The 251,386-nt window shown below is 44.5% G+C and overlaps 1 protein-coding gene across 1 annotated transcript; it reads left to right on the top strand.

Annotated features, from left to right (window-relative positions):
- Positions 1–54,957: 54,957 nt before the first annotated feature.
- LOC146359227 (protein eyes shut homolog) lies at positions 54,958–242,864 on the top strand. The gene is made up of 11 exons (XM_084826873.1): positions 54,958–55,492; positions 62,798–62,894; positions 63,222–63,329; positions 64,576–64,721; positions 113,825–113,996; positions 114,589–114,667; positions 148,479–148,678; positions 224,465–224,589; positions 227,482–227,606; positions 239,544–239,769; positions 241,036–242,864. The coding sequence occupies exons 1-11, from the start codon at positions 55,483–55,485 to the stop codon at positions 242,847–242,849; spliced, it is 3,102 nt and encodes a 1,033-aa protein (XP_084682999.1). The 5' UTR covers positions 54,958–55,482; the 3' UTR covers positions 242,850–242,864.
- Positions 242,865–251,386: the final 8,522 nt, after the last annotated feature.

Genomic DNA, 251,386 nt, shown 5'->3' with positions numbered 1-251,386 from the left:
AAGTACAAGCTGGGTTTCGAAGAGGCAGAGGAACTAGAGATCAAATCGCCAACATTCGCTGCATCATGGAGAAAGCAAGAGAATTCCAGAAAAATGTCTATTTCTGCTTCATTGACTATGCTAAAGCCTTTGATTGTGTGGATCACAAGAAACTGTGGGAAATTCTTAAGGAGATGGGAGTACCAGACCACCTTACCTATCTCCTGAGAAACCTGTACGAGGGTCAACAAGCAACAGTAAGAACCGGACATGGAACAACTGATTGGTTCAAAATTGGGAAAGGAATACGACAAGGCTGTATATTGTTGGCCTGCTTATTTAACTTATATGCAGAGTACATCCTGAGAAACACCGGTTTGGATGAATCACAGGTAAGAATTAAGATTGCCGGGAGAATTACCAACAACCTCAGATACGCAGACGATACCACCCTAATGGCAGAAAGCGAAGAGGATCTAAAGAGCCTCTTGTTGAGGGTGAAAGTGGAGAGTGCAAAAGCTGGTTTGAAACTCAACATTAAAAAAACTCAGATCATGGCATCTGGCCCCATCACTTCCTGGCATATAGAAGGGGAAGAAATGGAAGCAGTGACAGATTTTATTTTCTTGTGCTCCAAGATCACCGCAGATGGTGACTGTAGCCATGAAATTAAAAGACGCTTGCTCCTTGGGAGGGAAGCTATGGCAAACCTGGACAGCATAGTAAGAAGCAGAGACATCACCTTGCCGACAAAGGTTCGTATAATCAAAGCTATGGTTTTCCCAGTAGCAACGTATGGTTGTGAGAGCTGGACTATAAGGAAGGCTGAGTGCTGAAGAATTGATGTTTTTGAACTGTGGTGCTGGAGGAGACTCTTACGAGTCCCCTGGACTGCAAGGAGGTCATATCAGTCAATCCTAAAGGAAATCAACCCTGAGTGCTCATTGGAAGGACAGATACTGAAGCTGAAGCTCCAATATTTTCGCCACCTAATGCAAAGAGAAAACTCCCTGGAAAAGACCCTGATGCTGGGAAAGATTGAAGGCAAAAGGAGAAGGGGACAGCAGAGGATAAGATGGCTAGATAGCATCACCAATGCAATGAATATGAACTTGAGCACACTCCAGGAGACAGCGTAGGACAGGAAGGCTTGGCATGCTGTGGTCCATGGGGTCAAGAATAGTCAGACACGACTTCACTTAATGACTGAACAACCACAACCTGGTTCTGGAACCTTGCTGTCGCCTGTTGGTTTGGCCAAGGAAAACAAAATTTTATAGATAACATTTGTAGAGATGTATGAAAGGTACTTACCTTTCCACGGATTATGCTGATGCTGGGGGGGGAGGCATTCCATCCCTCCCCCCCAGAATCCTGGCTGGCCGGCTCCGCTCCGCGGGGATTCTGTGGAGCCGCCGGCCAGCTCCGCCAGCAGCCGAACATCCGGCCACTGTCTAGCAGGGACGCAAATGGCGGCAGCCGTAGCCACCGCCGTTTGCGTCCCTGCAGTCAGCCGTGATAGGCTACGTAAATGTTTACGTAGCCTATCACGGCTGATTAAAAACACACACACACAACATGCATACGCAAATGGTGGCGCCCATGGGCACCGCCATTTGCATTCCTTATTTTGGCACGTCTTAGTCTAGGTAAACATTTACGTAGACTAAGATGGCAAAAATAAGGGGAACGCAAATAGCGTAGCATCTACGCTATTTGTGTTCCCCTTATTTTTGCCATCTTAGTCTACATAAATCTTGACATAGACTAAGATGTGCCAAAATAAGGAATGCAAATGGTGGCGCCCATGGGCGCCGCCATTTGTGTACGTGCAGGTTTTTTTGTTTTTTTTTAATCAGCTGTGATAGGCTACGTAAACATTTACTTAGCCTATCACGGTGTCTTTTTAAAATCTAGCCGTGATAGGCTATGTAAAACGTAGCCTATCACTTTTTTTGGTTTTTTTACCTGGAAATGGCGGCAGTGGCAGCCGGTCGGAAGACCGGCAGCCACCGCCACCGCCGCCAAACCGCCGCTGGAGCCGCCACCGGAGCCACCGCCACCAGGAAAATCCGCCTAAGGTAAGTCCCTTAGCATTCAGCCTCCCCGAGATCCGTGGCGGAACTTTAGTACATCCCTAAATGTTTGCTAAGATTCTCATGGTCTAACAGCTATTGATATTTTTCCACAAGCAGAGGCTTATGGTCTGGCAGCTCCAGAACCATCCTGTGCAAAGCAAGCAATTCAGAGCTGTCAGTTCTAAATATAATGGGAAATCCCCATGCTATTGTTCTTGGCTGGCCCAGTGGTATGAAGTGTTAGGAGTAATGATAGCTGGACCTCTAGTCTTATTTCTAATTAATTTGGGGAAATTAAATTAATTTCTTGCACATCCATTGCATGTACAAAAAACATGTTTTTTCTTCCTGAATTAGTTGCAAATTGGCCCAGCAGTGTTGTCAGATGTGCAAAGGGCCCTGAAGGTCTCAGGGAGGCATGAACCATTTCAGTCCTTTAGGAGACCAATTTAACATCTGAAGATTTGACCTAGACTTGGGAATGGTTAAAATATAGACCCACTTCCCCACTTGGAGTTTGGGGGCACTTTGGTGCCTCATCATGCAATGTTATCTGTCGCTTTTTATCCTGCTGTATTGGTCCAAGCACTAATCAGACCTAGAATTGTTTTGCTTCAGTGATGGAACTACACTCAACTTCTTGAGACCATTCTCTGGAACGTCATTTGAAGCAGGGCCAACCCTACCTTTAGGCAGGGTGAGGCAAATGCCTCAAGCAGCAGATGTTGGGTGATGGTACCAGCAGTCCCTCCAGCTGTACCTCCTGAGGAACTGGCCATTCCCCTGTTTTGGAAGATGGAGCTGGGTATGCCACTTAGCCTGTCCCAGGTCTCGTGAACTAGCCTGCTGCCTCAAATGTGGTGAGGATACTCTCGCATCACCAGCATTGAAGCAAGATTTAGCTACCAGTCCAGTTCGCTTCTGCGCATGGTATGAAGACACGCCATAGTGTCCTTCACCTCAGGCAGATAAACGTCTTGGGCCAGTCCCAATATAAAGATAACTTTGCAGGAGTTTCTTCACAGGCGTGCGCGCACATGCGCACGCACACACACACACACACAAATATCAAAGAAGGGAACATGAGACTCAGATCCAGTTCACATAATCAGTGGCCTGCAAATAATGTGTGCATATGGAGGGCCACTGGTGAGCCTGCAACCCAGTCAGGAACATTTGGAAACAGCAGTTGTTTGAACCTCTGTATGTATGTGGCTTAGTGGTTAAGATGCTGAACTGCAGACTGGGTGGTCGGCAGGTCAGCAGTTCGAGACCCGAGTGCTGCGTGATGGAGTGAGCTCCCGTCTTCAGTCCCAGCTCCTGCCAACCTAGCAGTTCGAAAGCAAGAAATTGCAAGTAGATAAATAGGTGCCACCTCGGCGGGAAAGGTAACAGCGTTCCGTGCACCTCGGTGTTCAGTCATGCCGGCCACATGACCACGGAAGCGTCTTCGGACAGCACTGGCTCTTCGGCTTAGAAACGGGGATGAGCACCGCACCCTAGAGTCAGACACGACTGGTTGGGGACACCTTTACCTTTATGTATGTGGGAGGATGTACATACAATGGCCGTGATAATGATATGTGCAATCACTGAAAACTCAAAACAGAGCCATAGTTATGGTGACTACAAACGGTGAATACACAATCATGGTGAATACATATCAACCTCCTACACATGGGTGCTAGTGCACAGAACTGCACACAGTTCTCCACGCAGTCGTGGCTGAGTCGTGACTCCATCTGGAGTCACAGAAGAAGGGCCAGGTGTACGAACCAGCTGTTCATACGGCATGGATTGTTTTAAATGAATCCTTGTGCTGCAGCAGTTCCCAACCTTGGGTTCCCAGATGTTATTCGACTACAGCTCCTGACGATTGGCTATGCTGTGCTGGCTGGTGATAATGGGAGTTACAATCCTGGGACACAAGTCTGGGACCCACTTAGGCTGCAATTCTAATCACACTTGCTAAAGAGTAATTCCCAATAAACACAGTGGGACTTATTCCAAGTAAACACGCAGGATGCGCTGATAGTATAACATCCAACCATATTTTCTGACTACTTGCTCCATTCTGGAGCTTGGCTTCAGTAACTTTTCATGCCACGGGCCAAATTTGGCTGGGAAGACATTTTTAACTGATGACTGTGTTCTAGAATCATATTTCTTGCTTTATACAAAATGAAGAATATCTTTTAAAATGAAGTTTAGATAAGAATTGCATACTGAGTCATTTTGTTTTGGCTCTTGCTTACAGCTGAACTTTTAAGTCACTTTAGACATTAGCATGGTTCCAGCAAAAGGTCACAATGTGTCACTTCACTTAACACATCTGCGGAAGACCTAAAGACAGCTCTGTGTGCTAGCAGTATTTTTAAAATGTTAATATTGTGATTTTATTATTTTATGTTACTTGTAAGCCACCTTGGTAGGATTTGAATCCTGAAAAGTGGTGCATGTGGACGCTGAGAAAGAGAGGGAGAGGAAAGGAGAGAGAGCTAATCCACATACCTCACCATATCACCATAAGGAGGCTAATACCAGCAACTGCTGTTATTGAAAATGGGTCACATCCTTAGCTGAAGAACAGGTCAGAACCTTTAAGTGGCCCCTGGTCTACACAGGCACCTGATTATTCAGTCGCCTTATATACGTATCAGTAAGGGATGCTATCCATTGGTTTCCATCTAAGGTGGCCACTTCATAGAACACCCAAGAAGATTATGCACAATGGCAGGAGAATGTGCAAACTGCAGTGGAGATATGCGCATTCCGCAAGGCCTGTTGGAGATTATGCATAATAGCCAAGGAATGTGCATAATTCCCTCTTCATGAACAGATTATGTACACATTCTCCATGAAGTGTGGTGTGGTGAATGAGCACAATGGCTGGTTGTTACATATGTTAACCGTTCAACTCACATTATCCCTAACATCTATATTACGAACAAACACCTTTTTCATTTTCTTTTTATTGCTCCCAAGGAGGTTTCCTGATTGGGAAAGGAAATCAGCCCTTATAAAGTGAGATGTTTGTCAAGCAAGAGAGTTTTCCTGGGTAACAAATTTATTTAACAGCAAAACATATGTCCATGCTTAAATACAAGCTAAATTAGTCCATATTGTGTTAACTGAAAAACCTGCAGGATTGGCACAAAAGGAGCACTGACAAACTAATGCCTCATAAGAGCTGAAAATAACTTTGTCCTAGAACTGCCAGATGTCTTACATTTAGAAGGAATTCTTCATTTTCCTCTGCAGTGTATAATAAACACCTCTTATTTCAAGATCACAGACCATCTTCCCCTCCTCCCAAATGTACTTATATAATGCACTCCACTGTATCAGTTATTTTTCAAATGTTTTGAATCCTATGCTATATATCTAGGGCAGCATCTGATTCAGTGCTAACAATAATGTAAATTACATTAGCAGTAGGGTCAAATAGAATCCTGTACTTTCAGTGGTTAGTGTGTGCGGAAGTAAATTTAGCTAGCTAGCTAACTCCACGGTGCAAAGCATGGCTTCCTCTTTGTTCTCCCCCTTGTGTATGCACATGGGGTGGAGTCAAGGGCAGCATCAAGGTGTGGGAGATCAGTATATTTATAGTTATCAAAGTTACGGGATTTTCTAAATGAAAAGCCTCAAGTATCAAATAAAAACAAGTTAATTAAAAAGAAGAAATAGTGACTCTTGAGGACAAGAAATATAGAAAAAAGGAGTCTAGGAAAATACAACAGCTAACTTCTTGACAAGGAAGTGTCATCTTGTGAATAAAACTGAAGAGCAGAAACATAGAGTGCAGTTCTCTTGGTGTGAAAATTTTGGATGTTTTCTAGGAGACAGAGGTCACTAAGAGAAAGTAATATGCAAGTGAAGTAAAGGGGAATAAATATGAAGAGGTGGGATTAAACGAGTACAGTAGCCAAACAGAGTGCAGTAAGCAATCACATCACATTTCATTCATTACATTTCCACACTGCCGAAGCGAATAGCCAAAACTGTGTTGGTGTTTTACAAAGATTAAAACCTTAAAATACAGTACTGTACTTAATATAAAAACTATTTAGATACAAACATATGAAGACAACACGCACACAAACATACATATATATATATATATACCCAGTTTTAACAATCAACAATAAGAAATCCCAGGACCTGATTAAAAACATGTCATGTTCAAGTGTAAAACTATGAAAGTAGAGAGAAGATACCACATGTGGCTACTTCTGGCTGGGGGTAACCTCTGCTATCAGAAAGCTTGTTGGTAATGTATGCACTATGCTTTGTCTTCTTTTCTTGTCCTCTTTAAACTTTGTCAACAAGCACCATGATATTATTGTGTTTCTATAATTGTCTTAAATATATTTGCTTTTTCTTAGTAAATGTTTTATAATTTAATCTATGGGTATCCATTTATAAAGCAGCTGTGTTGTCTGTATGTGACTCAGTCCTTCTTAGCATCAAGAAAACCACATCTCTCTGAATCCAGACAGCAAGTATGGGCCCATCATTAGTAAGCAGGGGGTCTGCTTAATTAGATTTATTATCCTTACATTTCTCCCTTAGAAAGGGTAGGCATGGTTGGGCACCTGCCAAGATCCCACAGATGGCAGAGTTGTTGTTTAAGCACAACTGTGCCTGGATGTTTTATTGGGGTTACCAGTCCTAAAGGGGATAGGCAGACAGCTTGCATGGACTCTTTAGGGAAGGAAGGACAAGGCAGCCCAGTGGCAACATATGGGGAAACCCTGCCTTTGGCCTTGTGCAGGGAGAGGTGGAAATCAGGAATGTATCCTCCTAGGCAGAGAAGAGGACAAGAGGACATACTGCATTCTTCTCGCTGCTTCTTCCTCTCCCCTCCCCCAAATAGGAGGAAAAATGCTGCACTTGAGGAAATGACAGGAGAATTTTAGAAAAATAAAATATAAAAAGGGAAACAAATTCCACAGTATCTCAAGTAATGGAGGAAAGAAACACATTTTGGGGACGTGGTAGCAGCAAGTGACACAATATCAAAGACTGTTGAAGATGGAATAGATATATAGAAATATTAAGGGGATCAACATGACTTTGCTGCTATGCCTCCCTCACCCCAAATCATAACAAACTAGCATGCTAAAGTGGAAGTGGGGAATCTCAAGTTCATGAGCCAGATGCAGCCCACAAGGCCTCCCCATGCAGTCCACAGTCTCCCTTATTGCTCCCATGGCATGCAGCAATTAGGCCTTTTAAAAGCTTAACTGTACCATGCAGGGGATTTGGCAGGGGGATTGTTGGGGAGGAATTTCTACCCCCCCTCCAAATCACCCTTACTGCCAATGGAGGCTTTTTAAGGCCTATTTGCAGCATGCAGGGAGCATTGGGGGGGGGGTCACTGCTGGTGAAGGAATGACTAACGCTCCCCTAGACTGTGTGTCCCTGTGAGCTGTGACACATATACCCAAATCACCCACCTTCACAGCAATGAGGATTTTTTTTAAGTGCCCATTGGAGCCAATGGTGGGGTTTTAAAACTTAATTGCAACTTTGGGGATGCTTTGTGGAGAAGCTGCAACTCTTCCCATGCACTTCACCCCCCCCCAGATTTCACCCCCCCCTCCTCAAAGTGTTTAGGTTTTAAAAAAAGAAGCTTCCATTGGTGCCAACATGAGCTTTTTTAAAAGCCCAAATGCTGCATGTGGGGGTGAAGGATCAAGGAGGGGAGACAGCTGGGGAGGGAAGGGGAGAGAGAAGGGAGGAGGAGAGAAAAATGAAAGGAGAGAGAAGGGGAGAGAAAGGGAGAGAGAAAATTGGGAGAAGAGAGAGACTGGAATGGATGGATGAGGATTGTGAATGTGTGTGTGTGTGTGTGTGTGTGTGAGAGAGAGAGAGAGAGAGAAACTGTGGGGTGGATTTGGCCCTGCCCACTTTTGTAACTAGCCTGCCTACTTTTGGCTCTATCCATGCCCACCATTGCCATGTGACCAATGGAAAGTTCCCCACAAGGGGATGCATTCATCAGGCCAAAAATAGTTCCCCACCCCTGGTCTAAAGAGACAGAAAAGGACCAGGGGCATGTTTCCATGCTATCAGCTTCACTTTGTTTGTAACTCTGTTGCGATGTTTCCCCAATTGCATCTTCTCTTTTTCCTGTTTCCACAGCCCTTAAAGACCCAGTTTATCATCGTTGTAGCCTGGGGCTCTGTGCTGTTTCCACTAAGCTCTAATTAAATTACTTTCTTGATAGCTGAGTGGAGTCTGAGTGGAGTCTGTGTTGGGTCTGATTACCTCATCAGTGTTCCCGCCTCCTCGGCTGTGTTTCCAGGACAATGGAAGGAGAAGCTAATGGAGGAGTATCAGATTTTTAAAAAGGAATCAGCTTTGCTGTGAAGAAAGGTTTCCTCTCCCCCCCCCTTTCTCCTTTCCCCTGAAAGTCCAGATGCACCTGCATTTCAGGAGCAACCCTCACTGAGCAAAATGGGAGTTACTTCCAAGTAGACACACACATGCTTGTGCTGGGGAAGGTGGGGGGAAGAGCACAAAGAGGGAAACTAGCCCTCATTTTAACCCAGAGGACCTCATTGTCCACAATGGGAGTTACTTCTGACTAGGGATGGCGGAGAATTTCTCCACGAATCTCCAGGAGGCCGAATGCCAACGTGTTCGGCCCCCCAAAATTGGTGGGGAAATTCTCCAGCCCCCCGCCCCACCCCGTGATGGGACCTACCTCTGTCGAATGTCCCTCTCGGCAGCGGGTCCCAGCGGCGTTTCGGCGGCGTTTCGGCGGGGGCAGGGGCGGCGGCCGGTCTTCTGACAGGCTGCCGCCACCGCCATTTCCCAGTAAAATAATAATAATTAAAAACGTGATAGGCTACGTAACGATTTACGTAGCCTATCACGGCTAGATTTTCAAAGTCAGCCGTGATAGGCTACGTAAAGATTTACGTAGCCTATCACAGCTGACTTTGAAAATCTAGTCGTGATAGGCTACGTAAATCATTACGTAGCCTATCACGTGTGTGTGTGTGTGTTTTTACCATTTACTTTTTTATTTCATGGCCGGGGAGACGGGGCGCTCCCCCCCCGGCCAGAATTTCGGCAGGGAGGGATGGGGCCCCTCCCCCCCGGCCTGAATTTCAGCCGGGAGGGGCAGGGCGCCTCCCCCCCACCAAGAATTTCGGGGGGAGAACCGGAGCGCCTCCCCCCCCACCAAAAACAGCTGCGGGACCAGGTAAGGGACTTTCGTCCATCCTTACTTCTGACAAGACAATAATGGGTTTGTTGTGGGAAAGAGAGCATTAAACACAAAGACAGAAACCAGCCCCCATTGTAACCCACAGGATTATAATGAACCTTTGTTTGAGGTCCTTTCTTCCTAAGGCAATTGATCGGAGCCTCATAATCCCATTTGGTCGCTTAATCGCACTTAAGGAATTGGGCTTTAAAGTGTGCTATTTCAATTGAGGGGGAATCTCTGTAAGTGCTGATGTGGGCATTCAAAGGCAAGCTTCATTGACCGCAGTGGGAGTTACTTCTGAGGAGACACTAATAGGTTTGTTTTGGGAAAGAGACCAAAACCAATCCCCATTTTAATGCACAGGATCTCTAAATGGAAGCTGTGAAGGAGTTACACCCCAAGGCAATGGACCGGAGCCTCGACATGGCTCTTAATCGCATTTAAGGAACTGAGGGCTTTGATATGTGCCCTGTCAATTGAGGGTCTTCTCTGTCATTTCTGTGGTCATTGAGAGGGCAGGCCTCATTCAGCACAATGGGAGAAAACACCCTTTGACTGGGTCATGGCCTATTTTCTGGAGAGTGCTTATTTTCAATGGTGATTTAAAAGTTGGTCCCTCAGCATCCTGCTCCAAAACAGTGATGAAACTTCCAGTAAACAGGGAGGGAAAGGGTTGGGTCACTGAGGCCAGAGCAACATACCCACAAAGGCAGGGCTACATGCCCCACGGGCAGGACTATGATACTGAACCCAGTGTGGTTGTGGAAACAGGTCAGTAATGGAACTGAAGTAGGCTGGAAAAGTCAGACTATAACCAGTCTCAGAAGAAGTGGTTTTTCCTCATTAAAATGCAGGGCTGGTGCTGAATGGCCACAACATCATGGAAACACAGAGACCTCACTGTACAGCCAGCTTGGAGTAAATCACTGGTGGAAACACAGCCCAGGAATCACAAGTTACCTAAGTAGATCCTCCATTGTGTAGATCAGATCCTCCATAAAAAGTTAATTAAACAAAGTGTGGCAGTTCCAGAGTAAACACTAGTGTGGAAGCAGTCCTACTCTTCCCAATGCAAGTCAGACATCCCTGCTACAATGCATTGATTTTCAGTTGCACATGGAAAATGTCTTTGAAAACTACAGAGATTTGAAAGCAGATTGTGAGAAACCATTGTGGCCCTTTTAAGGAAAAGTAAAATATTCCACCAGACTAGAGCAAGACTAGTGTGGGAACCTAAACAGCCCTTTGGGTTAGCATATTTCTATGCTAAGCACAGAAACAGCCTCCAAAGAAAGGAGAAAGTGATGCCCTTGAATTGGGTGGTGACTGGTGAGGAAGGAGATGAGAGAGAGATCTATAAAATCCTGGATTTGTGATTAGCAAAAACTAACCTGTGTAACTGCCTAAAAAGGAAGTGGGCAGAGGCAGTGAGAAAGTAATGATGCACATCATATTCATGCCCAGAGAAAATGACAAGTTTAATGCCTGGATCATTCAGGAGTAGTTTATTGGTGGATGACCTGTCTTGTCAATTTCCTGCTGATGTTGCTGACATTTATTGGTGTGGTTATAGTAGTTTAGAAGATGCATGGAACATCACTACAATGTAGGGCTGTTGCTGTTGTTTTAAAAAATGCCCCACTCTGACAAAGGACGTCCACACCATATTTCAGCAACCGTAAGTATAATAAAAATAAATCAGAGAGGTTTGTGTATATATGCCTGAAGCCAGGCTAAATGTGGTGAAGTGGCTGGATTTTTTGATTTAACAGCCCTGATTTTTCCTTCTTCTTAAAACTTTATTGCGATAAGGGACAAGTAGCTGGAAGCTCAAAGAGAGGCCTTGCAAATTAGACAAACCAGCCCAGATAGCACCAGATATTTTTCTCAGTATCACTGAGACACACACACCTCGCCCTCCCCCCAAATCAGTTCAAATTTACACATTTCCAATAACTAGTAAGTCTTTAAATTGCCTTCCCTGGAGAAAGCCAGGGGAAGACATTGACAAGTCATTTACTATAAAATATGAAACAAGTAGTAAACCACATTAACTCCAGTGATTCTGAAAGCACAATGTAAAGTGCAGTCCAATTTCTTTTTATTTTCTTCTTAAGAAAAAATATGTCTTTAATGAATTGGATGCCTATGCCTCCCTGGCCAGTATATTCTACAGTTTTGTTTCTTGGGAATGTATATAATTCCTAGCAAAGAAGACAGGATGGGCATGGTTATTTCTGTATGGTCCCTCTTCCAAGCAGGAAACATAATGCTAAGATATCAGGATGTGGTTGGTTACATTCTTCCTTCGTGCTGGATACCAAACTACTGCTATTGTTCTGTCTTCCATTATTTTAACCATGTATTTGTTGATACAAAACACCTTCTGCTATAATTGTCCAGTCAACAAAAATTAGAATTATACCTGTATTATTTTTCTGAAGTCTTGGAGTTCATTTGGGCCCATTTTAGAATGGACCCTAGTACCAATGCACATTAGTGAAAGTTCATTTGAGTGCTAATGCATATCAGAGCAAGTGCAAATTTGTGCAAATTCCTCAGTTAAAAAAAATGGTCTGCAAGTCCACGAAATCCGCACCACTTGGAAAAAGCTGGTCCGCTGCAAAATCCTCAGGTCAGATTCATAGAAAACTGAATTTACTGGAATCCATTGCAGATTTCTCCAGCATCCCTACCTTAAACTTTGAAGGTGGGTGGGTGGGTTGCAATTTCTTCCCAGCCAGACTGAGGCCAAGTGATGTGGGGTAAGGCCTTATAATGGTCTCCCCTAAATCTCACCCCCTCCAAATCTCATGATACCTGAGATCCCCAGCCAAAACAAGAGTAAGATCACTAAAGCACCCAGAACCCAGAACCCTCTCCCCCACCCCCACCTCACAACATGCAATTCACAGTTGTGTGGAAGGGGGGCTTCCATCATAATTTTGTTTTTAGTACTAAGATATAGCACATTGGTGTGTGTGTGTGTTTTTAATATCTCTAATCAGAGGTTTATCTTTGATGTTCAAGAAAGTACATCTTGTAGATGCTGTATGAAAAGGTTCCCTATATTTAATAATAAACAAATATTATTTATTGGTTATTCTTTATGTTAAAGGTCTAATGGTGTCTGTTCCAGATAGAAGAATACTAAAGCAAATGGACAAGTAGAATGTGTCATTAAACAAAATGCATTTCTGGAATACCACTTTTCCTTTTAAGCTCTGTCACGTCCAGAGATCTGGGACCAAACTGAAAGGTTTGGGTGTCCTTATATAGAGAAATGAATTTTTCTGCATTTGTGTTCAACTGCTTATTTGTGTTGCGTATGACCTTTCACTATTCACTGAGCAATTGAGGTAAATGTCATATCAGATACACTGATCAAAGCCTCAATATTTTAAAGGTCCTTCAAAATCTGGATTGGTTATTTGGTTTATTTCAGCAAATAGCTCAAGGTTATTGTTTTCATTTGGTTTTCTTTGCTATGGAGGACCTGGCACCATGAAGACAACCTCTTTCACATTGTTCCATCACTGAACGTGCCAAAGCATAGAAATAAATCAACAGTGAAACTCAAAAAACTTCAGCTAAATAGTATCTTAGCTGTAATCAGTCTAATTAGAGCAACCGGCTTCATGCTGTAGTTTTTTTTAAATAAAAATTGAAGTATGAATCCCATATCATTTTTAACATTTCTTTTCTCAACATTCTGTTTCTATAAGGGGAAAGGCCCCAACCTGCCTATTGACCCCAAGAACGGTTCCTTTAAAAAGAAATTGCTTTCCTAAACAGCAAGCTTTAAACAGTCTCATTTCCTCAATAGTTATTTTTTTATGATTGTTCTTAATTATTTCCTGCGGTGTTTTTAATGCTTATATTTGTCACAAGCTTAAAATGTTTATTGCTGCAAACCTATTATGCCTTCTGAATGTCCTTACTCTGAGCTATTTTTTTCTTTTAATTACTGTTTTATTCATCCTATCTAAACACAATGAAAGCTAGCATATTCAACCTCTGTAGAAATGAAATCTATAAATCTCTCCTTAAGGTCTTCTGTGAATTAGAATGTTTTATGCCAACTCTTTTATGTCTATTTAAAAAATCATGTCGCTCTTCTCTCCAAATGGTTTGGCTTTTCTCTCCAAATGGTAAAGATGGGTGTGCCCCCACCCCAAGAAAGAATAACACCATAGAAAGGGGAGAATATACAGTAATTGTTCTTATAGAAACCTGGTACACTGAGATAAATAATATACAGAAAAATACTGCTTATTCAACACAACATAAGTGTTTGTTCTTCTACCTGTATTACATTCCTGATAAACTTTAAATCATATGACTCTTTCTCAGGGATAACCAAATAAATTTAGCAAGCTCTATTCATTCCTTCAACTTCAGCTTGTCATCTTCTGTTTGTTACATATGGGTCACATGGGTAGAACACAGCTGTTTTCTGTGGACAAAATTGATGGCTACAGATCAGTTGTATTCTTAGCAAACAGCAATACAAGAAAGTATCTGGCAGAGCGATTGTATGAAGGTTCATGATGCTCAAACACAGGCCCTTTACTGTGCAGGGGAGCGGGGGCAGTAAAGAACTTGCTGGCCCCTTATCAGATATAGAGAGGAAATCACAGTTCACTGCAGCTAGTCATTCCACTAAATCTCATACCAAATTAAATGAATTGCCCCATCAGTCAATGGATGGTTGACAGAGGGGCTCCACACAGACAAAAAGCCACCATTATAATGAAATTCATGCAGCCTACCAATTTAGTTGTTCTTTCTGTTCTCTACTAAAGTATATAGTGTTGCAACATCCTCGATCAAAAGAACAGTCAGGATCACCAAAACCCAAAATAGTAGCCCAAAATAGTAAATACACACAGAGAAAGCAGGAAGTTTCTAGTGGACTGTTCGAACAGAAGCTCAGATTTTCAACATGGAATACTTAAGTATCAATGACAGTGCTTTGTGGTGTATGCATTCCATCTCACAACTAACATTGCCCTCTTTTCCCTACCTATAAGACTTATAGTTGCCTGACCTCATCTACTTTTGGATTCTGTCTCTTCTTGAAATCTCTGCCCAAGGCATGTGCTCTTTTATTTTTTGTAGTCTTTCTTGTTCTAGTGTTTTCTGCTTGCACTGTTAATCCGGACACATTCTTCTTGGTTGCACATTTTGCCAGGAACTCCCTTCCTTCAAATAAACTTCCCTGGGGATTTCTATTGAAGGGCAGTATAGAAATGTCTGTAATAAATACATGCTGTGTCACCCCCTTGTGTCGAATCCATACTCAAAACCTGTTACTTCTGCAAAATTATGTTTTCCTTCACTGTGTAAACTGACATGCAGATATGCATGGTGCCAAATTATCTGCTGTATTCTTCATGTGCCTCAATTGCACTACAGACTAGCATGTATGTCTTAGTTCTGTCTCCGTATATTACAGCAAGTGTTCAAAATGCAGGGATATCAGCCAACTAGGGATTGATCTTAAATCATTGCGTCAAACCTATATAGCAGTTTTTTTTTCACTGAATAGTATCTTGGAAAGGGAGAAGAAAATATGATACTGCCTAGTCATGTGAATTATCCAGTTCTACTACTCAGCCCTGTGTGAATCATCCTACCCCACTTACATTAGACTTCCAGCAAAATAACACTCATCCATATACAATTCTACAGCATTTTGCAGCAAACTGATTACGTGTGAAATTCAATGTATTTGGAGGTTCAGTGGTCTAGATGTGACATGTCAGCCAAATAAAACTACTACACATTGTTCCATCAATGCTCCCATTTATATTTAAGTGAATACATTTTATCCCTGTAACTTTTGAGTGCCCTGGAGACTGATGCAATAAATAAGTATCAAGGATTCAGTGTGTCAACTGCAGTTCCAGTGCCACTACACAAAACATTACTTCATTCAGACAGTGCAGGGCTGGGGAAATAAATGGAGCTATGGATGCTGGTCCAATCTGAGCCACATTTTTCAGGCCCTTGCTGTTCCTTGATTATAAACAGACGGTCTTGGATTCATGGGACAGACACCTTAAGTAATGCATGCCTTGGAAAGAAGAGGAAGGTGTATTGAATGGAAGTTCATATTCTTTCCCTTAATAAATAAAGGTGAATCATGTGCATTTATACACTAGAAGCCTGCAGCCAAAGAATCTGCTGGTTAGTTCAAATGCATGTGTGAAATTTAGAAGACTCCCACTGCTTCTTGACTCTCTTTATAGGGTTGCCCAAGCACAATGCTGCCATGTTAGTAGAAGGCAGCCAGCCCCAACTTTCAGACTGCTTTGCAACCCTTAACAGGTCTAGATTCTAAACTTTAGCAAGACTTCTGCCCCCAACACACATCATTCCTTCCCAGTCATCAGCCTGCCCCACAAAAGTAATCTTCTTAGGACCTATATAAAGTTTTAATCCCAGATAAAGTGACAGCTTTCCCTTTCCCCACAGAAGCTGGGCAGACTGACATCTGATAACATCTTTGTGCCATGTGAGGTACAATGTTGGTGAACATTCTGCATTGTCACATCAGTTCAACCAGTAGATACCTAACTCTTCACTGCCACAATTGCAATGCAATATAGATTGAGCTGTAAGTTTCACTCCCCCATGGTAGAAGCCACTAGTGCCATGCCAAACCTGTCAACTCTTTAAGGTATCAAGGAATAACCCTTGAAAGAAACTTTTGAAAGGGTCGCTAAAGTCCTGCACATAAATTATCATTTTGTACCATTTCTTTTTAGGTATGTATGCAATAGTTAAAATCAGAATAATAGTTAAATAATTCACTAATAAAATATGGTGTCTTATACATTATTCTGTGTAGCTCTTTTTGACAGCATGACTTTCTGAAAGAAGCTTCACATTACAATTTTAAAGTGGAGATGATGAGGTCTCCAGATATTTTAAGAGTTTCTGAATGTATTGATCTCAGTGTCAGCTGTCTTAAGTGATGGAAATAATGGGGTTTGAATGTGACCTTTTCAATCACTTTATATATTGCTGAAATATTTTGAATATTGCTGAAAGCAATTATCATTTTAGGCACACCCATATGGTTGTGTCACACACAGAGTGAGAGATCTTGCAAACTGAGTATACTATTGCATATTTAATGTGATATATAACCAAGATCCAAAAAATCCCATGCGTGTGTGAAAGCATTCCCATGTGTGTGCCTAAAGCACTCCCAAGCACTCGTGATTTTTGTTCCTGCTTGTAACCCCTGTCTTTCATTAGATATTACTATGGAGGGTCTTCCAGCTCCTAAGAATGGCTTCTTTTGCAGTGTTAATACAGTACATGTCCTCAATCACATATTCAAAGCAAATGTATGTGTACAGGTATACTCAGCTGAAACACTTTCAGATCTTGGGCTTAAAGTCATTGCATGCAATGGGAAGGTTACCTTTTACATTGATACTGGGGGAAACAGTAAGAGGGCATGGACCAAGGTTTAGATAAAATAATATATTTTTATTACGAAATAGGGAGAGGTTAATGAAGATGCCTGCTTGGTAGGAACAGGTACACTGATGGACTGCAATGTAGACCACCAGTTTATTGATTAGATTCACAGAATGAAGATGGGGGGAAAGTGAGGGAAAGACAGAGATGAGGGAGTTACTGATGTGAAATTAGGGACGTCAGAGAAATCTGCAACAGAACTAAATGAGTTTGGATTTTCATGAATCCGACCCATGGATTCCACAGTGGACCAGCTTTCCCCCCTGTCTGGTGGATTCCATGGACTTGCGGATTGTTTTTCTAATTTCCTGAATTTTGTTGTAGAAAAATGTGCACAATTAAAAAAAAAACGAGCCAAAAATGTGCATTTCCCCCATAGGCTAAAGTGTGAAAATGCACTTTGCAGGGGGACTGTGCTCATTTTTGCATGTGCAAATTTCTGAAAATATGCATTTGCACATATGCAAATTTGCACAAATTTGGAAACAAAAAAATCCAATTCTGTAGATAGGCAGATGATGGAGTGAAAGGCTCCTGACAGTCTGCAAAACACAGACGTAACAGATTTTACATAATCTTTATATCTGTAAGCGAAATGTGGATTGGAGGGTGATAGAGAGCCAGCAAACTGCATGGGAGGTCTAGTCACAATGGGGCAAACTCAGGATGTAAATACTTGGAGGAGGAGGTGCAGGGAATGCTGATCAAATTTGCAGATGACACAAAATTGGGCGGGATAGCTAATACTTTGGAAGACAGAAACAAAATTCAAAGTGGTCTTGATTAGGGATGTCAGAGAATTCCTCCACGGACTCCAGTGAGGCCAGATTCTTTAGAATCTGGCCCCCCGGAGTCCGTGGCAGAATGGCCTCCCCCCCGCCACCCCACGGAATCTCCCCGGGATGGACCTACCTGGTGGTGGATGCTGCAGCGGCGGCGGATGCAGCGGCGGCAGATGAAGCAGTGGATGAAACAGCGGCGGCTCTGGCTGCTGCCAGGCTGCTGCGACCGCAAATGGCGGCCGTCATAGTGGCCGCCATTTGCGTCCCTATGCTAGCCCGTGATAGGCTATGTATATATTTACGTAGCCTATCATGGCTAAAGCAGGGACACAAATGGCATCCCCTACGCCATTTGCGTCCCCACTTTAGCCGTGATAGGCTACGTAAATATTTACATAGCCTATCATAGGATAGCGTAGGGATGCAAGTGGCGTCCCCTCTGCAGGATGCCATTTGCGTCCACAGCAGCCCGGCAGCGGGTGGAAGCCCTGATGTGGATCGGCCTGGCCGGTGGCTCTGCAGACTGGCCACAGAGCATAGCTGGCCAGGCAGGATTCTGGGGGGGGGAGACCAAATAGCCTCCCCCCCTGTTGAGGATTCTGTGGGGAGGAACGGATTGCTTCCCCCCACCCACGGACCCCAGCGGAGCCAGGTAAGTGGGGTTTTGTACACCCCTAATCTTGATAGACTGGAGTACTGCGCAGAAAACAACAGAATGAAATTTAATAGGAACTGGCAGAAGAACTCTCAGAACCACTCTCTATTATCTTTGAGAAATCATGGAGGACAGGGGAAGTGCCATATGATTGGAGGAGGGCTAACGTTGTCCCTATCTTCAAAAAGGGCAAAAAGGAGGAACCTGGGAACTACAGACCAGTCAGTCTGACATCAATCCCTGGGAAAATTCTGGAGCAGATGATAAAGCAATCCATCTGTAAGCACCTTGAAAACAATGCAGTGATTACACAAGCAAATGCTATTTTGGGCTGCACTAATAGAAGTATAGCTTCCAAATCCCGGGAAGTACTAGTTCCCCTCTACTCAGCACTGGTGAGGCCTCATCTGGAGTACTGTGTCCAGTTCTGGGCACTGCACATTCAGAAGGATGCAGATAAGCTGGAGAGGGTTCAGAGGAGGGCAACAAAGATGATCAGGGGACTGGAAACAAAGCCCTATGAAGACAGACTGAAAGAACTGGGCATGTTTAGTCTTGAGAAGAGAAGACTGAGGGGAGATATGATATCGCTCTTCAAGTACTTGAAAGGTTGTCACAGAGATGAAGGCCAGGATTTCTTCTCGATCATCTCAGAGTGCAGGACACGGAATGATGGGCTCAAGTGACAGGAAGCCAGATTCTGGCTGAACATCAGGAAAAATGTCCTGACTGTTAGAGCAATATGACAATGGAACCAATTACCTAGGGAGGTGGTGGGCTCTCCCACACTGGAGGCATTCAAGATGAGGCTGGACTAGGGATGTATGAAAGTCACTTACCTTTTTGCGGAATTTTTCGCGGTGGGAGGGGAGGCGCTCCGTCCCTCCCCTCAGAATCCTCAACAGGGGTGGAGGCGATCCGGTCCTCCCCCCAGGAATCCTCGATGGCCAGCTCCGCTCTGTGGCCAGGCCATGGAGCAGCCAGCCATGGCTGTCTGCAGCCGGATTTCTGGCCGCGGACGGGCTGCTGTGGATGCAAATGGCGGCCGCCATAGCGGCCACCATTTGCATCCAGCCAGGCAGTCGTGATAGGCTATGTAAGAATTTACATAGCCTATCACGGCTAATCCCCCCCAAACCCTAGCGTACGCAAATGGTGGCAGCCGCGGTGGCCACCATTTGCGTACCCTATTTTTCGCTAATTTATCTTACGTAAATATTTACGTAAGATAAAATGGCGCAAAAAAGGGGGAACGCAAATAGCGTAGTAGTTTTATTGTGGTTGTATTGTTATATTGTGGTTTTAATGTTCTATATATTTTAAATTGTTTTATTGTGTGTTGTTTGGTTTTAATTTTTGTGAACCGCCCAGAGAGCTTCAGCTATTGGGCGGTATAGAAATTAAATAGATAGATAGATAGATAGATAGATAGATGGCGCTATTTGCGTTCCTTTATTTTTCGCCGTTCTAGCCTATGTAAATATTTATGTAAGATAAATAGGGATGGCAGAGAATTCAACCACGGATCTTGGGGAGGCCGAATGCCAGTGCATTCGCCCCCCGAAATCTGTGGCGGAATGGCCTGCCCCCCCGCCCCCCCCACGGATCCCCCCGGGACAAGATTTACCTGGGGCGGATCTTCCGGGCGGCGGCGGCTCCAGTGGCGGCTCTGGCAGTGGCTTCGGCAACGGTGGCTGCAGCGGCTGGTCTTCCGACCGGCCGCCGCCACCGCCATTTGCAGTTTTGTTTTGTTTTGTTTTGTTTGTTCCACTACGCTATTTGTGTTCCCCTTATTTTCGCCGTCTTAGTCTACGTAAATATTTACGTAGATTAAGACGTCAAAAATAAGGAACGCAAATAGCGGCGGCCATAGCCACCGCCATTTGCGTATGCATTTTTTTTCCCCAGAGCCCTCCGCGGCCAGAAATCCAGCTGCGGACAGCTCTGGCCTGGCTGGGCCTGGCCGGCTGCACCGCGGAGCTGCCGCGGAGCACAGCCGGCCACAGAGGATTCTGGGGGGGAGGAATGGAGCACCTCCCCCCCGTCCAGGATTCCGGGGGGAGGGACGGCACGCCTCCCCTGCCACCATAAACATAATCCGCGAACAGGTAAGTGATTTTCGTACATCCCTAAAGATAAATCGGTGAAAAATAGGGAATGCAAATGGCGGCTGCCGTTTGCATACGCTGGGTTTTTGGGGGGGCGGGTTAGCCGTGATAGGCTACGTAAATTCTTGTATAGCCTATCACGGCTGCAAGGATGGCAATGGCGGTGGCAGCAGCCCTGCCGCGGCTGGCCAGGAGACCAGCTGCCGGAGCTGCCGCCGCCAGAGCCACCGGCACCGCTGCTGGAACTGCCACTGCCACCGCATCTGCCCCAGGTAAGTGCCGTCCCAGGGGGATTCCACAGGGGGGGGGCAGGAGGCCATTCCACCACAGATTCCAGAGGGCGGATTCTTTAGAATCCGGCCTCACTGGAATCCATGGCGGAATTCTCTGCCATCCAGTGGACAGTCATCTGTCAGGGATGCTCTAACCTGGATTCCTGCATTGAGCAGGGGGTTGGACTCAATGGCCTTGTAGGCCCCTTCCAACCCTACTATTCTATGATCTATGATTACATAGGGTTTGGGCAATCAGAGGAGGTACAGAGAGTTAGTAGAAAAAGATCAGGGAAATTAAAGAGAGAAAGATCTATGAAACATAGATATTTATCTATTCCAGAGGAGAAGGAATGTGTTCACAGTCCTTTGGACCACAGCCTTTGAAAATAGTATTCAATTTATTTAGAAAATCACCATCTGGGGTCTACATTAGTCGTCTTGGGTTATGTAATGCAGACTATATATGAAACCCCTTACTAGTTGTGTACTACAGCTGTGTGTAAGCCACAATTGCACATAATTAATCTCAGGTTTTAACGTAATTGGAATGCAGGCTGCTTGTTGCCCGTGATGAACATTCTGTACATTATTCTGTTTGCCAGATGTTCCAGTGCCATTTTGCAGTAACACAAGATTGTCCGAGGCTTTAGAAATGATTAATCCTACATCCACAATGCAATAAGAGTGGTGGAGATTCAAGTGTTTAGAAACAAGCACTTTCCTAAATGCTCAAGCACTTAATTAGATGAAGGCACACAGGTGTGCCTACGTAACACTCTCTCTGTAGGTGCTTCTTCAATCGCTCTTGGTTTGACCCTTTCTGTTCTAGATTAACACTTTTTTTTCAATATGAAGTAAAAACTGCTGTTCTTATAATTGCAAAATTACTGTACTGGGCATGTTGCTCAGTAAAGGCTATATACTTGGCAAAATAACTTGGCTTTATTTCCCCCCCCCCACCTGCTGCTCACAGCAATTATCTTGTTCCTTTAAGAATATTAAAAAATGCTGATTTGTTGGACCACACATAGTTACATGTGTACTGAAGTTTGCCATGGGTAGTAGGGGTAATATTTTTTCCTTTATTTGCACACAGATGCAAATTTCCCTTTATTTGCACACAGATGCAAAGGATCAAGCAGCTTAATTCCTTCTCTGGTCTTCCTTGTGGTAAGTGAAGGGATATTCAAATAAACTACTTCACCCAGTCAGTGACTGCATGACTGGGCCAGGCTTCCCAATCAAATAGAGGAGCTGTATAGACAGGGGAGGAGTGGCCTGGGTCCAAACTCCAAAGCAGACTCACCTGATCAACATGCAGACTGGATTATTGTTAAGCCTCAGAATTCTGACTTCAGGGAACTTTGCAAGGTGATACAAGGGCTGTCTTTCTTTTTTACATGTTATAAATTTTCCAAATACAGAGACAAACAAATGTTAGAGACAAAAATCTAAGTGGAATCCATTGGCTGCTTGGAGGTACTTCCTTTTTTTCCAAGAAAACAGAACTACTCTCACAATCCTGAATATACACCTGCCTGTTTTTCACTTGTTGATGGCAATATTGTGTGATGACTTGCATGTGTGAAAAAGGTGTCTCACAGATCAAATACCATAGATGGAGATTTCATATCCCCTGACATGGCCATAAATATGAGCTCAATCTTGCTTAAGTAACTTGCTTTTAAGACCTTGTTCTCACTGAAGTGGTAAACCCAACTGGATTGTACCACTTCAAGTGGGGGTTCACATGATTTAATGGTGCGCCATTCAACATACACATGCACTCAAGCAAAACCCTCCCAGGACACCAAAAACTAGATTTCAGGGAGATCTCTAGGCCAGAACCCTTTGCCACAACATCTAGTTTTCTGTAGGGAGGGAATTTGTCATACAAAGGAATCATGATAAAAGAATAATCAGCAAAAATGCAGAATATTTTGTAGTGCAGGTCTATATAAGTAAATTTAAGTTGTTCTATTGACCGTATTTATGAATCAATAGTACTAACAAAAAGCATTGGTTTATTTCCCATATATGAAGCAGAGTTGGGAGCCGTTAAAAACTATACCACCTCTTTATGAAGACCTTCACAGTTCTTAATAAAGGATGAACACAAGATCTCTAAAATCAATCCTTTTAGATACGTCTGTGAGTCTGAATGTTCTGTCTTTATTCCTGAGTTTTACAGCAATTGCCTCTACTTGATTAACTGGTCCATACCATTTAACAATCTCATACAGAGTTGGAGTTCTTTCCTCTATAATCAAGACTTGCACATTTTGTTCTTTTCCATTTAAAAGGGCTATTCAACATGACAGATACAAAGCATGATAGATTATTGCTACATAAAAGATCTTTTATCCCAAGAAGTGGAGTTTTGAGAAAGTTCAATTCTTTCACACAGGATCTATTTTAAGAGTAGTGATTTAGATGCTTTTATCCAAAACTCAAACCGGCAAACAATTTAAAGCAGAATTATTCAGTTACATTTTCTGGTGAGCCATTCCATTTTCCCCCCAACTTTTCTTCCTAATATAGGTGTTATTCATTAGAAGAGCACGAAGGAAAATAGCTCAGCAATATTACACAAGTAAAGATAGATTTTCTCTAACAGTTTTGGGAGTTATTGCTTCCATTGGTACAGACTGTATATCTCCTTTTTCACTTTTCATCAAGCGGCTTTGGACATTTCAGCAAAGACAAAGCATACCTTTGTTTGTTTTTTTGTTCTTCCAATGTAACATCTGAAGGGGTTCTTGTGGAGGGGTGATGCACCATTTTTATTTATATCTTTGAGCAGTTGAATCTCATTCTCTTCTTGGGTTCCACCTGGGACATTACATTGCAAACACAAACAGCAGAAGATTGAGTCATTCATGCACTTGTTTGTCAATGTTTGCTGTAGCATGTGATGTTACTCTCAGCCTGGAAGTCCTGATTGGCCAACAGAACTAGTGCTGGGACAAGCCGCCCCATGAGGCAGGGTGAATCCCCTTCCTCAAGTAGCGGATCCAGAAGGGTGGTGGATTACACATGCCCTCCACCACTCAGAAAGACACCCACCTGGCCCCTGCCCTGCTGCCACTGCCATTATGAGCCTGAAGTGGCCGGCATGAGCCATGGCGGTTGCTATGGAGAGCCCCACTGGCCACTCTCCTGCTGTGTCAGATGCTACATCAGGAACGAGGCTGGCACAGCTCTTCAGCACAAATGCCTATTCCAGTGAACAGCTTTGCCTCACTCTGAGGACCTCAAGAGTGAGGCATAGCATGGATGACCAACCACGCTATGGCACCAGGCACTGTCCAGCTGTGGCAAATGCATTTGCCACAGCAGGAATGCAGCCAGAGTGGCAGACTGATGCTTGGCTCTGAGGAGACCTTTATTTATTTATAGCTTTATTTCCTAGCTTTTGGTGTATGGGAGTGAAATGTTTCTAGAAACAAGCCTGTGGCCAAAATGAAGTGGGATGATGCTGATCAAGAGTTTCTGTATGATGCATGAATCTGACAATTCAGCAGATGTTCCCCTTTCTGTTTGCCCAGCATGGGCAATGCAAATAATATTTTATTGAGGTTAAATATGGTTTCAGATGCGTTTATCTCATATAATTCACTTCCACACAAATGTATTTAGATTTTGCACAGATGCAAACCATCAAATAATCTGAATTGGGGTTGATGGCAGTCTGCCCATGGTAGAATCATTTGAGCTGACTGTAAACGACCCCCTGAAAATTGTCATTTGTTTAATGGGCTAAGCCATTTGGTGAATTGCCAGGTCTTAATCCTGTTTTAATTATAGCTTTTGTTATTATTGCCTATATTCTGGAAATCTTTTATCATTTATTAATTCTTAATGAACTGTGATGTAATTTGTAGACAGTATTTCTCATGCACTAAGAGAAATCCATCATATTGCTATATTGTGTATTATTCATTTGGTACACTTATACTGTATTAGGCCCTTCTATTAAAAAGAAAAAGAGCTTGGGATTCCCAGTTGCATGAAGTTCCCATCCCAGTTCTCTCATCTAGATACTGACCAGACTGAACTTCCTTATCTTCATTAGTATTATAGGATTAGGTGCTCTCTGATAATTCACTGGATCATTTCTGTCTTGTACCACTTCATTCTTTAAACTTTAAAGGGGGCATAACAGATGGAGCCACACACACACATACCATTCTCTCACGTACGCATGCACGCATGCGCGCGCGCGCGCACACACACACGCATACATCTCCCCATCTGGGTGGAAGGGTAGGGAGGGTTAAACCTCCCCTCCTTGTACACTGAGATCCCATCACTTCCCCAACCCATTGGCCAGCTGATGGGCACTGGGAACAGCTGAGGAGCTGGCACTGTGTATGATTGCATGATTGAAATGGGGAGAACGGCACACGGAGATGACTCTCCATGTGCACATAAATTGTGCTTGCAATATGGTGGGCTTGCAAGGGTGTGATTGTGCTGGGGAAGATAGTACACAGGGAGTCATTCCAATGCAAAGTCTTCTCCAGCACAATCACACTCCTACCAGCACACAAGACAACAGAATGGTGGACTTAGGAGAGCATGACCTCCATGGGGAGGCAGGGCTTGATGGTGGGGGATTCAGCCTGCACACCCATTGTGAGTATCAGGCCTCTGGCAGCTGCATGTGGCCTGTGAGCCACTGCCCACCCATCTGTGTTTTAAACTTCATATAGAACATTTCAGCATCCTCCATGGTAAAAACATGTTTAGGATCACATTTTGAGCCGTTTTATATGCTGCTGCTTTCCCATGGTTTCTTCCCATGCTGCCACAGTAATGGTCAAAAAGATGGAATCACGTGAGTGGGACTAAGCACACAACACATTAATTAATTCATTTTATTTTCATGTGACTCAATAGCAGAAGCCCATTCAATTGTTGCTGTCCCTTCTCAGCAAGGTGACAATTAGGTAAGAGGAATTGGTGCAATTGTCCTTCCCATGTGGTTTCAGGCATTCATACATTACTGCAGCAGTGTAGGGGGAAATCCTGGAGAAGTGGCCCCCATGCTCCTGTGTTAACTAACGAAGGGGCCTTGTCACTGGGCAAATGTTATCTATTAATTACAGGATCTTTTTCAGTATCATATTGGGCCAGGCTGATATTGCAGTTCAAAAGAAGTATTTTGCTCCTTAAAATGCATGACAAACAGAAAACCCAAGAATTGTATTGTAAATTTGGTCACTCAGATATTGACAAAGAGTTATTTTTTCCCCCTAATTCATTTCAGGGCTATCAGTGTATCTGCCTCCCTGGTTGGGAAGGGCCATTTTGTGAATCTGAATCCAATGAGTGTGACTCTAGCCCTTGTGAGAACAATGCCACTTGTGTTGATCTCTTCAATGACTTCCGGTAAGACGCATCCTCTCTACCACCAACTGATCTTTGATACTCCACAATTTCTGTCTATTCCTTTATTTGCACATTTGCTGAATTTCAAAACTGCTACATCACAATAAACAAATGGCTTCTGACATATACCAGGGCGGGGTGTGCACCAAGCTGAAGCTTTGTATCTCCCACGGACTACCATGGGAATGCCACAAATGGCTCTAACATTTTTATTTTGTAACGGAATTCATTGAAATTTACAGGCATAGTAGACCCTTCTAAGTGGATGAAGCCTGACACATTTCACAGAAATAGATCAGTGGGGTGGGTGCTAAGCTCTTTCAAAGTTTGTTCTTTTAAAAAAAAATCTTATTGTTTTTGACAGGATTAGAGGACATTTGTCAGTGTACTTGCCCCTTCTGTGGGCATAAAGCTTGCCAAGGCTCAAGTGGATAGGTGTAGTTAGTTTTTTGCAGGGGACGTTTTTACAGTTTCAGGGTGGTAAACAGATATTTCCCAATCCCCCCTGTGGTTTGTTGGACAATTGCTATGAAAACTGCATACAGTTTTGAACTGTCCCTTTGTTATAAACCTGCCAAATAACAGAAGGATAGGTGCACAAGTTTTTCTGCTAGGTGCCATCAAATTTGATTTTGGGGTGGGGAAAGACAAAACCTGATTCAAAATAAAACCTATAAAATGAAGGCCAAAATGGAGGGAGGAATGGGGGAATGGAAGTTGAGGGACCAACAACACTAAGAGGAAGTGAAACTTAACTTGTCTAGAAGGAGATTGAGGTAGGTGGATGGAATGGAAAAGAAAAGAAAAGGAAGGATTTAGGAAAAGGACTGGGAAGCTGGAATAAGGAGGACTGGTTGAAACAAGAAGGATAATGGAGTCAGGAAGTGAGTAAGTACAGAAGCCAGCTGCAAACAATTCCTCTCACAGAAAGCTCTTAGACACATTACTGCTCTCAGCAGAAAGAGCAGCCCTGAGCAAAGGTTTTTATCAGACTCAAGTCCCTCCCCACAAGCACAGTGATTGGAAAGCCTCTGGTAAACCATTCCATGTGCTTAGAAGGTAGATCTGCCAGTCATTTAACTTCTTTCCCTCTCTGCCCCTCACCCCACCTTGGTGCTTTTCATTTATGGAAAAGCAAAAGCAAAGTAGCTATATATTTTTTACAGACAAACACTGCAAATGTCCCAAATTGCACACAGAGTTTCAGGACAGTCCAGCTCTCGTTCTGGTCATTTTTTTTTTTTTTGGAATCTATTTTTATTTTGTTTTTACAAATAAAATAAACACTACCAACAATATAATCATTCTGGTCACTTTGTAGGGAATCCCACTTCACCTCAGGGAGCCCCAGAATTTCTCCGAAGTTTAACTTGGTATTTGGTATTGAGATAAATATGATGTACATCAAATGTACATGAGACTAGTGCGCCAACTGCGCCTGTTCCTAGAGGTGTCTGATCTGGCCATGGTCACATGTGACTTAGCTACATCCCGTTTGGACTACTGTAATGTGCTCTACAAGGGGCTGCCTTTGAAAGCTGTTCAGAAACTTCAGCTGGTCCAGAATGCTATGGCAGACTGTTGTCCTGGGCCAGTTACAGGGAGCATGTGACTCCCTTGTTACAACAGCTTTGTTGCCTAACTGTCTGTTTCTGGGCACAATTCAAAGTGCTGGTTATGACCTATAAAGCCTTAAATGGCTTGAGACCAGGTTACCTGAAAAAACACCTTCTCTCATATGAGCTTGCCTGGGTTTTAAGATGCTCAGGAGATGCCCTTTTTTGGTACTTCCACATTTTGGCACTGCGAGAGAGGGTCTTCTAGGTGGCTGCTCCCAGGCTGTGGAACTCCCTGCAGAAGGAAGCTAGGTTGACTCTCTCTCTGCTGTCCTTTCATCAGCAGGCAAAGACATTTTTATTCAAGCAGGCCTTTGGTGTATAAGTTGGTCTGTTGGTTCAGTGCTGTTTGTATTCTGTTATTGTTGTATTTTTAATGTTTTTGTTTTATTATTGTTTTAATCAAGTTTTTATTTTTATGTTTAATTAGGTCTGTGATTGTAAGCTGCCATTTTCTTGGTAGAAATGTTGAGTACAAATAAAATAAATGCATGCATGCATATATCTCTAATACTGAGGTGGTAACGTCGTGAGAGTGGTGGTTGCCAGGACCATGTTTCTCTAGAGCAGGTGTGGTAAAAAAAAAAAGACCATGACCTGGTTCACATTACAAGACAGCCCATGTTGTAGACTTACACGAGGGTTGTTTAACCCTCAAATAACCGCTGCCAGGCGGGTTCGCATGACACAACTACTCCCGGCAACTCCCTGTTGGGGGTTTCATATTCATAATGGCAGCTGGCAACTCAAGGGTAACTTAACCACAATGTTGTGTCATGCAACCTGGTTCAGTGAATTGCAGGTAAGCATTTTATTTATCCTCTTTTATATGTACGAGGAAGGAGTTTTCCCCATTTTAAAAGTCTTTATCTTTGTTTCATGCCCTACAGTTCAGTCATTGTGTTTGGGACAGATTACCTCTTTGTTACCCAAGGTGGCTAACATAAAAGGCAGCCCTCCTGACTAGCTTGTTCAGACAGAGACTACCGACAGAGAGTAGTCTTACTTAGTACTTGAATTACAAGAGGGTAGAGGGAAATCAGTGCCCATAACTTTTGTGACTGCTAAAATTCAGGGGGAGAATAAGGGAAGCTGTTTTGGGATTTTCATTAAGAGCCTTCCCTACCTTTTCTATCTGTAATTTGAGCACTGCAAGATTTCCTGCTGGAAGAGGTGAATGTGAGGAGAGAAAATAGTGGAAATTTCTGTGCAGGAGCACTCTCCCAGTGGTTGCACCCCAGACATTGTTACTTTGCTCCTAAAATGTTTATTGAGGTCTAGCTAAAAGGCCATTCATTGTAACACCTCTGAATAGTTTATATTAATCAATGCCAGATTAGATGTTTTGGTAACCTTGCTCTTTCCATTTCCTTTCATTTGATTTCTTCTCAAAAATGGGTAAAAAAAATTGGATTCATCCATTCATCCTAAGGTTTAAAAGCAATACCATGGCTGACTTCATTTTGTGATGTTCTTGATGATCACATCCACCTGCAGTCGTGAAAGCTTCTATATTTGTTTACATCTCTTTGATAATCAGTTGTAGGCCTTTTTGTGCCAAGTCAGAATGAAAAGATTCAAAAGTATTCCAAGAGTGAATCTTTCATTCCTCTCATTCTGTCGGTGCTGACAAGAAATTATCCTGCTGGCAGGGAAAGGTCATCATGCACTTCTTGACTGCACATTCAGAGTAAGTCTGAAAGCAAAAGCTTCGTATGATTTCATAAGCCATCTTGAATTGTCTTATTTATTTAATTGCTCATCTATCACAAGTTGTTTGGTTTGCTGATGAAAAGTTGTCTCCATTTCAAGAACATGACTAGCTTTAATGCATAACATTTATTTCTCATTCCTTCTGTAAGATTGAGTTATTTGATATTAAATCAAATAACTCATCATGAGTCCAATACAGAGTTTAAGGGTGCGTTCAATGCCTATTACAGAAATTGACTCCTTCCAAGGATTACATTATTACATTATTTATTTATTTCATTAACGGTGCAATCCTATAATGTATTCTCAGAAGTAAGCCCCACTCAGCTCAATGGCATTTACACCCAGATAAATGTGTATAGCAGTGGTGGGTAGGGATGTCAGAGAAATCTGCTGCAGATTCAAATGAGGAATCCGCAGTGGATTGGGACCACTTACCTCTTCTCTAGGAGGACTGGAGGTGGAACGGCATTCGGCTGCTTCTCGCCAGCCAGAGCCGTTCGCCTCTTCCCTGTTCCTCCTAATTGCCATGTCTTTAAAAAAAAAATGGCGATTGGGAGGATGTGCCCATAGACTTATACACAAATAGAGTCATGAATCTTGCGTATAAGTCTATGTGTCCATAGGCTTATATGCAAGATTCACGGCTCTATTTTGCGTATAAATCTATGGGCACATGCAGCAGATGTGCCCATAGACTTATACGCAAAATAGAGCCGTGAATCTTGCATATAAGCCTATGGACACATAGACTTATACGCAAGATTCATGACTCTATTTGTGTATAAGTCTATGGGCACATCCTCCCAATCGCCATTTTTTTAATTTATTTTTTTAAAGACATGGCAATCGGCAGGGACAGGGAGGAGGCGAATGGCTCTGGCTGGCAGGAGGGAAGGTAAGCACCCCCCAAGCCAGTTCCCCCCCCCCCACAGGAATCCAAGCAGAGCGGAACCACTCTGGAGGATTCCAGGGGGGAGGAACGGATCACGTCCCCCCCCACGGATTCCCCACCAGAACAGATGGTGGGGAATCTGTACACCCCTAGTGGTAGGGAACCTCTTTCAGTCTGAGGGCCAAATTCCATTTTGGAAAAAACTCTTGGGGGCCTCATTCCAGTTGTGAGCAGGGCTGAAGGCAAAAGGGGTGAGGCCAAAAATCCCCGAAGACCAGCTTACTTTAGCTTAAAGTTTTTACTGCTAGTAGCTAAGCCTTAGGAGAAGCTATTGGACCTTCTAGAATGGGAGAAGGGGGAACTACACAAAGGCCAGGAAACCACCAAATGGTCGGTAGTTGGGGGGAAGGGAGTGTGGCCATCTCTGAGGAACCCTGGAGGGCTGGATTTGGCCCCTGGGCCTGAACTCCTGCACCCTTGGTGTATATGATTGCAGCCTTAAGCATGAAAGGTAATCACTGCTGGGAGAACCATAAAATGGTATCATCTTTTCATGAAGTCAACAGAACCTCTTCCTGCGTGCAGAACAAGTGAGGAAGGGTCAAATTTCTTAACCCTTTCCATCCATTTAGTAGTAGACCCTGCTGAGGTGGATGTGTAAGGGGGATGGGTTGAGCATAAGGGAGGTTCTGGTAAATTTCAGCTGGCCTTCATAAGGAAGGATGAAAGAGCGGAGGCATTTATATCTCCCATGATGCATTGGGAAGAAGGTAGAGATGGCTGAGAATTTTGTTTATGTTTGTATGTGTGTGCGTGTTCATAAGAACTTAGCAATATTTGCACATTTCTTCATAACTGGATCGAAAGAACTTGAGATTTTAAAAATTTGAATGTGAAAGAAAGTGAAACTGACAGATTACTCCCTCCAGAGAGAGGGATTTGAGTCTTAAAAGTCTGGATTTCAATCTGTGTACCCAAATCATGTTTGCGGTGCTGAATTGGGGTTAGTTCTCTGTATTCACTTTATGGGGAATGTTGGTTGTCTGTTTAAGTTGATTTGGTCATATTTGATGGGCAGGTATGTGCAAGAAATTTAGGTAGGGTTTAGGATTGGGGAGCACCTAGAGACACCTTTAGGGTGACAGGTGATGTGCAAGGCTTGCCACTTAGGGCTGTGGGTATACTTGGCTCTAACCTGGCTCACCTGCTTGGAATTTTGTGGCCCCAGGAGGGGTTGACATGGGAGTTCTCTCTACACCTATATAAGTGGGGTCCTGAAGGGGAATGATCACATGGTGACCACTCAATAGACCCAGACTGGTCTCACAACACACCTACAGCAGTCTGAATTTAGAACTTAGATTCCCACACAGACTCCCCTAGCAGATCTTTTGTTAAGTAAATATGCTGAATTTCATACCATATGTTTGTTTCTTGTCTCCTTATTTCTTCCTTTGCTCATAAGTGGTCATTTGGAATTCACTTCCAATAATGCCCTTATATAACTCAGTGGATACTATGTAGAGTGTACTTTACCTCTGGTAGCCCAATTAGGGGGTGGGGGGAGATGTACAGGACATGAGAAGGTTACAGCAAGTAGAGGTAAAAATAAATCTGAATCATATGAAGACAGACTGAAAGGGTTACAGTCTTTACACTCAAGAAATGGCCGATTAGGGATGGTTTGATACATATATTTTCATGAATGGCCTGGAGAAAGTAATATATTTTTGGATTTGTTGTATAAGAGTTAGAGGTGATCCACGGGATGTTTAAAGGAAGATAATAGCCTTTTATTTCTTCAGAATGCATTGTTGACCTCAGGAACTCATTGCCACCAGAAAAAAACAATAGCCATCAGTGAAGCTATTCTGGGCGGATTGGCGGGGATCCAAAATAAATTAACAAGAAGACAGGGATTTCTTCTTTTCATGGCTAAGCTACATGTTACACTCTTACCACTAGGGATGGACGGATTCACCCGTGCCCGCTGAACATGGGCACTTGCCAAGTTGCCAGGCTACACAAGCCCTAGAAGGCTTGGTGAGCAGTCTGGGAGTACCCTACAGCCACCTGCTCCATGCCCTTTACGCCTCTACTGCTGCAGAGATGGCCCTTTACAGCCACCATGTTGAGCAACATTAAACATATGGAAATTTCAGAGCCCCGATCTTGCGTAAAAATGGCAGCTCGCAGTGAGGAGCAGGCGGCTGCGGGGTGCTCCCAGACCACGCGCGCTTGGTGAGTGCGTCTGTGATGGCTCGGCAAGTGGCATCCGAGGGTGTAAGCAGGGAGGAGTCCGCCACCCCGCTGTTGGGCACTCACGACATCCGTACTTGCCACATGCAATGTGAGCCTGACATCCCCCTCTTCTCCATGCTGCAGCAGCCTACTCAGTGCAAGTTAGCCACTGCATTTACTGTTAGCCCAAAGGCTACTTCTCTGCTCCAAGGGGCTTGCAGGAGAGGACAGTGTGTGTGTGTGTGTGTATTAATCCTCCTCCTTGCTGCCATTTCTCCCCTGAAAATCCTGTCCCCCCCCCCCAGTTCTTTTTACTCTGCCAGAGTCCCAGATACATGTTTACAATTGGGAAAAGCTGGTAAGAGGGGAAAGGGTTAAGGGTTAAGCACCCCCCCATCACTTCTCTCCAATGAATTGCCTACTCCTGGGGATGCTTTAGAGCCAAGATGTGGCCATAAACTTAATGTTATACACAGGGTGTCATGTGTGTTTAGCTCTTGGTAGTGGCACTGTATCCAAATATATAGAAAAAACCATACATTCCTTCCTTGTTGATAACAACAGTGTGCCATACTTGCCCACAATTGGCATCCTTGAAAATTCAGACATTCATTCTCCCATCTCTTGCCTCCATGCTGTCTTAATTTGCTGGTGAGAAGAAGGGGAGAAAGCTTGCATGATTCTCTGGCTTTTCCTGTTGCCTTCCAAGAGCAAGCTCAAGCTTGAAAAAGTAAGCTGAGTTAGCTGACAGACACAGGGGCATCTGGGTGAGAGACTTTCCTACTTGAAATTTTCCCTTTCCCAGTCCCATTCTGAGACGTTAAAAAGCAAAGATTGAACCAAACACTTAAAAAAATTATATTGGATTTTTTTACAATGGGGGTGGAGAGGGCTGTTCACGAAACCATCCCCCATTCCCCATTTTCACTGCTGCCACCTCTTAATTCATCCTAGCGGTGGTGGAGACTCCTATGGCTATTTTTCCTGCTTGTCAGCACAGCAGTGTGGTTATCTCAGCTGGGGGAGGGGGCACTTTTTTTTTTTTTTACCCACAATTATCCTCAGAGTGATGCTATAGGATGGTATAGCACTGTTGATAGGGACATTGTTGGAATGGCAGCTGCTGGCCAACAGGAAAACCACCACTTCTGCCAGGGTATCCCCCCTCCATCTTCAGTACAACCCCAGGCACAAAATGACCCTTTTTTCATCAACTGTGAATGTGGTGGCAAAAATGAGGGGACGGGTATTTCAGCCCAGCCCGACTCAAGACAGAGGAGGACACAATGGGGAGAAAAGGGAATCTTCTCTGCCTCTCATTCCCTCTGATCTATCCGAGCAATTTCAAGAAGCCTGGATGGGAGAATGTTGTCAGTTATAGGCGGCACCCTTTATAGAACTCAAATTAGCTCAGGATCCATTAGTTGGAAACCCTTCAAACTTCAAAACACTAGGAATGAGTGAAGAAAATGGCCAGGCTTAATTTCATTTCATTTATTATATTTCTATACTGCCCCATAGCTGAAGCTCTCTGGGCGGTTCACAAAACATTAAAAAAAACCCATTAAAATACATTTTTATAAAGTATAAAACCATTCACGTAATGACATAGAATAGCGCACACAACAATGACATATATCTAAAACAATTTAAAACAGTCAGCCAGAGACAATCAGAAAACTCATTTCTACATTGCCAAATGCCTGAGAAAAAGAGAAGAGGGCAGTTTGAACCTGGCACTGAAAAGATGACAACGCTGCAACAAGGTGGGCCTCGTCGGGCCTGTCTTGTCCCCATCTAAGTGCTGACCAGCTGTTGCTTATCATGGTTCACCATCAAAGTGTTGCATAGATTACTATTATTTATCACTGTACTCATTCAAAGTGCTGACTACCTTGCTTGTCCTTGGTGCCGTGCTGTTGCTCTGAAGACCAAATGGATTCAAATCCTTTCTAATTCTGTGCAAGTGGCTTTGTTGTGCAACATCTTGCTCAAGAAAATGTTTGCTCCATTCCGCCCCACTTTTCCCTCTATGAATCCAGATAGTATTTTGGAAGCCCATGGCTTTATTTGGGAATACTCGTCCATAAAGACTATGTCATATGCCAGAAATAGAAGTTTGATGTGATATCTGATGTCAAAACTACATTCAAAGGAAATAACTGAGCCAAGAACTGTAAAGTACTGTGCATGTTGGAGAGTGCTGCTAACTGTGCTGAGTGCTGACATTATTAAATCAATATAATAAAATATTCTAGGCATTTTTAGCTGGAATATATGCATAATATATATATGAGAAGCTCATTTTCTAGATCTCCTGAATAGTAATGTTGGTTAAATGATGGTGTAGGTTGTGTTATATGCATCTGTATTTTTGTAGCTTTGGATTATTGAGTTTTCAACCACCTGCATGCATTAGGGAGCTATAGATAGCTCTAAAAGGAAGCTATACAAATATTTAAATATGGTTTTACAATTCTTGCAGCATACATGCTCCACCTGTGCTCACCAAAGCAACCATTTTCTTTGCTTCTCCACCTGAAGGGAAATAAAATAGGGCTTTTTAAATATTATCATTTCCTCATGCAAGATACCAGGGGCACCCATTCTGCTTTATTGGCAGATATAAACAGAAACGTTGGCTTGAAAAATGTTTACCACATTTTGATAGCAGGTTGTTCTGAATTTTATGTTTGACTAGGGTTTTCATGTAAAATTGCTACTGTTCTGAGAAAACATGGAAGAATAAACAAAAAATATGCCCTCTGGGCATGATGCAATATAGTGGTTGTTTAATATGTCTTGTTGGGCTTAGACGGGGAAATCACACTCATCGCTAAGAGCAGCCAGAACAAGAAACCCACTGTTTGTTACAGAGTGGCCTAGCCTAGTATGCAAAATGTGGTATACGGTATTAGCAGTGGTGGTGTAGTAGCAAGAGAATACCACATCCAATTCCAAATTAGAAATAAAAGCCATTGGATACAACTAACTTTTATTTGATCAGCTTTTAGTAAAGTATCTGAAATTATTTTATGATGACTATTTGAGGGCTGCCAGGGTACTTTCCAAATGCATGTAATTTTGCTCCGCAGCCTGACCTGAGTAAAAGCATATTTTAGTAAAAACAGGTAAACATAGTGCACTCACCAGCAAATTCAAAATTGCTGGTCTTGCCATTAAAGTGGTGACCCATTGGCCCCCATGCTAGGGAGGGAGAAGAGGCTTCATGGTGTTTCTGGGGGCAGACTCTGGTGTGATTCATCTGTGTGTGGCCTCCACATTCCACTCTGAGTCTGAACGTAGGGATGTCGGAGAATTTCTCCACACATGTTTACCACATTTTGCCACATTATAGCATTGCCCTTATTTTCGCCGTAGTCTACGTAAATGTTTACGTAGACTACACGTACCCAAATAAGGAACGCAAATGGTGGCGCCCATGGGCGCCGCCATTTGTGTACGTGCTTTTTTTTTTTTTCCCCAAAGTCAGCCGTGATAGGCTACGTAAGGATTTACGTAGCCTATCACGGCTGACTGCAGGGACGCAAACAGCGGCGGCTACGGCCGCTGCCATTTGCGTCCCAGCCGGCCAGGAGGATTCATGGCCGGAGGGACGGGGCGCCTCCCCCCAGCCAGAATTTCGGCCTGAGGGCCTGGGCGCCTCCCCCCCCGGCCAGAATTTCGGCGGGGAGGAACGGAGCGCCTCCCCCCCCAATGTGAAGCAAGCTGTGGGACCAGGTAAGTGACTTTCGTCCATCCCTAGTCTGAAGTCACATTGTGGCATCAGCCATGGGACTGGGTCTTGGCTGTGCCTGACTTGAGAGAGAACTGTTCTGCTCAAGTCCACCTCTGAGCCATTTATGTAGGAAGAGGCCTGGGTCGGCAGTTTGATCAGGCAATGATCTTCTGGCCTACTAGGACCTTTTTCTGTGAATCCTCCTGCCTTTTAGAGGTTTGTTTTATTTATTACATTTCTATACCCCCCAATAGCCAAAGCTCTCTGGGTGGTTTACAAAGACTGAAACATTTAAAAATACAATATACAGATTTTAAAAGCCAATTCCATAAAACACACACAAACAGAACAATATACAAGAACATATATCTAAAACAACTTCAGCAAGCACTCGCAAAGCAGACAACCATAACCATATGCCATTCCAGGATTACTTAAAACTTACCATATGCTGCCAAATTCTTAGTAGCCACCAACCTTACTTCCTTTGGTGGGGGCTCCCAGAGAAGAACCACTGAGGATGATCTTAGGGTCTGGGCATGTGTATTTGGGAGGAGATGATCCTTCAGGTAACCTGGCCCCAAGCTATTTAGGGCTTTGAATGTTAATACCTCCAATTTGGATCAGGCCTGGAAATAGATTGGCAGCCAGTGCAGATGGAAAAGTTGTTGTTGTTCAGTCATTAAGTCATGTCCGACTCTTTGTGACCCCATGGACCATAGCACGCCAGGCCTTCCTGTCCTCTGCTCTCTCCCAGAGTGACTGGCATAATAAGATCTCATTGGCCAGTCTCCTTTAACAATCTCACTTTTTTTGGACAAGCAGAAGTTTCTGGACTGTTTTCAAAGGCAAGCCCACATATAACACATTGCAGTAATTCAGACGATTACTTTAAGCATTGCTGCGCCTAAGATACTCAACTTCCAAAGACCAGTGAAAAACACTGAACAGCATCTGATATGTTGCTTCAATGTCCCTCCCACGCACTGTGATTGGAGAGACCTAGTAATGTCATTCCCAGACTGGAAGCTATTAGTCAAAACATATTACCCACTCCACTCCTCTCCCTCCCCCCTGTTGGGTGTTTTCATTTTATGGAGAGAGTATACAGAGCTTATGGGGGCGGGGAAGGTTGTTCAAAAATGTGTATTTTGAAGCAGGTCACTTTAGCTAGGCATTCAGCAATCATCTGAAACAGATGCACACCCCTAGTTTATAGAATGCTATGGAGAATAAGTTGGCTGCACATTGATGAAGCAGAGAAGGAATTCTTAGAGCATTTATTGGCCTATGGTGTTTGGAGGATTATATTATTTGTACTGTTTATTTGGTAACAGTTTTAGCTAATATGAACACTGGCACTATATAAACTTGCTGAGGTTTTAGGAACTGTCAGGGACTCAAGCATAGATGAGTATATAGTGAAGCACTCACAAACTAGAAGGCAGAAAACATGGATATGGAACCGCACACCTACCCTTGTACTCTTCTGTATTTGGGCTACTATCAACTACTCCTGACTCTTGGGCTACTACGTGGATGTTTTCCTTAACTTGCTATGTGTTTCATGAAGTTGCACGCTCTTTTCTATCCAGCTTCCTCTGCTCTCTTTTCCTTTTCTTGCCCCACTCCCTCTGTCTCCACTGTGGGCATAACTAAAGGGCAGCCAGAAGTTTAACAGCCAAACTATAAAATGGTCTGAGATACAGATCAGCATGAAACCAGAAGAAGAGCTGGCCATGAAGCACAGATGGATTGCCAGGAAAACAGCCAGATGCTGCTAGCAAGAAATGTTCCAGAGCCTGGCATCTGGGACCAGTAAGCAGTATACAGATTCTCCATCTGTGGCTGAAGCTGTTCACTGCTTCTGGGGAAGGTGCAGTTGAAAGCAGTAAGGCAACAATGGTTTAAAGCAGTGCCAGTAGCAGCAGAAGGCAGGCTGAACTCAGCACTGAAATTAACATTTATATTCCAGTTTACTTTCCAGCTCTGTAGTAATGTGAAAAATCCAGTCATTTAGGGAGAAGCGTGTTTTAGGCACACTGATTTGCAAGGGAGATGATAGCCAGTATAAGCCATTTCTTACAAAAAGCTGCAGTGATGCTTTACTTGCACTGTTCAAATCAACCCTTTAACTATAACATTTATTGGGTTTAGTAGCAGCTGGAGTGACAAGCATTAGGAAGAGAGCAAGAGACCTTGAAACATAAAAAAGATAAACCACAAAAAGGGATGCAACAAATAACTGGTTTTTGATCCCCAGAGCACATAGGATGGGATCTAATGTAGTTGAATGGAAGGAGCTTCCATTGAAGAAAGGATAGCTGCACTCCCAGAAGAGGTCCTTCTGACTGTGAATGGAAGCTTCTTCCATTTGTGGAGTGACTACATTGGATCCGACCCATAATCATTACTACTCAGCTACCAAGCGTTCTGGTCCTACTGACTGGTTTTAGTAACAGTTGTACAAGCTGGTATGTGTGTTACTCCTGCTAAAGTCAGTTCCACACCTGTCCATCAGAGTTTGTCTCAGCAGAGCTGAGCTGGCTGGCAGAATGAGAATCTGTAGTTATATAAGGAGGTAAGAGGAAGAATCTAGAATGGATAAGACAGAAAAAAATAGGGATGGGTGAATCTCTCCATTTCACTTTCTCCCACATTTGATTTTTTTTTAATCTTAAGTTCTTTCCCTCTTAAATGTGAACTTTGTAATTTTGGCAAATCCTTATAAAAAACAAACCGAAACAAGATTCTCATCCATCTGCACCAGCCAAATTCAATAGGCAGAGCTATTCCCAGCATGGAGAGGACCAGGATGTTGCTCCCTGCCGTACAGTTTTTAAGAAGAGGAGCCTGTTAGAAAAAAAGAGGTGGCAACCCTAATTCAGCCCTAACATGGTTGAATATGCAAGAACTCAAACCCAGACTTTTAAGAGCTAAGCACTCAAAGCCCTGGGCCTAGGTGGACAAATTTGTCAGTTTCAGTTTGTCCCACATTTGATTTTTATTTCATTTTCTTTTAATCTCAAGTGCTTCTTATTCCAAATACGGAGAACTCTGCAAATTTTGGTAATTTTTTATCAAAGCAGAACTGAAACAATATTATCATCCATCCCTAGAAAACACACCCATCTCCTGCACAAGTTGTGATGTGTCACTCGGCTGGTTTGCATGTACTGTGAAAATGCAGTTTAGTGCTATGTGGACAAATCTGTATGAGCCACAGCAAAGCATCAGGCTCATGCCCTCCTCCCCCGCCACTCCCCTCTCCTCCTCCTGCGAAGCTCAGAAGAGGACTTTGGCACAGAGTTTAGTTTCACTTTTAAAGAATCCCAGCTTGATGTCATGTTTGAACCTGGGATCCTGGTTTTAAACAAAGTCTAGTTAGTTAAATAAGCCCACTTTTCAGCCCATTATTTGATGCTGACTTGCTTAGCAACTGACTAGACTTTGTTTTAAACTCCCTGGTTGATTTAAACTCCCTAGGTCCCTGGTTTGACTGTAACACTAAACCAGGATTTTATTTTTATTTTTTTTAAGTAAAACTAAGCTCTGCCAAAGTCCTCCTCCCAGCCATGTGGCAGGAAGAGTGTGGAGGGCGAACATATGAGCCAGATACTTTACTCAGGCTCATCCACATAGCGCTAGGCTGTGGTATATAGCAGAGATGGGCTGTGTGTGATCTGCAGCCATCATGGCCAAGGCCACTCCCTGGTGCCCCCACCCATTTAAAAAACTCCTCCCTCCAAAAAAGGGTGTTTGTGGTGGCTACAGAGCACTCAAAGTGCCAAACTTAACTTGTTTGCAAGCTAAATGTGGCCCTTTCTGTGCTCTTTGCCCACCATGGAGTGTAAATATGCTTAAATTTAGCTTGGAAACAAGCTAAATTTAACCACTGTGCACTCTATGGCACTATAGAGTGGTTTTGGCTCTTTTGAACCTCCAGAAATTGCCCACCCCTAGGGATGCTGGAAAAATTTGCTGCAGGCTCCAATGAGGCCGGATTCTCAAAAATCCAATCTGTGGAGTCCACAGCGGACTGGCTCCACTCACCTCTGGGTCCTTCAGGTTTCCTGCAGGGCAACTCTCTGGCATTATAAAAGATGCAATACGCTAATGGCAGCTGCCATTAGCCTATTGTGGGGAAACTGTGGCAGTAACTGGTGTATTTTATGCTATTTGTGGCAGTAAAGCTCCTACTTCTACATAAATTGCAGCCATTTACAGCTGCAATTTACATAGCAGTAAGTAAATTTCTGCCGTAATTTTCCCATGATAGGGTAATGGCAGCCACCATTAGACTACCATGCCTTTTAAAATGCCTATGAAGTCTTACCCATGCACTGGGCCTCGGGGAAATCCGCAGGGGCCCAAATTGCCTGGATTTCCCCATGGCAGACACACACAGCCCCGGACTGGATGTTGTGGGGTTCACCCATCCCTACCAACCCCTGGTTTGTGGTTATGTGCAAATCAGCTTTTTCTCTATAATAAAGAAAATAGGATCAGACTTGCTAGCTTCTTATGGGTGGTACAGACAGCTATAAGGAGAATTATCTACAGCCACCTTGGGTTCCTTACAAGAGGAAAAAAAAGGCGGGATATAAATGCAATCAATCAATAAGGAAAGCAAACATCATGTCACATTTTATTATGAAAAAGAAAAAAAACTTTCCATTTTCTCACTCATCTGGTGGCAGGACATTTTGGAATAATGAAATATTTAGGGCACAATCCTATGCAGATAGGCGTCCACCTCCGAACATGGAAGCATCCGCCTATCCAATGCAGGGCAGGAGAAGCACAGAGGGGATTGTTCCCTTCATGCTCCTCCTGCCATGCATTTTCAGCTAGACAGACACTGTCTATCCGCAGGACAGCGGAGTAGAGGAAGAGGCTGCCGGACGACACCTTTACGCCCTCCCTCCCTAGAACACCCTCTGGAACACCCTGTTTCAGCCCCTCCATGCTCCTCTTTTGAGCACAGAGCATAGGGCTTCTCCGCACTGCCTCTGAGGCAGCACGGAAGTGAGGGGGGGTCGGTTCTCTCGGAACCAACCTCGAAAAGCGGGCTCCGAGGTTGGTTCCTGGAAAACCACATATCCTATGGCTGTCCAGCCACTGACTAGCAGCCATAGGATTCCTCCCTTAGTATATTAACACACTTCATACTAATATCAATAACCCTTTAATTTATTTCTGCTTGTGCATTCTTTTGAAATGAATACATCCAGTGGAGCTCCCACACTCATAAGTAACTGCTGGATAGCTGAGACAGTTTCCCTTTGTTATCTCCATCTACCAGCCATATCTTTAGTCAACTACTTGATAAAGATCCTTTTACTTTTAACCAAATATTAATAGATATTTCAGTTGTGCTCAAGTGGAAATGTTGACTAAACTACTTTCTACCCTTACAAAAATGTAAAAGATAAATCTCCAGTTGTGATAAATGTGAATACAATTATTTGAAAGAGCTGCTGTTCCTTGGTGCCATCATTTGAATTGATTGCCTGAATGTATGTGGTACCTGCATTTAACTAAAGTACTAAATAACGTTGACGCTCATAACATTTCTCCCAGCAGGGATTCAGAAAACCACTTTTTCTAGTCATCTCATATCAGATATTAAACTAATAGCTTTCAAACAAAAGTTAGCTGAACTGAATCATGGATAGAACTGGGATTATCATAGGGATGGCGGAGAATTTCTCCACGAATCTTCGGGAGGCCGAATGCCAATGCATTCGGCCCCCCGAAATTGGTGGGGAAATTCTCCGCCGGCCCCCCGCCCCCCCCGGGATGGGACTTACCGTGGCCAAATGTCCCTCTCGGCGGTGGGTCCCGGCGGCGTTTCGGCGGCGTTTCGGCGGGGGCGGGGGCGGCGGCCGGTCTCCCGACTGGCTGCCGCCGCCACCATTGCAAAAAAAAAAGGTAAATTAAAAACACACACACCAGTGATATGCCGCGAAAAAAAAGTAAACACACACACACACACACACCGTGATAGGCTACGTAACGATTTACGTAGCCTATCATGGCTAGATTTCCAAAGTCAGCCATGATAGGCTACGTAAATCGTCACGTAGCCTATCACGGGTGACTTTGAAAAAAAAAAAAGCGCGTAGGCAAATGGCGGCAGCCCATGGGCGCCGCCATTTGCGTTCCTTATTGTGGCACGTCTAGTCTACGTAAACATTTACGTAGACTACGGCGAAAATAAGGGCAACGCAAATAGCGTGCCCTTATTTTCGCTGTAGTCTACGTAAATCTTTACGTAGACTAGACATGTCAAAATAAGGAACGCAAATGGCGCTCCCATGGGAGCTGCCATTTGCGTACGTGCTTTTTTTTTTTTCAAAGTCACCCGTGATAGGCTACGTGACGATTTACATAGCCTATCATGGCTGACTTTGGAAAGCTAGCCATGATAGGCTACGTAAATCGTTACGTAGCCTATCACGGGTGTGTGTGTGTGTGTGTGTTTTTTTACTTTTTTTTCGCGGCCGGGTAGACGGGGCACTCCTACCTGGCCTGAATTTCGCCGGCGAGGGATGGGGCGCCTCCCCCCTGGCCTGAATTTCGGCCGGGCGAGGTGGGGCACCCCCCCCTCGCCTGAACTTCAGGGGGAGAACCGAAGCACCTCCCCCCCACCGCGAAGCAAGCTTCGAGAACAGGTAAGGGACTTTCGTCCATCCCTAGTATCATGAGGAAATGTATGGATTTTGTTAAATCATTTTCATCTGTGTTTCACTGATTGTCAGGCATCTTTCATTCCATCAACCACTCATTGATGAAATTGATTTTTTTTAACCAGAAGTTTGTTCTGCTTGCACTAATTTGCATTAGTGCTAGTGTGCATTTTGTGCAAGTGCACATTAGCACTAATGCACACTTCTGCAAGTGTGCAGTAATTAATGTGAATAAGAGCAAATCCTCCCCCAAAGTGATAATTTTGAAAAAGCAAGTCTGCTGTGGAAACCACAGGTCGGATTCATAGAAATCAGATTCATTTGAATCTGTTGCAGATTTCGCCGACATCCCTAATTATCATAGGTATTCACAACAAGTTGGGAACAAAGAAGTCATCATCCAGTGAGGATTCACAGCATCTAAGTCTGCTGGAATTGGTATTACTAAAATACATTTCACACTGGACATTTTCTACGTGGGTACTGGTCCAAAATACACAAGCACCAGACCAGTATGAATGTGTATTGATCCATGTCTTTGGTAGGCTCATCTCCCTTTAAAATAAGTAGTAGCCAGTATTCTCATAGCCATTGCTTTCAAATATTTTAAAGGACTATTTGCCTAATAATGCACACATGTACCTTTCGTTGTACCTTTATTCAGGTACCTGTATCTAAATACACAGTGTCAAGCACGGAGCAGACATTAGGATCAAACTGCACATTATGATGGACGTGTGTGAATGTATCTTGATCTCTTTACATTATTTTCAAATAGCAACCATGGGTTGCCTGTTCCAGATTGGGACTATAGTGTTTAGAGACAGGAATATCCTTTCCCCCTGTGCCATTTTCCCTCTGCTATTTGACCCAATGTGAAAAATATACATGTGCATTACACTGGCTAAGTCAACATGGTGTTGCCACAACCACAGATGCACTACTCCCAGCAGCATCTGCTGCCTAGATTGGAGGGGAACAATGGGTAGGAAGTATCCATGTGAGCTACCGATCCCATATGTTTCCATCTTTCAACTATTACTGGAGTGGCAAAGGACCCACTCACAGAAAAGTAATGTAGGAATCAGGCCTAGCATTTGTTACATTGCATCCAACAAATGGCAAAACTGATGGTGTGAAAAACACAATTAATGCCAGCTGGAGACTTCTTCATGTGAGGAAAGTTGAAATTGCAGAACGTATAAAAGGTGAATGAAGAATAGCAGTGAAAAATGCACAAAAAGAAACTTAGTGACCTCATTATTTCTAATCTAAACCCTTTGTAATAGATGTCTACTACAAATGAGTCATAACAAAATCAATTTTGTTTGTTCTTTTGCCCTTGATTCAGTGGTTTTCTGAAAGCCCAGTGACATCTTTAGAGAAATTCTAGTAAAATATGAAGTTTAAACAAACAAATATAAAATGGTGCAGGCACTTTACAATGGCTCATTAGAAATGAAAGGAAAACCCATCCATCAGTGTTTGGTACAGATGAGATATTTCATGCATGGCCAATGTCTATGACATACACAAAGAAGCAAAATTTTGAAAGTATTACGGGAATTGCCACTAGCATTAAATCCTATTGAACCATGGAGAATGAGTAATAAGCAATTTCATGTAAATGTACAATATGCAGCACCACTGCAAAAGCTATACTTAGCGTTTCACACAAGAAAAGCCATTGATAAAAACTTAAGGCTGTTTTTTCTGGAAACAGGCCTGTTATTTATTTCTCAGGAAGTTTTGGGCACCAGATTCCTGGGACATCTGCCTCTGCCCCTGTCCAATTAGTTTGGGACCTGGATCCTTCTCAAGTGGAGACACACACAAAAACTGGATCCCCTTCACTACCAAATGAGCCTTCCCTGCCTCATCATTTTCCCTGAGTTTCAAAGGTGGGATGTCTATGTACATGTGTATAGAGATAGCTTACTTTGAGCACTGTGGTAGAGTCTCCATTCATGAACATGCATAGACTTTGGGACCCATGGGAACTACCTGTCCCATGGTTCCCAGTGTCTCTGAATATTGAACACATGGCTAAATCAGCACTGATGGATTAAAAGAGACCCTGCTTGTCCTTATGGCTGCCTTTGACATGGTAACTAAGCTAAGGAAAAGACCGCTACTGCTTGCATCCGTATTGCAGTAAGGAATTATCTGTTTGGACATTATTCAGAAGCTGGACATTCAACAAAAAAACCTGGGTTCTCTGAATTATTTCTGGAGTGAACAGGGAGGGTCTGACCAACACCAGCTCCAACACATTCCCACCACAACCAATACTTTATGGATTGTAATATTGTTTAGTTATATTAATTATTTGCATTTAAGTCCAACTGCAGTATGCCTTTGGTTGAAAACCAGGAATGCTAGTATTGGTAAATTATGAAGTGAATCATCATAAATGCAAAGGCAAAACAAAATTGTTATGACAATTAACATTTAAGTTCTTTCTTATTTGTGGATTAGCACAGGCTTGTGGTCAAACTAGGGATGGTGGCAGGGGAGGGGGCAGAATTCATTTGGTTTGCATTTTCATATGAACTGAACTAATCCTGAATGAATATGTGAAATTGCATATCTCTGAATTTGGAAATCAAAAATCTTGTACAAAATCCGTTAATTAGGGGAAAATGTATCAAATGCATGCATTAGGGAATATGCATATGAAAATATATATACTGGGAAAAAACTGCATACAAAAATGTATATATTAGGGGGAAATGCTTGCACTTTTTTGTGTTCAGCAGATTTACCCTACATTGCTCCTTTACCTCACTAAAGTACTCTGTTCAAAAATAATTTTGCGGAAAATAAAAGTTGTTAGTTTAGGAAGTGTACACATAGGAATTACCCATATTACTTTACTTTGGAAATTGCTTTTTTGGGAAATATATTACTAATCTGAAATTCTTTCAGTGTAAGTGAATTTTAAAAACCAACATTGTTACCCCCCCCCGCCCCACTCCATGTTTCTATAGATAAATGAATTTTATTTTATAGCCATCTTGTTTCTGGGTGCAATTTAAATTTTCCTATTATGTTATATCAATACGTATTATAGAAAATGTCTACTGCAAACAATGTACTAGTAGAGATCTGCCATGGAAAAAGAGTTTCTTTTTGCTAGTACAAAGGCAGGCACATTCAGAACATGTAATTATCATGTTGGCCTCCATTAAAGGCCTCTTTGGCAGTGTAAAGAAGGCAATAAAAGTTTTTAAAAGGAGGAATTTATCTCTGAAGTTCATGAAGCAGAACGAAAAAAAACCCCTCCATGTGTAAAAAGCACACATATGCATAAGAGTCATGCCTTTCTTTTCACCCCTTCTCTTCTTTAATCTCTGGAAGGGGCAGCAGCAATAAAAAATTGAAACGGTCACTCTTCAGAAATTACTCATAAAGAAAGCCTGCGTTTAAAATTAGGGTATTTCTATGGTGATAGGTAGGGAAAAAAAACAGGTTAAGCTATAACTCTGTCATGGATAGTAGGTGGAACTGATTGTAAATATTTTTTCCTATTTCTTTTATTTTCAGCAAGGACTATGTTTACCAGCCTGATAGAAACTGATGGGTTTATTAAACAAATAAATAAATAAATATTCCATCCAGCTTTGGGTTGCTATATTTCTTAACACCATTACACATATCACTGCGCATTATACAACACTAATTTGTGTTTTTTTAAAGTGCTCATATTTATGTTTTTTACCTTCTGTTTATATGACCTATAGCAGTTCAGCTTCTCTTTTAGAACCCTTCAGTTTGCTGCTTGAATGACAAACTTGCTATTAAAATTTTAAGTATCTACTCAGGGCCTAAAAGCTCAGTTAATTATGAAGTTTTGTAAATCTTGTTAACGGTTGAGCGTAATCTTTCCTGAACAGTATGCAAAAACACACACATATTTTAAATGAAGGTGCTGAGTTGTTTTATACAGTTTCTATCTTTTAACTTATATTTTCAAGAGTGCCTCATCCATTCATGTGATAAATAATTGTAGTTGGATGCTTATGATCCTGTCAGCAAATTTTATCATTTTATCCTGAGAGGGCTACAGATACTGTTCAGGGAAGAAAGTTGCTCTTCTCTATTAAACATAAAAAAAAGATTAATAATCAGCTACCCTGTGCAGACTGTCATTGAATGTGTGAAGGGGGCTGGTCTCACAATTCTGATTGGCATCACCACCTCCATGCACCCCCGTCCTTGCATTGATCATAACAGTGGTAGAGAATCTCCACTTAAAAGGATACCGAAAAGCAATGGTTGGAAATACAATTGCCTGAAATCCCGGAGAGATGCTGCACACCAAAATAGATACCACTGGGCTCAATGGACCAGTAAGGCAGCTTCCCAACATCTGCATAGGTGCCTGCACATATAGACCCTGATTGTGTTTTCTGTACACCAGAAAATGGTGGTGTACCAATTTGCAATTGAAGGTTACGCACATTGGGCTTCTGTGCCAATGTTATGATCACCATTTCAACATCAAATGCACAGAGAGGGCAAAGCAACTGCTGCAGAGGCGATTCCTCCCTCAATATATTTCTTGACTGTCCTCATGGAGCTGGTGTTCAAGGGCACTTCCAGGCAGATGACTCCTAGTGCTACCAGTCAAAAGACACTGTGCAGCTATTCCATCTTTCCCTTCTTAATGGATTTTCTGTGATGGAAAAAAAAGTGATGGAAGAAGTAGTGGGAAAAGATGAGGTTACAAGTGAAACATATGGGCCAGTTCACTCGACATGAGGGTGGTTAATAAGCCATGGTGGCGTGTTAACCACCTCCACACGTGCCGGTCATGTGCCGCCCAATTTACGTAATTACCCACTTTAGGCATGGCTTGTTGTGATGTCCAAACCCTGCAAGGGTGTGACTTAAATTACCCAGCAACCCTAGAACAGGCCATGGGGATTTCATGGCTTGCCAGGAGCCTTTTGTTCCATTGTCTGTCCATTGATGGATTGGATTTTTTTTTTTTTAGGTATGTATGAGAATTTTGTTCCACTTGCACTAATGTGCACTTGACTCATGGGCGTTAACGCAAGTGCAAATTTGCACAGGTCCCCCCGAAATAAAACAGTCTTCAATTCCACAGGCCCTGCATGGCTCAGAAAAAGCCAGTGCACTGTGGGATATGCAGGTCAGACTCATAGCCATCCAAACTCATTTAAATTGGTTGCCGATTTCTCCAACATCCCTAGTCTAGACACACTAAAATCTAGGGTTTTTTTCCCAGTGTCATTGTAACAGGGAGCTTTTAATATTAATAATCATAAAGTGCAATCATTTTAGAAATGAGATTAAGCTGAGGGGACAAGAAAAGAGAATGTGATGTGCCTTGATAAGATTCAGCGAGTTACTGTTTCTCTCTGTAGAGGAGCAAAAGAAACAACTGTAATATTTTTGGATGACTGTAAAAAAAACCTCTAAGGGATCACAATCTATTTACTTGTTCTGTGTTTGCGACAAATTCACCCATCAAAGATGGTATCTACTTCATTTTTAATGTGCTTTCCAGTTCTCTGCTTTTCTGAGAACTATAAAACAGATACAGTATGTAATGTAATCATATGCTTGCCTTAAAAAGTTTCATTTTATTACTGTAAAACATTTTATTTATCACATATTTAGTATGTGATAAAATGGAAGGGCTGTTGTTTCATGTCTAATTAATGTGAGCTTTTATGAGCAAAGAGCCGGTCATCTCAGTTACATTGTTTTCTTTTGGTCTTTTCAAAGCCTTGCAGTGTGACCCAGAAGAGAGAAGACCCTCTTTTCTTTCATGGGATTTTCAAATGCAGCTTGAGAAGAGGGGGTTGCTTAACCAAGAAGGGGAAAGCTCTCTGGTGCATGTGCAACTGGGTTTGCTGGATTGTAGTCATTCTGCACAACATTCCCGAAGCCAAATTATGGTTTCAGTGTGATGGTTTCATTAATTTGGGGTGCATGTATGTGGTGGTTCCCCAGATGGCTATGCCCTGTTCCACTCACCACCTATCACTTGGTGGCTTCCTGGTTTTTGTGCTGTTTTCCCCCATTCGAAAACACTGAAATGCCTCTCCTAAGGCTGAGTTACTGGCCCTACGAGCTTTGAGCTAAAGAAAATGCTGATACTTTGGGTATTTTTGCTTACCCCTTTTGCCTTTGATCCCATCCCTTTTGCCTTAGTCCTGACCCACTACTGGAATGTGGCCCCCAATAGCTTCTCGAAATGGAATGTGGCCCTCAGGCTGAAAGAGGTTCAACACCCCTGCAATATGCCTTTTCTCTGTGTGTCTATATTCTCTTTTCTCCACTCACTCTTCACTTTTCTTATTGCATCCTATCTTCTTCAGTTCATCTCTGGAGTCATCTTTTTCAGAAGCCAGGTACACTGCAGTAATGAAATCTACTCCCCAACCAGTTTGTCAGATTTTTATTTCTGATTGTGCAAATATTATAATCTACATTCATTCTTTTAAAAGGCAACAGAAGGTAGTAATTAACATGCATATGAAATAAATAAAATAGAAATACATAATAATCTTCCCCTGTCTTGGATTATTTTTCCTTGTGTGCTATAACCAGTCCCCTTTTACTGCTGTTAAGGCATTATGAGTGAGGATGCTATGATAAGAAAGGCACAGAAGAGGGGAAATGAATCCTAGGAAATTAGAAAAGGAACAAGGCAAAAAGGGCTGGACTAATTAAATTCAAAAGAAATATATGTATGTATGTATGCATATAACATTTTTTGGCCACCTTTCAGGGCAGAAGCCCACGGTGGCTTACAGCAGTAAAATACATAAAACATAAAATACACAAAATACATAAAACAGTTAAAATATTAAAAGCAATAAAAACATAAAAACAATAAAGGAAAGGAAAGGTTCCTCCTGTGCAAGCACTGAGTCATTGCTGACTCCCTAGAGGGTAAAGCCAACAATAAAACCAGCAGCAGTGATAACAGCAGTAACAGCAACAATAGCAGTCATTTCAAGAGAAGGCCATGGTAAAATAATATGTTTTCAAGGCCTTCTTAAAAGCCTGCAATATATATATATATATATATATATATATACACACACACAGACACACACACACATACATACTGTGTGTGTGTGTGTGTATGTATGTGTATATATATATATATATATATATCCCTATAAGGTTTCCCTGTATAAGAATGCACAAGTAAAGGCATATATTTATTTATGATAAAAAAAGTCTCCTTCCTTATCTCTCTCTCCAGCTTTCTCCTATCAAATAGGAATTCCTGTTCATATAGGGTCAATATCCTCTTTTATCTTCAGCTTTGCAAAGAAACAGAAATGCTAGAAATCCCTGTGTTTAGAAGAGTCTTTTTCTAGACTTCAAAAATGGTTAATCCTGGAACTTAAAAACGTATAATAGGTGGGTTTGAAAGGCAAGTTTGAAAGAAAATACAAATATGCCATTGTATTTCAGCATATGGCAAAGATCAGTTTCAGATATAGAGAGGTAGATTTTTTTTTTGAAAGGGTAGGAATGAATATCAAGCTAATGGTAAGAGAAGGTCAAATAATAAAAGACCATTTTAAAATGTAAGTGACACAGAAATGATTTTAAAGCTCCGTTAGCAATTATTCCTTTGCTTTTCCCATTGTACACATATGGGGGGCCACCTCACAAACGAGATATACATGTAGGTTTTTAGAATGCAGATTTTTACATAACAGAATATGGATACGGTATCTTTGATGATGTCTCTTTAAATGTTACATTATTTGTGTATGCTTTATCTAGGGATAGGGATGTATGAGTCCATCTATATGTGAGTTTTGCGTGTATTCAGTCATAAGTCCATTCCATCAAATTTCTGCATAGTTCTGCAATTTTTTTAAAGTACATGACAATTTGCATTTATGTTTATATGCACATTTCCTTCACCAACACAGTTTTGTGGGAAATTTTTCCTAATATATGCATTTTTGTATATCATTTTTGAGCTTAGAATTGCATCACAAAATTCAGAAAAGTGCAAAATCTGAAGGACAGTCATGAGGAACCTCCTGGCCATGGGCCAGTTAATCCCACAGGGATTCCTCGTATGGCCTACCAGCTTCTTCCTCAGAACCTGCCCCCTCTCCCTGCAGGGAAATCTCTGATCTCCTATCAGCTGCTAATAAGAGAGGAGAGATTTTCCATGACAGGGAGAAGGGGCAGTGCCCAGAGAGGAAGCTGCTGAGTGATTCAGTCCTGCTTACTTCTGAGTGGACATGCAGATGCTGGCCCTGCTTACTTGTGAATAGACATGCTGCTCAAGTTTACATCTGAATAAATATGGAAAGGCTTCAGGCAGTATACAGTGTGGAGCAACCACTAAAGTAAATTATGTTGCACTAGCATAAATTATTCTGGCAAAGTGTTGATAGTGTTAGGGAAAAAAATCACGAAATTGATGTACCATCTAATGCTATTGGTGCTGTGCTAGACCAGTTCATGCTAGCGCCAAGTAATTTAGATTAGCAATTGCACCCCATTGGATACTGACCTTGGTATTTGGGATGCTTTAAAAGTCCTGTGAAGTCCTGCTTACTTCTGAGTAGATACGCAGATTCTTGTCCTGCTTACTTGTAGGTATAAAATTAGTAAGAATCACTTCTTGGCACTGCCCACCCTTACTTTGCCTTTGCTTCACCCCACCCCATACAGAGGGAATGTGGCCCCTGCTACTTTTACCAGATTGGAATTTGGCCCTAGAACTGAAAAAGGTTCCCCATGCCTGATGAAGGATAACCATATTCTAATATACATATTGGTCCAGGAAGTGAAAATTAGATGAGTTTGCTTATGAGTGGACCAAGCAAGATGAGTGGACCAAGCAAGATTCCCTAGCATCCCTATCTAGTGATGGCTCCAATATTAGGCAGCTTTGATTAGTCCAAAATGCTGGCTTACAAGAGCATTAACTATTACGCACAGGAAACCCAGTATATAGTGAAAGATCTTGCATGATGGACACCAAATAATGGCATGTAAAGAGTATTTAATTCAAGTGAGTGACGCCCTTTAACTGTCTAGCCATCTGATCCAGCTGATGAAGGGGTGGGTTGTTTTTCCCATCATCCCAATGCAGGCTTTTTGAATTGAAAACTACTGAAAGATAAGATGGTAGTAATGAAAGAAGAACACATTAATGTATTCATTTTTAAAAGAGTTGCATCTAATGTACGTGGCATAAGAGTTTAACCCAGAAGCCCAATTTCTGCCCTTGGAATGCTTGAAAGAAAGTAGATTTGAGAATGCTTTCTTGTGCTTCAGCCTTGAACATTTTGTAAGCAGAAGAGCCTGTAACCATGGCAAAGACAAGTGTGTTGATTGATCCTTCAGCAAGCTTGGCAAACTTCAAACGCCAATTTGCTTGTGTTTATCTCCCATCAGACAATGGGATGCAACACAGGTCTTCTAGAAGGACTTGGTATGGTCAGCTCTGTTGGCTTCATGAGGGTGTTTTGTCAAAAACTTGCAACATCGTTCTAATGTAAAACATCTTCTGCTACTACTAGCAGCAGATTTTGTTTGGCAAGCACTTACTGCATTTGCTTTTCAATTTGGGATAAAAAAAGGCACTGAAAATTTCCAAGATAATGAACACCTAGTAGCTCTTTGTCTCAGCAAATAGAAATAGGACATTTGGCAAATGGCAAGCCAATGATTCATTAAGCAGTTTCAACAGCTCTGTGTAACAATAAATTCTAGTCATGATGATTTGAAGGAGAAAATCCTGTATTATAATGCTGGCATTACTCCGGAATAGCAAGTCACATCAAGTGACATCATCATGTGGTATTCTGTTAGGAAGGAAAGCAGGTGCTGGAGGCTTGGAACTAGTGTAGCTGGCCCTAAACATTTTCATTCCAGCCCCAAACAATGCTGTGTACTTCGGTGATTTTTACTGACAGTTCTCTGATACTGGTCTTTTTATCCACATTTTAAAGTGATGCATTCAGAATAGAACTAAAAATGGCCGTCTTTGTTGTGTCACAATTGGAAATCCAGCAAAGCATCAGCTCTAAGCCTTGTGTCTTTCAGTGTCTGTCACCTAACTAGTCATACTATTCAACAGAGGTGTCGAGTACCAATTCTATGCTTCATTCCTAGGGCTGTGCACTGCATACATGTGTAGTCACCAATTAACTTAGAGTATGATGGGGCAGCCGCATGTATTTTATCTGTCACAATGTTTGTTACATTTTAAAACACATTCTCCTATCCTTTCTTTCTCTGATATGGATTTCTTTTGTTCCACCTAGGGTTATATTTTCACCTGTGGAAAAAATATCCTGAGAAGCTTTAAGTCAATACTCATAAAAACACAATCAAAATAATGTGGCAGATATAGGTGACCATTATAAGTAGAAATACTTCTACCTGGTTCTATTATCCTCTGTTTTTCTTTAGCTGTGTGTGTGCACAAGGCTGGACAGGACAACACTGCAGTGAAGATATAAATGAATGTGATTCTGAACCATGCTTGAATGGAGCCACCTGCTATGAGTCCACAGTCTACGGGCAATTTCTGTGTGTTTGTCCTCCATTTTATATCGGAAGAATTTGCCAGTATCGCTACAACCCATGTGATGCCCCCTACAATCCATGTCTAAACAACTCTACTTGTTTGGCACAAGTTGATGGGAAGCCATTGTGTATCTGTCAAAAAGGTAAATGGTACTACTTATAGAACTGTTGCATGCCACACACTTTGGAATATTGTCTATTTTATGATGCCTGCTGAATTACAGTTAAACAATGCAAGCATAAAGCTTAAAGCAGCAAATGTATGTGTTGGTGTGTATGTGAGCGTGAGGCAACTGTTGGCAAAAGAGCTCTGTCTATGCTGCAGAGGATTCCATTTGGCCTCTAACATAGTCCCCAATCAACGAGAATAATAGGGCACATGCCAAGCCACACAGACTGACAAGTTGTTAACTGCCAACCAGAGACACAGGGCATAATGGATGTTTTCCCCCTTACACACATTTTTATTTATTTATTTATTTAAAACATTTGTATCCTGCCCTATATCGTTAGGATCTCAGGGCAGCATACAGATAAAATCAATTTAAACAGTGTAAAACATTAAATAATTTAAATAGCTAAAATATATTAAGTCATTAAGCTAGCTAAGGCCAATTTAAAATCTAAAACAATAAAACAGTTAAAACAGTGTGCAGACTTAGGGAATCCAATTCGACCTCAGAGGCTTTGGTAAAAAGCCGTGTTTTAACTTGACGCTGAAATGAAACCAGTGGACATAAGGCCAGAAAATGCTCAGGCTCTACTGCAGACAGTTTTGATGCCCCAGTAATCCTAATCAGCAGCCAATATGGAGCACAGCGGGCACAGTGCAATGGCACTGGCCTTATTAAAAATATAGATGCTTGGTACCGCTAGGTCCTCTCAGGTGGAGGAACAGAGTGGGAGCTTCAGACGGGCCAGACAGCCATGGTAAGCCACTGGCAAGAAAGGGAAGGAGGGGACCAGAGGTATGGCTAAGGCGTGAGGAGGAGGCTGAGATGGTGCTGTTGGGTAGGTGAGTAAAATGCATAGAATATCCCTCTAGAAAAATCAAGGTGTACAGCTGTCATATTGGTCATGGCTTGGAGCCAGCTAGGGGACAGTCTGTGGTTGAAAAAGGATAAGGATGGGCAAATTTGTCTGGTTTGCATTCTCCCACGTTCGGTTTTTGTTTTTAAATTCAAGTTCTTTCCACCCTGTTTATGCAGAAAATTGCAGATTTGGTTAAGTTGTTATAAAACCCCAAACAGAACAACATTTTCACACATCCCTAAAAATGGGATTGCTGTGGGCAGCGTTGGGCCTGTGTCTCCTTTTGTGCATTTTGGTATGGCCTGGGCCAGCCGCAAGGAAGATGATGGCACACACACAGGCCAGGAAGAGAATGAAGCTGGAGCTGCAAGAACAGCCCAGGCCAAAGGCCCACCAGGCTCCTCTCCTGCCTGGGGAAGCTGCTGGGAAGCTGAAGCATTTCAAGCCCTGCCTTATAGATCCTAGAGTGGTGAAAGGAGATCAGATCAAGGGAAGAGCAGAACAGAATAGGACATGCCAGGGAAGGAAGGGCAAGTCTGTCAAGCTTGATCTCGTTCAGGTTGTTATTTTTCCACCTCTAAACAGATTACCTCCTGGTTCTGCACTGGATTGTGAGCCTTTCTTTTTTGCACAGAATTTTTGTACCTATTGGGGGGTTCATTGTCCAAAATGTGAACATTTTTGTTTGCTTGTATCCATGGACTAAAAGATGTGTTTGTGCATTTTCAAATACACATTTTTTCAAACGTACGCATGTTTTTGAGTGCATTTTTTTTTTTTGCTTGCAAACTCAGAAATGTACAGATTTCTGACTGCAAATTGCACTTGGTTCTGCATTTGTTTCTGGCACCTGTGTGAATCAGATAATCTGGCATAAAAATGCAAACCCAATGAATTCCTCACCTATCCCCGGTGCCAAGTCTCAGCACCCTAGCATTTTTATTTTTATTTTGGAATGCCAGGAGCCCAAGACATGATAGGAAGAAGTTTGTGCATTTGCTGTGATAATGCTTCCAGGTGATGTGCCTTGAATTCTCAGCAGGAATCTACAAAATCTGCACCCCTTTCCCATATCTTAGTTCATGCAGAGGTGAGAGAGTGAGCTGAGACAATGATCCTTTCCATTCCTTGCTCTATTCAAACTGTAGCTCTACTCATGCTGTGTGTGTGTGAGAGGGGGTGTCGTTCTATGAGTGTTTGTTAAAAATCTTCAGTAGTTACTCAGTACTATATTGGTTGCTGATCAGGAATGTAAATGGTTTCGGGTTTATAGCTTCATACCATATATGTGGCATTACTTTCCTAATGACTCCTCTTCTTTAACTTTCCTCACTCTATAACCACAACAATCTGTGTTAATATTTTAAAGCAAACAAGCGTCTGTACAAACCCAGAATCATTAAATGCTATCTTTGCACAAGAAAGGATAGGGTAAGTTACAAACAGACTGCTAATACGATGGATACAATTTCAAACAATGACAATATGATATATAATTGGAAGCCACTGAGGCAGCATTCACTCCCTTTCTTCTTGGTACAACGGCACAGAACCAAGAGTTATTCAACAACTATGCTGACTCCTTAAAGGTTTTCCTTTATCTTGTAGCAAAGTCACAGATATTCACAAATATTCAACTGTATGCTGACATAGTATGAGAAAGATCTATGCACCCTCTGCATCTATTTATATACACTCCAAAGAAGTTATGTGCCCTCTTTAAACTCTGCTAGCAAACTTAACTGATCTATTTTATCACAAACTGTTGGGTTCAGTATTTTGGAGACTTAATCAGCACTTCTTCATCAACAAAGATATCTCAGAAAGAATTCCATAGAGGCCCATTTTGGACTGCCTCAAGGACCCTGGATCAGAAGATTCAACAGGCAAAGCAGTCAGGAGTGTATCTAAGATAAAAAAAGTACTTGAGCCTGTTGCAATCCTTGGAAAGTGATGTGCATATGGAGGCCACCATCAGGTTCATCAGCTTATCCAACCTCCAACAATCCTGGCAAAGGGCCACCATAATCTAAAAAATGCATTGTGAATTCCATAAATGGAAGGAATCAAAATTGGTTTGCAATTCTCAGATGGAAATATCCCATCTTAACATCTTGAGTAAAGTTCTAGTCTCTTTAAAAGATATTTGATGCCTTCCTCAGAGAAATTCAGTGTGATTTTAGACCAGGGCATGGGTGGTGTTTGTCCTCTGTCACTGCTTGCAAGCAGGAAAAGCTGTTTATTATTTACTATTGATTGGGTAAATATTTGCATCTAGAAGTTCACAAGGTTTGTCTCAATTTAATAGGTAGTAGTACGTGTTTACTCATGGAGAAGGTTGCAATGTCAAACACAACACCAAAAAACACAACACCAAAAATATCCCCAGGTGACCAGGTCTCTTCTAAACAATATCCTGCATTGCTTGGAAATGTGGAAGAGCCACCTTGTTGTTTTTTTAAAAAAGTGCTGTTCTCCAGGGCTGTATCAGATCATTTCCATGCACTATTGATTTATAATTTGCATCCTGAGCTAGACTGATTTGCATGACCACCAGCAGCAAGTAGTTGCATTTAAATGTGCCTATTACTATAGTACACACGCTACTAAATATCATTACCATAACAATACATTAGCACTAAATGTATATTTGTAGGCACCCAATTAATATGCCAATTTACAAAACAGCTTGCTGAAAAATAAAAATCATTCTGTTTTATAACTTCACTGAATAAACGATATTTGCAGCCCAAGACATGAATTAGGATTTACACTATGATGTTTTCTGAAGACTGCCTTGCACAAATAATTTAGACATTGCAAATTGATTGCAGCTGATGATGTTAATTTGTAATAACGTTGCTAACATTTTAAAAATGTGCTAAACGACATTAAGTATCAGATAGAGACTTTTAAAAAATGCCCAGTTAGTTCTCATTTGTTTTTGCTAGATCACATTAAATTAGCAGGAAATGTGGCCTTAGCTGGCCTCTATTTAATTTCTGTAATTTCCCACACTATCAGCGGTATTACCCTTTTGGAAGCAAAGGGCCTGTTCCAATACTATGTCTATCCACTACAGACAACCAGGCACCTGAAGATATCTGTCCTGGTTCAGCGTAGCACCGGAACAGGCCCTTTGATACTACCTCATAGTAGTTTAGGTCATCTGTATCATTTGAAAAGTGGTAAGGAAAAGATGTGTGGTAGAATGTGAGGTAAATGATCGTATGCGTGGGCTCTTTAGACCTATTTGGGCATTCTAATCCACACACACACACACACACACACACGTTATTAGAATCATGCTAGGGATAGTGGGGATGAGCATGCTAGGTCTGCCCCCTCCATCGCCCTCCATAAAATGCAAGCATCTTTGGCAAGGAGACTACTCTGTCCTGAATTTCCAGCCCTCTAAAATGTGTGGGGAGCCTACATGAGTAAAGCAGGCTTCCCACTGCAGTCACCCTCAAACTCATCAAAGGTGATGGACATGGTAATGAGGACAATAACGGAGCGAATGCACTCATCTCCATCTCAATTCTCTTTCATTTGATTCTAATTATAGAACATCCAAATTGGACCATCCCTGGGTACAGCATAATTTTTGTGATCACAGCAGCTGAAAAAAGCACCACCACAATAGCAGAAATTGCTGCCTGGCCACATCAGCAGCATCTGTGAATGGGCAGATTACATTTTCCACATAGCCACACATGTCTCCAGACATGTTCATGTGGAGATTTCAAGGGTAGGCAGGTGCCATAGTGATGGTATTGGAGGGAGGGGTATTGCCACTAGGGACAGATCCACCTGTTCCCTGTCTATGGCAGTTTCACAAGCTAATGCATAAGTCCGTCCTGACCCATTAAAACAACAACAACAACTACTACTACACAAAATTCACACATTTCATGTATATTTCCACAAAATATCTATTTTTGTGTGTTTTATCCTAAAATGCATATTTTTGTATGTATTTTATTTTAAAAATGTAGATTTTATATGCATTTTGGTATGTTTCTTGACCCAAAAACTGTATCATAGAATTTAAAGAAGTGTAAAAACCAAAGGGCTATATAATATTATTGTGTGTGTGTGCACATGCGTGCGTGCATGTATCTCCTGCTTTTCTCCTCACGGAAGTACACAAAAGTGGCTAACAGGTTATCAAAGCGAAAAATATGGCCAAACAAATACAATATTACTTAAAATATCTTGCTACACTTTGTATTGTGTCTAAAGGTCAGATGAAGAAGTTTCTAAATCATTAAATGGAGGAGGCATGGCTGAACGTAAAAATGCGTGAGATTTCTGTTACAACCCCATGAACTGGAATTTTTAAACAAGCTTTGTTAACTGTTTGTGTTTAGTCTACATGATCCAGGCTAGGTCAGAAGATAAATGATTATACATATATTCGTTTATTCTCTTTCATCTTTTGTTTTTTTCTTGCTTTTCTTTATATTTTTATTTCAAAATAGATATGGTATTCTGTATTTAAATTTATTGTTTGAGGGTATATTGTGCACATGCATTTATATATCTAGTATAAAATATATTACTGATTGTTGAAGGTTTTTTTAAGTTTTATTATTATATAACACTATATTTCATTATTATTATTATTATTATTAATATAAGCTATTGAGAATGAACTGTAAACCTGTTTCTTTGATATAAGATTGATGATATGATATTGAAATGTAAGGTTGTTTATTAAACTGTAAGATTGTTAAGGTTATAGATATAGTTTTTAAAATAGAATGGCATTGGAGGCCGGGGGATATTGGAGTTTAAACTTAATTCTTTAAAGGGGAGGGGGAGGGAAGGGGAAAGAATCTTTTATCTTTTTTTACTTCCTTTCCTCCTCTCTTTTCCTTTTTTCTTTTTCCTTCTCTTTTTGTTACTGTGGTATCCCCATCAGAATATTGTATTGCTGGGAAATTGATCAGGTTGTTGGTATTTTTGGTATTGTTTATTTCATTTATAAAGATAAAATAAATAAAAATATATTCAAAAAAGTGGCTAACAGAATCCAGCAAACAATCAGAATTAAAATAACAAGCAATCTATGCCATTAAAATCATAACAAGCACAACACAACAATAGCTACAAACGGCATTAGAAAAAACTTCAAAAACCAGACAGTAATAATACTTAACAACTTATACAGCAACAGAGTTTGCTAAAAGAGAAAACTGTCAAGTGTTGGCAGAACACCAGTAAATAATGTAAGTTCTTGGGGCAGGGAGTTTGTCAGAAAAGAGACCCTTGTGCTTTGCCAGCAACTGTGCCTCAGAAGGCCTTGGCAAGCACAAGAGGACTCTTTCAGTGGCACTTACATGCTGCCTGCCTTTTGGACCAAGTCCTCCCAAGGCAGCTCACTTAAACAACTCAAAACGTAAAATACAACTAAAACAATCCCATTACAATTGCAAAGCGAAAACAAACCAAACCCAGCAGCCTAAAAGCAATATACAGCCAAGTACAGCAATTCGGATGAAACAGCAGCAATTTAATGAATTCACTACCCAGCCTAACATGGAAATTAAAAGAAGACAGAAACAAAGAAATGTTTTAAAGGTTTTTATTGTTAATGTCCTCATGGCAACCTGACATGACCAGTCTCCCTACCGAACCATAATACGGAAAAGTGAAGCTCTGCTTGGCAGCCTTTACACCTTAAAAAAAATCAGCTAAGTAAATGTGAAAATAAAATGTAAGTGCACACCAGCATTGAAAGATCTGCATCTTGATTTCAGATGTTTGCATCAAATATTCATTCTACAGGGCACTGAAAAGGAGATGGGACAGTAAATGTAACAAGTGCCTTTGTCGGAGGAGAAATGTATATCATGGATTGCTGATAAAATAGCAAGAAGTAAACCTAACCCATTTTCTAAAGTTGCAGTGAATGAAATGTGTTAGATAAGATATATTGCTTCTCTCTCTCTCTCTCTCTCTGTACCAGAGATTGCATGCCTCCATGATAAGAATGGCATTACTTACTTTTATATTGTTCAGAAATAGATTTTGGTCCTTTCATAAGGCCTACTTTAGACAAAAAGAACCCAGAGGAATGTCATTTCATGGTGAAGTACTGACTTAGTACTGGAGATTATCTCCCTATGTTTCCTACTCAGTAGCAATAAAGCACACTGCCTGAACTTTGAATGCTCTTTTGTCAATATGTTTTACTTTCTTCTGCTCAGACAGCCAGGCTCACCCTCTCTCTCTCTCTCTCTCTCTCTCTCTCTCTCTCTCTGACTTTAGTTAGAGCACCATCTTCCAAGAAATGTTATTTGATCTTTCAGCATCTATATGTGCTGTTGGAACAGATTCACACAACTCTGAAAACTACATGACAACAGCTAGGATGAGGTTGTGTGAAACGGCTATCACAGGTCTTCACTAGTAGTTAAAACTTTCTTATGACATTTGTGAATTGCCCAGAGAGCTTGTGAACCACCCAGAGAGCTTTGGCTATCGTGCAGTGTAGAAATGTAATAAATAATAATAATTAATGCAGTACCCAGCATTGGTGACAGTTAACAAAGTGATACGCTTATTGCATGGTATTTACCACTGTGGTTGTTAACCACTTTCAAACACTGTGTGTGATGTTGTCATGATGAATCAACAGAAAAACCTATAGCATCTTGTGACAAACTATCACATTTTCTCCTATAAACAAGGGTCCCTGCACAAAAATACACAATTAATCATAGAGCAAATGAAAACCCCAAACCCAAGCTTCTTCCCCCACTGCTAGTGGCTAAACATTTGCACTGTATAGAGCCCTGATTAGTGTTGTTTGATGAGTCACATGGTCACATGACAGGACTCAATATACTCAGTTCACTTCACAAAACGTTTATCTTACATTGACTTAAATAATCCAAGTGAGATGCAATTGAGACTCTTCTAGCTCACTCCAATGCAAGCAGTTTAAGGGCTAAGCTACACACTATGTTAAATATGCCATGTGCAGCTGAACCTCACCATTTTGTTTACCTTAGTGTCAGTGTGTGGGGCCCTGATCCAGATCAGGAACACCATGTGTGGGTGTTGTCTTGTTCAGTCGTTCAGTTGTGTCCGACTCTTCGTGACCCCATGGACCATAGCACGCCAGGCCTTCCTGTCCTGCGCTCTCTCCCGGAGCATGCTCAAGTTCATATTCATTGCATCGCTGATACTATCTAGCCATCTCATCCTCTGCCGTCCCCTTCTCCTTTTGCCTTCAGTCTTTCCCAGCATCAGCGTCTTTTCCAGAGTTTTCTCTTCGCATTAGGTGGCCAAAATATTTCAGCTTCAGCTTCAGTATCTGTCCTTCCAATGAGCACTCAGGGTCGATTTCCTTTAGGATTGACTGATTTGACCTCCTTGCAGTCCAGGGGACTCGTAAGAGTCTTCTCCAGTACCGGAGTTCGAAAGCATCAGTTCTTCGGCACTCAGCTTTCCTTATAGTCCAGCTCTCATAGCCATACATTACTACTGGGAAAGAGTAGGTTTAAAACTTCCAGCCACTCCCTCCCCTTCCAAATTCCCACACGTATACAGTGTGGACTAAAAAAGAAAACAAAAAAAACAAAAACAGTCCATTGGTGCCAAAGGAGGGGAACAGTTAGTCCTGGGGGTGGGGGAGTGGCTTACCTATCACATTGTATACCACTTGCCAGTATTTGTTCATAAAATGGTTTAGAATAGAAACATGGAATTAATTTTTAAAAACGCAAGTCTGTTGAAACCAATAAATAACATCATAAAACTATTCAAGATGTAATACTACTGGGGGACACTTTTCACAAAATCCTGTCCATTTATCCATCCTAAGGAAAAAATGCCTTGGTAAGACGCTGATCTCTTTCCATACCCATAAGTATTGTCCCCTGTGTGATGCCTAAGAGAAAGGAAAATCTTTCTGGCGAGGTGGAGAAATTTCCTTTCCAATAGGTCACTACTGAGATGCCAGATTAAGTTTTATCATACAGATGATTTTCTTTGCTTTTGGAGATAGCATCCCTCTTTTTAACAAAGCATTTCCAAGACTTTCAAACCAGCTAAAATTCCCCAGTAGATTTAATCAGATGCTCATTTCTTCCATTCCATCCTATTTTTGCCCTTGTGTTACAATACTGTTAGATATGTAATATTCTCCAAGGGAAAGCATTTCCTGTTATGTCTGAGGGATCAAAATACTTCAGGTGTTTTAAAGTGCCATTTAGAAGGCATTCACCTGGGCCTTTCTTATCACTGATCCTGACATTCAAACTGAGTAGCAGAGATCACTGATCCATACCTGTTTCGTCTATCTTTCAGGATTTGAAGGTACTTACTGTGAAATTGATATCAATGAGTGCATCTCCAACCCATGTAAAAATCAAGGCCGTTGCGTGGATGGGGTTAACAATTACAGGTGAGGAAAATCTGACAGCTGTCAGATTTGACTTGGGGACAATTTCAGGCAGAGACAATGGAATATAGCTGGCATAGTTTTAGGTAATTTATGGATGATTACTTCACAAATTTTACTTCAGAGGTCTTCAGTTATCCAGTGTATGGCGGTAATCAGTGTAATCAAGTACTCTGCCACAAGTGCTTTGGAAGTTATCTAATTTCTTTGTATTATTATTATTGAAGAAGAAAACCAGAAAATATGAACATAAGATTGTTTGTTTTTCTTTCTTTTTGTGTCTCCTGGAGTTAAAAGATTCAGTTCACTAGATGTCATCCTTCTCTCCAGGTGCTTCTGCAGAGATGGCTTTTCTGGGACATGGTGTGAAGTGGAGATTAATGAGTGCGTATCAAGCCCCTGTGCAAACAGTGGAACATGCATAGATCTTATAAACAGGTTTGTGAGTAGAATCCAGTGGTGTGGGGGGGAAGTGATTAAGGAAAAAGTACTGCCTTTGTACTGAAGTTGCTGATACAGCATGTGTCAAGCCATATGGGAGAAAGTAAATAGCCTATACTAACTTGGAGACCTATCTTCCATAGTTGTGGTCTGGCTATAAAAAGGGATTATAGCTTCTTCTTCTTTGTTGCAGAGGGGTGGACAAATTCAGGAGGATAGCTCTATCAGGATGCATGAGCCACAACAGCTAACTGGGCCCTCCCATGTTCAGAGGTGGGAACCCCTTTCAGTCTGAGAGCCAAATTCAATTTCAGAGAAGCTCTTGGGGGCCACATTCCAGTGGTGGGTGGGGCTGAGGGCAAAGAGTACGGAGCCAAAGGCAAAAGGGGTAGGACAAGAGTACCAAAAATGCCAGCATATTGTAGCTTAAAGCCCTTCTTGCCAGTAACTAAGCCTTAGAGGAGGCATTTCAACCATTTAAAATGGGGGAAAACCTGCACAAAAGCCAGGGAAGCACCAAACAATCAGCTGTTGGGGGAAAGTGGTTCTGGCCAGGGTACGAGGGTGGGGCATCTTGGGAACCCCGGAGGGCCAGGTTTGTCCCCCACACTTGATGAACTCTACTGTGCAGGCTTGCAGAACATGCAACACCTCACACCAAATGCAGCCCATCATCCATACATTGTGGGCTTCAGGTGCTTGGTAACCTCCCCACACCTACTTTTGCAGTCTGAAGCATGCAGCAAAAATTGGATTTTTCTGAGCTGCATGCTTGGTGTGACGTCCTACTGACCTCAGTGAGACTTACTCCCAGGTAAATATACCAGGGGTGTTGAACCTCAGGATCAGGAGCTAAATCCAGCCCAGCTGGGGTTCTAATCTATCCTTCCAGGGTTCTCCAGATGACCACGCCCCATTCCCCACGTCACTAGGTGGTTCCTGCATTTCTCCACACCCCTCAATCATTTGGTGGTTTCCCAGCTTTTTGCATCCTTTTTTCCCCATTCTAAAAGGTTGAACTACCATCCTGTCTAGCTTCATCTATTACAATTCCTATGAATATGAGAGAGAGAGGGAGGGGGGCTTGTCTCCCTTGAATGATCAAAAAATCATGAAAGGAATCCCTTTAATTATTTTAATAGGGATATTTCAGGCTCGACAAATGGATAGCTTCATGGTCTCGATAAAAGTGTTCTTGCTTATTACTCTCTGCTGAAGCATTCCTTTTTCTATATCATAATAGGTTCCTTTGCAAATGTCCACCTGGCTACTATGGGTCGCTTTGTGAGCTGGATGTAAATGAGTGTGAAACTCTTCCTTGCTTGCATGGAGGAAGCTGCTTCAACAAGCCTGGGGGCTACCAGTGTATCTGTGCTCCTGGTTTCACAGGTATAGTACATTTTCAGAATGTTTTTGGAAGCAAACCAAACCACATTGTAATATCTTGAGAGTTTCTGGCATAGACAAGGGTTGCCACTATGCCGAGGATGAGCCAAAGAGGTCACACACATATTGAAAGACAAATCAATGTTTCTCCCAGTGATCCTCAGATCTGTATCTTGTTAAGCACCTGTGGACCTTATTTATGTCATTTCTGATTTATTAGTTCTTTACCAATCCAGATACTTAGCTGAATTACATTAAAAGAGAGGTTACATAGTGCAGAGCAAAAATCAATATTTTGTGAATTCATCCAAGAAAAATAATTATTAGTGTAGCTACTGAGTAAGTTTTGCAAATGCATATATCACAACCCCTTTTTCAGTTGTGTCAGTTTTTATCACAGTTTGGATGCCTAGCAAATCAACATAACTCCTGGCTTATGTAAAAGAAATAAATCAGAATTTGGCATTAAAAAAACTCCTTTACATCTGAATTCTAATGCCTGAATATTTGATCTCCTTAAAGTGCCCTATTGAAAATGTTGCTCAGGTAGCAATCCTTAACCTTACATAGAAGGGATAATGCCTTACTTACTAAAGTGTGCTGCACTGAAATCTGTGTATTATCCTAGTAATTATGTAAATATTCATATATATATATTTATATGATTTATATGATTTATATGATTTATATGAATCATATAAATTATATATGATTTATAAATAATTGCTAGAAATGCATATAAATATTACTAGGTATATTCTCTGTGCATGTGAACTACAGAATAATCATATGACTGCAGCATGTGAGTTCATTTTTAGTGGGTTTGCTTTGTTTTCCTGTTTTGATCTGTTAACCATATCTTTTTGATGAGATTCCATGCTGGTCCCCATTTTGATTGCCAATGCAGGCATTAATTCCAACAGCAGTTGATGTTGTTATTGAGTTTTCATTTATATTGGTTGTGACAAATTATGTAAAGCACTTTATATCCAGAATGCAAAATGTTGCCATTTTCCAGTCTGGAAAAAAAAGGCTCTTTCAAGAAAATTATAAGCTATCGGGCTCTGAGCAAAAGGAAGTTCAGGATTCCCATCATGCAGTAGGCTGCCACTCAGCACTGGATGCAGTTTATTGACAGCTTGAAAATTTGTGAAACATGTATTTTTAGAAATGTACTATATAGGTATGATGATGCATGACTCCTTTCTATGTTTTATTGGCTTTATGTCACCTAATTCATAAGAAACGAAAACATATTGTTTGCAAGAGTGCCAACCTTCTCCGTTTTGGATAATGAAAAAGACAGTTTAAAAAGTCAATATGTCAGCAGTTTAAAGGCACTGAATTTATGGGGATATAACAAGCAATATATTTAGCTGATTAAAAAGCGAATACATTTCCAACGCCTCTTCCCACTTTAATATATATGTATATATCTATACATATTTTGCACCAGGGAGATCTGAAATACACATACCAAGGGACGGTGCTGTGTGTTTCTTTACAGCATTATGTCTCATGTTGCCAAGTCGCCATAAAGTATAAACAATTCAGGACCATAGTTTTTACTAATACTTCACATGTGTGCAAATTATCACATTTCTAGTGTTTTTGTTCATTTATGGGTTTTCAGCCTGCCTCTCAGGGCACAGCCTTCCCAAGGCAGCACACAAAAGTGATAAAACAATTAAACATATTATAAGAATTATAATCATCTGAAAACAGCAGGGGTTAAAAACCCTTGCATACCACACTTCAGCTAAGTCAGCCTGAAACAAAAATGTCTTCAGAGTCCATTTAAATGCCAAAAGAGGTGGGGCCATACATACCTCTGTAAGGAAAGAATTCTAGACGTGTGGGGCCATTGCTAAGAAGGCCCTCTCTCTGATACCCACCAGCCTGATGGACCTTACTGTGGGTCAGAGAGTAGTCCACTAAGGCTGATTGTAAGGTCCAAGAAGGACGATATGGATCCAAAATGGTTCCAAACTGTTTAGGGCTTTAAAGGTTAAAATCAGCAGTTTAAATTGAACTTGGTAACAAATCAGCGACCAGTGCAACCATATCATGTGCTCCCAATGCCTGATCTCCACGCGCATTCTAGGAGCTCCATTCTGTACCAGCTGTACTTAGGGATGGCATGGCAGAGAATTCCACCATGGACCCCAGTGAGGCCAGATTCTAAATGATCCAGCCCCCCGGAGTCCGTGGCAGAACAGAACACTTACCTCTCCGCCTCCCTGCGGAATCATCTTCAGCCGGATCCTCTGGCTCCGGAGTGCCAGTGATATGGCCGCCATGCCGTATCACTGGCTGAAGGGGATTGACTGCAGATACAAATGGTGTCCAGGACTCCATTTGCGGCTATAAAGGTCTTAATTTAAGGTAAATGCAGCCGTAAATGGCTGCATTTAGCTTGAACTAAGACCTTTACGGTTGCAAATGGTGTCCTGGACGCCATTTGCGTCCCTGCTTTTTTTCCACGCAATAGGCTATGTAGGGATGTACGAAAGTAACTTACCTGTTCACGGATTCTGTTTGTGGTGGGGGGGGCACTCTGTCCCTCTCCCCGGAATCCTTGACGGGGGGGGAGGTGATCCGGTCCTCCCCCTGGGAATCCTGCCTGGCCGGCTCTGCTCTGCGACGGGGCGGCGGCTCCGCGGAGCAGCCAGCCAGGGCTGTCCGCAGCCGGAGTTCCGGCCACGGACGGGCTGCTGCGGATGCAAATGGCGGCCGCCATAGCAGCAGCCATTTGCATCCCTTCAGGCTGCCATGATAGGCTATGTAAGTCTTTACGTAGCCTATCACGGCATGCCCCCCCAAAAAAAACGGTGTACGCAAATGGCAGCGGCTACGGCGGCTGCCATTTGCGTTCCCTATTTTTTGCCGTTCTAGCCTACGTAAATATTTACGTAGGCAATTACGGCAAAAAAAAAAGGGAACCGCAAATAGCATAGTGGGCGCTATTTGCGTTTCTTTTTTTCGCCGTAAAAGCCTACATAAATATTTACATAGGATAAAACGGCGAAAAAAAAAAGAATGCAAATAGCACCCACTACGCTATTTGCGGTTCCCTTTTTTTCACCGTAATTGCCTATGTAAATATTTATGTAGGCTTTTATGGCGAAAAAAAAAGAAACGCAAATGGCGCCCAGTATGCTATTTGCGGTTCCCTTTTTTTTTCGCCGTAATTGCCTACGTAAATATTTACATAGGCTAGAACGGTGAAAAATAGGGAACGCAAATGGCGGCAGTCATAGCCACCGCCATTTGCGTATGCTGGGTTTTTTTTTTAATTGTCTTGCCGTGATAGGCTACGTAAAGACTTACGTAGCCTATCACGGCAAAGACCAGAATGCAAATGGCGGCCGTGGCAGCTGGTCAAAAGCCCAGCTGCTGCTGCCGCCGCTGAAGCTGTCCCTGGAGCCACCACCATCCGGAACATCTGCCCCAGGTAAGTCTCATCCCGGGGGGAATCCGCGGGGGGGCGGGGGGCCAGGCCTTTCTGCCACGGATTTTTGGGGGGCAAATACCAGTGCATTCGGCCTCACTGAAATCTGTGGCGAAATTCTCCACCATCCCTAAGGCTACGCAAATATTTGCATAGCCTATCATGTAAAACAGGGTCACAAATGGCATAGTGTTTTTCACGTGATAGGCTATGCCTGCAGTCAATCCCCTTCAGCCAGCGATATGGCATGGCGACTGTATTGCTGGTGCTTCGGAGCCGGCTGGCAGCTCTGCGGAATTGCTGGCCGAAGTGGAGCTGGCCGAAGTGGATTCCGGGGGGAGGAACGGATCACCTCCCCCCCACGTGTGGATTCCCCATGGTCCAGCAGGTAAGGAATCCGCCCATCCCTAGCTGTACCATATTAGTGGGCAGAGAAATTTGGGGGACCATTCTCCAATTTTCTACAAGTTCTCAGGGGTGGGGCTCTAGCAGTAGCATGGCTTCTTCTTTTAAAAACTGTGTTGGCAACCTGGCCACCATTTTGTAGTTTCCACAATGACTGGATGTAATATTGTTCCTTGAGGCCATGATGGGGGAGTGAGGGTGGGTGGAAGAGTGGCTGCCACACAAACATTGTGGAGAACATTCAGAAGAAATTCTGCAAAGTGGTCTTTTTCTAAGGGGAGGCAGGTAAGAAAAAGGAAAATCTCAGAAAATTTCTCAATCTTCTGAGAAATGTTGGCTCAGTTCTAATTTCATTAGAATGTTAATGTTTCTATTAAAAAAACACTTAAAGTACGAAGTGTTTCCTTCATAAGAATAGGAAAGAAAGGGGCAAATTGTTTACTATCCATACACGTAGCTAGGACAGCAGCTAAGATTGTTATGTCAAGTGTACTTTGGTTACCAACCAAGACTAATCAAATATATTGAAAGTGATTAAGACTCTAACTTAAATCCACAAACCAAGAGAAAGTTTGGAGGTGGCAATTAATCCTACAGTGCATAGCCACAGTGGGAAGTCATTCTTGATGTGGAGAAGTTTCTTCCTGGTGCACATAGGTACCGAAAGTATAACCCTTATCTATGTATTTCCATATTTTTGGAGCTCAAAAGAGACACAGTGTCTTTAAGTGTGTATTGCAGAGCTTATTTTCCTTATCTGTCTCATCATAATGATTTCACAGTGGTTCTATGCTAATACTTTTCTCCAGCAGGCCGTTATACTGCAGCAGTATACTGCAAAGAGGAAACAAAAATAAATAAGAAAAAGTTTTGTGCAAAGTCAGATTTAGAGTAGATGAAGTAATGAGTCCAACTTAGAAAGTCCAACTTAGATGGAAGTCCAACTTAGAAAAACTCGTTTCCTTTGTCAGTGGATATCAGTACACTTGTGGGTCTAGATCTCAGAAATAAGTTTTATTGGAAATAGAAGAGTCTTTCTAAACAGCAATAATGCTTTCTTAAAATCTTGGACAGCCACAGTAAACAAGCTTCCAAGTACTAGAATAAGAATATAAAAACATAAGAAGAGTTCCATTGGAGCAAACCACTGATCCATCTGACCATCTCATCCAGCATTCTGAATTCACAATGGCCAACTCAGGATGGGGGGGAAACTCATTCAGTTCACATTTTAATACAAATTTACCTAATTTTGCCCTTTTGAACCAAGAAGTGAACCAAAACTCAGTTATGCTTTGACATTTACATTTCACCTAATTTTGCAATTTTCCAATCAAAAAATCCATACAGACATTTGTATATTAGGGGAAGTCATACAAAAATGCATATATTAATACAAATAACATTAAAATGCTTGCGAATTGTGTATATTAGCCTAAAAGGCATACAGAAAGCATTTCTCTCAAAGTTTTTTTCCCTTCAAAGTTAAGACTGGGAAAATTCTCAAACTTTGGGATGAACTGAATTGGAAAAATGAGGAATAGGGGGGCGGGGATGAAATTGACAGATTAGGGATGGCAGAGAATTCCGCCATGGATCTTGGTGAGGCCGAATGCCAGTGCATTCGGTAGGGATGTCAGAGAATTTCACCATGAATCTTGGGGAGGCCGAATGCCAGCGCATTCAGCCCCCCGAAATTGGTGGCGAAACGGTCTGCCACCCCCCACCCCCCCGGGACGGGACTTACCTTCGGCGAATGTTCCTGGCGGCGGCAGCAGCTCCGGCGGCAGTGCGGCGGCTGCAGCGGCCAGTCTTCCGACCGGCTGCCACCTCTGCCATTTCCAAGTTTAAAAAAAAAAGTGATAGGCTACGTAAAGATTTATGTAGCCTATCACAGCTAAATTTTAAAAAACACCGTAATAGGCTACGTAAATGTTTACGTAGCCTATCATGGGTGAGTAAAAAAAAAACATAAAACGCGCGTACCTTATTTTGGCACGTCTTAGTCTACGTAAACTTTTACGTAGACTACGGCGAAAATAAGGGGAACGCAAATAGCATAGCGTCTACGCTATTTGCGTTCTTATTTTCGCCGTAGTCTACGAAAATGTTTACATAGACTAAGACTTGCCAAAACAAGGAACGCAAATTTGCGTACGTGCGTGGTTGTTTGTTTTACTCAGCCGTGATAGGCTACATAAACATTTACGCAGCCTATCACGGCTGACTGCAGGGACACAAACGGCAGCGGCTACGGCCGCCGCCATTTGCGGACCCGGCTGGCCAGGATTCGGGGGGAGGGATGGAGTGCCTCCCCCCCGGCCAGAATTTCGGGGGGGAGGGACGGAGCGCCTCCCCCCCAGCCAGAATTTCGGGGGGAGGGACGGAGCGCCTCCCCCCACCTTGAATCAATTTCGTTAAAAGGTAAGTGACTTTCGTACATCCCTAGCATTCGGCCCCCCAAACTCCATGGCGGAACTCCGTGGCGGAACAGCCTGCCACCGCCCCGCCACCCCGCGGATCCCCCTCGGGATGAGACTTACCTGGGGCGGATCTTCCGGGCAGTGGCGGCTTTGGTGGTGGCGGCTGCGGCAGCCGGTCTTCTGACCGGCTGCCGCCGCCGCCATTTCCAGTGTTAAAAAAAAAAGACGTGATAGGCTTCGTAAAGATTTACGTAGCCTATCATGGGTAGGTTAAAAAAAACGACGTGATAGGCTACGTAAATCTTTACGTAGCCTATCATGTCTGACTTAATAAAAAAAAAAAGCACGTACGCAAATGGCAGCGGCTACGGCTGCCGCCATTTGCGTTCCTTATTTTGGCCCGTCTTAGTCTACGTAAATATTTACATAGACTAAGATGGCGAAAATAAGGGGGAACGCAAATAGCAAGACTAAGACGGGCCAAAATAAGGAACACAAATGGCGGCGGCCATAGCCGCAGCCATTTGTGTACGTGCGTTTGTTTGTTTTTTAAGTCAGACGTGATAGGCTACGTAAAGATTTATGTAGCCTATCACGGCTGACTACAGGGATGCAAACGGCGGCACCTATGGCCACCGCCATTTGCGTCCCTGCTAGCCAGCAGCCGGATGTCCAGCTGCTGGTGGAGCCGGCCGGCGGCTCTGCAGAATCCCCACGGAGTGGAGCCAGCCGGCCAGAATTCCAGGGGGAGGGACGGAGTGCCTCCCCCCACCCCAGCGGAACCCGGCGGAGCCAGGTAAGGCCAATTTCGTACATCCATATGACAGATTCACCCTTCCTTACAGCCAACTATGTCCTGCTTGAAAGCTCTGGGCAGCTTTCAAGCAGGACACAGAAGAAACAGCCCTCCCCTACTCTTTGTCTCCACCACCTGGTATTCAGGGTCATTCTAGAACACAAACTGGACGCAAGGACTGTGCTCATCCAATGTGGTTCTGCACATGCAAGCAGATTCCTTATTTCCAGTTGCAGACAGAGCAAGAGCTAGGGATGTGCTTTCACTTTTTAGCAAGCTTGCTGAAGATTCCATGTTGAGATTCCATCGCAAAGCTCATTCTGACTTGAGTCTGTATCGGATTGCAAGATTTGTTTTTTCTTTTTCGCATAAAAATCCATGCGTATTGTGTGTATAATTACAAATGTACATGTCAATTGTGCACATCTTTGAAATGTATGTGTTCTTCTCCCATTGATTAAAGTGTAGTTGTGCACGTTTTTCAAAAGTATGCATTTTTCATGCACATTTTTCAACGTACGCATGCTGTTGAGCACGTTTTTTCTGGTCCATGAATCATGCTGCAAGATCGGAAATGTACAAACTTCAGCTGCAGACTGTGCCTGAATCTGTGTTCATTCCAGAATGTGCGAAGTGGGTAAATCCTGATCAAAAAGAAACTGATTTTTTTCCCCTCATACATCCCTAGCAACAGCCCTGTGTTATTGGGCCATTTTATCTACTGAGGCTGTACCACATCTGCAGGACTCAGTCAGGATTGCTTTCAAGAAGTATAACCAGATAGTGCTGACAGACAAAGTCATGCCAGGAAGGAAAGTGAATCTGTTTTTGAATAGTGTTTTACTAAATGCAAAATGTTCATAATATATACTCAGAGCTCTTGTTTGTCAATTGAAGGTCCATTTTGTTAGAGGTATATCTCACATAGTAATGAGAGTACTTTCTGAAACTAAATTATTGTACCAGGCCAGCTTGTTTTTGCAATTCTCTAAGGAAATATAGCCTGATTTATCCCTAATGCGTTAGCAGTATCTGGAAAGGATAAACCTTTTCCCTTCTGGCTTGTCATCAGCCTATGAACTAGGTATTATAGATCCACATTCAGCACTTTAAGGTGGAATAAGTTGCTATTGTGCTGTCTGGCAAATACAGGGGTATGAATGTCTGGCTGATAATAAGCTGTTCTATTCCAGATAATGAGTGCAGGAGCAAATTCATTCAAAAGCAGATACACACATGATTTTTCAGTGTGTTTGTACTGTATAGGATTTGTTCATGGTTGCTGTAGTTTTAAAATTCTGGGAAATGAAAAGAGAAACTCAGTCAGACTGATTCTGAACACATACATTGAGCATCAAGAACTGAAATCAAAGGGATCCAATAAGCACGCTATACATAATGAAATCAGACAGGTGAGGCCATACAGCTGATGGACTGTACATCAGGACTGCAATATAGTTCACAAGCATTTCTGGCAACTTAAGCATAATGTAAACGTCATAAGCTTAAGAGTGCATGTATTGTGTCTCTGGAATGGCAGGGGGGTATTCTCAAGAGCAGATGAACAGCAGTACTGACACAAGCTTCCCTACCACCTGATTTGGGAGAGCACATGCACGGTGATGCTTCTCCCCATTGCCACCCCATGCACCACATCTTCAGGTACCAGCGATCTCCCAGGACACACTCCCACACTGCCTGGTTCTGAGGAAGGACCTCCTCAGAGCGAGGCATTTGGGCTCTCACAAGAGCCATGTGGACCTCTTTCTTTGGCTGATGCAGATATTCTCAGAACGAGGCAGAGGGTGGGTGGCTGCTCCGGAGAGCCCAGACAGCTGCTCTCCTGCTGCAGCCTTGTCCGCAGTGGGAAAGCAGAACCAGTGAGGCTCTCCAGAGCTGCCACCCACCCAGTGACACTACAGCAGGTGCTCTGGGTAGGGATGGACGAAAGGGACTTACCTGGTCCCGCAGCTTGCTTCGCGGTGGGGGGGAGGCGCTTTGGTTCCCCCCCCGAAGTTCAGGCGAGGGGGGGAGGCGCCCCACCTCGCCCGGCCAAAATTCAGGCCAGGGAGGAGGCGCCCCATCCCTCGCCGCCAAAATTCAGGCCGGGGAGGAACACCCCGTCTACCCGGCCGCGAAAAAAAAAAGGAAAGTAAAAAAAACACACACACACACCCATGATAGGCTACGTAACGATTTACGTAGCCTATCACGGCTAGATTTCCAAAGTCAGCCATGATAGGCTATGTAAATCTTTACGTAGCCTATCACGGCTGACTTTGAAAAAAAAAAAGTGCGTACGCAAATGAAGCCATTTGCGTTCCTTAGTTTGGCACGTCTAGTCTACGTAAAGATTTACGTAGACTACAGTGAAAATAAGGGAACGTTATTTGCGTTGCCCTTATTTTCGCCATAGTCTACGTAAATCTTCACATAGACTAGACGTGCCAAATTAAGCAATGCAAATGGCGGTGCCCCATGGGTGCCGCCATTTGCATACGCGCTTTTTTTTTTCAAAGTCACCCGTGATAGGCTACGTGACGATTTACATAGCCTATCACGGCTGACTTTGGAAATCTAGCCATGATAGGATACGTAAATCGTTATGTAGCCTATCACGGGTGTGTGTTGTTGTTGTTTTATTTTCCTTTTTTATTTTGCAATTGCGGCGGCGGCAGCCGGTCAGAAGACCGGCCGCCGCTGCCACCCCCGCCGAACCGCCGCTGGGACCCGCCACCGAGAGGGACATTCGCACAAGGTAAGTCCCATCCCGGGGGGGGGCGGGGGGCTGGCGGAGAATTTCACCACCAATTTCAGGGGGCCAAATGCGTTGGCATTCGGCCTCCCGGAGATTCGTGGAGAAATTCTCCGCCATCTCTAGCTCTGGGTAGGCACTAGCTCCAGAGGGACTCACCCACCCACCCAATTCTAGCACTATGGTAAATGCTGCAGTGGCAGAACAGCTGCCAGAGCTTTCTGGAGCACCCACTGTCTTGCAGAGAAGGGGGAACTGCTGGTGGATAGGGGGAGTACACAATTTGCCACTTCCCCCATGCCACCAGTTGAGGTGAGGGATTCACTCCCTAGTCCTGCTGAACAGGCTTTAGCAATGCATAGTGCAGAGGAGGAGGTGGTGGGTCCTGTTGACCACTTTGTTAAAAGGCTCATATGATGTTCTGCTACTGTCTAAAGAAACAGATCCCCAGGTGTGTTTCTACAAAGTGTTATTACAGGATGATGACATACTTTAAAATATTAATAATACCTGCAGTGTAATATCTTTCATTCCATAGATCACAGTGATTTTTATTCCCTGACATGGATCAAACTTGTTTCCATTTTGTCATCGTCACTGAATAAGAGACCAAATTGCAGCCTTTCCCCCGTATTTCATCTGCCCATAAACCACCCTCTTGGCTTATTACACCAATACGGTCTCTGAATTTTTCGAAACTGACTGTCTTTGGCGTTTAACTCATCTGTCACAGGAGCTGCCTCTAAATCAAGTTGCAGGAAGTTTTTAAACTGCAATGACATCACAAAAATCACCATGAAGTGCTCCTACTACATGTAGGGATGTACGAAAGTCACTTACCTGTAAGAAAATTTGATTCGCGGTGGGGGGGAGGCGCTCCGTCCCTCCCCCCTGAAATTTTGGCCGGGGGGGAGGTGCTCCGTCCCTCCACCCCGAATCCTGTAGCCACTGCCGTTAGCATCCCTGCAGTCAGCCGTGATAGGCTACGTAAATGTTTACGTAGCCTATCACGGCTGAGTAAAAAAACCCCAAAAAAACCCTGTGCGTACGCAAATGGCGGCGCCCATGGGTGCTCCCATTTGTGTTCCTTATTTTGACATGTCTAGTCTATGTAAACATTTACGTAGACTATGGCGAAAATAAGGGGAACGCAAATAGCGTAGACTTAAATGTTTACGTAGACTAGACGTGCCAAAATAAGGAACGCAAATGGCGGCTCCGATGGGCGCCGCCATTTGCGTACGCGCGGTTTTTTGTTTTTGTTTTTTACTCAGCCGTGATAGGCTACGTAAACATTTACGTAGCCTATCATGGTATTTTTTAAAAATCTAGCCGTGATAGGCTACGTAAATCTATACGTAGCCTATCACATTTTTATTATTGTTGTTGTTGCTTTACTGGAAATGGTGGCGGCAGCTGGTCGGAAGACTGGCCGCCGCAGCCGCCGAACCGCCGCCGCCGCCTCCAGGAGGATTCGCCCAAGGTAAGTCCCGTCCCGAAGGGGGCGGGGGGGCAGACCGTTTCGCCACCAATTTCGGGGGGCCAAATGCGCTGGCATTCGGCCTCCCCGAGATTCGTGGCGAAATTCTCTGACATCCCTAACTACATGTAGTTAAATTTGTTTGTTTAAAACAATAGAGGTGTTTTACAGAGTAGATGATTTCTTCAGTATTTTGATGTAATTTTGTGGGCATTCGACTGAAAACAAAAATAGTCTAGTACAATATTGACACCTTGTGTTTCTATAGCTTCGGGGTTTTTTACTCCATTGCCAAGCCACTATATCGTGCTGAATAACTTATCTTGGGACCTGTACTTAAATAGTGGAAGGAGGTGACTGGGGGGAGAGACATTTCAGGATGGTGTGGGGAGGAGGGAGAGGATCTCCCCCTCCCCCATACTTCAGTCCACATTATTTATCAAAACTAAATTTCTTTCTGGAACCATAGTACTATGCATACGTTACAGTCAATTAAATCTGGTGATTGTTAACATGTGCACACACACATAGTCCCAGGCTACATTGTGACTGTCTGGGAAATTGTGACAGACACCTATATATGACTATGAGCATTAGCCAGTGTATTCCTGCCAAGATGGCAAATATATATCAGGGCTGAACCAAAACAGCTCCCAAACTTTCTAGCCCTATTTGCAGGATTAGAATAGGAGCATCCCTTTCACTAATTCTTCAGGAGGGCTCAAAAGGGATGACAGTACAGCTATGCTCTCCCCTGCCACCCCCCACACACATTCAGGTTCTACTCTTCACTACTTAGTATTTAAATGGTGATACAATGGCCCTTACTATAAGTGTTTTGGAGCCGCCGCCCCCCCCCCCTTTAAAGGAACTGGTGAGTTGCCACAGAGGTAATCAGATTTGACTATGTGATTATGTCACTGAAGGAAAATGAAGCTACTCCAGAGTGAGGGCAATGCTTGCTGTATAGATATTGCCCTCACTTTGAATTAGCTTCATTTGCCCTCAGCAGGGAGGCAAAGACTCTGAACCGGCTCAAAAGATGTAGGCTTTTTGATGGCTTTTCAGCTTCAAATGTTTGGCACAGCCCTAGCATATATGTATTTTCAGACATTGACAAAATGGATCTAGGATTGTTGAAATTCATTAGAGTTTACCACACTTTGGACATTTGCTGTAATATTTATGGTAGTGGTGATATGAGTTGAATGAATGGCTCAGATACATAACAACTGGCCGTTGAACACATTCATCACACCTCATGGAGAATATGCATATAATTTGTCCATAAAGGGGGAATTATGCACATTTCCCAGTCAATATGCATCAACATTTCCCAACCTGATGCCCTCCAAATGTTTTGGACTTCAACTCTCATCAGCTGCAGCCAGCATGGCCAATGGTCAGGAGGAATGGTGAGAGTTGCAGTCTGAAAAAACAGGAGGGTACCACATTAGGGAAAGTTGAATGGATTCACACACCCCCAACACACACATATACCCCATCCATCCATTCACACAGATGAGCAGCAGGGAAACAACTGAGCAGTGGGTGAGGGGTGTGGCTAAAGAGTCCCACTGCACAGCTGATCAGCAGGGAACAGCTGAGGAGTATGCTGCCCAGCCCCACTTTCCCCACTGTTTGGCTGTTGCCCACTAATCAGCTGAGCAAATCAATGGGAATCATAAGTCTTTCCTCCCACAAAAATCAGTGAAGATCATGACCCATACTTTTTAAAGCTTTTTTCTAAGTTCAGTAGCAGGGTAGGGAAGATTTTCATCAGGACTGCTTAGAGGAGAGATCAGCTAAAACTTCTCTTTCCCCCACCCCTCGCAATCTCCCCATGCTACTCAGAGGACCAGCAGGGAACAGCTGAGCAGTGGGTGAAAAGGAGGCTACAGCCAGTCCCTCTTTTTCCCACTGTTTAGCTGATTGGCAGCCAGGAGAAGATGGTGCAGCAGGCTGCATAAAATTAGGCTGCAGCAGTGGATTTTCCACCTCTGCACTAGAGATAAAACAAATGCTGTTTCCTGGAGAGTATGCATGTTGCCCAGAAAAATCATGCAAGGCAGTCAAGATGTTCACATTCTCCAAGGCCTGTTGGAGACTGTTTGTTGACCAGGAAATATGCACACTTCCCTCATCGTGGACAGATTGTGTTAGGGATGTACGAAACACCTACCTGGCTCCGTGCCGGGCAATCCACGGTGAGGGGGAGGCGCTCCGTCCCTCCCACCAGAATCCTCGATGGGGGGGACGCAATCCGGTCCTCCCCCCCAGAATCCTGCCTGGCCGGCTCCCCTCCGCGGCCAAGCTGCGGAGCCACCGGCCGACTCCAGCCACCCGCAGCCAGACATCCGGCCGCTGGGGAGCCCTGCAGGGACACAAATGGCGGCTGTCGTAGCCACCACCATTTGCGTTCCTGTATTGAGCCATGATAGGCTACGTAAATATTTACATAGCCTATCATGGCAGGGGGGAAAAACCCAGCGTATGCAAATGGCGGTAGTAGGGGACTCCATTTGTGTTCCCGTTTATCCGTGATAGGCTACGTAAATATTTACATAGCCTATCACGGATAAAACGGGAACGCAAATGGCATAGGGGACACCATTTGCATCCCTGCTTTAGCCATGATAGGCTACGTAAATATTTACGTAGCCTATCACGGGCTACCATAGGGACACAAATGGCGTCCCCTACTCAGGATGCCATTTGCGTCCGCACCAGCCTGGCAGTGGCTGGAGGCCCCGCTACAGGTTGACACGGCTAGTGGCTCCGCGACCTGGCCGTCGAGTGGACCCAGCCGGGCAGGATTCCGGGGGGGAGGAACGGATTGCCTCCCCCCCTGTCGATGAACCCAGCAGAGCCAGGTAAGCGGGGTTTCGTACACCCCTACAGCGTATTGCCATTTGGCAGGCATATGGAGCCAGTGTGCAGCTCTGCGGGATCGCCATGGGCAGGAGCCAGCTCCATTGAATTCTGGAGGGAGGCAGAGGTAAGTGGTGCTGCTCCGCCGCGGACTCTGGAGGACCTCATTGGGGTCCGCAGTGGATTTCTCCACCATCCCTACTCTCAGCTGCACTGTTTTTGGATCCCAGTGGAAGGCTGCATATCTTACAAGGTTGTACAATCTTAGAAGAGGCGCGGCTCTGAGGGGGCGTGGCTGTGACTGTCACAAAGGGACCCTGCACTTCTGGATTTGCCACTACACTACTGGGCATGGGTAATGTGTACAGTGCCCAGTTTGCTATGCCCATTAGCCACTCAGCTTACAATACTCTAAGATATATGTGCCAAAATCACAAACCCCTTTATTTAGAGGGGGAATTGCTGTATTATAATGGTTAAGAAGTACAAGAATGAAATGCTCATAAAACACACTTTTTCTTTGCAGTTCAGCCTCAGACATATACATAGGGATGTCAGAGAATTCCGCCACGGATCTTGGTGAAGCCGAATGCCAGTGCATTCGGCCCCCCAAACTCCATAGCGGAACGAAGCCCCCCGCCCCCCCACCCTGCAAATTGGGTCCGGAACGGAGCACCTAACTGCTGCCATCCGCGCTGACTTGCAAACGGCACCTGTGGCTGCCATTCGCTTCTTCCATATAGCCATGATAGACTACGTAAATACGTAGCGTATCACAGCTTAACTAAAGGAACGCAAATGGTGGCGGCTACAGCAGCCGCCATTTGCGTTCCCTTTTTTTTGCCATTTTAGCCTATGTAAATATTTACGTAGGCTATTACGGCGGGGGGGGGGGGAAAGGGAACGCAAATGGCGGCCACTACGCCATTTGCGTTCCCTTTTTTTTTTGCCGTAATAACCTACGTAAATGTTTACGTAGGCTAAAATGGCAAAAAAAAAGGGAACGCAAATGGCGGCCGCCATAGCCACCGCCATTTGCATCTGCTGTTTGGGGGGTTTTGCCGTGATAGGCTACGTAAATATTTACATAGCCTATCACGGCAAAATACAACGACGCAAATGGCAGCGGCTATGGCTGCCGCCATTTGCTCCCTGCAGGCTGCCCAGCGGCCAGATGTCCGGCTGTGGGCGGCCCTGGCTGGCGGCTCTGCGGAATGTAGAGATGTACGAAAGTTCCGCCACGGATCTCGGGGAGGCCGAATGCCAGCGCATTCGGCCCCCCGAAATCGGTGGCGGAACGGCCCGCCACCCCCCTGGGACGGGACTTACCTGGGGTGGATCTTCCTGGCGGCGATGGCTCCGGCGGCGGCTGCGGTGGCCGGTCTTCCGACCGGCTGCCACCGCCGCCATTTCTAGGTTAAAAAAAAAAGTGATAGGCTACGTAAAGATTTACGTAGCCTGTCACGGCTAGATTTTAAAAAAACTTGGTGATAGGCTATGTAAATGCTTATGTAGCCTATCACGGCTGATTAAAAAACAACAACGTGCGTACGCAAATGGCGGCGCCCATGGCCGCCGCCATTTGCGTTCCTTATTTTGGCACATCTTACTCTACGTAAACATTTACGTAGACTAAGACGGCAAAAATAAGGGGAACGCAAACAGCGTAGACGCTACGCTATTTGCATTCCCCTTATTTTCGCCGTCTCAGTCTACGTAAATGTTTATGTAGACTAAGACATGCCAAAATAAGGAATGCAAATGGTGGCAGCCATGGGCGTCACCATTTGCGTATGCGCGTTTTTTTGTTTTTTGTTTTAATCAGCCGTGATAGGCTATGTAGACATTTACATAGCCTATCACGGCTGACTGCAGGGATGCTAACGGTGGCGGCTACGGCCGCCGCCCTTTGCATCCCTGCTAGCCAGCGGCCGGATGTCCAGCTGCTGGCGGAGCCGGCCGGCAGCTCCACAGAATCGCTGCGGAGCACAGCCGGCCGGCTAGGATTCCAGGGGGGGGAGGAATGGTGCGCCTCCCCCCCAGCAAGGATTCCAGGGGGAGGGACGGAATGCCTCCCCCCGCACCATCAGCATAATCCCGGAAAGGTAAGTACCTTTCGTACTTCCCTAGCGGAATGTCCGTGGAGTGGAGGCGGCCGGAGAAAATTTTGGGGGGAGGGACGGAGCGCCTCCCCCCATCGCGAATGTCCCCCTTCGAAAAGGTAAGTGATTTTTGTACATCCCTACATATACAGCAGCAGGCTCACATTTCCCAAATGGGATGACTTTGCCATTCCTACTACTGATATTAGAAATGGTGCTCATGGGCTACTCACTTGTGCATGTGTTACTGTACTTCTACTTTATGGCCTGCTCAGTCTTGGGCCCACCTGCTGTCTTTTTCCCCACCCCATTATAGCACAAACAGGCAGACACTGGAGCTTTGATTGTGTGGCAGCCGAGTCTCTTCCATGGTTGTACATGAAAGTTTCAGTTACCCAATGGAAAACATGCTGACATAAGGATAGTTATTGTGAAAAGGAAATAGCTTCCAAAATAGCTTCGGCTATTGGGTGGTATAGACATGTAATAAAGAAATAACCCAGTTAAATCTCAGTGTCTGATCTGTAAGCAGCAGTGTACTGCTCTTCTGGGTTTCTAGTTGTGAAATATGTGCCTTGGGGCTTGACAAGGTTATGCTTGACGCTAGGGTGATTCACCATTTCTAGCAGACTGAGTCACCACTACCAGAACGGTGGGCCTGGTTAGGTACTGTGACTAACAAGAAAGGCATGAATTCCTGGAGCACCAAAATAGAACATGAAATACTATAGTGCTGAAAATCTGTAACCTTTACAGAGTGCCAGCTGTCATGCTGTGTGGGAGTTTTGGTTGTTGGTTTTGGTTTTGGGGTGTTGTTGTTTTTTTTGTAGCATGGCTTGTTCACAAGGAACATCTTGCCCCTTTTGTTGAATGTTATCATTATTTCCTTTTTTCTCATTTTAAAGCAGAGGCGGGGTGGGCAGGATAACTAGCTCACAGCAATTCTCATTTATTGCAAATGGCATTTTCACTGAATGAAGGCATATAAGTACAGTAGCTAATATAATGTGGGTTTGCATTTTGCTGACACTCATCCGTAATGGCTTGTCTGGTCAGTGCCATATAGCAGGAAATGTTGATGGTCCCCTGCAAGACAACTGCATTGCCCCTCTCAAGAGTGAATGGTCTCTCCATTTTTTCCCCTGTAAATGTGAGTGGCCTCTTGTATGAAAGAGAGAGACAGAGACACACACACATATGGGGGGGGGGAGAGAGAGAGAGAGAGCATGTGGTCAGACACAACCTTGGGATGGGGGCTCAGTCTGCCTGTTGCATCTAGTCATATACCAGGGGCTGCCCTTCCAGCAGCCTTGCTGATCATAGCTCTGCCAGTTTGTTCCATATAACTAAATAGAAAATACTGAGGACTGAACCTGATTCTATGTTCTGCACAGCCCCACTCTCTCACCTTCATAGCTTCACCCTAAGTAGGGATGTTGGAGAATTTCTCCACGAATCTCCGGGAGGCTGAATGCCAACGCATTCGGCCCCCCGAAATTGGTGGGGAAATTCTCCGACACCCCCCCCCCCCAGGATGGGACTTACCTCGTGCGAATGTCCCTCACAGCGGCGGGTCCCGGCGGCGGTGCGGCGGTGGTGCGGTGGCGGTCGGTCTTCCGCCATCATTTCCAGGTAAAGATTTTCAAAGTCAGCCGTGATAGGCTACGTAAATCTTTACATAGCCTATCACGGCTGATTTTGGGGGTAAAAAAAAGCGCATACGCAAATTATTTTCGCCGTAGTCTACGTAAATCTTTACGTAGACTACCTGTGCCCAAATAAGGAACGCAAATGGCGGCGCCCATGGGTGCCGCCATTTGCGTACGCGCTTTTTCTTTTTTTCAAAGTCAGCCATGTTAGGCTACGTAAAGATTTACGTAGCCTATCACGGCTGACTTTGAATATCTAGCTGTGATAGGCTACGTAAATCTTTATGTAGCCTATCACGTGGGTTTTTTTTAACTTTTTTCTTTTGCGGCCGGAGTGGCGGGGCGCTCCCCCCCGGCCAGAATTTCGGCGGGGAGGGATGGGGCGCCTCCCCCCCAGCCAGAATTTTGGGGGGAGAAATGAAGCGCCTCCCCCCCCGAAAAAAGCTGCGGGACCAGGTAAGGGACTTTCGTCCATCCCTAAGTAATGTTTTATTGCCATGCTAGAGTGTGACAGAAAGCCTGGATATGTATTTATGTATTTATGTATTTATTACATTTATATCCCACCTTTTCCTCCAAGGAGCACAAGGTCGTGTACATGGCCTTTCTCCCCTCTGTGTTATCCTCACAAGAAGCCTGTGAGGTAGGTTAGTCTGAGAGTCAGTGACTGCCCTAAAGTCACCCAGTGAGCTTCATGGCAGAATGGGGGCTTGAACCCAGGTTTCCGTGGTCCCACAACACTCCAACTACTACACCACACTGGCTCTCCATGTAGGTTGTCCCTATATAGTTTGTTATCCACCTCTAGAACTTTATATCTGTTCATCATTTCCATACTTTTAGACATCTGTGCTATTTGGGCTTACGATACACCAATGTGTGAATGTATAGAGATGTTAGAGCTCAGACGGGCACATCCAGTGACTGGAGCAGGAATGTGTTATTCTGAGTAGAGAGAAGGTAGAGGGGAGTGTCTTCTGCACCACTCCATAATGTACACAGGCTCAACACCTTTCGTTAGTTGATTGTGTTTCTGTTAAACTAGTTCAACTGTTTACTTCACCACAACAGAGCAGAGCCTCAGAACTAGGGCTGTGCATAGACCTCCCGCTTTGCTTCAGATGCTGCTTCAGACCTTTCAAAGCAGCCCCACTTCACTTTGGACTGATTTAGACCCCATCCTCTTCACTTCAGATTTGGATCCGAAGCGAGATTCGGATATCTGAATTATTAGGATTTGATGTTTTCCTATTGACTTGCATTGGAAAAGAGAAATGGCCATAACTTTTTCGGTTTTCATAATAACTACATGAAATCTGGGGAATTGTCAGACCCCATGGAGGGAATCCCACCTGCCAAATTTCAGTCAGTTTGTCCCAGTAGTTTTGGTGCTAGGTGCAGGTGAAATTTGATTTTTTCAACAAAAACTCTCAAAGCAAAGACCTATAACTTTTCACTGTTTCCACAGAAGTGCATGAAATTTGGGGAACTGTCAGCTGCCATGAAGGGAATTCCACCTGCCAAGTTTCAGACAGTTCGTCCCAGTAGTTCTTGTGCTAGGCACAGATAAATTTTGCTGTTATCAGAAACTCAAACCAAGGGGCATAAAGGGATAATCGGAGAAGTTTAGTGTTTAAGTGGTGATTACGAGGAGGTCACTGTCCCTAATCTCTGCTGGAGTTTTCTTTGAAGTGCAAATAATTTATTTTTTATTTTATTTATTAAATTTATTAATCGCCCATCTGGCTGGTCACCCAGCCACTCTGGGCGATGTACAGCATATAATAAAACAGTTTAAAACAATAAAATTCTACAATAAAAACATTTTCTAAAATACCCTAACCCATCCCAAATGCCTGCCTGAACAACCACATTTTTAATGCACGGTGGAAGCTCATTAAAGAGGGGGCATGGCGGAGTTCCCTAGGGAGGGAGTTCCACAGAGTGGGAGCCACCGCAGAAAAGGCCCTCTCCCTTGTCCCCACCAGTCTAGCTGTCCTGGCTGATGGGACACAGAGAAGGCCATCCGAGGCTGATCTTGTTAAGCGGCCTGTCTGGTGTTGCTGGAGGTGTTCCTTAAGATAGACTGGGCCGGAACCATATAGGGTTTTAAAGGTCAAAACCAACACCTTGAATTTGGCCCGGAAAACAACTGGTAACCAGTGCAACTCCTTCAGCACTGGAGTGATGTGATCTCGCCAGCGGCTGCCTTTAATCAGGCGAGCTGCCACGTTCTGTACCAGCTGCAGCTTCCGAACCATCTTCAAGGGTAACCCCACATAGAGCGCATTACAGTAGTCTAAATGAAAGGAGACCAGGGCATGTACTACCGATGGGAGCAGATGGTCGAGAAGGAAGGGGCAAAGCTGCTGTATCAGATGGAGTTGATACAGCGCTGTCCAGCTCACAGCTGACACCTGAGCCTCCATGGACAGCTGGGAGTCCAAAATGACCCCCAGGCTGCAGACCTGGCCTTTCAAGGGTAGCCGTACCCCATTCAACACCAGGTCAACATCCCCCAGCCTCCTCTTGTCTCCCACCAAAAGTACCTCGGTCTTGTCAGGGTTCAGCTTCAGCTTATTCCTCCCCATCCAGCCACTCACCGTCTCCAGACATTTGGACAGGGATTCTACAGCCAACCTTGGTGAAGATTTGAACGAGAGGCAGAGCTGCGTGTCATCCGCATATTGATGACACCGCATCCCAAACCTCCTGATGATAGCCCCCTGCAGCTTCACGTGGATGTTAAATAGCATCGGGGAGAGGATGGAACCCTGTGGCACCCCACAAGTGAGGTGGCACCCCAAATAAATAACCCTTCTCCTCTTTCCTATTCAGCTTCACAGTGGATGACCTCAAGCTCTCTTTGGCTGAATGGAATACACATTACTTGGGAAAACAGGCTGGCAAACTCTCAAAGCAAATAATTCACTGATTGCACAGAAGTGCATGAAATCTGGGCAATGGGCAGCCCCAATGCCAAGACCCTGAAGATGCCTCATTTGGGGCTTGCTTTGCCACACAGTGTAGTATTAAATTCAAATAATATATTTTAATGTATGTAGTGCTTTGCCCACTCTGTTTTGAAATGTGGACTGTGTAGTGCTTTGCCACACACTATTTGTTTGTCCACAACACAAGCACACACACACACACACACACAGAGAGAGAGAGAGAGAGAGAGAAGCAACAGAAAAGCAAACACTGAACTACCTACAAGCAAAGGTGTGTGTGGGGAGACTATCTATAATCCTAACAGAAAAGGGTGGGTGGGGTTTTTTTTAGGGAAAAGAGATGAAAAATGGGAAGGGAAGGAATACAGGAATTGAGAAGGGTGGTGGCGGAGGGGAGCCAAGAATAAGGAAAGGAAAGAATATCTGTCTAGACAGACAGACAGACAAAACTAATGGCTGAGAATTGAGAAGTGGGGAGAAGCTAAAGAACAAGGCAAGGCACAGAAAACTAAAGTACTTTTTTTTTAAAAAAAGTTTTTTTAAATAAACAATCAAGAAAAGAATGAAAGGTAACCTGTTAGAGAAGGAGGGGGCAGGGAGAGAGACAAAGGACCAGTCAAGGAAAGGAGGAAACTCAAACTAAATACTTTTTAAATGTTTGGTTTTTTTAAATAAAGAATCTGCAAAAGAAATACAGGGAATAGTTGAATAACTGAAGGAAGAAGAAAGACAAAGCTGCAGTACAAACCACACACACCACAGATCTAGCCAGCTCTCTCTAACAACACGTAAACCACCAACTCCAGCTCTAACCAGTGCACTCTTTCACACAATGAAATGAATGCAGGCTGATCTCTCCAATATATCCAGTCTTCCCCCCCCGCTTCCACCACTGTCATGGATTGACTGATTGGAGACTGCTAGATTATGTTCAGCCCTGATATGGCAACTATAGTTGCCATTCACCAAGGCTCACCATTTCCCCCCTCTCTCCTCCCCCTTCTCCCTCCATTCTCCTCCTTGCCCCCTCCCTGATCTTTCACAAGTTGATACACTGAGAGACAGGCTGTTGGGGAATGGCTTCAGTAACTCCGAGGCAGACTGAGGCACCTCAGCAATGAGCCACTTTGCTTTAGGACGCCTTGGTGCCTTTTCTGATTCTCTTCAGGTCATGCCGAGGCAGCAACCAGCTTTGGTATTCAGGATTCAGACTGGCACAGCCCTACTCAGCCAAATTGTATATGGTGTTGCCTTCTTGGCTTTCCTAAATTATTCAGATGTATTTTGTATGTGTTATCCCCTTCAGTTACATGTTATGAAAAGAATAAAGCATACTAAAAGGAGCTTCCATTCAAAAGACGTGAAAAGAGGACCTTTCTGTAGTTCTTGTGTAACACACTATTACAAAATAGGTAAACACCATTATTATTATTATTATTATTATTATTATTATTATTATTATTTCATTAGAGTGTATTCCAGAGAGCAAGTAAATTGAATATACTATAATGATCAGCTTCCCTATAGGTCTTTTCCATGATTGCCACATTAATCATGTTACATTTCTTAATGGTACTAAAAGAACAACAACAAAAAATCTTTGTGAGGACACAGTGGTCAAATGGCTTGGACTTCCCTCTTGAAAATGCACACATTCATGCGATGGGAAAGGACTCTTACTGCAGGAAAAAGGTACAGAAAAGGATAAAGAAAAAAAAGTTGAATGCCATGGAGTGGACATTACATGATCCAAGAGGATTTGCTGAAATACATGGTAGCTGTTGTTACTGCTACTTAGCTCGCTTGGAGTTAGCACTTCTATTTGGTGTTGTATCAGCAAAGGAGCACCCAGAAGAATAGAGTGGCTGGAAGCACCAAAAACAGAGTGAATGAGAAGAGCAAAGGTAGAGGCTGGCCTAAATCTGGTGCTTGGAAGTAGTAATTTATTATGTGACTGCCCAATGCATTTCAACCAAAGGCATCCTTAGGGACACAGGTTCTTTGTGTGTCTAATTCAGGTAACAGTTAACAATCAAGAATATCAAGAGTAGTATATGAGTGAGTTATTTTAATGGAAAATATCAATTATGGCTGCAATCCTCTGCATACTTCCTTGTGAATAAGCCTCATTGAAGTGCATGTGCTAAGGAAGAAGTCCTGTTGGACACTTTAGAGCTTACTTCCAAGTAAACATGGCTAGGATTGTGCTGCATGTTTTAAATGTATGATTTGCTTTTGATATATGGCTTGGGCACATGCTATGGAGTAAAACAGACAGAAGTAGGTGAAAAATGAACAAGCAGCACACAAAATAATTTCTATAGCATGAAGTATACGGTGAAGTGCTGGCTCCCTTGGATTAGGTAAGGAACATTCAGTCTCAAACCCATTTAAGTTTAAATTATTAAACTAATAATTTATCAGCCTAATTTATTAGCCAGGTAGTAGGGGCTAGAAAAGAGTCTTATTCATCCAATAGGTGCATTCTGATCCATAGGCAACCAATGTATGTATTAATGGACAAATCAGGTATACACCTATCAGCTAGCCCTGCTGAAGTGTTGCTACTACATTTTCTGCCAAATTAGGCCTCTGATGTGCCTTCAGATGACACTAACTATGCTTATGAACTTGTACGCTGAAATAGCTACTAGTGCATAGGGAACTAAAACCTGTTATTCACTCCATTGCTTCTCCTCCGGATATTAAAGCAAAGGCTACCTTTAAAGCAATCTTAATGCTATAGCAGGTTGCAACAGTCAACCATGAAGTTATATCAGTAAATTCTCATGCCAGCATAATGCAGACTGTCGTAGATTTTCAGGCTCCACAGAGACAAGAAACAAAATGATCATCAGTTGGATTCTGCAGCCCGAGTTCTCTATCACCCATAGATTTCCCACTGCTGTGGATATTATTTTGCAAATGTCAGCTGTGTAGTCAAGGTCACCTCCTAAAGGCTGAAGTGTAGTGTTATGCATATGCAGAGAATAATGGAGTGTAATTGTTTCCAAGGGCCTTGAAGAACAACAGATCACTTATGTTGGTTAGGCCTAATGTCCCTCTGGGAGACTGTAAGCATGCCACCGTTAAGTGGTAATATGTCGGTAGTCAAACAACTGAACTATACAAGCTGGTCAAAGAACAAAGGAGCAAGCCTGTTCACTCACTGCTGTTTCTGTGGTTTGGGGATTTGGATTTATATAGGAAATCTATGTTTATTTTCCTATGGGAGGCTGGCCTTGGGCCCAAGAGAAGCAGATTTGCATTTGCATGCTAATGCGGTATGATCAGTATGTCTTCTAAAATCGTACTTCTTCCTGCAGAATCTTTACATCACATCTTATCATTCAACTTTCTCGGTATTGTTCATTTTTTTTCTGCTTGAAATACTCAGCAGACCAACAAAATTGCCCATGGCAATTAGATATTGACCTTATTGAGACACTTAGCAGCCCCCATGCAATTAACTGAGGAGTGTGGGGTGTTACCAGTGGCCTCCTTAGCCAGCAGAATTTGCATGGAGGTGCCAGTTCCATGAACTAGCACCTTTACGTGAGGTATATAAATGCAGCCCAGTGATGTGTGCAAGTATAGCCTTTTAAAAAATAATTATAATAATTTTATCAATGTTCCAAATCAAAGAAAGAAAGAAAACATCAAAGTTAAAACTAGTTATTGATAGAGGGTAGTACATTGAACATCTCTCCCCACCCCCACCTTTTACATCAGAGACAAAAATATAGGAGGAACCTATTGGCTGCTTATAAGCTTTCTTTAATTCATAACAAATTATACTTACAGTGCAACCCTATGCATGACTACTCAGAAGTAAACCCCACTTACTTCAGTGGGACTTATTGCCAGGTAAGTATGCATAGGATTGCCTCTTTTTCATAATATGAGGGAAGATTTCCGCAAATATTGCTGTGCATGTCCCTGATTTGAATATGAATTAAAATCATGCCATATTGTATAAAGATCAGATATCTGCCCTTTGCCTTTAACTAATTTCATTTGATATATGTCAATTTTTCTGCCATGGCTATTGGCCCACAGCTCCAGGTACCAAGATTTACTGTTGTTGTAGTTATAGAGAGAGAGATGCTGCAATTGCATGAGTGATTACCAGTTTTTATAATCTAGGGATGTCAAAGAATTCCGCGACCGATCTCGGTGAGGCCGAATGGCAGTGCATTCGGCCCCCCGAAATCCATCGCGGAACAGCCTGCCACCCTCCCGCCCTCCGCAGATCTGCCCCGGGACGAGACTAACCTGGGGCGGATGTTCCGGATGGCGGCAGCTCCAGCGGCGGTTCCAGCGGCGGCTTCGGCGGCAGTGGCGGCAGCTGGTCTTCCGAACAGCTGCCGCCACTGCCATTTGCAGTCTGTCTCTTTCCCCCCCCACATAGACGTGATAGGCTACGTAAAGACTTACGTAGCCTATCACGTCTGGGTTTAAAAAAAAAAAAACGCATACGCCCACTACGCTATTTGTGTTCCCCTTTCTTTTCTTTGTCTTAGTCTACGTAAATATTGACATAGACTAAGATGGCGAAAAATAAGGACCGCAAATGGCGGCGGCCATAGCCGCCGCCATTTGCGTACGCATTTTTGTTGTTGTTGTTGTTACCCAGAGCCCTCCGCGGCCGGAAATCCGGCTGCGGACGGCCCTGGCCTGGGCCTGGCCGGCTGCTGCTCCACAGAGCTGCCGCGGAGCACAGCCGGCCATCGAGGATTCCGGGGGGGAGGACCGGATCGCCTCCCCCCCATCGAGGATTCTGGGGGGAGGGACGGAACGCCTCCCCCCCCATGAACAGAATCCGTTAAAAGGTAAGTCACTTTCGTACATCCCTATTATAATCAGCATCTCCTCACAACCCCTGGCAGCCCACACACACCCACAGGCAATTTTATGCTGGATACAGAGTGACTGAACTGTATGCCTAGTGCTCCATTATCACCAAACATGGCCATCTTATAAACCAAACATCTGTGTTACCACACATCCAAAGTGATATCAAGTAATTCATGAGGAGCATCAAATGTGAGGCTTAGCAGAAGCATAATTTTTCCACCATAGGCATTTCTCAATGACAGTCTCTGAAATTCATTGCTTTCTTTGAGAGAATAAACTGAAGGTCATAACTGAGCTATGTCCATCATATACACAGTGAAGAGAAGTTTGGGGAAGTGTGTGTATAATTGTCCTCATTAGTCCTTAATTGTCCTGGCTTCATGACACTGCCAACAAGGGCCTCTTTGTGCAAGGTTAAGGTAACGTTTCCTACAGGGACATAACTTCTCCATAGGGAACTGTGTAAATCTTGCATGTAAAATCTTCTGTAACAAATGCACACAAGTCTACTTTGCCCTGTGTTCACACAGAGAAAAGCCACAATGTGCAGCCTATCATCACTCTCATGTTGTACATATGCAATAATAGACATGGGTGTACTTACAATCCAACCCAAGTTCAGCACTTTATAAGTCCTGCCATTTGTCAGTGGAAGAGTTAAGAGTGAAGGATGTCAGTGGGATTTAGAAGTACTGATCTTTGTCTGGGTTATGCCCGTTAGCTGTATTCACTCAGCCTTGTGTGAAAACAGACAAAACCAAAGAATCTGCCTTATAGCATGTTATACACCAAATGCAAAGATCTGAATAATCTTGACATAGCAGATAAGTCCCGGGTTTGTTTTAATGGCTCCTGTCATAATGCTAGAAATAAAAGTTTGCAAGAATACATCAAAAGCTGCTTGAACTGATTAAAAAAATCACATTGTTCATGCAGCCACTTTTCAGATTAAAGGACAAATCTAGCTTTAGGATGCTCTGTGGGCAATATTTGACATTTAACTTAAATCAAAGTTTAAAAAATTATCACCCTACATGAACTGAACTCTGTTGAATGCCAGTATTTCTATACTTTCTCTCCTCATTTCTTGCAAAATTAGCCACATTTTCTTCTTGCTGCTACTAGGCAAAGTGGAGATCTGTCTGATACTATGCTGTTCAAAATCTGGGCAAAAAATATTTACCTACAAGCTGATCTAGCAATTCAAATTTCACCCCTCCATACAGCAGCCATTTAATTTGATTTAATGTAACAGAGCTAAAATAATTCCTGGCAATAAATCTGTAAATGACCCCAAAATACAAATTCTAAGACTTTAGAGTTAGCCATTAACCTATAATAAATCTTTCAAAGATGAAATCAATAGCATATTAGGTTCAACAACCTTATCGGCTGAGTTTTATTCAACACATACGGGGGGAAAATATCTTGCTGAAGATAATATCCTTATATTGTGAAGCAGAAGACAATAGAAAGAGAAAACTGGGGTTGGGATAAAAGATACAGTATGCCTGTTTAAAAGGTCTGTCTTCTCCTACTGCTGAGAAGAAGGGAGAAGAAACCAAGAAGTGGGGAGAAGAGAAGGCTGTAGGAGGGAGTCTTCCCAACTCTCTTTGTTGTTCTGGGCTGGATCTATACTGCTGCTTTATAGCAGTATTGAAGTTCACTGATAACTGCTGGGGCACATTACACATTCAGGATACCACTTTTGTAGTGTTATTTCCTGCTTTTTACTCCACATTATCCATCATATGGCAACAAATGTCATTATGTGTCCAACGAGGTATAAATGTGCGAAAGGGATATAGCGTTACCATGATGGGATCGTAATGATATGACACAAGGTGTAGAGCTGGCCTTGGAGTTCTTGCACCTGTAAACACACCCACCATTAAGCTTCAGAGTGGCCACATTGACCTGTGTGGGTGGATTTAAACTAGCAGCATGGCTGTTTCTGATCACGTTCCTGGGATAGCCATGATGTAGCATTGTTCCCAGAGGCATTCTTGAGGGGGGAAGACATCTTCTACCTGTGAAGACAATCAATTTTTCCCCCTCCAAAAGAATAATGCTCCAGGGAATGACACTATGTCATCAGACAATGTTGTATCCAGATATCCTCTGAAATGACTGCAAAATTTCATTACCTCCCTCTACACCAGCCCTCTACACTGATGTTTTGGACTACAACTCCCAGCATTCCTGACCATTGGCCATGCTGGATGGGGCTGATGGGGGGTGAAATCCAAAACATTTGGAGGGCAGTAGATTGGGGAAGGCTACTCTATGCATTTCCTAACACCCTTGAACATTTTCTCAGCATGGTGCTATATTATGTTTCCACTTAACTATACAGCAGTGATAACCCACTTAGTATTATTGTATATTACTGGCTATTGATTTAGAAGAGTATCTATCATCCTTCTACAGACTTTCCTCTGCTGCAGTGCTGCCCTTGCTGAATTTAGACTTGAACAAATTTCTGTTGTTGTCCCTTTCACACTTTGATGCTAAGTGTATGCCTCTTCTTGCAGAAGTTTCCATAAAATGAAATAATTCCAATTAAATGTCTCTCAGAGCATTTTTCATCTAACCCAATCACCTGCCCTGATGCTTTTTCCAGCACTAACTTTAATGAGTGTAGCAGACCAACTGGCATTGTAATCAGTCGACACTACTACTTTCCTCAGTTTGAAGCCCTGCAACATCTCGGGGGGGGGGGGGGGTCCATGTTTGTTTTGTTTGCTAGGTTTACAGTAAGAAGAGCTTCTCGTGTGTGTTATTTAACTAATTACATCCAAATCAAATATCATCTTCTCCTATCCTTTTTTACTTCCAAAATCCCTTTCTGTATTGTATAGTTGGTATCCACATCAGTCTATAACAGGGGTAGGCAACTTCAGGCAGTCTGGGAGCCAAATTCCCTGTTCCCTGAGACACACCATGGGCCACACTCTGCCCCGCACCGTTGCCCCCAGACTGCAAAAAAGGGGGCACAGGGGGGAAAGCTGCAGTTACATCATAGCCTCTGCTACAGAGGCTTAGACTGGGCAAATTTAGTTTGTTTTCAAGCTAAATTTATCCAATTTAAGCCTCTGTAGTGGTCTGCCACCAAATTTCTGCAGCAAATCATGACTTTTTCTCCCTTTTCTTCCAGGCCAAAAAAAAAATAGGGGCAGCAGAGTGCAATAGGGGTGGTGGGAGCCACAGTGGCACTGACGAAGGCTGCATGCAGCCTGCAGGCCACATGTTGTTCAACCCTGGCCTATAGTATTACATGTATATCTAATACTTCCTTTACATATTACCTGGTGCTTTGCAGTTGCTGCCTCCATCATGGGCACTCCTTGCCACACTGTGGCATATATAAAGTTTCCCCCCAAATGGTTTGGCTGTACTTGTATGTATTCATGACACCCACCCTACATTGCAGGTAAGGTTTCGAGGGTGCAAGCTGGAGAACATATACCGTTCATTCTCTCAATGTGGCAACAAGACAGCCATGGCTTCTTCTACCCAATCGCCCCTATGGTGGCTGTGTGGCATAGAATCATAGAACAGTAGAGTTGGAAGGGGCCTATAAGACCAATGCAGGAATCCAAGTCAAAGCATCCCTGACAGATGGCTGTCCAGCCTCATCTTGAATGCCTCCAGTGTGGGAGAGCCCACCACCTCCCTAGGTAATTGGTTCCATTGTCGTATTGCTCTAACAGTAGGGATGTACGAACGTTCCGCCCTGGATCACGGGGAGGCCGAATGCCAGCGCATTCGGCCCCCCGAAATCGGTGGCGGAATGGCCCGCCACCCCCCCATCACCCCCCGGGACGGGACTTCCCTGGGGCGGATCTTCCTGGCGGCGGCTCCGGTGGGGGTTCGGTGGCAGCAGCGGCCGGTCTTCTGACCAGCTGCTACCGCCACCATTTCCAGGTTTAAAAAAACAAAAAAAGTGATAGGCTACTTAAAGATGTACGTAGCCTATCACGGCTAGATTTAAAAAAAACACCATGATAGGCTATGTAAATCTTTATGTAGCCTATCATGGCTGACTAAAAAAAAATAGCTACGCTATTTGCGTTCCCCTTATTTTCGCCGTCATAGTCTACATAAATGTTTATGTAGACTAAGACGTGCCAAAATAAGGAACGCAAATGGCAGCGGCCATGGCTGCCGCCATTTGCGTAAGCGCTTTTTTTTTTTTTTTAATCAGCCGTGATAGGCTATGTAAAGATTTGCGTAGCCTATCACGGCTGACTGCAGGGACGCAAACGGCGGCGGCTACGGCTGCCGCCATTTGCGTCCCTGCTAGCCAGCAGCCGGATGTCCAGCTGCTGGCGGTGCCGGCCGGCGGCTCTGCAGAATCGCTGCGGAGCACAGCCGGCCAGCCAGGATTCCGGAGGGGGGGAGGAACGGAGCACAGCCGGCCGGCGAGGATTCCGGGGGGAGGGACGGAACGCCTCCCCCCGCACCATCAGCATAATCCCCGAAAGGTAAGTACCTTTCGTACATCCCTATCTAACAGTCGGGAAGTTTTTCCTGCTATTCAGCTGGAATATGGCTACCTCTAACTTGAGCCCATTATTCCGTGTCTTACATTCTGGGATGATCGAGAAGAGATCCTGCCCTTCCTCTCTGTGACAATCTTTCAAGTACTTGAAGAGTGTTATCATATCTCCCCTCAGTCTTCTCTGCTCAAGGCTAAACATGCCCAGTTCTTTCAGTCACTCTTCATAGGGCTTTGTTTCCAGTCCCCTGATCATCTTTGTTGCCTTCCTCTGAACCCTCTCCAGTTTGTCTGCATCCTTCTTAAAATGTGGTGTCCAGAACTGGACACAGTACTCCAGATGTGGCCTAACCAGTGCTGAGTAGAGGGGAACTAGTACTTCCTGGGATTTGGAAGCTATGCTTCTATTAATGCAGCCCAAAATAGCATTTGCCTTTTTTGCAGCCACATCACATTGTTGGCTCATATTCAGCTTGTGGTCCACAACAGTTCCAAGGTACGTCTCGCTTGTAGTATTGCTGAGCCAAGTATCTTGTAACTGTACATTTGGTTTCTTTTTCCTAGGGATGTATGAAAGTCATTTAACTTTTTAAGGATGTGATTCGCAGTGGGAGGGGGAGACACTCCATTCCTCCCCCCGGAATCCTCGACAGGGGGGGAGGCGATCCGGTCCTCCCCCCCGGAATCCTGCCCGGCTGGCTCCGCTCCGCAGCCATTTTCATTCCCTATTTTTCACCATTTTATCTACATAAATATTTATGTAGGCTATTACGGCGAGAAAAAAAAAGGGGGAACGCAAATAGCGTAGTGGGCACTATTTGCGTTCCCCTTTTTTTTCCTCCGTAATAGCCTACGTAAATATTTACATAGGATAAAATGGTGAAAAATAGGGAACGCAAATGGCAGACGCCGTAGCCGCCACCATTTGCGTACGCTTTTTTTTTTTTGCTTGCCATGATAGGCTACGTAAATAGTTACGTAGCCTATCACAGACTCCGCAGGGATGCAAAAAGCATCCCTGTGTTAGACATGATAGGCTACGTAAGTATTTACGTAGCCCATCACGGCTATGATTAGGAAGTAAATGGCGGCCGCAGGCCGGCCGCCATTCGCAAGTCAGCACGGACGGCAGCAGGTAAGTGCTCCATTTCACACACCTTTCGTGGGTTGGGGGCTCCGTTTCACATGCCTTCCGTGGGTTGGGGGGGCGGGGGTTCATTCCGCCATGGATTTCGGGGGGCCAAATACACTGGCATTCGGCCTCACTGAGATCCGTGGCGGAATTCTGCGCCATCCCTACTTTTTCCTAGAGATGTTAGAGAATTCCGCCATGGACTCCAATGAGGCTGGATTCTAAAGAATCCGGCCCCTCGGAGTCTGTGGCGGAAAGGACCACCCACCTCCGCCACCCTGCGAAGTTGCCCCGTAACGGATCCTACCTGCCACCGGCCGGTCCGGTCTGTCCGCTGCCATCCTGTGGAAGAAAATGGCATCCAGCATAGCGGACGCCATTTACGTCCCTTCTCTTTGCTGTGATAGGCTACATCACCCAGAGTGATGTAGTGATGAATAACCGCCCAGAGAGCTTCGGCTATTGGGCGGTATAGAAATGAAATAAATAAATACATAAATACATAAATATTTACGTAGTCTATCACGGCAAAGAGCAGGGATGCAAATGGCATCAACTACGCTGGACGCCATATGCGTCCTAGTGGCTGGAAGTCTGCCAGTGGCCAGAGCTGGCCAGCAGCTCTGCAGACTCGCTGTGGAGCAGAGCTAGCCAGCAAGGATTCCGGGGGGGAGGGACGGATTGCCCCCCCGCAGACTCCAGGTAAGGGGGTTTCGTACATCCCTACTTTTTCCTATGTGCAGAACTTGGCATTTATCCCTATTAAATTTCATTCAGTTGTTTTCAGCCCAGTACTTCAGCCTATCAAGATCACTTTGAATTTTGTTTCTGTTTTCCAAGGTATAAGCTATCCCGCCCAATTTTGTGTCATCTGCAAATTTGATCAGCATTCTCTGCACCTCTTCATCCAAGTCATTAATAAAAATTTTGAAGACCACTAGGTCCAGAACTGAGCCCTGTGGTACCCCGCTCGTTACCTCTCCCCAGTTTGAGAAGGTCCCATTGATAAGCACTCTTGGAGTCCGATTCTGTAGCCAGCTGTGGATCCACCTGACGGTTGTTTCATCTAGCCCACTTTGAGCTAGTTTGCTCATCAGGATATCATGGGGCACTTTGTCAAAAGCTTTGCTGAAGTCAAGATATATTATGTCCACAGCATTCCCACAGTCCACAAGGGAAGTTACGTGATCAAAAAATGAGATCAGATTCATCTGGCAGGATTTGGTCTTGACAAATCCATGTTGGCCTCGAGTAATCACGGCATTGTTGTCAAGGTGCTTCCAGATGGATTGCTTTATCATCTGCTCCAGAATTTTCCCAGGGATTGATGTCAGACTGACTGGTCTGTAGTTCCCAGGTTCCTCCTTTTTGCCCTTTTTGAAGATAGGGACATTAGCCCTCCTCCAATCATATGGCACTTCACTCATCCTCCGTGATTCCTCAAAGAGAATAGACAGTGGTTCTGAGAGTTCTTCTGCCAGTTCCTTTATTACTCTAGGATGCAGTTCATCTGGCCCTGGAGATTTGAACTCATTCAAAGGAATGAGGTGTTCCTTGACCATATGCCTATCGATCTCCAGCTGCAATCCTGCCCCTTCAGCCTGTACTTCACCTTTGCCAGGGGGCTCATAGGCTCTCTTTTGGGAGAAGACTGAGCCAAAGTAGGAATTGAGCACTTCTGCCTTTTCTTTGTCATCTGTTATCATTTTGCCATCTTTATTTAATAGTTGAACCACCATTGCTTTCCTCTGTGTTTTACTATGCATGTATCTGACTGGAGTCCTGATCCATTACAGCAGGTTGGGGAGGGAGAGTGGATAATACAGGCTCTGGGGGTGTCTCCATGACAATGGAAGGAGAAGCGAATGGTGGCTTACCTGGATTTTTCAAGGAGCTGGCTTTGGTCCATGCAGGGCTCTATGAGCAAGTGCACCACACCAGTATAAGCCACTTCACAGAACATACTTCCGGTTGGGGGCAGGGGGGTTGAGTGAACATCATCTGACTGGCAGGGGGCTGCTCAACCAATAAGTAGGGATGTTGGAGAATTCCGCCACGGACTCCAGTGAGGCCGGATTCTAAAGAATCCGGGGTCCCCCAGAGTCCATGGCAGAATGGACTACCCCACCACCACCACCCGAAATCCCCCCCCCCCGGAATGGATCTACCTGGCAGTGGCGGCGTCAGATGCGTCAGCAGCGGATGTGATGGCGGCAGATGCGGCGGCGGCTCCAGGTCGTCTTCCAGCCGCTGCCAGGCTGCTGCAGCTGCAAATGGTGGCTGTCGTAGTGGCTGCCATTTGCGTCCCTGCCTTTTGCCGTGATAGGCTATGTAAATACTTAAGTAGCCTATCACAGACTAATGCAAGGATGCAAATGGCGGCCGCTACGACGGCCACCATTTGCGGCCACAGCAGCCTGGCAGCGACCAGAAGTCCAACTGCAGCTGGCCCTGGCCAGCGGCTCCACGGCCTTGCTGCGGGGCGCAGCTGGCTGGGGAGGATTCCGGGGGAGGGACGGATCGCCTCCCCCCTGCCAGCGGACCTAGGCAGCGGACTGGTAAGTGGGATTCGTACATCCCTACCAACAAGAGAGGCTTCCCCCCATCCATGCTGTCTTCACTTTCTCCTTCGATAAAATCACTCTCCTTCTCTCTCTCTCTCTCTCTCTCTCTCTCTCTCTCTCCCCACCTGCATTACTCTCTTAAAGCAGCAATCAGTACAGGAAGGAATATAGTGTTCTCTCTGCCTTGAACTTGCTGAAGCTGCGAGCAAACTCCTTCTATCCCCATCAGGATTGATTTAGGGATGGGGGAGAAATCCTCCACAGACTCCAGTGAGGCCGGATTCAAAAGAATCCGGTCCCCTGGAGTCCGTGGAGGAATGGAATACTTACCTCTGCCTCCCTGAGGAATCCTCCTTGGCTGAATCCTCCCAGCTGCTCCGGCAATATGGCTGCCGTTGCCGAATCGCTGTCTGAGCGGAATGACTGCGGCCGCAAATGGCGTCCGGGACGCCATTTGCGGCCGTAAAGGCCTTAGTTTAAGGTCAATGCAGCCATTTGCGGCTGCATCTACCTTAAACTAAGGCATTTACAGCTGCAAATGGTATCCTGGACACCATTTGCATCCGGAGACTCCTCAGGCAGCGATACAGCATGGCAATGGCGGCCAGCCATATCCAGGGAAGCGGAGCCGGCAGCCGACTCCACAAGATTGCCATGGAGTGGAGCCAGCCCCGACGGATTCCGGGGGGAGGAATGGATCACCTCTCCCCCACGGGACCCCCCCCCCTGGACTGGCAGGTAAGGGGATCCGTACATCCCCAGATTGATTCTGAGCGTATGGAGATAGCAGTTCAGATTCAGAAGGGGAACAGCCAGAACTGGGGGAGGCATCTTCCTGAGCGCGTTTGCATTTAAGTTTTGCACTCCTCACTGACCACAATGGGAGTTACTTCTGAGTAAACACACATATGTTTGTGCTGGGAAAGACAGGGAGAGGAAACAAAGGGATGGGGAACCAGCCCCCTTTCTAACCCAGTGCTGTGCAGGAATGAAGGTGTGAATTAGTTACTTCCAAAGGCGATAAACCAAACAATGGAGAATCACAGCTTCAGGAAAGTGCTTTACAGTCTTTAGGGAATTAGTGCTTTAAAATGTGCTACTTCAATTGAAGGGGGATCTCTGTAAATGTTGATGTGCGCACTCAAGGGACAACCCTCACTGAGCACAATGGGAGTTACTTCTGAGTAGACACTAATTGCTTTGTGCTGGGAAACACAGAGACGGGAAACACCCCTTGACTGGGGTCAGGGTGAAAGGCACACCCCTGGACAGGGCTAGCATACCTGAGGTAACTGTGGGGCTTGGGGCACACAGCAGCTATACCACGGAGAAGAACCCGACTTAAGGAAAAGAATTGGACTTTAAGCAGTCTCAGGAAATCCGGGTTTTCCCTTATAAGCTCCGGGGTGGCTGCTGGATGGCCACAACATCATGTCTCCCTAACAACCGCCAAATGCAGCCAGCTCGGAGTAAATCGCTGGTGGAGACCCCCTCCCCCCCCCCGAGAGGGAATGGGCAAGGGAAGACACATCTGTTTTTATTTCCTGTCACATCAATAGGTTTAAAGGTATAGTCATGATCTCTGGCCTGCAGCCTGGCAACTTTAGTAGCAGGGGTTCATACAGGGGAAAGTAGGTAATGTGCAAAGCAGCCCACAGAGAAGCCATCCATAAAGTATGTCACACATCAAGAGTGAGGCATAACAAAGCTGTTTAAATGGGTTAACATGTGGCATTTGGAAGGGGGATTACAAAAGGCGTTAAAAAGTGCCACATACTTTTTATGGACAGTCCCAGAATGAAACTGAGCAATGGGTAATACATAGGGATGGACGAAAGTCCCTTACCTGTTCTCGAAGCTTGCTTCACAGTGGGGGGGAGGTGTTTCGGTTCTCCCCCCGAAGTTCAGGCAAGGGGGGGGAGGCGCCCCGCCTCGCCTGGCCGAAATTCAGGCCAGGGGGGAGGCGCCCCATCCCTCGCCGGCGAAATTCAGGCAGGGTAGAAGCGCCCCGTCTACCCGGCCGCGAAAAAAAAAGTAAAACAAAAACACACACACCCGTGATAGGCTACATAACGATTTACGTAGCCTATCACAGCTAGATTTCCAAAGTCAGCCGTGGTAGGCTATGTAAATCGTCACGTAGCCTATCACGGGTGACTTTGGGGGGAGGGAAAAAAGGCGCGTATGCAAATGGCGGCTCCCATGGGGACCGCCATTTGCGTTTCTTATTTTGACACATCCAGTCTACGTAAACATTTACGTAGACTACGGTGAAAATAAGGGCAATGCAAATAGCGTTCCCTTATTTTCGCCGTAGTCTACGTAAATCTTTATGTAGACTAGACGTGCCAAAATAAGGAATGCAGATCGCAGCGCCCATGGGCCGCCGCCATTTGCGTACGCGCTTTTTTTTTTTCAAAGTCACCCGTGATAGGCTACATGACGATTTACGTAGCCTATCACGGCTGACTTTGGAAATCTAGCCGTGATAGGCTATGTAAATCATTACGTAGCCTATCATGGGTGTGTGGGGGTTTTTTTACTTTACTTTTTTTTTTGCAATGGCGGCGGTGGCAGCCGGTCAGGAGATCGGCTGCCGCCCCCGCCCCCGCCGAAACGCCGCCGGGACCCGCCGCCGAGAGGGACATTCGGCCACGGTAAGTCCCATCCCGGGGGGGGGGGGCGGGGGGCCGGCGGAGAATTTCCCCACCAATTTCGGGGGGCCGAATGCATTGGCATTCGGCCTCCCGAAGATTCGTGGAGAAATTCTCTGACATCCCTAGAATACAGCATTATATTTAGTAACAAGTAGGGATGTATGAAAGTCACTTACCTTTTCACAGATGTGATTTGCGGTGGGGGGGGAGGTGCTCCGTCCCTCCCCGCGGAATCCTCGATGGGGGGGAGGCGATCCGGTCCTCCCCCCCGGAATCCTGCCCGGCCGGCTCCGCTCCGCAGCAGCTCGGCGGAGCAGCCAGCCAGGGCCGTCCGCAGTCTGAGTTCCGGCCGAGGACGGGCTGCTGTGGACGCAAATGGTGGCCGCCGTAGCAGCCACCATTTGCGTCCAGCCAGGCTGCCATGATAGGCTATGTAAGTATTTACGTAGCCTATCATGGCAGGTAAACAAAAAAACCCACAGCATATGCAAATGGCAGTGGCTACAGTGGCCGCCATTTGCGTTCCCTATTTTTCGCCGTTTTATCTTACGTAAATATTTACATAGACTATTACAGCGAGAAAAAAAAGGGGAACGCAAATAGCGTAGTGGGCGCTATTTGCGTTCCCCTTTTTTTTTCGCCGTAATAGGCTACGTAAATATTTATGTAGGATAAAACGGCGAAAAATAGGGAACGCAAATGGCAGCCACCGTAGCCGCCGCCATTTGCATACGCTTTTTTTTTTGGCTTGCCGTCATAGGCTACATAAATACTTACTTAGACTATCATGGCCTCTGCAGGGATGCAAAAGGCGTCCCTGCATTAGTCATGATAGGCTATGTAAGTATTTACATAGCCCATCACGGCTATGATCAGGAAGTGAATGGCAGCCGTAGGGCAGCTGCCATTCGCAAGTCAGCACGGACGGCAGCAGGTAAGTGCTCTGTTTCATGCGCCTTTCATGGGTTGGGGGCTCCGTTCCACATGCCTTTTTTGGGTTGGGGGGGCGGGGGCTTCGTTCCAAATGCACTGGCATTCGGCGTCACCGAGATCCGTGGTGGAATTCTCCGCCATCCCTAGTAACAAGAGACAATGAATATTATAGTAATGTCAACAGTTGAAGTCATGGTGGATAAAGCTATTGAAGGCTACAAGTCATTATGGTTATATACTAACTCCAGGAGGAGAGGCCATATACCTCTGTATGCCAACTGTTGGGAAACAACTAGGGATGTACGAAAGTCACTTAACTTTTCGCAGCTTGGCTTTGCGGTGGGGGGGAGGCGCTTTGCTTCTCCCCCCGAAGTTCAGGTGAGGGGGGGGAGACGTCCCGCCTCGCCCGGCCGAAATTCAGGCCGGGGGGGGAGGCGCCCCGCCTCGCCTGGCCGAAATTCAGGCCGGGGAGAAGCGCCCCATCTCCCCGGCCACGAAACAAAAAGTGGAAAAGAAAAAAAAAATCCATGATAGGCTACATAACGATTAACGTAGCCTATCATGGCTAGATTTCCAAAGTCACCCATGATAGGCTACGTGATGATTAACGTAGCCTATCATGGCTGACTTTGGAAATCTAGCCGTGATAGGCTACGTTAATCGTGACATAGCCTATCACGGGGTTTTGGGGGTTTTTTACTTTATTTTGTAATGGCGGTGGTGGCAGCCGGTCGGAAGACTGGCCGCTGCCCCCGCCCCCGCCAAACCGCCGCTGGGACCCGCCGCCGAGAGGGACATTCGCAGGAGGTAAGTCCCATCCCGGGGGGGTGGGGGCCGGAGAATTTCATTGCCAATTTCGGGGAGCCGAATGCGTTGGCATTCGGCCTCACCGAGATTCATGGAGAAATTCTCAGAAATTCTCCGCCATCCCTAGAAACAACAGTGAGAGAGGACTATTGCCCCTGTGTCCTGCCTATGGCCCCCCAGATGCATCTGGCTGGCTACTGTGGGAATGGGATGCTGGAGAACTACATACCAGCAGGGCCCTTCTGGTGTCCTTCTGAAATGTCTTTATCTCTTGTTTAAGCTCTCATCTTGACAGAAATGTACTGTGTTATAATTACTCACGTCCAGGACCAGCACTTTGATTGTTTTCTAAAAGTGATTCCAGGCTGTGCTTAATAGTTCTTATCCTTTGCTTCGACACAATCATGTCAAAAGCGAAAGGACCCACCTAGGTATGGCGCATGCATTTTTGTCTATTTGGCTGAACTCACCCAGGGCCAGGAAGCAGGTGTTTGCTTCCACTGTGGTGAAGGATTTGACACACTGTTCTGGGCTAGAAGTGGGGACAGGGAACCCACAAGGTTTGGACTCGGGCAGGCTCCTTTTCAAGTGTCAACCTTGCAGTCTCTGGACCAGCATTTTACCACATAAAGGCACAATCCTATGCATGTTTAGACAGAAAAAAACCCTACAGCTCCCAGCATGCCCCAGCCAGCCAAGCTGGCTGGGGCATGCTGGGAGCTGTAGGCCTTTGTTCTGTCTAAACATGCATAAGATTGTGCCTTAAGTACAGAACCTGATGGTGTGCTCTGTCTTATTTTATTTTAAACCTTCCATATGCTGTTTCCACCAAACAAGTGCCCAGTTTGGTTTACATAATCATAGTAAAACTGATAAAAACAGTTAAATGTAAACACATAACTTGAAATAATTTAAAGTAATGGGATTACAACTGATTACAAATGATAGGTAAAAAACAAGAGGAGAAGTAAAGGCTGCCCCTTCCTGATAAACATGATTAGAACCACAGTGGTGATTATTTGAAGGGAAAAAAGTACCCAGCAGCTTGATAATAACATCATCTACACTGCAGTGTTTATTGCAAATTCAATAGCCTGGTAGAATATGAGCATTTTTATTAGATGCCTGAAACTAAAGCAGAGTTAGGTGAACCTCTTTGGGGATGACACCTCCACTCAAAAGGCCCTGCTGTGAGAGTACTTGTAGACTGAACAATATCACCAAGCAATTTGGTCACAGAAATAATCTATAATGGACATCAGTGCAGGACAGAGACATGATATTTCTTCACCCTGCATTGCTTAAAGAACAATTTGCTTCACCCTGCATTGCTTAAAGAACTATGTATTTCTTTCCCTTTTTTTAACAAGACCCTGAACAAGAGCCTGGCTGCTATGAATACAGATTTGAGATTTCACGAAGTCTGGAATGTTGTCCCACAGAAGCGGTTTTAGTTTTCTGGTGTGCTGGATTTAATACAAGACATTACTTGTTAGCCTAGGTACTTCAGAGTTCAGGATTAATAGCAATTCTGTAAATTCAGAGTTTCTCAAATGACCAGAGGCCAAATGTGTTAGATCAGTATCTTAACTATATTGTCAAAGTGTTTTTCCTTTCCCATCAACGCCATGTCAGCTTTCTCCTGCTTTGGCTTCTCTCTCTCAAATACAAATTTACTTCAGGCATTGTGACAACTCATTGACAGTATTGATTGTGGCTTCCAAAGCACTCCTAGGAGGTTCCTTCTAGACGTTTAAGAATAAGGTCCTTAAAAGTGAGGGAATTTTATGACCAAAGGCAGCACTGAAGTGAAATAGTTGCAAAGCTGCAACAGTATCTTAATCTGGCTACATTTTGAAAGCAGGTTAGCAGCAGTGGTTTTATCAAATGTGGTATGTTAAAGACCAGGGTGGGTAAGTCAATCTTGACATCCAGGCCATATTCCCAGCTTTTGCTATCAGGCAAAAGCAGGCAACTTGTGTGTTGTAATTGAGGCTCCTGGCTTCTGATCTGGCAACAAAGGATGGCCCCTTTGCACCCTGGTTATGGTACTCATTGATATGGGAAATAGGGCAGGGTCTGCTGCCTAGTTGGATGGATTTCAGTTAAAAAACTAATGATGTCTTGGACCGGCCTCCCATCTACTGCATCTATAGCATACGTTTGATGCCTCCAAATCAAACTGGCTGGTAATTTGCCTGGTAGTAAAAGCTGGTAGGGCATCTTCTTCCTAATTGCCCAATTCAGTTCTGCTGCCAATGTGCTTTCCATGGAAGAGAGGGTGCAGAATGAAATTTCTGACTCCTGATTTGGCCCTGGAATGCCGAATTCATCGCAGTCATTTTATGTTTAAAATTTTGTCTTTCTAGCGTAGCGCTATGGTGACAGAACTAAATGGTTCAAATTGTTGTCCTTTTCTGTGTCCCTTGCTTGCATTCAGGGCTGTTTCTGGGTCTACTTTTAAAAAGCATGATTGTATCTTAAGGTGTATACCCAAACTACTGCCAAGCCAAAATGGAAAGCATATTTTGTGAACACTTTTGCTCCCTAAGGAACATTACCCACTCTCTTTTCAGTGGGGTTTTGGCATCCTTTGTTCAAACGGTATGCGATATACACTCATTGCTGGAGAAACTGGGCTGATTTCTTTCTCACTGACTCTAAGCACAATAGAGTGCTTTTAAAGCAGAAGATGGGGTAGAATGAGGATGGGGATGCACATTCAGATATGCATTCAAATGCACATTGACAGTAATGCCCTAAGGATGGACAAGATCTGTATCTGCTCCAGATTCTGGATTACAAAAGCTGGAATGACTTCTGCTGTTTACAACAAGCATACACAAAGAAACCTAGCATGACTGTGCTAAATTGCATGAGGGTAAGAACCATGCTGGATCAGACCAAAGCCTTTCTAGTCTAGCTTTCTGTTCTCACAGTGGTCAGATGGCTCTGGGAACCCCGGAAGCAAACTATGAGCACAGTAGCACCCTGCTGTTCATGTTCCCTAGCAACTGGTGTGTATAGGCATACTGCCTCTGATACTGGAGGTAATATATAACCATCAGGATGAATAGCCATTGATAGCCTTCTCCTCCATGAATGTGTCCAATTCCCATTTAAAGCCATCCAAGTTGGTGGGCATCACTACATCTTGTGGCAGCAGATTCCATAGTTTAGCCATGTGCTGTGTGAAGAAGTTCTACCTTTTATCTGTCCTGAATCTCCCACCATGCAGCTTTATCTAGTATAATGAGGGGGTGGGGAAACATGTCCCTATCTGCTTTCTCTGTACCATGCAAAATTTTATACAGCTTTATCATGTCCCCTCCTTCCTCACTTTTATTCCAAGCTAAAAAGCCCAAAATGTTGTAATCTTTTCTCATAGTGACAAAATTCTACAAAATAAAGGTGCAATGGGGTTTTTTTATTATAAGGATGCCTATTTCTTTCATCCAGAATTCCATCTGCCTTACAGCTGATTTACTCCTTCAGGATTATCAAAGTGTATCTTCCTCCTGGGGTTGTATCATTTCAGAATGCAGGTGGGGGTGCATGATTGAATGCTCCAGCTCCCATGCTTCTGCCTGTAGAAAACAACCCAGACTTCTCCCTGTTGTGCTACTTGTCTATGCATCATCGGAATCTTCTCATTCAGTCATGTGATTCTCCATCCTGCAGTCTGAAATGGTACATTACTAGCTAACCTATAGCTGTACCACATGATTCTTCTGAATATGTAGTTCAGCTCTTAGCTTTCATAGGCATATAGTGCTCAAAACGTTTATGTGCAAGAATTGTATTGCTTGGAGGTAAGGGTTTGACATTGACTTTCATGTTGCCCCTTAGAAGTTATTCAGACAATGGCCAGGTTTGCATGATCAGGGAAGGGAAAAAAGCCATCGTAGCTTATTTTCCTTCCCCACACGTGCTAGTTGCATGCCACACTATTACTATAATTAGCCTTGCCAGGCATGCTTGTCATGTTGTCCGAACCCAGCAGGGTGTGTGGCAGGGGTGGGTTACAAACCACCTCACATCCCTAGAACAAGCCATGGGTTATGGGGTGGTTTGTAATCCCACCCGCCACATACCCTTGCCATGTTTGGGTGACATGACAGACCGGATCTGGCAAAAGTAATTATGGTAATGATGTGGTGTGCAACTAGCACATGTAGAACAGGAAAATAAGCTATGATGGCTCCTTTTCCTTCCCCAATCATGCAAACCCAGTCTGTACCAGTATATATCTCCAACCTTGTTATAAATGCAGTAGAAAACACTCTCTTGATTTTTTTTTTATTATTATTTCTGGACTGGCAGCACTGCCTCTCAATTTCCACACCCAATGCATAAACATCAGTACCTGGCTGATTATATTGTTGCCAATCAGTTTAGATGGAATATTGCCTGCTCACAGGTTGTCTGGATGCATGCCCTAGAGCTTGATTGCCGGAGAACAATGAAGTGAAAAGACAGCTGAACTGTGAAAGTTTAACAACTAGTAAGTGTGTGCGCGTATGTGTGTGTGTGTGTGTCCCCAAACAGTGACAGTTCTTTGTTTATTAAGGCTGCAAAGCTGTACCCATTTATCTGAGAGTTAGCCTCATTGAACTCAGTGGATTTTACTTCTCAGTAAACATGTATAGGATTGTGCTGTATGCTCAGTGTGTTTTGTTTGTTTGCTTTCCCCTACTGGGCAGTTCAAATGCCAAAAGGAGTTGTGTGGGTTTTTTTGTTCTTAAAAAAACTACACGTGCTCTGTACCTTCCGTCTTGGCAGCCCTGCTGGAAACATTGTCTAGCAGCATCTAATCATTGAACAGTAGTTACCTGGGGATAAATGAAACTGCATATCTTTCTCTAATTTCAGTGATGTGCTGTGTTCAGAATTTATGTAGGCTACAATTCTGTACAGAGTTAAGCTGTTTAAATCCCATTGAGGTTGGTGAGTATTAAGCAGCCTAACTTTGTGCAGGATTTCTGTCATGGCCTTTTGTCCCCCTGCAGGTTATTAAATCCTCCTCATTTCCAAATCATCAGTTAATATACAAGTAATTATTCAGTTGTGAGTAGTAATATAACCAAACTACGCAATTGTCTGGTTTAGAATAAAAATTTCTCCATCTGGTAATACTTGCATGTATCAGTCATAATTTCTCCTAGAAAGTCATCAGCTTGGAATATAAAGAGATTCTACACATGTGCAATCAACCGATGTCCAAAGCCAGATTGTAGCCACATATCTACTTTTCTGTTTTCAATGTTAAGCCCTTGCTGTCAAGGACACTCATGGATCGCTGTGAATCTAGTGACCAGATCATCCCTCTGGTCTCGTCTGGTCTTCTGTGCCCTTCTGCTGATTTTCTTTTCTTAGACATAAACCTATTTTCTGAAAGGTCTTATGGATGAATATTGACATGATGAAGTGTATCAGTGGCCTAAGTATAAGCTCTGGTTATTGTAGGCCTGCCTTCCTGAAACTGGGTGCCCTCCAGTTGTTTTGAATGACAGTTCCTGACCATTGGCCATGCTGGCTTGGTCTGTTGGAAGGTGAAGGTCAACACATCTCGATGGTACCTGATTAGAGAAGGCTGTTTTAGGCAACGTCAGTCTTGGCCTTATCACTCCACATCTCTGCTTAAACACACACACACACACACAGAGGGGGAGAGGGAGAGCGGGAGAGAGAACAAAGGAGCAGGCTTTCCTTTCAGGGTTCCTGTGAAGTCCTAAATGCTTTTCAGAAGTTATGTACTGCCACACCCCTCCCTTGACAAAATTTGGAGCATATGGGTGGGCTGTGAGGAGGCAGGCATTTGAAGGAAACAAGGGAAGGCAGCTCCAGACCAAAGGGGCAACCAGGAAGAGAGGGCGGAGCCACCTGAGTGAGCCGGAAACATTCAGACAGCTGATGGAGCTGGAAAGTTTTCAGGATACAGTTAAATTATGCTCTGAACACATCTACAAAAATGACAATACAAACTCTCTCAGTTCTTCTATGTGTGCATCTGACAGCCAAAACACGTATATGGAAGCTATGCCTTTCTTTTAAACTCTAGCATAGGTACAGCCCCTTCGATCTGGCTTGTGGAGGTAGGGGGGGGGGCTTTTAAGATCTGGATCAGGGGCCCAGCACCTACTCTAGAGTTACAATAAAAAAAATGTAGCTGCTGGAAATGGATCTAAATGAATATCTGTTTTGGCCCTGAGAGTTAATTGAAACATGATAGTAAAGTATATGAAGTCCTTTGGAACGGGGGTATACATGAATATATTGGGCTGTGGGTTCAGGACAGATAAGCTGCCTGCAAGGGTAGACTGAGATATTTTGCTGGTCACAGTGGCTGCTCTGCATAACTACTGTGGCACCATTCCATAAAAAAAAAAAAATCCATACAAAAAAGTTCTTTGGTTGATGATGCAGTCAGGCTGGGACTGGCTGCTTAGCACTGAAGGTATCATAACGAAAATTCTTTACACAGTAGTTTCCTTGAGCAGCTTGCTATAGGTTGCAACCCTAAACACTCTTTACCTGAGAGTAAGTACTGTTGAACTCAGTGGGACTTACTTCTGAGTATATATACATACGATTGTGTGGTCAGAGTCTGTTAGTGTGTGTTTTCCCCTCCTTGTGCTTGGTGTTTCATAGCAAAATAATTTTCAAATGGAATGGTAGTGTACAGTGGTGCATAGAAGACCATTCATAGAATCATAGGGTTGGAAGGGGCCTACAAGACCATCGAGTCCAACCCCCTGTTCAGTGCAGGAAGCCTGCTTCCCAGGCAGTCTCCCATCCAAGTACTAACCAGGGCTGACCCAGGTTAGCTTCCAAGATCAGATGAGATTGGGCGCATCCAGCCTCAGCAAATCATTCGTGAGCTGGCAGCATTTCTTGGAGAGCATTCAGGATTTAAATAGCAGGAGAATACAAGCTAGGACTGAGTGTGATGGTGATTAATGATTCTACAAATAATATTATTAGCAAGAGTAAATGACTGGATTTGAACTCGGCACCTCCAGCTCTCAAAACACAGCCCTTCACCTTGTACACTAAATGCTCCATTAGTTCAGCTAATGGGAATGGAAGTAATAGTGTCTCTGCAAGCCCATATTGTAAGGGAGCTTAATATGATGGCTCTAATCAGAAAGATTCAGGTTCTCATGGTGGTTTATTCCAATTCAGTGAGTGTTCTTGCAAGACTTGCCTCTGTTGATTTATAGAAGCAACAGTAGCCCTTAAGAAATCAAAGCCACAATTCTTAAACCACTTGCATGTAATTATTATTAGCACTGGAGCTGATGGGGTATACTTGGAAGTGTGGCAATTGAATGTCCAAATAAAAGCCATAGATATCTGGAGGGAGAGTGTCATTCTGACCTAACCAAACAGAAGCCTTAGAACTAGGATGAGAAAATTGTTTTTTCCTTAGGTTTGGCGTTTGCATGCAACCGGGTAGCCAAAGAGAAAGACCAGAGATGTGGAAAGGCTCTTCTTTTGAAGTCGCATCTCCTGCAAGCTTGACACTATAGAAGGATTTTCAACCCTCTGATGTAAGGAAGTGAATGACTTCAAAAGAAAGTCTTTGGAGTTTATGCAGGTGAGGTACTAGCTCAAAAAGAGAGTATTGTAGAGCTCTACTGCTCTGTCTGTATACTTACTAACAGCATTTTATCACCTCCTCTTTAGAACTGCAGATCAAGAAAGCCTCCTGCTGGAATTTAATTTTTATATGTATATCTCCCTATAACTGGCCTGCAGGGGGGAAATGTAGTTCATGTGGCACACACAAGAGTATATATGAGAACATATTGATAGTGTACTGAAGATCCAGTCATCAGTGAATTTTGGTTTAGAAGTTGTCTGATATGATTTAGCAATGTGTTAATGACACATCTTTGGGAATTTCCTCCCTGTTACTAATACAAGGAGGAAGGAAAGGTAGATGTTCTCTCAGCTCCATAGGCATTACAAATCAGACAGATAATGTTTTTTTCCACCGTAAAGTCGAATCAGGATGTGTTGCGGTATCTGGACTTGCTGGGGAAGTTCAACATCACAGGGCTCCGTATCCTTCTCCCTGGTTCCCTGAATCGACCAACTAGGCATATTCAGCAACTTACAGGATTATTATTAAGCCAACAGAAATTCAGGAAATCTCTCAGAAGCTGGGCTGAGTTAACACCGCCCACCCTTCACCTTCCCCACTTTCAGTCCATCAAGGCTGTGGGTTGCATCTTCCTCTGCGGTTCCTTGCCCTCCAAAGTTGCTTCTCAGTTTATTGGCTCCACTGGCTTGCCAGGTCAGGATGTAGTTCAGGGGTGCACAAATGCTTTGGCTCCAAGGGCCACATTAGGTGGCACCAGGGGGCCGCAAACACACATAGATAGATACAAACACAAGCCTAGACGTTCACTTGCTAGACTAGTGCTAACAAGGGGATCCCTTACTTACCTCTCATGAGAGATTGGAGATAAGGGAGCATTTCTCTTGCTAGTGCTAGAAACCCTGGGCAGTGCTGCCATGGCAGGTGCAGGCAGTGGTGGTGTCTGGCAGGCTACCAGAAGTGGCTTCACAGGCCACATTGTGATTGAAACAGCCTGTAATTAATCAGCCTCTGGCTCTGCCTGTGGGCCCAGCTGGCCACAGCCTCAACTGTCCAACACCAGTCATGTAGGGATGGCTCAGGTGCCTGATTCCATCTGGGAATCTGGTGGAACCCCTCTGCCCACACCCCCGAGTCCCACTCGCGAAGCCCCTGCCCCTGCTCGCCCCCTGCTCATGCTCAGCGAGCGGCCCACAATAACCACAGTGGCCTTGTCAAACACCGTGGTTTCCATTTTTTGAAAAATAAAATGGTGATCTCAAAAATGTGCATATTTTTTTTTGTGCATCATGATTCACAAATTTTCACAAATACGCACAGTCACACATATGAGAATATGCATATTCACACATGCAAATATGTGCATTTGCGAAAATGCACGTTTTTGCGCTTACACAAATATGCACATTCGCAGATATACACATTTTGTGCATATGCAAATATGTGCATTTTGTGATAAGCATTTTATTTTCCAAAAAATAACAACCGCAGTGCTCGATGAGGCCACTTGGGTGAGTGTGGGCCGCTTGCCAAGTGCTGGAGGAACTCAAGTGCAGTCCACGGACCAGCAATCGGGCTGGGCAGGTGACCAGAGAACCCAGATGGGGGTGGGTTCATGCATCCCTACAGTTATGCCACCCTCTAATGCACGAGGCCTTGGCCCTTCTCTTTCCCACTTCTTTCTCTTAATCACCTTCTCTGCCTCTCCCTTTCCTTTCTATGCTGTCTCCACCCCCTTCTATCTCACATTCAACATTTAACGCTTTCCTAGCTTCTCCACTGGCCTATGATGGTGTCTGCCACAGCTCCCTTTCTCAGTCTCTGGGCCCCATTCTTTCTCAGCTCATGGCTCACAGTAAGAGTCAAACTACATGTTACAGCTGAACCTTATCTTTATTTTTTACTTTAGAGTAGGTGAGTATAGCCCCAATTCTGATCAGGAACACTGGGAGAGGAGGATTACAGCTTTCCCCACCAAGCCATTTCCTTCCCCAAATTCCTCCCCCCCCCCATGTTAAAAAAGTCTCCATTGGCATACATGGATTTATTTTTCTTGTGGGCGGGGGATTTTGGGAAGTAAACTTGGTGACAATTTAATTACAGACGTTGTAAATAATTTGAGGCTGGAAGAGGAGGATTTTGAGGCAACTGAATATATTAGTCTAGCTTGTCCAGGATCTGGCTTACCTGTCCATATACCACATTTGCCCCATGGAAATTTGACTCACTCCTGAGCCTCCTCTCCTGTTGTTGACCTAACTGGGGCTTCAGTAGGTTTGGTATGGTTCTCCAAAATTTGGTTGTCCAAACCTGCTGGGTAGAGCCCAGCTGACCCCCAGTACTCCACATACGTGTCTTGACTTTCCTTAAGTCTGGGCCTCAATTCCCCTCACTGCATTCCGTACCCAACCAAGTTGTGATGATGATGTGCTACAATATTATTCCTTATATGTACATCTCTAAGGTGATACCCCAGGGAAGACCAAAAAGCATGCCAACCTCTTTGCCAATTTGGTTAGCATGAAAAAAAAAAATCCTTCCTGGCCCCTAGTAGGATGATCAACACATGCTTGGTGAAACCTGCATACAAAGAGAGGGAGGGTGAGTCGTGCTGCTGATCCAGCCAACATAAGGCTGGGCTATGTGGGGCAGACCTGCCCAATTCTCATCTTGTGAGGTGTGATTCTTGCTTCTCACGAGGTTTTGGCTTCACAATCTCACAATGGCCAGGATTACCAGCTGTCATGAGATTTCCTTTTGTTTCATTTTGCTGGGTTGTGGAAGTTCTTTATTGTGTCGGAGGAGCTCAGACCCCATCTCTGCCTTGTCTTTTGGGCAGGTACTTGTGTTTTGTGACTCTCCTTGCCTCTTATGGCAGCCATTTTGTGGTGGAGCCCACAACAGTTGCCCAAATTACCAAATGCACCCACAGGCTCTAGTTTAACCCATACGCTTAAACTGCAGAGTTACAGGTTGTTGTTTTTTAAAAAAAAATCATTCTATGAACAGAAAGGTTTTTTAATTTAAGAAACAAGGAGCTTTCCCACAGAGAATCAAAAACAGGACACAAAGGTATATAGATAAAGATTTTAAGAGCTTTAAAAAGATTTAGTTTGTACTGTTATGTATGCTTTTGTGCTGTTCTTTTTTTCTTCTTGTTCAGGCAACCAATGTGAAGTGAATATAGATGAATGTATTTCAGCACCTTGTCTTAACAACGGAAGCTGCATTGATGACATCAGCTACTATAAGTGCTACTGCCGAAGTGGTTTTATTGGAATAAACTGTGAAACAAATGCTGATGAATGCTCATCAGCGCCTTGTCTTCATGGGAGGTGGCTATTTTTATTTTTATTTTACTATTATTACTCTTAAGAAAAAAGAAGAACTAACAACATTTACGATTTAATGTCAGGGAAGGTTGCTGAAGATACTTCTAATCATGCTGTTCCATAAAGTAAAAGAACAGGCACAGTTAAAGGATGACAGATGTTGCCAGTTTAAGCTAATGCAATGTAGTAGTACATTATCAAATTTCTTCTTTCATTTGAGTGCAATAACATAAAGTAATTTTCAATAACTGTGCATTAATTAGACTTTAATATACTTACAAGTACTTCTTCAGCCTTTGCATTCAGCCGGTCGAAACAAAACTCCTTTCGTTGGAGAGTAGCAGTGTATGTGTGCACATTTAAAATGCTTCAGGAAGCGACTTCAACCCAACACACACAGTAAAGTTATAGGGACATTTTCTATTATGTTTAGTAATATAAACATATATTTGGACTAATCCTGGGGTACCACCAGGATTAGTCCAAAATTTATGTTTGGGTACAACAGAATAATAGGACTGGTGCTGTGTCACATACATGTCACATACATGTGATACACATTGGATGGTTTATAAAACAGGACTTCTTTTTTCAGGTGCATTGATCTCATAGATGGATATCGATGCAGCTGTGAAGCTGGATGGACCAGCTCAAGATGTGAAATTGATGTTAATGTAAGTCTTCTCCTTAAAGCAGAGGATATGCATACACATACAACTTAGTAGACCCATACATCTTTAGCCAAAGAAGTACTCCCTGGGGGACAAACTGCATGTTACTTTCTTTTTTATTCAAAAGTAAGTGCACGGGACCTGATCTGGATTGGAACCCTAGCAAGAAGGAGAAGTAGCCTTTAAACTTCACCCCCGCCATGGTCCTTATGTGTTGGGAGGGCACACCTGCCATTTACATTGCCAAAAAGGGATCCATAGGAACAAGTAGAACCTGTTGATCTCTCTAGATAGTGGGAACACTTTGGGATTGGGCTAACTGTCCCACCATGGCTCTGGACTGGCCCCATTCAAAGGGACCCTAGTGGTTTCATTAGCTGGGTGGTGGCATGGCACTCAGCCAAGCATTTGCATGTTTTTGGGGTTACAGGGAGCAACTCCCTTTAATTTACTCAATGGAGGAAGCACATACAGACTCTGGTTCCCTCCCCACTATTGCTATCCAGAGACATATTGATGTTTCTGGCAGCTTTCTATGCTGCTGCTTCCAGAAACAAAATGGAGTCTTGAGCCATGGTGCCAGGATAATGCCAATGAAATACATGATGCACGATGCACCTGTCTAGAGAACCAGCAGGTTTCCAAAGCTCTGGAGCAGATAGGGGTGTGCACAGGGGGCTTCAGAAAACCACTTCCCTTCCCCTTGAATTAACAGAAGCCTCCAGTGGATCAAAGAGCCTTCCATGAACAAAAGGCAGCATTTTATACAATCCACTGTTTTAAGAAAAAATGGATCATGTAACTAATTCTGTTGTTGTTGTTATAAAATGTGGGAATAGGGGACTTAGATATTGACCACCTACAGCTTTTTGTGTATTGTTTCAGTTTTCTTATTAAACCATTAATTGACTATATGTGTGACACATTAGTGCTGGGAAGCATTTTATTATAATTGTTTGTGGGGATGTCACAGCCCTCACTATATTAAATATTTCAGTAATTTGATAGGCCTTAGGAATTACATTCAAACTCTATTTACTACCTGCAGTCAGCACTCCAGGAGAATACATATCTTTATCCTTTGGAATGTCTATATTTCTTCTGATGTTCAGTAGGCCATAATATGAACTAATTAAATTTTAGTTCATCTTCTGCCTGATGCCATGCAGGTTGTGACATATTGCAAGTTCAGCACACTAACTGAAACTGAAAGCAAATGGTTGTTACTGGACTGTTTTTGAGATGCCATTAACAATGTGCAAGATACATACTACTCGTTGTAGACACTGCACTGGTCACGGCTGTATGGGAGACCTGAATTCTGTCACTGCATTGTAAGTTGACAGTCAGCATTCAGCGCTAAAGATGGGAGAATCAAGTTCAAATGTCCTTTGGCTCAGTGGCAGCCCTGAGCAACTGGCTCAGTCCCTGAGCTTAACCTAACTGGAAGGGGGTACTGAGGATAGATAACTGAGATAGGAGGTCTAGAGCATTGCTGCATTGAAAAGTGTAATTATTAAGAGAGCAATCCTAAGCTCTCTGACAGAGTACTCTGATATCTGAGCCTCTGATCTCACCGAAGCCCTGCTGGGCTTTTGCCAGCAGGACAGAAGTGAGCAGGGAGCCCTTTTTTTTTTTTTACCTCCTCCTCACCTCCATGGTGGTATGTCAAGCAAAACAACACTTCCCATGGAGGGAATTCATTTAGACTATCCCCGATCTAAATATTTTCCCACCTTGGGGGTGTGGTTGGTGGCTATGGATCCTTGCTCACCTATGGACACCCCAAATACACCTCTTTCCCCCCCGCCCTCTCCTGGGAATGGGATCTGTGGACAGATCTCCACCTTCGAGGGCAGGTCTCTCTCTCCAGCCATGGAGGGGAAATCTGCCATATCCTATGGCAGCTGAGACACCCAGGGGCTATAGGATTGTTCTCTAAAATGTATTAATAATCAGTATATATTTCTGGGTTCTATCATCTCTCTAAATCACATTAATTTATTTTCTTATAATTCTACCATCTGTGTGTAAATAGTGGTGAGGATGATAAGCCTTAATAGATCACACTCATAATTTATCTTTCAAGCACCTTGAAATGACAGATCTGCTTTTACAGCAGACCCAACATAGTAGTAGTAGTATTACTACATTTATATCCAACCATTTTTCCTCCTCTCCATTTTATCCTCACAACAACCCTGTGAGGTAGGTTAGGCTGGGACTGGGTTCACATGACATGCTAATCCATGATGGGTTGTTTCTGGGACCAATCGTGTCAGCTCCAGCCAGCTGACCGCAGCTGGCAGCAATAAATCACTGGCTGATAAAAGGGCCATAAATCTGTCCAAGGCTGCAAGAGGGAAAAGGCGGCTGAAGCAGGGAATTTTACCGGGGCAGTTGAATCCAAAGCAATGTGGCAAAGAGAAGTTCATTTTCCAGTCCAAACCGCACAAGGAAACACAAGCAAGGCAGTGGGTCAGGTCCAGGGTTGAGGCTGAGATCTGGCGTGAGATGCAACATTGTTCTCCAGCAGCCTTGCCCCTGCCTGCTTCCTGCTTTTAACTGCTGCATCCTGAAGCAGCTGCATCCAATCAGTCCTCCTGCCTAGGGATGTACGAATCCCTTACCTGGCTCCACGCAGGGGCATCCACGGTGGGGGGGAAGTGCTCCGTCCCTCCCCCCGGAATCCTCGGCGCTCCGTCCCTCCCCCTGGAATCCTGCCTGGCCGGCTCCACTCTGCGGCCAAGCCATGGAGTCGCCAGCCAGCTCCACCCACCCACAGCTGGACATCCGGCCACTGGGCAGCCCTGCAGGGACGCAAATGGTGGCTGTCACTGCCGCCATTTGCGTCCCTGTATTGAGCCGTGATAGGCTACGTAAATATTTACGTAGCCTATCACAGCTGGGGAAAAACCCCAGCGTACGCAAATGGCAGTAGCCGCCACCATTTGCGTACGCTGGGTTTTTTTCCCCCCTGCCGTGATAGGCTACGTAAATACTTACGTAGCCTATCACAGCAGGGGGGAAACCCCAGCGTATGCAAATGGCGGTAGCCACCGCCATTTGCGTACGCTGGGCTTCCCCCCCCCCCCGCTGTGATAGGCTACGTAAATACTTACGTAGCCTATCACGGCCTCCGCAGGGACACAAATGGCGTGATTTGTGTTTACGTAGCCTATCATGGCTAGGAAGAGGAGGAAGCGAATGGTGGCTAGGACAGCTGCCATTCGCAAAACAGCAGGGACGGGAGCAGGTAAGTGCTCCGTATCGCACGCCTTTCATGGGTTGGGGGGGCGAGGGCTTCGTTCCGTGACAGATTTCGGAGGGCCGAATGCACTGGCATTTGGCCTCACCAAGATCCATCATGGAATTCTCTGACATCCCTACTCCTGCCTCTGAGAGCCTCTCTGTCTTAAACAGACAGAGGCCTGCCTACATTGCTCCCTTACATGCACTCACCTTTGTTCTGTGGGAGTCAGTGGCATTTTATCCTCCAAATCCTCGGGGGGCGGGGCTGCAGCTGGGCATGGAACATCCACAGGAGGTAAGGGGGCTCAGGCTCCTTCTGTGCTGGTCTCTTCCCTTGAGTATGGAGTCTGCCATTCCCCTTCATCCTCAGAGGAGTCCGAGGAAGGCATGACACTACAATGAGTTCGCATGTCATCTGTGAGCTGTTTTTTCCCCACCCACGGGAGCTTGTTTCCCCCAAACAACACACCCTGAGAACCCACGGTCTGCAGTAGAAGTTGTTTTTACCTATGTTGGGTTAGCATGTCACTGGCATATCAGCGTGGGTTGCGGCGATCACCTACAGAGCCCCTCAACAAGAGCAGCTGGAAACACTGCCGCCACTCTGCTCCTCTCGAGCAATCTCCGAGCAAACTTGTTTTCTTGCCACATTCAGCTGTGTCTTGGACTCCAAATCATCTCCCCCCACCCCATGCAGTTCCCAAACGGTTTCACCTGTGGTTAAATCATCATTTTTCCATGAAAAAGCAAGGTTGAGCAATTATCCAGTAGTGCATGTTGGTGCTCCCCATAAAGGGCACCTACATATTACATTTCATCCAAATTTCCTGCAAACTTTCAAGGAGTTGGAGCCCTCACCCCATTTTGGTAGAATGTTCCCATGGATAGATTCAAGGCAGTATTAAGCAAGCCAAACAAGCCCCTTTGTATACCAATAAAAAGCTTCTTTTTATTTTGTGTTGCTGGTTTGCTGCTGGTGAAGGGGGCGCTGGCAAAGGCTTGGAAACTGGGTGGGTAAGGAATAAGGACTGGGGAAGAGAGGGTAGAAGCAGCAAGGGAAGCAAACAGTTTGTTTTACCTGTGGTTAAATCCTCAGTTTCCCATGAAAAAGCAAAGCTGCACATTCATCCAGTAGGGCATGTGATGGCTCCACATAGAGACAACCTGTATATTAAATTTTGTCCCCATGCTGCAAAGTTTTAAGGAGTTGGAGGCCCCCACCCCTTTTTGTTGCAAATGGGCAGAGATTAGGGGTGGACGAGAGTCATTTACCTGTCGTCGAAGCTTGTTCGCGGTGGGGGGGAGGCACTTCGCTGCTCCCCCCGCGAAGTTCAGGCCGGGGGGGAGGCTTCCCGCCTCGCCCGGCCGCGAACTCCAAAGTTAAAAAAAAAAAAACCGCCCCCGTGATAGGCTACGTGACGATTAACGTAGCCTATCACGGCTAGATCTGCAAAGTCAGCCGTGATAGGCTACGTTAATCGTCACGTAGCCTATCACGGGTGACTAAAAAAAAAAAGCGCGTACGCTAATGGCGGCCCCCATAGGGAGCCGCCATTCGCATTCCTTATTTGGTCGCTGTAATCTACGTAAAGATTTACGTAGACTACGGCGAAAATAAGGGCAAAGCAAATAACGTTGCCCTTATTTTCGCTGTAGTCTACGTAAATCTTTACATAGACTACAGAGACCAAATAAGGAATGGGAATGGCGGCTCCCTATGGGGGCCGCCATTATCCATACGCGCTTTTTTTTTTTTTTTTAAGTCACCCGTGATAGGCTACGTGATGATTTACGTAGCTTATCACGGCTGACTTTGCAAATCTAGCCGTGATAGGCTACGTTAATCGTCACGTAGCCTATCACGGGGGCGTTTTTTTTTTCTTTTATTGGAATGGCGGCGGCGGCAGCTGTCGAAAGACTGGCTGCCGCTCCCGCCCCGCACGAACACCCGCCGAACCGCCGGCCGGACCCACCGCTGGGAGGGACATTCGGCAAAGGTAAGTCCCGTCCCGGGGGGGTGCGGGGGGCGGGGGGGTGCGGAGAATTTCTCCCCGAAACTTGTTCGGGGGGCCAAACACGTTGGCGCTCGGCCCCCCGAAGTTTCGGGGAGAAATTCTCTGCCATCCCTAGCAGAGATAGGTAATCCAGCAAAGGCTTGGAAAGTGTGAGGGATGGCGGGATATAGTTTCCTCTGCAAAGGAAGCTGGGATACCTGGCCAGATGGGTGGGAGGACTACAGGAAGAGGTGGGGCAAGGGGGAGGGAAACAAACCCTCTACATAGCTTGTTTGCCTGATTGTCTAATGGGAGCACAGTAGACTGTTTGCCAAACAACCTACTCCGCTTAGCTTATAACCCACAATGGGTTAGCGTAGGGGTGTACGGATTCCCCACCATCTCTTCCTCCCCGCCCTGGAATCCTCCAGAGCAGCTCCACTCCACTTGGATTCCACGGGGGGGGGGGACTGGCTTGGGGGCCACTTACCTTCCTTCCTGCCAGCCAGAGCCGTTCGCCTCCTCCCTGTCCCTGCCAATTGCCATGCCTTGCCATTCGGCAGGATATGCCCATACACTTATACACAAAAAAGAGCCGTGAATCTTGCGTATAAGCCTATGGACACATAGACTTATACTCAAGATTCATGACTCTATTTGTGTATAAGTCTATGGGCACATCCTCCCGATCCCCCCCCCTTTTTTTTTTTTAAAGACATGGCAATCGGCAGGGACAGGGAGGAGGCGAATGGCTCTGGTTGGCAAGAAGCAGCTGACTGCTGTTCCGTCTCCAGTCCTCCTGGAGCGGAGGGAAGTCGTCCCGATCCGCTGCGGATTCCTGAAGCTGGATTCTCTGACATCCTTACGTTAGCATGACATGTTAGCATAACTCTCAGAACCGCTGTCTATTCTCTTTGAGAAATCATGGAGGACCGGGGAAGTGCCAGATGACTGGAGGAGGGCTAACGTTGTCCCTATCTTCAAAAAGGGTAAAAAGGAGGAACCTGGGAACTACAGACCAGTCAGTCTGACATCAATCCCTGGGAAAATTCTGGAGCAGATCATAAAGCAATCCATCTGGAAGCACCTTGACAACAATGCCGTGATTACTCGAAGCCAACATGGATTTGTCAAAAACAAGTCCTGCCAGACAAATCTGATCTCATTTTTTGATCAAGTCACCTCCCTTGTAGACCGTGGGAATGCTGTAGACATCATATACCTCGACTTCAGCAAAGCTTTCGACAAAGTGCCCCATGATATCCTGATGAGCAAACTAGCTCGAAGTGGGCTAGATGAAACAACGATCCGGTGGATCCACAGTTGGCTACAGAATCGGACTCAAAGAGTGCTTATCAATGGGACCTTCTCAAGCTGGGGAGAGGTAACGAGTGGGGTACCGCAGGGCTCAGTCCTGGGCCCAGTGCTCTTCAACATTTTTATTAATGACTTGGAGGAGGAGGTGCAGGGAATGCTGATCAAATTTGCAGATGACACAAAATTGGGCGGGATAGCTAATACTTTGGAAGACAGAAACAAAATTCAAAGTGATCTGGATAGACTGGAGTGCTGGGCAGAAAACAACAGAATGGCATTTAATAGGGACAAATGCCAAGTTCTGCACCTAGGAAAAAGAAACCAAATGCACAGTTACAAGATGGGGGATACGTGGCTCAACCACACTACGAGCGAGAAGGATCTTGGAATTGTCGTCGATCACAAGCTGAATATGAGCCAACAATGTGATGTGGCTGCAAAAAAGGCAAATGCTATTTTGGGCTGCATTCATAGAAGCATCGCTTCCAAATCCCGGGAAGTACTAGTTCCCCTCTACTCAGCACTGGTTAGGCCTCATCTGGAGTACTGTGTCCAGTTCTGGGCACCACACTTTAAGAAGGATGCAGACAAACTGGAGAGGGTTCAAAGGAGGGCAACAAAGATGATCAGGGGACTGGAAACAAAGCCCTATGAAGAGAGACTGAAAGAACTGGGCATGTTTAGCCTTGAGAAGAGAAGACTGAGGGGAGATATGATAGCACTCTTCAAGTACTTGAAAGGTTGTCACAGAGAAGAAGGCCAGGATCTCTTCTCGATCATCCCAGAGTGCAGGACACGGAATAATGGGCTCAAGTTACAGGAAGCCAGATTCCGACTGAACATCAGGAAAAACTTCCTGAGTGTCAGAGCAATACGGCAATGGAACCAATTACCTGGGGAGGTGGTGGGCTCTCCCACACTGGAGGCCTTCAAGACGAGGCTGGACAGCCATTTGTCAGGGATGCTCTGACTTGGATTCCTGCATTGAGCAGGGGGTTGGACTCGATGGCCTTGTAGGCCCCTTCCAACCCTACTATTCTATGATTCTATGATTCTATGATTCTATGTGAACAGGCCCTGAGAATCAGTGACTGACCCAAAGTCACCCAGTGAAAATCATGGCTGAGTGTGGACTTGAACCTGGATTTCCTGAGACCTACACCTATACTGTAACTACTACACAACACAACACTCTCTCAGAAGACATTTTTCAGAAAACATTTTCAGAATTGTTTTCTTTTTTGTTAACACCATTAGATAAAGAAGAAGAACACTTTGCAGTTTTTCTCCCAAATATTCTCCATCATTTGGGGGGGGGGCTGCCATTTTTGCGCCACAGCATCCCAGAACAATGCTAGGTTGTTGCAGTAGCCAAAAACAAAACGCAACGTAACTCGGGGAGGGAGGGAGAGAAAGAAACTGTGTTACTACCACTGCTGATGTTGAACCCTAGTCCTGAGATACTTGGAGAATTTCTCCTTCCCCTGGAGAAATTAAGTGAAATGGTTCCTCCAATTTCCCTGCCCGATAATTAGGAATGGCGGAGAATTCTGCCACGGATTTCAGTGAGGCCGAATGCACTGGCATTCAGCCCCCAAAACCCGTGGTGGAACGGCTTCCCACCACCCGCCCCCCCCCCCGCGGAATCCCCCCCCGGGACGAAGCTTACCTGGGGCAGATGTTCTGGCAGCGGCAGCTGCAGCGGCGGCTCCAGCGGCAGCGGCTGGTCTCTCGGCCGGCTGCTGCGGACTGAAATGGCGGCCACCATAGCGGCCGCCATCTGCATCTGGCCAGGCTACCGTGATAGGCTATGTAAGTATTTACATAGCCTATCACAGCAAAGGCAGCCACGTAGACCATTTGCTTAGCTGCCTGTGCTGTGATAGGCTACGTAAATACTTACGTAGCCTATCACGGCAAGTAAAAAAAAAAACCGCATACGCAAATGGTGGCGGCTATGGTGGCCGCCATTTGCGTTCCCTTTTCTTCGCTGTTTTAGCCTACGAAAATATTTACGTAAGCTATTATGGTGAAAAAAAGGGGAACGCAAATAGCGTAGTGGGCACTATTTGCATCCCTTTTTTGATTCACCGTTTTAGCCTACGTAAATATTTACGTAGGCTAAAACGGCAAATCAAAAAGGGACTCAAATAGCACCTACTATGCTATTTGCGTTCTCCTTTATTTTCGCCGTAATAGTCTACGTAAATATTTACATAGACTAAGACGGTGAAAAATAAGGAACGCAAATGGTGGCGGCCGTAGGCGCTGCCATTTGCGTACGCCGTTTTGTTTTGTTTTTTAACTGGGATGTGATAAGCTACGTAAGTCTTTATGTAACCTACCACGTCTCTGTAAAAAAAAATAATAATAAAACCAGGCGACCAGACTGCAAATGGCGGTGGCGGCAGCCGGTCGGAAGACCAGCCACCGCCGCCAGGTAAGTCTTGTCCCGGGGGGGATCCGCGGGGGGGGCAGGCCGTTCCGCCACAGATTTCGGGGGGCTGAATGCACTGGCATTCGGCCTCACCAAGATCCATGGCGGAATTCTCTGACATCCCTATTTCAAGAAGTCATTTGTACACAGCTATAGCTGCTTTATTGGTTTATCTAGGCCAATACTATTTACTATGATTTACAGTGGCTCTCCAGAATTTCAGGCAGAGCTCTTTTTCAGCCGTACTACTGTATGCTCTAATATTGTTTAACTGAAGACGTCAATGACTGAACCCAGTACGTTTTACTTGCAAGTTCTCTGGTACTGACCTATGGCCAGTCCTAGAGGCACAATCCTGTGCTTGTGTCTTGACACAGTAGTGCACAACCATGGTAGTGCTCAACGTGCTGCAGGCAATGTGTCTAGGGAAGGTCATGTTTCTTTTCTCTGTGTTAGCACCTACACTGAATTCAGGAAGTCAGTTTTAATACTGCTGACTGTTCTATGCTGCTTTTATGATTTTATGGCTTTTAGGGCACAATCCTAAAATCCTATGCATGTTTAGACAGAAAAAAAAGTCCTACAACTCCCAGCATCCCCCAGCCAGCACCCTTAGGGCACAATCCTATGTCCGCTAGACAGCGCCTAGATGGCCATAGGATGTTTCGTTTTCTGGGAGTGCTGGCTCCGAGGTCAGGTCCCAGAAAACCAACTCCCTGGCCCCTGCCCCACCACCTCGTAGGCAGCGCAGAGCGGCCAAAAAGGGGGCACTCCTGGAAGAGGGGACTGCAGATCTGCCCCCCCTCACCCTGCTCCAAGGTTCCCTGACTAGACAGCTGAAATCAGTCATCTAGCCACAGATGCAGGGTGGCTGGAGCACAGAGGAGAAGGTCCCCTCTACGCTCCGCCCGCCCTGCATTGGATAGTCGGTCACCTCCGAGTTTGGAGGCAGCTGACTATCCCCATAGGATTGTGCCCTTAATTTATTATATTTGTTCTGTATTTACCTTGCAGTTGTTTTATTCTTTTTGGAAACCATCTTAGCAATATGCTTGAATGGTGGTATGCAAATACATAATACACAAATAGATAAGCATTCCTGCTGGCCCAAATGGTCCCTCCCCTCTTCATATATTGGCGGGGGGGGGGGCAGGGAGAGGAATCAGGGATGCTGAAGCAGTACAACTAATCTCTGAAATGAGAGTCATCAGCACAAGCCCTTCCGCTCTGGCATTTTTGTTGCTCGTCGAAAATGTGTCCCTAATTATCCTCAGTTAATGTTTGTGACTTTTCTTTTGGGAGCCTAACTTATTTGATTTTCCATTCTCATTTGTTCCAACAGAGGCATTAAATTTTCTGCAGAACTTGTAACTTAATTCATTAAGGAACATATGCTGATTCCTTCTGTACTACTAGCAGAACTGTTTTATGTTTGCATCATTTTCCAAATGAATGGTGGTGGTACATGAAGGGGCGAGGTAGATTTTCCAAAGCAAGAATAGGGGTTTCCCAATGTAGGCTGTCTCGCACCTACAGCACAGTAGGCATTCTGGATTATTTGAATCCTGAATATCTGCACTTTTTTAAATATTCAGGGCGTGCTCCAGCCAAAATTAAAGCATTTTTCATACCATTTATTTCAATAGGAGACTTAAGCAGGTGGTTAAATCTCTGCTATTGAAAGCAATGGAACTTAAAAGTGTTTCAGTGTGCCTGGGTTCTGCTTTTTCTTTCTAAATGCCATTCTAACATTTCAGCTTGTGATTGCTTATATAAGAGTTTAAATGAAGAGTTCATTTTCGTATCTATTTACAAAGGGAGAGTCTAAATCTCGTCACGTGGTAGCTACTACGTGATTCCGTTCCCATTCCAGCCACATATTTTGAAGCATAAATGATCACATCTTTTTCCTGCTGCACATGAGAAGATATTCCGCACCTGTCAGACACTTGTATCCCTCTCCTAGAGAGGTGCAGCAATTTCCCTCAGCTATTTACGCCTGTAATCTTACATATATGGGTGATTCGTGGCACCATTTTGCATATAAGTCCATATACGCATTTTTGCGATCGCCATGTTTTTTCAAAAATGGTGATTGTGGAGGAGGAGGACAGGGCCTGGGTAAGTGTGGGCAGCTCAGCAAGTGTGGCGGGGGGGTGTCGAGCAAGGCAGGCGCTTGGCAGGAATGGCTCAGGTGGTGCAGGTGGTCTGCCGGACTCCTGGACTGAAATGGTTGCCCACTCCATCCCTACCCTCCTGCCCATGTACCCCAGCAACTTGTGTGCATCGGCATACTTTCTCCAATATTGGAGGTAGTATCCAGTTTGTTTGTTATTCTTCTGTTTGGGATTCAGTCACAACTGTCACCATATTTCAAAAATGGGGGACTGCACCCCACAGGTTCAAACAGACTCTGCTTCCAAACAGACTTCCAAGTTTTATTTAAACAAAAGCTCCTCTACAGAGTTCTTTCAGGCTGTGGTCACTCTATCCCCAGGGCAGAAACAGTTGGTGTTACCTTTAACTGCTTCCTGGTTTATCCCAGGAAGCACAACCCATTCAAGCTAAATCTAATAGTTCTTTCACATTGTTACACTAGGGACCGCTTAATCTACAGTCAAATACTGTACTACTAAGCTATGCGCCTTCACATAGGCATGAGGCTGAGCTTACCTGAGGGAATAGACACATCTTGTCTTGCCTGTAGAAGTCTGTCAGCTTTGTCTCCTTATTTCTGGGACAATGAGCATTCCTGACATGAATGCTGTCAGGAAGTTGCTATTATAAACTACTTTCAGATATCTCTCTAATAGAGGTGTCCACTCCACCCTCCCCTGCTTTGTCTCACATTTCAGAAGTTCAGAAAATCGTCTGCTTCTTCCTGGACTGATTCTGAGTCGGTCCACTTTGATTCTGTACCAAACCCAAGTCGAGGCTCAAAAACCGAGGCTACATGCTTCCTATTGACTATCATGGGAAATTTAAAATGCCTATAACTTTCTCTTCTTTCTTTTCTTTTCTAGAATTGGATGATAGTTGCAGGCATTGTAGGCCCTTATGCCTGCCCAATGTCAGAAAAATAGGTGCAGGGGGGTTTTTTGCTACACACCTATATATTTTGATTTTCTTTAAGGGAATGGTTGATAACCAGTTTCAGGAGTAGTTATCCCTTCTGGAGAGATTGTGGTTGCCAATTTTCAGAAAGATAGCCATGGGGGGGGGGGCGCAAGAGCAGCCTTGGCATTTTGAGGATCTGTCTTGACATTTTGAGGAATGTCAAAGGGTGACATTCGCGGTGGGAGGGAGGCGCTCCGTCCCTCCCCCCCAAATTCTCCCCGTCCGACTCTGCTCCGCTGGGGTTGGAGGCTGGGGCCACCCGCAGCCAGACATCTGGCCACTGGGCTGCACAGGGATGCAAATGGCGGCCACCGTAGCCACCACCATTTGTGTCCATGTATTTTGCTGTGATAGGCTATGTATATATTTACATAGCCTATCACGGCAAAAAAAAAAAAAAGGGAACGCAAATGGCGGTGGCTACAGCGGCCGCCATTTGCGTTCCCTTTTTTTTTTTCCGTGATAGGCTATGTAAATATTTACGTAGCCTATTACGGCAAAAGACAGGAGCGCAAATGGCGGCCACTATGGCCACTCCCCTGTCTTTTGCCGTGATAGGCTATGTAAATATTTACGTAGCCTATCACAGCAAAAAAATAAAAGGGAATGCAAATGGTGACAGCTACGGAGGCCGCCATTTGTGTTCTCTTTTTTTGCCGTGATAGGCTACGTAAATATTTACGTAGCCTATCACAGCCTCCGCAGGGACGCAAATGGCGTCCCTGCGTTAGCTGTGATAGGCTACGTAAGTATTTACGTAGCCTATCACGGCAATAATGAAGAAGCGAATGGTGGCCACAGGTAAGTGCTCCGTTTCGCATGCCTTTCGCTGGGTGGCGGGGTGGGGGGCTTTGTTCTGCCATGGATTTCGGAGGGCCCAATGCACTGGCACTCAGCCTCACCGAGATCCGTGGTGGAATTCTCTGACATCCCCAGTTTAAAATAGTTTAAAGAACAGATAACAGAACCTGATAAATCAACTGACATTAAAAAAAAAAAAACCATCATTTGCCATTAACTGTCTAGGAGTAGAGGACAATTTTAACATGGCAACAAAAGGATGGCAAAGTTGGTGCTAGGTAGACCTCAGCATAGAGAGCATTCCATAATCGGGGGGCCACCACTAAGAAAGCCCTCTCCCTTATTGTCTCCCTCAGATGAGGCATTCAGATGATGAGCATAGTATATGAGTAGGTTCATACTGGGAGAGGTGCTCCATCGGGTATTGTGGTCCCAAGCCATGTAAGGCTTTATAGGTCAAAACCAGCAGCTTGAAACTCAGGCTCAGAAACATACAGGTAGCTCATGCAAGTGGGCCAGAATTTGGTGTTATATGTTCAGACTTCCTGATCCCCATTATTGATTTGCCTGCCTCATTTTGCACAAGCTGCAGCTTCCAAACAGTCCCACGTAGGGTGCATTGCAGTAATCCAACATGGAGGTTTCCAGAGCACAGAGGATTTATGCCAGGTAGGGATGTACAGGTCGTTCAAAATCTGTTCTGTCTGTGTTTCACTGATCATCAGGTGCCTTTTGTTCCATCATCTGCCTATCGGATTACCGAACTTTAGTTTCCAAATTCGCACAAATTTGAAGTGCAAAAGGTGCAAATCCCCCCAGATGCACAAATTCCCCCAAATGCACATTTTCACATTTTAGTTTATGGGGACATGTGAATTTTTGTCTAGGTTTTTAATTTTTTTGTGCATTTTTTTTACTACGAAGTTTGTGCAAAATTCCCAAAGGTTAGAAAATACTCCGCAAATCCACGGAATCTGCCTGACAGGGGAAAAGCTGGTCTGCTGCAGAATCCATGGGTTGGATTCATAAAAATCTGAACTTATTTGGTTCCATTGTGGATTTCTCTGACATCCCTCAAACCAGGTTATCGCTGTCCAGATACGGGTGTAGTTCGGCCACCACTGAAACTGGTAGAAGGCACTCCATCCCACTGAGGACAGCTGAGCCTCAAGTAGGGATGTCAGAGAATTCCGCCACAGTTCCCAGGGAGGACGAATTCCAGTGAATTCAGGCCCCGGGAATCCGTGGCGGAACGAAGAAACCCGCCCCACCACCCTGCGGAAGCCCCCTGGAACGGAGCCTACCTGGCTGTGGCTCTGGCGGCGGCTCCAGCGGTGGCTCCGGCTGCTGCCAGGCTGTGGCCACATATGGCAGCTGCTACACTGGCCGCCATTTGCATCCCTTTGCTGAGCCGTGATAGGCTACATAAATATTTACGTAGCCTATCACGGCAAAAGCGGGGACGCAAATGGTGCAGCAGATGCCATTTGCGTCCCCGCTCTTTGCCGTGATAGGCTACGTAAATATTTACGTAGCCTATCATGGCTCAGCGAAGGGACGCAAATGACGGCCACTACGCCAGCTGCCATTTGTGTCCACAGACCTGCTGCAGCCAGATATCCGGCTGCACATGCACCCGGTCGGTGGCTCTGCGGAGTCTCCGTAGAGCGTAGCCAGCCAGGGAGGATTCCGGGGGGAGGGATGGAGCGCCTCCCCCCGCACTGCGGATGCCACTTACGAAACAGGTAAGTGGTTTCATACATACCAAGCCTCAAGTGACAGTAATGACTCCAGGAGAGCCCCTAAACTACAAACCTGCTCCTTCAAGGAGAATGCAACCCCATCGGGAACAGGTTTAACTCCCTCAATTCTGGTCAGAAGAACCATCCACTAAGAGCATCTCAGGCTTGTCTGGACTCAGCTTCAGTTTATTAGCCCTCATCCAGTCCACTGTTGCAGCCAGGGACCAATCTAGCACATCCACAGCCTCACCTGAAGAAGGTGAAAAGGAAAAATAGAGCTCCGTGCCATCAGCATACTGATGACAACGTACTGCAAAGCTCCTGATGTCTCCCCTAAATGATTTCAGGAAGATATTAAATAGCATGGGGGACAGAACCAACCCCTGCATAACCCCATACTGGGGAATCCATAGGGCTGAGCAATATCCCCCATCCACCACCGTCTGGAGCCACCCATTCCAGTAGGAGCGAAACAAGTGCAATGCAGTATCTCCCACTCCCAACTCAGAATGTTGCCCAAGAAGGATACCATGGTTGACGGTATCAAAAGCTGCTGAGAGATCAAGAAGAATTAACAAGGTCGCACTCCCCCTTCGCTCTCCCAACATAGGTTCTCGTACAGGGTGGCCAGGGCTATTTCCATGCCAAAACCTGGCCTGAACCCTGACTGAAGTAGATTGGTCTCATCCAAAGAGCATCTAGAGCTGGTTGGCAATCACCCACTGAAGGACCTTGCCCAGGAAAGGAACATTAGCCACTGGCCTAAAGTTTTATGACACCAGACATGTCTCCTCCTTGTTTGGATAAAATATTCTTATTTGGGCAAAATATTCATATTCATATTTCCGGCTCCTGATAGGAATATTGACAGAAAACTACTATTGTAACTTTCACGCATTTCTATGCCAGGGATGTATGGGATGTTGGAAGGAGTGCTGTCTACTGATTTTTCAAGAAGTTCTCTAAGGAGCATCCAGATTTGAACTGGGGACCACAATGTTGTTGTTGTTCAGTTGTTCAGTCGTGTCCGACTCTTCGTGACCCCATGGACCATAGCACGCCAGGCCTTCCTGTCCTGCGCTCTCTCCCGGAGCATGCTCAAGTTCATATTCATTGCATCCGTGATGCTATCTAGCCATCTCATCCTCTGCCGTCCCCTTCTCCTTTTGCCTTCAGTCTTTCCCAGCATCAGGGTCTTTTCCAGAGAGTTTTCTCTTCGCATTAGGTGGCCAAAATACTGGAGCTTCAGTTTCATTATCTGTCCTTCCAATGAGCACTCAGGGTTGATTTCCTTTAGGATGGACTGATTTGACCTCCTTGCAGTCCAGGGGACTCGTAAGAGTCTTCTCCAGCACCACAGTTCAAAAGCATCAATTCTTCGGCGCTCAGCCTTCCTTATAGTCCAGCTCTCACAGCCATACATTACTACTGGGAAAACCATAGCTTTGATTAGACGGACCTTTGTCGGCAAGGTGATGTCTCTGCTTCTTACTATGCTGTCTAGGTTGGCCATAGCTTTCCTCCCAAGGAGCAAGTGTCTTTTAATTTCATGGCTACAGTCACCGTCTGTGGTGATCTTGGAGCCCAAGAAAGTAAAATCTGTCACTGCTTCCATTTCTTCCCCTTCTATATGCCAGGAAGTGATGGGGCCAGATGCCATGATCTTAGTTTTTTTCATGTTGAGTTTCAAACCAGCTTTTGCACTCTCCTCTTTCACCCTCAACAAGAGGCTCTTGAGATCCTCTTCGCTTTCTGCCATTAGGGTGGTATCGTCTGCATATCGGAGGTTGTTGATAATTCTCCCAGCAATCTTAATTCCAACCTCTGATTCATCCAACCCGGCATTTCTCATGATGTACTCTGCATATAAGTTAAATAAGCAGGGTGACAATATGCAGCCTTGTCGTACTCCTTTCCCAATTTTGAACCAATCGGTTGTTCCATGTCTGGTTCTTACTGTTGCTTCTTGACCCTCGTACAGGTTTCTCAGGAGACAGGTAAGGTGGTCTGGTACTCCCATCACTTTAAGAATTTCCCAGAGTTTGTTGTGATCCACACAATCAAAGGCTTTAGCGTAGTCAATGAAGCAGAAATAGATGTTTTTCTGGAATTCTCTTGCTTTCTCCATGATGCAGCGAATGTTGGCGATTTGATCTCTAGTTCCTCTGCCTCTTCGAAACCCAGCTTGTACTTCCGGTAGTTCTCGGTTCGCATACTGCTGAAGCCTAGCTTGTAGGATTTTGAGCATCACCTTGCTGGCATGTGAAATGAGCGCAATTGTGCGGTAGTTTGAACACTCTTTGGCGTTGCCCTTCTTTGGAATTGGAATGTAAACTGACCTTTTCCAGTCTTGTGGCCACTGTTGAGTGTTCCAGATTTGTTGACATATTGAATGCAGCACTTTAACAGCATCATCTTTTAGGAGTTTAAACAGCTCGGCTGGAATACTGTCATCTCCGCTAGCTTTGTTGTTACTAATGCTTCCTAAGGCCCACTTGACTTCACTCTCGAGGATGTCCGGCTCAAGTTCAGTGACCGCACTATCATGGCTATCAGGGACATTAAGATCTTTCCTGTACAGGTCTTCTGTGTATTCTTTCCACCTCTTCTTAATCTCATCTGCTTCTGTTAGGTCCCTGCCTTCTTTGTCCTTTATCATGCCCGTCTTTGCACAAAACGTTCCCTTGAGATCTCCAATTTTCTTGAAGAGATCTCTAGTCTTTCCCATTCTGTTGTTTTCCTCGATTTCTTTGCATTGTTCATTTAAGAAGGCCTTCTTGTCTCTCCTTGCTATTCTCTGGAACTCTGCGTTCAGTTGGGTATATCTTCCCCTTTCTCCCTTGCTTTTCGCTTCCCTTCTTTCCTCAGCTACTTGTAAAGCCTCCTCAGACAGCCACTTTGCTTTCTTGCATTTCTTTTTCTTTGGGATGGATTTCGTTGCTGCCTCCTGAACAATGTTACGGATCTCCGTCCATAGTTCCTCAGGCACTCTGTCTATCAGGTCTAATCCCTGAAATCTATTCCTCACCTCCACTGTATATTCATCAGGAATATGATTTAGGTCATACCTGAAAGGTTTAGTGGTTTTCCCGACGTTCTTCAATTTAAGACGAAATTTTGCAAGAAGCAGCTCATGATCTGAGCCACAGTCAGCTCCAGGTCTTGTTTTTACTGACTGTATGGAGCTTCTCCATCTTTGGCTGCAAAGGACATAATCAATCTGATTTCGAAATTGACCATCTGGTGACGTCCATGTGTAGAGTCGCCTCTTGTGCTGTTGGAAAAGAGTGTTTGCTATGATCAGCATGTTCTCTTGGCAAAACTCTATTAGCTTTTGTCCTGCTTCATTTTGTACACCAAGGCCATGCCTGCCTGTTATCCCGGTGATTTCTTGACTTCCTACTTTAGCATTCCAATCCCCTATGATGAAGAGGACATCTTTTTTTGGTGTTAGTTCTAGAAGGTGTTGTAGGTCTTCATAGAACCGATCAACCTCAGCTTCTTCGGCCTCAGTGGTTGGGGCATAGACTTGAATTACTGTGATGTTGAATGGTTTGCCTTGGATTCGTACTGAGATCATTCTATCATTTTTAAGATTGTACCCCAGTACTGCTTTTCCCACCCTTTTGTTGACTATGAGTGCTACCCCATTTCTTCTAAGGGATTCTTGCCCACAATAGTAGATATGATGGTCACCTGAATTAAATTCGCCCATGCCTGTCCATTTTAGTTCGCTGATTCCCAAGATGTCGATGTTCAATCTTGCCATCTCATGTTTGACCACCTCCAGCTTACCTTGATTCATTGATCTGACATTCCAGGTTCCTAAACAATATTGTTCTTTACAGCATCGGATTTTCTTTTCACCACCAGACACATCCACAGCTGAGTGTCCTTTCGGGTTTGGCCCAGCCGCTTCACTCTTTCTGGCGCTACTTGGAAATACCCTCTGCTCTTCCCCAGTAGCATATTGGACACCTTCCGACCTGAGGGGCTCATCTTCCGGTGTCATCTCTTTTAGCCTTGTGATACGTTCCATGGGGTTTTCTTGGCAAGAATACTGGAGTGGGTTGCCATTTCCTTCTCCAGTGGACCACAATACCTGCAGCCAAATACTCTGCCATTGATCTATGCTGTACCACCTTTTTGCCTAGATTTTCTGTACTTCCCTACTTTTCTGTAGGGAAAGGTCATGCATCTTCTGGGTCATGAAAGTACTTGGAAAGAAAGGGACAGAGTTGAATGCTTATTGTTTTCTATTGTTTTGCGTCCTTAACTCTTGTCTATCTTATGCACCATCCAACAAGCCTAGTCATATAAACACTTGCAAAGTTCATTACTGGCAGTAATGTCCTTGCTTTCTTACCTCTGCAGTGGGGTACAAATTTAGGCTTATTGCAAAGAGCTTGCCAAATGACCTACCCTATTGGCAGGGGGCAAATTGGGGGGAGGATTTCACCCATGTTTATGGTAAGAGCAAAATTCACTGCCAGGTTTGGGAGGGGACTTTCCATTAAACAGTGTGATAATTCCACCACACACATTTTTTAACCTTTTGAGGGTTTTGCTACAAGCCATTTTTTTTCTCACAATGTCCTGGAATAATGCTGCATCCAGAACATTGTGGGAGGAAAATAATGGCTGGACCACTGAGAGTGGAGCAATGCCACTACCTATGGTGACAGGAAAATCATTTTTTTAAAAAAAGTGAAGCCGCCACACCTGCCTCTCCCCACAAACAGGTCAGTGCATTTTGCTAAACTTCCTTAATTGTGGAAATGGCCTACTGTGTGAGGGAGTGGGCTAAATTTCACCTCCACATTCTCTAGTGAGAACCTGGGCTCAGCCCTAAATAGATACAAATACGTGCCATTGGTAGCCTCCATGCTTATAATACATATGTTTAACTTCATAATTATCAGATGTTTATGAATATGTTTTCCCACAATAGTTACTACTACTATCAACACTAGCTGCAGACTGTGTGGTCGCTTCTCCCACCAAGAATAGCACCAGTGGTATATACAGTGGGGAGAATCTAATGGTGTCCATTCACCAACAGAATAGCATCCATCAGTGGAATACATTTCCCCTCCTGCCTATAGCTCCTATGGTCATCTCCCACTAAATCTGCTGTGGTGGGTCAGTGGGCATGAGAGGCTGAAGGGTGAAGTGGTGGAGAAAGGGCAAGTCCCATTGTACAAGGAAAAGAATCCTGCCCAGTTTTATAATTGCAGTAGACGTGAGAAACCTCAACCATGTCTTCTAGCCCAAGTGAAGCATGTTTACCTACTGATTTTGGTGAAAGAATATTAAGTACATATACTCCCTTGAAATAAATGGACTTAAAACAAAAGTGCACCACTTGAACTGAATCCCACCCAATAAATCCTTTTACCATATTTGGTTATTTACCAGTAACTGCCATTTACTAGTCACTTTTAACGTTTAGGAAGCCAGAAGGGAATGTTAGAAATTTCGGAAACTTTTCAAGAAATCTCCAGAATTTGGCCAGCTATTTCTGGATATTACTTTCCTGGCAAATATAACCTGTCATTTCAAATTTGATATGACTGCAGGCTGAATTCTGTTCCCATGCTTATTTTTACTCCCTGTTTAATTTTAATTTTGATACTTCCCAATGATTTTTATGCTTTCTCCTATGAACTATTATTTTAGGTTGATTTGTTCCCCATAAATTTTGTATAGAGTGTAAAAAGAGAACAAAGGCACAGGAATTGCTTGAAGTGCTAACAAGCTACAGGAGAATGCATGAAAAGAAATAGAATAAGGGTGCAATCCTATGCAGATTTTGACAGAAAAAAAGCCCTACAACTCCAAATATGCTACAGCCAGCCATGCTGGCTGAGGAATGCTGGGAGTTGTAGGACTTTTTTCTGTCTAAACATGCATAGGATTGCACCTTAAGTCTCCTACTTATAGCTCACAAGAACAGAACACCACTAATTTGAAAATGCAGACTGATTTTTTAAATTAAAAAAAAATTGACTTAGTTTTTCCCATTAAGTGTTTTAATTAATTTAGTGAAATACTTAATTTGTAAACCATAGGTTCAGATTCTTTGACAGTATATAAAGTATTCCATCCTTCCTATGGGACATATAATTCAATTACTTTACATAATGCTTTCTAATAAATCATCCCATATATCCCAGCTGGAGTGATGACAGAGAAAACATGTTGTTTTCAAACCATTCCCCTTGGATTCAAGTATTTGCATTTAAGTAAAAGTAACTGCCATGTCGTAAGGAAGTCTATTTATTATTGCTCTTGGTTAACTTTAAAATGTTCACTAGTTGGAGAAGTTAGAAATAATACCTCCACACCATGCCTTAAGAAGAAGAACGTCACTTTCAGAAGCCTATGTATATTCACTCAGGAGCCCAGCTGACAGCAACTAGCCATCTGTTGACAGATGGGCTCAAACGCACCCTGACCGGACTTTAAAACATTCATGAAACCTTTGGGTAGATCTTTCACAGCTCCATGTTGCAAGTAGTCCTCAACCAGGATGAGGTATGACTGGAGTTCCAGGGGCCCCCTCCTTAATTTAGTGAAAAAATGATGTTTTTATTATCATGGCTTTTGAGCTCAATTCTACCCCTCCTGGAATGACTGGGGCCCGATCTATAGGGCATTGTTTTTACTCCCCACCCTGTAGTAACTGCACAGCAATGCGACTTCAAGTCAGCATGCCCTGCGATACACTCGCGATGTACCACGCACTTCCCTTACAGACTTGCCATGCCCTTTTTTGCCATTTTACGGAAATGTGCAGCTGTGCAGTCCCGTGAGTGTGGGGTGCAACACTTCAGTTGCTGTTTTGTATTTGAGGAGCTCTGCTGTGTCTTTCCATCCCCTTTTAGGTAAAAAGTGGGTGTTTTGTGCTCCTTCATTTCCGCACCATCAGTTTGACAGTTCCCCAGCCTGAGACTCTCACGATGGTTTACACTCACAAGCATGACTGCTACGTGCCTAGCCATCACTCCAAAATGGTGGCTGGAGCAATGTTGGTCCTCCCCCAAGACCCCCCCCCCCAGCCTTTGCATACTGAGTCCGAAAACAACTGTTACGAAGATACAAAGCTGCAAAAATGCGCGGAAGTGTGATTAAATAGATGAGAAGTCCCCTCTGTGCCTCTGTAACTGTGCAGCTGCAAAGGGATGGGGGAGCAAAGGGGTGTCAAAGAGTGATGCAGGCACTACACACACCTACAACACGCCCACTGTATGATGCAAAGTCAGGTTGCGGAAAGAATAGATGGTCCGCAACTGTGGGGGAACCCACAGCAAACCCAAAGAATCACAGTAAAATGACTCCTTGGAATTCCGCTTTTTCCGTGCGGAAACTAGGGATGTCAGAGAATTCCGCCATGGATCTCGGTGAGGCCGAATGCCAGTGCATTCAGCCCCCCGAAATCTGTGGCGGAATGGCCTGCCCCCCCCCCACGGATTCCTCCTGGGATGAGACTTACCTGGGGCTAGGGATTTACAAAAGTGACTTACCTTTCACAGATTATGTTGATGGTGGGGGGGAGGCGTTCCGTCCCTCCCCCCAGAATCCTCGACGGGGGGGAGACGATCCGTTCCTCCCCCCCGGAATGCTCGATGGCCAACTGTGCTCCGCGGCAGCTCCGCAGAGTAGCCGGCCAGGCCCAGCCCAGCCCAGAGCTGTCCGCAGCCAGATTTCCGGCCGCGGAGGGCTCTGGGGGAAATAAAGAACAACTGCGTACGCAAATGGCGGCGGCTACGGCCACTGCCATTTGCGTTCCTTATTTTTGGCCGTCCAGACTTTTGGCCAGATTTCTGGCCGCGGAGGGCTCTGGGGAAAAAAAAAAACTGCGTATGCAAATGGCAGCAGCTGCCGCCGCCGCCGCCATTTCCAGTCTTGTCGTTTTTGTTTTTGTTTTGTTTTTTACAGAGATGTGATAGGCTACGTAAAGGCTTACGTAGCCTATCACATCCCAGTTAAAAAAAAAACGTGTACACAAATGGCGGCGGCTACAGCTGCCGCCATTTTATTTTATTTTTTTATTTATTATTAAATTTATTAATCGCCCATCTGGCTGGTCACCCAGCCACTCTGGGCGATGTACAACATACAATAAAAACAGTTTAAAACAATAAAATTCTACAATAAAAACATTTTCTAAAATACCCTAACCCACCCCAATTGCCTGCCTGAACAACCACGTTTTTAATGCACGGCGGAAGCTCATTAAAGAGGGGGCATGACAGAGTTCCCTAGGGAGGGAGTTCCACAGAGTGGGGGCCACCACAGAAAAGGCCCTCTCCCTCGTCCCCACCAGTCTAGCTGTCCTGGCTGATGGGACAGAGAGAAGGCCATCTGAGGCTGATCTTGTTAAGCGGCCTGTCTGGTGCTGCTGGAGGTGCTCCTTAAGATAGGCTGGGCCGGAACCATATAGGGTTTTAAAGGTCAAAACCAACACCTTGAATTTGGCCTGGAAAACAACTGGTAACCAGTGCAACTCCTTCAGCACTGGAGTGATGTGATCTCGCCGGAGGCTGCCTTTAATCAGGCAAGCCGCCGCGTTCTGTACCAGCTGCAGTTTCCGAACCGTCTTCAAGGGTAACCCCACGTAGAGCGCATTACAGTAGTCTAAACGAGAGGAGACCAGGGCATGTACTACCGATGGGAGCAGATGGTCGGGAAGGAAGGGGCGCAGCCGCTGTATCAGATGGAGTTGATACAGCGCTGTCCGGCTCACAGCTGACACCTGAGCCTCCATGGACAGCTGGGAGTCCAAAATGACCCCCAGGGTGCAGACCTGGTCTTTCAAGGGTAGCTGTACCCCATTCAACACCAGGTCAACATCCCCCAGCCTCCTCTTGTCTCCCACCAAAAGTACCTCGGTCTTGTCAGGGTTCAGCTTCAGCCTATTCCTCCCCATCCAGCCACTCACCGTCTCCAGACATTTGGACAGGGATTCTACGGCCAACCTTGGTGAAGATTTAAACGAGAGGTAGAGCTGCGTGTCATCTGCATATTGATGACACTGCACCCCAAACCTCCTGATGATAGCCCCCAGCGGCTTCACATAGATGTTAAATAGCTTCGGGGAGAGGATGGAACCCTGTGGTAAGTGTAAGTGGCCACGGGTCCGAAACCCCTCTCCCAGTGCTACCCTATGGTACCTGCTGGAGAGGAAGGACCGGAACCACCGCAATACGGTGTCCCCAATGCCCAACCCCTCCAGGCGGTCCAGGAGGATACCGTGGTCAATGGTATCGAAAGCTGCTGAGAGGTCGAGGAGAACAAGGAAGGAGCATTCACCCCTATCCAGAGCCCTCCTCATATCATCTACCAAGGCTACCAAGGCCGTTTCTGTCCCATGCCCAGCCCTGAAGCCCAACTGAAATGGGTCTATATAATCAGTTTCTTCCAAGTGTGCCTTCAACTGCACGCCACCACCCGCTCAATCACCTTGCCCCAAAATGGCAGATTTGAGACTGGGCGAAAGTTGTCCAAAACTTGAGGATCCAAGGACGGCTTCTTTAAGAGCGGTCTGATCACTGCCTCCTTGAGGGCTGATGGCATCACTCCCTCTTCAAGGGAGGCGTTCACCACCGCCCTGATCCCCTCACCCAGTCTCTCTCTGCAGCTCATAATGAGCCAAGATGGGCGAGGATCAAGTAAGCAGGTGGTCAGCCGTACCGATGAAAGCACCTTGTCCACTTTATCAGGAGGAAGAAGCTGGAACCGATCCCACAAAACCGGTTTGCCACAGGCCGCCTCTTGCTCACTAACTGTATCCACAGCGTGCAGAGTAACACACCTAATCTGATCAATTTTATTTGCAAATTTGCGTTCCTTATTTTTCGCCATCTTAGTCTACGTAAATATTTACGTAGACTATTATGGCGAAAATAAAGGGGAACGCAAATTGGGTAGTGGGCACTATTTGCGTCCCTCTTTGATTCGCTGTTTTAGCCTACGTAAATCTTTCCGTAGGCTAAAACGGTGAATCAAAAAGGGACGCAAATAGCGCCCACTACGCTATTTGCATTCCCCTTTATTTTCGCCATAATAGTCTACGTAAATATTTACGTAGATTCAGATGGCCAAAAATAAGGAACGCAAATGGCGGCGCCCGTAGCCGCTGCCATTTGCGTACGCGGGTTTGTTTTGTTTTTTTAACCCAGCCATGATAGGCTACATAAATCTTTACGTAGCCTATCACATCGGGGTTTGTTTGTTGTTGTTTTTTTACAAGACAAATGGCAGCGGCAGCAGCCACCCGGAAGATCCGCCCCAGGTAAGTCTCATCCCGGGGGGGAACCGCAGGGGGGCAGGGGGGTGGCAGGCCATTCCGCCACAGATTTCGGTGGGCCGAATGCACTGGCATTCGGCCTCACCAAGATCCGTGGTGGAATTCTCTGACATCCCTACCTGGGGCGGATGTTCCGGGCAGCGGCGGCTCCAGTGGCAGCAGTGGCTGGTCTTCCGACCGGCTGCCACCGCCACCATTTGCAGTCTTGTCATTTTTATTTTATTTTTTACCTATCACATCCCGGTTTAAAAAAAAAACCGCGTACGCAAATGGCGGCGGCTACAGCTGCCGCCATTTGCGTTCCTTATTTTTCGCCGACTTAGTCTACGCAAATCTTTATGTAGTCTATCACATCATGTGTGTTTTTTACATGAAAAATGGCAGCGGCGGCAGCCACCCGGAAGATCCGCCCCAGGTAAGTCTCGTCCTGGGGAGGATCCGTGGGGGGGCGGGGGTTGGCAGGCCATTCCACCACAGATTTCGGGGGGCCGAATGCACTGGCATTTGGCCTCACCAAGATCCGTGGCGGAATTCTCTGACATCCCTACCTGGGGCGGATGTTCCGGGCAGCAGTGGCTCCGGCGGCTCCAGCGGTGGCAGCAGCGGCGGCTGGTCTTCCGATCGGCTGCCGCCGCCGCCACCATTTGCAGTCTTGTATTTTATTTTTTTTTACAGAGACGTGATAGGCTATGTAAAGACTTACCTAGCCTATCACATCCCAGTTTAAAAAAAAAATGCGTACGCAAATAGCGGCGGCTACGGCTGCCGCTATTTGTGTTCTTTATTTTTCGCCATCTTAGTCTACGTAGACTATTACAGCAAAAATAAAGGGGAACGCACATAGCGTAGTGGGCGCTATTTGCGTCCCTCTTTGATTCGCCATTTTAGCCTACATAAATATTTACGTAGGCTAAAACGGTGAATCAAAAAGGGACGCAAATAGCGCCCACTACGCTATTTATGTTCCCCTTTATTTTCACCGTAATAGCCTACGTAAATATTTACATAGACTAACATGGCGAAAAATAAGGAACGCAAATGGTGGCGGCCATAGCCGCTGCCATTTGCATATGCGTTTTTTTGTTTTTGTTTTTACCCAGAGCCCTCCGTGGCCAGAAATCCGGCTGCGGACAGCTCTGGCCTGGGCCTGGCCGGCTGCTCCACGGAGCCGCCGCGGAGCACAGCCAGCCGTCGAGGATTCCAGGGGGGAGGACCGGATCGCCTCCCCCCCATTGAGGATTCCGGGGGAGGGACAGAACACCTCCCCCCCCATGAACATAATCCGCGGAAAGGTAAGTGACTTTCGTACATCCCTAGAGAAAACCACAGATGGCTGTGAAGTCATGACCGCGTCATGTATCACGAGGGACCTCGACTTGCACCTGCCCTGGAGTAAAAGCCCGGTGTAGAGGCACCCTGGGACAACTGAAAAACCATGCACATAAGATGCTAGGGGATAAAGTAACTCCACCAAATGCTGTTGAAAGTGACTAGTTATTCACCATGTCTACAGATATTTAGCTCAGAACCTGTTCTGTGCATTTCATGTGACAAAGAAATGTAAAGGGTGAAAAAGTAAAATTTTGTTCATTTTTAAAATAGATGAATTACTCACTTCCTTCAATATCACCACAAATAGTACCAGGAGTCACTAGTACTCCACACATTTATAGAACCTTTTACTAACTTGATATTTTCAAACAAGTTTTCTCTAGTTAGAATCTCTCTTGTGACCCAGCAAAATTGTTGTCTTCCTTTTTCATCACAAATATCATTATGTACAAAGGAGGCATGCTTTGGGGGTTATTTTGGCCCCAGCTGGAAGACCTGTCTGTTGAGACTTACATTTTCTTGGATTAAATCCAATGTTCATTTAAAACACAAAAACAAAAAACAAGGGTGGCCAGTTGGGACTATATATATTTCAGCCTGTAGGTAGCCAGTATTAATCAATGTTTTGCTGTCCTGTCTTTTTCTTCAGACTCCTAATGCTCAGTTATTGCATATTAGTATTATATTAGTATCAATATTATATTAGTATTGCAGAAGGTATCAAGGAGTTTGACCAATGTTCTGGGAAGAATGCAAGAACATTGCTACATTCTAATTTTTCCACTATTGATCAACGAGCCTATATCATTTTAAAGATTGGTTACTAATGAAGAAACTATTTTTTAACTTTTCATTAATATAACTTCCAATGGGATTTATGTAATCTTATTGTATGTGGAATTTGATATATTGTTGCTTTGAACTTTATTAAAATGCCCTCATAGAATCATAGAATAGTAGGGTTGGAAGGGGCCTACAAGGCCATCGAGTCCAACCCCCTGCTCAATGCAGGAATCCAAGTCAGAGCATCCCTGACAAATGGCTGTCCAGCCTCGTCTTGAAGGCCTCCAGTGTGGGAGAGCCCACCACCTCCCCAGGTAATTGGTTCCATTGTCGTATTGCTCTTACAGTCAGGAAGTTTTTCCTGATGTTCAGCCGGAATCTGGCTTCCTGTAACTTGAGCCCATTATTCCGTGTCCTGCACTCTGGGATGATCAAGAAGAGATCCTGGCCTTCTTTTCTGTGACAACAAGTACTTGAAGAGTGCTATCATATCTCCCCTCAGTCTTCTCTTCTCAAGGCTAAACATGCCCAGTTCTTTCAAACTCTCTTCATAGGGCTTTGTTTCCAGTCCCCTGATCATCTTTGTTGCCCTCCTCTGAACCCTCTCCAGTTTGTCTGCATCCTTCTTAAAGTGTGGTGCCCAGAACTGGACACAGTACTCCAGATAAGGCCTAACCAGTGCTGAGTAGAGGGGAACTAGTACTTCCCAGGATTTGGAAGCGATGCTTCTATGAATGCAGCCCAAAATAGCATTTGCCTTTTTTGCAGCCACATCACATTGTTGGCTCGTATTCAGCTTGTGATCTACAACAATTCCAAGATCCTTCTCGCTTGTAGTGTGGTTGAGCCACGTATCCCCCATCTTGTAACTGTGCATTTGGGGTTTTTTTCCCTAGGTGCAGAACTTGGCATTTATCCCTATTAAATGTCATTCTGTTGTTTTCTGCCCAGCGCTCCAGTCTATCCAGATCACTTTGAATTTTGTTTCTGTCTTCCAAAGTATTAGCTATCCCTCCCAATTTTGTGTCATCTGCAAATTTGATCAGCATTCCCTGCACCTCCTCCTCCAAGTCATTAATAAAAATGTTGAAGAGCACTGGGCCCAGGACTGAGCCCTGCGGTACCCCACTCGTTACCTTTCCCCAGTTTGAGAAGGTCCCATTGATAAGCACTCTTTGAGTCCGATTCTGTAACCAACTGTGGATCCACCGGATCGTTGTTTCATCTAGCCCACTTCGAGCTAGTTTGCTCATCAGGATATCATGGGGCACTTTGTCGAAAGCTTTACTGAAGTCGAGGTATATGATGTCTACAACATTCCCACGGTCTACAAGGGAGGTTACTTGATCAAAAAATGAGATCAGATTTGTCTGGCAGGACTTGTTTTTGACAAATCCCTGTTGGCTTCGAGTAATCACGGCATTGTTGTCAAGGTGCTTCCAGATGGATTGCTTTATCATCTGCTCCAGAATTTTCCCAGGGATTGATGTCAGACTGACTGGTCTGTAGTTCCCAGGTTCCTCCTTTTTACCCTTTTTGAAGATAGGGACAACGTTAGCCCTCCTCCAGTCATCTGGCACTTCCCCCGTCCTCCATGATTTCTCAAAGAGAATAGACAGCGGTTCTGAGAGTTCTTCTGCCAGTTCCTTTATGACTCTAGGATGCAGTTCATCTGGCCCTGGAGATTTGAACTCATTCAAAGTAATGAGGTGTTCCTTGACCATATGCCTGTCGATCTCCAGCTGCAATCCTGCCCCTTCAGCCTGTACTTCGCCTTTGCCAGGGGGGTCATAGACCCTCTTTTGGGAGAAGACTGAGCCAAAGTAGGAATTGAGCACCTCTGCGTTTTCTTTGTCATCTGTTATCGTTTTGCCATCCTTATTTAATAGCTGAACCACCATTTCTTTCCTCCGCCTTTTACTATGCACGTAGCTGAAGAAAGCCTTTTTGTTGTTTTTAACATCCCTTGCTAACCTCAGCTCATTCTCAGCTTTAGCCTTCCTGACGCCATCCCTGCAATTCTGTGCTATCTGCCTGTACTCTTCCTTTGTTACTTGGCCTTCTTTCCACTTCCTATATGTATCCTTTTTTGTTTTCAGGTCATCCATAAGCTTTTTGTGAAGCCACATTGGCTTCTTCTGTTGTCTTCCACCTTTTCTTCTTGTTGGAATTGCTTGTGATTGTGCCTTGAGAATTTCCTTTTTTAAAAGCTCCCACCCATCTTGGACTCCTTTTCTCGCTAGCATCGCTTGCCATGGGACCTTACTGATCATTGTTCTGAGTTTATGAAAATCAGCTTTCCTAAAATCCAGGGTACGCGTTTGGCACTCGGCTTTTGCTTCCCTTAGAACCAAGAACTCAAGTACAACATGGTCACTTTCCCCCAGAGTTCCTGTAACTGCTACTTTATCCACTAAGTCATCTCTGTTGGTTAGGATCAAGTCAAGGATAGCTGATCCTCTAGTTCCTTCCTCTACTTTCTGTAGGAGGAAGTTATCCACCACACAAGTCAGGAATTTCACAGAGGGGCCATGTTTTGCAGAATTTGTCTCCCAACAAATATCGGGGAAATTGAAGTCCCCCATTACTACTACATCATGCTTCCTGAAAATATTGGCTATTTGCTTTTCAAAAGTTTCATCCTTGTCTTCTCCTCGGTAGTAGACTCCGACCACCAGGTTCCTTTTATTCTTTGCTCCATTTATTTCAACCCAGATGCTCTCGATGGGGCTACCAAGCTCCTCCTCCTGTATTTCTGTGCAGAGATATGTATTTTTCACATACAGTGCAACCCCACCTCCCTTTCTGTTCCTCCTGTTCTTTTTGAACAAGTTATATCTTTCAATTGCTGTATTCCAGTCATGAGAGTCATGACTGGAATACAGTCATGACTGGTGGGACTCATGAGAGTCATGAGTCCCACCAAGTCTCAGTTATACCTATCAGGTCATAATTTCCCTCTTGTATTAAGAGTTCAAGTTCGTTTTGTTTGTTTCCCATACTCTGGGCATTAGTATATAGACATCGAAGACCATGTGCTTCATAGTCTGGCGTTCTTCCTACATGTGTCTGAAGACTATTATTGGGTGCTATCAGAGCTGTTCTCTCCATTGCAGGGCATGCGCCTATGTCCATTGTTACCCCCAACATTACATCTCCCTTCCCCGTAGGATTCAGTTTAAAGCCCTCCTGATGAAGTTCTTCATGCTGTGGCCAAACACATTCTTCCCATCCTTTGTGAGGTGCAACCCATCCGTAGCCAACAGCCCATCTTCCAGGAAGTATAGCCCGTGGTCCCAGAATCCAAATCTCTCTCGTCGGCACCACCTTGGTAGCCAGTCATTCACCTGGAGTATTTTTCGTTCCCTTTCTATCCCTCTTCTAACTACTGGAAGGATGGATGTGAAAACTGTCTGGGCCCCAAAGTTCTTGAGTTTCCTTCCCAAAGCTTCAAAGTCTGACGTGATCTCTTCGTAGCTCCGCTTGGCGGTATCATTTGTTCCCACATGGATGAGAAGAAAGAGATACCTGTCAGTGGGCTTTATGAGTGCAGGCAACCTTTCAGTCACGTCTCTAATCTGTCCTCCCGGGAGACAACATACCTGGCGAGTCCATGGGTCTTCGCGACATACTTGGGTCTCGATCCCATGCAGCAAGGTGTCTCCCACTACTACCACTCTTCTCTTCTTCTTCTTGTAGGCCTGGGTTTCATCGCCTCTGTTTGACTGACCTTTAGCCTCTTGCTCACTCTCATGCAGGTTCCCCTGTGATTCTTCCTCTGCAGGCTGTCCTCCAGTCTCATCTGCAAGTACCTGGAATCGGTTCCACAGCTCCACTGCTTCCACTGGTGCAGAGTGGCGTCTAGTTCTTCTTCTCCTAACTGTGACCCTTTTCCAAGGAGTATCCTCTATTCCATTTTTCTTCACCTCAGCATTTCCCACTGCCTCATCTTGCTGTTGCTCTTCAAGCTTCTGGTCTGCCCTTTGCTGCTGTAGTTCCCCCATTCTGTCCAAGAACTCTTCGTGTTCTCTTATTCCCCGGAGGGTCGACAGTCGCCGCTCCAGTCCACTTACTTTTTCCTCCAGCAGCGTGATCAACTTGCACTTGTTGCAGGTGTAGGCCATGTTGTTCTCAGGCAAAAAAACAAACATTGCACACACCTTGCAGGTCACCACCACTGGAGAGTCTTGTCCTTCCACAGCCTCTTTTCCCTTTTTGTGTCTAGCTTTGTGATTGTTCTAGACTAGCCTGTGCCTGCTCCTCTACTCAGTAGAGGTTAAAAGCAGAGTCCCACTGGTGTGAAAGTGTGTGTTACAAGACAAATAAATGGAAAAAAGTTAGTTAAAATAAAAAATAAAAATAATTTAAAAATAAAAATAATTTAAAAAAAATGTTAGGGGCCTCCCCCTTGACCTCCCCTGCCGAACTCCCCTGGCCAACTCCTGTTTGCTCCCTCTGTCCGCTCGCTCTCTGGGAGCTTGCCTGCTTCTGTAGTCCCTGGACCAGCTGGAGCAGCTTGCTCTGCTCTGCTCTGCTCAGCTGGGAGAATGATGTCAATCATTAGTTGACATTATCTAATGTCAACAGTATATCCCCCAGTATACTCTGTGTTATATAACACTAAATCTGTCTAAAGTTTTTAAATAATAGAATGAAATTAGTATGAACTCAACTATAAAGTCGTATATAAATGTTGCCTATGCAGCTACCTTGATCGAACTTCATATTTTTGTTTCCCTGCTATTCAGAACAGAGTAAAAGTCCCCACTGGCCATGTAGAAGCCCTTCAGGGCTCTTTGGATTCTGTCCACTGTATTAATAAATGAGTAAATATCCACTCAATCAAAGATAATCTAGTCAGCTACTTGAGTCCTTATCCTACCTAGAATATTTGAACTGCTGGTATTCATCTGATCTCTATCCTTTGTGAAGTTTTGCCCTGGTCCCGCAAAAGCGGTCTGTATACATGCTTTCAGTGTTCTGCAGATAGCTCTGCTGCAGACTGGATTGGTAACTTGTCAGTGAAATAGGGTGCTGCTGCTAGCATGAGCATCCCAGCAGCTAAATTCCTACACCCTACAATTGAGGCTCTGTGTGTCTGCAGTTCGTAATGGTAGACAAGCTGCAGTGTGATGTAGTGCCAGTGTGGTTAGAGTGTTGGACTAGGACTCGGGAGATCCAGGATTCTAGTCCCTACTCAGCCATGAAACTCACTGGGTGAATTTGGGTCAGCCACTGACTCTCAGCCTAACCTACTTCACAGGGTTGTTGTGAGGATAAAATGGAGAAGAGGACTACATAAGCCACTAGGATGGACACACCCACCCCTGTCCAGTATTGGTGGGCGCCCACTGAAGCGCTGCCCCTGCTCGAGCCCCCCCCCCCGGAACCATGTTCAAGCCCCCATGAGCTCGCCAAGCCACCCACACTCACCCTGAATCCTGTCCGTGAGCGCCCGCCATTTTGCCAAGCTTATTTTTACAGGAGAAAGGAAGTCATTAAAATTTGCATATTTAAATATGCAGAAATTTGGGCCGCGAAAGCTTGATATATGCAATATTAGAGGCATAAATGGGCCATTTATGCCTCTAATATTGCGTATATCAAGCTTTCCCAGCCCGAATTTGCGCATATTTAAATATGCACATTTTTAATGACTTCCTTTTTTCCCATAAAAATAACCTTGGCAAAATGGCGGGTGCTCACGGACAGGTCTGGGTGAGTGTGGGGAACGTCCAGGAGGGTGGGGGCAAGGCCAGAGGCAGACGGTTTGGGGGCAAGGGCAGGGTGGAGCGCGACGGACTCCTGGACTCAGTCGGGCACCCACGCCATCCCTATAAGCCGCCTTAGCTTCCTTGCAGGAGGAAAAAAGTTTGGATATAAATGTAATAATAAATAAATAATACTAAAAGTAAATATAACATCTAAGACACAGGCAGCATAAACGGCATTTGAATGCTCATACAGACAAGCATCTCTCCAGTGTGGTTCTCATCAGTGCTATGCATTCATCCTGTAGCACAGATAGAAATGTGTATCACATTTTGGTACCTGGAGCCACTGCACAGACTTATTACCTATGACTAGGGATGTTGGAGGAATTCGTCCAGGTGATAGAGCTCACCGAGCTTTCATCGAGTCGGCCGCCTCGGACTTTGGCTCATTTACCCTTGAGCTGGCCTGATTCAATCTGCATGAAGTCAGGCCAGCTTGCGGATTTTCTGGTGGCTTTTTAAAAATGATTGTAAATAGAAATGTGTGCAATATGCGTAAATTTCTATTTACGATTAAAAAAAACAAAACAAATGCATACAGTTCCTGGATTTCGGGAAAAACAAATGCAAGCTGAGCCAGGGGCACTGTTGAAATCCGGTGAGCCCCCAAAGGGCTGGATTTCCCAGTAACGAACAGCCCTACCTGTGACTAGCTAATGCAGTGTATTGTCATAGCATGTGACCTTTCTTTCAACCAGTTAGAAATGAAAAAAATGAAAGCCTTTCAGTGCTTCAAGGGATTAATCATCCACTCTTGCCAAGGACCATATTATAACAACTGATAAGCATATGTTTAACTTGAGATCATTGGCTGTATTCAGGTTCATAATGTTAAGCACAAAGTGAATGAAGACCAGGATTCTCAATAGCTTGTCATGCGGGGATCTGTTCATAGGAAACAGTATTACGCTGCTAAGGCTCTGGAATCAATCTATTGTCATTTATCTCTTCAGGAATGTGGATCGGCTCCCTGTCTTAATGGTGGTTCTTGTCAAGATTTGGTCAATGCATTTGAGTGCATCTGCTTGAGTGGATACACAGGTGAATTTTGTGAAGTGGATATTGACGTTTGCACTGAACCTCTTCTGAACTCATCCCTCTGTTTCAATGGAGGTAAATGTGTTGACGGCCCTGGAAGAACTTTTTATTGCAGGTCAGTAGTCTGCTTACCTATAACAAGAGCAATCGATATGCATCAAGTTGTTAAGCTGAGAAAGAGGAGGAGATTTGGTTACATGGCCTTTTCTAAACCAAACTGAATTTCTTTCTAGGTTTTTTTTTTTTTAAGGGCTATTGAAAACTGCACATGGATTAGCCACTCAATGCAATTTGCGGGGGCAGTTTCAATGTTACTCATTTACCCTCGGCCTCTATGTGCAGTCCCTGCATGGCTGTGGTAATGTTTAAATCAGGGGTGTAGAACCTCAGGCCTGGGATTCCAACCTGGCTTTCCTGGGGTCCCAATCCAGCCCTTCAGAGTTCCCCAGATGGCCATGTCCTCCCCCCCGACCCCCAACCACTGATCGTTCGGTGCTTTCCCAGCTTTTCTGCAGTTTTTCCCCTGTTCTAAAAGGTTGAAAGGCCTCTCTGAAGGGTTGATACTAGAAGTAAGAGCTTTAAGCTAAAAGGTGTTGGTATTTTTGGTATCTTGACCCCACTTCTTTTTCCTTTGGCCCCACCACTGAAGTGTGGCCCCTAAAAGCTTCTCCAGAATGGAATTTGGCCCTTGGGCTGAAAGAGGTTCTGTACCCCTGGTTTAAATGAACGAGTGACGTGGACGTAGATCATTGTGGGTCTTTCTTATGGGATCAGCAAGACCCTCCCTGCAGTCTAATGATTCTGTGCCCAAGACCCAAGCAATGAGCCCCCACCAATGTGGTTGGGTCATTTAAATGTTACCCCAGTTGTGCAGGAGTGTGTCACAGAAATGAGCTCTGGCATGGCTAGACCAACGTTTAAAGGGTCTCACAGTGGGCTGTTTCAGAAGAAATGCTAAGCTTTAGCTTGATATGCATGAGCTGTGGTGAAACATGACTTTCCACTGTTTTCCCCTGGCCTGGCCATGAGGAGATCAGAAGCGTATGCACCCACTTTTAAGGTAACTGCAGCTTTCCATTATGTATGAACTTGGGGAAATTGTGATTAATTCAACTGTGGTATGCTTGTTTTAAAATCATGGTGTATGATCCTGGCTTGTGGACTAACCACTGTTTCAGCTGACCACAGTTCCCCAATTTTAGACATAATGAGGAGCTGGGGCTTGCTTAAAAGCAAAAACAAATGCTTCCAGTTTTTTCATGGCCACACCACAGAAGAAAAGGGGAAGAGAGGCATGCAAGCCTGAGGTTCACTGCAGTTTGTAAATCTGGTGCTGAACTGTGATTTAGTGTTATGTCTGAACTGGCCTAGTAAGGACCCGTAGACTTCAGAGCACAAAAACAGCAGTTGAAACTAAGGCATTTTCACATGCATTTGTAATGTGGTATTATTGCTCATAATGGGACTGTACCAGCACAGTTTCACATAAGAAGCCATTTGTCTGAAATCATTTTCACAGGAAAGCTGCAGGACTTACCAGGACAGAGAGACTATTTTAAAATAACCCTTCTTACTAGTGTAGTATGTTCCACGTAATAGTCATACTTTCTACCTATTGACACAAAAGTCTGGTGAGAGGATGGGAAGGGGAAAAGGGCAGGAAATCCACCTCCGTGGATAATGTTATATAAAAATTGGGTATATATTCAAATACGTTGTGCCTTTTGAATAAGAGAGACATAAAGGAGACTATGAGGATATATACATTGGCTATAAAAACCTGACATTTTTCCATTGACATGACAGGATATTAGATTTAACAAAAAATACCAGAGAGACAGATGGGATAGTGACTCGTACCTGCAGGGGTTCAGCGTGATGTGTGCGTGGTGGCAATGATTTAATTAATTATTTGCAGGAATAAAAACATTCATATACACGAAGCTTTCAACATTTTCCAAGCTGTTCTAAGGTGCATTTATCAAATTCTCTTTGTATAAAAATAATACTCAGAATTCCACTTTGACTTACCCACATATTGAAAAGCTTGTCTGATAAAAAAAAGGAAGAAAAGAGGTCTAACCCTTTCTGACAATTTTCTGTGTGAAATACCAATATCTTCCAAAAGCATACATTTAAAGATTCTATTATCTGCTTTGCAGTTGACAGTCTGAAGCAAAGATGAAAGGAGTTAATAATTGTATTATTAATAAGTATAATTATTAAGTGCAATGCCAATGTCAGGAGCGCCCTAGTGGCCTCTTTCAGTACACTCCAACAGCCAACTCAAGACACAGATGAAAGGATTCTTTTCAAGGCTTTAATCCTTTTACACCTAAATGACTCTTTCAGATGCTAATCACCAGCGACTAAGCAATGAACAGCAGAGTAGCCTATGCTCCGGGTAGGCAGTTGATCCCCGTTTGAAGGAGAATCACTTGAAGATCCTGAACTTATGGGCTAGGGAGAGATCCTCCCTCTTCCCCTTGGGTCCACGGGAGGCAGCTTTTGCTTGCGTGCCAAACGGGCGCTACACTTCCTTTCTGTGCCCTCCATCGCTCGTTGCTCCCTGCCTTTGCATCGAGCGTCTAGCAAGCCCCCCTCCCGCACTCTCTCACTGCCAGGGTCACTGTCTATCTCAGAAATGTCGGCAGGAGGAATCTCTGCCAGCTTCTGTGCCTGTGGAGGATGAGCTGGCTCCTCTCCCACGGATTGCTGCTCCTCCTCAGAATCAGAACTGTTCTGGGGTTCTATCGGCTCAGTTTCCACCATGACAGCCAACCACATCTTGGTGGATTATAACTCTTAACTAAGTGTGATAAATAACCTGATATATTTAATTACATTTACATTATATTATTGTATTTTAACACATGTGCAAATCTATACATGAACTTAAAGGAGAGCCAAGCAGAAACTACTTACCTTGTTTTTCATTTGTTTCAATGGATATTGAAACAACAGTGATTTTTTAACATCTAGACTCATTCACATTGGTTTAATGCTGTTCTTTACAGTGCCACAGGCCCTCTTCTTTGCCTTCCTTGGCTTTATTTACCCATTTTCCTGTTTAATTCTCTTAGGGCGCAATCCTATCTAGATAGGCAGCCACCTCCGAACTCAGAGGCGACCACCTATCCAATGCCGGGCAAAAGAAGCACGGAGGGGATCGTTCCCTCGGCGTTCCCCCTGCCCTGCTTTTTCTGGTAGACAGCCGAGTTTGGAGCATGGAGCAGGGAAGGAGGCTGCTGTACGACACATAGGATGCTGTACGACACATTGTACAGGCAGCTACTCTCTCCCTGCCCAGGAACACCCCCAGCCACGCCTCTTTTTGGCTGCTTCACACTCCCCTTGTGAGTGTGGAGGATGGGACTGTTCTGCGCTGCCTCCAAGGCAGCGCGGAAGTCGGAGGAGGTCAATTTTCCGGGAAACAACCTCTAAACACGGGCTCCGAGGTCAGTTCCTGGATAACAGCATATCCTATGGCCATATAGCCGCTGTCTAGTGGCCATGGGATTGCTCCCTTAGCTATGGTGAGCCATGTGATTTTGTAAATGATATCACGACATACTTCTGACATGATAGTTTGAATGCTTGTTAACAAAACCATATGAGTTGCCTCAGCCGATCAGATAAAGGATGCAATCCTATGCATGTTTAGATTTTAAAAAGTCCTACAACTCCCAACATGGCTGGCTGGGGAATGCTGGGAGCTGTAGGAATGTTTTCTGTCTACATAGCATTGCACTATAAACAGCAGTGCAGGGAATAAGGCTGAGGAGAATGAGCTCAGAGAAGGAAAATGGTGTAAACATGCAGCAGCAGCCAAGGGAACAAAAAAGCACTGACCAGCACTAGAACAACATGAATAGTTAGTGAGGTGAGTATTTTTTTCCATAGTGCATTCGGTCAGGTTGAATGCACTACTTTCAAGTAGGGATGGTGGAGAATTCTGCCACGGATTTCAGTGAGGCCGAATGCACTGGCATTCGGCCCCCCAAAATCCATGGCGGAAAAGCCTGCCCCCCCGGGATGAAGCTTACCTGGGGCGGATGTTCCGGACGGCGGCAGCTCCAGTGGCGGCTTCAGTGGCGGCGGCTGATCTTTCAACCAGCTGCCGCGGCCGCCATTTGCATTCTGGTCTTTGCCGTGATAGGCTACTTACGTAGCCTATCACGGCAAGCCAAGAAAAAAAAGAAAGAACGGCATACACAAATGGCGGCAGCTACGGCAGCTGCCATTTGCGTTCCCTATTTTTCGCCATTTTATCCTACATAAATATTTACGTAGACAATTACTGTGAAAAAAAGGGAACTGCAAATAGCGTAGTGGGCGCTATTTGCGTTCTTTTTTTCCCGCCGTTTTATCCTCCGTAAATATTTACATAGGCTTTTACTGTGAAAAAAAAGAAACGCAAATAGCGCCCACTACGCTATTTGCAGTTCCCTTTTTTCTTTCGCCATAATTGCCTATGTAAATATTTACATAGGATAAAATGGCGAAAGACAGGGAATGCAAATGGCGGCCGCTGTAGCCACTGCCGTTTGCGTACACCAGGGTTTTTTTGTTTTGCGGGGGGCGTGCTGTGATAGGCTACATAAATACTTACGTAGCCTATCATGGCAGCCTGGAAAGACGCAAATGGCGGCTGCAGAGCCGGCCAGGCAGGATTCTGGGCGGGAGGACAGGATCGCCTCCCCCCTGTCGAGGATTCCGGGGGGAGGGATGGAGCGCCTCCCCCCCCCCAGCAGATGCCCTGACCGGAACCAGGTAAGGGATTCGTACATCCCTACTTTCAAGTCAAATCTGGAAATTAGGGAATATTTTATGCAGTGTTAATTTAAACTCACCGACATGGCTCAAACATTCCAGGTTTGGAATTATGCATAGCCAAGTTAGAGGCAGCATCGAATCTTTGACTTCTTTGTTGGAAAATGTTACATTCTAGCCCCAGTGGTGTCTTCTCAGATTGGTCTAGCACAGAAAAAAAAAGTTTCTTAGGTGCAATCCTATGCATATTTTGACAGAAAAACGCATAGGCTTGTACCCTTGCTCTTTTTCTGTTGGTAGAATTATCATGTTTATGTCAATGAATATAAATAATTGTATTACTTTGTGTAAAACATCTTTGGTCCAAACATAGCAAAACTGTCCAAGAATCAGCCCAAGCCTACAGGTAAAATTGTGTCATAAATATGGAGCAAAATAATGAACATGTGGCCAGCTATAGATCTTCTCAGCTGCTAAGAGGAAAGTGTTTCAGCTCTTAACTTCTTCTACCAGCCTACCTAAACGTGGTGCACTTCTGATTTTTCGATGACAACTCCTATCAGCCAGCATGGCCAATGGTCAGGGATGTTTTATAGTCCAAATCATCTGGAATGTGCCGTGTTGAGGATGGCTATCTTATACTCATAAATTTGCCCTTATTATCCCTGTGTTCAACTGCACACAGATACCAAAGTCCTTCAGTAACAGCTGACATTAATGTGACAAGCTATCCAGAGAATCTTCTCATTCAAAATGTGGAGATAACTCTATTTATTGTGGTTTTTAATGCACAGGGAGGGACTGAATGCTCCACACACACACACACACACACACACACACTGATCATTGTACTTTTCATGACCTTTGTAAAAACCACATGTTAAATATCAAAAGGGTGTTCTGTGTATGACCTCTATAGATGGAGGGATGAATTTTTTGCATTTGGCAGAATCCAGCAAGGCACTTGTTCTCTTCCACCCTGCCGACTGCATTGCACAAGTGCCCTCACCAGTTGTGCAAGAGCGATTTAGCGCTTCCCGGGCAACCCGAAATGAGCAGAAATGCTCATCATTTCTAGAAGGAGGCAGGTCAGCAAAGCTTTCATAAGGGGGTTCCTTATGAATGTCAATGTCTTCAGCCTAGCCATATGTCATCTTGGAGGGCTGAATATGAGGCCATTTTCAGTGCATGACAAAGTGCGTTTGGCATCCAGGGTGTGTGCTGCCATCCTGATGATGATGATGGTGATGAGGTCTCATTCAGCCAGCAGGGCCTCCCTCTTGGGGTGCCTCCAGGGGGCAGGGCTTAGGTTCCAAGCCCTGCCCCCTGGAGGAATCCCCCTTGGAAGGCACCCCCTCAGAGGGCATCCCCCCGTTGCTATCTCCTCCACTGTTATCTCCAGTCCCAGATCGGAAATAGCAGCAGAGGGATGAGGGGCAGCACTGGGATTCGCCTGCACCAGGGAAAGTGGCTGCTCCCTGCACACAGGCAAGTCCCAACTCCCCTCATTCGTGCTCCCTGCATACAGGCAAGTCCCAACTCCCCTCATTCGTGCTCCCTGCACACAGGCAAGTCCCAACTCCCCTCATTCCTGCTGCTAACTCTGATCTGAGATTGGAGATGGCAGCAGGGAGTGGTGGACGCCGGGACTTGCTCACGCTGGGGAAAGCCACTGCTCTCCCTTCACACAGTTGAGTTCTCTTCTACCTAGCCTGCCTCACCTCCTTCCTGCAATGGGGGAAGGAGGGACGGCAGGCAAAGTGGCTGAGTCCCCTTTGTTCCTCCTCAGTTGGAGAAACAAAGGGGACTCAGCCACTTCTCCTTTGCATGCCCCGCCTCCTTCCTCCATTGCAGGAATGAGGTGGGGTGTATGAAGAGGCTGAGTCCTCTTTGCTCCTCTGTCAGAGAAGCAAAGGAGGCTCAGCTGCTTCACCCTCATGCAGGAAGGAGGCCAGGCATGCGAAGATGGGGTAGAGCCCACCAGTCTCCAACACTTCCCATTGGAGGAGTGACGGGGGCTAGCCTGGTTTGGCTTCCCTTACCAGGAAATCCCATGCACAGCAAAGTGCCAGGTGGAAGAGCAAACGATGTAAGGTGAGTGTGGCCACACCCACTGATGTCATACGGCCTGCAGAGGGTTGGGTGGGGTGTCATCCAGCCCCCTACCCAAAAGGAGTTCTTCATCCAGTGTTTGCAGAACAGGTCACACGAACATTTCGCAGTTCAGTCCCATCTCACGCCCATGCTCAGTCAGGAGTGATTGAACAGAGAGAGAAAATGGCTGGCCTGCAAGCGTGAATTAAGTTTGGGGTTTTACTTTTAATAATACCCACAACAATGTGTGCATTTTCTTATTTAAGGATACCAGATATCACTCTGGGCAGTATCCAGCATGACACTACCATTAACATAAATTACATTGCGCTAGCAACACTGAAAGCATTTGCTGGCATGATGGATTTCCTCAGAAAACCTGACATGCCAGCAAAAGCTATTGGTGTTGCACTAGAGGTCACTTATGCTAGCACAGCATAATTTATATTAGAGCGTCATAAGCCTGTTGGGTGGCCTGTCCTTGATCAGCAAGTTGGGTTAGATGGCCCTTTGGTATCATCCTGTCGTGTTATTACATTGAATCAAGTCATGCCATGCTGAGTATAAAGTTTAGAAAGTTATATAATTCTGTAGATAAAGCGAAACTAACTGCAGGTGCTAAATATAACAGGAGTTGTAGCTGTTATGTGTGGAAAGGAAAGGAAGCAAAGGCATGATCAGAATTTATAAGCCAGACATGATCTTTTGATTCTGCAGTTTTCTACCAGATATTTTCTGTAACTTCAGTGGGTAGGAAGTGGCCACGAAGAGTGCCACAGCAGCAGGTCCACTGAGAGTCATTGTAGATGGGAGATACTGCTAGACAATCCTGCTAGAATGTCATACCCTGACACCAGAGCTGTCGTTAGGGTGTCAGACAAGCAGAAAGGAAAAGATCCAGCAGAGCATTCTGTTAACAGTGCAGTTGGCATGGGAGAACTTCCATCCCAGTATGTTGTGGTAACATCAGCTACATTCCTTAATGGGAAAGAAAGAAGCCAAGAATAGGCCAGTTTTAAAACAATAAATGCAGCAAGTTGTCAAAGAAAGATGGACTGGGAATTGCATATGCTTCATTCTTTCTAAAGGCCCATAGCTATGTAAGGAAAATAAATGTAATTATTTAATACACATACATTATGTTATCAAATGCCTGAATCTACAGTGGTCTAGTAGATGTGCTGCTCTTGGATAGAAAGAGCTGCATCAAAATCCCAGCTTGCTTCATGGATGTAATACAATCACTGTGCTGGATCCAGAATTAAGCACACGTAACGGGGCTGTTCAAAGCTGACCTCCACACCCTCTCCTCCCCCAAGCAGCCTCACAGCCCCTGAAAATCACCCGCTGAGAGTTGGGTGAGTATGATTAATGGACTGGGCTGTGTTGCAGGGGCTGAGTGGAAAGGGGGGCTGGATTTTGTGCAGAAGCACCTTTTGCAAGCAGAGCTCCTATGCACAGATGGGGCCAAATTTTGGGGATCCTCCTTCCCACTGAGCACCCCCACCACAGCCTAGCCCATTCAGCAGGTTCCTTTGACCCTCAGTGAAAGAGTTTCTGGGGGCTGTGGAGCTACCATGGGGACGAGGGGGTGAGAAAGTTTCTGCCAGGCATATTACATGTGCTTAACTCTGGATCCAGCCTACTGACTTTCCTCTTCACTTCCCATCACTAAACAAGGACTGATCTTTTTTTGATGAATGAACTTCAGATTGTGTGGATTTCCGGAGATTGAAATACGTAGAGTATTTGTAGAGACAGAATGTACATTGTAAATCCTATTATTTATTAACACTGTTTCAAATTATTTCAAACCAGAAATGTAGTGAAAATATCGAGAAACTCCACTTCTCTACCCTTCCTACTAGACATGTTGTCAGCACCTTTGATTCAAAGGGAAGAGAGAGGAGGGAGCTCTTATAACATACAAATAGCCAAATTGCCTTTAAAAATGCCTTTATTAATCTTGGGGAACAGGAACAGCATGGCATAACAACTATGTATTGAAAAAATAAAGGACATTCTGGAGTATTGTTGGCTCTCCTTAAGATAACATGTGCATGTTTATCTTATTTGAAATCCTAAGTCTTTCTACAACAGTCACCATCAATTAGGGATGTCGGAGAAATCTGCAATGGAATCAAATGAGTTAAGCTTTCTATGAATATGACCCATGGATTCTCCCAAGTCCATGGGGACTTGTGAACCTTTTTTAAAAAAAAAACCTTCTGGAATTTTGCACACGTTTAGTCATAGAAAATAATGTAAATTAAAAAAAAAAAAAAAACAGCTGAAAATGCTCATTTCCCACATAGGCTAAAGACCCAAAATGTGCATTTTGGGGAGATTTGCACATTTTCACAAATGTGAATTTGCACGAATTCAGGAAATTTGAAGAAGTCTGATTCCATCAATGAGTGGACGCAGGACCACAGACAATCCATGAAACACAGATGGAACAGATTTTACAAAATCCATGCATCCCTATGGGCAATATAACATTATGATTATATTGTTCATAGGTATGGCGGAGAATTCTGCCACGGATCCCGGTGAGGCTGAATGCCAGTGCCTTTGGCCCCCCAAAATCCGTGGCGGAACGAAGCCCCCTGCCCCCCCACCCTGCGAAATGGACCTGGAATGGAGCACCTACCTGCTGCCGTCCATGCTGCATAGCTAATGGCGGCCGCGTTCATGGCCGCCATTCACTTCACCTTATAGCCGTGATAGGCTACGTAGATACTTACGTAGCCTATCACAGCTAACACAAGGACGCCATTTGTGTCCCTGCGGAAGCCGTGATAGGCTACGTAAGTATTTACATAGCATTTCACAGCAAAACTAAGGGAACGCAAATGGGTGCAGCTACGGCGGCCGCCATTTGCATTCCCTTTTTTTCCCACCGTGATAAGCTACATAAATATTTACATAGCCTATCACGGCAAAACAGAGGGGCGCAAATGGCGTAGTGGCCGCCATTTGTGCCCTTCTGTTTTGTCGTGAGAGCCTATGTAAATATTTACGTAGCCTATCACAGCAGGAAAAAAAGGGAACGCAAATGGCGGCCTCCGTAGCCGCCATTTGAGATGGCTATTGTTTTTTTTTGTCCCCTACACAGGACGCCATTTGCGTCCGCACCAGCCCAGCAGTGGCTGGAGGCCCCGCTGCAGGTTGGCCCGGCTGGTGGCTCCGCGCCCTGGCCACAGAGCAGAGCCAGCCAGGCAGGATTCCGGAGGGGGAGGAACGGATTGCCCCCCCATCGAGGATTCTGGGGGGAGGAACAGATCGACTCCCTCCACCTGCGGAACCCGGCAGAGCCAGGTAAGCGGGGTTTCGTACACCCCTAATGTTCGTATTGTGTAGTAGGAATGGGGGAGGGATCCATTTAGTTCACATTTTAATGCAAACTTATCTAATTTTGCACTTTTGAACCAATATGCAAACCAAAACCCATTTATTATTCAAAATGCAGTCTTCTTCCAGTTTAGCAATGGCGTTCTCCAAACAATGCATACAAAATTGAGTCATTTAGGGACAGTGCATGCAAGAAGTGTATATTAGTGAAAATATTCAAAAATGCATATTTGGAAACTTGTTTGCAAAAAAGTCTAGAATCATAGAATAGTAGGATTGGAAGGGGCCTACAAGGCCATTGAGTCCAATCCCCTGCTCAATGCAGGAATCCAAGTCTACATTAGTATATTTGTTTATTTTATTCTGTTTTATTTATATGCTGCCCTATAATAAAAAGTTCTCAGAGTGGCTTGAACAATAAAACAGGTTTAAAACAGATACAATGATAAACATATAAAATATCTTAATTTTCTGAAATGCCTTGGAGAAGAGGAATGTCTTTGCCTGAAACTGAAAAGATAGCAGTGTGGGTGCCAGGCAAACCTCCTTGGAGAGGGTATTTCATAACCGGGTCATAGCTACTGAGACGGCCATCTCTCTTGTAACCACCCATCTAATTTCATTCAGTGGGGCACTTGGAGGAGGGCCTCCAAAATTGATCTAAGGGTCCAGACAGGTACAAATGGAAGGAGACGTTCCTTTAGATAGTCTGGCCCCATACTAAAAGCATGTCAGATTTGGGTAACTGCCAGAATGATCAGGGCAATGTTCTGAATACAAACCAGTATGGTATAGTAGTTAGAGTGTTGGACTGGGACTTGAGAGATCTGGGTTCTAGTCCTCATTCAGTCATAATGCTCACTGCATAAGTTTGGGCCAGTCATGGACCCCGCCTAACCCACTTAACAAGGTTGTTGGGAGGATAAAATGGAGAGGAGGACCGTGTAAGCGGCCTTGGGTTCCTTCAAGAGGGAAAAAAGTTGAAATGTAAATGTAATAATCAATAAAATAAACAGAATTGGCAGCTGCAGTTTTAGCACTGCCACAAATGATTTGAAGTAAGTTCCCAGACTAACCTATACCAGAATTCCACAAATCCCCGAGAGCACTGAAGCCCTGATGTGCACACAGAGCTCATCTACTTGCAATAACATCCCTGTTCCCTCCAGTGGAAGTGACAGCGTCGAAGTAGCTGAGAAGGTGATGTACAGGCCAGTAAATGATCATGACTGCTGACGGGTGACTGAGTGAGAGTGAGCCTCCACATCCCCACCAGCAGCCATTGCAGGCTGACAGCAAATGGTGTTGGCACCACCATGACGGCATGCTGCTGGTGAATTGCCGGCTCCACCCTGTGTGGGCCCAAGCCCATGATTTCACTGGCTGTGCTGGAGAGCACTGGCTGTTGAGAAGCAATGCCCCCTTCTTCCCCTCCACTCAGTGCAGTGGCCTTTTACTTCTTCTCTCTGACTGTTGCTGGATAACCCACAGGCAGGCATAAAGGGACATGTGCTTCGGTCGCCTTTCTCTGTGGAAGTAAATGGATGCCACTGCTTATGTGGAATCTCTATGCATGCACAAGAGTACAGACAAAGTTCTGGATCAGAATCAACTAAGCCAAGTACTATTTCTTGTTGTTAAATTTTGTTCCCGGTTTTTATCATGGTTAGCTTAGAGAAAAGGCGAGTAAGGGGAGACATGATAGAGGTGTATGAAATTATGCATGATGTGGAGAAGGTGGATAGGGAGGCATTTTTCTCCATCTCTCACAATACTAGAGCCCAGGGTCATCCCATGAAGCTGATTGGTGGGAGATTCAGGACAGATAACAGGAAGTACTTCTTCACACAGCGCATAGCTAAACTATGGAATTCGCTGCCACAGGATGCAGTGATGGCCACCGATTCAGATGCCTATAAAAGGGGTTTAGACACATTCCTGGAGGAGAAGGCTATCAATGGCTACTAGTTCTGATGGCTATGTGCTGTCTCCAGTACCAGAGGCAGTGAGCCTATGTACACCAGTTGCTGGGGAACATGGGCGGGAGGGGGCTGTTGCACCCATCTCCTGTTTGAGGGTTTCCTATCAGCAGCTGGTTGGCCAATGGATGAACTGAATGCTGGACTAAATAGACTTAGGGATGTCCTTTGGTGGGAAATCTGGCTGTTTTTCAGCCCAACGGATTCCCATGGCACCCCGACTCGGCTTGCATTTGTAAGCCAAGTGGGGAATTTGTTCCCAAATCCAGGAATGTTTTGGGTTTTTCTTCTCCTCCTCCTCCTCCTTCTGCATAAAAATCAATTTATTCAACTCCAACCTCCGGACTTCATATCACTTTCCCATGAGCTGGCCCAACTTGATCTGCATTGAGTTGGGCCAGCTCATGCATTTCCAGTTTTGGTTTTTATATTTGTGTAAAGCAATTTGTGCAAATTTCGGGTGCAATTTGTGCAAATTATTAGGCAAATTTTAGCCGCAATCTGCCCAAATCACAGCTGTACTTTATGTAATTTTCACAAATTGCAGCTGTAATTTGTGCAAATGGCTTTACACGTATAATTTTTTTTTAAAAAAAACACACAAACAAACAGAAATCTGCCAGCTGGCCTGAGTTGATGCAGATCGAGTCAGGCCAGCTCGCAGGAAAGAGAGCAAAGGTCCAGGGCTGAGCTGACTAAAGCCTGGTGAGCTACACTGCCGAGACAGATTCCTCCAACATCCCTAGAGAGACTTTGATCTCATCCAGCATGGCTCTTATGTTCTTATGTTCATTGGCTGAAAGATCGGTGAAGGAGGCACTTATTAAAGGTGTCCGCTGAATATATGCCTAGTGTTCTCTACACACACATACACACATATGCACTCGCACATTTGCTGCATTGGCATCTACTCACATCTGCCTATTTATTTTATTATTTCCCAGGCATTTCCAAGGGATGCTTTGAAAATGTGGCTTATTATCCAGTTCCATTGCCCTTCTATAGGCCAATGGCAACAGGGCATGTATAGTAAATTGGCAACCTCTTGACATGCTAGAAAGCGGGCCTGAAATCAAACCCACACCTCCCATATGAGCAATACAGAGCAGCAGGACAGTGTTCTTTTTATCATAAAAATTGCACTGCAGCTTGAACTACTACATTTATTCGCATTTTTACAAATGCTGTTCATTGTACTCTATGCCCCAGTGTGACATAATACTTACTCTTTTAGAATTTAGCCAAAGTCTCCTGTAATGCATATATTAATGTAGCTGAGACATAAAATATTCTTGCTCTCGGTGGCATTAGCTAAGGTAGTTCATTCTTGAAGAAGGTTTTCTGCTGAAACACTGAACTACAGCTGCAGAGGGTAATGGTAAAGGTCACTTTCCACTCTATGAGATTTCTGATCCACTACACTATGAATTAATACATTTATCTTGGAACTAATCCTATTGGGATAACTCTTTTTCTCTGCTGATGATATAGTGGGGGGAACACCAACTAAAGGCTCTCAGCCTGCCCAGCATATAGCGTTTATAACATCAGTTCCTTGCCATCCTTTATACAAAAATCAATTTGTTTACATCAAGATACATTGCACTCTGTGGCCACAATCCAAGGCACAGTTCTACACATTTAAGTCCTCTTGGAATCAATAGGGCTTCAGAGTGCCTAACTCTGTGTTGGATTGTGGCTGGAATATTTACATTCTCTCTGTCTCTCTGTCTGTCTGTCTGTCTGTCTTTCTCTCTCTCTCTCTCTCTCTCTGTCACACACACACACACACACATTCTCCCTCTCCCTGGTGGTCTAACCCTCTGGTCCAGTTGTAGCTTATGTCAGCACAGTTATCTTTGCCAGTACTTGCAGCCATAGCAAGTAGTAACTTTCGTGTCATTTTCTCAGTCCTCCGTTGCCTTTTTGGAAGCTACAGTGCCACTGTATAGGGCCATGGACATTGGGCACTGTGTGTGTGTGTGCGCGCATGCGTGTATAATAGCATTTATTGCTGTTGCTGAGCTTTTCGTGGTTGTGCCTAGTGTAACACCATGCTCAAGCAAGCAGTTATTCACAAGTGCAATAATTCAGATGCATACATGGAGCATCTCTGCCTAATGAAACTTCCCCGTTCATATAAGATGGAGGCAGAAGTTCCAGGAGTGTAAAGGTTGTGCAACCAGAATTCCTGCCTCCATTAAAGTGAATGTAGAAGTATAAAGTTCTCATAAGAACTTTACAAGTGTATCAAAACACACAAGGGAGCTTAAGATCAGGGCATCTGTCTGTTCTTATGCACTGTTTTGCTGGCACAACAAAATTGGGTAGCTGAAGTCTGCCATACCCAACACATTTAGCCAGGGCCAGTATCAAAGGCAGGCCCACACCTGAGCAGGGACCCACTGACAAGAACCCCCTAGACTTGCTTCTCCTCTTCACTATTGTAACCTGCTTGTTCACCTGCCTCTGGCCCTGGCCCTGGCCCAGACAATGGTGGTGGTGACAAGAATATGCTACTGCCTATCAAGCAAGCAGGTAGAAGCAATAATGAGAAATATGATGAGAAGCAATGGCAGCTAGTGATAATGGTGGACTTGCTGAGGGAGGGGGCCCATTGAGGGCCTCTTGCTCAAGGGCACTCAAAAAGCTGGAGACTGCACTGCATGTAGCAAATGCTGTTTTAGCTGAGTCTTCAGCTACAATTCTTGACTGCTGGAATCTCCTTCAGCCACAATGTTTTGTCAGCTATTGCAAGAGCCCCTGAATGTTAGAAGAATGTACGTAGATTCAACAAATGCACGTTAGTCAGAGTGGGGAGCCTGTGGCTGCCTCTGAGCATATAGAGTGCCAGAGCAGTTCAGATTCTGAGAAAGAGCTGCAACACGTGGGGGAGGAACTTTCCCAAGCTTCAGAGGCACAGCTGGACGGAGACCCCCTCCCTTCACACTTTCCTGTGAGTGATAGCGAGGGAAGGACAACCTGAATTCTTAGACGCAAGGCGCAGACGAAGGCAGAAGCAGGAAATTGCAGGGGCTGAACTTAGGCACTCTGCCCGATTGGCTCAGCGTCAACAGCTGCGTCTAGAGGTGTCACAGGAGAGGGGGAGAGTTTCCCCTCCCACCCCTTAAGTTAAGAGAGTTTGCTGCCTTTTCCCAAACGGAGACCAACTTTCGTAGTTCCCCTTTGAACTCCTTGAAGCCTTTTTCTTTGTAGTCTGTGAGTCTCTAGCAATTTGCATCTGTATGCCTCATTAGCATAAATGGAATTAAAGCCTAGGAAATACAGCCTCTTGTCTGAGTGTTGATTTTGGCTATTGGAGTTGTCAGCAGGGCAAAAGGGGAATCCTGACAGCGGCCCTCCAGATGTTGTTGGACTTCAATGCCCATCAGACCCGGCCAGCATGGTCCCCATGATCAGAGATGATGGGAGTTATAGTCCAACAACATCTGGAGGACCACAGCTTCCCCACCCCATGTTGCACATATTTACATGTAGGCGATTGAATGAACGCTATTGCTATCATTACAATTTCATGTTTGTTTAGTGTTAACAGTGACTCAGTGCAGGATATGGCTACTCTTGCCTCCTTGTAGAAACAGCTATGAATTTACCATGACCATATTTTCAGTGAACGGCTGTGTATAAATTGTTTCTCCATTTTATTTATAAAAGCAACATACAGGAGGAGGTACCATCTCTCAGCCAATTAGGCTGCTTGTTCTTGATTGTATCGATATGGAAGTCCAGGGTTGAGGCAGATTCAGCTGAAACATGTAATTAATCTTTTCTGCATGCTCCCAATATCTGAAAACTAGTGGCCTCATTTTTAACACAGATAAACCAGAGAATCTGTCCCCAAGATAACAACTGTGCCCTGAAATCTTTTATTTCAGTGCCTGTAGCGCCCCCTTCCCCCACGTCACATCAGCTGTAAAACAGTAAAAGCCAAGTATTGAAGCTACTGTAGGTTTGTTATTTTAGGCTCTCTGTGTTGTGGAAGACCTAAGGGCATTCCTTCCACGCTGATAGGTAGACTATGTATACACAGATTTTTGCTTGTTTTAAGTTCTAAAAATAGCCTACATGAACTGAGAACTTGTGTAACATCTAGGATTGGTGGATGTTTATTTCTGTTTGTATTTTTAAGGAGACCTTGACAAATCCTGTTCGCAAATGTCTTATTTTTCTTAGCTGTGGAAGTTCTTTAAGCTGCCAGGGTGCTATTTGATACTCACAATAAAGGATGCAGCAAGAAGAAGCATGTAAATAAAGAGCAAATAGACAACTTCAGCTGAGTGAAAAGTACACAGTGTTCTGTTTAAACCATCTTTTATCAGTTCTAATTATAATGTCTATCCTCAGAGCATACTCTGGCTGTTCATTATTTTAGTCTGATAAACACATTAGTTTGTTTCTGGATGCTTTGATTTAATAAGATCACAGAGTATGGAGACACAACAGCCTCATCACAGTACCTAATTCCAATTCCACATAGCATTCACTGCTTTGAAACTAACAATGACAAAGTAGCAACTAACAAAGTCTGAGAGTTCCTAGTGCTGATCGGTTGGCTTCTTAGCCTTATGATGGTTATTGTGCTCCTATAGACATATGTATGTGACGCTCCCACCCAAGGTTCCACCTTTCCCCAGCCTCTTCCTCAGAAACTGAGAACCAAACCCCTCAGGAATACCTGCTTTCACTTTGGGACAGCTGTACCCACCATCCCACAAGGTTCCACCCTTTTACCCTTTCTGGGTTCCAGAGAAACTCAGTATGCTCAGTTGGTTCTCTCAGCCCACTACAGGAGAAGTAACAAGGATATAGATATAATAAAGGCAGAAAAAAATCAAATAACACATGGGAATTTGGATTTTTAAAAACAAACAAATAAAAATTATTTTAGACATGAAAAATTATAAGTTACTATTCATTAATGCTCGGTCCTAACTTCCCTACTAGGGCTGAATCTACATATAGCAGTTATACTGTTATCATACAGTTATCATAACTATTGGTGCCCACTGATGTCATGTGTACCAATAGTTACGATAATGGTATGATAACGGTATAACTGTTACGTGTAGATTCAGCCCTACTCTACCCCTTCGAAAATCCTGTACACAAATCCCACTAACTAGATGTTGCTTCCGTGATCCCTAAGGCCCTGTCTGACTAACTAACTGTCTGTTCACCCTTTATATAACCTCAAAATCCTCATAACACACACTCAGGCCCCTCCCACCTTACTCTCTGGCATACTATTAACCCTATCTTACCTGAGTTAAATTTAACAATATAAAACATACGTAACAAAACAGGCAGATGTTACAATGTACATCTTCCACTTCACAAAATAATAATAATAAAATGGTAATAGTTCCCCCCTCCTTTCCAAGTGCTCATCTCAGTAATTCTTGCAACAACCTTCTGTGCCTCCCTTTTGCTCACTCGAGATTTTAGGGTAGTCCTGTAGTCACCCCACTCTTCTAGAAGAGGTGGTTGACTATGAAGACCCACAGCTAAGGGGACTGATGAATGGACAGACTCAAACAACCAGGAGGCAAGTGCACGAAGTGCTTTCGAAGTAACTGAATAGCCCCCCCTTCTCCCCTCCCTTCTTGCTACATTGTCTGCATATTGGAAGCCACCCCAATCTCTGCACAGCAAGTCAAATCCTCCTCTCATCCCCTTCTGCCTCTACCCTTACTACACCCACCCCCAACCCTTTCCATTTTACTTCCAAGAGTGATAGGGACTCCCGATCTCTCTATCTCCTCCTTGCATCCTTGCGCCCCAACAAACCCTTACTATCTCCTCCTTGCACCCTTGCACCCCAACATACCCATCCATCACATGTCAGCAGCCTAGTTTAGCCTCCGTAGCGACCTCCATGAGAACTCAGCTAATTTCCCCACAAAACAATTCTCATTGAAGGCTTATTGTGCTTGTATTTTGAACTGTGATGGCTTTACCAAGTTAATTTCCCTCAAATCAACTTGTGCCAATTAAATTCTTGTTTGTAATAATTAAATGTGCCAAGTGACTTTATCTAAAGTTTTTTTGTGTGTGTGTATGTGGGGGGGGGGGGTTCATATTGGGTCACCTCTCTTGCCATAGACACTGTATTGTCCATGTCTAAAGGTCCCTCTTTAGTGAATGTTTGTCTTCTAGAATGTATGCAAGTTTGTACACATGTTTGGAGGAGCACATTCAGTAACTTAAGATGGTTACTTTTTCTATGATAAGCTTCCCTAGCATTTGAGGTTTCATAATAGGCTGAAGTGGAAGCTTTTCCTGGGGGGCTGATGATACGAAGTGACAGGGGAAAGATTCATAAGCTGAATGTTTGTCTTTCATTCACCTGTTAAAAGTGAGAAAACAATCCTAATGTCTGATGGTGGCTAGACCTAGATTTTTCAAAAAGGGTTTTGCACAGTTAGAATGAAGAATACTTTATTCATATGCAGTCTCCAGTTTAAAACACAAGGGAAGTAACAAGCATTGGATGGATGCAGTGAACATCCTTCATGCAAACTTGTGAATGTGATGAGGTCTCTACAGGGCTGGCCCTACCATGAGGCAGAGTGAAGCAGCTGCCTCAGGCAGCAGATGCTGAGGGACATGGGATGGGTAGAGCTGTATGTGACCTGCTGTGTATCATGAACCTGCTCTGTACCCCCTAAAATGCCCTCAGGTGCAGTGGAAGATGCTGCCCTGTCACCAGCATTGAAGTAAAGTTCAACTGCCACTCTGGTCAGTGTTTGTAAATGGAGTGGGGCAAAGGTGCCATCTTCTCCTTTGCCTCAGGCAGCAAAATGTTTTGGGCCGGCCCTGGGTCTCTATCAAAGCAAAATGAAACAGCATTTTTTAGAAGTCAGTTGCTCTGCATGACAACACTGGATGATAGACAGAAGAAAAGTTCTACAACCTGAAGAGATCCAGCTCTAATACCAATCTTACTTTTTCAGCTGTGATCATGGTAACCAATTACTTCTATTAAGTAAAAAAAAAAAAAGCCATTTCTTGCCAGGCCTCAATCCCAAGCATACTGGTTCTATGTACACCTTCATCTTTGGATTTTATCTTTATTGAATCTCTTCTAAAGTCACCTTATTAAATAAAATCAAATTGAGAGTTCTGATTGCAAGGGCACATCTCTGAGCACATTTTTAGAACACTGAATTTTTCACAGGTCTCCTGAACCATTTTTGGTATTTTCTCTACTTATTTGAATAAGGAAATGGCTTCATAGTTTGTATTGCCTAATGAGCCATTTCATTGCCAACCCAGACTATATTGGAGGGAATGAAAAACCAGACTTATCCAGTTTTATTGCTGGGATCTAAGTTTTGTGCATGTGACATTTAATAATTTCTGCGCGTACCATTTTATTTCTAGACTATCATTACTCGATGTAATATGATGCTCCAGTTTTAAAATGGAACCAAACTTATTAGATTTTATTTATTTCAAAGGGAAGGGCAAAGCTAGAATAAATAGGTGAGATATTTTGATTCTAAATATGAGAATGTAATAGAGAGTGTGCAATATTATGTAGCACTTAGTTCAAATTAAACATAGAGGAAACCTGGATTCCACCATATAACTGTCATTACCAAAAAAAACTGATGACCAAAGATTCATTTAGAATTAACAGGATTCATGGGCTTAATGGAAGTGGAGATGTGTGATATCAAGTAATGGTGAGCAGAGTGATGGACTTATATGTGCTCTCTCTCTCTAACCTTTTGTACAACATCCGCATTCATGTATGTGTTCAGTAGTTGGTTTAAACACATCTAACTGTGCTAACCCCCTTCATGGATCACTGCCTTGTTGTGGTGAAGGGGCTTGCGTAACTCAGTGAAGCCATAAGCTATGCCATGCAGGGGCACCCAAGATGGACAGGTCATGGCGGAGAGTTCTGACAAAATGTGGTCCACTGGAGAAGGAAATGGCAACCCACTCCAGGATTCTTGCCAAGATTGTACAAGATTGTACTCCAGGATTCTTGCCAAGGTTGTACTGGAAGTACAACCTGGGTTTCGAAGAGGCAGAGGAACTAGAGATCAAATCACCAACGTTCGCTGCATCATGGAGAAAGCAAGAGAATTCCAGAAAAACGTCTATTTCTGCTTCATTGACTATGCTAAAGCCTTTGATTGTGTGGATCACAACAAACTGTGGCAAATTCTTAAAGAGATAGGAGTACCAGACCACCTTACTTGTCTCCTGAGAAACCTATATGAGGGTCAAGAAGCAATAGTAAGAACCGGACATGGAACAACCAATTGGTTCAAAATTGGGAAATGAATATGACAAGGCTGTATATTGTCACCCTGCTTATTTAATTGATATGCAGAGTACATCATGAGAAACGCCAGGTTGGATGAATCACAGGTGGAATTAAGATTTCCGGGAGAATTATCAACAATCTCAGATATGCAGACGATACCACCCTAATGGCAGAAAGCGAAGAGGATCTAAAGAGCCTCTTGTTGAGGGTGAAAGTGGAGAGTGCAAAAGCTGGTTTGAAACTCAACATGAAAAAAACGAAGATCATGGCATCTGGCCCCATCACTTCCTGGCATATAGAAGGGGAAGAAATGGAAGCAGTGACAGATTTTACTTTCTTGGGCTCCAAGATCAACGCAGACGGTGTCTGTAGCCATGAAATTAAAAGACGCTTGCTCCTTGGGAGGAAAGCTATGGCACACCTAGACAGCATAGTAAGAAGCAGAAACATCACCTTGCCGACAAAGGTTCATATAATCAAAGCTATGGTTTTCCCAGTAGCAACGTATGGCTGTGAGAGCTGGACAATAAGGAAGGCTGAGCGCCGAAGAATTGATGCTTTCAAACTGTGGTGCTGGAGAAGACTCTTATGAGTCCCTGGACTGCAAGGAGGTCAAATCAGTCCATCCTAAAGGAAATCAACCCTGAGTGCTCAATGGAAGGACAGATACTGAAGCTGAAGCTCCAATATTTTGGCCACCTAATGCGAAGAGAAAAGTCCCTGGAAAAGACCCTGATGCTGGGAAAGATTGAAGGCAAAAGGAGAAGGGGACAGCAGAGGATGAGATGACTAGATAGCATCACCGGTGCAATGAATATGAATTTGAGCACACTCCGGGAGAGAGTGGAGGACAGGAAGGCCTGGCATGCTATGGTCCATGGGGTCACGAAGAGTCAGACATGACTGAACAACTGAACAACAACAACAAACTATGCTAACAGTTGGTTTAAACACATCTAAGAATCAAAATGGTTAGAGTATTAAAATTAATGGCACTTTAGTGTTAATCTGTGTACATGTGCCATTCATTTTACCGATGTTTACCCAGATTGTTCACAATATGTATCACAAGTTGGTTACCCGTGAACACAGTTCATGGAGAAAAATCTAACGAAAGGTTTAACTTAACTAACTGCATTTATTAAAACATTCTAAGTGTTACTTTGTTAAGATAAAAGATGTAACACTTTGAATGTTTTATCTTTACAAAACTTCCTTAAATACAATATTCTTGTTATAAACTTCAGGGTGGCCACTTAACATCCTTGTTCTGGTCCATCGATGACTCATATCTTGAGTTTTGCCACTGAGCACACACAACTTATGGCAACATAGAGATGTCTGTGGCAGAAGACAGGCAGATGTAGGCAGTTAGATGCCAACTTGATCCACAGTCTGTCCTTGGGTCTTGCTGATGCTAATGGCAAAGGCCAGATGAATGAGGAGCTGGCAACCCTTGAACTGGAAGGGGAGAGATCAGTCGCAATGTGCAAGGCTGATCCTTGGCTGTCAGGGTGGAAACTGAGCCGATAGAACCCCAGAGCAGTTCTGATTCTGATGAGGATCAACAATCCATGGGAGAGGAGCCAGCTCATCCCTCACAGGCACAGCAGCTGGCAGAGATTCCTCCTACCGGCATTCCTGAGATAGATAGTGACCCTGGCAGTGAGAAAGTGCGGGAGGGGGGCTTGCTAGATGCTCGACACAGATGCAGGGAGCAACGAGCAGTGGAGAGCACAGAAAGGAGGCTAGCGCCCGTTTGGTGCGCAAGCAACAGCCGTGTCCTGTGGACCCAAGGGACAGAGGGAGGATCTCTCCCTAGCCCATAAGTTCAGGGTCTTCAAGTGATTCTCCTTCAAACGGGGATCAACTGCCTACTCGGAGCATAGGCTACTCTGCTGTTCATTGCTTAGTCGCTAGTGATTAGTATCTGAAAGAGTCATTAAGTTGTAAAAGGATTAAAGCCTTGAAAAGAACCCTTTCATCTGTGTCTTGAGTTGGCTATTGGAGTGTACTGAAAGAGGTCGCTAGGGCACTCGTGACATTGGCAAGAAGATCTGCTTACCCTTAGCCTGTCAAGTGAGGGCTTCCTGATGCAGACAGTTGATGTGGATGGCGAGCATGATGATCCTTGTGCCATTGATAAGGCCCTGAGTCATGTCCAGCTTCCTTAGCAGGATGACCACAATGCCCTTCTTCAGAGTCAATTTGCTTGGTGGCAAACCACTTGGGTTGAGAGTGTTTAGGAACTCTGAAGAGTATTGCACATCAAGCCTGGCATCATCACCAGTGATTTCATCTGCACTCAAATAGGTCCATCCCTCGCCTTCCATTCTGTCCAATACCATGTTGCTGATGCTCATTTTTGGGTCACAGAATCACCTTGCCTTCATTAGCACATACAGCTTCCTCGCTAAAGTCAGTCCCATAGACAGCAATGACAATGTCCTTCTTAACAGTCAGTGCATGCGTCCGGGATCTTGATGGGGATGTACGAATTGTGTACCTTCAGTGCCGCTTGACTTCCGCAGTTTGCAGCTAGTGCTCCGTTCTGTCTTTCACACACCCCCGGAATGGTCCTCTTTTTTTTCCGCTCCAAAAATTACGAAGATAAATCCATACTGACAACCGTAATTCCGGTGCCCAGCCATTTCCATGAGTCTGCATAACTTCTGTAAGAATGGCTATTTTTCGTAGATATTTACGTATTTTTTCCCCTGCCCTGAGACAGTGCAGTGATTACTTTCAGCCAAAACACTTCCTCCTCCTAGGGGCTTCCCAAAAGAAGGCTGTCCTAGGTGTGCCTGAGCAATGTACTTGTTGTTTAAAGCAACGCTGTTTGAAAGAAAGAAAAAACCTTTGAAAATGACCATGCTGGTCCTGGAGCCCTGCACAAGGTATTATTCTCCCTGATAAGCTTTATATTTCCACATCCAGCATTGTTGTTGACATTGTGAGGCTAAAATGGAGAGGAGAACCAACTCTGTGCTTGTCTACTCAGAAGTAAGTCTTATTGAGTTCAATGCGACTTACTCCTACACATGTCAGCACCCCACTTGCCCCCAGCTCAGGTTTGTATTTCCACATCCAGCTCATGATCAAACCTCCTCTTAGTTATCTCACTGGGTGACTTTGGGCTGGCCTCTAACCACTACACCACACTTCTGTTATGAAATTCATGAAAAAGAGATAGTATAATGGAAAGTTCTTTCTGAAGCAGTCACACTTGTACAAATGCAGCATGAAGGGAAAGATTAGCAAGCTTCTCTTTGTTTGAATAAAAAGCACACTCTGCACATGCCCAGGGAATGGACAAAATGAGGAATAAACATACCAGGGAAACAGCTGGATTGAGAGAGAATCTCCACACACACACACACACACACACACACACACACACAGTGGAAGAATACAGTTCTTCATATTCCCTGGTATGTTTATTCCTCATTTTGAGCAATGTCATTCTTGGTGGACATCACACTTGCACCACGTCCCATAAATCCTGTGGGTGGATGGTGGTACTTAGGGATGTTGGAGAAATCCACAACAGAATCAAATGAGTTTGAATTTCTACGAATCCAACCCACAGATTCCACAGCGGACTGGCTTTTCTCAGGTTGCACGGATTCTGCAGAAATACTAAATCTGTACATCCCTGCATGACGCTGTTCTTTTGCTTATCAAAAAATCTGATGCTTTTCTTTGGATGTTTGTTTTTGTATTTAGATGGTATGTTCAATCTATCATTCATCTGGAAACACACCTATGGAATGCTGTTTGTGTAATTCCATCTCTAGTATTTTATAAATAGGAGTGCTAAGAGCAAATAGCTCAAATAATTGAATGTGAGAGGTGATATTTTAAATTTGCTTATCACTGTCTGCCACTACTGTAATCTTTTCTCTCTCTCTCTCTCTCTCTCTCTCTCTCTCTCAAGCAAGTAACATGAACTAAAACAGTTAAATGAACCTGTTGTCATTTTAGATATTTTAATGATATAGAAATATTATCTAAGATTTCTGTGGCTGTGAACCTTATCACACACCCCTCACTGATTAGTCCCAGAGACGTTTGGCTCTGTTTGCAGGGAAAGGAATTCTCAAATATAGAAATAGCTCCAAAGCTCACACTGCTTTACCACCACCCACCTCTTATTTAAAGTACAGGACCACAGAAATTCCTGTAGTAAGTAGGTTAAAAAAATGATATATATGAGAAGTGTAGCTGAACTCTACCATGGCTCTGGTTTACAATTTCATACACTTCCATTTCCCTATTTACCAGGGTGAGTACCAGTTTTCTGGCACCTGTCCCTGCTGGTACCTTATTGTCCCCCTAAATACACAGTTGCCAACCCAGAGGGTGTGATAGCAATGGTAATAGAACATGCTGGCACTAATTTTGGGAGAACCAGACTGCGCACCCTCCATCAGCTCCTATAGAGCTAGCTAACTGCTGACCCAAGAACTAAAGGCAGTACATAAAATACTGCAAAGACATAAGAAACATGTTGATCAGAACAATATCCAGCTAGTCCAGCATTCTGTTCACACAGTGGGCAGCCAGCTGCCTATGGGAAGCCCACAAGCAGGACTCCTTGGATGCCCTCCTGCTCATGCTCCCAAGCAACCAGTATTCAGAGGCAGTTTGGAGGTAATATACAGCCATAAGATCGGCCATGCTGGATCAGGCCAAGGGTCCATCTAGTCCAGCATTCTGTTCACACAGTGGCCAACCAGCTGTCGACCATGAACCCACAAGCAGGGTATGAGCGCAACAGCACCCTCCCACCCATGTTCCCCTGCAACTGGTGTACATAGGCTAACTGGTTCTGGAGGTAGTACATAGCCATCAAGACTAGTGGCCATTGATAGCCTTTTGCTCCAGGCATTTGTTTAACACCCTTTTGAAGCCATCCAAATTGGTGGCCATCACTGCATCCTGTGGTAGTGAATTCCATAGTTAACTATGCACTGTGTGAAGAAGTGCTTAATTTTATCTGTCCTGAATCTCCCACCAATCAGCTTCATGGTATGACCCTGGGTTCTAGTATTTTGGGAGAGGGAGAAAAATGTCCCCCTATCCACATTCTCCACACCATGCATAATTTTGTAGACCTCTATCATGTCTCCCCTCACCCTCCCTTTTTCCAAGCTAAACAATCCCATCTGTTGTAACCTTCTCTCATAGGGGAGATGCTCCAACCCTTTGATCATTTTAGACAACATGACTAGTAGCCACTGATAGCTTTATCCTTCATGAATTTGTCTAATCCCTTTAATAAGCCATTGAAGTTGGTGGACATCACTACTATACATGCAACTTCCATGCCATTTTTCTCCCCTTCAAAAGTGTGGGGATTCTCTTCCCTCATTTCTTCTCCCAAAAGGGCAAACAGGAGAGGCTTGTTCATATTCTGGCTTGAGTTCTTTTTGCATCTCTTTCCCCAACCAAATTAATTCTATCAAACACTGATAAAATTAATTTGCCTTCCACTCTAATGATTTGTGACTCCTATCTAGTGAACATACAGCCTTTCCCAACCTGGTATCATCTAGATTTTTGGACTACAACTCCCAGCATTCTTAACCATTGGCCATACTGGCAGGGGCTGATGGGAGTTGAAGTAATTCTGGAAGGCACTAGTTGAGAAAGCCTGGAATATACTGGTACTTCTTAGGTATGTCCTTATGCTCCTTTATTGAAATCTAAAATAAACTCAGATGCACTGTTATTGGATGGAACCAGAATGTTGTTTATGCAACCTGATATTGCTTGCTAATATTTCGTGTGAGTAATTTGTGTTTCTGTGGCTAATGTATTATGATGATGATGATGATGATGTTACATTTATCCTGCCTTTGCTCTGGGGAGCCCAAGATGGCATACATGATCTTTCTCCTGTCCATTTTATCCTCAAAATTAGGGATGTACGAAAGTCACTTACCTTTTCGCAGGGGTGCTTCGCGGTGGGGGGGAGGCAGTTCGCTTCTCCCCCCGAAGTTCAGGCGAGGGGGGGGAGCCGTTCCGCCTCGCCCGGCTGAAATTCAGGCCGGGGGGGAGGCTTCCCGCCTCGCCCGGCCGAAATTCAGGCCGGGGAGAAGCGCCCCATCTCCCCGGCCACGAAACAAAGTCTAAAAAAAAACAAAAAAAAACCGTGATAGGCTACGTAACGATTTACGTAGCCTATCACGGCTAGATTTCCAAAGTTAGCCGTGATAGGCTACGTAAATCGTTACGTAGCCTATCACGGGTGACTTTGAAAAAAGAAAAAAAAAGCGCGTACGCAAATGGCAGCGGCCTATGGGCGCCGCCATTTGCGTTCCTTATTTGGTCCCGGTAGTCTACGTAAAGATTTATGTAGACTACGTAGTCTACGTAAATCTTTACGTAGACTACCGGGACCAAATAAGGAACGCAAATGGTGGCGCCCATAGGCCGCCGCCATTTGCGTACGCGCTTTTTTTTTTTTTTTCAAAGTCACCCGTGATAGGCTACGTAACGATTTACGTAGCCTAACACGGCTGACTTTGGAAATCTAGCCGTGATAGGCTACGTAAATCGTTACGTAACCTATCACGGGTTTTTTTGTGGTTTTTTTACACTTTGTAATGGCAGCGGCGGCGGCCGGTTGGAAGACCAGCTGCCGCCCCCGCCCCCGACGAAAGGCCGACGAACCGCCGCCGGGACCCACCGCCGGGAGGGACTTTCGCCAAAGGTAAGTCCCATCCCGGGGGGGCGGGGGGGTGGAGGATTTCACTGCCGATTTCGGGGGGCCGAATGCGTTGGCGCTCGGCCCCCTGAAGATTCGGGGAGAAATTCTCCGCCATCCCTACTCACAACAAGCCTGTGAGGTAGGTTAGGCTGAGAGTCAGGACTGGCCCAAAGGCACCCAGTGAGCTTCATGGCCAAGTGGGGACTAGAACCCATGCCTCCTGAGTCCCAGTCCAGTACTCTAGCCACTACACCACACTAGCTTGTGTAATTGGAGCTCTCTGAAGAGAGTACTATATATCAAGTTTAAATAACTAAAGCTGCAATCCTGTACCTGTTTACATGGGAGTGAGCTCCATGGAACTCACTGAGACTTACTTCTGAGTAGACATACACAGGCTTGTACTGTAAAAGTGCAATCCTATGAGCACATAAATAGGAGTAAATCCCATTAGAATCAAAGGGCCTGTCTTCTGAATAGATATTATTTAAGGCTGTGCTGTAAATTACCATCTCAGTTTGTTTCTTCCATTGCTAGCTCTGTCGATTCCTCTTTCTCTCTCCCATAATGCACTTTGACAATGTACAGTGAAAATGATAGCCAAAGAAGCCGGGGGGGGGGGGGGTTTAAAAATCAATATTCTGCATTAGAAAGGCTCTCTCAGAAAGCACAATACAGGGATTTCTAGGGACAGAGACATAGCAGTTTGAGTATGCATGGGTTCATGTGACTGCCAGGAAATGAACAACATATAGCTTTGGGACTAGCACAGTACTGTGTCTGAACGTAATACTGAGCTGGGGGGGGGGGGGGCTACGTCTTGTGAATACAGTACCGAAAGAGGCAATGCCCAGCTAAGTCCATCTCTTGCATAGTGGTTTTGTTTCCTGCCTTTTAGTTAACTCCTCAGGAGACTTTTATGGAGGGCGATGACAGAATTAGTTTTATTATGACTCATTCTGCGCTGATGGTAAGGTGCTGAACCGGTGAACGAAAGACGCGATGATGTGTTCGGATCAGCAGCGGCAACTTCTAGGCTATCTGGCTGACTGTGGCATGTGTGCAGAATGAGGCGCTGAAGAAAGAGGAAAGACAGGCCCAGACCACTAATGAGATAAGTACCCTAAGGGATGCTACCAATACAAGCCTTTGGAGGCCTGAAGCAGCATGTGAGGTGAATATTGCAGAGATTACTTGAAAATAGAGTGCAGAGCTTGAATGTGTGACAGGTGTCCAAATGAGGTGCACTTGGCTGCTGGTAGCTCTGCATGCCATCTCGTTTCGATACGGAGTCGATTGCTTCAAGACATCCTCTCCCCAAAAAGAAGAGTAATGTCTTCCTAGTCACATGTGTTCACAATACAGGGTGGCAACTGTTGATGGCAATGAATAAGTGGTTCTTATCTATGTTTATCTTTATTATCTCTTAAAACAATTTTAAACCACCCTTTCTCTTGGTGGATATTGGGGCAGTGTAAAAAAAAAAAGTTTAAAATCATACCGGAACGCAATAAAAACACCCAAACAGCATCCTCACAATCAAGCAGCAAATACAGAACAGATAAATCATATCAGCCAATTAAAATTAAAATGCTGGGCAAACAAAATGGGGTTTGAGCTGGTGCCAAAAGGACGGCAACATTAGCTCCAGTCACGCCTCCCTGGAGAGGGTGAGCCATCATTGCTGCACCACAACGGAGAAGGCTCTTTTGGTTGTTGTCACAGAATGTATCCAATGTATTTGGAGAAGAGCTTCCCTTATTGATCTTGGGTAACAGGCAGGCTGATACAAGGAGAGGCACTCCTGCAGCTGTTTGGGTCCCAAGCCATGTAGGGCTTTAAAGGCAAGCCCCAGCACTTTGAATTGGGCCCTAAAGCAAATAGGCAGCCAGTGCAGCCCCTTCAGAATTGGTGTAATATGATACTGTCTGGCTGCACTGATTGCAGTTCTGGTAGCCGCATTCTGCACTAGCTGATGCAGCTTCCGAGTGGGTTTCAAAGGCATCCCACATACACTACATTACACTAATCCAATTGGGATATTACCAGAGCATGAAGTACCGTGACCAGACTCTGCCTGTCCAGAAATGGCGATAGCTGGAAAATCAGCTAAATCTGGTAAAAGGCACTCCTAGCCACTGTAGTCACTTGACCCTCAAAAGGCAAAGCTGTATCAAGGAATACAATGTCCCCAAGCTATGTACGTACCTGCTCATTCAAAGAAAGTGCACAACCTGAGCTAAATCATGCTGGACATAAGAACCACCTAACCACAGGGCCCCCATCTTGTCAGAATTCAGTTTATTGACCCTCATTCAGCATGTTACCAAATCCAGACTCTGGTTCAGCACCTGTACCTGTACAAGCTAAGAGTGGGCATTTGGGCACCTTGTAGATGCTAGGGATGCCATTTTTTTTCAGGGATGATTTAAAAAAAAATGGGGAGCCACCAAGAAGAGGGGGGGGCACATGTGGCCAGAGGGTCACGCATTGCCCGCCCCTTCTGTACAGCCTCATCTAACTTAGTTGATAAAGAGAAATATTGCTGAGAGGAGGACAGCATTAGCCCTTGCAAGGCATATAGGCAAATGATAAACCACAACATTTTACTAACTGATACTAAGCATCAGTTCTAAGAAAAGGGACGAATGCCCAAAGTGGCACACAGAGTGACAGAACACAATATTAGCCCTCATAGTATGAATAAACAGGGCAGAACTTTGAAGGGCAGCCCCAGATACAAGTACTTCTTCCAGGAACAGAAATACTATATATCAGAGGCAGGCAACCTAGTGTCTCCAGACATTTGGGACTATGACCCCAAATAATCCCTCACCATTGGCCATGCTGGCTGGGGCTGATGGGAGCTGTATTCCAAAACAACTGGAGGGCGCCAGGTTGCCTACCCCTGCTGTATACACAACCAGGTACCACATAGCGGAAACTGAAGAAAGCCACCATGGGAAAGATCTTCAAACAGAAAAACCTTATTACAAATGATCAGTGACCCACATGGAAAATACATAATGGATGGAATAGATAAGGGCTGTAATAAGCCCACATAAGTTTTGATCACATTGCCAATTCTCGGGGGAGACATTTATCCCCAGATGTGATAGTTTTCTTGTAACCACAGTATGTTTTATGTGTAAATTGTTAGCTGAAATACAGAAATAGTATAAAGATGGAATTGCAGCAGCAATCACTTATGTACCTAGAAAGCAATTTCTGAACAATTTAATGGTTAAGCTGTAGAAAAAGACCTAAACAACAGATCCCTTAGTTCCCTGGTGGCGGTATACTCCAGGGAACTGTAGCAGAGTAGTCATTGTGTCTTGAGTTTGCTTAGGAAATAGCTTCATTTCACTGATTTCTCTCCTCTGTTTCCTGAACTGATAGGCATATTTTCTCAGGTAACAGGGCTCTAAGTGGTAATTAAACTCACATTAGTTCTACTTTGTGTTTTACAATAGCTTCCAAACAATATGCTGAGAAACAAAGAAGCATAAACAACACCTAATGGGAAAGTTGGGCTGTCTTAAAATGTTTTTAAAATGCTATTAAAGTTGAATTGTTGAAGAGCACATCTGACTTTCAAAGTCGTTCATATCAGTGGGTGGAAAGCGTAAAAGATACCCAAGTGCCAGAGAGGGACATACTACCAATATAACTTTTGCTGAGCCTTAGGAAACAAAGGATACTTTGTTAGGGATACTTTGGTGGATAAGATGATTTTGCAAACATACTCCAACTTAAAATGTGCTGAGTTGTAACTCAAGTAGATCTCAAGCATAGAGCTAAAACCTGATACTTTGTCTCATTCTAGGAGGAAATACATGCCACTGCAATTCTCATTTTGTCCCTCAGTTTTTAACATAGGTGTTAGTGCTTTCCAGATCCTTTCACTATTGTTGGTTTTACTTTAGTTTGAGGGTTTGTCATTTTTCTTTCTTTCTTTTTTTTTGCATTATATTTTTCAGGTTCTTAAAGTTTTATGGTTTACCCTCTATTTTGTAAACTGCCCAGATGGCTTCAGCCCAGCCCAGAAAGCATCAGAAATGAAATGAATGAATGAATGAATGAATGAATCATTCTAACAAATTTTCTCATTTGAATTTCTCCCCAGATTTTGGAGTTCTAAATAATTTGGTTTTCCTTTTGAAGTGTTGCATTAGGAATTCTCTATTGTTCCATTTTTTAAACATTTCTAAATATTGTCCAGAACTGTGTGCAAATGCAGTTTGTCAACTCTTTTAGTATCTTCAGGTCTCATTCAGGTCTCTCTTTGTTTGCCCTTTACAGTATCAATGCATATGTGCACATTAAATAAAAGCAATAATGATATGATTGATCACATACTGTACATAATTGCATCAAGATTCTATCTATACAGAGTTTCACCAATGTGCATGTGCATTTGTGTGGACTGATAGAACATTGCAAACAAGGAAAGCTTGTTCCGGTTGTACATAGTATTCTTTTGTGTGGTATTTTACCAGTGAGCAGGAGTGCATGTGTGCTTCAGTGAGACACCACACAAAAATTATGTTGCTACATTCATACATACAGTCATATCAAGATTGCTCTTTTGCAGTGTTTTATCAGGGCATGGGGGTACATTGGCAACATGGTGGGTGGGAAGATGCAAATTAACTAAAAGAAGTGAAAATTGTGGCAAACTGTGTATGCTCAAATTCCAGAGTGTATTATATAAATTCTCCCAGATGAACTGGAATTCAGGAGGACAGAAATGCAGGGCAGAGGGAACCAGGAGAACAATAAAGGGATAGAACGAGGAAAAACTTCTGATGTCTCCTCTGCTAACATTATAGAGTGCTATCTCTTCTCAGAAAGTCATGAAATTTTTGGGAAGCATGAAGTTTATCATAAAGTATTTATTAATGTTACTAATGGTAACATTAATAACTCCTCTGGCATCTTAGAAATAATCTGCTTTATTGTGGAATGAGCTTTCATAGGCAAAACCTTTTGCTGCCTACAAAAACTGATACCACAATAAACCACCTAGTATTTAAGGGGCCAGTGAACTATCTTCTTCATCTAGCAGACTAATGCCCAATTCCTACAAAGAAGGGGTATTTATTCACACACACACACACACACACACACACACAGTTGTGTGTACTCAGGCACATGACTGTATGGAGAAACATTAGATTAAATTGCAAACCCTGAGGCAGCTCTGGAATGAAAGGAAAAGAGGCCACTGCTGCTAATATGGGATCATTCCTAAATCAAGCAGAGCAAGTGTATAAGAGATGATTAAAAAACACACACGCACACAGGCTTGTCACTGATCCCTGACCCCAGCTTACCAGTGGAGCAGAGTGGCACTTAGTCTTTTTCACCTGGCCTGGTGGATAGGTGAGGGGAAGGACTGGCTGTAAAGGTAGCAATTCAGGAGCAAAGCAGGGAGGAGCCACAAAGCAGGGTTCCAAAGTCCCACTCTCCTCTGAGGCATTCTTTTTTCCCCAGTTGGTTCAGCACCCACTGACCCACCCTTCCAAGATGTATGCAGGGAAGCTAGTTGCCATTTAATGGATCTGCACAGCAATATTATCTTTTACCATTCTGGGCTATATTGGCCTTCTGGGCTGGGGACAGAGTGGGGTTTGGTCTACATCATACTGCCTTGGAGATGAGGCTGGTTGAAGGGCTGGTGCAGTGCAGGATTCTGGGACAAATTAAAAATGATAATTTGGTGAGTATCTTGAGGCATCTTTAAGGGGGAAAGGAAGTTTCCTCATACCTGCTTGTTTAAGGCTGTATGATTAGAGAGGAGGGGTGATGTGGACAGACCTGTCATGTTATATGGCCTTGAACACCCCCCCCCCCAGGCTTTGATCCCCTCACCCCACCCCTGGAGGCATAATCCATTGAGCCATCATCTGTTACCCTGGGACCTTCTGATTCAGATCAGCCAGCCTTTATAAAGCCTCAGACCTCTATAATTTGCTGAGACAACAGCTCTTCCTGAATGAGTTCCAGCCAGCATGGAGCTGACCTGCTATCCTACTTCTTTGGACTTGACTCTGTGTAGTAAGTGCAACAGATTGTCTCCCCTGGGAACTTTGAACTGAGCTAGACAGGACAAGACTCTCCTCAGTACTTAAATGTGGGGAATGTGAGATCATGGCTAGAGGAAAGACAAGCCATTGGCCTCATCTAGGGGAGCTCACCCAGAAAAGGAATGAAAATTGGGGAGTAGCTCTCCTTCACCTCAGCTTGATAGGGGCCCACCCTGGAGAGGGATATTTAATTAGTTAGTTGATTGAAGGTTTGGAATGTGCAGATCCCATTCTGTAAAATTAATAACATCATTGCTCATTGAACCCCAAGTGACTGACCCTTGCCTCTTTATTACTGTTCTGGGTTCAAGTGCAGAAAGCACTTATCTGTGTATCCTTTGCATAGCCTCACAGCGTCAGTCAAGATCATAAACTGCTGGCATGACGGTGTTGCACACATAGGGGGCAACACATGAGAAGAGCAATTTAAATATGCCTGACCAGAGTGAACCATGTGCAAGTAAGTACGCATTTAAATCAGCTTGTGATTTTGTGTTCTATAGTACAAGTAACCCATACAAAGTGTTCCTTTTAGGAATATACCATTAAGACAAATAAGAATCAACGTTCCTTTTAGACAAGTATCTATGACCGAAGGAGATGAAGTGAAGGTTGTTATAGTCACCCTTCCCATTTACATCTCATCTGCCCAAGTAACCTTTTTTTTAAAAAAAAAATCATTCCAATACATTCCCCCGCCTTTTGCCTGTAGAAGTCAACATTTCATTGAAGTGCAATTCAATCTGTATGTTACATTAATTCAAAGATTTAATAAGATGCCAAGAGAAAATCACAAATTTCATAAACTGGTTCTTTCACATATGAAAGTATTTCTTTAAAACATTTTTATACCTTGAGGTAGAAAAGCTTATTCACCTTTTCCACCAGTTATTTAAATTCCATCTTCTCATTATGCACTTGGAATATCCGATCATTTCAGATTGCACTTCACAGTTCCTATTCTTCTCCACAAAATGACACTCAACACATATTCATATCTTGCTCTCTGAAGACAGATGTAAAGAAAGTTATTTCAGTGCTAAGATGAGCACTGATTCTAAATCTTCTGGTCCCATACATCTGTGAGAGACATTGTTTGCATCTTACACTCAGAAGCACCTCTATACTTAGCAAGTAGGAACAGCCATCCAGTGTTCAATAACTGGTAAGAACAATCACGAATCAACCATCCAAATGCATAAACAAAACAAAAAAACAGACATAGGGCTGCACAAATGAATGGGCTTTTGAACTGTTCAAATGACTTCTAGTGTGGCTGCTGCAGGTCCTACCATCCATCTATTTATAGGATGCACTGGTGGTAGAAGGCAAGAAAAATCTCATCAGAGTTGGCGGCTACTGAATCTAAAGAGCAATCCTATGGTCCCTACCAATATCTCAGGGGCCACAGGATGCAGCAGATCTCCTCCTCCAAGACCAGAGACTGAGCTCTGACTTTGGAGGTGGAGATCTGGATATGGATTCCTCTCCCCATCCCTTCTCAACCCCTGCAGAAACCTCCATGATGAGTCCTTCCCCTGAGGTCAAGACTCCAACCTCAGGAAAGGAGGAAATGGGTACGTTGGGGTAGACTAGTGGGCAGAGAGGGGAGAGGCTGTGGATTCAATGGCCCTTCAGCCTGTGTCCCCATTCCTGGCAGAGAGAGAAAGTCAGATGGGTTCAGAGGCCCATCTAATGAAAAATACTGCAAAGGAGGGCAGAGAGGCAGAAATAGCCTTCAAAAATAGCTCCTCCTGGACTGCTTAGGTTGGACAGCGGGTTCCAGCATGGGAACCCTCCAGCATTTGGGCATCTAGCCCATAGGATTGTTCTCTTAGGATCCCTGGAAAGGCACAAATGCAACAGTTGTTTCTTCACAGCGATATTATCGCAAGGATCTTGAAGCACAATCCTAGCATTATGGAGGTGTTGTAAGGCTATGATCCTAAGCATCCATTATCAAGAATAACCTCAACTGAAAATGGAGACCCTTGCTTCCAGATCACTGTGGTTCATAGTGAGGAAAGGGTACAATGCTTATCCATTGCAACACCTGATAAGTCTTTTTCTTCATCATCTTTTTTAATGTAATGATCCTGGATTCCTTCATAAAAACCTTCTTAAGCACATCCATACAGCTGCAAAGTCATAGTGTATAGTCTCCAAAACAACCAAATAAGAGCAGTGAGTTGATAAAATTAGGAGAATGTGATAATGTATAAAGTTACTCAGCAAGTTCAGCAAGCCAGGAATCCTAACTTTAAGAAAAATACAATGGCACCACGTTTTCCATTATTTCCTGTGTTGAAGCCCTTCAAACCTTTGCTCAAATTCCCATCTACATTTGCCCACATTTTTTTCTGACTAATACACACATACACACAAAATAACAAACATTCCTTTTATATGCTGTCTAAGTGTATTTTTATTCTTGATTTATTATTATGTATATTCTTTTTGTTGAAGTTATTTTGTTAACTTTATTTGGGGGGGAATAAAACTTCATGGCAATGTATTCTGCACTATTCCTTTGGACTGCATCTGCTCATAAGAAAGGATTCCAGCCAGTAATATAATTCAGGGTCTTTCTCCCTCCCACTCCTTTTAAAACAAAGTCATGTTGTGTGGCTGTTGGAAAAATAATCTAGCTATACCATATAATAAAACTGGTTTATATTAAGCTGCTTCACTTGGCATGAAAAGCCAGTGCAAAGAAACCACACCGTTTATTTCTTCTTGGGCCCTATTGGCATATTTTAAAGCTCTCTGGCTAGATCAGATTTTAATAGGTTTCTCCTGAATAATTGCTTCAGGCTGTGTTGTTGTTTTTCATAACAATTCCTGCTCCCTTTCCCCATGGAGAATAAAGAATCAGTGCAACACTGTGGTCGGGGTGGGGTGGGGGGTGGGACCAGTGTATTTGGACAAAGGGACCATGCAGAGGAATATAGGCAGGGGGAAGGAAGCTTTAGGTGAATAAAACTGATTTTTGTTGATGTTGCTGAAGACGTTGATTTTGGTATCAATAAGATCACAGTATTTATGTTTGCGGCTCTTTAGCATAGAAAAAAGGTTAGTAAGGGGGGACATAATGAGGTGTATAAAATGATGCATGGTGTGGAGAAAGTGGAGAGGGAGACATTTTTTTCTCCCTCTCTTGTAATATTAGAACGCGAGATAATCCCATGAAGCAGAATGGTGGGAGATTCAGGACAGATAAAAGGAAGTATTTTTTCACACACCACATACTTAAACTGTGGAATTTGCTACCAGGCATAGTGATAGTTATGAACTTCGAAGGCTTTCAGAGGGGATTGGACAAATTCACAGAGGATGAGGCTATCAAAGGCTACTCGTCATACCTACTGTATCAGAGCCAGTATACCTCTGCATACCAGTTGCGGGGAAACACAAGAGGAAATAGCTCTGCCCTTCTGTCACCATCATCATTGCCCTCCATGAGTTGGAGAGCACATGTCTGACATGGAGAGCCTCCTCTACTCATGGAAGCTGCCGAATACAATTTAGAACCCTGAATTCTAAATGAGCTTCCATGAGTAGAAAATGCTCCCCACTGGACTGGAGATGTGTGCTCTCCAACTGGGGGGGGGCGGGGCAAAGAGGATGGCAACGGAGGCAGAATTGGCATGCTTATCCCCATTTTTCCCATCATATGGGGGCTTAGAATGGCTGAGTAGGGTTAGAGTGTTCGAATAGTAGTACAGAATTATTTATTCGGCTTTTATTGTAAGGATAGTATCTTCTGGCTCTGTGCATTCTCTGAGTCCTCCAGTATTATGAAAAGTTTAGTGCTGTCATGGATCCCTTGCTATACTGGAGGCCTTGGGACTAGGGATGTACAAAACACTTACCTGGTTTCGTCCAGGGACATCCGCGGTGGGGGGGGAGGCGAAATCCTCAATGGGGGGGGAGGCAATCTGTTCCTCCCCTCTGGAATCCTGCTTGGCCAGCTCCACTCCACGGCCAGGCCAACCCGCAGAGCCGCCGGCCAGGCCAACCTGCAGCGGGGCCTCCAGCTGCTGCCGGGCTGCTGCGGACACAAATGGCGTCCTGAGTAGGGGATTCCATTTGCGTCCCCGCTTTAGCCGTGATAGGATACATAAATATTTACGTAGCCTATCACGGGCTACCATAGGGACGCAAATGGTGTCCCCTACTCAGGATGCCATTTGCGTCCGCAGCAGCCTGGCAGTGGCTGGAGCTGCCGCCACCGCTGGAGCCACTGCCGGAGCCGCCGCCACCACCAGGTAGGCTCCGTTCCGGGGGGCTTTCGTGGGGTGGTGGGGCAGGTTGCTCACTGGAATTCGGCCCCCCTGGGATCCATGGTGGAATTCTCTAACGTCCCTACTTGGGACATGCAATCTGAACCCTAGTTTGTCTGGAATATTCATTCTCTTCTCTTGTTGTGATCAAGGACTTGAAGCATGTGTTCATATTCTATGGTATATATATATATGGAGGGGGAAATGACTGCCTATATACTTATAGTTTAGTTAGTACTGAGCATATACTTGTGTCTGAATTATGAATTCTGTAAGTTTTCAAGATCTCAAAAGGGAATCAGCGACTGGCTGTAACTGAAAACTGTCCTCACTGTAGTGATCAGCCCTACTTTAGGAGCAAAGTAGAATGTTTTACTACTTACAGAGTAAAGTAAGTACCCTAAAAAAAGATGTCCTCACAAAGAGTGTACCATGATTTTAAAACAACAACAACCAAGTTCTCCTATGATGAAAGTAAATAATCTTGTCCTTTCTGGCCCAGTTTATCACAGGTTATTTGAAGTGGGTATAACAATGTTTATGTAAGACTTTACATAAAATGAAGTACAAATTCTGGGATGACATTAGCTTGTGTTGACATGTGGCTAAAGGATTTCAACAGCTGGAATTCAATTAGCTGCATAGGGAAATGGCTGTTTTTTGGCTGCATAAGATGTTGAAATGCACCAGTCCTGCTGTGTGATTAGTGCTTTAGTTTTATTCATTCACATTTAAGTAGTCTCCTTCTGTGTGAAATAGCCAGTAACAACTTTGTTTCATAGCAACATAGGACAAAAATGTTCTCATCTTGTTAATGTTATTTTTGTTAAGACTGAGGATTATGTATCCCCTGTGACTAGGGCTGTGATCCTAAGAATGTGTATTTATTTCTTGGACCTAAGCTCCAGTGAAATGAGTGGAGCTTCCTTCCAAATAAGTATGGGTAGAATCAGACTACAGAAGAACTGTTTATCCAGCTTGAGAGGGCGGTCCACAAACAGCTGATACCCTGAGAAGTGGAATTGATATTAAGGACTTATGACTACTGCAGAGATGGTGGGAAAGTTAAGAGTATCTCAATTCTGCTAGAAAACATTTCATAATACAGATATATTTTCTGAGTACACTTTGTCTAAAACATGGCAGTTGAGCTGAGTATCAAAGATTTTACAGGTTATATTTTGTGCCTTCTTGTTTCATATCAGTGTACACAGCACCATTTCTTTGATTATACATCTGAGATTAACCTTGGCACTTTGATCATATGTCCTTTTGGTGTTATACCAAAAAGTAAGTATAAATTGCAAGGCCTGAAAAGAAACTGGAGCTATCAAAGATCACTAGCAAATTCACAGAACAATTTGTCAGGCAATCAGTCCTCTTGAACCTCCATGGAAGTACCACTGTTCTGTTAGGTTCCAAAGTAAACAATGAAAATATGTGTTTTGAATCCAACCTGAAAGGTGCGTGGCAATACTGAATTATTATCTGCTAACAAGTCCATTCTAGTAGAATGTCTAAGAGTGCAATCCTATACATGTTTAGACAGAAAAACATCCCACATCTCCCAGCATGGCTGGCTGAGGAATGCTGGGAGTTGTAGGACTGTTTTCTGCCTAAATGTGCATAGCATTTGTCCCAATACAGGCTCTAACTTCATTGTAGTATGAACCCCAGCAGCAGCTTTCTACCATTTTGATACTGTGCTTTTGCACTAAAATTGTGTGAAATAAAGTGGTTTTCTTCTAGGGAAGGGAGGGACTCCTCCTAGTAGAATTGTAAAACTTGCCCACTGCTTCCCCTCTTTCCCATTCACTTCTGAAGAGAGGGCAAGAATGGTACTTTTAATTATTATTGCAGTTTATTGTAATGGCATGTTAATTGTAGGGTTATTATCTCCATCATCTGCATTTTTATGCTGGTCTCTTATCTGCTGCTTGACGTTGTTGTTGTGTTATTACACTTTTATAGTTTGATTGTCTTATTGTGTTTTTATCATTTATTGCAAGCCACACTAGGAAAGTTTTTGAAGGGCAGGCTACAAATATTTACATTAGAATTATAACTTTTTTTATTTATTACATTTCCCCCCATCCATCTTCTAATGAGTTCAGGGTAACATAGTGGGTGTGGGGTGGGGGAACAGAATGAGCAGCAAAAGCCTTCAAACCAAGCAGAAAATTTCCTACTCTCTTTATTCTGGCCCCTCACCCTGAAATTTTACTCCTTTCCTTGGGAAACCCATCAATTAAAACTAAAACCCTGAAATTTCAAGTCAGAACTTGAGACCTTTCAACATTATTTGTATATAAAAATAGGTAATTAATGCATTGTGTTCCTTAGCTGCCTTAATTCATCTTTGAATCAGTGTATTTCTTATTCTTAATTTCTGATCTTTCATTTCTGAGTCACAAATACTCAGAAATACACAAATATGTTTACAATTAATCTGGCATACTTGATGTCAGCAAGTCTGTTTATGGATCCTAAACTGAAATGAATTTGTAGCATTTTAGCACCAGTTCCTTGGAGATTAGACAAAGCTGAGACAAAGCAAAATAGAAAAGCATAATGGTCAAAAACATCCCAAAATATATCAGGCTTCATCTGATGTCTTAAGTAATTGTTCTCTCAAACTGAAGTTTGCATTTCTCTTCCTGCAATCTGTCAAGTATCCATCACAATGAAGCAATATTGTCTAACTTGTAACATATTCATGGCTTGAAAGGTCCAGATTTAAACTACTGTAATGCGTTTTATATGGGGCTCCTATGAAGACTTTTTTGAAGTCTAAAGCTGATGGAGAATGCATTGGCCTGCTCTTAAAAACATTGCACTGATGTAGTTCACTCCAGGTGACGTAATTACCATATCTTTTTTATGTGAGTTTTATTTTCTGTTGTTTTTATGGTTTTTATTACCGTATTGGTTCTTATTATGTGAGTTGTGTTGTTGTTCGCCACCTTGGGAGGGCTCCTTCCCTGAAAGGCAGCCAAGAATTATTTTAAATAAGTAATACATAAATAATGTCTTTGTGTGGCACCACAATTCAAAGTTCTGGTCATGGTTTTCTAAAGGCCTATTTGGCTTTGTCCCTTATATTCCAGAAGCTATCTTCTTCCCCATGTCTCCACCATGATCAGTAATACGGACTGTGGTCTCTTCCACTTTAAATGTCAACATCACACAGCTTCTTCGCATTTATTATACTTAGGGGCAGCATCCAACTGTATTATTCCACTAGTGCATATGATGCTGTGCTAGTGGAAACAAAGTTCCAAACTATGCTCAAGAGGAGGATCCAACTTAAGTTACATTTGCGCAAGCAGTTGTACATTATGCTTGAGTAATCCCTTGTGCAATGGGTTGCACTTTAAATTTGTGCAAGCGTAATGCGCAAAAGCTTGTGTAGCAGAAAGGTTTGTTGGAGCTCTGCTAGCAGTGTCTGAGTTTGTGGAATGACACCGTTGGATACTGCCCTGAATGTCCCATAGGGATTTGACAATACCCTGCCCAGCACATACTGTATTTCGGAAACTGTGTAAGGCCTCCTGTTTGGCCAGGTATTTGATGTCTGAGGCACACGAAGTTGCTTTACAGTCGGACACAGTCCTCTCCTGCAGCTCATCCACCTGTCATTCCCTCTGTTTCTGAGACTCATGTTGTGATAAAGGACAGCTCCTCTTTCATGAACACCGGGAACCTTGCGCTTATGCTCTTGCAAGGTAGCATCTAAGCAGGTTCTTACAGTATTTTATTTTGTAATAGCAAAGGATAAAATTTCAAATTAATCCATAGAAGATTGTGCCCATCCAATCTGATTAATTTTAGTAGGGTACAGTTAGATTATATATCCACAACCAAACCAAGCATTTCTAATTTGCCATTTAAATGTGTGAACATCTGATGCTCTTATAGTTCTCAGAGATACAGAAGTTATAACTCCTTTGTGTTTGTCAGGAAATGCTAAAATCTAGTTTATTCCTGGTTACCGAGCAATAGTTAATTTTTAGTAGGTTTGTCATAAACATTTACTATGACTCCCCTTGCTTCATTGGGATATTCAAAAATCTGTATTGAAGTTGTTGGAATTATGGAAGTGCAAAAGCAATTGAGGGAACTTCTATAAATTCTATCTTTATATGACAATTTATTTTCCCTTTGATCTCTTGCTTTGTTGTGGTTATGGTGTAAATATTTTGACTCTGGTTCAATTTATGAATTAATTGGAATTAAAATGCTCACAAAGAGCAAGGTATAAAATGATATATTACTAATGATACGGATTTTAAAAATACTAATTTATGACCGCACTAACTGATTACAGTACATTGTGATATGGAACTCTATGAATATTGTAGGGGGCATAGAAGCATCTATGGTTCAGTGATAATGAAGAAAGAGAACAGAATACTTTGACCCATATACATACCAGCATTAGATGAACAATGTTATTTTTCACCCACGGAATTTTTATTTTGAAAATACAGTTAAAACTACAGGCAACAAAATAGAGCATACATAGCAACAAGATTATGAAGGAAATAAAAGCACTATTCAGGCATTCTCTAAGTGGTTAAACTAAATGCACAAACTAAGCCCTGCCCTCCTGTGTTGTCACCTACGTCACCCTCCACTCTTGGAGGGTGAATTTTTCAAAAGGAGAGCCTCCTGTATCTGTGGAGACTCTCCACGCAATTGAAAATTCTCACTCAATCACTACTAAAGGAGGTTCTCCTCAAAAAGTCACCATGAGTAGAGGGCAATGGAAAGGCATGAGGAGGCGAGCAGGGCTAGAGCACTTCCTCTCCTTGTGCATTTACTTTCTACAGATATAGAATGCCTTAACATGGCTAAAGAAACTCACTTATTACAATGTGGTTGCAACAATCCGATACAAACCTACCTGGAAGTAAGCCTCACTGAACTCAGTGGGACTTACTTCTGAGTAAGGATTGTGTAGTTAGTATATCGTGGAAGTGGTAGTGGGGCAGCTAGAGTAAAACAGTATTTTTTAACAAAAAATACTCTCATAGCTCTAAGAGTTTGTTTGAAACTATATTCATTGTATATGGTTGTGAAGTGCTTTGACAGGTAAGGTGGGGGCATGTTCTTTAGCTGCTCCACACTGGCACAATATATACTTTTCCAGTGCTTGAAATGTGACATTTCTCAAGTGTTATTGAGTGTCATGTTGGGGAAAATGCATTCTGTCAAACTTTTGTGTGTGAAGTCAACATTTCAGCTCTTAAGTCATGTACTCCTTTAGTAAGAGGTTTTCTATGTTACACCGGGCAGTGTCTAGGTTTTGCCTCAGGACACACATGAATTGCTGGCTTTATTTCTGTAGAAAGAAGTGGCCTTGGGGTTTTTTTCAGGTAAATACTAATTTTCTGGTGAGGAGAGAAGATTAATGAAGGAAAGTTATGTTTGTCAGTATTATTACTGACAAGCTCAGTCTCAATGCTGTTTTAAGAAAACTGCAGATAAGGTATGTCAAGTAAAGGCTTGGGCATACAGGACAATAAAGCAGACATATATGGGCTGCTTTCCTTTGGTACACAACAGGTGGGTCTCCCACTTCTCTGCAACGTGTATGGGTCCTCCATTAGAGCAGAGCTGAACTTTCTGAGAAGACATTTTTTCCTCAGACAATTTCTGAGAGATTTCGTTTTCTCACCTCCTCCACCCTCATAAAAAGGATATTTTTGCAGAATTTTCTTCAACTATTTTCCACTGTTTTTGCATGTGTATTGGCTCAAGCTGCTCCCCATCACCACCACACGCACACACAATATCTTGGAACTATGTTGAGTCTGTGGCATTGTAGAGGATGCACAATTGTGGCCAGACTACCTACAAAGCAGCTGCTACTGCCAGTCGCAGTGGCAGCAAAAACAACAAAATCCTTAGGGGAAAAAAAGGAAAGAAGCTGTGCTATTGTCATTGTTAATGGTGACCCCCCGCCCAGAAATCGTTGGAGAACTTTTCAGCCTGGAGAACCGTGGTGAAATGGTCCCCCACTTTCTCCACCCACAAATAGGGTGGAGAATTTCGAGAGGCCATTTGTGCATGGCTGATACCTTCCTACTGCCCAGTCCCTGATCAAATCAAGACAAGGCAACCAAAAAGTGCACAAGAGTTAGGGATGTCAGAGAATTCCACCCAAATTTTAAATGGGATCGAATTCTGACAAATCCAGTCCACAGAATCCTCCTCAGAATGGGGTGGCTCGGTCAACCCGGACTGGAGCTCACGCAGACCCCTTTTTTTTTGTCCGCCGAATGGTGGATTTTATGAAAATAATCACAAGAAGAAATCCTTAAATCGGAAATGGAGGAAGGAGAACGCGAACGGCTTTACCCTTTTTATGAGGCATTTTCCCAAGGCTTTCTTTCACTGGGGCTGAGTCACGAAGTCCACAGAAATCCTCCATCTTTTCTGTTTATTGTCTGTGGAGGTGAGGTCAGATCAGGTCAGGTCAGGTCCAGTGAGGTCAGGACAGCTCCAGTGAGGTCAGGTGAGGTCAGGTCAGGTGAGGTCAGGACAGGTCCGGTGAGGTGAGGTCAGGACAGGTCCGGTGAGGTCCAGTGAGGTGAAGTCAGGACAGGTCAGGTCAGGTCCAGTGAGGTCAGGTGACCGGAAGTTACATGGGGAATCCCTGCGAAGGGCTTTACTCTTATGGAGACCGATGGCGGGCACTTGAAAAGGATTTTTCGGTAGTACTTACAGAATTATTTACATAAGTTCGGGGAGCCAAAATAACCCCGGAGGAATCAGGGGCATGCAGACAACAGAACAGGGTGGCCGTTGGCTCTGTGGAATCCTCGCAGAGCAGAGCCGCTCCATGAGGATTCTGGGGGGGAGGAATGGATCGCCTCCCCCCACCCCCCGCGGATTCCCCACCAGAACGGATGGTGGGGAATCCATACATCCCTAAAAGAGTACACAACTGGTATACTTAAACCACTAAACTCTAATGTTTGTATACAAGTCATATATACATTTTATTACGAGTAAGTTATATAGAATCAAATCCAAGTATACAATGCCTGAAGGCTAAGAGGCAGTCAACTGCAGCAAGAGATCCAACAACTGAAATATACACACATGATGTTGGAATAAAGGCACACAGTACTAAATGCCTAAATCAGTAAGTATATATATTTTAAGGGACTATATGGACGCTCATTTCATTTCAAATCCATATGATCCATAAACATAACTGGAGTCTTGTTCTTAGACACCTGGGAATATGGAGAATTTTGGTTGTTCCATGGCACCATCTGATGAAGTTCAACAAAAAAAGGATAACGCTGGATACCTGTACTTTGCTTCCCTTGTTAACGAGTCACTCACTTAAAAAAAAAAATTACACTTACCTATTTAGCAACTTGGAACTGCATTCTGCTTTCTGTATCATTCTGTTATTTCCTTAAAAATATACACTTACTGATACAGGAATTTAGAACTCTGTGCTTTTATTCCAATGTCATATGTGGTCCAGGTAGTGATTACTGATTTAAAAAGTGCTGATAATGGGATTTGTTTATCTCTCTTCCTCTACATACTCATGACATAAACACTGCTTCATTATAGCAGCCTAAATTCCAACATGACTAAACAGATGAGACAGAATGTAGGGCTGTGGGTGTTAAGGAGATCCCCTTCACATGCTTGAGCTAGTCTCAGATTGCGATAGGAAGGATTGCAATGGCAGCTGGTAGACGTTTGAAAATGAGACAAATGTCATGTATAATAGATTGGAGCCATGAGGATTTACCTATTCACACACCTTAATAATCCTTGTATTGGAGGAAAGAAGATTTCCAATGGCAGGTAGGAATGCACCTATGATTGCAGAATGTACACTGTGTTTATTAGCTTGCAAGTAAATTGAAACACTGCGGGTTGTGTCGAATGCTGCCCTTCCATTCACAGAAGGTTGTTTATTCCAGCAGGGGTTTCTATAAAAGGAAGGGGAAGGGAGGCAATTTTCACATTTTTTCCCTTTCTTCTGCACTGCCTGTGCCACCTTCCACACTGTTCCAGAGGGTCTGCCAACCATCTGAAGCAGATTGGGGATGCAAATGGAAGGGGAAATCAGCTAAAATTGCCCCTTGTCTTCTGTTCTTGAAAACCTCTGTTGAATCAAATAGCTTTGCGTGAGCAGAAGGAGACCTTTGGATACCACCTTTAGTTTCAATTAGGGGTGTATGAAACCTACTTACCCGTCCGCTGAAGGGGTCCGCGGAGGGGAAGGCAATCCGTTCCTCCCCTTGGAATCCTCCCCAGCCGGCTCCGCTCTGTGGTGAGTCTGCGGAGCTGCTGGCCGGGCCTGTCCGCAGCCAGACTTCCGGCCGCTGCCACACAAATGGCATCCAGCATAGCAAAGGCCAGCCCCCGCAAAGGCCGGTCGGGATGGACCCTACCTAGTGGCGGCCAGTCGTGTCTGTCATCTTCGTTCCGCAGCCGGGCAGTGGACGCGAATGGCGTCCAGCATAACAGACGCCATTTGCGTCCCTGCCCTTGGCCGTGATAGGCTACGTAAATATTTACGTAGCCTATCATGGCAAAGAGCAGGGATGCAACCGCGAACGCTGGTCGGGTCCATTGTCTTTGTTCCGCAGCTGGGCTGCGGACACGAATGGTGTCCAGCATAGCGGATGCCATTTGCGCCCCTGCTCTTTGCCGTGATAAGCTACATAATTATTTATGTGGCCTATCATGGCCAAGGGCAGGGACGCAGACGTCCCAGCTGCGGAACAAAAACGACGGACCCGACCAGCCTTCGCGGGGTGGCGGGGGGGAGCATTCCGTTCCACCACGGACTCTGGGGGGGTGGATTCTAAAGAATCCAGCCTCATTGGAGTCAGTGGCGGATTTCTCCGCCATCCCTAGTTTTAATAATCCAAAATCCATGTAACTATGTTTGCCAATTTAGAAACAGGTGTGTTACCTTTGGAACATAAATATTACTAATATTAACCACAACAAGCATGTGCAGGGCAGGCAGCCATAGACAGATATGGTGATGACCTTTTAGTCTTGAGTGGTGGCTCACCTTTTCTACTTATCCAGAATCATTTAAAAACAGAATCTAAGTATATCAGTCCTCTTTGTCTTTCTGTGGTGCAATTGTCTAGCTGATTTCAGTTGCAATCATAAAAATCCGGATTGGATAGTGATTCTCCAGTGTTCACTCAATGCACATCTCTTGAGCATAAATGTGGGCCAGATTTATTTACTTTAATGTGATCTGCTGTGTCCCTAAATGCCCTGTTCAGCTTTCCATTCTGTCTCCCTCCTACTCAGTTTGGTATGTGCCACCTTGTATTTAACAAAGTTATCCCTGCTCCTTCTTCTTCTCTGGGCAACCCCACCTGGCCTCAAGCCCGGAGCTGTCTTTAGCAGTACATGTCATGCCTCACCATCCCACACCATAAATGTCAGCTGAGGAAGATCTGCTGGAGTCTCCATTAGGGTGCCCACTTATCAATCTCCAAAAAGAGGGAATGCATCACCAAAAAGGAGGATGAAAGAGGACACAAATTTGCATATGTTAATTTATAGGTATGGACACACATTTAGACATAATTTTTATAATTTAAATAGAAACTCAGCAAATCTCACTTTAGCATGGACAACCGTGACCAGTCTGTGAGTCTGCCTATTCAGTGTGTTGTCCAGGTGCTAACTGGTGATGGGCAACTGTTCTTATGATTTTTTTATCTTTAGACCAGAATTGGATAGGACAGACCTTCAAATAGAGGATGCCTTCAAACAGAGGACTGTCATGTATAAAAGGCTACCCTAGTTTCCATCGCCAAACCATCAAACTTTGGTTGCAAAAAGCCAGCCTTCCTTTACCTTGAGAGAAAGAGGTCCTTGGTTCCCAGTTAAAAAAGTAACTGGTATTGATGACTAATTCCACAATAAATTGAATAAACCATGGCTAGAATGAACTTTAGCATTTGCACATCAACTCCTTTCTCAAAACAAACAAGAACGTTTCAACGCATGCACCATACTGCCAAATATTTTTTACAATGTACAGTATTAAAACTTTATATAGAGATATAATATAGAGAATAGAGAACTTCTGAAGAAAGGCTTTATTTTAAATCTAGAGGACAACTTGCTTAGAGTCGTTTGTAAATAGAACATTGTGGGATTTTTGTTGTTGTTGTTCACTAAAACAGAATTTCATTGGAATGTTTGACATGCCTGAGCGGTGTATAAAGCACTTCATCTTTAACTTTTGCTTTTGTTTGTCCCATGCAGTCATGCATTTTATTTGTTCTTGTGAAAATAAAGCCCATTCAAGTATGTTTTGTGTATTAAAAGAACTAGGAAGCAGTGTTTTATGATGAAAACACCACATACACTTCCTGTCTCTCATTGTGGATAGATAACATTTCTGTGCACTCTGTGTTATTTATGATGTGTTACTTAATTCATTCCAAATAAGTGTGTGTGAGGGAGGGAGGGAGGGAGGGAGGGAGGGAGGAGCGAGGGAGAGAGAGATTTAGTCTTGCTATGTTCCCAAATGTAGACTTCACTTTGTTTGTTTTAACACATCAGTTGCTACATAATGCTCAGACAGGTGTGTTGTTACCTGAGGTCCCTTTTAAGTCTCTCTCTCTCTCTCTCTCTCTCTCTCTCTCTCTCTCACACACACACACACACACACAGAGAGAGAGAGAGAGAGAGCTGCCACATCTCTGATCCCAGTTGCCCCTCTGGAGATTACGTTTCCTATCTCATAAAGAGCAATTGAACTAATGTTGCACTCGCTTGCATATATTGTTTAGCAGAGACTTATAAAAAAAAAAAACCCTTATAGAACAGTTCCATCACTTCTTCTGATCCCCCAGTGTCCAATAGTTTTGGGATGCAGCAGGAAACTAAAGATTCATCAGTATAACACACACTCAGTTATCTTCCTTTGGCTGAGCTGCTATGGTTTTGATTTGGAAATCTTCAGATATATCCTTTTTTTCTTGTCAAAATATCTTTTGCCTTTATTATATGCTGCCCAAGCATCTGTCAAAATGACAATATTAATATGCCCTGCTTCTTTCAAACATTTCCTATTGTTAAAAAAAAGAGAGTGACTTTTCAGCTTAAGCTTCATATTATTTTAGCAATAAATCAAGTGCTGCAGAAAAGGGGCTGGTGTTTGGTTTGGTTTTGCTTTTATTTCATATCTTCTTTGTGATAAAATTATTACAACCAGAGTGACAGTTGTCCTCACCCAAAACTGATGTCTTACTCTATATGTCAAGGATGTTATTCTATTAAAATCCAGTAAGGTTTAAATTATAATCCAAACACCCTGCAGAGCTTTTCTAGCTTATATTATTAGTTGTACTGGTGATGCTGATAGTGACAGTAGTCATAGACATAGACATAGGAAGCTGCTAGTGTGACATAACAAGTCAAACTAGAGATGGGTGAGAAAATAGTTTCAGTTTCTTTTTGGAGCAGAATTTATCCAATTCACACCTCCTGGAAACAAACATAAACTAGAACACAAGCTGTGGTCTGAGGTCCATACATTGGAATTGAAACAATGGGAGGATAAGGAGATGAGACATAGATATTTATTAAGAAGATCTGCAAAAGGGAACTAGTCTGAAACTAGTCTGCAAGGGTATCAGGCGACCCATCCTAGCCCTGTTCAGCACCATCTATGTGATTGCCACCCCTCAGTACCACACCCATACAGCTTTGGAGGAAGCCTTCCCATGATGTCACTACCTCCCAGAGCCACAAAACTCCAAGTGGATGGGGAGAGTTAGTCTCAAAAGTGATTCGTATATCTCCACTGGGTCTCATAGCCCTGAGTGGGAAGCCACAGACGTTGCCTATCACCATAAAGGTACTTCAGGATGCTCACCAGTCCTTAACCACCACTAAAAGCACCCACAGATACTTGCCAAATCAAATGTGACTAAATCAACCTACAAAACAGCAAATGCCACCGAATTAACCTATGAACATTAAACAACTACCCTGCCTCTCTGTACAGTGTAAAGTAGGCAAAAAGACCTGTTGCCAATGGCCGATCAGGCACCAGGGCAAAAATTCCTACTCAGCCCCAAAAAGTGACCAGCAAAGCTCGCACTACTTACAGGGAGAGAGGGGCTCCATGGACTAATATCATGCTATAAGCCCCACCCCTCAGTCAGTGTCAATTGTGTGTGGATACTCGCAACGTGCAGGTAGGGATGCTGCAGAAATTCTAGCCAGACTAAAATGAGCTCAGCTTTCTAAGAATCCAACCTGCAGAATCCTCTGCAGAGCGGCCCCCTTCAGGCTACACAGAGGCCGTGGACTTTCAGATCTTTTTTTTTTTTTTTTTTAATTCCCTGAAATGTATGCAAAATTATTCACAAGAAAATATACAAGTTTCTTCTGAGGCTGATAAATATACACAGGGCAAAGTTGAACAGAATGGGAGACAATACACTAAAGGTTACGTACTAGTGTAAATTACATAAATTGTTGCAAACCCTCTTACAGAATTCTTTGCGTATTTTTCCGCGTAATAAAAAAAAATTGAATCCATCTGTAAATGGATGACAGAACAAAAGACGTGAATCCACGAAACACAGACGGAGTGGATTTTACATAATCGTACTATATCCCTACGCCTCGCCCCTCTTCGCCTGTCCATTTTCAATTTTCTCTCTGGGCCTAGATGAGCCAAACATGGGGGAAGGTATTTTCCAGGCTTGCAATGCAATTCATGCACCAACAAAAATGTGTTCAATAAATGCATACATTTGAAAAATGTGCATTAAAAACGCATACATCTGAAAAATGTGCACAAATATGCTTGAGTCAATGGGAGAAAAATGCACTTATTTAAAAAAATGCACACAGTTGATAAGCACATTTGGGAAAATGTGCATGGAGCATCTATGAGCTCAAGTTTTGCCCAGTCACCCACCCCTCAGTCAGACCATCGGTCAATCTTGTTCAGTATTGTCTGCACCGACTGACAGTGGCTCTCCGACTTCCCCAGCCTTGCCGGGATTGAGCCTGGGACCTTCTACATGCCAAGCATGTAGTCCACCACTGAGTCAAGCCCTAGTAGGAGTTTCATTGATGCAACTTCTCCTTCTACTACTTGGTATTTCATTCAGTGCGAGGCATTGCAACATTAAATATATCAAGTGGTTGACAGCAAACTGGCTTGGTGGTGGTACTTCTTTTGCTTCGCCTTCTGAGGTTAGTCTATACATTTGATAAAATGAAATCGGACTGGGTTGGTAGAATCCTGAGATGGTAGAATCAACTCCACCACTTCAGAGTATGGGATGATAATAGTTTTAATGCACCTGTATTATTTATTTATTTTAATCCTTGCAAGTAGAAAATAAACTTTCTCTCTGGGTTATAGGGCTTTGTCGTTTTATTTTCAGGGATAATTTTTTTTAATATTGAGGAGAATTAAAAAAATGGCATCCTTCATTTTGCAGTCTGGAATGTTACAGTCCACTTTGCCATCTCAGAATTCAGCTACCTCATTCTGCTGCCTGTGTAGGCTAGGCCTAATTGTTAACATTCCTTTAGGTTCCCTTTCAAATATTATCCACACTAATTGCCTTTGAATAAAAACACTTCCACCTACAGGATTTTTTTTTTTTTTTTTGGTTATTTAGTAGACAATTGTCTAAACTCAATTCCCTCTTGTACAGCCTGTGGAAATCACTCATCTATTACGGAAGATGAGCAATGTTTTGGCTTATCTACACACCTTAGTTCCTAGTTCTTCTTAAATTTATATACCTTAAGTCGGCAATGTGGTGTCTGCAGGCTGGAAAGCACCCCTGGACACTTTTCATAGAATCATAGAATAGTAGGGTTGGAAGGGACCTACAAGGCCATCGAGTCCAACCCCCTGCTCAATGCAGGTACAGTTTTCTCTGTACCCAAAATTCCCTTCCCCTCCTAGTTTTGCTTTGTTTTTACTTAACACATTTTCTTATTGGTAGCTGGGACTGCTATGAAATAGGTTTCTGTTAGTGCTGAAAACTGTGGGTTCAAAGGAGTTCTTTAGGGTGTTGGGGATTAGACCCCACCTCTGTCTTGTACCCAGTCTTTGGGGCTAGTTACTTGTCCTTTGCCACTCCTCCATTTGTGGCGGTGCCCAGGACAGTTTCTCAAATAGCCAAATATGCCCACAGCCCCAAAAGGCTGCTTACTCCTGCACTAAGTAATCATGTACATCTCATTTGATAGCATTATATCATGACATAATAGGATGAACTAGTAATTTTTTTAAGATTAATTTTCTCACATTCATTGTGCCCATCCCTAATCCCTTATAATTTCCTTAGAATTATTAATGAATTTTATTTGAATCTTTTTTTCTTCTAAACAACAAAGCACCCAAAAATTGATTGCTCTAAAGAGTAATCATACCTATATAAAACTTATACATAAGCCTTGTGGTGGTTGTAAGTCCCATTCACCTTCAAATTATTATTGACAGACCAGAAGTCACAATATATTTGTGCACGTGTGCCCATCTCAAGTAAATTTCTGTTACACTTGCCTGCACACCCACTTGAAGGGACAGCCTTCAAATATACATTCACTTTTTGTGCAGAGTTAATCTGAATGGATTTTTTTCCCAAACCAACCTTCATAGAATTTCTGCAGAGCATATATAAAAGCAGTATCTTGCACGTGGGCTGAGATACCTGCTGAAACACATTGGGATAAGTTTTTGATATCTCTCACTGTTGAAGGGCTGATCTTTTGCCTGTAGCCTTCAACGGAACCATTGACATTCGTTATTAAAGATAAAACATTTGACAGATGTCCCCTCTACATCTGAATTCTTTTGAAAGATCAGTTCACAGAAAAGCTCATTTGCAGTTCCATAATCCCAAGGTTGAATGGATAAGTTGCTTTCCTTTGAAGTAGTTGATCTCAGGTACTGGCTGGCACGATCACAGATTTCAAGTGAAGTATCACACTCCATCATGTTTATCTCAATTGAATCAGTTTCAGTCTCAAAACTGTAAGATGACATACAGACTCATTTATCTGTATGCAGCGCTTGGCTCACCCACCCCAATGCTTTGCTGCCTGGGATTCTTCCTGCTTGTAGGTTATCTGCAAAAACGACTTAAAATCAAATCAATATTCTCCTCTTCCCCCCCCCCCCGCCCCCGATGATGAGTCTTTATGATGTGCTTCAGGAGTTTAAAATAATAACATTTCATATTGCAGGACAGTCAGAGCATGACATTTACCTTCATATATACATACACTTTGGGGCTAGCAATTACGCTAGCTAAAATTTTAAAATGTAAATTTCTACAGGTTTTGACATTAGTAGCTTGCTCTTCTTCCTGCTCAGTTATATGGGTAAAGGTTTGACCTACTCTTGCAGAGTGGTTTTTATGTTTCATCTTGCTGAGCAGTATAATTATTTTAAAGGTGACCTAATCCTCAGCATATTTACTTTGAAGTAAATTCATTTGAAGTCATCTGAGCTTGCTTCAGAGTAAATATGTCTAGGACTGGGATATGAGTAGAGATGCTTGAGGAACTATTTGCGCTACGCTATTTGCGTTCCCCTTATTTTCGCTGTAGTCTACATAAATGTTTAATGTTTAAATGTTGCGCCACCGCCATTTGCGTCCCTGCTAGCCAGCGGCCGGATGTCCGGCTGCTGGCGGAGCCGGCCGGCGGCTCCGCAGAATTACTGCGGAGCGGAGTTGGCCGGCCAGGATTCGGGGGGGAGGGACAGAGTGCCTCCCCCCCCAGCCAGAATTTCAGGGGGAGGGACGGAGCACCTCCCCCCCAGCATCAGCTGCTGCAGTGTTTCAGGCAGGATTTTTTCCTAGCCCTACCTGGAGACACCAGGGATTGAACCTGGGACCATCTGCATTCAGAGCAGAGGCTCTGCTAGCAAACTATGGTCATTCCCCATGAGCTTTTGCATGCATGATATACATAGTTTAATAACATAATATAGGAAGTAGGGAAGGGAGAACCATAGCTGCATGCTTTATTCAACTCGGGAAAAGTGCACATTTTTAAAGTTGTGCATTTTGCAAGTCTGGGAACTTCTGAACACTTTTGGCGAACATGCGCTCCTGTTGGCATTCACATTTGGGTTTGCAAATGGGGTGTGTTCGAGTAATTTACAAACTGAAATGAAATTCTCATACATCCCAAACGGGAAGTGCTTTGCAGGAACAAATCAATGGTCCATCTAGTTCAGCATCCCATTTCCAATGGTGGCCAGCTAGATGCAAAGGAAACTACCATATACCACATGGGTGGGGAACCCCCAGCCCACGGACCGGTTTCAGCCTTCCAGGTCTCCCCACCCAGGCTGCAGTAGCCACCTCTTCCTCCCTGAGGTCCTGCCCCTTGGAGAGGAGAGAGGGGAGCTCTGCCCTGGAAGAAGGGGAAGGGCTTCCATTAGGAATTGTTGCAGTGCCTGGAGCACTGTGAAGTGGCAGTTCCCAAAGGCTCCCCCAGAGCTTCTCCATCTTCGGCAGTGGCTGCAGTGGTGAAGAGAGAGCTGCTCCATCAGGAACTACCACTTCAAGACACCCCAGAGTTCAAATGGTGCCTTTGGGAACTGTTGCTTCAAGGCGCCTGGTTCCTGAAGGAGCTGCTCTCTCTTCGCTGCTGTAACAGTGGCGAATAGAGAGAGAGAGTAGCTCTGGCAGTGTGTGTGTGTGTGTGTGTGTGTGCAGGTGTGTGAATGGGGGGGTGTCTGCGTGCGCATGGGTGGGGGCGGGGAGGCCATTGCTGCATACCACCCCCAATGTGCTTGCCCAGAGCCAATGCAGCCTTCAGACTGAAAAAGTCCCTCCAACCCTATTATATCAGGTCATAGTATTGTCTGCTCCAATTGTCAACTGCTCTTCTGGGTCCCAGGCAGCTGTGGCCCTCCAGATGTTGTTCGACTTCAACTCCCATCAGGCCAGCCAACATAGCCAATGGTGAGGGCTGAAGGGAGGCATGAAGCCCAACAAGATCTGGAGGGCCACAAGTTGCCCATTCCTGCCTTCGTGTAACTCTGATTTTAAAACAGTCTTCTCACTTGAAACAAAATAGGGCCAGATCTACAACTTGTGTCATATCATTAGGATCCCATCAAGATAACGCTATATCCCTCTAGCACATTTATACCCCATAGGACACACAGTGACATTTGTTGTGGTATTTTGTATAATGTGGAATAAAAAGCAGGAAATAACACTAGAAAAGCGGTATATGAAATGTGCAATGTGCCCCAACAGTTATCAGTGCACTTCAATACCGCTACAAAGCAGTAGTGTAGATCTAGCCTTGTCATGGTAAAGGTCTGATATAAGATTCAAATATTGGAACTTTCTTTGCAAACTGAAAAAAAAGCCTTGTTCATTTGCATTCAATAAGGAAGAGGCAGACACTGGCTTAGGTTAAAACTTGGCCACAAGTTTTATTTAATTAAAGGTATGCAGACAGGTTGGGAGTGGGAGTTGTAAGGCCATGGTACCTATTGCTCTAACTCATCCAGGGAGCTGGTCTGGTTGTCCATGCCACATTCAGCCCCCAGATGTTCAGCTCACACCTAAGCCCCATATTCTGAAGTGTCCCAGTTGGGCTTTTGTTGGTTCCAGCATGATTGTCAATTCCACATTTGCCCAAAATCTACTGGGTGGTCCCCAGTCATCCCCAATAACGACAATCAGCTTTCTTCGCTGCAGGCCTCAACTCGCACTCATCTGCTTTGATCTGTCCCCACCAAAGTTGCACTGGATGAATGCAAAAACAACAAAGGGGTACATGATTATATGCCAGTTTCTGAGGAGATATCCCAGGGAAGGGGAAAAACATTCCAATCCTCCACTAATCTGATTAGAAGTATTTCATGGCCTCCAGTAGGATGACCAACAGATGCCTGGGGTAACCCTGCATACAGAGGGAGGCTAGGGGGTTGCTGATCTGACCAGAATTAGGCTGGACCATATGAGCAAGGCCTTATACATGCTGGTCCAAATCCCATTCTCGCAAGACATGACTTCCTGCATCTCATGAGTTTTTGGTGCTGAAATCTTACAATGTCTAGGATTACCAGCCATCATGAAATTTCCTTGGCAGTGGTCTGTACCACTGATCAGGGCGAGGTGCGGGCTGTCCAGTGTTCTCTCAGCTGCCACAACCTCCCCCCACCACAGTGAAGTATGGCTGGTAGCCCTTCAACTCACCAGTAAAGTACCTAAGGGTGCAACCCTATGGCCACTAGACAGTGTCTAGATGGCTATAGGATTTTTTTGGTTTCTGAGAACTGAGCTTGGAGCCAGGGCTCTGAGCTTGGTTCCCAGAAACCTCACTCCCCCTCCCCTCCCTCACTGCCTTGTAGGCAGGGTGGTTCATCCCTGTCTCTGTGCTCATAAGGGCAGTGCAGAGTGGGCAAAAAGGGGGTATTCCCAAGGGTGGGGAGGAGACCATGGAAGCATCGTTATGATGCTTCCTATGCACCATCTGGCCTACCCCTCCAGCTCCAACGTGCCCCTGCTAGATAGCTGAAATCAGCTGTCTAGCTGCAAATGCAGGGCAGCCAGAGCGCGGAGGAGAGGATCCCCTCTGTGTTCCACCCGCCCTGCATTGGATAGTTGGCTGCCTCCAAGTTTTGATTGTGCCCTCTGATAGATATATGTATATGTATATGTACACACACACACACACACACACACGATTAGCTAGTTTTTGAAGGGCAGAGAGAATAAAATATCAGCTCTGGATTGTTGCTTTGCACACTGCGCATCATCAATATTACTCAGAAATGCATTTCCCATTCTCCCTGCTTTACATTTCTACAGCAGACTAATCCAAACGTACAGTAAAAAAAAGTTACGTAACAGATGATTCTTCCATTTTGGAAATTAAATGCAAAATGAAAATACATTTCTTACTCCTAAGTAGCATGCATTAAGATTGCAATACATGGATAATTTTTTATTTATTTTTTTGTAAAGAACAGGATAATTTAAAAATGTGAGAAGCCCTATTTCAATTTTAAAAACATTATGTGGTATCTGATAGCTTCAATATCTATAAAAAGTTCCTTTCAAGTTAAAATATGGGAAAGAAACTATATTTAGTCTATGGTCTCCTAATTTAAAATACTCCTGAACACCCTTGTTCAGTTTCTACTATTATTGCAACTCTATGACATCATCATTATCATGTAAATTATAAGACATTAGAGATAAGAAAAGAAAAATGAGGCAGAGTGGCAATATACCTGTATATATCAAACACGTTATGCACCTTTATGACTGCTGCCTAGTAGACATGCTGATCTGGTATCATAGGAGTCTCAGCAGTGCTGTGCCTTCCTGCATTGCTGGGAAAACTAAAGAAATCCCAGGTCATGTGGGAGGATCCCAACAGAGTTGCTTCTGCCTGCACTAGGGTCATGCTTTACTGGATGAATGTTGGCAAGAGAAAGACCTGCAGCATGGACACTTCTGACATGGCCCCAGCCTTCTTACATTATTCCAACACCAGGTCCCATACACTTGAATTACATGTATACCAATCCTAAGTATTGCTATTATTTCTCTAAACCTTTCAGCAGAACTAAATAAAATGTGAAGATTTCTCTACTGTGGGTGCTTCCTGATGACACTTGTATTGTGCAATCACCCTGCCTGATTCTCAGAATTTTACAGGGGGTCCAGCTTATGTTGTCTTCTACTTGTAACTCTCCTGTGTTTTCCCACCACTTCCTCCATCTTTTTTCCTACCGCCTTTCCTACATTAAGGAGGGAAAGATGGAATAGCTCCACAATGGTTTCTAACTGGTAGTTCTAAGAGTGCTCCATCTGAAAGCACCCAATGTGTCTCTTTTTCATCTCTTCCTCAAATGAGTATGAAGGAGGCCTAAGACAATGTGAGGCCTGTGACTAGGGATGTCAGAGAATTCCGCCACGGATCTCGGTGAGGCCAAATGCCAGTGCATTCGGCCCCCCGAACTCTGGGCGGAATGGCCTGCCACCCCCCCGCCACCCCCCCCGTGGATCCCCCCCGGGACGAGACTTACCTGGGGTGGATGTTCCGGGTGGCTGCGACAGCTGGTCTTCCGACCAGCTGCCGCCGCCGCCATTTCCAGTCTTGTCTTTTTTTTCTTTATTTTTACAGAGACGTGATAGGCTACGTAAGTTTTTACATAGCCTATCACATCTCTGTAAAAAAAAAAAAAAAGACGAAGAAAAATAAGGAACGCAAATGGTGGCAGCTGTAGCCACCACCATTTGCATATGCATTTATTATTTTTTTTACTCAGACGTGATAGGCTACATAAGTTCTTACGTAGCCTCAAACGTCTGGGTAAAAAAAAAACAAGCGTATGCAAATGGCGGCAGCTACAGCCGCTGCCATTTGCGTTCCTTATTTTTCTTCCTCTTAGTCTACGTAAATATTTATGTAGACTAAGACGAAGAAAAATAAGGAACGCAAATGGCGGCAGCCGTAGCCGCCGCCATTTGCGTACGCGTTTGTTGTTGTTTTTTTCCTTACCCAGAGCCCTCTGCAGCTGGAAATCCAGCTGCGGATGGCCCTGGCCTGGGCCTGGCCGGCTGCTCCACGGAGCCACCACGGAGCAAAGCCGGCTTTCGAGGATTCCGGGGGGGAGGACCGGATCACCTCCCTCCCCCCCGGCGAAACCCGGCGGAGCCAGGTAAGCAGGGTTTTGTACACCCCTACCTGTGACATCCTCACACTGTGTATTTCCCTGCTCCCACCTCACAGAATTGCCTATCAGTTGTGGGAGTAGGAAAATTTGCAATGCAATGATATCATGCCATACATTAGAAGTACACATTTACTGAATATTTTCAGAAGAAGTGGCCCCACCCTCACCATCAACAAGCTTGCCAGCTCCACACCTTGATTTCCATGTATTTAGTGGAAGGAAGGTCAGCCCTACCATTATGCAGATGAGGTGGTTGCCTCAGGCAGCAGATGCTGGGAAGCAACAGCAAGTTGTTGGAGGACATGGCTATGTGTTACACAGCATTCCTTACACTCCCTAAGTTATCCTGCTGTCTTCAGGTGTGGTGAAGGATGCTGTCCAATCACCTGTATTGAAGAAATATTCAATTACCATCCAGTCACCTTTTGAACATGGAATGGGAGGGGGTCACTTCAGGCAGCAAAACCTCATGGGCTGGCCCTGAGTGGGAGGTCTGAATGATGGGGCCAACACACATACAGCTGTATGCATATATGCTCCTACATGTGACTGGGCACCACGATCATGCAGAGCCCCCAGTTGTGTGGAGAAACCTACTCCATACAGCTGTATGTTTATAGACTCCTTGTTCAAACTTTCCACCAAATGCATGGAGGTTGGGAGGGTGGAGCTGGTGGACATACTGACATTGGGGGCAGGTCAGCAGGCATGGTCATGCTTCCCCCTGCATGCATTCAGTGAATAACCCTATACTGTTATCCAAGGCATTATGGAGAAGAGTGGAGAAAGCAAGCAAGGATACTTCCATCCAAATGTTCATTTGTTCCTCCATGAAAATAGCGCATACATATACAGTACAAGGTATTCTCACTGTTGTCTCCTTACTTCCACAAATGATTTATTAAGGAACTCAGATGTAAACATCTATGACAGTATAGATAACTTAACGTGAATAGATTTTTTTTTTTTTGCACAGTATAAGTCAACATAATGGGCAGTATCCAATGTGACACTACCACAAACGTAAATTATGTTGTGCTAGCACCAATAGCATTTGCAGGCATGACAGACTTTCTGAAGAAACCCGTCATGCCTGCAAACACTACTGACATTGTACTAGAGGGATACTAAACTAGTACAACGTCATTTTCATTTGTGGTAATGCCACATTGGATTTTGCCCAAAGTGAATGATCATTGCTTTATCATATAATACACTTTACTTGACATTCCATTCGCAGCCTTTGGACAATAAGCAGATTCCCTTAGAGCTGCAACTGATGAATAGTTAAATCTGGACAATGTGTTTATGTCAAACTGAGAATTCCCTATACACAGTGCCTTTTAGACCAACGGGAAGGCAATTTCCTATAAATTGCAACATCCAAAGTGAATTTATTGGTGGGGTGGGGGGATGACATTGGAAGGGGACAAAATGAGAGACTGGAGGGAAGACTCAAAACTTTCTAAAGCTTACATTGCCATTATCTTCTTAAGCTTGTCTCCAGTGATGAAGGTATGAAAACATATTAAAATGAAAGCTCAGATCCTGAAGAATAATGGATACAAGTAGGGATGTCAGATAATTCCGCCTGGATTTTAAATGGGCATGAATTCTAACAAATCCGGTCTGCGGAATAATCCTCGGAAAGGGGCGGCCAGGTCGACCCAGACCGGAGCTCAAGTGGACCCTTTTTTTTTCTCCGCCAAAGGGCAGATTTTTCAAAAATAATTACGAAAATAAAAACGTGAATCGGAAATGGAGGAAGAAAGACCGTGAGCGGCTTTACCCTTTTTATGAGGCATTTTCCGGAGGCTTTCTTTCGCTGGGGCTGAGTCGTCCACGGAAATTCTCCATCTTTTCTGTTTATTGTCTGTGGAGGTCAGGTCAGGTCAGGGCAGCTCTGGTGAGGTCAGCTAAGGTCAGGTTAGGTGAGGTCAGGTCAGGTGACCGGAAGTTACGCAGGGAATCCCTGTGAAGGGCTTTACTCTTTCGGAGACCGAGGGCGTGCGGAAAGGATTTTTTGGCAGGAATTACAAAAGTATTTACATAAGTTCTGGAGCCAAAAAAATGGGCGGGGGAATCCGGGGCAGGCGGACGGCGGAATGGGGAGGCCCTTGGCTCTGTGGCATCCTTGCGGAGTGCAGCCGCTCCACAAGGATTTGGGGGGGGGAACGGATCGCCTCCCCCTCCACAGATTCCCCACCGGAACAGACAGTGGGGAATCGGTACACCCCTAGATACAAGTAAGAACCTATTCACATCAGAGTGAGACCTACTTCCCTGTGGCACACTCCCACTGGTGAGGTGAATAAAGCAACAGCATGGACAGGGCCAAGCGACTGAGTTTTTAATTTATCCAATTCTTGCTAATATGTATTAAGTGCCCTACACTGTGCCCTACTAGTGGACTCCAGCAGTAGAGAATGGTAGCCCTTAACTATATCAATCAAGGTTGTGTTCAGTGCCAGCTCCAGGTTTTTGAGGGCCCTGGCTGGGGCAGGGCACCCTCATGGGTAGGGATGTCGGAGAATTTCTCCACGAATCTCCAAGAGGCTGAATGCCAACGCATTTGGCCCCCCAAAATTGGTGGGGAAATTCTCCGCCCCCGCCCCCCCCCCCAGGATGGGATTTAACTCATGCAAATGTCCCTCTCGGCAGCGGTTCGGCAGCAGTGCGGCGGCGGTGCGGCGGCGGCCGGTCTTCCAACTGGCTGCCACCGCCACCATTTCCCAGTAAAGTAAAAAAAAAAAAAGTGATAGGCTACGTAACGATTTACGTAGCCTATCACGGCTAGATTTTCAGTCAGCCGTGATAGGCTATGTAAATCTTTACGTAGCCTATCACGGCTGACTTTGAAAAAAAAAAGCGCATATGCAAATGGCGGCACCCATGGGCGCCGCCATTTGCATTCCTTATTTGGGCATGGGTAGTCTACGTAAAGATTTACGTAGACTACGGCGAAAATAAGGGCAATGCTAAGTAAATCTTTACGTAGACTACCCGTGCCCAAATAAGGAACGCAAATGGCAGCGCCCATGGGTGCCGCCATTTGCATATGCGCTTTTTTTTTTTTAAGTCAGCCGTGATAGGCTACGTAAAGATTTACATAGCCTATCATGGCTGACTTTGAAAATCTAGCCATGATAGGCTACGTAAATCGTTAGGTAGCCTATCACGTTTTTTTATTTTATTTTTTACATAACTTTTTTCTTTCGTGGCCGGAGAGGCGGGGCGCTCCCCCCGGCCAGAATTTCGGTGGGGAGGGACGGGGCACCTCCCCACCCGCCAAGAATTTTGGGGGGAGAAACGGAGCGCCTCCCCCCACCACCGAAAACAGCTGCGGGACCAGGTAAGGGACTTTCGTCCATCCCTACTCATGCGCCCCCTCCTTTTGTGAGTCTACCTTCTCATTGCCATTGTCACCAGCTGCTATAGCTCTTCCACCTCTTTCTTATCATTTCTACCACTTGCTTGCTTGACAGGCAGAGAACCAGTGAGCAAGTGGGCATTGGCATCTGCTGCTCCTCCTTCTCACCACCACCATTGTCTGGGCCAAAGCGAAAGGCAGGTAAACAAAGAGGTTGCAATGGTGGAGGAACAACTCCAGGGGCTCTTGTACTGGGGTGTGGGCCTTCAGCAGGTGCCCAACCATGCCTACCCTTGATGGCAGCTCTGGTTGGGCTTGTTGTTTTGGGAGGGTACGTACGCCCCCACACCCAGACAGTAGGACAATAACTGTGTATATTTGCTTTTCACATCAGAATGAAAATATACTCCAAAAGTGGAAGTTTGGTAAACAGAAATTTCATAAAGGGGAAGAAAACACCATGATCTGCTGAGGTGCTAGCAGATCAATTTTCTACAAGGCATGCCAACTGCCCTTCTGTTCCAAAGGACAAGTCTCCCACAGGAACTCTTGTTACCGTTATTTTTTAAGCAGTGACACAGATGGATTATTTCCTGCTGCATTGGAAGTAAGTTTTAAATATTAACTGGGAGTTCTTGGTCTGCTATGCAAGATTTATAAACAAAAAAACATTCTCACTGCACAGTACTAGTCAAAAATGCCATCCAGACAAAACAAATTCTAGCAGGAAAAGTTAGCACCCCTTTCAGGCAGGATTTTTGTTTTAGTAAAGATAAGGATGGGAAGGATCTGTGAAAATAACATGCATAATTGTGCACATTACAATAGTGTTTTTACTCCTGCACCAATTGTTACTGTGCCCATTAAAACTGACAAAACAAAGCAAAAATATCATCAGGAAAAAAAGGCAAATGGCAATATTTATTCAGCTGTAACTTTTTTCTAATGTTGATTAATGACTCGCATTGTTTGTCAGATGTGCTTTAAGGCACTGATGTGAGATGTACAGTGTTAGGCCTCATAGAAAATATCAAGATTAATGAGTTATGAATTATTACCTCTGATTACTTCTGCACTTATGTCAGATAGAATCACATCAAGTAGATATAGGCTCTTTCTATAAGATGGTGGAAGAAGGAACTGTAAGATAGATAGATAGATAGATAGATAGATAGATAGATAGATAGATAGATAGATAGATAGACAGACAGACAGACAGACAGACAGACAGATAGATAGATAGAATCTGTGTGTGTGTATGTGTGTGTGTGTGTGTGTAATGATGCTGAATTTTGTTAGTCTCCCTTTGGGTATTTGGGGATTAATAGCATATGAAATGATTCAGAATTATTTTTAACCAGAAAAATTTGTTTAGATTATTGGGTTATTGGTTTTGTTCTCTTCATGTTTCCCGGCAACTGGTATACATATAGGCATATTGCCTCTGATACTGGAGGCATCAGATGGCCTCTGATATGGCCTTCATGACTAGTAGCCACTGATGTGGTGAGTGGTGAGAAAATAATGTGATATCATATAGCATCTCTCTTGGTGCCTTTGAATGTCCTTGAATGTTTTAGAGCAGTCTAACTAGCAACGGCAGCCTCTCATGCTATATTTTGTTCCAGTATGAGTCCAGAATAAATGTCCATGGGATCAATGCCGAAATGTGCATATGTATTATTTGCCATTTTCCCTTTATAATACATAGAAGTGGGCCCTGATACTTTTGCAATTGCTGCTTCCATATATCTTCACTGGAAATAAAGCCAAAAGAGGGCCCTTGTGATAGTGTAAATTATGGTGGTAGCATGTGTTGCTCTCATATAGAGGCACCAGTACATGCAAAGAACATGTCCACATCAGTTGTTCCTAGCTGGGAGCTTACTGGCAGCCCCACATAGGGATGGCGTGGGCACCTGGTTGGTTCTGGGACTCCCCACCTCTACCAGTTCTGATGGACTCCCCACCTCTACCAGCGAGGTGTGCTTGCCAAGCCCCTGCCCCCACTCTCTCTCTCACGCACACACCACTCGCTGAGCTGCCCATACTCACCCGGGAGCCGTTGGCAAGAGCCATTCTCAAAAAAAAAAATGCCTCTTGCAAAATATACGTACATCTAGTTGTGTGCAAAAGGGGGTCATGAATGGCCGTTATACACATGAATACAGGTGTAAATGTAACCCTTATTTTTTTTTGGTAGAATGGCACCTGTGGTGCTCGCTCCCAGGTGAGTAAGGGTGGCTCAGCAAGCACGAGGAGGGCAAGCGTGGGTCCAGTGGCGCACAAGTGGGGGCAGGGACGGGGCTGGCACCTGGTGAAACCAGGCAGGGGGGCACCCGTCCATCCCTAGCTCCCAAGAAAAAAGACAGGCTTACCAAGTAGTATGAACTGACCCTAACTAATTTATTGAGGCATGAGCTCTTCCACTTAGTAGTACATCAGTTCACCCAATTAAGTTAGCTCTTGCTTAGGAAAGTTCAGGCTGCAATAAATTAGGGCAGGATTGTGCCAAGCATAAGATTTTTAAATTCCATGTGCTTTACTCTATCCCACTGAAATCAATGGAACTTAAAATGTTCTGAAACAGAGCTGGATTACTTTGCAAGGTACCCAAGAATTCTTTGTTGTATTTGCAACAGAAGATAACATGGGTACTCCTCTGAAAGCTAGAAGAGTAATTTCAAATAAACCTGAACTGTGTTGATCCCACAAAGTGCAAACCCTTTTGATAAGCCTTCTGTTTTCATTCACTGTCTGATCTATAACATATGCAAAGCAAATGAAAGGAACATAACCTTACAGGTGCCACCAAATCTGTTTTAGACAAATCTGATTTCCAGACTTAGAAGAGCAAATGTAAAATTTATCATATAATGGATTAATTCATGGTCTTAAAATGTGAAGTCTGATCTGAAGCATTCAGCAAGTGGCTGAAGTTTGCCATTATTTTGTCGATAAACTCTTATGTAAACAATGAGTTGAATGTTATCACTGAGCTTGCATTTCTATTTCAGATTAAACAATACATGTCGCATCTTATGCAGACACAAAGTAGTTTTGCTTTTCTATGTTTATCTTTTCTTTTCTGTCTGGATATAAACTGGATGAGGAATTGTTTTCTGAGAGAATTTGGTAGGTGTAGGAAAATTCTGAAGGGTGGGTAATATGGGTAACCATTTCGGAAATTCCAGAGTTTATGTAAACTGTCATTTAGTTTATATGCTAGTAGATTACCTGGTGGATTTTTAATTTAATACTTTAGTCAAAGGATTGAAGTAGAGGGGGAGGACATTCTTCTTCATGGGTGATACATAATGACCACCTGGGGATTGAGAAAAGGAGATAAAGTGGGTTTTAAAAATAAAGGTTTGTTTTGAAAAATAACCCATACAACAGGGCTGAAACAATTCTTCAGGGATCATTTTGATGTAATGCTGATTGTTGTATCATTCCATTAAATGATGAATGATACAACAAAACCCCCACTAATTTGGCATGAATTGAAAAGACACATGAGTAATAATATGTTTTCCTGGGCATGGGCCAAAGCCATCTCCAGCCATTTTGCTGCCTGAAGCAAAAGACAAAATGGCACCCTCCCCAATGCCTTGTTGCCGTCCCTGAGCGTAAGTAGGGATGTACGAAAGTCACTTACCTGTTCGCGGATTATGCTGATGCTGGGGGGGAGGCGCTCCGTCCCTCCCCCCGAAATTCTGGCCGGGGGGGAGGTGCTCCGTCCCTCCCCCCCCCCCCCGAATCCTGGCCAGCCGGCTCCGCTCCGCAGGGATTCAGCAGAGCCGCCAGCCAGCTCTGCCAGTGGCCGGACATCCGGGCACTGGTTAGCAGGGACGCAAATGGCGGCGGCCGTAGCCTCCGCTGTTTGCATCCCTGCAGTCAGCCATGATAGGCTACGTAAACATTTACGCGCGTGTTTGTTTGTTTTTTTAACTGAGCCATGATAGGCTACGTAAACATTTACATAGCCTATCACGGCTCAGTTAAAAAAACAAACAAACACGCGCGTACGCAAATGGCGGCGCCCATGGGTGCCGCCATTTGCGTTCCTTATTTTGGCATGTCTTAGATGCTACACTATTTGCGTTCCCCTTATTTTCGCCATAGTCTACATAAATGTTTACGTAGACTAAGACGTGCCAAAATAAGGAACGCAAATGGCGGCGCCCATGGGCTCCGCCATTTGCGTACGCACGTGTTTGTTTGTTTTTTTAACTGAGCCGTGATAGGCTACGTAAACATTTACATAGACTATCACGGTGTTTTTTAAAATTTAGCTGTGATAGGCTACGTACTTTGCAAATCTAGCCGTGATAGGCTACGTGAATCGTCACGTAGCCTATCAGGGGGCGTGTTTTTTTTTTTTCTTTCATTGCAATGGCGGCGGCGGCAGCTGGTCAAAAGACCGGCTGCCGCTCCCGCCTCACTCGAACACCTGCCGAACTGCCGGCCAGACCAGCCACCGGGAGGGACATTCGGTGAAGGTAAGTCCCGTCCCGGGGGGGGGCGGGGTGTGTGCGGAGGATTTCTCCCCGAAACTTGTTAGGGGGGCCGAACACGTTGGCGCTCGGCCCCCCAAAGTTTCGGGGAGAAATTCTCCGCCATCCCTAGTTTGTAGTTCATGTAGGTTAGTACCTTGTGGGAATCTCTTGTTCACTATGGAAGGCTTTCCCAAGAAACCAAGTATGCCATACTTGGATAGATGAGACCCCTGTTTCAGACTGCTGAGACTAGAAAGAAGCTTTTTACTGAATAAAAAAGAGTGGGTGTGTTTATTTGTCTGAAAAAGGTGATACTTGAGAGCCTAATCAAATGCTTTCATAAACTAAGAGTTGTATGACAGAAACAACAAAAATGAGGGATATAGGAGCAATAGAAATTGCTATTGTGTGTGGAGAGTGAGAGAGAAGGAGGAAAGAGGAATGATGTATAAAAACCATAACAATGTGTGTGATACTTCACTCAAGAACTTCGGCTATTGGGTGGTATAGAAATGAAATGAAATAAATAATAAATAAATAAAATAAGTTGCTCAGTGATTGGCCAACCTAACACACACTGTGCTGCCAAATGGCTTTCCTGTAAAATCTAAGGGTAATGACACAGCATCTTCCATGATATTGCAACAGGTCCTGTGATGGATGCTCACTACTGAACTGGCATTAGTAAAAACAATAGGTTGAATCCAGAATAAGTGAGTCACACTTTAGCCTCACTGAAATCAATGGGAGAAGTTAGTCAATCAGGGAGGGAGGGCTTAATTTTCCAGATCTTAGCCTATACCATAAGGCTTGTTCGTTAACTCATGCAAATGATTGGAAGATATCTTTTTCTGTTAATACTTCTTCATGGGTTGTTCTGGAATAGGGATATCAGAGAAATCTGCAATGGATTCAAATGAGTTCAGATTCCTATGAATCCAACCTACGGATTTCACAGCAGACCAGCTTTTTTGAGTCACCTAGATTCTGCGGACTTGAGGACTGGATTTTCACTTGTGGGAGGGGTGTGGACTAATTCACATTAGCACAAGTGTGCATTGGTGCTAATGTGAATTAGTGCAAGTAGAACAATTCTGGTAAAAAAATAAATTTCCATCAATGAGTAGACAATGGAAAGAAAGATGCCCAACAATCTGAGAAACACGGATGGAACAGATTTAACAAAATCTGGACATCCCTTGTCTTGAGTCCACTTATTTAACATCTCTTTTTAGCTAAATGGTGTTAGGATCCAGGTATATTAAAAAGAAAGGAATGGCTCCACCTGCAACTTCAGTGGCTAGAGAGACATGGAGCATTTCTACACGTGTAATTTATTGCACGCTTGTGATTAGCCTTTCACAGAAGTTTATGGGTCCTTTACATGATGTCATCAACCCTCAGGACATCTCACTTTTTTTCCTGCTTTCAGAAAGGTTGGAAGTAAAGTGACAAGGGACGTTAATCCATTCTATTGGCTGTGTGTAATGATGGCAAAGCACTATTATCACTGCACCATCTAGTTGCTGTAAAATTAAACATATAGAAGCGTATAGAACTTGCTGAGGAAGGCCTTTTCTCATTCAAACCACATGTCCACCCACGTAAAGGAGCTGGCCGTAATCCAACAAAGACTCTGGAAGCAGAAGCCCTGGTAACACTGTAGGATAAAAAGTCCAGTGTGGAGAAGCCCATGGTGTATAATGTCTTGTCAGTTGCAGTTTGACCCTTTTTCTCGTACTAAATTAACTCCATGGAGAAATCCTGATTTGAAAATAGAGACACAGTCTCTTTTGTGGACAAATTTATACTTTAGATCAGTTAGAAGAACCTAACTGATCCATTTACGGCTGCATTTTAGGGATGTACGAAAATCACTTACCTTTCCACGGATTATGCTGATGCTGGGGGGGAGGCGTTCCGTCCCTCCCCCCGGAATCCTGGCCAGGGGGGAGGTGCTCCGTTCCTCCCCCCTGGAATCCTGGCTGGCCAGCTCCGCTCCGCAGGGATTCTGCGGAGCCACCAGCCGGCTCCGCCAGCAGCCGGACATCCGGCCGCTGGCTAGCAGGGACGCAAATGGCGGCGGCCGTAGCCACAGCCATTTGCGTCCCTGCAGTCAGCCGTGATAGGCTACGTAAATGTTTACATAGCCTATCACGGCTGATTAAAAAAAAACGTGCGAACGCAAATGGCGGCGCCCATGGGCGCTGCCATTTGCGTTCCTTATTTTGGCACGTCTTAGTCTACATAAACGTTTACGTAGACTAAGACGGCAAAAATAAAGGGAACGCAAATAGCGTAGACGCTACGCTATTTGCGTTCCCCTTATTTTCGCCGTCTTAGTCTACGTAAATGTTTACGTAGACTAAGACGTGCCAAAGTAAGGAATGGAAATGGCGGCACCCATGGGCGCTGCCATTTGCGTACGCATGTTTTTTTTGTGTTTTATTTAATCAGCTGTGATAGGCTACGTAAACATTTGCGTAGCCTATCACGGTGTTTTTTTAAAATCTAGCCGTGATGCGCTATGTAAATCTTTTTTGTTTTTTGTTTTTTTAACCTGGAAATGGCGGCGGCGGCAGCCAGTCAGAAGATTGGCCGCCGCCACTGCCAAACTGCCACCGTAGCCGCCGCCGCCAGGAAGATCCGCCTAAGGTAAGTCCCGTCCCGGGGGGGCGGGGGGCCATTCCGCCACCGATTTCGGGGGGCCGAATGCGCTGGCATTCGGCCTCCCTGAGATCCGTGGCGGAACTTTCGTACATCCCTACTGCATTTAGGCTAATCTACCAGCTTTACAGCCGGAAATGGCGCCCACTACACCATTTGCGTCCGGAGACTTACTTACAGTGATATGGCACGGCAATGGCTGCCAGTCGTATCGACATTCGCCAGCGATGCGGAGCTGGCGGCTGGCTCTGCAGGATCGACGTGGAGCGGAGCTGGCCTGGACGGATTCCGGGGGGAGGGACGGATCATCTCCCCCTGTGGGCGGATTCCCCCGTGGAAAGACAGTAGGGAATCTGCCCATCCCTAGGATTAATTGGTTCTTTACAGAAATGTAAGCCTACAACAGCTGTTTATAAATGTCTTTTAGAATGTAATGAAGTATATGTTCACAATGTTCGAGAAGAATGGAATAGGGAATTAGAATGCTATATACAGCCTAATCAGTGGAAAGGTGCCCTGGCTTTCCTGTGGCTTCTGTAGATTTAAAATTGAGGTTGATACAACAAAATGGATGTTTTGTGTATATTGGACACCACAGCAGCTTGTTAAGAAGAAGCTGGCTATTTCTGCTAGATGCTGGTGATACCATGTGGACAATGCCTCATTGAGGCATATGATGTGGGCATCCCCTGTGATGCCTTCTTTCTGGTTAGAAGTCATTGCTCATATAAATGTTGTTCTTCAAACATCTGTGATACCTGCAGAAGTTCATGTGCTTTTAAATTACATTCCTGTGATGTGGGGATAACAGATGGACAGGAAAAGTGGGATTTTTGGAGCCCTTACAGTTGCAAAGTGACATATAAAACAAGCTTCGAAACATACCCACCACCTATCATTCAATGGTGTAAGGATCTTACTGTTCTTGCTAACTTTGATCATATATCTAATAGCCATCAATTTCATGTTGATGCTTATTTAGATATATGGACTGCTGATATTAACAGCAAATGTATTTGAAATAGAAGTGTTGATTTTTTCCACTTTCCTTTTTATTAATGATGTTGCGAATAGTTATTGTGAATGGACGTGCTTTTTGTTTTCACTCTCCTCTTTCTTTTGTTGTTTCTCGCTTTCTCTTTTTTGTTTGTGTTATAACTGTAAATTCAACCAAATTAAATTGGAGAAGTTAGTCATGATGATTAACTTAGGTCCCATTGATTTCAATGGGACTATATTGTGACTCATTTAGTCTAGATCCAATGCACCCACTGTTATCTCAAGCAACTGCTTGGGTTACTTCTGCAGTTGAGATAATGACGACGACAGTGATGATGTGGTTGCATAGACTGCTTTTGACACAAGGGTTAGTTCACAGACTTCTTCTCTTCAATGCAGGGAGGAAGAGAGTGTGAGCTAGAGATGGGAGAACCCACAATTTTCAAGGTCACCATAATTCTCTGAAATTCACTTTAAAGCTCCCATTTTTGTTTTTGACGTGTTTTTCATCTTGTTTGAACTGAAAAGGTATGCATTTTGAATGGGCAAAAGTTGGCATTTCTGTGTGCATTTTCAAACATGTGTACTCTCCCCCATTGACTAAAACATGAAAATGCATATTCTTTATATTTAAAAAAATGCACATTTCCATGTGCACATATTTTTTAAAAAATCATTTATTACATTTATATCCCACCTTCCTTCCATCACGGAACTCAAGGTGGCTCCATGTGGCTCCCAGGTGGTCTCCCCTCCAAGCACTGACCAGACCCAGACCTGCTTAGCTTCAGCAAGGTGGCTGCCTCATGTGCCTTCAGACCATGCCCTGGGACCAAAAAAGAAAGAAAGAGAGAGAGAGAGAGAGAGAGAGAGAGAGAGAGAGAGAGGAATTATGTGACTGAAAATTTGGGAAAGGCCCAAATCCTGGCAAGGGGAGGCAACTGTTGTGGGCCTTCTGGCGCTGCTCCTCCTCCTCTCTATCGCCACCTGTTACTTCCTCCACCGTTTGGCTCAGGTGGGATGTGCAAGAAAGTGGCAATGGCAGCAAGGAGGAAGACCAGCTGCTGCATCCTTACTTTGCTCAGTCATTTTCTCAGTTATGATGACCAGCTGGCAATAATGGTTGTGAGGAGGATGCTGGCCCATGGAGGGAGGGTGACCCACACTGACCCCCTCCCTTCTCCCAAAAGCTGGAGCCAGCAGTCAGTTCCCTCATCTAAAGCCTGAAGTGGCACAACCCATTCTAGTTCCATTCTGCCAGAATGGATGGCACCATTCAGTGCTTCAGGTGGGAGATCTGCTACTTCCGCCTAATTCTACTGAATCATGTGTGGACAGGCTCTGCTTCTGACAACTGTGCTGAACCTACACGCTCCAGTCAATCTTGACACATTAATATAGGAGCTGGATTAAGTGTGGTGTGGGAGTAATGGAAGGAAAAGGACTACTCCTAAGGAAACCACTTCACAGAATCTTTTGTAACATTGTCGACAAGCTCTAGGCATCCTTCCACTTGGTTCATTTGGCTGGCAAGGTGGAGGTTGGCAGCAGGCTAAGCTTTACGTTTTCTGAAATGTCAACCTTACATAATGTGTCAAATCCTTGGCCATGTTCCGGGGTTGTACTTTGAGAATTATATTTCATCCACTTCTTGCACTCCAAAGGACAATGTCATTGAGATGATTCTGATTTTAGGACTGACATTAAGATAGCTATTTTGAGCAAATACTTACCCTACTGGGAACAAACAGCAGTAGTAAATGTTATGAATGAAATTCACAGAAACTTGTGTCATGTGCTGGCTACTATTCAGAGGGACCTTCCTCTCCCCTCTTTTTTGATCCACTCCATGGAATTACAATAGGAAGAAACTAAAGCTATATATAATGCATATATGAATGCAATCATCTTGCAATATGCCTAAGAACAAGGAAGGCATGGCATCAGAGTAATAGGCAAGGGACTCACATTCCTTGCTCGAGATGCAGGAGAGTCTCTGATGTTAGTTGCGATATTGAAGACTTTGTACACCCTAATAAAAGGACTGCTCCTTTATAATGGAGCTCACTGTTTGATTTATATATTAAAGGAAAGTTGGCAATTAGTCTGTGGGAGGATACAGAGAATAGTAAGGGAATAAAAAAAAAATAGTAGCAAAAATTAGGTAGGCAAAGTTTGAAAGAAATCAAAAGGATTGAAAGAAGATTCCAAAGCTGAAACACTTCTTTGTAACTTGGGAGTGCATGAAAGAGCTTTCAGCTTGTCAGAGGCATGTTTGATGGAATTGGGATTTCAAACATCTACCATGCTTTTATATTCTAGAACAATGCCCCCTTTTATTTTGCTAACAAAAAGTGCTTGTTTCTTTTCTTTTGCCTATGACTAATGTTATCTCTTTGAATAGCCAGACTGGCATGTTGAATTTCTACCAGTTGTGCCTTGCCTCTGTATTGCAAAAAAAGAGAAGCTTTTAATTAGTAGATTAGTTTAGTTGTACATTAATTTAGCAATATAAATTGATACTTTGGTGATCTAATGGAATTGTTTGTAGGACAGAAATGCTCTGAAATATGAAGTCTGCCATTTTTTCCCCTTCTCAAAAAAATCAAGATTAGTTCTCTCTGTTTAACACAATTCAACCAGTGGCATTCATGGAATGATGTTCACGTATTGAACTGAATGTGGCTCAAATCATTCTGAGGATCTTAGAATTATCAGCTGACCTTGCTCTCTCTCTCTCTCTCTCTCTCTCTCTTTATTCCTCGAGCCTGCATGTGAGCATTGATTAAGCGAACGATAAGGTCCATGATAGATCAATTTTCCACATTTTTAATTTAGGAGGTAAAAACATTCTATCACTGCCGAGGTTGAAAATTATGGCTGAGATAATAGAGGTCTGACTCCAGTTGAAGTTAAAAAGGAATAAGTTGTCCCTCAAATGTCAAGGCACCTCGTGGTCCAAGATGATTAAAACTAAACTGTTTGCAATATGAATCCCAAGGTGCTGCTATATCTCAACTGCCATGACATTTAGCCAGTGACTTTTCATAGCTTGTTAATAATGTATAGCCACCCCAATATAAATTTGCAGTGACGGAACTGGCCTGTTAGAGTGGAGTAGTTAACAAGATTTATTCTGCACAGAAAATGCAGATTTGAAAGCGGAGGGGGGGGGAGAGAAATCAGGACGAATGTCAAAAGAACTTTTTGCTAGACTACCTTCTTTCATGGGAACTCAGGAGCAACTTCTTTCATTTTGATTGATTATTCTCTCCAGGCCCCTAATTACTGGGGGGAGAAATGTTCCAACTGTTTTTTTACTCATGAGGAATAACATGCATCCAGAGAAGTACAAATGCTGAACAAAATAATAATATGTACCGATCCATTCAGGCCATCCATTCTGCTAGGCAGAATGAGTCCAGTAAACAGGTAACCATTACACTACGAGTCTTGATAAGTTCAATTATTGCTGTTAATGAGTCCTCTTGAATAATCCCAGCAAATGCCTCTCTTGCAGGAAGCCATTTTTTGAGATTGTAGCCTTCAACCTGGCAGTTATACAAATTATTCATAAGCTGTGAAATGTCAGCAGATAGATGAAAAGAGATGAGAAAAGGGTACAGGTGAGAAATAGAGACAAAGAACAATGGGTTACAGCCAGATATGGATTAGAATTGGAGGAAGGGAAGGGTAGTTTGACATTTGGAGAATTGCAGGCCCAATATAAGACTGAAGGGAGTTGTTCAACCAGAAGACACTTTAAATTTTGTTGATAATCTCTATATATTCGAACAAATGAAGCTGCCTTAAAGCTGGGGCAGTGCTTCAGTTGTTTTCATTTTCAGCCTAATCTGGGGAACAAACAATTAATAATGGTCACTCGAGAGCTATAGCTTTTAGGCCTGTGTTGTCAGTGGAGATCGAAATGTGTTACGGTACGTAAAGAACTTAGGAAATAAGCAGGTAAACTTATCTGTCCACATCACTCTCCCTGGGTCAGTTCACATGACATGACAGCCCATCATGGATTATTTAACCCCCAATGAGCCATGGCACATGCCAGCTGCCATTTTGAATATGCAACCCCCAATTGTTGGGGTTATCCAATGGTTATTTAACCCTTACATAACACCCAATGGCTGGGCTGGCATGAACGTCAACCCCCAATTGGGGGTTGCACATTCAAATTGCATACAGCGGGTCACCATAGCTCAAATAACCCATGGTGAGCCCCGGCATGTTGTGCAAACTGGGTCACTGTGTTCCCTTTTAAACTTGCTATTTTATGGACTCTCTTCAAAGATACTGATGCATTGGTATGGACCGAGGACCAAACGATATGTTACTTTGGACGTAGGTAGCACCTACATCTTTTTCTCTTCCTCTACTCTGAAGTAAGTCCACGAGGCCTGATCTTTAATAAGACCCGAGCATTGGGGGGGCAGTTTAGGGGCCTTTAAGCTTGCTGTGGTTCCAGTTTGTATCAGACTTCCCATGCCCGCAATTTACATTGCCCAAAACTGAATTATTGAAATAAATGGATCACTTTCTTGCAATATAAATTGCAGTTGTGGGGCAGGGCATGATCTGGATCAGAACCACAGTGGAGGAAAGGATTAAAGCCTCACTTACCCCCTGCTGGGGTACCAATCCACACTGTGTTCCCTATGCTTACTTTAGAGTAAAAAATAAAAAGGCATAGCTGCTAGCTAGGTCTTTAAAGTAATGTGAAGTTTTGCCCCAAATCACTAAGCTTCTTGAACTGGTGATATTCTTCTGTGGTAAGAGTATTTTTGCTGTAGTACTTGTTGATTGTAAAATGTACAGCTAAATGTACATTTTCATTTCCTTGCCGTCAGCATTGCTAAAGTCATTAGCAATGCAGCTGTTATAATCACCATTTTATCTGACATCATTCCTAAGCAAACATACTTGGAAGTAAGGTTGCCGCTTCTTATCCTGGACACTAGACTTTGTCTTTTAAACCTCCAGTTTGTGAGAAATAAGGCTACTGTGGTTGCACCTGAATTCATTGAAAAAGAGAGTGATAGCAATGACATCTCACTACAAACTGACAAAAAATTATCCAAGTGGCTTCTGATAAACATTGAACATTATCTTCTCCTATATGAGCCTGCCTGGGTTTTAAAATCTTTAGGGGAGGCCCTTCTTTCGGTACTGCTGCCTTCAGAGGCTTGTTGCTGGGGGCATGAGAGAGGGCCTTCTTGGTGGCTGCTTCTAGGCTGTGGAACTCCCTGCCGAGGGAGGATCAGATTGGTTCCCTCTCTGTTGTCCTTGTACCGGCAAGCAAAGACGTTTGTATTAATACAGGCCTTTGGAATGTAACCTGGTCTGTTGAGTTGGGTCTTGTTTTTATTCTGCTACTGTGGTGTTTTTAACTGTGTTTTAATATATTTGTTTTCTTATTGTTTTAACCAAGTTTTTAATATATTTTTTTAAACTTATGACAGCCACCTTGAGCTTCGTTTTCTTGGTGGAAAGGTGGGGTACAAATCAAATCAAACCAATGAATATATATCTTCTGGGTATGTTCCAAAACATGGGTGCCCTGAATTCCATACCCAACAACCCAACAGAAGGACTTCATGACTAGCAATATCTAAAGCTGCTGAGAGGTCAAACAAAGCCTGTACGATCATACTCTCGCTGTCAGCCCCGAGATGAAAATAGTCCACTAAGGCCACCAAACAGTTTCCATCTTAATGCCAGTTTCTAAACAGACCGAAATGGATCTAGAAAGTCATTGTCACACATTGAAGTCATGCGTGTGTGTGTGTGTGTGGGGGGGTCTTCTTCAATGGAATGTGGCTGCCCAGAAAAAATGGCTTCTGGGCCAAGGTTTAGCCTCTCTAGTGTAAATAAGATACAAGCACAGTATTCAGTGGTGGCCATCTAAAAACCACTAGACCAAACCAAGTTTGATTATGTCAGTGATGTCCATATGGATCAGTATTTATTCCAGGATAATGTTATGTTATACTATGCTATACTAAATTACTGTGGAATGATTTTTTTTTTTCTTTAGGTGCCCAGATGGGTTCTCTGGTCATTTTTGTGAAACAGACATAAATGAGTGCAGCTCTTCACCTTGCCTACATGGCTCAACCTGTGAAGATCTTATTAATGGATATTTCTGCAGATGTCAGAAAGGTAACTACTGGGAAAACGTTTTGAATTAAAGCATTTTGGACTCCGACTGTAGAGAATGTTCTTTTTCTGTACTAAGATGATAAGGTACATACTGGAAATTAAGCTGTGGAGTTAATGTTTTCTGTAAACAGAAAGTAATTTATCAGGCGATTCCTTTTTTCTTGCTTCCAGAATGATTCTTAGGTGCAAACTGGTATAACCTCTTGATCAAGAAGTATCAAAGCAGAAAGACATTTTCCAACAGAAGCAACTGAATGCACTTAAAAGATTGTCTGGAGTCCAAAGATAGAATCAGTGGTATTAATCAGCATTTTAAAGTGGTTAATTCTACCATGTTTTGGACAGAATGATTAAAACATTACTGTAAAATAAATCTGTAGAACAAATACTTTGCATTTTGAATTAGGACATTTCTTGGAACTTGATAAGTAGCAAGACCACATTGATCAGGATCAGCTGAGATAGCTATCTGGTCCTCAGACATATCATCATAGTCATGGTAATTAGTAAATACAGTGGCTGGATCCACATTTACATCATGCTTAGAGTATACCCACTGAAATCAGTGAGACTTCCTATAGTCCTGACAAGCTTGTCCCATTGATTTCAATAGGTATACACGAAGCATGGCTGACAGGTGTCTCCATGAGTGATTTACTCCAAGCTGGCTGCATTTGGAAGTCATTAGAGATACATATATGGTGTTGTGGCCATCCAGCAGCCACCCCGGAGCTTATCAGGGGTGGCTGATAACCGGCTTGAGACTGTTTAAGATCCGATTCTTTTTCTTAAGTCAGGTTGTCCCTGGTATAGTTGCTGTGTGCCCCAACTTTTACCTCGGGTATGCTAGCCTTTCACCATGTGCCTTTCACCATGACCCCAGTCAACCCCATCCCTGCACAAACCAATTAGTGTCTACTCATAAGTAACTCCCACTGTGGTCAATGAGGCTTGTCCCCTAAATGCGCACACTGGCATTTACAGAGATCCCCTTCAACTGAAATAGCAGATTCTAAAGCGCTAATTTCCTAAAGGCTGTGAAGTGCTTTCCCAAAGCTGCAATTCTCTGTTGTTTGGTTTATTGCCATTCAGAAGTAACTACTTCCACCTTTGATCACTGGATCCTGCACAGCATCGGGATAGAAAGGGGGCTGGTTTCCCCATCCTTCATTTTCCCTCTGTCTTTCCCAGTAGAAACATATGTGTGTCTACTCAGAAGTAACTCCCATTGTGATCAATGAGGCCTGTCCCCAAAATGTGTACTCCCAGAGTTACTAGATTCCCATGAACTGAAATAACGCATGTAGGAGCCTTAATGTCAAAGCTTTGATTGATCGCATCATCGGCTGATCAGGGCAGAAAGAACACTGTGTTATTTTAGTGATGGTTGTTTAAGGGAGTAAATAACGTGTGGGGGTGGGGGAGAGAAGGGGGTTGTTCCCAGCATCATCAGTTTCAGGGGAAGGCGCACACTGTGTTCCTTTAGTGATTGTTCTTTAACAAAGTAAATTATGCTGGGGGTATGGGGAGAGACAGAGTAGGAGAGGGATTTATGTAGCAACACAGGAGGAAACCTCCTGGGATTTTATCAAAGGTGAAAGGAGGGAGAGCCTGGAGTGGGGGAGACTCTCTTATTGGTTGAGCAGCCCCCGCCTGTCAGATGACTTTCAGTCCAACCCCCACCCTACCGGGAAGCATGTTCTGTGAAGCAACTTTTACTGGTGTGATACACTTGCTCATGGAGCCCTGCGTGGAGCAAAGCTGGCTTCTTGAAAAATTTGGGCAAGCCACAATTGGCTTTTCCTTCCATCTCCTTCCATTGTTGTGGAGAAACCCCCTAAGTCTGGATCCAAGCCAATGTATTTCTGAAAATGAATACAAATAAATAAAGATGTGCTTAGATGTTAATGTCTTTGCTTAGGCCTTCCCTGTACAATTTATTTCCTCTGTCCCTTCACTTTCTTGGCTTTTTAGCTTGGCTAACATCCAAATAACCACATTACCAGTTCTGCTCATCCAAAAAACTTCTGGGCTTCTTGACAGAACACCCCTCCATGCCATCTGGCAAACTGCTTCTGAAATGGACGCATCTTTCAATGGGACAACCTTCCTTTCCCTGCTTGGTGCTCTCTAGATATTTTGAACTTCAATTCCCATCAGCTCAGCAAGATGACCCATGGGAAGAAAAGCAGTGTAGGGAGGTCAATTTTGAGTGGAAAAGACTGGCCCAAGACATTTTGCTGCCTGAAATAGACCCCAAATGCCCACCCCCACTATGGCCAACACTTTCTGCCTCATTGAGACATAATGCTTGCATTTACCCTGCTACATGCCAGGGCTGGCCCTGAGGGAAAAGGATTAAATATTATTTATTTTATTTATTCATCACATTTATATCCTGCCTTTTTTCCTCTTGCAAGGAACCCAAGGTGATGTACGTAATCCTCCTCCTCTCCATTTTACCCTCACAACAACAACACTGTGAGGTAGGTTGGGCTGAGAGTCTGAGACTGGCCCAAAGTCACCCAGTGAGCTTCCATGGCTGAGAGGGGACTAGAACCTGGATCTCCTGACTCCCAGTCCAACACACTAGCCACTACACCACACTGGCTCTCATAACCTCTCCTTTCTGCCCTCACCCATCTTCCATTCAGGACTGCCCTCCCACAGCAGCTTTTCACTTAACAAAAAAACATTGGGGCAAAAGTTAAATGCAAGTGCACATCACCATGTAGTTTACTCCTTATTGACTTTCTGGAGCTGCTCACTGCATTCACATCTCCCAGTATTTTTTTATTTTCCTATCTAAATGTACATAGGCAATGACTTGTAATGTGGTTTTTACAAGACCCAAGGTCCATGTGGTATCCACTTTCTTTTTCATTCTGACAGGCTGGGAAGGCCTCAGCTGTGAAGAGGATATCAACGAATGTGCATCTAACCCCTGTATACATGGGATCTGCACTCAGAACGAACCAGACTTGGGTTACACTTGTTACTGCAAGCCTGGATTTGTGGTACGATAATAAATTCCCAATAGACCTATTATCATGTCTTATCTTTCTCTTGCTCATAGTAACTATTTTCTGATGTTCTTACAACTTTCCAACACGCGAAGTATTTCTCCCCACAGCGGTTATATTCCCTATTCTATTGGTAGAATTGTTTGTATTCTCTTCACCATCCAAGAGTAGTGTAATTGTGTGCCCTTTTTGAATGCAATTTACTGCTACCCTTGCAACAGAACTATTACCCAGGACCCATCCGCAGCCCCAGTGCTAGAGCGAACAGCTGCTGTAGCCACTACAGTGCTGCCATGCAGATGAACTATGGAAGAGTTCCATCACACCGCTGGTAGAAGATGGAGAGAGTACACAAAGAGGATTGGCCTGTGACCAGCCCTACCTCACTTGATACTTGTGTCTAAAGGGCTGAGAGAGACGACGGAAATTAAGTACAATGCTGCCTAAAGATGTTTATGGGCCTAATTCTTCACAAAGAGTGAGAAACATACTCGCTGCAATTATTCATCATTTCCTACACATAAAGAATGATATATCAAGGAGAAAGGTTCTAGTCTATTCTTCTTCCTGATATGCTAGTTTTCTGTGACTGGTGATTTTTATTTATTTATAGATTTATGGAGGAGCATTCCACTACATCAGTCCTCATCTGCTGTCTAAAGTGGTACAGTCTAGACATGAGTGTACCAACTACTTTTTCATCTATTTTTTTCTGAGAAATATTGGCAGGGCCAGAAATATTGGAACAAGGATAACTGTTTTGGCACTTGGCCTCCATACACCACCACAGTTGAAAGGAAACACACCGAGATGGGAGCGAAGTCAGGACTTTCAGCTGTAATTCAAGGGGTTGGACAAAAGTGGGGCACTAACCATTCAGGAAGGACAGCCAGTGGCATGCACACACCTCCATCGTTGGTGGCTCATAAGTAATGGAACGAATGGCTGACAAGCAGCTGCATGGCCAGGTGTGGCCTGTTTCATGGGAACCCCATGACCAATCAACCAGATAAAAGGCCTGGAAGTGGTTCTGAGTGTTACATTTGCATTTGGTAGCTGTTCACTGGAACTCCCAACATGAGGTCCAAAGAGGTGTCCGTGCGAGTGAAGTAGGGATGGCGGAGAATTTCTCCCCGAAACTTCGGGGGGCCGAGCGCCAATGTGTTCGGCCCCCCGAACAAGTTTCGGGGAGAAATCCTCCGCCCCCCCGCCCCCCGCCCCCCCCCCGGGACGGGACTTACCTTCCCTGAATGTCCCTCCCGGCGGCTGGTCCGGCTGGCGGTTCGTCCGGTGTTCGAGCGGGGCGGGAGCGGCAGCCGGTCTTTCGACCGGCTGCCGCCCCCGCCATTGCAATGAAAGAAAAGAAAAAAAAAGTCCCCTGATAGGCTACGTGACGATTCACGTAGCCTATCACGGCAAGATTTGCAAAGTCAGCCGTGATAGGCTACGTGAATCGTCACGTAGCCTATCACGGGTGACTTAAAAAAAAAAAAAAGTGTGTACGGATAATGGCGGCCCCCATAGGGAGCCGCCATTCGTGTTTCTTATTTGGTCGCTGTAGTCTACGTCAATGTTTACATAGACTACGGCAAAAATAAGGGCAACGCTATTTGCGTTGCCCTTATTTTCGCCGTAGTCTACGTAAACATTGACGTAGACTACAGCAACTAAATAAGGAACGCGAATGGCAGCTCCCTATGGGGGCCGCCATTCGCGTACGCGCTTTTTTTTTTTTTTAAGTCACCCATGATAGGCTACGTGACGATTCACATAGCCTATCACGACTGACTTTCCAGATCTAGCCGTGATAGGCTACGTGAATCGTCACGTAGCCTATCAGGGGACTTTTTTTTTTTTTACTTTCGTGTTCGCGGCCGGGCGAGGCGAGAAGCCTCCTCCCCGGCCTGAATTTCGGCCGGGCGAGGCGGGAAGCCTCCCCCCCGGCCTGAACTTCGCGGGGGGAGCAGCGAAGCGCTCCCCCCCACCGCGAAAAAGCTGCGAGAAAAGGTAAGTGACTTTCGTTCACCCCTAGAGTGAAGGAGGCCATCATTAGACTGATGATTATTTTGTTGAGGAAACAAAATAAACCCATCAAAGAGATAGCAAAAACAGTGGGAGTGGCCAATGCAACAGTTTGGAACATCCTGAAAAAGAAGGAATTAACTGGCAAGCTCAGCAACAGCAAAAGGCCTGGAAGACCACAGAAGACAACTGAAGTGGATGACCGGCTACAGAATTCTGCTCATGGTGAAGAGGAACCCTTTCACAACATCTAGCCAACTCAAAAACACTCTTGAGGAAGTAGGCATGTCATTGTCAACATCTACAGTCAAGAGACGGCTTTATGAATGTAAATACAGAGGCTTCACGACAAGGTGCAAACCACTGGTAACGCTAAAGAACAGAAAGGCCAGATTAGCCTTTGCCAGCAAACTCCTAGAAGAGCCTGCCCAGTTCTGGAAAAAGATTCTTTGGACTGATGAAACCAAGATTAACTTGTACCGGAATGATGGGAAGAGAAAAGTATGGAGAAGGAAAGGAACAGCTCATGATCCAAAGCATACCACATCATGTGTCAAACATGGTGGAGGCAGTGTTACGGCATGGGCATGTATGGCTGCCAATGGAACCGGGTCACTGGCGTTTATTGGTGACCTGACTGCTGATAAAAGCGGCAGGATGAATTCTGCAGTGTATAGGGCTATACTTTCTGCTCAGATTCAGCCGAATGCTGCCAAACTGATAGGACGCTGCTTCATATTGCAGATGGATAATGACCCAAAACATATAGCAAAAGCTATCCAAGAGTTTCTCCAGGCAAAGAAGTAGGATGTTCTTCAATGGCCAAGTCAGTCACCTGATCTCAACCCAATAGAGCATGCTTCTCACTTACTGAAGACAAGACTGAAGGCAAAAAGTCCCACAAACAAGCAGCAGCTGAAGGCAGCTGCAGTAAAGGCCTGGCAAAGCATCTCGAGGGAGGAAACTCAGCATTTGGTCATGTCCATGGGTTCCAGACAGGCAGTCATTGACTGCAAAGGATTTTCATCCAGGTATTAAAGGCGACCCTTAAGTTTGAAAAAATGTTGGTTTGTTCCATTACTTATGAGCCACCAAGGATGGGGGTGAGTGTATGCCACTGGCTGTCCTTCCTGAAAGGTTAGTGTCCCACTTTTGTCAAACTCCTTGAATTACAGCTGAAAGTCCTGACTTCACTCCCATCTGGGTGTGTTTCCTTTCAACTTCGATATGGTGGTGTACAGAGACCAACTGCCAAAACAGTTATCCTTGTTCCAATATTTCTGGCCCTGACTGTATATTCTGGATTGTGCCTTCCTGTTTGCCAGAGATAAATTTGCTGTTTTAATTATAGCAACTACACAAACCACTCTCTGGCTAAAATCCAACATAAGTTCTACTTAAAGCAGACCCATTAAAATTAATGGAACTTAAGTTAGTCATGGCTAAGTTAAGTCCCATTCATTTCAAAGGGTCTACTCTAAGTAGAACTTAGGTTATGTTGGCTTTTATCCTCCATGCTACAGTGGGGTGTGGGTGAATATAGAGCCTGGCCAGTTTCTTTGTTCTCAGTTGCCAGAAAACCAGAGGCTATGACTATTTCCTTTAGTGCTGTGCCGAAAATTTCTCCCACATTTTTTGACCATTCTCATTCAATTTGATAGAAGAGAAATTGCTTCTGAAAAGAAATTCAATGGTGAAGAAATTACAGAGAAATTCTCATGGGTTGGGTTTGGATTTCTTGGGCTTACTTTACTTAGGAGGTGGCCGAGGAGAGAGCACAAGGGTCCTGTTTTTCATTGTACAATCATCTCTCCAGCTGCCTATGGCTAGGGATGTACGAAAGTCACTTACCTTTTCACAGCTTGGCTTCACGGTGGGGGGGAGGCGCTTCGCTTCTCCCCCGGAACTTCAGGTGAGGGGGGGAGGCATCCCGCCTCGCCCAGCCGAAATTCAGGCCGGGGGGGGAGGCGCCCCGTCTCCCTGGCCGTGAAACAAAAAGTAAAAAAAAAAAAAGAACCTGTGATAGGCTACGTGACGATTTACATAGCCTATCACAGCTAGATATCCAAAGTCAGCCGTGATAGGCTACGTAAATCGTCACGTAGCCTATCACGGGTGACTTTGGGGGTGGGAGAAAGCGCGTACGCAAATGGCGGCGCCCATGGGGCGCCGCCATATGCGTTCCTTATTTTGGCATGTCTAGTCTACGTAAAGATTTACGTAAATTTACGTAGATTTACGTAAAGATTTACGTAAGGTTTATTTACGCAAATAGCGTGCCCTTATTTTCGCCGTAGTCTACGTAAATCTTTACGTAGACTAGACGTGCCAAATAAGGAACGCAAATGGCGGCACCCCATGGGCGCCGCCATTTGCGTATGCGCTTTTTTTTTTCCAAAGTCACCCGTGATAGACTACATGACGATTTACGTAGCCTATCACGGCTGACTTTGGAAATCTAGCCGTGATAGGCTACGTAAATCGTTACGTAGCCTATCACGGGTGTTTGGGTTTTTTTTACTTTAGTTTTTTTTTTTTTTTGCAATGGCGGCGGCGGCCGGTCGGGAGACTGGCCGCCGCCCGCGACGAAACGCCACCGAACTGCTGCGGGGCCCGCCGCTGAGAGGGACATTTGCCGAAGGTAAGTCCCGTCCCGGGGGGGCGGGGGGCCGGCGGAGAATTTCCCAACCAACTTTGGGGGGCCGAATACGTCGGCACTCGGCCTCCCGAAGATTCGGGGAGAAATTCTCCGCCATCCCTACCTATGCCCTCCTCAGCTCCCTACACTTCAATTAAAGGCAAGCCCAGTGGAAGGCAGCATGAGATAAATCCTCCCACAGGGCTTTTTCAGATCAGTACGTGCAGGCAGCCTGAGATAGGGATGTCAGAGAATTCCACCACGAATCTCGGGGAGGCCGAATGCCAGTGCATTTGGCCCCCCAAAATCTGTGGCAGAACGGCCTGCCACCCCCCCGCCCCACCACGGACACCGCCCCCCGGGATGAGACTTACCTGGGGCGGATCTTCCAGGTGGCGGTGGCTCCGGCGGAGGCGGCAGCGGCGGCGGAGGCTTCGGCGGCGGGCGGTCTTCCGACCGGCTGCCACCACCGCCATTTCCAGTGTTAAAAAAAAAAGACGTGATAGGCTATCACTATCACCATCTGTGTACGCGCGGGGGGGGGGTGTTTTTACTCAGAGCCCTCCGTGGCCGGAAATCCGGCTGTGGACGGCTCTGGCCTGGCCGGGCCAGATGCTCCACGGAGCTGCCGTGGAGCACAGCCGGCCGTTCGAGGGTTCCAGGGGGAGGAACGGAGCACCTCCCCTCCCCGGCCAGGATTCCAGGGGGAGGGACAGAATGCCTCACCTCCCACCATCAACATAATCCGCAAAAGGTAAGTCACTTTCGTACATCCCTAGCCTGAGATAGGGATGTCAGAGAATTTCACCACGAATCTCGGGGAGGCCGAATGCCAGCGCATTCGGACCCCCGAAATCGGTGGCGAAACGGTCTGCCCCCTCCGCACCGCCCGGGACGGGACTTACCTTGGTTGAATCTCCCTGGTAGCAGCGACTCCGGCAGCGGTTCGGCGGTGGCAGCGGGCAGTTTCCGATTGGCTGCCGCCGCCGCCATTTCTAGTGTTAAAAAAAAAAAAGACGTGACAGGCTACGTAAAGATTTACGTAGCCTATCATGGCTAGGTTTTAAAAAAAAAGACGTGATAGGCTACGTAAATCTTTACGTAGCCTATCATGGTTGGTTGGTGGTGGGTTTAAAAAAAAAATGCGTACGCAAATGGCGGCGGCTACGGCCACCGCCATTTGCATTCCTTCTTTTTACCGTCTTAATCTACGTAAATATTTACGTAGACTATGACAGCGAAAATCAAGGGGAACGCAAATAGCGTAGCGGGTGCTATTTGCATCCCCTTTTGATTCGCCGTTTTAGCCTACGTAAATATTTACATGGGCTAAAACAGTGAATGAAAAAGGGACGCAAATAGCGCCCGCTACACTATTTGCATTCCCCTTGATTTTCTCCGTCATAGTCTATGTAAATATTTACGTAGATTAAGATGGCAAAAAAGAAGGAATGCAAGTGGCGGCGGCCATAGCCGCCGCCATTTGCGTACGCGGGGTTTGTTTTGTTTTTTGTTTTTACCCAGAGCCCTCCGTGGCTGGAAATCCAGCTGTGGACGGCTCTGGCCTGGCCGGGCCGGGCCTGGCCGGCTGCTCTGCAGAGCTGCCATGGAGCACAGCCGGCCGTTCGAGGATTCCGGGGGGAGGAACAGAGCGCCTCCCCTCCCCGGCCAGGATTCCAGGGGGAGGGACGGAACACCTCCCGTCCCACCATCAACATAATCCACGAAAGGTAAGTCACTTTCGTACATCCCTAGCCTGAGATAGGGATGTCAGAGAATTTTGCCACGAATCTCAGGGAGGCCAAATGCCAGCGCATTCGGCCCCCTGAAATCGGTGGCGAAACGGTCTGCCCCCCCAACCCCCACCCCAGGATGGGACTTACCTAGGGCAAATCTCCCTGGTGGCGGCTGCGGCAGCCGGTCTTCCGACCACCTGCCGCCGCCGCCATTTCCAGTAAAAAAAAAAAAAAACGTGATAGGCTACATAAAGATTTACGTAGCCTATCACAGCTAGATTTTTAAAAAATGCCATGATAGGCTACGTAAATGTTTACATAGCCTATCGCGGCTGAGTAAAAAAGCAACAACCGCGCGTACGCAAATTTGCGTTCCTTATTTTGGCACGTCTAGTCTAGACTACGGCGAAAATAAGGGGAACGCAATTAGCGTAGCGTCTACGCTATTTGCATTCCCCTTATTTTCGCCATAGTCTACGTAAATGTTTACGTAGACTAGATGTGCCAAAATAAGGAATGCAAATGGCGGCGCCCATGGGCGCTGCCATTTGTGTACGCGCGGTGTTTTGTTGTTGTTTTTTACTCAGCCGTGATAGGCTACGTAAACATTTATGTAGCCTATCACGGCTGACTGCAGGGACGCAAATGGCGGCGGCTACGACCGCCGCCATTTGCAGACCCGGCTTGCCAGGATTTGTGGCGGGAGGGACGGGGCGCCTCCCCTCCAGCCAGAATTTCAGGGGGGAGGGACGGGGCGCCTCCTCCCCGGCCAGAATTTTTTGGGGGAGGGATGGGGTTCCTCCCCCCCGGCCAGAATTTCAGGGGGAGGGATGGGGCGCCTCCCCCCCACGTCGAATCACATTTCGTCAAAAGGTAAGTGACTTTCGTACATCCCTAGCCTGAGAGGCTAGCTGTGATTAAGGAAGCTCAAAAACACCACAAAAATACATTGTAAAACATCCTGAATGAGGCAGAACAATGGAAACCCCCTTTCATGGGTGGTGAAAACTTCCAGGAAATTGGAGGACAGATTTTGGCAGAGCACTAACTCCACCTCATCCCTGGAGCCGGACGCAACACCGCCCCCACCTGCATTGTGGTGGATGCAAGCTGGGAGCCAGGCTGCCAAGACAGTTGATTCTGTTGTTGCAGCACAAAAAAACCCAAAGTGCTTACCAAAAAAGAAAGAAACTGTGCTATAAGCCCTGCCCATGGGGAGCCCTACCTGTGAGAAGCTGGAGAATTTCTCCTCCTCCCGGAGAAATTCAGTGAAATTGTTTCCCAAATTTCTCTCACCACAAGTAAAGCAGATAATTTCAAGAGGCCATTGGCTCACAACTCTAATTTAGTTTTCCCCATCAGCTGTTTTTAAGCTGTATTCTTTAAGTGAATAGACAGGTTTTGTCAAAGTTCTACCCCATGCGCACCCCAGACTGCAGAGCTTCGGTGGTTTTGAGTGCATCTAGGAGCATAGGAAGCGGCCTTGTACTGAATCAGACCATTAGCCCTTCTAGCCCAGTATTTGTCTATACTGACTGGAAGTGGCCGTCCAGGTTTTCAGGCAGGAGTTTTTCCTGCCCTAACTGAAGATACCAGGGATCAAACCTGGGACCTTTTGTATGCAAAGGGTGTACTGTACCACTGAGCCATGGCACGTCCCTACTCTACCCCCTGGCATCACATCCAGATTTACTCTGGGCTCTGCCCTAAACCCAGAGAGCTCCATCCCCATGCCCCAATCAGGTAGCAGAGATTTTTATTTTAGGAGCTGGGGTGATCCTAAGTGTGCTGGATATTTGTGCCCCACCCCCGCATCGAGCATTTGTGGACACGGGGTGGGAGCTATGTGTGGAAAATCCTTTTGATGGCTGTAATGAGTTTTTATCCTGCCTATTTTCCCTGCATCTGATCTTACCCTGCAACAGATTGCTCCTGCTGGATTGAGGTTTCTGGCTAATAATGCTCAACAAGTTTCCTATTGAATTGTTGTTGTTCAGTCGTTCAGTCGTGTCCGACTCTTCGTGACCCCATGGACCATAGCACGCCAGGCCTTCCTGTCCTGCACTCTCTCCCGGAGCGTGCTCAAGTTCATATTCATTGCATCCGTGATGCTATCTAGCCATCTCATCCTCTGCCGTCCCCTTCTCCTTTTGCCTTCACTCTTTCCCAGCATCAGGGTCTTTTCCAGGGAGTTTTCTCTTCGCATTATGTGGCCAAAATATTGGAGCTTCAGCTTCATTATCTGTCCTTCCAATGAGCAGTCAGGTTTGATTTCCTTTAGGATGGACTGATTTGACCTCCTTGCAGTCCAGGGGACTCATAAGAGTCTTCTCCAGCACCACAGTTCGAAAGCATCAATTCTTCGGCGCTCAGCCTTCCTTATAGTCCAGCTCTCACAGCCATACATTACTATTCCTATTGAACAGATATACATTATTCATTTGTTCAACTTTACAATAAATCTCTAAGATATGCAAGTGCTATTCAGATGAAACCAACTCTTTTTTTACTGTTCTACGGCAAACAAAAATGAACTGAAGGGAGGGGGGGGGAATGCTGTTTGAAAAAAGCACTGCTGAGATCAAAGTGATTTATGTATGTGGTTTATGGTATCAGTGCCCAGTAGTTTAATTATATAATACATCAATTTGAAATCTGAAAGAGCTAAACAACTATATTGGTTCATCTCTATAGTCTCACAACTTGGCCTTTTATAGAATAAGCTCTTTTTTGAAAAATAAAAGCAAAAAAAAGGGCCTGCTGGAATTACTTTACCATGTATTTCCAGTTTAAAGCTTCAAAGGGGGAATTAGCAAGGTTAGTCTCTTGCAAAGGTGACAAAAGGTCTTCCAGCACCTTTAAAAACTAACACATTTATGTAGCCATAAGCTGTTGTGGATAGGATCCTGGAGAATTATGTGTGGTCCACATTTTTAAGCAAACTAAGCTAATTCACACTGTAGCAGCCATGTCGGGGGTCAGACTAAGTGGTCTCATGTTCTTGCTGAGCTAGCATGGTTTGGCAGGAACAGCAACGTAGAGACTTCCGCTGTCAGCAAGCCGAATTGCACAACACAGTCATGATTTTGCCTTTTTGCTTACTGCAAGACTGTATCCTTGTTCTCAAGATAGAATGTCCTGTGGCCCATTTCCTGTACTGTAAACAACTGTACCAACTGTAAAACCACAGGAGAGGGGGTGGGAGAAAGGGTCGCTTGTGTGTCATCATCTCTATAAAAGTAATGTGTGGCTATGCCTCGGGGCTTCAGGCTCTTTGGAAGTGATTCCAGCCTTAAGCCCGCGCGTTAAATAAAGAAGTACTCATTTTCCTTCACTCCGTGGTCTCTTTGACTCTGATTTCTGCTACAACACTTCCCAGACTAGTCTGCAATTTTTAAAACAGTCCTCCTTCGGATTCTGCACTTCTCCAAATTTTGCAATGCATTTCTCAGCTCAACAATTGCATTCAAAATGCATGTATTACAGAAACATAATGCACAAAAATGCACATATTGCAAGAGATACATACAAAATGCATATGTTAGGTAATGTTGCATACAAAAAATGCATATTTCCATGCTTTTTTAAAAAAATCACGGAACGATGCAAAAATGGGATGGGGCAGATTTATGACTGAGTACTTGTGAAAGTGACATGGACCAGATATAGAAGAATTTGCACATCCCTAGTTGTTGAGCAGAGTCTGCTTCATCAGATGCATGGAGTGTGGGTGAGGTGGGGTGGGTGGGGGTCAGTACAGAGAGAAGAAAATGTGTGCATATTTTTTTACAGAGTTAAACCCAAAGGGAAAGCAATACAAGAGATAGTTCACATGCTCTACCCACCCACATATTGAAAGGATGGGTGAGGGGGATGCAGGGCCCCGTGGGCTATCCTGCCAGCATGGTTGCCTGCTGCACACCTGCATACATGGAAAATGACTCTACATGCATACTAATGTATGCATATAGAGCTTCTCCACAAGGGCAGACCTGGCCCAGTCAGGATCCCCTACCGTGGAGGAACTCTAGGTATGTACATCAGTACACATGTAGAGCCCTTTGCCATGCTGGCTGAACATGCAGATGGCAAGGAAGCATTTCTGCTTCAGGAACTGGCAACACATGTGTGGTCTCAGCATGTGTCAGTGCTGGGAGAAGGACTAGGCCGCTAGCCCTGCAACCCACCCACCCCCACCCCAGTGTTCTTTCAGTGTGTCGGGGAGGTATGAATGTCCCATGTGTTATATGGAACAAAAATTAATACAGAATCCAGTCAAATGAATACAAGGGCCAATGAACATGAGTATATGACCCACTCTCAAAAAGTGTCCTCATGTTGATGAAATGTGGGGAAATGCTTTTCTTCCATATGGGAAAGATAGTGAAAACAAAAAGAAAGAGGCAAGATGGAACACATTTTATATGCATGCGGAAGTCTGTGCTTTATAGCCACAGTCATATTTGTAACTTTTTAAATGGTGTTTTGACCAGGGATGGATGAATCAGTGTGTTTTGCTTTCTATAACCTTCACATTTTTTCAAACAGAAGTTAATTCCATCCCATTTCCGCATCAGTTTGTGAATTTTCTTTAAAGTCAGCATGAAAATTCATATGCATTTTTCCCAGATATGTGCATTTTTGCATGCATATTTTGATGAGAATACTGTATCGCAAAATTTGGACAAATGCAAAAATCAAACGATAATTGCATGCTGGTTCACATATTCATTTGAGAAGTGTGAATTAGATTGATTCATATTAAAATGCAAACCGAACAGATTTCACCCTCATCCCTAGCTCAGACTAGTAAGGATGAAACTTCAGAGCATATTTTTGTATTATTATTATTATTATTATTATTATTATTATTATTATTATTATTGCTACTGCTACAATTACTACAATGATGATGATTCTAACTTCCCAAAGAGTGTATAGTGTAAAAAAATAAATTGAAGAGCCATGCCAAAGGAGTAGTATGGCTACTTAGGCATGCCGCATGATGCTTGCTGTTGCAAGAGCTAAGTACAATTTTAGTGTGTTACAATCTGTTTTGCAGGCTACACAAATAAAGAAAGAACTGTGTACTTGAAGCCAGTACAACTTAAAGTAATTATAGCATGAGAATAAATACTTTGTTTACGTCTGTCTATATCACTTTAGGTTAATTTCCAAGGAACATATTATTACACTGAAAAGCAGATGACTTGGGGACAAAACTATTCCTGGAAAATTACACGTTGCAGGGATTATGGGATGGAATCTGTATTTTAGTGCTCAAAGTCACTCTTTGAACTGATTGGAAGTCAAAATCCTAAGATTACATTACAATTTAAAAGCCTAGATCTATGCCATGAAATCTGTGAAGGCAAAATGCTCAGTACGATTAGATTAATTTTGGAAAGTGCAGTCTGCCCAATTTAAATAGACAGCATTTGAAAAATCAAAAGAAAGCAATAAATTTGAACCATTTAATGTAACTACGAACAAGGAAGTGGCTTCAAATTGACTTTTTAAAAACTTCTCTTCTAGGGCCGAAGCTGTGAGCTTAATTACAACGATTGCTTGATACAGACTTGCCCTGCTGGGTTTCTCTGTGTGGATGGAATAAACAATATCACCTGTTTACCTGCAGTCCCCCAGAGGGGCCAAATCACTGAAATAGGAGTGTCCCCCACTGAGCCATTACAGAGAAGCCTCACACAACCCCGTTCAGGCCTTCAGACTTCTGACATAAATATTTCTCAAAGTTCCACAGGTAAGAACGTTAAAGTGCCATGAATGAAAGTCTGATGGATTCTGTGTGAAATCCTGGCCTTTCTGTGTATGCGGTTATTGTTTTCATTGATAAGGATTAATGTCTTCTGTTTTCTACATTCATTTCTTCCATCCAGTTTTTTACCCGGGCTCTCAGTTCCGCTTTCTTTAACTAAGCACCTGTCTTTTCTAGGTGAGTTTGCAGGCCATTCCTTGTTTATTAGAACTCCTGATTGGCCTGAGTGTTTTTGCTCTCAGGGACAATATTATCTCTCCAGTTCTCTGCCTACTCTGTGTCGAGAATAGCATTGTTCCATAACTTATGGTATTTCTCATTCGAGCTTGGCTGTATGTGCAATTTCGTACACTTCACAATATGTCTCTGCCCCCACTGTTAGTACAATCCTCTTGTGAGTGGAAGGCAGATAATTGTGCTTTGCTCATGAGAACCCTGGCTTTCTTTTCCTAGCTCCTATCTTTTCTTGTCTGCAGCTTTCCCTATCCTCTTGATGTTTTATACATAAGAATGCCTGTAAGTAAGCTCCTCAAGGTTCTGCACATTTGCACTTTTCTTCCCCACTTCTTTGTGTCTCAGATTCAGAAAGAAAAAGAATCTGCTAGCATGGAGACCATTAAAAATGGAACAGCATCATAATTGCAGTGGTCTGTTTTGAGTGTCACATGACTGAGCTCCTTCATTTGACTACACCTTATCTAAACACAGTGCTATTGTATACTGGACCTCAAAATGCAGGCTTTATTTTCTCTTTTGCCTAATCCTTTTTTGTCTTTTTCATTTTTTTAAGCTAAGTAATATTTCTTCTTGATGTAGATAAGCAAATTGAATGCGATGCAATTAGTAAATATAATTATCTTTGTAACTTTTCCAGCTGATCATGTCAGCCCTTCAAGTTCTCAATGGCCCCGATCTGTAATTTATTCTTTTTTATATTGATTCTCAGGAACAATTTGATTTAGCAAATTTAATATATCTCTTCCAAGCAATGCTATTTGTTCTGGCTACAGCCCTCACAATGTGAATAATGTGAGGGTTTGCATTTAGTCAGCTCTTGAGGTCACTAAAATCTTTCTTACACTTTTATTAAGAATATGATTTACGGAGTTGTATTTGTCTGCTGTGGGATGCCTGGGTGAGAATTAATGGTTTTCAGGTAGCAATGCAATTTGCTGCCGAACCAGCCTAGGGCCAAAGTTGTTCATTTTTTATTTTCTTCTAACTTTTTCCCTTACTTTTTATCCTCTAAAGGTCTGCAAAAGACAGACTTCCTCAGCTATGGGATTCTTGCAACCTCTAGCATGGCTAAATTAATGTCCCGCATATCATTTGAAGGCTTTGAACTAGAATCATTAACCACTGATAATGTGTCTTCGGCAGCAGTCTCGCTAGCTTTCTCAGCAGACGTTCTCACTTCACAGTTGTTGGGGTTTGCGGGCCTATTCTCAACAAGAACAAAGTCTGATATAACAGCTGTGCCATGGGTGATGATTGATAGTTCGGGAGATTTAACACTAGACTTGCTCTCACAAGATGAGTATGATATGACCTCATTTATCACAGACTCCTTGATGACAGTTCCTGTTCCCTCTGTGCGAAGTTTGTCAGTAGGGAACCATAAGACTCTTGCTTTATCTGCCACAGACAGGAGTTCAGTAATTAGTAGGATACCAGAGATCAAGACTGAATTAAGTAGTCACTCATTACTTCCCCCCAAATTCCAGCCTATGACTCCAGCAATCACATGTACAGTTCTTTCAAGGTTGCCTCAAGAGAATATCAGAGACCCATCAGCTGTTTCCCTAATATCAATAGGCAAAGACTGGATTTTGCCAAAGCCCTCAGTGATGTTTGTTTTGCGCTCAGAAGGTACTGGTTTAGGAAAGGTAGACTGCTTTCGCTCATCAGTTATGCAGGAATCCAAAAGGCAAACATCCCATCCCAGTGAATATCTGAATGTTAGTGTTTCATCCTTCAACCAGGGGCTCACAGACCTCAGATCGGAACCTGCTGGTCATTTAAGCAAATTCACCCAAACATGTGCAAGGAGTTCCTCAGCTGACAGAAAACTCTCAAACGAATTCTCAGAGCAGGTTTTGTATAGCAAAGAGTCCCCACTTTATGAGGCATTCTGGATTAACTCAGTGACATTAACCAGCTGGTACACATTAATGACATCTACTGCTGTTAGTTCTGGGCATCCATTGGTTTCAGCTTGTGAAACGGAATCATCAGTGAAGTTTACAGAAGTGTCTTCCTCATATCCTACTGAAAGAAGCAAATATAAGTTCTCCACAGAAGAATATGTTCTAACTAGAGCCTTACAGGGATTAAGCAATGAGTTCTCATGTGTTTATTTGGACTGTGTAGCAACTGCCCTTTCACAAACCACCCATTTAGAACCATCATTTTCAACCAACTCAGCATCTCAAGGAGCAAACATGTATTTGACAAGGAAATTAACTGATGTGAAACAGCTGGCTGCCATACATATTCTACAGCTACTGGACTACACACTACATGATCCAGTTAAGGAAATACCTCAGTTAACGACTCAGGAGGAGGACACATCCTTAGCTTTTTATCCAAGTGTTGCTGTTCGAGAAGAAAATGACAGCCATGTTACACATCATTCTGATGAGTCCATATCACACAAACTGATCATTTCAGAGAGGATTCTTGATTTGCATCTCAAGCATGCAGGCATTTCACAGACAGATGCAGTGGTTGATTTTCTTGACAGGCATTCATTATCAGAATTTTCTGATATGATATCTCCTTCAGTATTATCTGACCAGCCACTCCCTACACAAACTGATTTTGCTAAACTTTCAGTGCCACAGTACTCATTATTTCCTGATGAAAAGAAGGCTTTCAATTCTGCCTTAACAGTGATAGACAGTACATCACAACAGCGTTTGCGGTGGACTCACAGTAGTAATGGAGAACATGCAACAAATTTAAACATCCCTTTATCACAATCACACAGCATGTCAGCGGTGGCTTCAACTGTTATCCCTCACCAGCTGACCTTGTCTGGTGAGTTTTTGACTTCTGTTCAATAGATGTTTTGATGCCTGAAGGTTTATGGATATCTGTTTGTTGGATTGAGTGATTAATATGGGAGTGTGCATATTATACAGACTCGGAAAATCTGCTCACATTTAACAAAATGGGATACAGAGTAATCAGAGGAGTTACCTGTTAGAAATAGTAGTTAGGGCTGGGTGAGAAATTCAGTCTACAGAGGTTTTTTCTAGGGCTGTGCACTGCTTTGGCCCAAGGCCTGAACCCCGAGTTCAAGTGGGCCACTTTGGGCCCCTTCCAAGGTGAAGCGAAGGGAGCATGAAGGGGCCCGAACTGGGCTGGGGGTTTTCTGAAGCACTGGGTCTGCTTCAGACCTTTACCACCCCGGCCTAGCTGGGCCAGTGCCTCTAGCTTCTTACCTGAGGTGACTCACAGGAGTCGCCACCATTGTTGCCACCATGGCCACCACAACCGCCACTGCCGCCATCGCCTCTGCCATCATCACCACCCGCCACCACCAGCTCCTGAGCCCTGGACACATGTCGGCTCTTTTTGGTGGGAGTTGCCATTTTAAAAATGAGATTTAACAATCAACTATTTAGTGATTCATTTGTTTTCTTCTCCCCATAGGTAGGGTTTGTGTGAACTCAGTCTCCCCACTTGATCTCTCCTCAGGTCCTGAGGCCAAAATGTTATCCATGCTAGTCTTTAGTGACATTTGTTATGGGCATCAAGCCCTACAACGTACCCTTCTGGTTCCTAATTTATTAAGACTGATGCCCTAAGTTCATTAAGCCCAGTTCTTCTGTGCTGAGTTCTGTAGCTCATGTACGTATGTTTTAGAATGAGTCCAGGATGTTCAGGTTTCGGCAGTGGCAAGGAGTGCCTTTGAACAGCTGAGGCTAGCACACTAACTGCACCTGTTCCTAGAGATGTCTGATCTGGCCACAGTCATGCATGCCTTAGTTACATCCCATTGGGACTTTTAAAATTTTAAAAATGGCAACTTCCTGCAACAATAGTGCGCATCCAGGGCTCAGGAGCTGGCAGCAGCAGGCAATGATGACTGTGGTGGAGGCGGTGGTTAGTGGCATTAGTGGCAGTGGCGAAGGTGGCAGAGGTGAAGGTGGCGGTAGCAGTGGAGGAGGACAAGGAAAAGGAGGAGAAGGAGGCAGTGGCAGAGGAGGAGGCAGCAGCCCAGGTAAGGAGCTTACCTGGCTTGCGTGGGGGCATTGGGGGGCCCCAAAGCAGGATTCAGATGGCCAAATCCTGCTTCCTGTTCAGGGCTGATTTGGGGAGGGAGCCCCAAATCAGCCCGAGTTGAATTGGGCCTGCCTTCGAAGCCACGAAGCAGCTTCTGAGTTGGATCAGGGGATCCCTGCACAGCCCTAGTTTTTTCTGGATTTACTCGATTCATACCTCCCTGAACTGAACGTGGATCTAAATGCCATTTGTGGCCAGAAATCCATACATTTCTGAGGGTAGTACCATATTGTACCTGGATACTCATGGGATCCACCATTTGCAATACAAAGCTTCTGGGGTTTTAAAAAGAACCTGAAATGAGCAGAAACACTCATTTTCAGAATGGAGCAGATCAGCATTGGTCTCAGAAAAAAGCTCCGCTGGCCTGTTCCAATCTGGAAACAAATATTTCTGCTCATTTCTGGGGTTATTTTTAGAAACCGAGGGTTCAAGTTGCGCAAGTGGTGGGACCCGCCATCATAACAAAACCAGCAGAAGCTGATCGGCCCTATTAGATACTGCCTGGATTTTTCAAGGCATTCTGGTTCTGCAAAACAAAACAAAAATGTGTTTGTTAACATACACACATTTGAAAAATTCAGAATAAATGTGTGTACTTTTCTAAAATGTGCACAAACACACTTTTGCATGGGTGCATGTGTACAAAAATGGGTACGTTTGAAAATGTACACAAAATACATACACATTTCTGTGCAGGGGGAGGAATGTATGGAACTGGGATGGAATGAGCTTGGTGGTGGAAAAATGAGGACATCGACAAGATCAGGTTTGACAGATCCACCCATTCCTAATTGTTGGTTTTTAAGACCTCCCATTCAGACCTATTTCTCATAAACTTTATGACATAAAGAGCAGTTGAGGTGACAAGGCTGTGTTTGGGCTGTAACACTTCATCTCATAGGATTTATGGATAAGCTTACCCATATATACATAGAAACCTAGCTGATCTGATAAGAAGGCTCTAGTCTAATCTTCTCCCCAAGCAGGACTGCTGGGTGTTTCAATCCTGCTTTCTTCTGAGTAGACACGCAGAGGCTCATCTTGCTTACTTCTAAGCCGACATGCTGCTTATGCTCAGGCTTACTTTTGAGTAAACATGCAGAAACTTGGTATTGCAATGCTATTTGAAAATGCTGTTGAATGGTTACACCCTGCTTACTTCTGAATAGACATGGAAAGGCTTGTCCTGCTTGCTTCTGAGTAGGCCAGCTGAGGAGAAGAGGGACAAGACACCTTATGGCTATCCCCTTCTGGTTCTTCCCCCAACCTGATGGTTCCTGGCAGCCTTATCAGCTTGCCCTCGGGTCTGGTGGTGCTGCTGCTGAGTGCCAGGTCGGTCCAAAGTAAAATCTCCCTCATCCATGATTTGATTGTGGATGAGGGGGCTGACCTGGCATGTATTACTGAGACCTGGGTGCGGGAACTGGGAGGGGTTACTCTGTCCTGCCTGTGCCCTCCTGGGTACTCAGTGCAGCACCAACACTGACTTGTGGGTCGGGGAGCGGGGGGTTGCCGTGGTCTATAGGAATTCAGTCCCTCTCTCTAGGCTTCCTGCTCATTCAAGTGCAGACCTTGAGTGTTTGTACCTTGTGTTGGGTACCCGGGTGTCACGTTCCCTTGGCCCTCACCTTCTTCATGCACACACACAAGAAGAGAGGCTTCAGTCTTACACCTTTAATTCACTATCAAGAGGTTCATTACAGATGCAAATCCCTGAAGGCTCTCAGGTTACTAAAGAATAACAGCAGGGAATCCAAATGGGAGCTACAATGTTGCTAGCAGTTTGAACAGGGACTTGCTGGCTAGAATAACTTAGGGAGGGAAATGATGCTCCCCTACATCGACTCTCATGCATCGCCAACCGAGTCGACCGTCTGAGTTCCACCTCTAACTTTTCCCACTTTGCTCTGCACCGCAGTCTAGCATCCCTCAGGTCATGCCCTGCGCTCTCCTCCTCCTCCTCCTCCTGGATTCTCACAGGGGGAGGGGACTTCAGGCCCAGCCATCTGGGTGCTAGCATCCTCAGAAGCACACCTATCCATCTCTGAATTCGCTTGGGAAGATGCCTCCCCCAGTTCTGGCTGTTCCCCATCTGAACTGCTAACTATCTCCATACGCTCAGAATCAATCTTGACATCGGGACAGATTAGGAATTCTGCTGCTGTACCGCCCACCCCTCTGCCCATCAGACTCCCTGCCTGAGCTGACGGAGGTCATCTCGGACTTTGTGTTGAGGACCCCTAGGATGATGGTCCTAGGGATCTCAACTTCCATGCCGAGGCTGCTGTATCCAGGCCACTCAGGGCTTCATGACCACCATGACAACCATGGGGCTGTCCCAACATGTCATCAGCCCAACACAGGTAAAAGGACACACACTTGACCTTGTTTTCTCGACTGGGCAGGAGGATGGTGATCTGAAAGTGGAGGAATTAACATCTGTCCTTTTGTCATGGTCAGATCACTTCCTGCTGAGGTTTAGACTCTTGGCAGCCTTTCCCCTCTGCAAGGGTGGGGGACCTATTAAAATGGTCCACCCCCGCAGGCTAATGGATTCTGATGGATTCCAGAGGGCTCTGGGGGATTTTCCTGCTGGTGTGGCTGGTGCTCCTGTCAAAACCCACGTTGCTCTGTGGAATGCAGAGATGACTCAGGTGGTTGACGAGATCGTGCCCAAGCGCCCTCTCCCTCTGAGCAGATCCCAGCCAGCTCCTTGTTACACACCCGAGCTGACGGCAATGAAGCAAGAGGGGAGACAGCTAGAACGCAGGTGGGGGGAAACTCATGCTAACCGAACATAGGTTTAGGGGTGGACGAAAGTCCCTTACCTTTCGCCGAAGCTTGTTCGCGGTGGGGGGGAGGCGCTTCGCTGCTCCCCCCGCGAAGTTCAGGCCGGGGGGGAGGCTTCCCGCCTCATCCCGGACGAAATTCAGGCCGGGGGGGAGGCTTTCCGCCTCACCCCGGCTGAAATTCAGGCCGGGGAGGAGGCTTCCCGCCTCGCCCGGCCGCGAACGTGAAAGTTTAAAAAAAAAAAAAAACGCCCCCCGATAGGCTACGTGACGATTAACGTAGCCTTTCACGGCTAGATTTGCAAAGTCAGCCGTGATAGGCTACGTCAATCGTCACGTAGCCTATCACGGGTGACTTTAAAAAAAAAAAAAGCGCGTATGCTAATGGCGGCCCCCATAGGGAGCCGCCATTCGCGTTCCTTATTTGGTCGCTGTAGTCTACGTAAATCTTTACGTAAACTACAGCGACCAAATAAGGAACGGGAATGGCGGCTCCCTATGGGGGCCGCCATTATCCGTACACGCTTTTTTTTTTTAAAGTCACCCGTGATAGGCTACGTGACGATTGACGTAGCCTATCACGGCTGACTTTGCAAATCTAGCCGTGATAGGCTACGTTAATCGTCACGTAGCCTATCAGGGGGCGGTTTTTTTTTTTCTCTTTGATTGCAATGGCGGCGGTGGCAGCTGGTCGAAAGACCGGCTGTCGCTCCCGCCCCGCTCAAACACCCGCTGAACCGCCGGCCGGACCCGCCGCCGGGAGGGACATTCGGCGAAGGTAAGTCCCGTCCCGGGGGGGGTGCGGGGGCAGGGGGGGTTCGGAGGATTTCTCCCCGAAACTTGTTCGGGGGGCCGAACACGTTGGCGCTCGGCCCCCCGAAGTTTCGGGGAGAAATTCTCCGCCATCCCTACATAGGTTAGAGCTCATTATCGAGCCTACTCTGTGAAGGTAAGGGTGGCAAAAGACAGTTCTTTTCCACCAGCATTGCATCTTCTCAGTGTCACCCAGCGGAGCTTTTCCAAGTGGTTCATAGCCTGTTACATTCTGGGGCAGGGAGAGAGACTTTGGAACCCTCGGTTGCACACTGTGATGAGTTTGCACAGCACTTGGATGATAAAGTAGCTCAGATTCATCATGAATTGGATACCACGATTAATGCAGTTCCATTGGTAGAAGCATTCAGATCACCGTCTGGTCAAGTTGTATTGGATGAGTTTTAGTTATTGAGGCCTGAGGATGCAGACAAGGTGCTTGGCCAAGTTTGATCGACTACTTGTGTGCTTGACCTTTGCCCTTCATGGCTTATTACATCAAACAAGGAGGGGATGTCTGGCTGGATCCAGGAGGCTGTAAATTCTAGGGATGGACGAAAGTCCCTTACCTGGTCCCGCAGCTTGCTTCGAGGTGGGGGGGAGGCGCTCCGTCCCTCCCCCCGAAATTCTGGCCGTAGCCGCCGCCGTTTGCGTCCCTGCAGTCAGCCGTGATAGGCTACGTAAATGTTTATGTAGCCTATCACAGCTGACTTTGGGGGGGGGGGAAGCACGTACGCAAATGGCGGCGCCCATGGGCACAGCCATTTGCGCTCCTTAGTTTGGCATGTCTAGTCTACGTAAAGATTTACGTAGACTACGGCGAAAATAAGGGCAATGCAAATAGCGTTGCCCTTATTTTCGCTGTAGTCTACGTAAATGTTTACGTAGACTACACGTGCCCAAATAAGGAACGCAAATGGCTGTGCCCATGGGCACTGCCCTTTGCGTACGCGCTTCCCCCCCCCCAAGTCAGCCGTGATAGGCTACGTAAACATTTACGTAGCCTATCATGTTTGTTGTTATTGTTGTTTTTTTACTTGGAAATGGTGGTGGCGGCAGCCGGTCGGAAGACCGGCCGCCGCAGAACCGCCGCCGGGAGCCGCCGCCGCCAGGGACATTCGACAAAGCTAAGTCCCATCCTGGGAGGGGAGGCGGGGGGCAGACCGTTTCTCCACCAATTTCGGGGGGGCGAATGCGTTGGCATTCGGCCTCCCGGAGATTCGTGGAGAAATTCTCCGACATCCCTAGTAAATTCCTCCTTGAGAGAGGGAGTGATGCCAGCCTCTTTAAAAGAGGTGGTAATCAGACCACTGCTGAAACAGCCCAACCTGGACCCGGAGGACGTTAACAATTATTATAGGCCGGTGGCCATCATCCCCTTCTTGGGCAAGGCGCTTGAACGGGTGGTTGCAGGACAGCTCCAGGCACTCTTGAATGAAACAGATTATCTAGATCCATTTCAGTCAGGCTTCGGGCCTGGTTTTGGAACGGAAACTGCCTGGTTTTGCCTTGGAAACTGCCTGTGGGATGACCTCTGCCAGGAGAGTGACAGCGGGAGTGCGACCCTGTTGATTCACCTGGACCTCTCAGTGGCTTTCGATTCCATCAACCATGGTATCCTTCTGAATAGGTTGTCTGGGTTGGGAGTTGGAGGCACTGCACTGCAGTGGTTCTGCTCCTACCTGGATGACTGATTCCAGAAGGTGGTGCTTGGGCAATATTGCTCTGCACCATGGAAATTATGCCATGGGGCTCCACAGGGCTGTATTTTATCCCCCATGCTGTTTAACATCTACATGAAACTGCTGGGGGAGGTTATCCAGAGGTGTGGGCTGAGGTGCCATCAATATGCAGATGACAGCCAGCTCTACCTCTCTTTCTCATCAAACCCAGGTAAGGCAGTGGCTGTTCTGAATCAGTGCCTGGTAGGGATGTACGAAACACTTATCTTATTCCATGCTGGGGCATCCGCGATGGGGGGGAGGTGCTCCATCCCTCCCCCGGAATCCTCCCTGGCCGGCTCCGCTCCACGGCGGCTCTTTACGTAGACTACAGCAACCAAATAAGGAACGCGAATGGCGGCTCCCTATGGGGGCCGCCATTTGCGTACGCGCTTTTTTTTTTTTAAGTCACCCATGATAGGCTACATGGTGATTTACGTAGCCTATCACGGCTGACTTTGCAGATCTAGCCGTGATAGGCTACGTTAATCGTCACGTAGCCTATCACGGGGGCGTTTGTTTTTTTTTTTAACAGTTTAGTTCGCAGCCGGGCAAGGCGAGGCGCCTCCTCCCCGGCCTGAATTTCAGCCGGGCGAGGCGGGAAGCCTCCCCGCCGGCCTGAATTTCAGCCGGGCGAGGCGGGAAGCCTCCCCCCCCGGCCTGAACTTCGCGGGGGGAGCAACGAAGCGCCTCCCCCCCACCGCGGGAAATCTTCGAGGACAGGTAAGTGACGTTCGTCCACCCCTACCTCCCATGCTGTTCTGGAGGGTCCCCCAACCCTCCGGAGCAGATTTTCAGGGACACGGGGCTGCAGGGGGGAAGGGGAATCAGGAAAAATAAAGTGCCCGCCTCCTACTCACAGGAGTGTCCCACCCCATTTGCAGTGTTCTGCTCTGTGCAAGTCCATTGTAAATAGTTTTTTTAAAAGATCACATACACGTGTGTGTGTGTGTGTGTGTGTGTGTATGAAAGATACACACATGCACACACGCACATGTCTGTCTGCCTGTCTGTCTATCTAATCTGCTGCTATTTTTCATTTTAAATTAAAAAGAGAGCAGTCTTCACCCCATTACTTTTGTGTGTGTTTTAAATCCTGTATAGCAATAGATGTATTTCAGCCCTTTTTGTAATGTACCAGTAACAAGTTTAAAGTATTCTGAGTGGACATTGATAAGGGATGCCTTAGCTTCATTGAAACCTTTGCTTTCTAATACTGGTTTATCACATGGCTTTTTGTGTCAGCTGCATTCACTACAGCTGCTATCACATGCTTTAGTACTTTAAGCCTTGTCTTTATCAATGCTGGCAGATATGTCATTATTATTCATCTCCTGGTATTTAATTTCAGCTCCAGGAGCTGTGGCCATGTGCTTATTTTAAAGCAAGTCTTGTTACCTCTGCTTCCTTGGGATTTAAATTCATTAATTGCCAAGTTCGGTAGGCAGCATTCAGCCACACAAGTGAGGAGCTCTGTTCACACTTGGCTGGGGCTTCCAGATTTCATCTTTGTAAGTTAGGTTATGACCTAAATGCAGCAGGTTTACAGACCTCACTTGGAGCAGTCAACCTCCTCAGTGATATAGTGATGGGCTGCTATAGCAAAGAATAAAGCACTAGCCTAGCATGCTTTTACTTTGATTTAGGGATGAACTGCTGCCCCCCAAAGCCTTTTTTGATGGGCTGTAACTTTGAAGCACACATTTATGCTTCTATTGCTTCATCCTAAGTCTCTCTCAGTTTTACAAAGGATGCACAGGTATAAAACAAGCTGACTTCCTTCTTACTGTGGTCATTACAATAATAATAACAACAGCGACAACCATAACCTGTTACATTATTTACCAGTTTAGAATACAGTCAGCCTTCCCTTATGGGGCATGGGGGAGGACATAATTAGTTGATTTGTGTCTTCCCACTACACAGGCATGGCTACATTCACAATTCAAGGTCACAGGGATCTTAAATAAAACCTCAACCTCCATG

This window comes from Heloderma suspectum, chromosome 1 (assembly GCF_057233095.1).
Source record: "Heloderma suspectum isolate Gila_16-S chromosome 1, 16-S_ref, whole genome shotgun sequence".
Lineage (NCBI taxonomy): Eukaryota > Metazoa > Chordata > Lepidosauria > Squamata > Helodermatidae > Heloderma > Heloderma suspectum.
The sequence above is the reverse complement of the archived record's forward strand: the minus strand, read 5'-3'. Positions and strand labels throughout refer to the sequence as shown.

What these genes read in the sequence shown, in the direction of transcription:
- LOC146359227 (XM_084826873.1), top strand. An exon ending in GATGGGGTTAACAATTACAG is followed by an intron (nt 62,895 to 63,221) that starts GTGAGGAAAATC and finishes CCTTCTCTCCAG; the next exon opens with GTGCTTCTGCAGAGATGGCT. An exon ending in TGCATAGATCTTATAAACAG is followed by an intron (nt 63,330 to 64,575) that starts GTTTGTGAGTAG and finishes ATATCATAATAG; the next exon opens with GTTCCTTTGCAAATGTCCAC.